This window comes from Columba livia, chromosome 1 (genome assembly GCF_036013475.1).
Source record: "Columba livia isolate bColLiv1 breed racing homer chromosome 1, bColLiv1.pat.W.v2, whole genome shotgun sequence".
Lineage (NCBI taxonomy): Eukaryota > Metazoa > Chordata > Aves > Columbiformes > Columbidae > Columba > Columba livia.
Window position 1 is genome coordinate 184,803,344 of NC_088602.1, and position 288,358 is coordinate 185,091,701.

General features: G+C 38.6%; 2 protein-coding genes and 1 long non-coding RNA gene across 6 annotated transcripts; 1 reads left to right on the plus strand and 2 right to left on the minus strand.

Annotated features, from left to right (window-relative positions):
* Positions 1–12,045: 12,045 nt before the first annotated feature.
* Positions 12,046–87,682, minus strand: TFEC (transcription factor EC). Of its 4 annotated transcripts, none has more exons than XM_065048782.1 (8): positions 84,654–87,682; positions 49,072–49,323; positions 46,716–46,811; positions 29,636–29,750; positions 28,718–28,771; positions 24,507–24,582; positions 17,969–18,116; positions 12,046–17,047 (listed from the first exon to the last, which is right to left on the minus strand). In XM_065048782.1, the coding sequence occupies exons 1-8, from the start codon at positions 84,678–84,680 to the stop codon at positions 16,667–16,669; spliced, it is 1,149 nt and encodes a 382-aa protein (XP_064904854.1). In that variant the 5' UTR covers positions 84,681–87,682; the 3' UTR covers positions 12,046–16,666. The 4 variants fall into 4 exon arrangements, with proteins under 4 accessions (XP_064904854.1, XP_021143937.1, XP_021143938.1 ...); XM_021288262.2 differs by having other exon boundaries at positions 28,718–28,774; XM_021288263.2 differs by lacking the exon at positions 84,654–87,682 and adding an exon at positions 79,502–84,600 and having other exon boundaries at positions 28,718–28,774.
* Positions 87,683–89,281: 1,599 nt separating this feature from the next.
* On the minus strand, positions 89,282–151,238 carry LOC135578215 (uncharacterized). The gene is made up of 2 exons (XR_010469564.1): positions 151,133–151,238; positions 89,282–108,054 (listed from the first exon to the last, which is right to left on the minus strand). It is a non-coding gene; the product is annotated as an uncharacterized LOC135578215 (long non-coding RNA).
* Positions 151,239–175,491: 24,253 nt separating this feature from the next.
* Positions 175,492–204,022, plus strand: TES (testin LIM domain protein). The gene is made up of 7 exons (XM_013367135.3): positions 175,492–175,708; positions 187,789–187,874; positions 195,587–195,839; positions 197,002–197,337; positions 200,720–200,935; positions 201,481–201,639; positions 202,754–204,022. The coding sequence occupies exons 1-7, from the start codon at positions 175,682–175,684 to the stop codon at positions 202,943–202,945; spliced, it is 1,269 nt and encodes a 422-aa protein (XP_013222589.3). The 5' UTR covers positions 175,492–175,681; the 3' UTR covers positions 202,946–204,022.
* Positions 204,023–288,358: the final 84,336 nt, after the last annotated feature.

The following is a 288,358-nucleotide window of genomic DNA, read 5'->3' on the forward strand; positions in this document are numbered from 1 at the left end:
TGCAGACATGGAAAATAAAATAGGCAGAAAGTGTTAAAATCCAGGACACTGTGTCAAAGAGTTGTAAGTATTAAGCTCATTGGGTAGCATTTTTAACAGGAGAGTGAGGTGGAGTTGTGTGGTTCTGCAGCATATAAAAATAACAGATTGTATTCTCCTTAAATTATGGCATTTCCAAAATATTACACTTCAGACTTTTGCTGGCCCCACAGGAAACCTTCCCAGTGCCTTTTCTCTTGTAAAGATTTAATTGATCTCTTTTGAGGCTAGGAGAGGTCTAATATTTTGCAGATCTATTTTTATTTTCAGCTTTTGCCTTAGTCCCCCTTATACACCTTTAATTTCTTCATTTGAATTAATTAAGCTCTCCTCAGATGTATGGAGATGATGAGAGTTCTCAACCCCATTCATCACCCAGGTTTTTCACAGTTCTTTCAGGAATTTTACCAACAGTTCTCAGCAATTCGCTGAGGAAACCTGTTTGTTACTCACATGTAAGTACTTCAGCAAACCCATAAATCAGACAATGGGCACATTGGAATTTGCAGTGAGAGCATTTATCTTTTTCTATAAATTCTGATAGCCTAAAATTTGTTCATATAGCTTTGTTTTCTAGGTGACAATAGGATATAATTGAGGAAAGGAATAAGTACCTAGTAGTTTAAGTAAGCAAGGACATTACTGAACAGGGAGAAAAAGCTTGATTCATTCTTTCTGAATTTACCATTTTTTCCTTTTACTTTTTTTTTTTGCTTCTTGTTTTTCTTTTTGGAAGGCAAAAGACAGATTAATGGTACAGATTATATGCTGTATTATCTCCTACCAGCCTCCTGCTTTTGTGCTCTGATCACATTTAGTCTTACACGATGCATCTTCATTTTTCCTCCTTCATGCCTCAGACGTTTATTGCATGAAAACAAGCCTTATCAATCAGTTCCTTGAATATATTGCTGATGGCACAAGAACTATGGGGTCTACTTTAGTGAATAACTTCATCATCTTTGCCTCTTCATCTCTGATCAGATAGGTGTCTGGGCCACTTTTCCCCTGTAGGTGGACTCCTCTCTAAATATTATTTAGTCTTTTGCTCAGGTGGTGTGCTGCAGAAATGTATTTGGCACTGTGATCTTTGTGCATAAAATATGTACTGATCTTTTAAATATGAAAAGATTCATTGCTAGTCCTGCAAAAAGGTAAAAAAAAAAAAAACCAAACACTATAGAAGTGTACCGTATTGGGAATGAGTAGGAAGAAAATGGTTAACCAAATGTAAGTTACCAATCTTTCCTATAAATACAGACACGTGGTTTCAATTTTCTTATTGAAAGTGAATTATTGGTTTAGGACAGGTTAGCAGAATAAAAACATCTCATATGTAGCCATCCAATACTCCTTCCTTTTCTTTTTAATGTCCTGAATATGTCTGGCAAGTTCAGAGACTGTTTTCTGGGGTCAAGGGATCCCACACTATAGGATCCTCTTGCTGTCATTTTTTTGTCTCTTTTTATTTTTCATTTTCTGATAATACAAACAGGACTTTGTAAGTCTAAAATGTCAGAGAAGTCTTTTGCCTACTTTTTGAGTATACTTTTCTTAAATATCTGTACAGGCAAACAAACTGTTCCTATATTCCTCACAGGAGGAGAATATGTTTAAGAGGATACATTTGTTGGGAATTAGGTTAGCCATGCACATCACCATCATTTTAATTATCAGGAAAAACTCCTAGGAAACATTTTTATCATTTTTATCACTGTTACAAACCACCAGACACAAATATTCCAGCGTAAATGTGAAAGAACATCTCAGTAATCATGGAATTTACATCAGTCTTACTGGGCATCTAAACTTTTCTTTAAACATCTGGGCAACGTTTTGTGGCATTTACAAATGTCTGTTCATCTATATTCCAGGTCTGTATGTGCCTCCTATGCTTACACCATCTCACTTGCAATATTTCTGTAGCAGATCTGTTTCTGAGGCTATTGCTATTCACCTTCACTACAGCCTCTTCAGTGCTTGACTCAAGTGAATGTGTTTTTCCTTCCACTGAAGTCCACCATCAGAGGGCCCCTCTATGAAATCTGAAGGGTGACAACCAACAACTGAGTTGTGGTTGCACCCCACTTTGCAATCTAGGTCGTAACTATACATAGAGTTTCTTTTCATGAACGGACACAAAACTACCAATTTTCTGGAGACCCTCAGTTACTCAGATGATCGGATCCTGTCAAAACCCATCTAGTAACCTCCCTATAGTCTCCTTCCTCCACTTAACCCACTAGTGGCAATCTGACATTTATCTTTAGTGCACGTCTGAGCTGTCCTAGGTACACTCAGACAAGAAAACTGGACACAATAATTCAGAGCAGTGCTCTGAGGGATCTTATAGGATACCTGAACCCTAATGTCACTTGGTCTGAAAGAGAAGACTGATCTGAGGTTTTTCATTGTCAAAGAAGCTAGGCTGCTCCTACCACTAGACTCTTATCTACAGTTGGTATTTTTTCAATAATGTCTCTTGAAGAAACAGTTCTGTGTCTTATTAAATAAAAATAAAATTTAAAATTAAAATTAAAATTAAAATTAAAGTTAAAATTAAAATTAAAATTAAAATTAAAATTAAAATTAATTAAATACCCAAAGTCAATTAGGAAGTGATAGATACCTTATTTAAAGTGCTTATCAGTGACATGGATGGGAAAAGTGCTAAGCATGGAATTAAACACAGCAAAACAAGTATTTCAAAACCAGGTCTCTTTCCCTTGGGTAGCTGTCTATGCCACACTTGCTGAGGAGCACTTGGTAGTTATATCTTTTTCTGAATTTTCATCTAAATGCCAATAATGCCTCATGCCAAGGAAAAATTAATGTCTAGAGAATAACAAAATAAAGTTCATCACTCAGGCACACGCACAAAAGTGGAAGTTCTGTCCTTTTTCTTGCAGGTTCCTCTGGTGCTGGTCAGTTGGTTCCCATTTCCCTTCTCTGGGATGCTTAATTCCCCTTTGACTTTTTACAGCGGGGTTGATTTGGAGGCCCCACGTACCTCATTGCGAGGCCCGGTGCTGTGTACCAAGCCCAGAGGTGCCCCAGGCTGCTGGGGAGGGACAAAGTGACAGCTGCAGGGCACCCCAGGTTGTAGAGAGAAAAGTTTTTCAGTTGCTAGCTGTGATTTGCAATAAATTATGTGGGGAGGCAAGATAAAAGGTCCCAGGGGAAGATGAGAAGGGACATTCAGTGAGAATGAATGAGTGACAGCTGATAAGGACTTCCCAGCCTGGGTCAACATAGTCTGAAAAAGGAAGAGATCTGACAAACTGATTACTGCACAGGGGCACAGTGAGCATCATGGCTTTATTCCTTTACTATTTTGACTTATCACAACAAATGACGTCACTGAGCTGGTGTCTGAGCTCCAGAATAAAAAAATAGACTTCTTTATGAAAAATAACTGAGATAGATCTAAGAGGAAAATAAGATCTTGGCTCACAAACATTGGACCAAAGTGTGAAGAGCTATGTTTTTCAAACAGGTTTCTTTATTAACACCATTCCTTAATATCTACATGAATATCTTTTTGTTAATAAACCGGGGAGTGACTAATTAATAATTTTCGCTAATGCAATCTGAGAGCAGAAACAACATTGTACCTTGGCAAAAAATTATTGCCATGAAAGAAACTCTAGACATGTGTGTTACAATGTGTGTGAATAGACACATGGCTGAAATATATTTGATAATCCATACAAAACTTGGGAACTGCAAATACCTCTGCAGAAACCAGGACTGCGAAATAATTCCCAAATGAACAAAAGCTAGGAACACATTTATGACCAATTAAGCTATGTGACTGCTTCTAATATATATTATCATTTTCCCAGGTAGCTTTAAAAGTATGAAAAGATGAACAAAATGACCATTTCATAATAACATGCTTCCTTAGCATGATGGATAACTTTTATTATTTATTTCATCCAATACTTCATTAACTCAATGAATGCTTCCAAGTTCCAAAAATAACATTTCCCAGGGTTGAAGTCTTTTAGACAAAGGATCTGAGAACAAAAGTGAGAGCAAGTCTATTGAAAGTAGGAGAGAAAATCAAAGAGAGGGGTGGTGAACACAAGCCATAATGCAGGACGTTCTCCCCCAGCAGGTCCTGTCAGTCGCACAAGCTGTTGCCATCACCCTAATGCTTCAGCTGCAGTCCCTGCAGGGATTTCTGAGTGCCAGAGTGCAGATATGCCTTGTGGTGGGCTCATCTCATTTTATTTAGTAATAGAAAGTATTTTTTGCTTTAGCTGGAACACTGCATTTCTAGGGAACACCGTCAACATCTCCTATTTCTTTTGATTTTTATAGACTTCTGGAGATATTGAAGGATTCATAGGTAGCGTATGTGGGTATATTAAAAAATTCACCTTTTTTTCTGCATTATAAAGCATAGTCCAGAGTAGCAGAAAACCAAATTAGTTGTAAATACAAATGATAGTGGATATTTTCAGTGAAACTTAGAAACTTGAAGAGGATATTTTCCCTAATTGTTGAAGAAGTATTTTTTATTTTAATTAAATGTGTTTTCTGCAGCACTTTCTGTACTTAAATACAATCTATAATCTATTTGAACTGTGATAAGTGTAAGTGTAAGTAGAATTTGATCTCATAAACAATTCTGTTTGGTTCATAAACAGTAGTGTTTATGAAGATGATGGTACAGACAATGTTGCATTTAAAGCATGAGCAATTCAAAACCTGCCTTCCAGATCAACCCACAGAAACAAAGTTCTGGTCTGAGGCCCTTAGAAGGAAAATGACCGCTTGTCATATTAGTCATGAGTACTTTTTATTTTCCAGCCGTTAGTGAACATGTTTAAGATACTCATGAGCTGTTTTGGCAGATACTTATTGATGCATTTAAAGTCTTTCATTAGCTATAGTCTTTAGTCATTTTAGTACACTGAGAACTAATCTCCAAGTCTGTCAGTCCCATTTTGCATTACAAATCATTTGTAGTTTTATAACTGTCATTTCCAAGGACATCTGGAAAAGATGGATTTATGAAAGGTTATTGTGCATTCTAAGGAGGCTGGGAATTAGCATGACTTTGTAAAGGTTCTTGTAAATTGAGCAGCAGCCATCACTGGCAATAAGCTGTTTTCTTCTCTAGCCAAGTATCTTTATTTAAATATTAAGGAAGAGTTATGACCTTTGGCCTCAAAGATCACTAAGATACAGCAATAGCACAATCTATTAGCTGTCAATGAAGTATTATGGCCCTGGCACTCTCAAGACACCTATTTGTGGACAGTGTTATAATAACCCTTCCATTAGGCATCCCCAAGGCAAATAACCTTGGCTTTAACAGAGTCAGTTTAAAATTCCTTGGAGTAACATTAAGAGAATATCTGGTTTGTGTCAGTTTAGGATCAACTACGAGCATTAGTCCCATTCTGTAAATTGTAAGTAGCTGTGGATTTATTAGAATTATTTTATACATGCCCACAGGTAAATATTAAATACAAAGGATGTGAAAACTCATATTGCTTTCTACTTCCTGCATGGAATATATATATAGAATAATGGATACCTGACAGGTCTGAGCTTTTTAAAACAGGATCCATTTTGTATTGTATACATTTCATTACTTTTGTTGAAGGAAATTACACAGTGCAACTAGAGTGAAATTGCACCAAAATAAAAAAAAAAAAAAGTGATAAAACGTAGTCTAGATGTAGTCTAGATAACATTCCTATGAGTTGGTATGTTGTCCTATATAAATAGTTAGGTACATCTGCAGTAAGACTAGGGGACTATCTAAAAAGCCAATAATTTTTCACATGCTGTATCTTGTTTGTCTCCATTGTGTTTCCTTCCCTTTAGGTATCACTATATTTAACACTCAAACTTAAGTCCAACATCAAGCATTTTTAAACTTCTGGGATGTTCAGAACAATACTTTTCTTCAGGTCTTCTCTGTTGTTTTGACAAAATAAATCTGACTATTCTCCCCTAATATCAGCTGATCTGCTTTGAAAACTACAAGTCATTCCCTACATTTAGAAAATCAGCTAAGGTTGTTTTTTTCCCACCTTCTGGAAGAAAACAGCTCTAAAGCCACTTTTCATCAAAAGTAACAACCAAGGTCAAACTCTATTTAAATACTTTGAAAAATCAGAGGTACTTGCAAGTATTAAAAATAACCTACTAAAAATCCTATTAACATTTCAAATATTTTGGCTGGTATACTGGTTATAATGTTTCTTCTGAATCCAGCTTTAATGTCAAATACAAATGACTTTTGTTGCTGAAACCCAGCAAACAGCTAAACGCATTTGCTGTTGTGAAATCAGAAGTTTGGCTGGTTCTGCAAGTACATCTTCCATACAGCTTTATTTTCTGTTGATTTTTAGCAGTATAGATTGTTCCTTAGGCAGGAATAAAAGCATTTATTCAATGGCAAACTACACGAGCTGTCCCCCAGTGAGGTTCGGTGCCTCCACACACCTCCCTGTCCCCAGAAAGGCTTTGATGGAGCCAAGGCAGTGATGGATCCCCTCCAGCCACTGCCCCCAGGACTCTGCTCAGGGAAGGTTTACACATTGCAGGGGAAGAAAGGACTTGAATTAAAATAACTCAGTGTTAAATTGGCCAGTCCTCTCTGCTTAGTTTTGAAGAGTCCCCTTTCCACCCCCTCATCACCTGACCTCCTTAGAGAGTTTTATAGGAGGAAGATGAATAAAGGGAAAAAAAAGCTATGGAGGCAATAGTCTACCACACTGTGATCCACCTTCTAATGGATGCATTGGGATTTAATGTCTTGCTTAATGAAGGCAGAAGAAGCAACTTCTACCTGGGTCAAGACTGGAAATATTCAAAACTGCTGGTACAGATTCACACTACAGCCAAGAGTATTTAGGTCTTGTACAAATGCCATCACTACCCTGGGCAACGTGGGCTTCATGACCAATCTTTCCAACCAGGGAGCTCTGCTCTCCCTCAGAAGGTCCTGGCACGGCAGCCAGCCCCCAGCAAGAGAAAGAAACTCCCAAGTCAGACTGGAAGATGCCAAAACTTTGCAGCTGCTATTTTGGCCCTGATGTTCTGAGTTAGAAGCTGTGAGTCTGTAAAGGACAGCACAGTGAAAGATGGCTTCACGTTTCTTGTGACCATGTCAAGCTTATTTCAAACTAGTGCTAGGAAACTCCACACAGTTTCAAAGCAAACAATTAAGTTGAGGATTACAGCAGTTGTTTTCAAGTGTTCCGTTCTCACATATTGCACACAGAAAAGGCAATATTCGCTGTCAATAAAGGGCACTTGACTTCTGGTTCATTCTCCCTTTAGCACTCCTCTTACAGTGATATTGGGTACAAAGCCATTTTCTTTCATAGGACAATACATGGCAGAATCTAGGATGTAATTTAAGGGGCTCTATTGATATCATAAATTACAAGAAGTCTGCTGGAGCAGTTTATGAATGGCAGTAAAAACCTGAAACTGAACTACATCATTAGAATAATGCACCACATACATGTATTATTATTTATAATACAGACCTAGATATCCCTGTATTTTATAGATGAGGAAGAGACTGTAGGACCCTGTGCTAAATAGGAAAAGGAACTCCACAACGTCTTGCTAGCAGATGTGCTGCAATAATGGAATAGAAAAGCAATATTTATGAAGATACTTCATAACGGAAGAAAGAAGCCCAGGTTTCTAAGCCTGGCAAAGTGTGATATCACTGCAATGTTTCTACAAGCTCAGTTCATTGTGCCACTCTTTGAGTAATATCTTAGCTCCACATACCATCATACCGATTTTGAGGAGGACACTGAGGATCTTAATTATTTCGGTACACAGAGTCTGTGTCCATATTTGAGAGTATATACATAAATTTGATTTGGGCAATAGCTATCGACCAGATCACTCACTGTTTGTGCTTTCAAATTATCTGGCTGGTATCATAGCTGAACATAAGCACTTTAACAATACAGTTGCACAAAGAAAGACTAATAAGAAAGTTATAGTCTTACAGAAACAGACTGTGAACAGTCCTGAATCACTTAAGAATTCAGTTCCCCAAAACAAAGCAATGCAGAGCTTGTAGTCATACTCCAGACTTCTGCTTCAGAAATTGACTTTGAAGGGGAAAGACAAAATAGGCACATTTTTGTAAATATATTCATGTGAAATATGCTTCCTTCTCTGCCTTGCCACACTGTCAAAATAGGACATGATAGCTACAGTAATAAGCATATTTTTATTACCTATCAAAAAGTCAATTTTGTAAGCTCAAGCATAAAACCCCTTATTTTGAAGAAAGTCTCCAGTAAAGCCAATGGGCCCTTAATGTAAAGTCTGCTCCCACCAGCAAGGTTATCAAGAGCAAGGCATATGCACCTCCTGGTGATATTGAAAACACCTGGAGCCAAGAGCCATCCAGTCTGGAATTTCAGGGCCTAAGGCATGGTGTCAGACTCAGTTTCACTGCAGCCACATTAGCCTTGCGGTTGCCTTCGAAGGACCCAGGATAATTTTAGCACTATATGAATATAGGAGTAGGGGATCCAGATATCTATTTCTTACTGGATTTCAATACACTGAGCATCAAAAGTGAGTTCCTCTGCAATGGTAAGGCTTAAAGGGCAAGTGGTAATAGTGGTAATAGTGAGAATCAAGATATATTAAGAAACGTTTCTGACCTTTTAAATAATAATTTAATTACTTGCCATCAGTAGTGCATTGCCACCATTTCACAACTACCAACCTGTTAAACCGCTGACAGACCTGCCAGGTTCAGCTCAGGCTGCAGCTGGTCTGTGACAAGCAGGAGGAGCTGAAGCTCCTCACACTTGCATCAGCTTCTGGAGGAGGAAACACAGGAAGGAAGGGAGGGAAGAATATTTGCATTTTATTCTCCAGAATTTGACACACTTTGAAAGGATCAGAGAGAGAATGATGTGAGAGAGCTGTTTGAGGAGAAGTACTGACAACTTTCTCCACTAGAAGCTGCAAATACCCTGAGGAGAGTCAGAAATCAGCTCCTGTCTTTTCCTGCAGCAAGCTCTGCCAGAGCCCAGCCCAGTGCACCCCTGCCTGCTCCTCTGGCTGATGTTTGTCCTTCAGCAGAGATCTTCCCGCAGGTGCACCAGATCACATTTGTGACATTTTGGGATCAAGAATGTACCTTCTTTTGTTTCCACAGTCCTTGACTTCAGTTGTCTCAGGCTTCCCTTACGCTTGCCCAAAGGCAGCTCTAGTAACTGCAAAAGAGCAAGTCAAATCTAGTGTAATTTAGAGTGTAAATTCCCAAGTGGAGGCACTGCCCTTTGAGTGTTTATTGCAGAAGTTGGTTCTCTGATCCATGCTTATGGTTGACTGTGCTTACTTTACTCTGCAGTAAGATTAAATTGCTTTGTATCCGTTTGTTATTATAGAAAGCTGGCTGTTTATTTTAGCTGTCCTGCAGTATAAATTGTTTTCCAGTGGAAATGATAGAAAGATATTTCTGCAATGACTTTGGTTATTCACTTTACTTTCCAAATAGCTCTGTAGCAATAAAGGATTTTTTTCTTAGTGAGGTTCCTTCCCTTAATGATGAGAAATGCACCCATGACACAGACCAACTAATTGATATTATATTGCATTAATTATGAAATTTTAATGTTATCATTGTATGTTTTAGAAATATACATTTCCTTTAACTCAGACTACTCCTGGGAGAGTATGTAAAATACTTAGGTAATTGATTTTTTTCCAAATGCTGTATATTAAACTTAAACAATTTGGAACCATTTGGTCACTGAAGGCAAGTCCATTACAATTAAATGCAATGTACAAATGTGCATTTATGCAAGATTCTTCAAACAAAAAATCACCAAACAAACTCCTGTTAACCACTATTCACAAAACTGATGTTCTCACAGGGTTTGTAGTAGGAAGAGTCCCTGGCTTGTGCTGGGCTTTGGCTACACTCTTGTTCAACCCCTGCTCATGCTCAGTGGGAGGAAGCCTGGGAGGTCTGCAGGGAGGCTTAAGCGCATTCCCAAATCCTTACTGGCTATTGTGGGCAACTAGATTGTGTAACCCCTGTTTTGCACTTATGGATTTTGAACCTGTGAGGTATAAGCTGGGTTGCAAGGTGACTACGCTCTAGATTTGAGGCAGGATGGTGAGGAGATCTGTGCCAGTGCCAAGGAATGAATCAAGGTGGAAAGCGGGGCTGGGGAGAGGTGTCTTTCTCTATGGAGGTGGGAGGATTGGCTCACCACCAGAGGCTTTCTTCATTTGACTCTGCCAGTGGTGGGACTGGTTGCAGAAGAGAGTGATTGCCGTCACTGCTACCTGTTTTGCACAGGTACACGGTCCTGGAACATCCCTGGGATGTCGTTGGGTGGTGATTTATGGCATGTACATGTTAAGTGCTTGAACTCCAGAGACCTAAAAGAGAATAAAAAAAATCTAATCCAAGGAGGAAGTTGTCAAAATCCAAAAGCACTTTGGGCAGGGCATTACTTTTTGAGTGGTTCCTCTTTTGCAAACACAAAACCTGTCTAGCAATGTTTGTGCTTTGATTCTAGAAAAATTATAGGTACAGTATCACGTGAATCAAGGCACTTAACAGAAAACACAGTTTATTGCCTCCTTTCACACAGAATGAAGTTCCCAGCATTAATGTATCTGCTAATCTCAGCAGTCTGTGATGTAGCTTTCTGGATAACCTAGCACCAAAAATAATATTTTTTTATTAATGAAAATTAACATATTAAGTCCTACTTAGAAATCAAAGGGAAAAAGATCTTAAGTCTAGGGTCTAGGTGCTGAGGCAAATGCTGTTAGTTTTTCCAAGGAAGTAAGATTATCAGGATAACTGGCCATCCAAATCTTTTGAGATCTACCCTCCTATACCCTGATGAACTGTTGTAAAATAGCAGAGTAAAAATAACAGTAACAGAATTTTCTGAGGAAACTATAACACATGGTAAGTAGGGATGCCGACATACTTAAGTGCATGAATTAAATTAATTTATTAGCCACAATCTTAGCACTAACTACATATACTTGTTTTGAGGAAAAACGCAGTTTGGAAAGTAACTGAGATGACATATCTCAGTGACATTTGAAAACAAATACTGGTTATTTCTTATGATTTGGGGCATTTCCCCTTCTTATACAAAGTATTGTCTATCAAACTCATAAGCATGTGAATCTCTGACTATGCTATTATTCAATCTGCCTGTTCATAACTCAGCCTCTTATTCCATTATAATGCTTCAATGATTCACATGCAATGTTTCCAATCCACTTTTCCTATCTTGTGAAACTTTTTAACAAAATGTTACCATTTGCAGGCACCAGATGTTTTGACATAAGGAGAAGCAATATGTAAATTTTAATCCATGCTAGGAACAATAGCCTGGAGGCACCTTTTTCTTATTACATGAATCATATACTTAACCACAATGTGGTGGATTATATCAAAATCATCACCACTCTGGATACAGAACACTTGTCTTGTGGTTGCCAATTAATGAAACTGATAGATATATTTAACTTGATGGGTACCAGTGATTTAACCAATAAGCCTTAGCATACTTCACTGCTGCAGCCTCCTTTATAATTAGACTTTTGGTCTGATGATTATCTCAACTTCATATATTTTCCTCTAATCTCCCATTGGTTGTCAGTACAAACAATGCTGACATAAAATCTGTTTGTCTGTCAGTTGCAAATATCACTACTTTTAATCAAGCAGTGTATAACATAGTGCTTTTCTACTCTCTGAAATAACTTTTGATTTTATTTTCTGATGCTGTTTATTTAATTGTTAAGTGTCTGAGTCCGCAACAGGCTGAGCATCTCCTTTCTTCAAAGTGAACTGCGGGCTCTCAGTCCCTCACAAAGGACCTGAGTACATTTTATGATCAAATCCCAAGCAAAGCTTCTTTCCATGGCTAATCACTGAACTTTAAATAATATTTATAACAATATTCTGGCTTAATATTGATAGGGGTGTCTGAATGATTTGATGAAATAAGAGCCTGGAGAACATCTTTATTACAAATAGAATATTTATCTGATGTACACAAACAATGATCACTATTTTACATGAAACAATGAACTATTACAAATTTATAGCTGAAATATATATTACTACTCAACAACTTTTGCGCCATTTCATGCACAGAAAGCACCAAATATCTTCCAAAGAAAGCAGCATTTTTGATATTAGGAATTCAAAATCAAATCCGAATCCTTACTTAATTCATTAAGTAACAGTATCTTTTAGTGCCAAATGCTACCTAATTACCAGCTTTTAAAAATGTTTTACATCTTAAAATACAATATTCTGTTTATCCTAGAGTGTCTGGGGAACATCTAGTACATTAAAAGGTTTTTGTAGAGCTTCTTAGTGATTTAACTGATATCATCGCGCCTGCTAGCAATTTTGCAACATTCTGAAAACACTTTCCATAAATCAAAGCAGGAATAAGCAGGTGGCAGACCACCATATTAAAGACTGTATCAATTATTTTTATTAATGGGAGGCTACTGGATCATGATTTATCACAATGGACTAAATGTTTAGCAATTGTGAAGTGTTTTGTCTGTTAGGTATCTCAAATGTTCTTAGCTGATGTTATTATATTGTCTAATGATGGCATTCTTTGAGGGACCAGATAGAGAAGTTTCACAATGGACATATAAGGAGATGTTTTAATTTCAATCCTTTAATTGTATTTGTATAATAAACATAAAACACCAGCATGTATAAAATGTAATTTTGAAAAGGTTGCATGTACAGTGTGTAATGAAGTACATTCTGTCTGCATACATTGACTTAGAAAACAGGATACTATATGGTTAACAATGAAAAATAGTAATTATTATAAAAATATTCTACAGTCTCATAATAGTAATGTAAATGCCTTTACTTATCTAAGAAACTTAACATAATTTTAAATTACAATAATTTTACATCCTCCATTGATATATACAGCCCTATTAAAGTCAAAAGGTATTATAATAGCAATGTTCTTATTAAGATTAAATGACTGAATTATAATTAGTTATTTTACTATATAAAGCAACCATGTTCCTGTTTGTTAAAACTGTTTGCTCTTGCTGTAGCTTTTCACACTACCCGCACTGTGTGCAATTAAATGATTTAGGTTTCTGTTCTTAGTATAGTATCTATATCCATTTCATGAATTAAACAGGATGTTAATATTTCAACTCCCTTTCCTTTTGTGTAATTATCACTCTGCTGTTTTGTGTATTCTGTAAGAACGCTTCCACCAGCTTTGAACAGCTGCTATTAAAAGCAAGCAAGAACTCATTTAATACATCTTGACAAAAGTAGCTGGTTCCCCTCACCCCCTGCCCTGCTTGAGGTCAAACTCTATAAGTCTTTAAATTCTTTTCTAGGCCCAGAGCCACAGACATATTATGTATCTCTTTCATGAGATTTCATTAAACGGATCTCTGCAGGAAACAGCTAAAAAGTGTATTTTGCTTGCATCATGTATTGGTCCAGTAAAATTCACTTGGATGGCAAAGAAATTGTGCCTGGGGAAGGACGTCAGGATTTATTCCTCTAGTCATGAAATCCCTTTCTTCTGTGCAAGCCAGTGGGATCATGATCTGCTCTCACAGACCTCTCAGCTTCACAGCAGCCTCACCAGACCTGGGGTGGGAGAGGGAGTGCTCGCTGCAGAAAGTGTAGGGGATGGTTACCAGCACACGCATCGCCTAAACACCTTTGGTGCCACCTATTTGTCCCTAGAATGTCCTACATTACTGTTTCTTGCACCCTGTATCACCACTTAGTATCAAGGGAGATGCTGTAATACAGGTTATAGTTATTAGTTAAAATACTAATAATGAGGACTTCCTACTAGGAAAAAAAAAATGGTAGTAAAACATTGCCATAAAATACACTGAGAGATACACTTACAGGTATGGATACATTTAGTGTTTTGGGCAAGTGAGTTGGGGATTTTGTGTGAATGAAGACAGCTTGTATATGTTTAATGATAGCTGCAATACTGTATATTGCAAAAGGAGCATTCACTATCTTCTGTTAGGTTTCTTATGAAGGAAGAGAAAAAAGAAAAAAAAAAACAACTAATGCTTCAGATTGAAGCAACTGTCAGAAGAATGAAAAGCAACTTTTAAAAATTTAATGGATACACTGTGATGTTTTTTTTAGAACAGTGTTTATAAAAGTCATAAAATTCAAGATGTTATTTAAAGTCAGTGTAGTTCAGAAGTATGGCCTAACTCCCATGTAAAAGTTCAATGGGAAAATCATGTAATACATTCATATTTAATTTATTTTTCTCCATTATGAGCAATGCACACTGGTGTATTTAAAACTAATGTAGTAGAAACTTCAGTACAAGGACAAATGGCATTTGATATCAACCAAGTATCCTCTCCTTTCATCAGCTGAAATGGACAATACGCATCCTACACTAGACATGATGTGAGTATAAATGTTACTTTTAATTCATCACATTTTGTATTTAAATGTCGATATTAGTTAGTCTTTGGCAAAACTGTGACAAAGCGGTCCCTCTTGTAATACGTTCAGTTTATAGAAGCACTCTGATTAAAAGGCCGATCACTTCTATTTTTCATTACCTTTGGTTAATACTCATTTGTCTTTCCATTCCAGAAAGACCATTTTTTGTTGTTATTATTTTTAACTACGAAGTGGAAGCATTTCTTAGCCTCTTCTGATGGTCAGGTGTATGCGGGGCTGTCTGGGACCCCACACATACACAACAAGAAGACCAGTTCTGCTTTGTACACCTCACATCTAAGTATTTTGCATAGGCTCAGAGAAATCCTTGAGTTTCCTAAAAGCATAACTATTCTTGTGAAATCAAATACCCCATTATCTTTAATAGCCATCCAGATGTAATTTATAATCGCAATGCTAACTTTCCAATTAGTAAACTATTGTGGCACTGAGTTGGTCATGAATGAGCTGCAGCCCTGAAGGAACACAAACCTCAGAAGAACTGTGAGGAGGACCCAGGTACCAATAACAGAAGAGACAGCAGGAGAAAAACAATTCCTCTGTTCCTGGATAATATGTTCAAATACATTTAAAATGTGCACATAAACAGCAATCTATTTTAATCTCTTCTTACTATCTCAAACCCTGTGACACTTCTGGGGTATGAGGCAGGCTCAGTAACAGCAAAACACTTTTGAAACATATTTTGAATCATTAGAGCACTCTGTAATGTGATCTTTTTGCTCTGGTTGAGGAAGAGTTGTGAAGAACCTGTGCTGGTTTATTTTCCTGTGTATTAATATTACAATTAGAATGATTGCACTTAGTGTCCTCCAGGAACATATATCACTCTCCAGAAATTCACTATGTGTACAAATGGTACGCCTTCTGCCTACCCTCTAACTGTCAACCCTTTACTGAGTCATCAAAACACATTTTCTGAACACCCCCTCCTAGCAAGCTAGTTATGAGAAACAGTGCATCGCATCAGCACTTCTGAATACCCCCTTTGCTTTGAAAACTCTTCCTTTTCAGGTCTTCTGTAGGGAAGCCAAAGCCAAATTTGAAATTAAATTCTCTTTGTTTCAAGTGTATGCAACGAGAATCTTGTCATTTCCCTCTGTTTCCAAATGGATTAAAGTCATGTGTATGGATAAAGCAGAGTCCCTTTGGAAAAACCTTACTGAGCTGCCAAAGGACACTGGAAGTCTTGTCCAGAAGCACACTGTTGTATCCCTGGATTCTGATCTCTTCCACACGAAAAAGGACACAGTTTGTATACTCTTGGAATAAGCAACTGACATAGCACTGTTACCAACAATGTTTGTTTTAAATTGTACCAATTGTAACACAGAGCATCTTTGTTGACCCTTGCACATCCGTACCATCTTTCTGCTAAAATGTCATATCTTTTTCTGTCCAAGTTCATTTTAGTCTCTGTCATTATGTTAGTTTCCATTTTTCTTCTGTATCATTAAAGCATGTATTAAAAGTCTGATAATTTTCTACAAATTTGTAAAAAAAGGAATTCTACAACAAGCTTAATAGATTTTCTCCTTTTAGAGACAAGCCTACGCAGTTTAAATTTCATGCTCACTTCACCTGTGCAAAAGCATTACTGTTTGTTTTTGCAGATTTTAGAACCTGTAAAATATCTATAGTTCCCAGCTTAAATAGTTTCCTATTGCTTTATGTTTTGTAGAATTTTTATTTATATATTTATAAAAAAAAAAGAAATTAAAAGATTACTAAAACAAGTTTATAGCAGAGAATAGTGAATGCAGATTGAAGACATTTCTAATATACTTTTGTAACATGGTTATTCCTTTTGTGGTAACTATTTAGATAGTGCTGCAAAAAGTCATGGAACAATAGTAAAAACAATCCCAGTGAAGAAAGATTTGTGCAAATGTCAGCTGTGGACAGAGGATGTGAATTTGGAGCAAACTGATATGACCTCATGTCCACCTAGTTTTCCTGTGAAACAAGGGTTGATTTAAACCCTCGTCATGTAGTAACTTATCTTCACAGTGGCTCTCCTTATTTGTATTTAAAATAAGCACAAACACTATGCTTACATTCAACTCAGTCTTTTAGCAAGTGGTTTAGAGAAGTATGAGCCCCTTTCTGCTTTTATAAATCATCTCCATCATCTGTGCTAAAGCTGCTTCTCCTGCTGCTCTCTTTTGATGCAGCTGGGGATGTAGAGGACAGGAGTGGGTCTGTTCCAAAGGGTGACACCGTGTCATCCAGTAAAATTTCCTCTAGCCGTTGCTCTTCTTTTAATGCTGCACTGAAGGACAAATCCGTGAAGTGTGAAAGTGGATCAGAAAAGGCTGTAGGTCCATCGCAAACATCAGAATTCGGTCCATGTGCTAGAGGCATTTGCTGAGAGTAGTCTACAGAGTTCTCCTCTGGATAAGACTGTTGCTTGATGACCTGTGCAGCTAAATCGACAGCACCGAGTGAAGACATGATTGGAAGGCCATGTGCACGTGCCTGGATCTCTAACTCCTAATATTTCAAACAAAAACAATTAGATGATGACTTTAAAAGATGAAACAGTGTCTTCAGAACTATTGCAATAAGTATATGGATCATACATTCAAATTAATGTAACCTTTTGTCTGGTTGTGAGACTAGGTTTTAAAATACAAAATTGTTAAGCAATGGAAATTTACCACTTGAGTGTTTTTCTTTTTATTTCCCCTCCTGTCATTAAACAAGTGTCCTATGGGAATATAGATGTAGGACAGCGTCTTTAAAACCATTGCATACTGAACCCAATAAAGGTGACACAAAAACTTTGCAACTTTCTGGTTCATTATGCACTGCTATCCAGAAAAAAGGAAGAAACTTTCCTTGATGATGCTTATGATATACAGATATATGTGTAAATCACCATATACAAGATGATGGACTTTAAATCTGTCTATCTATTTGTCTCATCTTTGTATGTGTCTGTATTTAAATTGTGCATTTCAGCCATGTAGGGCCATGTTCTGCTACATCAGGTCACAAGAAGATATAGCATGGTGCACTATACCCAAGGAAGTGAAATGTGTGAAATGTTTACAAAGAAAAGACAAAAATACTGAAGGGAATTTTGTGTCTAGTATTGATTTTTGGCTGCAGAGATATAATTTTTCCTTCCTTTTTTTGTCTTTTTCTGGCTCTAATACATACATAAGGAAACTATTTGTACAAATACTTTATTAAATTTCCATGTATTCCTTTATGCAAAGTCTAATTAGCAAAGGAATTTCCTAGAAATCTAAAAAGTACCCCCTCCCCAATACACACAGCAATAACTAGGGAAAGCCAATTCATCTTTAATATATGCCATTTGGGGAAAAATTATATAGATTAATAAAATTTGATGAGGGATAAGTACTGAGAAAGCTTTGTAGTTCATAGCGATGCTCTTATACAAACCTGAATTCGAAGTAGAAGTCTTCTGTTAGCATGCTCTAATTTCTTCTGTCTGTGTTCTAATTCTCTAGCTCTCTGTTGTTCTTTTTGTAGCCACTTGATGTACTCCACTGATGCTTTTAAAATAGTTCCTTTGTTCCAGCGCATATCACTGCAGAATGTAGAGATAACCTTTTCACAATTGTGCATGTCAGCAGAATTCATAAGAACTTACAAAATCTTTTACATTAATATGAAATAATGATTTACATGACTATTATTCACTCTTAGATATTATTGCTTCTGAATGGAAATTTTAATAGAATAGTTAAGAAGCCCTTATATAGTAAAATTAATCCCAGAATGAAAATAAGTGTCAAAAGAAAGTAATAAAGTGACTTTTTGTGGGAGAGCTAAATGCAATATCATGATTCTACCATTACAGTTTTTATATTTTTAGTGAAAATTGCTTTTATTATTAACTCTAAGATTAAAATCTATGTGCAGTATTTCTGCATTAATGAACTAGGAAATATACATTACTGAGGACTTAAGCTTAAATTTTTAAAGATCATTTTGAATATACTACTCCTTTTACCTGACTTACTAATGAGGTTGCTTTTATGCTTGTTGAGAAAAAAATAGTCTGTGCTGAATGCTGCTCCTCATTGATGACAGACCAGACAAATCACACTTTGGTAACCATAATGGTTATGGAATGACAAAAATCCCATTCAAAAGTCTTGAAACAATATAAACCAGGTTAAAATCCACATCTACATGCAGAACACATCTCAGAATAAAAACCTTACAAACAATAAGGTTAAAACTGCCCATCATTAAGGAAATAATTGCTTAACTTCCAGCTTGCAAGCAGTCTTAGCAAGAGCAATACACTTGTTCAAATGTATCTGTTCGAGGACTTTCATGCACCCATTTCTCAGCTTTCCATGTATTCCTTTATATAAGGTCTTAGAGCCCCTGAAATAACAACATTTGTTGAAAATGTATAATTTCTAATAAAGTTCAGTGGTTTATGACACAGGATGGGCCCTCTGCATTGAATATGCAGACAGAAAGGTTTATCTAAACTATCCACTTCACTGCAAGATGGCTTAGACAGAACAGAAGATTGATAGAGGTTCTGGTCCTATAAGGCAAGGAAAGAAAGAAGGAAAAAGCTATTTAAACTGCTAAGAATCTGAGGTTGTGAACGACAAGTAACCACCTTAGTGCTGTATTTGTTTAGTACCTGTTCCAAATACATATATGTTGTCATTTACAGAGTCAAAAAGAAATACAAATTATACTCCAGTCAATCATCACTTTCCATTATTCCTTGGTTACTTTAGTCAATGAGATTTCCTCCTACCCACATGCTCACCTATGGTGAGTAAGAGTGTGATCTGGAGTGGATTTATTGCAGAAGTGCCTATGATTCACATTCGGCTTCTCAGGGTAAGTGCTTAAAGGAACCTTGTAGTCTTATGCCCAAGACTAAGAATGCTTAGAGACTTCCACCAAAGTGGTTATCTTTCTACAGAACATTTAGGGCAAAAGCCAGGTAGGTACACGATTTAGGGACCCAGAGCACCTGCCTTTCCTGTTGCACTGTACAAGGGATAAAACCTTATGAGCTGATAGCTTTAAAGATACTCAGAAGAACAGGCAAAATTATTTGTGAAAAAGCATCAAGGTGTTTAACCATATCCTAGAATTTAGATCATTTGCTAGCAATTTGGGCCAACCAGCATTTTGGTCAGAGAGGGCTTGAAATCTCTGTCCTCTCTGAGCAGCACACAAACCATGGGGCTCCAGCACACTGACACCTCCCCTTGTTTCAGTGAATGTGTGCCAGGAATGCACAGATTTCAGGATTAGAAGGTGAGGAGGTCAGAAAGAAAATAATTATTGTCTCATACCCTGCTGTCTGCAAAGCAAAAATATCAGAGGCTGCTTGCTGAAGTGGGCATGTATTCTCATTTAGACATTCCTTGGTAAAAAAAACTAAAGGTGAGAGTGGGAGCCAACAGTAGAATCTGTTTCCCTCATGACAGCTGAATCATCTCTTGGCAGTCTCTCTGCTTTTTCCTTCCTCTTCCTGTACTTCTTGCCCAGGTGGGAGGACAGAATATTTTCCTGCAGGATTCCATGGACTTCCTTCTAGCAGAAGACTTTCTCCTTGCCTGTGGGATACCTATGCTCAATCTGTAAGGGTTAAGGAATTTTTTAGTACACATGATGCTTATTTTCTGGACAAATCTTTGACTGCCATCACCACATCACAATCTTATTTTATTCAGACCTCTTCAGAAAGTTAGGTAAAATACTGGGAGGTCTCTATTAATGCCTGAGTTGCAGTGGAGTTTAAAAGGTAGTGAGGTGCCTGTTTTGGACTGATGGTCTGAACAAAAAAATGTAACACTATGAAATTAGAAATTAATCCATAGCTAGCAAATCGGAAATAATTCAGACATGTAACAGCAGGAGAAAAATATGCATATATCACATATTTGGTAAATATTTCATGGTGATTTCACAAAAAATTTCATGTCAGTTATAAAATGTTATGAATTCAAAATCAAATTCAGACAAAATTATTTTTGGCTATTTTTTCTGATTGGCACAATAAGCTGTATATTCATGTCTGTATTTGTAATCTTTTTCTGATTAAATTCATTCATGTTACATGTGATTGACAACCTTTGTGATATTGCTTACTTTGAGTTCACGTTGCCTTGAAAGTTTGAAGTTTTATATATATTGTAATTATATTTTTTCTCATGGGTAGAAATAAATCTTCACTAGAGGTATAATGTCTGGATTCAAACTGCCAGAGAGATGGATCTGGTCAGCTTCTGCATGAGATATAAGTGATGTGTTTTATTAGTCTCTGAGCCCTAGCTTCTCTTCACTTTACCTAAAGTAGAGCTAAAGTAAAGCTAAATCTCTCCAAAAATCTCAAATTCCCAGACCAAAACATGTAACTCTCACCTAGGAGAGTTTCTCATTTAGGAAAAAATAGCCATGAGACTGATCTTCAGCTCATTTCCATTAAGGTAACTTTGTTGAAGTCAAAGGAGATTCACTAGTTTCCACAAGTTGAACTCCTGTAGGAAGGATAAGAGCATCTGATCATCTAAAATTAAAACTGATTAACAAAAACAGAGTTTGGGAGAGGATAATAGTCACACAGTTTGACATCCACAGAGCAGTTACTAATAACAAATGCATTTGTGAAGTTGAAACTATGTTTGCAGACCAATTCTTTCCTTGTTTCTGAGAAATTATCTTTAAACTATGCTTGTTCAAAGAAATACTTTGAAGGACTTTGTACTTGTTTTGATGACCTGCCCAATTACAAAGTGTATTCTCCTGAGAGGGGCAGCAAGTTTCCATTTCATAATAGCATGAGTGTACACAAGCTTTTCCTTTATAAGAAATGTGGCTGTGCTGGCCATTAGTGGGTCTGTCCACAGGCAACAGACAGAAGGTCAGGCAGAGGCAGATGCAGAGAGGGAGTGAGAGAGATCAACCCACCGCTTCTGCCCAAATCCTCAGTGCTTCTCCTAACATCCATGTTAAATGACTAGATTTTTTGAAGGAACGTCTTCTTTTTTCTTAGTATTCTGGCAATTCTCGTCCACCTACCATAAAACAGTTCTTGCCTTGGCATTTGCAGACTCTATCTCAACATCAAGTCCACCTAAACCTGGATATTGAAAGGCTGAACCCAAAGGAACCATGAATTGAAAGGTATGCATATTTAAAGAAGCAGGTTATGAGCTTTTCAGTGAAATATAATTGGGTATTTTGGGCCCTTTTTTAATTCTATTTTAGAATTATTCTGTATAGCTGTTTTGCATTTCTGAATCATCTACCACTTAGATATCTAAGCATTGAAAATTAAACAAAGGAGTCAAAGTTCTTTGCAACTTATCTCCATTTTCTAATGCTGATGAAGTGAACTTAAAACACCCATTCATTTAAGCAATGTAATCCACCCTTTTCATCATTAAATTAAAAAAAAAAAAAGTGGAAAGAATAGGGGTTTAAGTCAGTCAAAAGAAAGTCCCTGAGGAAGCTCTGCAGGAGCCAAACAAGTTCACTATGTAACTAACAAAACAAAAGTGAAATAAAAACCCCACACACCACTTCTAAGAAATATAAACCATAAAAGGTTTCCAAACAGCATCAAAAACGTCCTTTTCTGTTCCCAAGTCTGAATGTAATCTTCTTGAAGCAAGCCATGTGGGACAGGCATGCTAACCACAATGGCTTAGTTATAGTGGTATTTGCTCTTCAATGCAGAGGTTGATTTTCTTCACTGTCATTAGTTCAAGCATCAGTAATGCTTCTCTTTTTACAGCTAAGTTCCCACTATAAGAAGAATCTTCTAAAATCAATATATGAGGTGAAAATGCTATATGTCATAAAACGTTACAGATAAAGTATTGTAAGAGATGAGATATCTCTTTCTTTCAAAGAGAAAAGGGCAGATTGGGGGCACAGTAAGGTGTTATGAAGGAAAAAGCAAGAACTGAAACAGAGGCTAAGGACACTGAGTTATGATTTGGCAACACAGGACCATACCAAGAAGAAATAATAATTTTGATCTGCTCAAACAACAAAACAATATCATCAAATTGATGTATTTCCACCTACAAATATATATATAAAAAAACAAGGTTTATATTTCTTTGGATTAATTTAACCTGGCACCAAGCTACAGCAAAACTGTCTTATAACCTAATTTTTCAAAAGCCTCTTTTTTAACATCAACTTGAAAGCTTTTAAAAAGGTCTATTTTCAATAGGAGTGCTGGTTACCAGCAATCCTCAGAACGTCAAACATTTAAATTCACCTCATGCTTTTGTAAGCAAAAGCCACTTCAGGGCAGTCACACTGTTGAACTCAGTCGTGGGTTTGCAGACTAAAACAACAAAAGGTGATGTCTTCAGGATCTACACCTGAAACTTTCTCATCAGGCAACAATACCAAAATCTCCGGGTAAAATCCATCGTTCACTTACTGGAGCAAAACTGCAGGTCCAAACCATGCATTTTAAGAAGGCCTCAAGTGATTACCCTGGGTGTTAATGTTTTAAGTAAGTTTATAAACTACACCTGAAACCAGACCAAAACATGTAACTGAAACATCTCTGTAGGCCATCAAAAATTGCAACTGGAATTTGTACATCATGCCCATTTCTAGTTGCAGTATAACTTGCTTCCACTATTGCTTTATAGCTGCAAATCAACAGTGCCATCCACTGTTTTTCTCAGAAATCTTTCAATTATTTGCCCAAATGGTCTTGAATACTGAAAGATGCACCAGCAAAATTAAAACTCTTCTACCAGTCTGTGTCTGCAATGGTTCACATGTGGCCAAAACTTTATTTAGGTACTTAAAGCACTTCTTATTTTAACTTGGCTGTAATACCTAATTCTATATTAATAGCAAGAACATGCTCAATTATCTAACCGTACATGGATGCTGTAGATGGAGTCAAGTTCATGAATTCTCTGAAATGGGTGTGGTATGTTAACTTTCTCTCTGGTGATTTCACTCCAAGTGGCTTGTTATGCCAACCTTGTACTTATGTAAGTCTCACACAACTGTATATTGTTATAGAAATCCTTAATATAATTCAAAACTTTCTTAGTCCAAAGAAAAAAAGAAGAGGCTGAAATATCAATTGATGTTTTCATTTGAAGTATCATGCAAATTTGTATTGACATGCAAATGATAAAGAAAAAATCTGCTATAATCAATTTTATGCAAGTCACAATCATGCTAGTGCATGGTCTTAAGTCTTCCCTGAGTGACATGAGAAATCTGAGGCTAAAGTTCAGCATTAAGTATCACACTGAATTATTATTGCTAATCCTGCAATAGGCTTTCCTACCGAGGTGGCTTTTTTTGTATTGATGACAAATACAAGTTTTAAGGGAATGCAGATATAGTTCAAGCAATATGCATTTTGTGTTACCATAAGCATATGCATTAGTATAAATTGTTGTTATTATAGCAATTATAGCAATTGTTATTTTTATCCTGGAATTTTAGGACTGCTGTTTTGCCTGCACTGAACTTTTGAAAAATGTTCAGTCTACAGACTCTTAAGCTGATTTTTTTTTTTCCTTAGTCGAAGGGCAGTGACAACATGAATTTTGTTTTATCCCACTAGAGGGCCCGTGGCAAGGGCTGAAAGCATCACTCCTCCAGAGACACCACACTATTGCTGCCAGGGACAGAGAGATGGACTTTCTGTTGTTTGGCTTATCTTCTTTTCTTTTTTTTCTTTATTGTTTGTTTTGTTTTTCCCCTGATGTGGCAGTCTCTCATCCTGGAATTACTTTCATTTTATTAACCTTTCACATAAGTTTTCCCAATGGACACCAAAAATCTGTTGAAGGTTTTTTACTTTAACAGCCTGATCTGAGCCAGTGACCCGGCATAGAAGATTTTGTATCCCATCAATCCTATAACCATTACATGCATTTTTTTTTTCCTGTATTTAAACTACAAACATTATTATAGGAAAGACTGTTGAACTCACGGATCATTAGACTTGGGGATGAGTGTGCCAAGCTCCTTGATTCGGTAATTAATATTATACCTTCTTCTTCTCTCAACTGTTAAAAAGACACAATCACTATTTTTATGGTGAAATATTCTTGAAGAAATTCAACATAAAACATTTTAAATAGTTAAAAACCAGACCGTTAAAATGCAGAAAATTTCTTCCTTAAATAAAAGTCCCAACGTGATATCTTACCTGTCTCTGACTTACTCTTAGGAGAAAGTCCGTGATTTGTACCTTTTCTGTGTCTTACCCTACATGTACGTTTCTTCCCCATTTACAACTAGAAATAGTCACATATTGTCTAAACATGAGGTAACACTTCTTCTTTCCTTATGTTTGTGTATCTTTTCTCCGTCTTGCTCCCACACAGTGGCATTTTCAGCTTAGTGGAGTTTTGCTTCAATAGGGATGCAAGACAACTCATCCAGCATTTCACAATTTGGCAGAATTCCCACTACAGTGCAAAATTAACAACTTCACTGTCCCTTATCTACAGATATCAACATTGCAAACCATAGAGAATAAATAACTGCAACCATATCCCTTCACTGAAATGAAGAAAGATTGTGACTCAGAAACACTTCAACTCCTGCACATCTGTTTCCTTTGGTGACTGACAGTACAAGTGTGTTTACAACAACTTTTTTCTCACACAGAAAATGAAGAAAAATACAATTTAAACTGTTCAAATTTATGCTCCTGCTAAGACAAACTATATATGGTATCTTGGATTACTTGTAGTTTAGTTAAAATGGAAAAAAGAGAAGGTAAGCCTCTTAAAATTAGTTTACCTTCTTTGTTCTCTCAGTCTAGTTTATCGGCAATGTACTGGTATCCAGATTTGAGTGTGTGAACCTTCCGTCCACAAAGGGTCTGTTACCTTTCTGCCTCTCATTTCACTAATTTAAAGACAATTATCCTCTACTTCCTTACTAGTTTTTCTTCAGCTACTTTTACATGCAGAAACCTCACATTTTCTAGGGGATAGGCCCAAAGGACATCTCATAGCTTTGGTGGATTTCTTGTAGATAATTGTGACATAGAAAGTAGAATTGGTGAGAATGTAGTCCTGTTGTGGTACTGCTAGATATCAGGGACCAGCAGTGATATTCTATTGGCATGAAGTCACACTTTTGTCCACTCCTCTCCATGTTGTACTTTGACTCAGTCCAAACCTCACTGAATGGACAGGATGCAGGTTTGGTCCATCCCTAGCGTTGCATTGAGCTGTTTCTCTTATCCCTTGCTTCTTGGAAGACCTTACCTTGGGCTCAATATGCTAATGCCACTGTACTCTGTTAGACCAAACCTGATGAGCCTAGAACATGGGGAGGATGGATGCATGCTTCCCTCATCCATGTATGGAGAGGTGCACTTGAAGTTTGATGTCTTAATACTGAATATAAGTACAAAATCCCGGTAGAGCTAAATTAGAAGTTTGCAGCCAAAGGAGGCCTAGTGAGTCTTCCTAGGCTGACTTCAACCTTCTCACAGACATATGAGCATATCACTTTCAGTCTCAGCCCCAACATATAGATCACTTCAATTTCTTTACTTCTTCCAACACATAAAGCTGTTTTCCTGTCTGTGTGAAGCCCTTGGGTTTGTGCAGCAGTCAGGTATTTCCACCCTGGATAGTTCCAGCACAGTAAACTCCTTAGATGTTATTATTTACCCTAATGAAATGCTCTGCCTTGGTGGGATGTATTATCTTGTCTTACTTTCTCTAGAAACAGGAATTTCCCTCAACAGAATAAAGCATCTCAGGTTTTGTAGTCATGATTCACATATTCAGGAGACATTTATAATTCTCCTGAATTAAGTGACCCCTTACATCCCATCAGCATGAATGTGCTGGATCTCACAGGAGAACACAGTATACAAAAGCACATAGCAACTGAAAAATTTAAAAGGTATATTTCAGTTATGTTGGCAAAATAATGGCAAAGTTAGAGAATGTGTATTAACTATGCAGCCCTGGCATAATAGCTGTAGTTTAACTAATATTTACAGTGTGGAAAAGCTCTGCAAGATACTAATCAAAAAGTAGTCTACTAAACATTAACTATAAAACAAGGCAAAGAAAAAAATTGTTACAAGTCAACACATACAGAATTTTTTTTCTTTCTATTTTTGCAGTTTTTCCTGAAAAGAAACTTCCAGTGGTCATACTAGTGAATTAAGTGGAGGGGCAACTTTGAAGCTTGGAAACATGTTTCATTAGGACCTTACTGACTTATGTCTGCTGCAGTTCCAGTACTATCCTGAGTTATCAATAATATTTCAAGCAGCAAATTGTACCAAAGCCAAACCAGAAAATTTTTCAAACTACACAGACAGGATGACCATATAACAAACAAACATGGCACCCTTAGTTCTTTGTTTGGTAAACAAACAAACAAAACCACCACAACAAAATAGATGCAGTAATGGTTTAAATGCTTGTTGTTATATGAAGAAAGGATTCCGTTTCTTAAATTTAAATGCCTTCTTATGCTTTCATTGAGGATGTAACTTTTCAAAAGGAACTTTTTTCTAGTTCTTCCTTGGTATGAGAGTGTATAAGAACATTTCTATAAAACGTGGACCTTAATTCAACTTGAAACATAAATGTTTGTATAATTCTGATAAAGTTCCAAAACCTGACTTTTCAGACCATCTCTAAAAATACTGGTACTCACAGGAAAGTAGATCACACTAATAAAGCCTTTATATGTAGCGCATTAATATGTCCAAGCCATCAGATAGTAGAGCTATCTCCAGAGAGTCTTTGAGCTCTAAAGCATACACTTGGAGCCAAACCAGGAGAGATGTTGCATGTCTGCATGCTACCATCCTGGCACACAGCCTTTAGTTCAGCTGCCAGCGGTGAGGGACAGTTCTCAGATATGTCTTCTGTGTTCAGGAAGGATGATCTCATAGCCAAAATAAACAATGGAGGCAACAGGAACACCTGGCATCCCTAATTGTAAGCTTGTGTCTGTCTCTGCCCATGCAATTCCAGACAACTCTTACCCACCACTTTTCCTAGTTTTGGAGAAGAGGAGACTGAGGGGTGACCTTATCAATGCTTACAAATATAGTGAGGGTGAGTGTCACGAGGATGGAGCCAGGCTCTTCTCGGTGACAACCAACAGTAGGACAAGGGGTAATGGGTTCAAACTGGAACAAAAGAGGTTCCACTTAAATTTGAGAAGAAACTTCTTCTCAGTGAGGGTGTCAGAACACTGGAACGGGCTGCCCAGGGTGGTTGTGGAGTCTCCTTCTCTGGAGACATTCAAAACCTGTCTGGACACATTCCTGTGCAGCCTCATCTAAGTGTTCCTGCTCTGGCAGGGGGATTGGACTAGACGATCTTTTGAGGTCCCTTCCAATCCCTAACATTCTGTGATTCTGTGATTCCCCTGTAAACTCTCCCTGCAGAAGACTATTCCTCTAGAACTGAAATGCCTAACCTCTGTACATGGCTGAACTGTTCTCCATGAAGGAAAGAGAAGAGTATCCCAGCCTACAGAGGTTAGGGGGCGTATGCATCAGAGCAGAGTCAGACCACCATGAATCTTGTCAGGTCCTGTTTTGATCTCCTTCTGTGACAGACAGTTTCCACAACTTTAAGTGCTCAACTAATGTTTAAAAGTTGGCTGATATTCTCTGCAATTTTTTTTCCTTACCACCACCCATAGAGGGATACAGCCTCTCACTTGGGTGTTTTAGTAAATAAGTTGTGAAGACTCTATATTTGCATTGTGGTGTGTTTTATTTTTCTTTTGGTTTTTGTTTGTTTGTTTGTTTCTGTATTGTTTTGGGGGTTTGGTTTGGTTTTGTTTGGTTTTCTGTTGTTTTTTTTCATCACCTGCCTCCTTTCTTCTCTGTTTTGTACTGTAATACTCAGACACAACATGAAGTAAAATGTGCAGGATACATGTACAACTGAAGAATTGTAACAGGAGATGATATGGAAATTCATTACAATATGCAAAGTATTTTGAAATACAAAAGTCAAAGACAGAAATAAATTTCAGGGAAGAAAGCTGTGTGGTTGGCTGTGTTTGCAGACCAAGTTCAATTTTATTACCCTGGTATGACGCTGATCTAGAACAAGAGCAGAGATATGGTAGCTAATGTGTATTTCTGCATTCCCCATACATTCAATTTAATGAGATTAAAGATAAATATATACTTACTGAGATTGTGGTTATCTTTTTTCTGTCTCTCCTTTGCCATTGCTCGTGTATCTGCTTCTGACAGAAAGTAACATTTATTAAAACAGTCCTTAAGTTGCAATTCCAGTACATCTTCAACCTTTTCAAAACACTCTTGTCACAAAAAGCAGCCTTCTAGTCTTTTTTACTTCATTACTCTTTTTATTATTAAACAAGATCAGAAGCAAATCTATATTCTATGAGTACTATATTATTGAGCAAGACTGGCAGGTTGCTTAAGGGTCTTTTTGTTGCACATTTTTTAATTAAGAATATAGAAATGCTATGGAGGGGTGTTTTTCTCCAACTTGCTGTATTTTATAATACATCAGGATAAAACTTACAATACACTAATGCGAATATGGATTTGTATATCCCATAATGCAAGAGTTAATCAGATTTGTAAGATATTGAACAAACTCACTGTTTCATCTGAGTAACACTAATAAACTGTACATGGTTGTTAGCATTCTTTCAATTAATTGAATGTAACTTTTAAAGTTTCTAATCCACTAATATAGATTTACCTTGAATAGCCTTATTGTAAGGTTTTAAAAGAACTGTTTGTTCTATCCTGGAACAAATTTAATGGATGATAATTTATTTGTGCCATTGCTTAGGAGCCAACATGTGGAAGAATCCACAATGTTTCCTAAAATAATTAGGTTTATAAAAAGCATGATGTTCATAAAAATAAGGGGGAAAACATGGCATCTGAATTCCTAAAGAGAAGAACAGAAAGAAAATACTTCTTCTTGGTCTTTGTTCTTTTACTTAAAAAGAACTACAAACGGGAAAAAAAAATGGACATCACTTTCATGGGTAAGATCTATTCAACTATTAAGAGAAACACCATCACTTCTGAAATTCTAAAATACTAAAATCTCAGAGTTATTTTACCTGTGAGTTCCCTTTTTACTGGTAGATTAGCTGGGCAAGAAGCATTTGTGAGACCCATATTAGCTGGTGCCATTCCCTGGTCACTGTTATATATATCCAAAATGCTGCTAGATAGCTTGAGGGGTAGGGAGAGGAAAGAAGAATAAGAAAAATAAAATAAAATAAAATAAGTTAAAGACTTAAAATATTAAAAAAAAAACAAAAAAACAAGATCAAACTTATTTTAATATGAGTCTGATGTTCTTTAGAAGGAGCTGTGTATGTGTGTCTAAAGGGAAAGTTTGCCATTATGTAGGATTAAGTAAAATTGAAAGTGAAGGGGCACTGTTCCACAAGTAGCTTTCTAAGTGTCATTTGTGTAGGTTTCAGATGCAGAATGATGGCAGGATATGTCTCCCAGTGGCTGTTTTTTAGTGACTACTGTACAGTATTTTCCAATAACAGGATTATCACAACTGCACTTCAAACACGAATTCAGCTGAAATTAAAATAACCTTGCTGGTTTTGACTTACTCCCCAGTGATTTTTTAACCACATCACTAAATTCCGAATTGGTACTTCATCCTGAGCCTGATTTAGCAGTAAAAAGATTCAGTGACCCAGTTAGATGCAATAGTTAAAATGAGAGTGGACAGAACATCAAATATGCTTTAAGGAAAGTAACTGTGCCATTGTCATGATAGACCAGATAACCTAATGGTTTTAACAAGCATAACATACATGATCATGTATACTATTATACTTATTACCTTCCAAAATGCAATATAATGTTATTTTAATAAACCCATAGAATGAATTTAAAGATAAGTAAGGCTAAAGTATGTTTCTATGGATTCTAGATAATTACCCAAATATTAATTTTACTTGAATAATTTTAAAAGTCTGTAATAACAGTAAAATATATAGGAATATAGTAAAGAACAGTTTAGGTTTTGCTCAGTTTCTATGACCATACAACCAATTTTTCAGCATTGATCATCATCTTATACATTTCTATATATTCGTGTGAAAACAACTGTATAAAAAGAGTCCGAGTCCAGGTTCACAAGAAAGTTTTGTATTCTTATAGCCTTCTGAGGCAATGAGGGCAACATATTTTTTTCATTTGATCATGCGTATAAAGTTTATGCTTACATTTCTTTTTTTGTTTTGTGGCCAAGATACAAGGACTCAGAAAAGGGGGTGAAAAAAGTGAAAATTGTAGATAAAATTGCTGACTTCAGACATCAAAGCATGAAAGGAAATTAGGAGTTATTTAAGAAAACTGTTTTAGCATAGGCAAGAAAACATGTTGTTACAGATCTGTCGTACATCCAGAGATCCTGAAACACCCTGAGATTTTTACACAGATCATCGAAACACCAACCATCGGTCTGCTTGGAGCCAACTTTTTTTAGGCTCTGATCATTTCTCCTCTTGTAGAGCCTTTGAGCTTCACCACAAGTTATTTTGAGTGGAGATACATTTCCAATTACTTGTTCAGTGTGAAGTTTTTCTATGGCAGTTCTTGTTATATTTTTATTTTAAATCTGAAATTTTAAATAAGTTTTATTTTTAAATAATTATTACTAAATTAACTAGTAATTTTACGAAATTATCCAAGAACTTAGTTTGTATTAAATTCTCCCAGTTGTATAAACTACAATGAAATGAAGCTATCAGGATTCTTTTTGAATACACATAAATAACATGCTGATTTTTAATGTAGAGGTACTTAGGAGAACTGACAATTCTTAAATACCATTAGAAATCACAGCACCAAGTCAGTTTTGAAAATCTGATTACATATTTGATCTCTCAATGAAAATACTTTTTAAAAGAATGTTTGGAATTCAGTTGAGGATTACTCAAGAACAAGCTATGTTTAATATGCAGGATTTGAACACTAAGCGCATTCACACGTTAAGCACTTTGTTTCATTCCAGAGTGGTAGACTGACAAGCAGTACAGAATTCACTGCAGCTTTACCTTTGCATTTTCTTTATTCCTGGGACAGTGTATTACAAGACTGAACTCATATTAGCTCTAGACACCAATGTAATGACTTCCTACATTCTTATAAATGAATTTGGCCTGTTGAAACTATACAAAAACAGAATTATATAAAAAAAGTCAGTCAGTGAGACTCCTGCACCTATTCCAGTGGACACTGGATAAGGCTGCTATAGGATTTAGGCTATCACTTTTGTGAAATGCTAGGAAATAATAACCACTGAATGTAATATAATCTAATAATTAATCTAACAAGAAATGTCACATTTTACATATTTCACATATCCATGTACATGAGTCCTATAAATTGCATTAAACTGGTGGTAATCTTAATTCGTAAGACTACCAATATCATTAATGAAAAAATCAGAATTGTAAACCACAGTTTGACACAAACATAAGATATGTCAATTATTACTTATTTTCAAGCAGTAATTCATCTTTATCTTCAAAATGTAGTTAAATTTCTACAGTCTGTTCACAAAGGTATGAATTCAAACAACAAGGCTCAAATCCAAGAGAAAAGATTATGGATGGCCAACGTATCTGTTAATAACAAAATAATACCAATACACCGTTTCAGCTGAATTTGATGACACAGTTGATAAAGGTACTTCCAACTCACTCAGCTGCCATTGTCTAGAGTGATAAGAGCTCATACAACTTCCTCCATCAGCAGAACCTCTGGGACAGAGTCAATCCATATAGCTAAGGCTGCAAAGCAAGGATTTATCTGTCCATGGTCTATGTCGGGCTGCACTAATGCTTCCATCGAGCAGAGAAAGTCATGAAATATTTTCCCAAATGCCCTATATCATCTTTGTTTCACACAGATGGTCTTCAGCACTTTTCCCCTCACCATTTGGCAACTTTTATCAGTCATTAGGAAAGTAGAATCATAACTCCATGTAGAGACGATGAAAATGAAACCCAAACCCAAGTCATTCATCTACAGATGGCTGCAATCTTATAACCTTCCTAATTGGAATGATTCACATACGTGTTAATCACTAAAAGTGTCAAACCCAGCATTCTGCCATGTCATTAAAGAGAAATTTTGATCTAGTGTTAACTGTCCTAAATTATTCTCCAGAACTTGAATATGAGAGAATAACCCTATTCAACAGCTCTGTCACAGAGATGCTACAAAATTCTCACTCATTCACCTTCTTGAAAGCACTTATTTCTGAGTTGCAGAATCTGTCTTTCCAATTGAAACATTCACAGATGTGACAAATATGATGGTTTTGATAATCCATATGTAGGGTACTCTTGGAAATAGAGAATGGTAGGTTTGATCCTCCTTAAGTCTCTCATCCTCTCAGACAGTGTGCTGAAGGATTGGGGAAAAGAATAAACAGCTTACTCATCTTGTCCCCCCAGAAAGGGTTTGTTTTATTCTCCCTGCCTCCCTTCCAGCCTTAGGTTTGCTGTCTCCCTTCAGCATTTGTCTGGGTGATTCTGCTCACTACAAAAGCAGTTGTGTCAATCACACCATCAACTTTCTCCTTCTTGATCTGCATTTACCAGAAATCTCAAGTATATTATAACGGCCACTATGTGGATAAAGCCACTGGAGGTGTCCTTTTGAAACACTGTCTTCACACTCAGCCAGCACAGCATTTTCACACTTCCAGTAGGTCAAAGCAGGCATAAAGCACCAGTAAATTAACTACCTTTGGTGGTTGCTTCATTCCCACAGAAATGGTGATACATGGAAAAATCTGCTATGAATTAGTGTGCAATGAATAACTCAATGTCAGAATTCAGGATCAGGAGAAGAAATAGGGTGTGATCAATCTGATCTGTCTCAGACACTTAGAGTGAACTGAATCACCTCTGTTTCTTCCTATCAACTCTAAAGAAAGCCCAGAGTGAGTGTTGCCATATGTACCTTCTCATAGAACCTCATGGTGCTCCTAATGTGAAAATTTCCAAATAAACTGTTATTTAAAAAATCTCATAAGAACAACAAAGCAAACCAGACTAGATCTTTCTTGATAAATATTCATATTTCTGATTATAGAGCCGTTTTAAAAATACAAAGTAAAAAATGTATCAAAGTATATTGCTGAAACTCTCTACCTGAATTTTTCCTGCATTGATATCAAGCATGGAAAATCCCAAGGTATTTCCTTGTTAATGTTACTGAACACTGAGAACAATCTTAAAATTGACATTGACCATTTTTGATACAACACGAGGAAAGATACTTTTTTGTCTGCCAAAGAAGGAATCTCATTTAGAAATATAGACATCTAGGAAATAACTGATTTTTAAGTTACACAATTAAAATATATAGCAAAATATATTATAGAAATTGTCTGTCAAAATACATCTAGTTGTTTGCATATGCACTGCAAATCCATACACCATAAGGGACTATATTTCTTACCATGCCATGTGAGTGGGGAAAGTTTTTCAGTGTGAGGCTCCAAATAGTTTCCAGTTTTACATTACAAGATAAATATACAGATTGACATCATCTTACAAAAATTCAATGCTATCTTACTAAAAGTACAAATCATTTGTAATGGCATATTTGTATGATATGCGTACGTTGATGATCTTACAATTATATAGCACTGTCAAACTTGATGAATCCCAAAGCACTTTAAAACTCCAGCTGATTACACTGCATCAAAAATACGTTCTTACTTTCAGTTTAGAGTTGTGGAAACATTTTGGTATGAAAATTCATAAGCCCTAAGAAAATGCATATTTATCCTGCAGGTGTCATGAGCTATATCGGTTCACATCTGTGTTGTTCTAAGAAGTCCTATTAAGTCACATAATTTCTAACCTTTCCTTTTATGATACATATATTTATGTATGTGTGTCTGAGAATTTAGATGCAACTGGCTTGTAAGAGGTGAGCAAGCACAGTAAAAATAGCAGTATATAATTAGCCATTTTTCCTGCTTCTAAAATGCAGCCAGCTTCGGACAAAAGATTAACAACCTCTAACACAGCAAATGGTTAAGTGGGAATAACCAGTGACAATGTGGTACAGGAAGAGAATAATACCATATCTAATTAAAACTGCAAGGAGAATTAAAGAAAGCAGACTGTAATTAACGAAGTTAGCATTTGGCAAGGACAATGGGGTTAACGTTCTTCCTTTTGTATAAAGTGTCATGGGATCTTCAATGCCTGTGTGCAAAGACTGGAACATGAGAATTTCCATTCAGGGGGCTCAGTCCTGAAAGATGCTCAACTTTAAAGCTTAGACCAATTATAAAAGCAAACTTCAGCTGAAGAACCTGAGCGAGTGCCTGGCTTGAGCTCAGCAGCACCTCTCAAGAGCCTGTGACCTTGTGCCCACTGGCAGTGTCCAAGACGAGTCCCGTAAAGGCCTCATCCAGAGGACCTTGTTATACCCAATAGTTGGGTCTGAACTGCTATGCAGGCAGGATTGTGTGGCAAATGTTAAGGGTTCGTTGCCCACATGGATATCTAGCAATGGACAGCTGTGACCACAATTCACAGCCTCTAATACCAAGTCCTGTTTGGGATTTTTGCTTTGCTTTGGTTTGGTTTGTTTTGTTTTTTTGTTTTGTTTTGTTTTGTTTTAAAGGAATACATTACTAAGCCAGGAAAAATATCACTTCATGAAGGGAAATAATGTAGTGTTGCAAATCCCGTAGCATGGCAGCTCTTGGTAAATATCATATTATTTAAAAGGAAGACTTTTAAACCAAATAACATTTCCATATCTTCCATGAATGAAAGAGAAGGACTCTTAATATGATGATGAAATACAGGAATAAGGGTTGTCTGTGCCTGCTCTCCTGCAGCCTAGACAGGTCTATGTCATGATAGTATTCACTTAAATGATCACATACTATTTAAGCATTTTTTCCATTTTGCCTGATCTTTGCGTGATCTGTTTGCATCACAGAAACATTCAAGTCTGTGTTCTTTTGACTTACAAAGATCTTTGTTTAACCTATCTGTGTGATTATTATGAGTGACCATCACTCCCTTAAGCCTTTGCTTTGCTAAGTTGAACAGGTCATGCTTCTTTAGTCAGACTTCCCATGCTATGATTTGTCTTAACAGGTGTCTCTATACCATTCCTGCTTTGAATTAGTTTTTCAGAAGGATGGACACCTTTATTTGTATACCGCATTCTAAAAGTTTTCTACCCAGTGAATTCTGCAGTGGATATTCCTTGTGTCTCTTGAAAATCTCTCTCGAGATGGATCCTAAGATCAAATTTATCTCCTTTTTGCAGTCCCATTATTTTGATGGCTTATAGTCATCTGAACAACTAATGTAACTAGATCTTTCTCTGTCATCTCCAGTTAATGAGCTCTCAGCTTACTGCAGACACTCCTGTTATTAGTATTTAAATGAATGACCTTGCACTCCATACTATTACATTCCTTCCATTTATACTATTCTGTCATCACAGCCATATAATTCTTCCTCTGTGATATCCTCATCCTCCTTTGTATTGGCAATACTTTCTACTTTTGCTACCTCAGTAAATTTCATCAGCATAAATGTATTTTTTGTACCAACGTCAGTAATGAAAATATTAAATAAACTGAGGCTGAGGACTGATTCTTGGAGCACTTCATTAATATCTTCTCTTTTGACAAAACCTTTATCATCTCTTTAACTTGCCCCTTAATCTAAAAAGGATCCTCTTCAGTTACTTTCTATATAATCTCTATTTCATTTTACTAATATGCATTCAGAAAAGGCTACAATCAACAAACCCTAGATATGCAGGACTAGCTAGAAAGACTAATTCCAGTAGCAAACAGCTTTCTGTTTGTCCAAAAGGATGTCTGAAACCATGAAGTGATGAAGGTTATGTGCATTTTTAAAGAATAGACACCTTACATGTTCTAGCTACCTAAAAAGGCTAAAGCCCAGGATAGGATGAGCTTTTCACCAGAGGTATCTGGACTGTCCTGATAGGACAAAACAATTCATCAGCTAGCCTGATTTCCCTTGAGGGACCTGGGAACAGACAGCAGGAGGGACTCTCTTGTCAGTGGAGTCTTATTTCCAGCTACCATTTCTCCCTGGGTCTTATTTCCTCACAGTCCCATTCACAAGCCTGAGTGTATGATCAGAAGGGTCAAGGTGCCCACAGAAAATACAGGGGTCAGGACCAGTCCACCTCTACCAGAGGTCCTCATTCTACCCAGGTCAGAAGAGTCCATAAAAAAGAGGGAAATTTGGAAGCAAGTTGCAGGAATAGTCCTGCTAGCAGAAATTTTGTTTGTTACCCTCTTTTCCAGGATTAGTAACTGCAGACATGCAACTCACCAGGTGTGTCTATACACCTGTATTTCCTGCAGTGGCAGAAGTATGGCATACATGTATGCTGTGTGCTCCTACAGACTTGGAAAACTCAAGTGACAAGAAAGCATAACAGCAGCTGCTGGACATGTCACAACAATAAGCTATGTAGCTACCTAACCTGAAAGGCTGAGTACTGCTTCTGCAAAAGAAAATTTCTTTTGATGCGTGGTAAAAATTAATACTTGCTCAGACTGCATCTAGAATAAAGTGCTCAATGTGAAATATTAGTACAATACTTTATTCTTTCCCTCCCTAAATATATCCCACTCAAATAATGTTCTCATGAACCTAATTGCTAGCATCACTTCAAAGGACAGCTTTGTAAAATGAGGATACTTCTCTTTCTTAGCCCCCAAATTATGATAGCATCAATCCATTTCTATGTGATTCTTGTTTATTCATTTTAATTGAAAAAAACAAAGTAGGGATTTTATGAAGTTTTTACACTATTATACCATATATGTATCCCAAACAAAGAAATCTAAATTTGGAGCTGTATCCACAGTTTGTTCAGTATTTGTGTTACTGGGGTATAAAACATAAAATACACATGCTTAATTCCTTGTCATTTCTTTCTTGTTTATTCATGACAGGTAAACACAACTTTTTTTCCAGTTTTTGAAGCCTTCAAATGAACTTCAGATTTGGCCAAATAGTGAGTTGATCAATGTATGTACAATAATCCAGTCATTTCAAATCCATTTTCTAAATAGTATTATAATATCTATACCACCAGGTGTTTCCAAATTTTGCAAAGAGGAAAACTGGGGTAATTCTTGTATCTTCAATTTGTGTTCCAGTAAATTGTGACGTTTAATCTAATTTAAAGGAATTGCAGGCAGGTGTCAGTCAATACAAGTCCTGTACTCAGAAGACTTGAGTTCAACCTCTGGCTTTCTTTTGCAATTGCTATGTTGCTTCGATAAAGTTGAACAATATCAACTGTGCTATCCTTTTTCTTCGTAAGGATGTGTTTACACTGTCAACTGTCATAAAAGTTGTAGCATACTAGTGTTAGAGTCTAGAACAAGAATATTGCATTCACAGCTAAGTGTTTTAGTTCCTTTTGTAATTACAACACAAAATACTTATATTTGAAAATAGAAGGTCTTTGTAGTAACGAATATCCAAATCACAGAATCACAGATGTTCCAGTTCCTCTTTTTATTATCTAAAGAGAACAGCAGAAAAGCAAATGCTTCCCTATTCAGACTTGTTTTCCTTTAGACAAACTGTATCTCTTTCCATATTTGTCTTTAACATGGTTCATAATTACATGCTCCTCAACCAGGGATTTAATGTTCAGATATATCATATTACATATTATGTATTATGCATGAAAACTGGTTCATTTTTTAACTTCAAATAATGATCATCAAGCTGGTTCATTATTCATCAGAGAAAAATGAACTCTGTTCGTATTCTCAGTTACAGTAAATTCTTGTCCTGATCATACACACAGAAGTCCTTTGTCTGGAGAAATGTCTGATCAAATATGACCAAGCAAAGGAATTTTCTGGAGAATCAGCCTTTTGCAGGAGAGTTCTGTTCTTTCAGTTTTCATGTCGAATTATACATTTTCAGCTGTTCTTGACTTTCCTGGTTACAAAACTAACATAAGAAACACACACCAAAAGTGAAGTGATGTTGTGATACTGTCATCATCCAACTTGCAACTGGAAATCAAACATCACAGGAGTACTGCCCTGCTAACCTCCAGGGTCTGAAACCCAGAGATGACAATTAAATGACAGCTCTGTTAGCTTGTTAACTAGTAAGAGCAACTAATGCACTAATTCCTGGTTCCATCTAATTTCTTCTATTTATCTGGCTACCATATATAAGTTCCTACACCAAACTGTCCAAATTCTCCCTTTAAAAACAATGAACTAATGTCAGTATAAAAACACAAGAAATATTGAGGGTGAAGGACAAATGATAAACATATTTTTTTGCAGGATTAGATTATGAGGCATTTTCTCTTAAATATAGATACTAACATCAGCCTTGGCTGATAGAGAAAGAGAAGCTAAGAAAAGCAATTGTATCTTTCAGGAGTTAATTCCTCAGAATTGCTTTCTATAAATCTTTGTGGTTTCCACAATTTAGCTTTATCTTGCAGTAAGAAGCTTGACTGCCTGCAGAACAGATTAAGCAGCCACTGCAGTTGCCTGTGAGTCCTTAAGTCTTTTATCCAACCTATGTAAATGCCATTGACAGAAAATCACAAAGTTTAGCTCCAGAACCAATCATAACCTATACATTACAGACACCAAGAAGCTTAACATAGCCTTCTCTATTACCTGCTATCTACTAAGGACTTCAAGTCTTGCATTGCTCTATACAGACAACAACATGAGACATGGAGCAGAGGCTTTGGGATGAGACAGAGCCTGCCTGGTGGCCTTAAACAGCAGGAATTTGCTCGCAGATCCTGCTGCACAGGAGCTTAAAATTAGTGAGAAGTGTATATTAGGAGAACTAGAAACTTGTTTTATCTGTCCTTTTCACTTACTTCTGTTCAAATCTGAGATGAAGACCATGCTTGTGAGAGGAATTTACACACAAATAGCTATATATTTTAGAATAATACTTCCCTTTATGTCTATTTACCTTTCCAAAAGAGAAAAACAGAATAAAAAAGGAAATTTTCCTTCATTTCACAGTTATGAAAAGATTTATTCCAGATGCATGAAGCTTGCATCTTCTGGCTCCTTGCAGCCAGAAGGGTCTGCTCTCAAAATAGAGAAGGTTTATCAGACATTGGGCTGTTAGAGTGTTAGAGCTGAGCTATTGGGGCATTTTTCACAGCTTTTGAGTGCTGCAGCTATGTAAAAGTGGACAACAGTTCTTCTCCTGACCCAAAGTATTGTCCGCTCTATGCTGTGAAGACCTTTCCTAGAGTAAAAGATAAATAGCAAACGCTCATACCCAATCCATTTGGAGTATTTAGAGCATGCAAGAGAGCCGTACACTGCGCTTTTCAGCCTCAAACCGCTATATTGTGTAAAATAATGAAAACAAACCTTCATCTGGCACCTGTATGACATTCAAAACAGCAGTGGCAGTGATAGCAGAAGACACTTCCAGCTACAGAAAACAGACCTGAGGAGTTCTCTGTTTGTGCATTTCATTGTTAGTTCTCTGCAACTGAAAGCCACAATTTTCTATCTAGCACCTTTATACTATTGAAGAAAAACAAAGAAAATATTTGCTCACCAGTTTTATTTTTGAGGAGTCTATTATTTCCTCAATAGCTACTGACTGTTCTTTCTCCTTCATTTTTCTCTTTCCTTAAACTTGGAAATGATAAGAGGGAGTGCTAGACAGAAGTTTTTATGCTTAAGTGAACTTTGATTCTTCCTTGGACTTTAAGACTAATCTAGTGTAGAATGTGATTGGCAAAGCATTTTCATTGGTGTTATGCAGCCTTTTCAAGTTACCCAACCTAAGCAAATGAGGTTGTTAATGTTTACTCTGGCCCTTTCTCTAAAATGGTTTTGAACTTTAGCAGATTTTATAAACTTTTAAAGGTTGCCAAGTGACATTAGTATTCACTAAATAAAAAATACTCATGATTATGCAGCAGGGGGCTGCCTAGATCAGCAAAACTATAACATATGCACCTCTAATGGAAACCTGGTTTTACTTCATGATTGAATAATTACAGCAATTATTGAATAAAATACTTCGGAGGATACCCACTTGATATTTTTTTTTTTTCTGTGTGATTTCTGGGAATGGGACAGACAGCAGTTTTTGTAATCCATCCAGATGGTAACCATCAGTATTTGACAAATAATTAATACAAATAGAAATTATTAATGCCATGATGAGAAACTGTGACCTCAAAGACCTTTTAATAGCAGTGAGATTTCACAGACAGACTGCACTGTGCTTTTGTCAATAAATAGTGTCTCCATAAAATCAAATGCAGAGTTAAGAGATGTAATCAGAATTTTATACCAGCTGTAGTTAACAGGAGCACAAAAATTAAAGAAGGAAAACATCTCTCTTGTCCTGACCTAACCTCTGGTCCGTGCCTGTACAACGTTTTTTCAAATGCCAAAGTAGCTGACCAAGTACAAGTGAGCCACAGGGCAACTAAGGATTTTCTCCATAAAAAGTTTCCCTTCAAGAGTGATAGAAGTGGCGCAATCCCATTGGAATTCACTCCAAAGTGGACTGGAAGCAGACTGTAGCTCCCAGTCTTAGTGCAACAGTGTGCTGTGAATCCATGAAATGAAGAAATGTGAGCAAAACAGCGAAGCCTCGCTGCTTAAAGTCCAAGAGGTGACCCGCCACTAGGCAGTGTCTCTGCACAGCCCTCCCTGTCCTCCTGCCATTCCCCATGCCTGGCTGTCCCACCGACTCAGCACTGACATCAACAGCGGGAAAATCCCTTACCCTCCAGCATGCCCAGGAGCTTTTGCTTCCCCTCTTTGCTGGCGATTCCCCCCCTCTTCCAGTCTTTCCTTCCAGTCAGTTACAGAAGCCTTTTCATTGTTTCACTAGAGGCCCCCTCATCTTACAGGCAGCCACTCAAGTTCTTGGAGCGGGAGCAAAGCAGATGTGAAAGCTGAGAAGAATCTATCCACACCTTCCCTTGTTACAGTGTTTGGCAACATGGAGCTCCACAGTGTGCAGAAGAAAACAGTGGTTGCCTTGAATTCAGGGTTGTATGGGGATGGCCCAGAAAATGAACATACCATGACAGGTAGTTCATTCATTCTTTCTTTCTTTCTACATTTATTCAAAACCAGTAGTTCCATACAAGGCAAACTGGTGCTGTTCTGTTCCTACCTACACTACACAACCAGGAGATTGTTAGCAAAGGGACTTGTGGGACCTACTGCCCCTTAGCTGGTGCTTCTAATCATAATAAATAATAAGAGATTATTATCTAATACAATGTTTTAATGTCACATAATTATTCTCTGATTATCTAATGATTAAAACAAGTTTCAATTGAGCTGCAGTACCATTTCATTAAAATGACAAAAACAGCAATAATTTTCTTTTTTTTTTTTTTTAATTCCCGACATATAAACACCACATATGTCAAGTCAGATTCAGAGAAGGATTGAAGGAATTTAGTTGGATTCACAGACACACAAAGTTTCCAGCAACAGATTCATTGCTTACGACAGCTCTAAATCTCTGCAGTGATGTGAACTTCAAAACACCAATGACACCATAACGATTTCAGCACACAGTTAGAGCTGGAGCTATTGGAAGAATTAATGCTTCTTCAAATCTCTAAGTATTTCTTTCCTTTAAAGGAATGAACAATTTCGGAAAATATTTTGCAGATTTTTTTTTTTTAAATAACTTCTTTTAACAGCTATTTGTTCCAGTTTTGTCTAGGACTAGCAAGGGTATTCTATTCCCTGAGAATAATTCTTCAGATCACACTTATGGTACTTTTATCCACACATAATAATAAAATATGTGCTTTCTATTGGTCAGACACCATTGCTTTCAGGAAACATTCCTGCTGGCAAGCTCACTCGGGGGAAAAATTAAACAAAATATCATTAAATACTATTAATAAGTCAACATATAAATGTTTTTTCTTGGCTCTATTTACTACTGGACATGGTCAAAAATCAATGAAAAGGTTTTCCATTTTCCAGGTTTTCAATGAAAAGTTTTCCATTTCTTCCGAGCAATCCAAAAGGAACTGCTCCATTTTGTGTAGCCATTCAATACCTACTACTCCAGCAACATTCAGCCCACCCAATTCAACACATCACCAGTTAGGTCACTACAGGGGATTTTTTGAGGTCCAGCTTTCTGGTAGTGCTCTGCCCCAAGCACTGCTCTGCACCACTCCTTAGCTCTCACCACCAACCACCTAATTGCTACAGGTTCTCTCTCCCCAGGCTTCTTTGAGAATATATCTGAAAACTCTTGTTTTCTTCTGCACCAGAACAAGATACAACTTAGAAGTTGGAAGCATTGATGAAATTAAATTATTTTCCAGCCTGGCCCAGCAAGCATGGTGCAAGAGAAGCCAGTTACCTTACAGAATATTAATATCCTCTCATTTTATTCTCACTCCAAGCCATTCAAACTCCTAATGCTTTTGATGTAAGTTTTAGTGGACTGCATGTCAAGTAGAAGACATTATCCCAGTAGCTGTACAATAATTATCTGGGCTACAACAGTTATTTCTGAATGGAAGTACTGGTAAAATGACAGACATTTTCATAGCAGTCACTGTTGCGCTTGTTTAAATTACTGGCCTTTCTGCTGAGTCCTAGGGCTGTATACATGTATTAACAAAACAAAACAACATTTAATAACAAGTAGAGCTTCACCAGGTCACACACTGTCAAATCCAACCTTGAAAAGTAAAGAAATGCTATCTTTTAACTCTGTTGTTTTCTGGTTCCCTTCACTGTAATTAATGCTCTACACATGTCCCTTGATACAACATGTTTCTTAAACTTCCTTCTTTTAGACATTAAAAGGAATGCAGACCATGGCTTTTTAGAACTTGCTCCGAGCTTTTAAAGATGGTATCATATATGTTTTACATTAACAAACCTCCATATATACATTTCCTGTGTTCTGAACATTTGGAAGATAAAAGTTTTAAATTCACTATGGAATGTTTAATAGACTGTGAGGATTTTGAATATGAATGAAAGTCTGATAAAATTGGAAAAAGTTTAGTTTTCAAATGTCTTTCACCAAATCTGACATTACTTATCTTATATATTCTTTGTTGCATTTTTTTAATGATTCCTATAAGATCAGGAAGAAACCTGTTGTTCCTAGTATAACACTGAGAGAAGATCTGGATTTCTTACAATATAGATAAATATGATGCTGTCCATTAGTGAAGAGTTCAATAAGATTAAATTATTATGACATGAAAAATAACTTTAAATTAGTGTCATCTTCAGGGTTTCTTTATTAAATCCTACCTTCTCCATGATGAACAAACCGCTTTCATCAAGTGATAGTTCATAAGAATAGTTATTATTTTATTTCAGTTATGTTTTCTGGAGACAGATACAACTAAGTTGCATATAGGGAGGACCTAGTATTATATTTTAACTCAACTTCTGAAAAATATCTATGAAAGGCAGGTTTCTACCATTAGGGTGCTGTTAAGAGCAATAGAAACACAGCCAGACAATTCCCTACTTTGAGCAATTAAGTTGCTACCTGAAACCAGAGAGTTTTATAAAATTATGAATTTGAGGCCAAACACAATAAAAGCCAGACAATCCACTCATCAGAAGCTGAAATAATTTTAATGAGAGATAGAGGGTTGTTCTCATTTTCACTTCTCTGATTCTACTAATATATGTCTGTAATTCATTAATTCAGGGTCAGACAATGAGCCTCTAAGCAATTATTCACATGAGTGGTCTCATAGAATTCAATGTCCTCATTTAATGTGCCATTAAAACGGCGCATGGGTGCATCTAACTAAAGCAAACATTAATTTAATGCAACACACAACAGGTAGCGCTGCAAAGTCTCTAATTTCAGCCATTATCTATTGAGTAAAATGAGAAAAGAAAATGGTTTCATGATTTTGGCTTGTTCAAGAAAAGATTTTGCAGAAAAAATGCCAAACCTTATACCATTTCAGAAAAAAACAGGAGACTGAGATTTTTTTAAGAATTTTAGAGACACTACTTTGCATGCTTTGGACAAATTCAAGACAAGATGGGAAAAAACTAAGATGCAATCCTAAAAATAATTAAGCATTACATTGGAGAAGTGTAAGGAGGAAGCAAACACCAAATCTGCCAGGCATATGGGCAATTCAGCCTCAGTTGTGATCTTAGTTTGTGCTGAGGACAGCCACCATAGCCAGGCACCTTGTGGAGTAGTGCATAAGTAGTAATATGAATCTCTTTTTAAGTTTAACACAAGCCCCATTCCTCTTCTCATGGGAATGACATGTTCTGTCATTCCTGATCACATCTCCTAGTCTAACTCTGTTATAACATATACACTTTTGACTCAGATAAACAAAAAGTCGTTAAGTTTACTGTGATGATGAAAAGCTGGATTAGATCCAGAATATATTTTCTATCCGGCTCTCTATCTTTCTCTGTTGCACAGCTTATGACCAAAATTTTGCAGACAGGTTTAGCAGGTTGCCATAAAACAATAAGTCACAAGCTAAAAGCCTGAAACCACCTCCATCTGCCCATTTCTTTCATATCTTTGCTAAAAGAGTAGACAGAAGAGGCAAAGTTGCTGCTTGATTGCTTTCACACTGGCACAGTTCACACACCTTGTTGAAAGTAAGCTTCATTTTGCCATAGTACTGCAGAGAGATTTGGAAATACACACTATTCCCTGGCTCACCTAGCAACCTGGTGATTTCTCCAGCACAAACAAAACCCTAATTACCTTTATGTATGTGGCCCACAGGTATTGCAGGAGTCTCATATCTTTGCGAGTAAAATACCAGCTAGGCCTAAAAGTCATTGCATATTTCTTTGCTTGTCAGGAATAGGGTATTCAATATATGTTAGAAAAATATGTCCTTCATGGCTGCAGATAAAGGCTAATGAGGCTGGAATTAGCATAGATTAACATCATTCAGTTTTAAAAGGTGTTGAGGGAGTGTGAGTCTAAGCCCAAACCCAGAATTCATGCTTCTCATCACCATCCCACGGTACCACACTTGAAAGGATCCTCCCCTGCTTCGTGTTAATTTGAGCCAAAATATTAATTCACACCCCAGGGAGCATTTATTTGTTATGTTCTGTGCTGAGATATGTATAAATCAGGCTGACTGATTATTAGTTCTGTAGCTGGCATGGAAATTTCAGGTGTTCACGGAACTATTAATTGTGATTAGTACTAGACTATGCAGTGAGTAACACAGAGGCATAGAGATCTCCTAACGTATTTTTGTAGTCAGTGATGCTCTGTAGTCAAAGAAAGACGTTCCTCCGTTGGGTTATTAAGAGCAAGCACCTGACTCTATATTCTGAAATGAACTTTGTAGACTGCCAAAGCCTGTGGAAAACCTGCCTTCATGAGGATGAAGTTTGCTTCTATCAGTACCCATTTTGGGGCCCTGAGGACAAAATATGTGGAAAAGGGTTCCCAAGATACGTCAGGGTTGAGAGGACAAAGGACATTCCATCTGTATAGTGTGTTGCATTACAGTTATTTGATAGGTGTTATTTTCACAAATAACAATGGTCTATGAGTTAGTGTGTCCATATATGGAAATGTAAGTAGCCTTCATTAATCCTCTGTCATTTCCTTACAAAAAGACATTACAAAATTATAATGGTTTGTTACAATTATTCCTATAAAGCATTTCACTTCACTTGAAAAGTGGTATTCTTATCTTTGTCCTTGAAATTATTCAACTAAGTGAAATTTACCTTTACAAACATTAAGAAATAGAGCCCACCCTTCCTTCAGCATGAGACCCAGGAGAAGCTACTGCACTGTTGAAACTACTACATGAAGAAGATTTGACTTCTTTAGATGAGGTGAAAGGAAAGGATCTTTAAGCAAAACTTTAAAAGGCCTTCTATGGTCTACAGACTCCTCATATTCAAATGCTATTCAGACCACTTTAAACAGTTGTATCGTGCCACATTGGAACACCTTCCTGTAGTATTTCTTGATAAAAAGACAAGCAGCAGAAGAGAAAGGAGAATAATCCACTGACAGTACTGCTTTAGCCTCTGGAGTGTGATGTGTCCTTGAATCGCTCAATGAAATTCTTTATTATAAACAGCAAGATGAAATTCTACAAAATACTTACAGTTCTTTGCATTAGTAGAGGTGTTTCAGAACAACCTATGCCTTCATCATTAAAACTTGATTCCATATTAATTATGTCTTCAATCACCTCTTCCATCTAATAAAACAATATTTTAAGATCAATCATTATAAATAATAATGCAAACAATGTTATTCTGAAAATGCAGGGGAAATAATCTTATTTATTACATTACTAACTGAATTTCAGAAGTTTATATCTTAAAATTCAAATAATTCAAGCATTTTTAAACAATATTTACATTTTTTTATTTCTTGTGAAAACAGTTCTTGTGGTTTAGCAAGTTACTTCTTTCCTCCCAAACACCAACCCATTCCCCTTTTCTAACCCCTTATTGCAACACCAGGAACAGATGACAGGAGTGCATTGCTAAGTTGTAACTGTGATCTGTCACCTTCTTCAAATGTGTAATATCCACAGTGTGTTGTTACATTTGTGCAGGAAGGCTGAAGGGAACCTGTGGTTCTGCCAAGAGCGTGAGTCACTCAAGATTTGGGGTTACACACTGCTCTCAAGATTCCACAGGCAGAGGTTCACGTTTTGTTTGGCAGTACTCTGGATACTTCTCCAGCCAGCCTTCTGGTTCCAGTTTTGTCCTTGTCTGAATCAAAAACTGCTGAAGCAGGTGGAATAGCTAATTAATTATTTGGCTTGAAACAGTAAATACAGCAGGTATGTAGACATATATAATTTGGACAAGGTATAGCATTGGTTTTCAATAATAATTGTAGTTTGGATGCTTTCACAAAATAATATTAGAAAAGATCTCATGATTAACCTGTCACTTTTAACTACTGTCTGTAGCAGCAGTTGGCTCGTGCTCTAAGACTTTTCAAACAGCTCATGAAAGCTGTCAAAACTGTAGCTGAAGGAAATGCAGGGTATCTTATGCAACGAGAGGAGATACCACACACAGGCCAGGGACCCTTCAATACAGACTTTTAGGCCATGAGGCCCAGCACAGCTCATACGTGGACTCCTTTCTCTCTCCAAAAGCCAGATATGTGCCGTCTGAGGAGTTGTGCCCAGACCTATTTAGGGAAGTGTTTTCTGAGCCAAAAGGATGACAGGAAATGCTAGCAATTAGACAGCACAGTTCAGTGCACCGACCTGTGTACTGGCTCTGTATTATTTATGAATATACCTACACCTGACACTGAACCACAGGGCACATCTGCAACCAGGAAATTACACTGTGCCAGTAACCTCTCTGAGGCTCTGGGATGGGGTTATTTAAATTATTGGAGTGATACCTACAAGGACTTTGGCCTGTGCCAACTGTCACTCTCCCAGTGATCACCAAGCACAGCTCAGGAGAGTGGTTTACAAGCAGCTGTCTTGCTCTCCAGGACAGAGAGTACTACAAGGGTGGGCACCAGTTATTCCTGGCCAGATACCCGAAGTTGTTGAGAACAGTTCCAGCACGCTGCATTGTCAGCACAGGGATGACCGGAGACCTCCACAGAGGCCATCTAAAACAATGTTTGCAGAATAGAGGTTCCAGTAACCCATGAACCTGATAGAAGATGTCTGTTGTCAACACAGAAGGAATAAAGGGGCCCCAGATAAGCTCTCCAGGAAGGGTCATGTTATTTTTTTCAGTTCCTTCGTGCTTAGCTGCATAACATTCAAATGCTCAGATGGGTCACAGTGTGTTTGTAAGATCCCTCTGTTCTGTTAAAGCCCAAGATACGATACAGTATTATCATTTCCCATTTCTGTAGGAACTCCCCTTTTACCCAGTAAGCAGCGTCTCTCTATTGAAGTATTAAAGGCCATAGTGATCTACATCCCACACTGGCTGAGAATCTGACATTGTGTAATAGCTGTACCTCTATTAAAATCGATGGTGGCACTAAAGTTAGCATATCTATGCCAATTTACCCAAGATAACCCATATATAAATATATCAGCTAACTAAAAATGAATGAGCAATTCTTTCAGTTACATTTTAAGGTAATCAGTACTTAACTTTGTTATGCAGCTAGAATAATACTTTCAGACAGAAATAACTTGTCTGAAAAAAGAAAGTTTTGCATTGCAAAGTACATAGTCAAAAATGTACAACCATCTATGGCATTTGGATAAAAAGATGCAACAGTACCTTTTAACTGACAGAAATTTAGAAGGCTGATCATACAATAAGCTATTCAGAGGCATTCAAGACAATCACCCATGTAATCCAAAAGGATTTAGGGAGCGAGTGCTGCAACTGAAGTCCCCATGAAAGTGAAGAAAGTAATTTCTTGCCCACTACCAATACCATGTGGGTCATGCAACATCTTCGTAGAAGTAAACAATGCCCATTTCCCCATTTTGTTCACGAGCCAGACCCTACCGCATTTTCATGTTCTCCTCCAAGGGCCAGCAGCTTGGTAACAGGGCTTTCTGGTGTGCCAATGTCGCTGACAGGAGGCATGTGTCCGTTTCTTAAAATGGAGGTCACTCCTGTGGGCTGGATGGTGTGGGAGTGGGCGAGGGACAGTGTCTGGCTGGACACCTTGGTATCAAGGGTCAAGTACTGCTTCACCTGGTGCCTCTGGATTTGCTGTAGGTGGTATCTAGACTGATTTTCCAAGTGTGTTTGTACCTGGGAGGAGGAATGGAAATAGTTGTTGAAGTTTCAAGTTATCGGTACCAATATTTGCCCATGGGTTCACTTAAATTCAAAACAATAGATTCCAACTTTAATACCACTTGTATAGAATTATTATTAACCTTAAATCTTTTCTTTTCAGTTTTGTGCCCTTATACATTTCTTATTTGTGTATTAATTTCCACTAACACAGCTGAATAAACCTTCTGAATAATTATCAAAGAAAAATAGAATTACAAAAAATAAACATGATCCCGAGAAAAGACCAGAAGCATGCTACACATTTTTCTCATTTAAGAATGATCTGTGTTGAATTCACTGATCATTACAATCAAATCTGCAAGCATACATGTAGTCTAAAATTAATATCACAGTGTATTTACTCTTTTGTACCTCAAGGAGTAAATAAATGTATAAAGAAAAACATAATCCAATCAACTTCAAGTAATATCAATAGCAGCAGACTTTCACTCATACTAAATCCACATTTGGCTCACCTTGTAATAAGTGCAGTCAGTTAAATGAGACATTGCTGTACTTTTTGGGGAAAAAAAAAAAGAGTCCAAGGTATATTCCTGGATGATTGTTCACTACCCTCAGACCGCACAGCCTTCTTTAAGTGCCTCTTGGGGACAGATCACTTTTGGAGTTGGTAGGACTTTATAAACTGAATGGTCATGCCAAAATGGCTAATTGAATAAGACTTTGGGCCATCCCTTGATTACAGAGATTTACAGTTGCTACTTCAAACAGCTCCCATTTCAGATCAAGGTCACATTCCTGCAATTTAACTACCAGAGGAATACAGCATACACAAACCTTACTGTCATTTCAGCCCTGTGGCTTTCTTCTCTTCCTATGGCATGACTGGTCACAAATTTCTTGTAATGAATTTTTCTCAAGTGGCCTCTGTGTAAGCATGATTAGTATTTGTTAAATAATAACAATACTCGCTTCACAGCCATTTTTTTTAAAAAAAAAAAAACAATCATTTAAACTTCCTTTTAATTCCTCTAACATATATAAGCAGATATAAATATCCCATAAAAGGGGTTTGCATTCAAATTAGCTATATTTTTGTACAATATTGCAATACCTACATTATTTTTAATCATGCTATGGTGTCTGGAACTATTTTAATTATGTTTCTTTAATTTTCTAGTCATATGAAAAAGATTAAGTCATGCATTAATTAATATGATTTAAATTATTTTGATATAAGCCTTAAAGTTATTAAATAATATTCTATTAAAATATTGAAATAATATCTTACATATATTATTTAAATTTTCCTGTTTTATGTTAGGAAGGTATACATCCCATCCCATGTTTTAAAAAATACACATGTATTTGGGATTTACTTAAATCACAATATTACTTGTCTTAACTGAGATCTTTGTGTTATTTTTAGAAAGTGTGTAACATACTGTCAATTTACGCTCTGATTTATCATGTATAATGATACATGTAAAGCCATCACAAATCATTCAGATTCTTATGCATATATTCAGTCTTTCAGCTTCAGCAAGACTCAAACTCATCTTGAAAGTTAGACACCCAAGCAGTTTCTTAAATTAGAATCCAAACATGAAATCTACTGCATCTACAGAAGGATTGGCCTTGGGCAAAATGCAACGTGCTGAAGAAAATGAAATACATCCCACTGTATAGTCAGAGCAGAGATTTTCTGTGCACCCTTGTTTCCTGCTGCCATTTCTGAAGCACCCATGGGCACGTGGTGCTTGTGCTGGGCTCTGGGGTCACTGAATGAATCCCCACAAAGTGATCACTACCCAGACCTTCACACCACCTAAACTGATAAAGATCTCTTTCCAGCAGTGCAGAGCACTGCAACCAACAGCTTTGAAAGCACAGTTTCTTCACATGGCGTAAATGGGATTGAGATCAATGCACAGGCCAGAAATGTGTCTACTGCATTTCACCCCAACTACTTTTTTCTCTTAAATGAAACTGGTGATCACTCCATAATGAAAAATTAATTGTTATCTTAAAAATTCTACAGACCTACCTAGGCATAAAATCCAGAATCTCAAATATGTTCAAATCAAATGGGAAACATGAGAAATTTTAAGTGTCTAAAGTCTATACCACATTGTTTTAAAATTTGTTTTTAATAAGGAACTTTAACCAGGAAATGGGTTCTGCCACAAGAAGATTGCTGAAAAGTCAATGGCTTGCTTTTTGCTTTCTCTCGGCTTCAGACTGCCAGTGGCAGACCAAAACCTCTGCGCAGCCCAAGTGCCTAGTGAACCCCCACAGGGCCACCCCACGGGGCAAGGCAAGGACCTGTGAAAGACAATCAGCTAACTCCTGACTAAGCGAAACTTTATCAGGAGTGCTTACTTTGTGTGATATTCATTGAGTGTTTATATCCTGTCAGTACTGTCTGGGACATCTACAAACAGGAAAAGAATTTTAAGCTGCGCTGATGGGATCTGTTGCTATGGTGTTGCAAACCTCTCCTTCCCCTTTATTGTGCCACTTGCTGTCAATACGAAGTAGAAGCATTGAGGTTATAAAGTGATCTAAGCCATGATTTTCAAAAAGTACATAAAGTTGCAATAACTGATCATCTTTATCTATCTAAATAAGTCTTAGAAGTGAATATAATAATAAGAAGTAAAATACCTTTGAAAGTCAAAGCACTATGCAAAGACAAACCAGAACTGGAATCTTAATTTTATAATCATACTGCTAACGTATAATAAATGGGGGGTTGGGGGAGGAAGTCATGCTATGCTGAAGGAGTATTAAGACTGTAACTCAAGCTCTCGGAAATTAGAAAAAACTGTTAAAAATGCTCATGCAACATGCGTGAAATAGAAGCAGAAACTCAAACCCTAATAATTTTATGACACTAGATAGTCCAGTGTCAAATACCAAATAAGATCAGTTTATTTTCCACTGGGATGCTGGATGAGTTCTATTATCTTATATCAGTAGTATTAAGTTTCAGTTTAGGTTTTCTGAAAATTTGAGATGAAATAAAGTCTTTTAAATAACTATCACCATAATTACAAACATTATACATTTTGACCTTCTTTTTAATGGTGTAAAAAGAGTGGCTAAGCCCTGTCACATTGCCCAGAATGGTCATGGAATCTCCACCCTTGCAGGTTTTCAAAACTTGAGTGGACAAGGCCCTGAGCACCTGAGGAAGCAAAATGAATCTGGAAATAGTCAGGGAAATTTGAATCTGTAGTGTAAATAATGAAACATATTGAGCCTGGGGGAAAAAAAAAATGGTATCAGGTTAGATGTTCGGTGAAATAAATGCAAAGAGAAAAATAATTGAAAGATCACTCCCATACATAAGTAATGTCACAAGTAGAACAGCCCAGACGGACAAGCACTTAGTTTCTTAAAGACTTTGTCTTAGATCTACCAGATAAGGTCCTTCTACAAAACAAACAAACAAACAAACAAACACAAATGACAAAACAAAACAAAAAATTCTCAAGTAGAAGCATCCTTATTTTGCCCGATAATCCCAGTATGGTACCCTCCAGCAGTGTTGGGAGATTAATTTTCTAATTCCTCACTTTCTGAGGAGTTTCCATAATCTGTGAGAACATTTTGTCAGAGACTACGTGAAATTTTAAGGTGAGGGTCTCAGAATCTCTCCAGTCTAGCAGTGAGTCCCGCCATACAAAAAATCATTAAAGCTGCTTTAGACCAGGGACCTGCAATGTTGTAGTTGACACAGTCTTTACTGCCACAACAGTCAGAATATAAGGTTAACTTCTTTTTTTTTTTTCCCTCTCTCTGGGTCAATGCATATTTAATCATTTGTTTAAAGTAGAACAGCTTTACAGGAAGACCCTGCAACGGTTTTCAGGGCAGAGCATCCGAGAAGCTGGCAGCTTCGTGCAACTGGGTTCTTGTCTCTGGCACAAATTAAGCAATGTGATTTGATAAAGCATATCTTCTACATCTCAGCAGAACACCTATTAAATGTCTCTCTGTCTCCTGTTTTTTTGTGAAATGGATGACAAATGCATGACTTGCTCATTGGTATGTGAAATTTTCAGGAATCTCTAACAAAAATGGGCACCCAGTGACCACTTGATGATCCAGACCCTGACACAGACAAGCCTCAGACACAGCCCAGGGTGACCCGACCCTTCTGGCCAAGTGCTCCTGAAGTTACTTAGGTTCTTAAGACTATTGGATATGCAAGGTGTAACAAGATGAAAAGTTTGTGCAGGTGGTGATTCTCTTCCCACACATTCTCTTGCAGCTGCTGTGGCCATGTACTTTAAATGATAGTTATTTCTCATTATTCGAGGAGTGGAGGACAGCATAAAGTTCAACACTAAATAAATTATCCGCTTCCTCTGAGGCACTGCTTTTGTCAGTTATCTGGCTTCCCTAATCATCATGAAATTAAAATCTGTTCAGAACCAGAAACATCATGCAGGGAACCAGAAGCATCCAGTCCAAACTCAAATATTGTAATTTCGCCAGAACAAAGCTAGAACAGAAATGAACATTCGGAGATGGAATTTGCAATCCAGAAATGATCCCAGTACGCATGTAACTGACTGTACCTATTTCTATTTAATGCCTCAGAGACAAGCCGTTTCTGAGAACAAGAACGTAACAGCCTTTCAAAATTACAGATGCATATTTAAACTTCTTCAATTGCTCTTTCTAAGTTGAACACACATCATCATTTTGTAAAACTGTGGTAAAGTTGTGTAACATCTTTTCCCACATTCACACTAATTTTACTTTCATTTCTAATACATTGCTCAATAGCATAACTATGCCTTCAGTAGTTTACTTATATAAATATTTTCCTTCCACATTTGCTGATGAGATTTTTTTTTTCATTAGTAAAAGAATACCTAGCATGTCAAAAGTAAGAAAGGTGGGGAGGGGGATCTTTAGAGGACTTACAGCAGGTGTGAACAATCTCAATGACATTCCAGCAAGTAGCTGTGCTACATCTTGTATTGGTATTCTACTAAGGGCAAGCAGGTGACACCTATACTCCCAGGCTGCTTAGTCCAACATCAGTCCTGGGAGAAATAATAGGAAAACTGAAAGGACATTCAATTAATAAATTATTAAAAGATAGGAATATAATTAATGCTAGTCAACACAGTTCTGAGCAAAATAAGCCTTGTCAAACAAATCTACTTCTGTTCTTTGATGAGATTTCGAGTTAGGTTGCCAAAGGTAACGATGTAGGTATAATGCATGTCAACTTTTGTGTGCCTTTTGACTTAGTTTCATTCAATATTCTAATTAAAAATACAGCACTACACAATATCAATAAAGGATGTTTTAACTGGATTAAGAATTGGCTAACGAACATGCATAAGAAAGTAATCAGCAAAGGCTCAGCATCAGAAAGAGGGACTCTTCAGTCTTGCACTACACAACAGTTCCACCAGTGATTTGGGACTAATGAAAAATAAAACCAACCAAGAATAATAAATACTTTTTATAGTGAACACATTGAAAGAAAGTGTGTTCCCAAGCAGTCAAATACACATCTGAATATGCTGGAGGAAGAAATACAGGATGCCACAATTGAGAAAACTGAATGGAGAAAACACTGGAAGCAATGAGTCTGTAAAGAATTTGGGGTCGTAATAAACCAGTAACCCAGCAGGAGTGTCCAGGTGATACTATAGCAAGACAAGGAACATGGCATAAATGAAGTAGCGAATAGGAGCCTGGCTTTATTCTGCTTTTATTTATGGCACAGGAGATATCAATAATGGAATGGTAAAAATGTTTCTACCCTTAAGATTTTTAAAATACTGTTTGAAAATTAAAAAGGTGCAGAAAAGAACTATAGAAGTAACTGACGACAGAGAAAAGTGTGTTTCAATTAAAGTTTAAAGAAACGTGGCTATGTTCTTGTTGTCAAATTGAAATTTGTGGAAGGTGCTGGTGTGACAGGATCTTTGAGCCAGCACAGAAAGCATGGCAAGAGCCACTGGCCACAGGCTGATGTTAGACAAGCTCATATCAGAAATTATGTGAATAAACAGTGAAATACTCAAAAACAAATGATCTAACTGTTGTTTTCTTCAAACTAAGGGTTGATGACTTTCTGGAAGATATGCATTAGCCAAAGCCAAGATATACTTCTATCAAACAAAGCCTAGACTCACAGATGAGTACTAGGGTAATAACTGAATGGAATACAAAAGCTTGTGATTTTAGGGGAATTACAATGAGTGGTCTAATAGCCCTTTCTGTGTTTCAATTTTATGGATTTTTGGATCTGACAAATGGCTATTATAATACCAATCTTTTCTTTTATGAAAAATTCACTCAGAATTCAATAAATATTTACATCTCTGCTACAAAATAAAATGCTTAATTATGGTTATAGTATACTGGACAGAACTCAGTAGACTTAACTACAGTTTGCCATTTATGCTGGATGTCAGTTTGTTCCAGTGTTTTTAATAGCTTTTGAAGTAAAATGTCTCATCTTGATGGGATCACCTCATTTATCTTTGGTCCTGAACACACCTCTCTGAAACTGTTTGAGTTATGGGACTTCATGTTCTTTTCAGTCACTGTACCAGAAAATAAGCATCTAATTATGAACTTTTAAATTATTAAAATGTTCTGTAAGTACCCAAAAAGTCTAATTTCATTTTAAGATAAGAAACACAGTTACAACACAGACTATTTTAGCTCTGTTTCTGAGGATTTTCAATTGGATTTTAGGGGTTAGATAAAAAGCTTTTTTAGTGATGAAATAATCCTTTTTAACTTCTGTTACAAATGAACATCAGTTGTTTGTTTGTCCTGCTCTTTCTATTAAACTTCTTGAGAAAAGCACATTTGTGAAATTATTTCATAATAAAATGAAATTTCAATTTAACTTAGCAATTATACACTTCCATTCTATCTTAAAAACTATCACCAAATAATGTAGCTGTTCACTTTCATGTTTAGTTTATAGAAGTGTGTGTGATTATGTCAATTAATTACTTAAGCTAAACACAGTAATTAATTTTTAAATGTGAATATTTTTCTTATTGGAACTTTGATCTGACTAGATGAGACCTTCTCCATTAATATGCATGAAGAGAGAATACAATGCAAAAGACATTGAGTCTGGCAAGTCACAGCTGTGTTAAGTTGATGCCTTACAGAAGTTTTCAAGTTAAGAACAAATTCTCATGTGACTCTAATGCAGTATTTTTTTTTTCTTATTTAACCTTTGACATCATATTAATCAGGAACTTGTGAATGTTCTTTCAAGGGTGAAGAGACTGAAGAAGAAACATTTTAAAGTTCTTCGGCAAAGGCCATGTCTTCAACAATGACTGCTGCTTCTGTATTTTGGTATCCCAATGTCTAAAAATAGCTGATAGTTATAAATGTGGGGTAGGACTGGAGCATCGGAAATTCTCCATCATGCTGTCAACCATTATGAAAAGCAAAAGGAATGTGAGAGCAAAAGAACTGCAGAATAGACTTTGCAGAAACCAGTGCTGGGTAAGGAAACTCTGCACAGCACAGGCAGCAGAATGACATTTCTCTCAGGGACAGAAAACCAGCAGAGCTCTCAGGGCTGTGGCTATTAGAGGCTCAATCTTACAGCTAGACATTTCTTGTCAAATCCCTGTGCAGATGCAGGGATTTTGATAGAATTTCCCCATTGTGGTATTCTCTAGCACTCACTGAGCATTGGTGGAGCTCAGTCCTTTCAGGTATTCCTCGGTGCTAACCTCCTTAAACAATCAGAAATGAGTTGGGGGAAGCCAACTACCTCCACCAAGCAGGTACAGAGACATTATCAAAGCAAGCACTGCCATTTCCACGGGTATACCTGACACACTCTTGGCTTCTTAATTGAACTCCTGCAGTTAAGATACACAAAGCTCTGATGGCTCCTTATCCTTCACCAGCTTGACTTCTGAAGAAAGGATCCCTAAGGTCTTAAGGCCAGCTTGTCATGTTTTAAAATAACAATGAATCTCAATGGCTTTGTGGTCTTCGCTGGCAGAAAAGCCACAAGTTTTCAACATTGCACTATAAAACAGCCTATAAGGTTAAGCAAAGCAAACTACAGGAAATATTTTTACAAAACTATCCTTTTGATTTAATTTAGAATTTAAGCTGAAAAATCTAAACTGTGGATATAATCAACCACTACAGTCAATAGGCCACACAAGCATAACGATGGACCACAATCAAATTACAAAACACCAGCTAATATCCTTATTTTGCAGTGACCCTTGCCATGCTCTCATTGATCCATGAGATCTGTGAATATAGTAAATCTTTACTGTTCCAGCTCCTCTTTACTCTTGGTGTTATTAAAGGACAGTGAATGTGACTCTTGCATTCAAATAACAGAAAGAAAATTTTTGCACAGCTAGCTATGTTTAAAGAGGTAGGTTCTGATTCCTTCACTTAATTATTATCTTCAGAAGTCATTCAAATTAGGTCAGCTACTAAGTTTCTATTAAATGGAGAAGGGGTTATCACACATATTCAAGGAAAACCAGTTTTGAATATGGAAAGCACAATCATCTGTTTTTTTAGATAAAAATTATGTGCTAACGAACTTCTACCAGTGCAGTTTGTTCGTTCTTTGTAGAACAAAATAGCAGCTTTAAAAGTTCTTCTATATTTGTTAAGTGTAACAAATAGCACAGATCCTTAAAAATTACAGACACAACAGCATGGGAAATCTGAAACTAGAATGATGTGTTTTATTCAGAGATTCAAGATTTTCTGACAAATATCATATATTAAACAAAATATAGGATTCATACAATGCAGATTGATACAGGAATAATTAAAATGCTTGCAGAGATGAAGGTTTGTATTGGAATATCAGCATTTTAACTATTTAACTTCAGAAGAAATCACTCAGAAAATACAAAATATGACTATATTATGAAGATACATACAGTCTATTTTGTTATCCGTAGGTAAAGTCTGAAATATAGGTCTAATACTGGAGAGAACCAGTAGGTGTGTGTACTGTCTTTGTGTGTAGATGAGAAAGTCATATGGCTGAACTTCAAAATGAATAAACCAAAAGAATGAAGATCACTAGTGTGATGGCTACTTTAGTAAATTCCTGAATAGTTTCGAAAGACTCCAATTTGTCCTTTGGTTTCTAGGTGTTTTCATGTGACAACTATAATTTTCTTCCTTGTACCTCACTTTAGAGGTTAAGAGAACTCTGAGAGATATCAGCCTTAAAAAGTATGAAGAGGGAGCATGAAGTAATAAGTTTGCCATTGTTTGCATTATTTGTGATGCAACGATGGTAGTAATATCTGTCCTGTGCAGTTACAGGTGACAGTCCTAGAAGCTAGATCTGAAAAGTGTATTTTCCTGGTATGTAAGGATATGGACATGAAATATAATGTGAGAAAAAGTACTGATTGTAAAATTCTAAGAGGAGATAATAGTACTTTGGAATTTGAGTATGCTGTTATTTTTGAGGGAGATATATGTCTTTTTGTCCTTAGTTCTTCATTTCATTGGGCAAGTAGCATGCATTCAGCATTTAGATTCATTTGGTTCATTTTGTGTTCAAATACATTTTACGGCTGTAAGTAGCAACAAGTCTGACCATGTTCCATGCTTCAGGATACTCTTAGCATGCTGTTCCTGGGGTTAGCAAACATTACATTCAGTACTTGAACATCAGGTACAAATCAGTATATTCTTTCGGCAATGTACTTCCACTTATGTTTTGAGAGTAGTAACATTGGACTTACAGTGCAGCAATTATGTGGTCCTTTAAATATTTTAATCATTTCATAGGATTTATGTTAGCCACTATCCTTACAAATAAGAGTTAAAGAGCCTAGTTATTAGTGAAAAACACCTAATATTACCAGATACTAAAATAAATATAATTTTTAAATTAAAATTTTATTTTGAGGAGTCTCTTCTGAACTGTGGTTTTGCATGTCTGAGTCTGAAAATATATTTTTTAGCCTAACACCAATAAATATCTGCTAAAGAGAAGGGAAGCCAAAAATTGATTTGAAGAACACTTATGGAGTGCAAGGCCCCAAACATTTCTGTTTTGCTGTACTCTGCATTTGTCTGGAAATCTCACCAAAAATAGCATAATTTATACTTTCAGTCCTGAACTGAGCACGCAGTCTTTCCTTTTGACATGTATTTAAACATGTATTTAATCTTAGTTCACAACATGTTCAATTTAGCAGTAATTCCATTAACCAAAAAAAGGAGGAGTGATATTTGGGGAAGCGTAAACTACTCGACAATTTTCAGCCAATATCCACTAAATAAAAACACATTAAGTAATGAAAGATGATTGATTTTAGTGGGATTAATCAAGAGAAAATCTCACTTAGTTTAAATGAGAGTTCTTTGTGAATATGGAATTAAAGATTACGACTGGTAAATCATTATAAAGAGCATTAATTATAAGCTGTAGTAGTACAGAACAAGTCCTTCAAATGCAATGGTCCTAATGTGGAGGAAATGTACAAGTTAAAAATAAGTTACGTTAGAATTACCTAGAAAAATGATAGTCATAGCTATGTATATGTGGGAAAACTTTTCCCCCCACTTTTTTCTTTTACTTGAAAGTAACAATATTTAATAATGAAAACTGTATTTTAAAGAGTCTTCTGCATGTTGCCACAGAACATTCAGCAGGAAAACATTAGTGTTTGTACTGCAACAAAGAGGTGTGCTGTGAATATTAACACTAAGAGTTAGCAAGTGAGTTTATTAGTATTAACACATTTATTTAATTATCAAGAGAGGTAATTAGCATTTATGAGCATAATCAGTAGGCCATGTTATGGAAAGAAGGCAAACAGCAGTCTCTTAGGTCTGCCTTAAGAAGATGACAGATAAAACAGTGATTCCATCACACATGCAAAATAAAACAAGAACCAATTAGCCTGATTTTCACCACACAGTTAGAGTGCAGAAACGTTGGTTTTCCAGCAGAGTTACCTACCAGCAGAGGCTGGATTTCTATCTGTTTTATCACCTTTAAAAAGCAGCATTGCCCCAGAGCCCAGATATCCAAACACAGCAGGGCAAACAAGAAGAGACTGGTACAAATCTGGCCATGAATAATGTATGTCGTTGTTTGTGTATATCCTGTTGCTTTGAGGGAGATAAAGGAAAAGTTGTTCATAGGGCTATTTCCTTAACTCTGGCTGGAATTTCAGTTAAAGAAATGATACAGCACTTTTAAGGAAAGAAACTTCATATCTGTGTTTTAAACATGTTATTAACTGAAGAATAGATGCTAAAAGAAATCAATAGCATAACAATATGGCTATGTTAGCATTTTCCTTCAATTGTTTTGTCAGTTTGTCATCATTGTTGCCATTCAAAAGGCCACAGATCCCAAACAGAAGCAGAACTCTTCCTTTTACAGTCTTTTATTATTATAATCTAGAATAAGATAATTATATTCAAGTTCACAGTTCCAGTTATATTAAGCACTGTTTGAAAGTAGTTTAACAACACAATTTACTGAGATTTACTTGGACTCATCACCTTTTCCTTAGCTGTATGCAGAGCACATATGTAAGACAATTACATTTTGGTAACACCCCTATTATTCTCAGTCAAGTCTAGATTTATCCTTACATTGGTGTCCCTCAGGACCATCCCACTGAATTAATAGATGCTTGCCAGAGTGGGGAAGGCTTTCTTATGGAAAACTGACAGAAAGGACAGCATAGGTAAATCTGGTCTTAGACTGTAGCTGTGCTGGTCTCTGAACTGTTTATTTGCCTTGTTCCTGCTTTGACCCCATCTGTACAAGTGCACAGCTGACTGCTATAACAGGATGGTCTCCATAAAGGGTCGTGCTATTCTGATCTAAAGATTACGAAATCCTATTACTTGAAGTGAAGAATTCTTCATGTCCCTTCCCATGGCTGGATCTCCAGCAGAAGAATTTAGCTTGTCACATTAATCCATGAGTCTCCAGCTCAGCTAAATTTAACCCACATTTTCAATTTCTGAAGCAAGAGTTACATGTCAACTACTAAAGTTTCATTTCCAAAGGTACACGTTACATTATTGTAGCTTTTTCTCTCTTTAGAAAAATTTATAGTGCAGTTGAGTGGAAATTTACATTTGACAAGGAAAGTGAAAAGGTCCTTTTCAATTATATCACCAACCCTTTTCTGCATGGAGGTCTCCATAAACCTTCAATGAGAGACTAAGCATAGCAATATCAGCAAAGAATACCCAAGTCACCTGAGATTAGGAGACAGAATTATCCTCCTATTTGCTGGAAAGCTTTGAGGAAATATTCAGAGTAGTGGGAAGAGCAGGAATTGCTGACTCGAGGTGACCAGGTGCACAGTGAGAACTGTGTTTAACTTGATTATGAAAGAGGAAAACACTGTGACTAAGGAAAATTAGAAAAGTTAGACCAGCTGACTGATAATATATGTAGAAAAAAATAGGCCTGGATAAAAGCTGTCAGAAAACTGAGTGATGGAAAGAACATTAATTTCAGTTTCGACTTAGAAGATATTTTAAGTATCTCTGTATTCCCAGACAGAATACTTGAAAGAAAAAATGAAGACCTTCATCAAGAAAATAGGTAGAATAAAACTGTGAAAGAAAAGAAAGATGGGTCAGTCATAATGAAAACTGAACAACTTTAAAAGAAGAAAAGAAAAATTAAGATAAAGCAATTAAACAAGGTGGGAGGTAGACAAAACAAAAACAACCAAAGAACACTGGAACATAAGAATAATAATAAATTTATACCCTATTCCAGTTTCCTAGTGGATAGTTTACTTAGGTGCCAAGCCTGAAACTGGACTGGCAATAGGCAGAATGAAACAGTTCCTCACTGGGGAGGTCCCATATGATTGGAAATTGGCCAATGTTACCCCAGTCCACAAAAAGGGCTGCAAAGCTGACCCTGGCAACTACAGGCCTGTCAGCCTGACCTCGGTGCCTGGCAGGGTTATGGAGCAGATCATCCTGAATGGAATCACACAGCACCTTCAGGATGGACAAGGGATCAGACCCAGCCAGCATGGGTTTAGGAGGGGCAGGTCCTGTCTGACCAACCTGATCTCCTTTTATGATCAGGTGACTCACCTGGTGGACGAGGGGAAAGCCGTGGATGTGGTCTATCTGGACTTCAGCAAGGCCTTTGACACTGTCTCCCATAATATACTCCTGCAAAAGCTGGTAGCCCATGGCTTGGACAAGTGTACTCTATGCTGGGTTAAGAACTGGCTGGAGGGCCGGGCCCAGACTTTGCTGGTGAATGGGGCTGCATCTAGCTGGCGGCCAGTCACTAGTGGTGTTCCCCAGGGGTCAGTGTTGGGTCCAGTCCTGTTTAACATCTTTATTGACTATTTAGATGAGAGGATTGAGACCATCATCAGCAAATTTGCTGATGACACCAAGTTGGGAGGGAGTGTCGACCTGCTGGAAGGCAGGAGGGCTCTGCAGAAGGATCTGGATAGACTGGAAAAATGGGCTGATTCCAATGGGATGAAGTTCAATAAGGCCAAGTGCCGTGTGCTGCACTTTGGCCGCAACAACCCCCTGCAGCACTACAAGCTGGGCGCAGAGTGGCTGGAGAGCAGTCAGACAGAAAGGGACCTGGGGGTACTAACTGACAGGAAGCTCAACATGAACCATCAGTGTGCCCAGGTGGCCAAGAAGGCCAATGGTATCCTGTCCTGTATCAAAAACAGCGTGGTCAGCAGGACAAGGGAAGTGATCCTTCCCCTGTACTCTGCATTGGTGAGGCCACACCCGGAGTATTGTGTTCAGTTCTGGGCCCCTCAGTTCAGGAGGGACATTGAAGTGCTGGAGCGGGTCCAGAGAAGAGCAACACGACTGGTGAAGGGACTTGAACATAAGACCTATGGGGAGAGGCTGAGGGAGCTGGGGTTGTTTAGTCTGGAGAAGAGGAGGCTTAGAGGTGACCTCATCACTCTCTATTACTACCTGAAGGGAAGTTATAGCCAGGTGGGGATTGGTCTCTTCTCCCAGGCAGTTAGCAATAGGACAAGGGGGCATGGGCTTAAACTCTGCCAGGGGAAATTTAGGCTGGATATTAGAAAGAAATTCTTTACAGAGAGAGTGGTCAGGCATTGGAATGGCCTGCCCAGGGAGGTGGTGGACTCGCCGTCCCTGGAGGTTTTTAAACTGATATTGGACATGGCACTTAGTGCCATGATCTAGTAAACTGACTAGAGTTGGACCAAGGGTTGGACTCGATGATCTCTGAGGTCTTTTCCAACCCAGTCGATTCTGTGATTCTGTGATAAAGGACTGGAGTTCCTAGTGCCTCAGCCAGAAAGCCCCTTGCCAGCATGGGCTGGGGATCATACAAAAGACTACCAGCAAAACAAGAAACACTACTAATCCCCATCAGACTTTTTATCATTTTATGGATCCGAAGTAGACCTGGTTGTTTTGTTGCTAGGGTTTTCTTCAAATTGGCAAAATTTGGACGAGACTGTGAATAGGCAGGCAAATAATTTAAAGCTTTAACTGCTTCATTAAAGCAAATCCCTGTCTATCCCCCCTTATAGACAAGACAGTACCAGCAGTACAGTTACACTGCCAAAGGATGTACACAGAAGCTTATCTGAAATAGATTTTATGTCAAAGTGTGCAAGGTGTGTGTCCACTGTGCAAAAAGTACCATGGATGGGAGGGGAAAGGTGTCTCATGGAAGAGCAGCCCTGAGTGACAGCTAATTTGGTTACTAACTGTACTTCGAATTCTGAGAAGTGAAGGACCAGGACATTTTTCATTTGGTTGTTTGTTGTTTTTTGTCTAAGAATTCAGTAAAAGCCACAGAAAACTCCATAGTAAACATTTATTCTCCTGATCCCAGTACACAATCTCAATTTCAGTGTACCGGGTGTGCAGTAGTCCCATCATTTAGACTTCAATAATAACAAATGTGTGTTACAAGAGAAATGAACATGGCTATCAGTTTCCTAAACCTACCTTTAAAGCCCACCATTTGAGAGGTTTGATATAAGATATTCTGGGATTTCCTTGATGTGACAGATAGAAAAAAGTCTTTGCATAGAGGCAAGACAAGTTAAAATGATTCATGGTACCAGCAACCGTTGCACAGTAAAATTCTAAGTGTTTTTACTGTAGGCTTCTGATCTGGATACTGTCTCTGAAGAAAATGTGTGGAGAGTAAGAAAAAGCGAAAGGCTGGTAAGAGATTGAAAACAGAGAATTACAGCAAGTGGCCTGCACAGCAGTAGGAAATAGAATAGATATCATTCACACTTTGATCAATGACATAAATCCCAGATTCTGCCTTATAGCTATACAGTAAAATCAACCAGTTTTAAAATAGAGTATATAAAGTATTGCAAATTATATTAAAAAAAAAAAAAAAAACAAAAAAAATACTCTTCAGGGTTGTGATCCTGTATTAGTAAGTAATGGAAGTTGAAAAGTTGAAGGCCATGTCTCTATCCTCTCATGTCCAAACTCAATAGCTTTAACAACACAAGGAAGACAGCAGGTGGACACAAAAGTAGTGGTTGACTTGAGGTACAATGAAGAAATAAAAGTATTTAACAAATATCAATTTTCAAGAATCAGTTCATTTTTTCTGATTCTCTACAACTTTCGTAGTTTCACAGTTTTTGATTCTACAAGCAAATAGTTTTTATTTAACCTACTTATTTCCAATTCTCAATTTTCTTGTTAGTTAATTAGGAGCTTACTTTGTCTCTACCTACTTCCACCTCATTGGGGGTGGGGGTAGGAGTGGGGGGATTGTTTGTTTTTGTTTAATCACTGCTTATTGCTACAAGAATGTCTTTATCCTTGCTAATACCTTTCAAGGCCCTGATACTGCAACTACCTACACTTTTTCCATTTTATCCTACCAGAGGCTTTCACTAATTTCAGAGGAATACTCACATGGTAATTGTTTGTAGGACTGAATCTTTAAGCAGTAATTGTCAAGGACATCCTGCATTAGTGAGCTGTGAAACAAATCCTTAAGAAGTGTACCACTCTTTGGTTGCGTGACAAGGAAGTCATATTTTATGCCTATTTTCGTTACTGAGAACTGTGCATAAAAGCCTTTTTAAAGGATTTGAATTTTCAGCATAAAACTATAATGTTTTATGCGATTTCATCTTCTGCTCTTGAAAGCAATAAAAATTTTGGCTAACCAAAGGACATGTACGTCTTGGAAGAAGCAAAATGACTAGCTGGCATTTCTCATCCCAAGTTAACATTCTTTAATCACCAGACCATGTTGTGTCTCCACTACACTGGATTCTTCCTGAATGCAGCAAAACAGTCATGCCATTCATAGGAAAATCACTCTTTCCACAACTCTCGCCAGTAATTTGAATTACAGTGGATTTGCACTCGGGAGTTCCGTGCATTCAGTCCCTGTCCTTGATACATTTTCCCTATACGGCCTTGAGCAAAACATTTAATCTATTTTCCTTTATAAATATGAATAATAACATTTATTTATCAGTATTATTATATTTTTTCATTCCAGAAAATCTTTGCGGCAAGGATTATTTCAATCCCACTGGGACAATTGCACCTCCTCTTCACCGGGACCTTTAGTTGAAACATTTCTTCTACTACAACTGCTACCAATAATAATTCCTTACTTATCCCAGTAAAAATACAGAGCAAGCAATTTTATATTTCAATACAAGACATACAGTTTTGAAGCTAAATATAAAAATTCATTCTCATGTAACTATTTCCTTAGCAGTATAAGATTTATTCTCCCAGATTTTCTATAACGGTCTATTAAGAAATAAATTGTTTAATCACAACAGCCTAAGCTGGGTTTTTTTGCATGTGGGTTTTTTTTTTTCTAACTAGCAGAATATGTTTGCAATGTAAACACCGTTGCAGGTTAATTTTTAATCTATAAGGACTTGATAAGAGCATATAAAAGTCTGGATATACCTTCTCATTTTGTCCTTTTATTGATAGAACTTGATGTTTCTGTCCTTAACTAGAAATGTCTTGCCTGCTCATGTTTATGCAACACAGATGTTTTGGGAGAGAAAAAAAGAAGAGGTACTGTAACATCAGAAGGAAACATCAAAGGACTAGTGGCAACATCTTAAGGCTTTTATCAAAGTAGTAAGGGAATGCATTAAAGCAACAATATATGTAGCTTACAAATGATAGGACTATCAAATTCAACAGTATGTCTGATGAACATAGAGGACATTTGACATGCAGTCTTTGTTTTAAAATAAAGATTTGAACAGTGGTTTTGCTTTCAAAACTATGAGGGAAATATTTAAAAATTAAAAAAAAAAAAAAAAATAAAGCCGGGTCTTTAGGTTGTGTCAATCAATGCAGCTGCAGTAGAGTCGAAGGCAGCCAAGCCCACTAACTCCTGACAACATTATACTTTTTTATTTTGTGTTTTCAACACTAAATAGATATATGCTAGGCCTTTTATTCCTCTGCACTTTTGTACCTATATGAGAGTTGAGAAACAGAGTACTGGGATATGGCCTAATGAATAAGAAGCATAGATAGTTCTAGTAGCTCAGAACAAGTCTGTTATGAAGTGGTGGAACATGTCCAGAAAATATTTTGTTTCCCAAAAGTATTTCAAGAATCTCCAAGTCGGCTTCATTTATTAGGAAAAGTTTATTCAATGTTTTCTTTTTATCCCTAAAACTTGCATTTAAAAAGCTTTTTTTATAAAAGTAGTAGAACCACCACCCTGAAAAAAATTCCAGAACTGAATGAGTTATACACAGCCTCACCTTGAGCCCAGCCCCAACCCCTGTGTGAAGCACAGTTGCCTATTCTGTTTAAATTTATGACTTTGCAGCCTACCATATGAAAAAATATGGATTATGAATCTACCCCAGGAAGACATAGTCTTTCTCCCAGTAGTAGCTGGCTACAGGTCCCAGCTAACCCCAGGCCCAGACAATACAGCTTGTGGTCCCAGTAATTCCACTAACTGCTCCTGGTATGTTGCTACTGCTCATTGCCATTAATATACAAAAAGGCTTCATATGTTGGGGGATGATAACCATTCACCAGTTTTACAACTAAAATAACTGGGAGCTCATATAAAACTAGTTCTGATAGAGCTGAGCTTAAAAGCTAGTTCTGTTATACGTGTGTATGTGTGTATATAGATATGTATTTTAATAGCCTAGTCTCAGACATAGTATCATACTGAGAGTTTAGAAGTGAGCTAGCCCCTCATAGCAGCAAGGCAACACACAGAAAACAATTTCCATAATAAGAGATCTGACCACTTAGTTCATGAGAAGAGTACATGTGAAAAATTGTTCTGGGTCTAGTTCTTGCAAATTATTCCTGCTGGATCATTACTCCATTAGTTATGTTTTCTGGAACCACTGAACCCTGGTCAAGAAGGACAAAGAAGTGATAACAAATGTTCAGCATCACTGTATCCCCTCTGCATTCCTGTTTCACCCCCACTGACATGCTGTGAGTGTGTCGGTCTGTGTAGGGTGATGTAGGGATGCTAAGTAGCTGCTTTCTATCAATTTGGAGCTCTTACAACATGTTCTGTGGATCTGAGGGCTGTAAGTTCACAGGCAGCTGCTAATCCAGGTGGAGACGAAAAGCAATGGATAAAAAATAGCATAGGGACTGGGAAATAAGGAACAGAATCACAAACCTTAGCTGCTGGAGTTTTATTGCAATGCACAGAATTTAGGAAAAATAAAACCAAAACAAAGCCAGGTGATTCCTCTTTACTGTGTCATTTTTATTTGCTTTCGGATATGGGCATTCTGCTTTTTAGTATAGGATGTGACAGAATTAGGCTGGCAGCAATGCTTGTATGGCCAGAGAGCAGAAGACTCTCTCAGGGCAGAAGGCCGGAATTCAGAAAGTAGTTATTATTCTTGAAAACGTAACTCAGAATCTCAGGGGAAAACCAAGATATTTGCTTGTATGCATCAGGTCCCCAGACTGATTAACGCTCACTAGAGCAGAGATTTATGGATCTTTCTTTCTAATAGCTCTTCCATGAGCCAAATCCAAAACTATTTTTGCACATCCTCTCTCATCACAAGCTCTCCACCCACTGACACTAGTTCAAAATGTCAGCAGGCCAAAGACATTCACTATATCTTATTATTATTTATTTATTGCACTATAGCAGCACAGAGAAGTGGTGGTAGAGCACAAGGTAGGAATGAAATGGGGTTCCAGCCCATCATCACCACTTATATCTACCCTCTACCATGTTGGCAGCCCAGCACCTGCAACTAGCTTGACCCATGCAACTGCACAGACAGTAGCCATGTGTCTCCTAAAAGCCTGTGGTATACCAGAAACTCCTCATGCTCCTCATACATTTTGCAAACTCAGAACAAAATTTCAGGGTCTGTCCCATGTCACAGGTTGCTCAAGAGGCACAATCAGCCAATAGTTATAACCACCTGCTTTACAAAATGGCAGATTTCCTGCTTTTTGAACATGACTGGAAATTTTTGAGCTCCCGAGTGCAACTCTGATTTTGAAATAAACTTTAAAGGTCTTGTTTCTGTAATACTGGTAAAAATCCAATATATAAAAACCTCTTTGTTAAAACTGAGGCAGTCAAAAGGGCTGAGAAATTTGACAAACACACATTTCTGTCTATCTATTAGAGAGCATGATCAAGATCTCACAGATTTATGAAAGAAGTAATAATAAATACAGCTCTGAAAGAGAGCAGGAATGAGAGAGGGGGAATGCACATTCAGTGCCTGTTAATTGTCTTGCTATATGGTCCTCCATGCTTGTGGGAAGTCATGTTTTAGAAACATTCATGCAGATATCCAGCAGAGAACACGGTACCCTTTTCAGTAGGCTTACCCATACATCTACAACAGCTAATGAAATAAAGTCAACTTCTTATGAATATTCAGAGTGCTTTTGTTAATAATAAAAAAGAAGGTATTGTAGTAGCCAGCCATTATGTAGACTGGCACCAACTGTTCAACTTTTCTAACAGAAAAAAATAATTGTGTGTGAATTGAATTGCTCATCAAAGTAAGACAGATGTAGGAAGGAGGCAGGCAGACACTGCAAACACTTGCATCCCACCTCAGGCTCCACCTGGAACACCAGTAATTCAATTACCAGGACTTACCTCTACAATCCACACAACCTCATGCAGCACCGCACAATAGGACTAGCTGGCTAAAGACTAGATAATATACACAGACAATTTTTCCAAACTACAGCATGTTTGCAGACCTGTATCTTTCAATGTAGGAATTCTGAAAAAATAGCACTCAGCCAGACTGAGACCAAAAAAAAACTAACGTTGGCAACTTCTGTGTTAGTTTAGATTCCAAACGCTATATAAAGTTTTATATTCCTGCAACAAGTATATCAACAGGGATACAGTTTCTAAATGTATCTAAGAGATGTGGTAGACATACAGAGGCACAGTGACTCCTACTTAAGTGTGGCTCCTGTTCTTCTACAGAAAGTATATAAGCTGCTGTTCATGGAAAAGGCTGTCTCCGGCAGTCTCGCCCTGCAAATGGTGGTTTTAATTTTTAGATGACGGAATTCTCAATTCAGATACATAAAGACGTGTAGATATGATGCAGCTGAGCAGGCAGTGCCTAACCTGAAGACATCTGCTACTCTTCCCCCCTCCACCCTCCCTTTCAAAGGAGAGCTCTGTCCTTGAGCACAGAGCAAAGGTAGACAGACAGACATTTAGAGCATTCAGAAGATCTTTTTTGTTTTTCTAATTGGATCTTACACACTTCGCAGAATTCCTCCTCATGACTGAGTGAACAGAATTAAATTGCAATTATATAGCCATGCAATATTTTATTCACAAAACATCTAATAAACAATTGTCTATAAATTAAAGTGTCTATTATTATTGGTGGGTTTGTCTCTCATTTTTACTTTTTCACAATCTTCTTCCTGTGCAGGACCTCTTTTCGTATCCAGCTTTACCATGACACTGGTAACAAATCCCTCAATGGGAGATGACCAAGCTGTAAAGTTGAAGCAGCTGGCCTTTATTTAATTGTAAAAGAGAAAATCTCCTTCACATCTTTCTGTTCAGTAAAGAATGAGTAGCTGAAATGATAACCTTAAATGGTAATTTATAGACAGTACATATATATAATACATAATACATAATGTACAAATACGTATGTATATATTTCTCTCTGTTTATCATACATGCCTTCCCATAAATGGACAAACATGCAGAGAGCTTTCAAAGCAGAAAAAAAGACTTGCAGCTTATCACAAAACTCTCCATCCACTTGAGTTTCTCATCTTAATATATTAGTTAATCTTATTGGCTTCAACATGCATTTTTTGAATCCCAAAATGAAAAAGTGAGGTCTGTTATGATTACTGTCATTTTTAAATTAGCCTTTCCCTCAAGCTGAGACAAAAGTCTCCCTTTTTTGTGTGCTTCAAATTATGAGTTTGGTTCCCTGCTTACTCTCACTACTTTTCCATCAGTAGGACTCTGCAGACAACAAAAGCTTCCTCAGAGTGGGGCAGGAATAGTCAGCCTTACTAATCAGTCCCTGATCACAACAAAGAAAACTGCAAAACACAGCTTTAATGAGAATAAGACGTATCTAAATAAACCACACCCAGATACCTGAAGGAAGCACATCGAGCCACTAACCCCTCATGCAGTCGAAACTTTAAGGCGGGTCAAGCACTATTTTAATCCTTACCTAGTGAAAACAAGATGGAGAAACTTCAAGGGATACCTCAACAACCTTAATGAACACACTGAAGAGACCACAATGAGTCCCCAGGATGCAAGCACATTGTTAGTCTTCACCATGTACTATACATGATGCTGAACACTGGCTGACAGAGGGAAATAATAATCCAGACATCACTTCATAGAATCACAGAGTCATAGAAAGGTTTAAGTTGAAAGGAACCTTTAAAGACCATCTAGTCCAACTCCCCTGCAATTAGGAGGGACGTCTTCAACTAGAACAGGTTGCTCAAAGCCCTTTCTAACCTGACCTTGAATGTTTCAAGAGATGGAGCATCTACCACCTCTGTGAGCAACCTGTTCCAGCATTTCACCACCCTCATCTTCAAAAAATTCTTCCTTATATCTAATCTGAAAATCCAACTTTTTATTTTAAAATCATTATCCCTTGTCCTATTGCTACAGGTGCTACTAAAAAGTCTGTCCCCATCTTTCTTATAAGCCCCTTTTAAGTACTGAAAGGCCACAATAAGGTCTCCCTGGAGCCTTCTCCATGCTCAACAACCCAAACTCTCTCAACCTTTCCTCATATGACAGGGATTGCACTTCTCTTATCTTTTTTGTGGCACCCCTCTGGACCCTCTCCAACAGGTCCATGTCTTTCCTGTACACAGGACTCCAGGCAGGACCTCACCAGAGTGGAACAGAGCCATCTCCCTCACCTGCTGACCACTCTTCTTTTTATGCAGCCCAGGATACTCTTGGCTTTCTGGGCTGCGGGTGCATATTGCCAGCTCATGTCCAGTTTTTCATCCACTTCTGAAGTTGTGGATCAATGCACTTCACACAGGCCATGAAGCAAAATATTCACTCACGTCCTTTGAGTGTTATGTTTCACTTGTTCATTAGCACTTTCAGTGCAAATGAACTGCTTCTTACAAGTACAGAAAACCACCTTCGTGGAAAGCTATATGTGCCACAAAATACCATAGGCAGTGGCCACTCTCAGGAACACTTTATCTAGTTTCTAAATGTGAACTTAGAGGTGGAAGTCTGGACATAAGACAATCTTTCTCAGGCATTAAAGACCATGTGCAGACAAGGCACATGAAGCTAGTGTTAAATACATGCTTCTGCTGTCTTATCTGTTCATTCACCTGGGGAGTAAGTGTGCATTTAATTTCTTAGTCAAAATTAAATTAATTAGAGTGCTAACTCTTATAGGTTCAAATGACCTGTAACATGAATTTTATGATACTATTCATTAGATTTTGTTTTGGTTTAATCCTGCTAAACCTGAAAATATTCACACTTAAAAAAAAAAAAAAACACACACACAGACACATATATATATATATATACACACACATATAACAATGACATTCAAGTCAGAGAACAAAAGCCATTATAGGAGAACAAAGTCAGAATAAGTCTCTGAATTGCTTTTGTCCTGGATACAGGTATCAGCTTCATGCTCTGTTCTGACACAAATGCTTAAGGAAATAAGAATCAGCAGAAAAGGAGTCAGGTGTTGATCTTTACCACGCAAAGAGAAAGGTGAACTGATGCAGACTGATGAGAATTCCTTTGGATGCTACATTGACCACTCAGCTTTGCTGAGCTCTTGTGCATACTCCAAATGCCACTGCTAATTTTTATGAGGACTTCAATAGTTCAGCAATTTATTACTTCTTACTATGTTATATTATCCAGGTCTGTGTAGGAGTAGTTGAAGTATCACTTACACCAATTGTAATTATATTTTCTAGAGGCATTAGTGTAATTTGAAGAGCAGTGTGTTTGCTATGTCTCATCATCAGAACAAAAGAGCTCTATTCCGTGCTGTGGTTGCATCATTCCTTTTTAAATACTTGACTTCTGGGGAAGCCAGTAAAAAATGATCTGTAAATATACCCTAAGCACCTATGTGGATCTGTGTTTTAATCTTGTCTCATGAATTAAATATATATATACTTCTCTAATCAGAGTTAGGTTTGGTCACTTAAACTTGAGTTCCTATAACTTTTGGACAGGCTGAGTTCAGTTTAGGCAGCTTAAACTAACATAACAATGAGAAAAAGTAGTCCAATTTACCTACTTGTCTCAAATGATATTCATTTTCAGGTATTCAGGAAAGGGAAGGGAAATTATATGATCGTGAGAACAGCCAGACAGACCATCCTAGTAACAGTGGGTTCACTGAAGTGAAAGTTAGTGATGACGAAATAGAAAGTTCTGAATAGGAGCTCTCTGAAGATGTTTTACTTTCCATAAAATTGTTATGAACATTCCTCATTTGCACAGTCTGCACATCTGTAGTGATGAATTTCACAGGCCTATAAAGTTATGTTCAAAAATCTTAAATAGCAATGTTTATATGATACTTTTAGTTTCCTTGACAGTTTTCTTTTCACCTGTTTGATGAAAAGGAACAAAAAAGCAATAACATTCCCAGACTTTCAATAGCTGCTGAATATGTGTGCCTTTGAAGCCATCTTATTTAATCTCATTTAATAAAGTTGTTGACATTTTCCAAATATGAAATTGTGATGGTTTTCACTGTCACACATTCTTGGCACAGTTCCCTAACATAAAAATGTAACATAATTTCTCCACAGTTAAAATTTAAATAAAATCTAATTGCAATGGTATTAATATAGAAAGAACAATGTGGATAAAAATAATTAATTCAATAGAATTAACATTAGAGAAGAACTTTAAAGTCCTGGGGGGCGGGGGGGGAGACAGGAAAACATTTGTATATAAAAATAGTCAACTTTAAACAATATCCAAATAAACAGAAAATAAATTGTTTCAGTTATTTATGTTCTGACATAAATAATTATGGTAATTTCAAGATTGAATTTACAAGAATGAAGTTTTATCATTATGCATGAGGTTATGTTATTACATGTAACAGGAAATCTACAGTTTGGATGTAACCCTGTAGAAAGGCTTTCCATCATTTAAAGATGATTTGAAGAAGTGGGAGGCTTTCCTGCATCTTACTGTGTTCTATTTCATCTTTAATTTAACCCTTTGAGCATTTTGCAAAATGAACAGGAGTCGTGTGCATCAAAGAAAAAGATAAATTTGATTAATTCAGTTTGGTTCAAAAGTAAAAGTATTTCAACTTGCTATCATTTTAGTAACTATAAAGATAAACTAAAATTCCTGTTGGTGTTTATAACTGGTTGGAGAGTTTTTTTCAAGGACCTCACCATAAAGAATGAGAAGCTGCAGACCTGATCAAACATCTACAGGCACTAAGTAACACTCTACCTGCAGGAGCCACAGACACTTCCAGAATTATTTACTTTTCAGGGGAGAGAGTCAGTTTTCAGGCTCTGTTGTTTCTTGGGGATTATTTTAAGAAAGAGTAACTTTCTTTCCATTTGCTCAACAGCTCATGGGTGATCTGAGCAGCAACTGCAATATAATCCACCCTGAGAGGGAGCAGAAGACACCCCAGAGGCATTCGGCACACACGTGGCAGAGTCAGTCCCAGTTGCCTGTGGTTCCCTAAACAGACTAGGAAAAAAGTTCCTCTTACTCTGGTACCAGCCTCATATCTATCACCACCTACTTCAAGATACCCTTCCTTGAGTGCGATATGAAGCACCCAGATGTCAGCAGTGGGAATTATGTTACCCCATAGGTCTTGCAACATTTGGGGAAACAGAATTTGAAAATTTCCCACACTGCAGTGGAAAGTCTTTTTTTAATAATCTTTAAATATATAAGTACCATTGAGCTACAGATACTGTCAATTATATGGTTTTGGAGTTATCTCACATGAGGAAAGTAAATGACCATCCTTATCTTTCTATGCTGGTCACACTGGCTGAGAACATGCCTTCCTATAATATAAGTCGTTTCACTAAATCCCGAAATATACTAGTGGAGTATCTGCATCCTTTTAGTTAAAGTTTATATGGCACCATAATTTATACACTAAAAATTTGAGCTGTCTTTACCAAAGTTCTGAAAGAAAGATAGCCTAATATTAGCAACTAAAACTGAGCAGAGGCCACCCTTAGTTTGAGCTGACAGTGGACTCTAAGAGAAAATAGTCTGAGTCATGCTGTTATTGCTCAAAGTCATTACATTTCACTGTCCTATTTTTAGACATTTTTAAATACATGTTAAACCCAGAGACTGAAGATTAAAGAAAGTTAGGATGAAAAAGAACACTGAAGTTTTTCATTAGAAGACTCATTTTAGAACATGGGGAAAAAGTTTACTTGATTCACAGGTTAAATTTTGTTTAAGTAAACATTTGGAATGCTAATATTTTTAAATTTTATCAGCATCATTATTTTTATTTGGTTCTACAAATCATTCCTAATTCTCGTCATTTGAGTCTGTCATCTCATCCTTGCTTCTGTTGGGTGGTAAATTGCCTGATTTTAAGACTTTTTAATTTGGTTTCTGCTTTCCCTCTTTCTTTTTTTTTTTTTTTTTTTACCAGTGTGGAACACATCTAATGTTGAAGATTGTCGATATAGCTCACTGACACCTTGTGTTTATGTTCACACACATGATGCAGCTAAAGCAATTGCATTTCTGAAAACAAAACAAAACACACAAAGAGAAAAACAAGCAAACAAACAAACAAACAAACAAACAAAACACAACCAAAAAACCCCATCAAAACCTAAAAGAACATTTCAAGCTTCTCAGGCAAATTGATTATATTTAGCCAATGGAAATTAAGAAGAGAAATGGTGCAAAGTGATCTGAAAGGTATTGTATTTCCATGTTTTCAATCCATAACCCATGTGCTATAGATTGTGAATTTCTACTTACAGCACTGTCATCAGCAGCTTATATAATAATTAGAAAAGTTTCCCTGGTTTATTTGGCCATTTTCAAATCAGTACAAGTGAGAGCAGCTGCAGTAAAGTCTATTGCTGAACTGGTTTGCAGTGGAAATGCATTTGGCCCACGGCATCCCTGAAACTGGCTCTGAAACTGGCTGCAAAACAGGCTGTACTCTTTTGGTTTTTGGTTGGGTTTTGGGTTTGTTTTTTTTTTTGAGGATCTGATTATCTTGCAAAACCTTCAGCACTTCCTTTTTCAGATGAGGCTGTAAAGTGTGAGTAGTCTCCTCTCATCCTTCCTTCTCCCCCTCCCCACCCTCAGGCTTTCAGCTATTGCTTAAGACTCTGACTTAACAAGCTTGGAGGAGCATGGCAAATTTAGTAATACACATTAGCTTTAATGGATCCGAGATATATGGTGAAGAACTTTGTTTCAGGACAGTAAGTGTGTATTCCCATGTAATGACTTGAGGAGCTGGGTCACTTTGGCCAATTCCTGCCACTTCTCTGTGCCATCTCTCTGCTGCCCTTTTGCCTAACTTCCCTAGATAAATGATAAATTCTGCAAAGCAAACCCTATCTATTGCCTTGCATTTTTACCTGATGGGACTAATATTGCCTAAGTTTAAACACTTCAAAGTTAGACATCTCTACCTGAGATGATCCTCTTGCTGGAGAGAAATCTCCAGGAGATTATTTGTTTGACCAGCCATAGACAGCTAACTAAGGATTACACAGAGGTCTCCTGAGTTCTCTTTTGTTTATTATGAAGGCAACCTGGCATTAGTAACTCAAACTAAGACATCCAACTTATGGACACAGACACAAGAGCAGATGGAGTCTCTCTAATACAGACTGTGTGGCCATTTAGACAGTATAATACAACTCTACGTGTAAAGTTTTATCTCAGTTTGCATGGATTTTCTTTACTTGAGCAGATTTAATCTTCGTTTCCAAGTCACAATTCATTAAACATGCAAAAAGGGGAAAATTATTTTGTGCTGCAATATCTTGTTTCACCCCCTAAAGCCTCTGCAGTGCATTCAGCCATGCAGGGAGGTGAAGAGGGGGATTCCACACATGCAAAGGTGGGCAGTTGGATTGAGCACAGTCTGAAGGGAAGCTTTGAAACATTGTACGAAACCAAGGAAAGCAACAAGTATTTCCAACATGTGTAGCCTGAGACTTGAGAAGCAGCTTCCCTTTAACCTACACTTATATTTTCTCCTGAAAGAAACATCAAACCAACAGGTTTTGAACAGACCTCTATAGTCTCTGCCAAGATGAAAAGTTAATAGATCCCCATGGGTATGGCTGCTTGATCAGCAAGGTTATTTTGCGCTTGGCTGTGCCTGGTTTTGCAAGCACTCCTTTACTGAACCATGGTATAATTATCGCTTGCAGGAGAGAATTTGTTCAGTTCCCAGCCCTGTGCCGACAACTGCCTGCAGCTCTGTGCTGCTTCCCCTGCTTTCACAACTCAGCAGAATCTGGCCAGTTACAGGCACATCTGACCACAATGTTGCCCAGCTCAGATTACCTACCATCTAGATGGGCAACATACTAGTACAGCCCCAAGAAGCCTCCAAAGATAACATTATGACCGTGAAACAAATCCTGAGCCTCTGCCCACTTGCTCACCACTTACTGCTTAAAGGTGGCTTGCCAGCACTCTGGTGACACAACCTTCCTATGCCTTTCTGCAAAAGAATCCTCACAGAGATATTCCCTTTCTGTTTTGGTACAGGGAAAACAATAGCTAGGGAAAATTTGTAGTCTTGTACACTGACACAACAACTCTATAAAGGTGAAGTGGCTTAGAGTGATGGATTAAAACACAAAACAGGAGGGTAAAGCACACCTCAAGGGCAACCTTGCCTTTTACTGACCTGGCTTAGAAATTTCTAATTTGCACCTTTGTTTTCTTAAATACATTTGCATTTACAGTTGTGTATGCCCTCACACCTGCATTGATCCAACATGACCGGTTACCCTGGAGCAGAGTATGAAAGCGTGTCTCTAGTAAGCGTTATTTCCCAAGATTACTGTCACATTTGTCTTCTCCCACTCAGCAAAGGCATTGGGCATTTTTGAGGTTTGGGAATATGCAGCAGGCCAATATGAAGAGAAAAGAACAGCTTCAAATCTAACCTTGTTATCATTCTTTTTTTGTTTGCTTTTGCTTCCATACAAATACGTGTTGGTTCCAGAATACAAGTTTTGCATTAAATTAAGGAATTGTGTCCTGATTATGTCTAAAATAGGTGGGTTGATTGCTCTTTGTTAGATCTTACTTGTCCACAGTGACAAGTGGCTTAGCTCAGATGTCAAATGACCCAGTTAAGATGAGCTGTCTGGGAACAGCTTCATAATCTGACTTGGGACAAATAAGCATGAATTTTTTAAATTTACCTTGATTTAAAATTAGGCATCTAAATTAGTACTCAGCCCTGTCAGTTGCCACAGTGGTGCCATAATACCTTTGTGCATAGCTCTCCAAAAGTCAATCGCTCCCTTCAGCATTGCAGGGAGCATGTTGACTTTGATGTGAAATTATATATTCAGGATATTCTTGTGAGAACCACAAAAGTGACTCAAGAATGCCAGTCCCCACTGATCTTATTGTAGACCATGCTTTTAAATAACTTTCAAGCTTTGAAAATTCATCTACATTTTGGACATTCGAATTTGAGAGATTTGTCCATGCCTGTGGAGGCAAAAAGTGCAAGTATAATGAAAATTGTTAGATACCACATAGTAATTGTAGGTTTGGTGGACAGAAAGGCATTACTGTTTTTTCCCTTAGATCAGTGGTTTTTATTTTCCTTTCCCTTAGGGACAAATTGTCTATATTTAGAATCAAGTTTGTATTTTGGAGAGTTTAATTGTGAATGAATATAGCTTTCTATACATCCATATAAATGGATTTAACATATGTACATACATGGTTGTTAAAGTCTCCATAGTTCTAAACATTAGTTCAGAATCAAATATAAAATGGACAAAGGGAGGGGGTAAACTGCATAATGGAAAAGTGTGGTGTGATATAAATATTATTTGAATACAGCCTTGCTCTGAAATTTTCAGCAAAACTTCCACTGAACTTAATAGAAGCTTTGTGTAAATAAGCAGTAAAGAAGATGTATTGTTTTATATAGTACAACAAATTTAATTTTATAAAACGGGGGAATGAAATCTTCCTGTCTCTTCAGAAAGCAGTCTATTAAGTTAATGGTCTAACTTAAACCTGGTTAGCTACGGTGTAATGCTATGGCTATAGAAGTACAATAGTTTAATTGTCATGTGGTCCAAATCCCAATGGCATTAAAAATATCTTTTTAAACAACCAGTTCCTGCCTCAAAAATGCCCTGCAACTTCAACAGCAGTTAAAATACAAGCATTAAATTTGATTCTTAATGACTACACAATTAAGCCCTGTTGTGCAGAGGCTGCTCTCGCACACCCCGGCAGAGCAGCGGGTGCTGCCTGCCAGCCTGGGATAGGTGCTCAGTTTCTCCCCAGGGCTGCCACCACCACTGCCAGGCCCTACACCCACTCCTGTTGTCTCTGAACCCTCGCTAGGCCCTGTCAGCTGGTTGTCCCCCCCCCCATCAAGAAGCCGAATGTTCCCTGAGGCAGGTACTTGCCTGTCTCCCTACTCACCCTTGCTCCTTACTCATACCACTTGTGGCAGACATGACCAGCCAGCTTGAGGTCAGTGATGCCGAGGGAAGCAAGCACCCAGGGGTTTCACAGATTCTGCTTCCCTTCCCATGAAGGGTGGGGACGAGGTTGGCCTCTTAAGGAACTACTAGAAATTTGTTTCTATATTTGACTTTCAATGGCCGTTAAAGATCATTGCTTATGGCAATGTTTGCATACCACCTTCCTCTCACTAACAAAACATGTTGTTTGGAAGTGAAGTGGAAATTTTAGCTATTACTTTAACAGCTTTAAATTCTCAGAAATATATGAAAAAACCTGCGCCATAAGCTATAGCATAAAAATATTCCATGTACCGAGACAAAATTAATACAAGATGAGCTGACTCTTTCATCACAGCAGGGAGACTCAAGAAAAAAGAGCCCTGAATATGGATCAAGGTTTTAGGTATTTAAAAGGGCAAGTCAGGTGTATGTGGTGTTGAAGACATGTTTATCTTGGATTGAGATGAGAAAGTTCTGTAATCAGGGTAGGCTCTTGTAATGCAATGATTTCTTTCAAATTATGAGTAACTTGAAATCATGCTACATCCCCTAAGCCTTTTTTTTCTTTTTTTTTTTTTCTTTTTTTTCTTTTTTCTTATTTTCTTTTTTTCTTTCTTTCTTTTTTTTCTTTTTTTCTTTTTTTTTTTTTCCTTAAAGTAGTACCTATATGCTAAAGCCTTGAGGGAGGCAATTTTGTCTCTTTTAAGCCCAGTTTTTATAACTGCTATAACTGCTATGGGCATGTTTGAATCTTCAGATTCAGATGCTTTCAAAGGTGGGAGTTTGCATCCCTGAGTCCAGTTCAGGAAAGGATTCACCTAACCCTTTATGAGAAGCAAGAACTGGGATACACAAGCAATGACAGATGAGCTACAACTAGCACAGCATTTTCCTGTTTCAATTATTCATTACTTGGAAGATGCTAAAACACTTTGAAAGGTCTCACACTCACAATCAAGTATTTGGTGCACAAAACTAAAAGCAAGGGGGTTGAGATTTAAATGGCAACTCAGAGTTTTTAGTAACAATAAGGGTATAAGTTAATAGTGCCTCTCATCTCAACAAGTAAAAAAGGTCCATTATGGCAAAAAGTTATACAGGGACAAAAACATCAGATAGATACAACATTTGGACACTGTCCATCTCAGACACTGAAACAGATCTGCTTTCTCTTAAAGCTGCTGAAGATGCCATTGTTATTCTTATAGCATTACAAACCTTAAAAAAAAAAATAATCATGGGACCTGCAATGGCCTTCACCTGAGCTCTGCTCCAGACAGGGACAGCCAAGCTTCTGACGGTGTGCTTGCAACACTGAGGTGGATTCGGAGGTCCACAAACAAGATAACCTTCACCAAAGTTTTTGCGTTTTTTTTTTTTTCATGAGAAAACCTCTTTGGACCTCCAGCCAGACAAAAATTCTGGCAAGTAGTATAGAAACCATCATGGAATGGATCAGGGTGGCTAAGTGGACAGGAATGGAAGGCCTGGCCTTAGAGGAGATGGACTAGTCACTCTCTGCACCCTTTAGCACCATGCTGGCCGTTTCCCTGAGATCCAGAGGTGAATCCTTTATTCTTTTGTCTAAGGAATGCACTTTGTGAGAAAGTACAAACAGTATTGATAACAGAAGTCAGCTCCCTCCCCAAGCCATAAAAGTTTCCTTTTTTCCGTGTTAGAGAAATAATTAAATTAAAATGTCATTATTGCAGTATTTCCCTGCTACATATACCTTTCACCTAAGAATCTCAAAAGACTTTGTCCTGGTAGTTATTGTCATCCTTAAGAGGCTTGGTAATAAAGTTTGTATATGACACAGTTTAGGAATAAATCTCAAAAACACAGGTTGCACTCTCCGAGTCTGATTACTGACATCCTGTATTTTTCCCTTTCTGGCACCTAAAAATTTTGAAAAAAAAAAATAATCTCTTCCAGACACGTTTAACCCACATTTTACTAATAGTCCCAGTAAGACCCTGTGCAGTGGATAACAGGCCAAATGAAATCATAGCAAAAGAAGATTAAAAAGTTGTGTCAAGAAGAGCCTGGATTTTGTTAAGTTTACAGCCTTTGATATATTCAAGCACATAATGTCAGCCAAATGAAGACCCTGTTTTAGAAAGCATACGGTTTTTAGTCAAAGACACCTAAGGGTATGCTGAAATGCCTTTTTTTCAGATAATAGTGACTTGAATGGAAGCTCAGCACTTCCCTGACTGCAGGCCAGCATGGATCCAGCCCCTGGGTCCCATCCTGTGGGAACAGTAGGCAGAGAGACCTCTTTTCAAAGGAGGTCAGCCTTTGAAACAAGAACTGACCTTCAGCAACCAAGACTCCCCTCTCCTTTGCAGTCTTCATACACTTTCTATTAGAAAGCAATGCAGCTAGGTATATTCTAAATCTTATCTGCTAAACGTCCTTAAAATCCTGAAGTTGTTCTTGTTCTCACTAAAAGACAGGAACTGAGCACTTCTGAGAGACAGGACTGTCTGTCAACTCCTCTTCCTCTGCCTTTCCCATATATGGTTAGTTCTGCTATCAAACCTAATCTGTTTTCCATGTATTTCTATGCAGTTTCGATCATCAAGGGCATAAAGGATGAACTTCCTGTGTGTTTCTAGGAAACTACTGTGGGATAAGAAGGTTCCAAGCAACTGCCCAGGCACATTCAGCTTGCTGCTGTTTCTCTGGAGAGAAGGAGGGGATGTCAGGGCCAGCAGTGCAGCTGCTTGAAGGAGAGGAAGAACAGGGAATAGCCTTCTGCCATTGTCCCTTCCAGGAGAGAGGGAAAAAGCAGGGGGTACCTGCTGGGAAGGATGCCCTCAAGGGGGTCCAGACCCCACATCCCAGCCTGGCATCCAGACTTATATTGTGCTGCTACAGTCCGAACTCATAGCCTAAATAAAGATACATTTTCTTCCCTCATCACATAAAGGGAAGCTGTTTAGATAAGCCGCACATCATAAATGCATTGTGATACCCAAAGCGAGAATAGTGCTTTTCCCTGCAAGAGCAGCTGCTCTTTTATGAAGGTTGATAGGTGAGAAAATGGAAGAGTTTTACATTTCATTTAAAATTGAGCCACTGAGCTTTCTAAATCAATATCGGTGCCCTCAAATCTCAGACCAAAAATACCTGTCAAAGGAAGAGAATGACTGTTCTCATCATTCTAGCCATCAAAGTTATTTTGATCAAGTCTATGTGTATTTTTAATAATGATTTTCCTTCTCCCCCAAAGTCTTGTTATTCACTTGAAGGTAAAATTATACAAAAAGAGGAGCAACTTTCTGAAGAAGTGTGAGAACCTCTGGGACAAGATCAACCAGTATTTTGTCAACTCGAAATCTTGAATTATACATGTGACAGAAGGCACTGCGAGTATGGCTCTTCACAATACAGATAGTTTAAAAATATTCTTTTGACAACACACAATAGTGGCAAGATTATAATAAATCATAGTTTACTGTTTGTCTACCACCTTTAACATTAATTATTGTGAAGATTATATATTTATGGCATCCATGTCCCAATGTGAACAGGTGGAAAAGACTTCCTCATGCTATGAGAAGCCTCCATAAGAACTGGAATTTGAATTTAAAAGAAAAACAATCCTGAAACTGTCACAGAGTGTTTCATACATTGTGTAAGTCATGCTGAGATTCACACAAGAAACCTCTATCAAACTCTGCCTCTACTTATAGCACTTTTCCCAGTGCTAAGCAGTGTCCTATTACAAATATTTAAAAATTTAAAGAAATTATGAGGTGTTACTTAGAATATATCAAAAACAACTATTCAATTTAGAATATGTTCTAATAACGCTTTTTCAAAACCTGAATATTTTTGCCCATGGCAATGACAAAGTTCTGAATAAGGTATATATTCTAATGGATGAATCTATGTGATAGAAGACAACAACAAAGGAGTACTACATGCAGATCAGTGACAACATTATTTCAAACAGTTTGAGTGCATTTGAAAGGAGGGAAGCTACTGATCATCCACCATATTTATAGCTGTATTTATACACTGCTAAATCATACCTTTATTTGAAAATTTCACACAATTGTTTTTCTCAGTTACATGACTAAGCTCAAAATTAAATACTGCAAGTTGTATCAGAAATTTTTAGTCTAACTTTATTACTATTCAAGATTCTACTTTATGATTTTACAGTTACAAAATGCAATACTCTTGAAATGAAACTCTGCATAAATTTTGTTCAAGCTGTTCCAAAAAGATGGGGATATGATGGAGATCAGAATGTGACCTGTAATACTTAGGTAGCCAATAGTTACACAAGCAGCTACATCCTAACAGACTTATCAGAGGTAATGGGACATTTTTAGATTGTTGTCCATAAGAATACGGAGCACACTTCAGTGTTTGAAGCATTTACGACATTTTGCATATTTGCTATGAACCTAAATTCAAAACATCTTCTCTTAACTTAAAAGAAAAATAAGTTTGCGCCCATTTGTGCTCATAAGCATGCTCCTAAAATTTAAACTGCATTTCAGGTCTCTCAAATACTATACCAAAAAGGCAGTTTTTAACCATAAATGCAATAGTATTTAATGCGATGGTAATAAAATAACAAATATCAAACACTAAAACCTGTAAATAGGGAGAAACAATCATGGTAAAATGAAACAGCAGAGCAAAAATACACATTATTCACTCCTTGAAGATGACTGCTCTAATGTTCTGCTGCTTCTTCTATTGTTTATGAAAAGCTACTCTTAATTAATTAAATGCATCCTCAACAGCTAAATCAACACCTTACGACAGCATTTACACTAGAAATAAAACAGAACAGTGGAGATTTCATTTATAACTTTGGTTCAAAAAAAAACATTAAACCCCCAACTAAAATTCTGCAGATCAGGAAGATATTTTCATGGATTAAAAATAATGAACTTTCATGTTACCACAATGCCGCCAAAATGGGGGGGAAGAAAAGCCTCTAAACTGTCTCCATTACTATGCAAATAATGTCATGTACATGTGACACATGATGTCAAGAATTTTACTTCATTTCTTACAGCTGAAGGAACAGAATATAGACACTGCTGATATAATAGGGTTTGAAGTGGAGTTATACATACCTGCCCATACCAACTGTATTCCAGCATTGTAACCTCAGTGAACACCAAGTCTTAGAAAACTCAGAGCAAATTCGTGAATACCAACTGTTTCATGTAAGACAAAGCCTATGACTATGCTGCTACTTTCCCTTTCAAGGGAGTGTGCTACAGTCTACAACTTTTTACTTCACCACCAGCACTGCTACAATCATTGCTTTGTTGAAGTGTTGTGCTCTTGCAGCTAAAACCTGTTGATAATGAACCTGAACCCATTATTTTGAGTCAATGAATTGAAAGAAATAGGGCAAAGAATGAAAGCCACAGGGCCAATTACCAGCATTCTTTGATGTATTACTTGCTAGCACCCACCAAATCACTTTGTGTCTTTGTCTTGATCCCCTCTGTTATTCATTAATTATTCTGGAAGGGTTAGAGTTCAGATAGCTAATTGCACAGACAGTCTTACTTGGTGGGGATTCTCCCTACACTGACACTTTCCCCAACTGTGCCCAGCCACCTTGTATTATGCCAATTAATCCAATTCTTGGCATTTTTGTACAGTCCTCCAGGTTCTTTTAAAGCTTTGCCTAAAATATTTTCACTCAGGCTTGCACAACAGAGGTTGAAGAAGATTTGTGAACTGGACAGATAATGTTTTACAATTGTCTTCTTCATTCTTTATGAAGGTCACTGGCCTTAGCAACCCTGTTTTCTCTCCTACATGCTTGCCTCTTTATTTACAAGCATAGTGTCTAGTACTTTTATTACATGTGTAGAAATGAGAATTATTTTATGACATTTAACTTTTCCTCTCCCTACTCCTCCTCATTCTTTTTGTCAGAAAGGACCTTTGCTGAATTGAGAGGTAGGTGTCTCTTTATATCTTGAGAGACAATTTCTAGTAATAGTCTTGTAGTTAACAAAAGGAAAATATCATATTTCTTTGATATTAGTGCTAGAACGCTTCCATGTTGAAAATTTCATAACAAAAAAAAAAAAAAAGGAATAAATTGTAACCATGATAATACGAAAAAGGGAAGCAAAAACTTTCTGTTCTGTGAGGTCAAAGCCCAGGCTCCTGTTTGCACACTCAGTAACTGTTCATGGGCTTCCAAGTCCAGAAAATGAGCACTTAGGAGTCTCTTCATTTTCACCCAGGATGAGAAAGAAAATGTCTGTTTCCTGGGTTTGGCCACTAATCATTTCGTTTGGAAGAGACACTCAGGATCATCGAGTCCAACCATAACCTAACTCTGTCACTAAACTGTGTCCCTAAGAACCTCATCTAAACGCCTTTTAAACTCCTCCAGGGATGGTGACTCCACCACTTCCCTGGGAAGCCTGTTCCAATGCCTGACAACACTTTCTGTGAAGAATTTTTTCTTAATATCCAATCTAAACCTCCCCTGGCACAACTTGAGGTCATTTCCTCTTGTCCTATCCCTTGCTACTTGGGAGAGGAGACCAACACACTCTATGCTACAACCTCCTTTCAGGTAGCTGCAGAGAGCCATAAGGTCTCCCCACAACCTCTTTTTCTCCAGGCTAAACAGCCCCAACTTCCTCAACCACTCCTCATAAGACTTGTGTTCCAGGCCCCTCACCAGCCTCATCACCCTCCTCTGAACTGTCTCCAGCACCTCAATGTCTTTCTTATGATGAGCTGCCCAAAACTGAACACAGTATTCAGGATGGGCTTCCTGCTCCTACAACCCTAGAAAATTCATAATTTGGGATGAGAGGACACAAATCAGAAGGGGCACGATTAGAACTATGCCTATTCACAATTATGTCTATCCTGCTTTTAAGTACTTGCAGTGCAGGCAATGTCTGCAATTTTAGGTCCTCATAGTTACTGCCATTTGGCTGGGAACAGTGAAATAAATGGCTTTACCTGAAAAGCTGGAAGCTAAAGAAAAGAGGTGAAACTAGGACCTCAGAGAGTACTCAGAGATTCAGTATGCACAGACAAGAGGTCCTTTAAGAAAGTGGCCACTAGTATGCACAGACAAGAGGTCCTTTAAGAAAGTGGCCACTGAAAAAATAGCAGAAAACATGAGCCACAGAGAGCATGCTCTTATTATTTTAAATCATAATATTAGATACCTAAGTAATTATCCAACTATGTAATTATTGTTTTCCAGAGATACCAGTTAGTTTATAACATGGCACTGCAGACATTGAAGTGCTTAGAAATATTTTACCCAGGCAATGTCATCCTGGAATTACACTGAACAGATATTGCAATGAGTTAAACGTGAATACTGAAGACCAAGGTAAGAAAAAAAAAAAAAAAAAAAAGGGGGATTTTATAACAAATCCCTTTAAAAAATTAGCAGTGTTTTAGCACTTCAGGTGATCTCACTGCTAATCTCCATTCACAGATAACAGAAATCCAATATCCTTCAAGCAACCAGGTCAAAAGAACAGTTCAATAATTACAGGAGTCTTATATAAGAATCTGTAAAACACCCAGGAGCATAGGGTAGTTGAGGAAGATTAAAGAAAGAAAGTTTGTTTATAGATTTCATTTTTCTGCCACAAGAATCTAAATAAGCTTAAGGTGGTGCCTCTCTCCCTATACAAAGTCCAAAAAGAAAGTTATTAAACATAGTTCTGTGAAACGAGTTATGTTTTATATATATATTCAGAACCACTCAAGCTCCATCTTCAGGCGAATGGTGTGCAAAATATTTCTGTTAGTCTAAACAAAATTCTATCTCTGACCTCTCTTCTTAGACTGGCCTGTTGACTGACCTAATGAAACACTGACCATCCGTTAATTCATACTTATTAAGTGTCTGATATCAAACTTGGTTTCTAAAGCTACCTTAGCATCAAAACTAAAAACCGAAGAGTTCTGTGAAGTAATCTATTTTTTCACAGTTGTGTCCATGCATAAAATACAGATCTTTCACACTCCATGACTTGACTTTTTTTTCCTCATTAAATAGACTGAATGAAAGGTTTCTGTTTTATTAATATATAATTCAGGTAAACCAGATATCAAGTCATTTTTCTTCAAAGAACAGGAATCTTTCAATATCTGAAAATGAAGATAGTTTTTAGAAATAGGGGAACGTTATCTAACTCTAAAGTAGAAAAGTACCTTGAGTCAATGGTGCAAAGTTGGGCTTGTGATACTCCAAAGTTAAAAATTCAAAAGGTTAAAATATTCCCAAAGAATTATTTCTTAAAAGAGATAGAGACTGATGCGAAATCCAAACTGCCAGAATTGGTTTTGGAAAATCTAGCCTGCGATTTCTGAATCCCTTGATAATGGTGAATATACCATGGAAGAGAGGGAGCCACCATATATTGTGTTATCAGCAGCTGTGCTGAGAAATACCTTCACCTGGTCGAGGAGGCTGGGAGGACCTCTGGGATCCAGCCTCAGATAGCTGTTCACAGAAGACTATCCACAGCTCAGCATTTGGCTGCTTTCTCCCACTAGTTTCTCCTCTCTCACTTGAAAAACACATTACTATTTACCTCGCTGCTAAATTAAGGTAATATCACACAACGCTCAGCTGTGGGGGCACCTGACTGCACAGGTTGATGCCCCACTCTCTTGAACCATATCACAGCATTTAAAACTGGGATGAAATAACCCACTCTGGGGCAAGGTAGTAGAGAATTTGCAGATTTTGTGCATTCAATAAATTCTATACCTCAGTCTTCTAAATTTCTAAATATCACTTTCCTACACAGAAGGATCCAATAAAAAAATTCTTTGCACACAATTCTAGTTTTTAAGGAAGATTTTATTGTTACAGGAATATTTCAGAATCTTCCGTAACCCCCAGCCTCACTCCTTGAAATGAGCCCCAGAGCTGAGAGCAGTTCTTTATTTCAGATAACAGTTCTTTAGTTTGGATATAGCTCCAACTACTTTTTTAACGTAGAAAAGTAAGGTGTTGCAAGCAGTACTTAAACAAACATACAACTTAAGTATCTGCATTGGATGATTACTGTTATTCTCTCCATTTTTTCCTGTATTGCTGGATTTGACATTGAGACTTTAGAAGTCTAAGATATCCTTTCTGTCAAGAAAGTCCTTTTTAGATCTAAGGCCCTTAAGGAAGTGGTTCACTATGTCTGTGTAATTCTTTTCACACTGGGGCACTAATCTGTTATCCGATAACTTCTGACTATGAGCTCTCAGTCACAGCTGAGGCTTCTAAAAGTGCTCTGTTGCTGAGGTCAATAGCAATTCCTTACAACTTCCACAGGAGCAGCCCAGGGCAGAGATCTTTCGGAAGTCTTATCTCACATGTTGTAGCTAAGTTTGGAAGTCTCCTAGACTCCTTTCTCTATAAATAAAGCAGTACAAAATGTAAATTATTTCCTCCCTGAATAATCAGGAAGAATGGAAATTGCCATGGCTTATTACATCTTATAGATTAATATTTAACTCCTAAATAAGAACAGATTAATAAACGGCTTCCAAGAGCCACAATATAAGATGGACTTGCACTAGATATGGAAAAGAGGAGAGGAGAGGGAGAGGGAGAGGGAGAGGGAGAGGGAGAGGGAGAGGGAGAGGGAGAGGGAGAGGGAGAGGGAGAGGGAGAGGGAGAGGGAGAGGGAGAGGGAGAGGGAGAGGGAGAGAAGAGAAGAGAAGAGAAGAGAAGAGAAGAGAAGAGAAGAGAAGAGAAGAGAAGAGAAGAGAAGAGAAGAGAAGAGAAGAGAAGAGAAGAGAAGAGAAGAGAAGAGAAGAGAAGAGAAGAGAAGAGAAGAGAAGAGAAGAGAAGAGAAGAGAAGAGAAGAGAAGAGAAGAGAAACAATGGTTGATTGTCTACAAGAGCAATTGATTTGAACTTGAAGAAAAGCACAAAGCAACAAAATTGCTCAGAAAAGAAGTCCAAGTTATTCTCAGCTAGATTCTTAACTGTATATAAATTATGTTGCCCTGGTGAACTTAAGCATGAGTATCTGAACCTTGTATGAACTGAGCATCATTGGGCTAAAACCTTCTGGTTTTCCAAAGCAGAAACAAATATCTTCTCAGTAATAAAATAAATAAGATACTTTAAGGGTTATATCTAACTTCTTCTTAAATTCATTTATAATGCTGCAGTCCAAAGTTACCTCTCTGGTATATACAACAAGAATATTATATGGTTCTGAAACTCATCACATTAATGCATCTTTCTTCTTTCAGTAACGCGATTCAGAAATTGAGCTTTTTCCCTGGCAATTGCATCTTATTTTTAGATCCTCTCTCTTAGTTAATGACTAGTATATTTAATTTAAACAGTGGCAAAAGCCTACCATTTTGCTTTTAAATTATTGTCATTGATTAGGAACTTTGTCTGGATAATAATAATAACAATAATTTTATTACTATACATTTTGCATGAACTTTTTGCACTGCACAGGACTCTGATGAAGTAAATGAGGCAGCTCAAGCTTTCAGAGGAAAAGGTGTCTATTTTCACATGTGGAACACTGTAAGCATAGCAACTAAATACAAAGCCTGGTTCAAAATTCAACACACCAGTAAAAAGCATTGGTTTGTTACACTACCTTAACAACCTGCAGTACAAAAATAGACACAGACGATGAGCCTCAAAATGAATGTGAGCTGAAGAAATATGATAAATAAAATGTAGCAGTTGTCCCTCATGACATTGTCACATATACATAATATAATTTCAATGTTGCATATTAACAAGCTTGTCCATGAATAACTAAACTGATACAGTGCTGTTTCCCATGGATTTCTGTTTTATTTCCTTTTAAGCTTTCTATGCCAGGACTCCTAGTTAGCCTGTTTTGGATTGTTCCTCATGATCACTGCACTGCACCTTCCAATGGTGGGAAGGGGGCTTGCAGCACATGGGCTCCTGATCCAGAGTCCCACTTGAGCCCAACAGGCTATGCACAGCCCCTTGCTTACAACTCCACAGAGTCATTAGAGTTTTCTTTCTCTGTTGTACAATTTATGGTTTTTTTCCCTACCCACCTGTGGATCTCCATGACACTTCGAGGCACTTCTGTTGAAATTCCCTTGCAGGTTCAAGAACTATTGATGTGGGAGGAAAGAAAGGTTGGTGATGAGCAAACAGATGGCAATGACCATCAAAAAACGCCACATTTCTTTTGAAAGTTGTCCTAAAAATGATCCAATAGTGCTACCTTGGGAAAGTGATGGATGCCACTTTGAAACCAAGCCTCACTGAACACTGCTTCACTATGAGGCCTGTTCGAAAGTTTCTTATTTGTTTAATACAACACAACCTCAAGAAGCACCAGAGACTTCATACCCATGAGAGATAGCAGAAGAAAAGCTGAAGTTTAATAGTACACTTCCTTAGAAAATAGAAAACCAAATATATTTATTTAATCTGATTTTATAGAAATTTTAGAGGTCTCCACCAAACATACAAAACTCTCAACCTATTCCAGAGAAGTTATAAAGTCACTACAGTATCCTTTGAATCCCAGAAAACATACAAGCTACAAGATCACATATCTGCAACAATATGAAAATGAAACAATACAGAAATAATAAAACTCTTTAATCAAATACTATTATTTTGAAAAAACACTGTGTTTTCTCATGATGTGAATAATTCTTGTGGAACAACTCTCTAATGTTAACATTAACTGAAAGGTATGAAGATATAAGGTTGAAAATATAACTTCAGTTGTTTTGATATGTAGCAAATAACAATCAGAAGAGGCAGAAAATGCATTAGGCAAGGGGCATGTATAGGAGAAAAAAAAGAAAAACCAAACAAACAAACATCCAAACACATGATTCAAAGCCACAAATCTGATGCAGAAAACACTGTTATTAAAAATACATGAGAGAAAAAAAAAAAAAAAAAAAGGAAAGAAAACACACACACCTTTAACATCTGCTAGGAATCAATCTACACTAACTATGAAGTTTTTGAAATATTAACATTTGTTCAAATATACTGTCTGTGTCATGTGTGATCTAGTTGCTAACTAACATCTAATAATTGAAATTATAGTGATTTTCTTACTGAAACATAATGCATTAAAGATGTTTATTATATTTGTTGGTCTTGAAGAGCACTGTTCAATACTTCACCTGAGAAAATTCCCTTTTCAGTATGTCAGAAATACTTTCTGAAAGACCTAACATGCATGATGAACTTAAGAGCTGCGAAGAAAAGCAGTGAACCAAATGGCTGCATATGGACAACAATGACAGCAAGGAAACTCCATAAGAAACTAAGAATATGCTTATATCTAGAGGAACTTCATAGAGCTATAAAGAAAATCCGTTTTCATCTTCCAACTGTGAAAGAACAAAGCGTAGAAAAAAAAATTGTAATGTAATTCAGGTTAACCACATGAATGTTGTTGACACACCAGAGAGATTTAGTATTACCATTGAAGAAAATTATATATTCACCTGTTTGCTGCATAATTTGGCACTCCTTAATTAACTGAAGTCATAGAGACCGCATTTCTAAGTCATGTAGACATTTTTGAGAATCTCAACTTAATGTACCTTATCTAGGCTTTGATCTGTGAGTTTAATGTTTAATATGTACTGCAACAATAACCAGTGGTTCCATTCTAGCCACTTGCTTTTTTTTTTTTTTTTTTTAATTTAAATAAAAATCTGAATGTAGTACATACTGTATTTCAACCACCTTAACAGAAGTCATATGTTACTTGTTTGTTTGCCTACCAGGTGCTATGTTTGAGGGAATTTCTGTAATAAAACTGTTGATCCATTGGGAACAGCCAGAGATTAGACTCTTAAGGAGCAGAGATCTGGGGACTCTAATGTATATTTATGGCAGCGTATGACAATGGTTCATCTCTCACAGCTTTTGACTTTTATATACACTTCCACATATTCATACACACATTTAGAATATATTTTAAACAGATACATATATACATGGAGGGAGTGATACATATATTTATATGTTGGGTAATATCTAATAAGGAGAAAAAATGATTGGCAAGAGCCTACCCCTTCTAGTAGATTCTCTTTTAATTTCGTCATTTTTGAGAATAAAGTCCAGTTAAGCTTTATTTCTGCCAAATCTGTGTTCCACAGAGAAGTGTTTTAGTATTGTTTTTTGATTCAGTGGGCATAATGCAGAGAAAGAGGTTTCTATTTGCAGAGGATCATCACATTTTTAGAAGCACTACTGCTGTTATCTCAAGAGTGGCCCATTAACTGTAGCACACCAGTGGGGGAACTGCTTCTGAAATGTCATCAGCACTTCTTGTAGTAGAAAGTGTGCTTAAAATAGCCCTGTGCACCTGACCTGGTATAAAGATTTCAAATAAGAGAACAGAAAAGTTTCACAGATTTGTTTGGGGTTTTTTTTCATTTTCTGTGTGTTCAATTTTATTCACCCAGACACAGGGCTTTAAAGAGCTGGATTCCCCTTAAGTTTTGTTACTTGTGATCCAAAATAATAACTTCCATACCGAGTTTTTTTAATAATGATTTAAATGCAAATCGGCAGAGTGTCTGATCAGACCAAGTCTCCTGAAAGTATCACTGGCTGGAATGCTTTCAAAATATTTCAGAGTTATTTTCTTTTTGAACACAGAATGCTGCTTCTTGTAACTCTAAAAATGCTGCTTCTGTAGACTCAACATAAAGCTCAATAAAGTCATATCGTTTTCAGCGGGTTTTGGAATTGGTCCCAGGTCTTCCAGTTTGCAGGTGCCAATTCTTAGCCAGCCTGCAGGGAAGTTACATTTGTTTTATTGCAGAACTACTGTGGAAAACTTTTCACATTGTGAATACTCCAGATGAATAACACACAGCATTTAACATTAAATATTTTGTGTTATATATTGGAAGACGTCACATTTACAAGTTCATCTTGTCCTACTTCTACCAGTGGTCAGCACCAGAGGAGCAAAAGGCTGTACGATGAACATACTGTCAAGCAGGTCAGAAAGCTGACCATATTACTGTCTTAAAATATGACCATTAGCATCCCACAGTCATTTGTGGAGCAGCATTTGTTGTAATAGGTGCTGATCCTGCTGTGAAAGGATGAAGTACGTGCTACTGACTTGAAGGGAAGAAAAGACTTTGTGCTTCAGTTGGATGTAAGCGAAGTGGACTGAGTCTCTGGAGGAAGATCATCTGGGTTGCAAGAAGAATGGCTCAGTGGTTACCTGCTACACAAAGACTTCAAAGAGTCTGGTGCAATTTCCTACCTGAACATGGGTCCCTGGATAATTTTGAGCATTCATGACAAGTAACATTCATCTCTGAGAGATAGTTTTCTAGTCTAAGCTAAGAAAAAGTCTGTCTTTTGGACAATAGCAAGAGAAAAGACCCCCAGAAAGTGAATCACCTTCACATACCTCTGAGAGATTTTATATAAAGGTGGAATTTTTTTTTTTTTTTTTTTTTTTTATTTCTCTGGAGATGCCTGTCTCTTAACATTCATCACAGAGGGAGACTTGGACAGCTAACTTTGATTAGACACCTATTAATGACATGACTAAAAAGCTGGATCCATTTAAGTATTTGTGGAAGCTAAGCCTTGCACTATGAGGAGCTGAATTTGTGTCTCTGCATCTTAAATTTTCACCTGTAAAATGTGACACCTGCCTCACAGTGAGACAGTGGGAGGTGAAACTTTAAAATTTATATGATGTTGTCAAAATGTCAGTAGGGGCCAGAAAATCACTTAACTTAAACAGATACAAAAGGATGCTGGAGGCAATGAGCCCCAGTCCCCAAAAGGTATGAACTGAATGTTCATATTCTAATGTTGTTGGCATTTCTACTAACTAAAGGAAAAATCTAGAGACACAACTAAGTTTGGAGCTTGGATGAACTGGATGATACTTCAAGCACACCCTATGAAATGTCTTAACTATTAATATTATCGCTTAAGCCACAAAATCCATGTTTTTCAGTAGCATGAAGTGGGTGACACTGTTTATTTGTATTCAGCCACACTGGATTTTTCAAGACAAATATTTCAAGGCATTTTCAGGGCAAAATTGTCACTAAGTCAGTTGGAATTTGTTGTAGCAACATTCAATTTTTTTTTTTTCATTCTCTATGTGTTAGATACCATAGCTTATCTCAAGACCTAGTACAACCTATTTTTAATTATTCACACCCTTCGGCCTCTAACTGTAATCTGCCTCTTTCAATATTAAAACATCAGGATACATTTCAATTATTTATGGTTTAGATATGAAGAAAATGTGGAGTCTGTTCTCCTTTAGAAATATGTCCATGATTTGTAACATCACTAATGGAAGGTATAATCCAAGCTTAAAAGCTTATATTTATTGTGTGGTTCCAATCTAGTTTTAGTTTCATAATATCATATTAAAAAAAAAAATTGTCTATGACTACAGTCATATTAATGCACCTCACAAAGTTACTAGACCTGTATGGACTCCAGTTGGGGGGCCAATTTTGCTAGTTTTTCAATGCAACAAACTCTGCAGTAAATTAACATAAAATATTAATGGCAAAAATGGTGTGTGTGAATAGACCAACCAAGCTTTGATTATATGTACATCAGTCTGAAATCACAGTACACAGAAAAGGTGTTTAGAATCAAACATCTCACTCTGGAACCAGCTTTGCTACCATGGTTAGTTATACACTTGTTGAGACTATCTGCAATGTTTTTATGATGAACAACAATTTCAAGAGAAAAAATAAGCAACAATTATCACATTCTGTCACATCTAATGTAAAGTGAATGGTGGAGATACAATATTTCAAGCTGTGTTCTTTTTGCTCTGCTGTTTTCAGTATTTTTCTCTCTGCCTAATTTTTAATCTCTTTTTTGCTTCCTTCCCATGTTTTCATCACTTTGTTTGTTTACTCTGACTTCCAGCATTATTTTTTTATCATTTTTCTTCCTTTCAGGCAATTTTTTTTCTGGTTCTCATGAGATTTCAGCAAGATACAGTTCTGAGAAATACAGTTGCTACTACTATGCTGCTGGAATGATTCCTGTGTTGTGGTCTCTATCAAGTTTGATCTCAAATAATTGATTATAGCAGTCCTAAGGGTATAATTGTAAATGTGCACTGTGGATATGATTGAAGAAGGAGCCTGTAATTCCCAATGAAAAAAATCAGAATAATAAAGGAAAATATTACTTACATAAAGTCTTCATTAACTTGTTTTCTAAATATTCTTTAATCAGGTGCTAAAAGTTCTTTCCTAAACCACCAAGTCAATGGCCATTTTTATTTTAATTTCTTTGGCCTTTGAACAAATTAACCATTTTTCTCTTTGAATAACTTATTTTAGGCAAACAAATGTACTTGTTTAGGGATCTGAAATCAAAGGGGTGGTCTTTGTCCTGTGTGGTCTTTGTCCTTATTTTCAGTCACAAGCAATTAATCAATGATTGTGTGTGTATCTTATGAGACATTCTGCTTTAAAATCACAGTCATTTAAAAAGTACTCAAATACAAAACGTCATCCAAAACTGACACACTTTCCAGTTATCTGCAGAAGACTAAATAGAAGATTTGAAACAAAATATGTCCTGGGTTAGAATCTTGTATGCTGTGTTAGCCTTGAGCAAAATTTTACAGTGCGGCTACTTAACCTACAGGCAAAATTTCATAATGGAAATACTCAGAGACCTGTAGCTATAACCAGTACTACTGGGCACCAGTATAATATTTCATTTACACTTCTTACAAAGCAATTTTTGTTAATCTTGCTGCATGAATGAAAAATCTCATCCCATAGTCTCCAATTCACTACCCCCATGAACTCATAAAAAGGTCTTTTAACCACTGCTGTGATTTTCAAGTGGAAATAATAAAATGGCAAGAGTTAAACATTAATATTCAGTTCTCGCATTATGCCTTTCTTTGATACCAATTACAACTTGAACTTCACCTAACTCAAAAAGACTGCAGACTTCACTCAATTAGCAGTAATAGGATTAAAACATAGCTTTGGAACTGAAGATTTAAATAGGAAAAAAAACTCGGCAAATGTACACTACATGTACCAAATTAATCTCAAAATAAATATGCAGCCCTGAGTGAAATAAGTGGAATGTGGAATGCTAGAGGTGTGGGGGTTGTGGGGATTTTGGGCTTTCTTGACAACCTCTGCAAGTTGCATTGCCTTGAAAATGATCATGGATGTAGCGTAACACTATATTTTCTTCCTTTAGGTTTATGGACACTAGAAAAAGTTGCTGCCATTCACAAGAGGTATTGTCTTTTGAAGAGCACCAAGGCCATTTATGTCTGTTACACTTTTCTCCATTGCTAACTTTTTATAGTTCTCAGTTTTGTGGATTTTAAGCAGTCTCACTTATTATTGCATTCAAATAACTGTCTCTTGAGAAAGGATAAATGTGCCCATTTATAAGTGAAAACTGTCATGGAGACTAAGCCTATGTTTCTGTACTACAGATTTGACTATCAGACAACTGAATTTGTGGAAGAGAATTCTTGTCTTACTTTATTGATGGTGAATTCTTTGTGGTTTATTTTGTATTTGCATTTGATGGGCAATGAATCACTTCATTTTCACTGAATTTTGAGTATCTGCCTCTACAGTGTATGATACAATGGCCCAAACCAAATATGTTTTGTGGTTTAGGGAGTACATTTTACTTCTGATATAAAATTGAAATGTCCTAAAATTCCCTGTCAAATCAAACCTCAGATATAAAGAGCTGTTTCTATCTTTTCCTCAGAGGCAAATATGAAAGGTTCACATCATGTTTTACTCATCAAAAGCTCATACAGCAGGACATTTGAAGTATAGCTAAAAGATCCAGAACCGGCTGTGAGTTAGGACAGATGCAAAAGACACATGTATTTTTTTTTCCTTCCAACTCGTAGAGAAAACAACCCCAAGATTGCTACAGGTTTTTGTTGACAGCAACCATGTGCCTTATTTCTGGAAAAATGCACTTCAAGAAATACCAGAGAATGACTAAATACCCTTTTTCAAAAAAGTACAAGAAGATGGTACATAGATTTAGAAATGAGCATCAGTGGTTTCATATTTCCAAAAGCTGGCCCTAATATTATGACAGATAAGAATTCCATGAAATAAAAGAAAGAGTAGTACTTTCATGGATAAAGCTGATATACCCAGGAGGGCAAAGACCACTTCGTATTTAAGTTCACTAATAAAAAATTTTCACGGGAGTGGATATAATGGTGATAAGTATGAGAATAGATGGTGTAGTCAGGATCACAACATGCCAGATATCAACAAGGGTTTAGAGCAAACAGAGTTGGCAATAAAAAGAGCAGAAAGACCATGGCGGAGATACAGAGAGATAGCTCGTATGGGCTACTTATTGCAGCACTCCAGAGTACCAAGAAAATGGCCTGTTCAGCTCCAAGCCTTCAAAATAAGCAAGAAGTGTACTATGTCATGAATCAGATTGGCTTCACCTCTGTTGTTTTGCTGGACTGCAGATAATCACAGATGAATTATGGCATCTTGACACTATTGCAGTCTGATTTCAACTACTTGTATAGGCTATCTGGAGTTTTCATTCATTTCAATCTCTTTGCCTCTCACTCCAACAAAATAAGCTAACCTGAAATCAATTGATCTCTAAATTGCAAAGATTCAGTCACTTTTTTGTAGCAGATGTTTTTAATGTTGTGCCTCTGGAAAAGTATTACTTTCCTAAGTTTTGAAGTGCTGGCCTCCACAGGTCCTAGGTCTTTGCTCAGAAAATAATGTACAGAAGCTAATTCAATTATAATACAGCTTTAAATGAACTTAACCTTGTCAGCACTGCGCAGAAAGTAGACAGGCCACTTAATTAGACAAGATCATCTGCCTTACGGTAAAATCATACTGGACTTTTGAGGATGGCTGTAAATAATTTTGAATGAATATGTGAGATGCATTACCACCATTCCAGGGCTGGTAAATGGCAGCTGAAATAGCAAAATTCTCCCTCTACACAGCTGGATGACAGCATACCCCAGAGGTCTCTGGAACACCAAAGCAAAAATTTCGCTATCTTCTTTCTAGAGTTTGATTTAAAATGTCTCCTTCATAACAAAGAGAATCACCTTCTCAGATCTGTCCAGCTACAGAAGTAACCAACACATGAAAAAGACTGTAGAGGTTGATCGGGACAAAATCAGAACTGATAAATCCCACTTTGATGAAGAAAGGAGAAGGAAAGAATAAACACAAAACACAGAGACTTCAGCCATTTAGGAATGGTTGTCATTCTTTATGAAGATTAAGGGACTTGTAGCTCTGCATTCCTATATTAATCTAAAGGCCAGCCATTGTACAAGCTGCCAGAGTACAGGCTTCCAGACACTGCACTTGTGATCAGACCCTTGAGCTAAATGGACTCCCATTTCCATGCCAGATTTTTTCTGGCTCTGCCATGTTAACTTTACATGACACATAAGCAACAGTTGATTGCGAAGATATTTAGAAACCATTTGAGAACAAAGAGACCAATAAAAGGGGGCAGTTGAAGGGTAGTCTCCCCTGCAATGGCTAGTTTACTTGTATGTTGAAAGAATGTAACTATATGAATATTTTTCAAAATAAGAAAGCTCTTGTAGTAAGAGATAAGAGTCAAACTGTTGGACAACTTGCACATCTGATTTGCTTAAGGAGATCTACGTAAACTGCAGAGAAAATGAACTAAGACTCACAGAATAATGCATGAGGACACAAAGTCTTTTATTATTAATATATTAATACAGTTTAAAAGAAAATAAATAATCCTGAGTTTTCTAGGGAGGTAAGGGAATCATAAACACTACAGGGACTTTGCCCCTAGCATCCAGTAATTTATACATTTTTTATAAAAGTCAGAGTTGGTTTGAAGTCACAAGTAGACCAACCACTGTTAAAATTATTAACTTTTTCTTGTTATGCCCGGGTCCAGTCTATGCCATCAGATTCTCGGTTTTATGAGCAGTATAAAATTCAGACATAATTTCCAGTTAAAAAGGAAACCATTTCATCTGGGTCTTCATAACAACCAACAGCTTCTTCCCTTAATTTTTTTTTGTAACTCAGTGACAATTCTGATATCCAAAGTGGCAACTAATTGCCCTGACAATTAAATGGTAGTGCCACAGCACAGCCTTTATACCTTTGTCCTAATAAATGTCAGATGAAGCTCAACTGCTCACTTCAACAGATGCTAATTTAGGCTGAATATTGTCAGCTATACAGAGGGAGAATTTTTGCTCTAAATAAGATTAATCTTACAAATGAAGTGTGGGTTTCCTTCTTGTAAAAAAGGTCATTGGTTATTCATTAAATCTGAATTACAGGTTTAACAAACACTTGCATAAGAATCATTAGTATCATCTGTTATGTAATTACTAATATAGTGTATAATTCTTAATATCTGAACAGGCAGGTCTCTTCAAAATTCAATTACTATAGTCCTTGTCATAGAGAGTAGCACTACTGTTTCAAAGCTCTTTTTTCCCTAGTGACCCTTCAGCTTGACTACTACTTGCTTGGCTGCCATTTGTCAGTTCAGGAATAGCATGACTGTCAAGTATAGACTTATATCAGACTCCTAACTTCCATCATTGTTCTTACCTTTCTACTGAAGTCAACAGGAAGCTGAGAGGCCTGTTATGCTGTTAATCCTGGGCTAGAATTTCAAAAAATGCTGATCTGCTTTGCAAGTCTGTGGAGCTAATTAATTTTCTCTGTGACAAGAAATTGAGTCTCCTTTCATTAACACTGAAAAAGCCTGCACACTCTCCACGTAAGGCCAGCAGCCTTTGCGCTACCGTTCCGTACTTTAAAATTACAAAACCTTTGTGAATCCAGTTGGGACCTGTTAAGATTCCCCATGGAAAAACAACAACAACACACCTGTTTATCCCTCCTTGCAAATGGGTTCTGCCCCTTTTTGCACCACCCATCTTGAAATGTACACTGAACTGCACATGGCTGTAAAAAGAGAGGATTTACAGGACTCTCAAGGTATCATTTTCTTCGTAAAATTTATATGCTTGGGAATGGCAGTGGGCACTGAGCCCAGAAGTCATGGAAGAGCCCATATTTTTGTCAGTAAATGCTTTACCAATCACAAGAACATGACTATTTCCAAAATGTCAATTATGAACTGTCCCAGGACCTTGTAACTGCCAAACCTCATTGAGGGAGAGCAGTAGTTGGCATAGGCTAAAACTGTGACAAGTACCTTCCTAAGAGGTGCGGAGAGGATCACTGCCTGGATATGTCCTGGACACACTTAAATGTGCAAGTGTGGACAGACTTCTCAGAGCCCTGAGCTGAGAATACAGGGGAAGAAATCAAAAGATCCTATGATAAAAGCATGACCACTTCTCTTCTGACACCTCTCTTCCACACTTGGCCTCCTTCATACAAAGAAATACAATACATTTTAGACTGAACCATCCTAATAGTAGACAGCTTCAGGACCTCAGAGAATTGTTACCTGTGATTCTAATTTTGAGTCAAAAATCAAATTTTGATCCAGCATTAATGCTTTCTTCAACTGATGAAGGTGATGGACCTACTGAACTTACTCTCAGTAGCAGCGACATCAGTGTTTCCCATGCTATGGGAATTATCACACAGAAGTAGGTCAACAGCTGTACTCAGATGTGAAGAGGTGTGTGCAAGAATAGACATAGCAAAAATAAAAGGTCTAAAAAAATGACAAAAAGTGATGAGGTATATGGGAAGAAGAATAGAAACTGTGGACTTTACACACCGTAAGGTTAAAAAGAAGAAGTCTGTGAAGTTTAAAAAGGAGAAGAAGAGAGATTCTAAAAGTCTACAAAATAATGAGTGAGCCTGAGGATCCTACACAGATGTCTCTATTTTTTTCCCACTTACCCGTATTTTTTCCTCTCTATTCTGCTCCTCCTCTTTCCAGATCTTCAAAAAAATATTTTGCTCTCCATTCCATTTCCCATTTCCCTCTTATTTCTGAACACCATCACCTCATTTCTACCTTTCTTCTTCTCTATATACTCTTTTTCATGATATAAATATCAATATCAATCTAATTATTTTATTAATATCAATAAATGTAAGTATTACATTAAAATAGTACATTATAGTCCATAAAACTGAAAAGCAGCATATTTCAAATGACTGCTGTGAAACAATCTATCTGAATTAAGTGAACACAACTGTGCTGCTAGAAACTGCTCCAGCAAACAGTTCAGGAAGACTTTAAAAGCATAATAACCTTAATTACTTGTGGTAATTTGACACAAAATTAAATTTTAACCCTCAAGCATCAGCTCATAAGCTAATTTTAAAGTGGAAGCAAGAAGGTTTGAGACTTTCATCCTTTCTCTGAAGCAAAAGACATAGAGGTGGAAATCATTTGACTTTACATGTGTGAGAAAATGAAGATGTCTACATCCAAGCTAATTATCTAGACTTTTTTCAGTCAACAGGAAGAAAAAGGGCACTTTGAGGGTTCAATCCATCTTACTTGAAAGTAAACACCCAAGATAAGGCAGATAAATGGGGTCTTAAAAGGGCACGCTTGCTCCACTGCCCACAAAAAGGTGCTAAAGCATCTCGTTCAGATTTAGACACTTGTTTCAGAGATAGGGAAGATCCCAAAGAAGGATTCTGAAACAGATTATTGAGCTGTATGGGTGGCTGGTCTATTCTGGCTTAAGTATCTTTGTATTCCTGTGTGCTGCTAATACTTCATTTACACAGGAGATGTGTGGCAAAGCCCCAAGATGGTGTCACAGAACCTACAGAGGCAGATGAGATATATACCTGGATCCAAAAAGGATGTTCTTGAACATATAGTGCGTCTTCATGCTTTCAAATTATGTATATTTGTGGGAGTAGTAAGACACTGCCATCCTTTTCTCCCTTTTATACTGTTTCCTAATCTATCAAAATCTATCAAAGTATATACTTAGCCACCAAAAATGAAACAGGCTACGGGAAGTGTTTGCACTGCTGTATGAAACAGGGGGAGTCACTGCAACTAACAGACGACATAAAAAAAGGAACTGGAAAGATGTCAGCGTAGCAGGTACAGGGTAAATGAGACTCCCTACACAGGAAATATAAGGCCAGGCAATCCAGGACTTTTAAGTATAACAGGTATTTGTGACTTTCAGAATAGTGTGAAAAAGCTATGACTTCCTACGTGACAATGTCTGAACCGGACTTATTCTGGTTTTAAATAAAAAAATTTACCTACAGAAAGTTTCTAAAATAGTAACTATTGAAATTAAGCCCCAGCAGCTTTAAAACAACTCTTTCCAAAATAAATGTAGCCATTTATAGACATGTTTTGGAGAAGCTTACCTCCAAGCTTTCTCAGTGTACCAGGTCACTGCAATAGTATTTTTCTCCCTAGCCACTCATCTAGATGATTGTAGTACGGTGGGGATTTTAAAATGGTTAACAGATAGACCCTTTTGCAGAGCTTTTCTCAGTATATGCAGTCAAGAATCACTCTGGCCTCACTGGGAGCTATTGGAAAAGTATTTGTCAAATACCTACCTTGCAGATGCCTGAAATCAGGTGAAAAGACTCTTATCCAGGGACTCCAGTTTCAACTGCCAGCCACTGTCCCCTGCACACCTCTGCTGTGGGTGTTGGAGAGCCTATTCTCAGCATTTTGGTGTCTCTACAGCTATTGATGTGTTTTCTGCAGGTCACCTTTAAAGTTCATTTTACATTAGTTAAACAGATGGTATTCCTCAACTCTTTTATGATAATTCATGTATTTTCACACTTCAATAATTTTCTGGACTCTTTGCCTAGTCCTTACCTTCTTACTAGATCTGGGGAGATCTGACTTGACACAGAATCCAGTAATGGTCAGACCAGCCCCAAATACACAGGTACAGCAGTATTCCTGGTCCTATTAAAGCAATATTTATTTATTTATTTGTTTACATGTTTAGATATACACATTTGATTAATTATTTTGCTGCAATGCTGCTCTGGCAGCTCATTTTAAATTTATCAAGGTCTCTGACTCCCAAGTCTTTGACAAAGTTACAGGTTCCCAGGATAAAGTACTCCATCTTGTTATGGCCTGACAGAGCTTTTCATTTTCTGCATTTTTCGTATTTCTTAATAAAATACACATTTTTCAGTTACACACACAGTTTGACAATTTGAAAAGCTCATGCTCTTTCATACTGGTGGAATTTTTGTACACTCTTTTCTGCTTCTTCAGCAAAGAAGTCACTTAAACGTGTAAACTGTTTTCAGTAGTTCATGATACATTCATGTAGCACTGGACCAAGAACTTACTCTTGTGCTACTCCAAAGGACTATGCTGAAATCAGTAATGATCCCCTACTTCCAAATCCATTTTTACATCTGCAAGTTATTTAGTTAATTAATGCAATTATCGCATGGAAAGTTAATTTGCCATGGATACTAATCAAACACCTTGAATAATTCTGACTATATTATATTAACACTCTTACCTCTATCAACAAACTTGAAATTGCATCAAAACACAAAGTTAGTTTGACAGAATCAGTTTTACACAAGCCACATTCATCTTTCTTTTGTTCTTTGTTGAGCAAGTCCTATATCAGCCATTCTTTTGCTATTTATGATGAACAAACTGTTCACTCTTTTAAAATATTGCCATAACAACAGAGTTCTTCCAGTCATAACACCTTCTCACCAGGGAAGAGTTCTTGTTTTGAATTTTTGTATTTTAATGAGTATTTCTGGTTTTACCAATTGTAATTCTTATAATATACTATTGTTCTTTTTACCTAAAATTTGCCAATGGTCTTTACAAAGGACATACACAATCCTGAACTTGCGAATACACAGTCCAACAATGACAGCCAAACAGCATGCCACGGAGAAGGAGAGGCTGGAAAAGGAATATATATATTAAATAATTTAACCTCCACTCAAACGTATCCATTTAAGGATGAGAGAAGGAACTAGATAACTGGAAACCTGAAATGTTAAATAATACATTTGCTTTGATTGATTCCTTGAATAATAGAAAACTAAAATTTCCAGCACTAACATTTGATGAAAGCCATTCCTAAAGAAAACAAATTTTCCTTCAAAGTGTGTTTCTAGTCATTGTCTAAGCTAAACATTGACTAAGATACTGGAACAGTCCTGAGAAAAGGGCAGCAGGGCATAAGCACAGAGAGTAGGAACCTGTCGTTTGCTCACTGATGGAAGGACGGAACTTCTCACCACATGTTGCTCAGTACCTCATCAGGCACTCATTCAAGAGCAGAAGTCACATTTTTTGAGTCATAAATGGCATCCTACTTTCCTCTGCATTTTCTTTCAAAATTTCCAATCCAGATGTTTGCTAAAGCCAATGTTTCTTCATTTATAGGGCTTACAATTACTACAGGAGAAAATCTAACAGCTCTTTTATGTCTTCTGCTCTTTCTATAGGTTAACCTGCCTTCTTGGGGAGTACAGGTGACTCTCCTTGATCAACATAGAAATTAATCTAGATCCAGGTTTTGCATCACAAAAAGAGGCCTCAGCATGAATATCAGACTTTGAATTCTCTTTCCTAAGCCTTTGCTACTGCTTTTCTAAACCACCAAATTAACCCTTTCTTGCTACCTTTCCAAATCCTTGATCTCAAAAACTGTGTTCTCAATTGTATTTTAGGACAGCGCTTCACTCAAAATGGCTTCCTCATTAGTTCTCATTCTGAGCAATGAAAAACTGCTTTAAGATATTTTTATCATTTGACTGCCATGTAAATGCATTACACCTATCAAAACCAGAACTTCAGTCCATGCAAAGAAAACATGGGATTTTCAGAAAGGCGTAGTGATCTGTCCTTTCATGCTGTTAACCCCAAATTCCCACCTTAGACTTTATAATCCTGCAGAAATTTACAATTCCTCCATTCTTCCTAGTAAATCCCTTTTCACCTTTCAGACAGACAACAAAAGACATATTGGCTTTGCTGTGAAGCCTCCAGTAGAAAATTTACTCAATCATAAGTCTTATTACAGAGCAATGACAATCAGTCCTTAATGGCATGCTGGCAGCCCACAAACGGGTAAAAAGAAATCATGTCTAGAAGTCAACCTGCGTATAGGAATATAACTTAAAACACTGCTATTTAATTATGGGTTGGGCATGATTTCTTGTCTAAAACCTGAAACCTGCCTTTGAAAAATCCCTCTGGTAACCTGATCTTCTTTGAGACCTTTTGGAGATGTTGCTTCTTGTCCGCCCTGACTTCTGCAGAGCAAAATTTTTAGCTTTCTCTTTTTTTTTCTACTTCTAGTATTTCTCTCCAGTAATATTAATATATGACTTTCCACATCTTTTTTGTAATTACGTCTTTATTCTTTTCCTCTCGTTGGGTTTCTCACCATTTTCCCTCAGCCCTTCCAGTTTCCTTCTCTCCCATTTCCTTCACCATTTCTCTGTGCCATCACTCCCCTTGCTTTACTTTTCCTCAGCCCCCTCCTTAATTTTTCTCCACCTTTTCCCACTTCTGGTGATTTCCAACCTGCAAAGAAGTGTTCTCCCTACAGGTTCTTCAGCAACCTTTGATTACACACCAGCCCCTGCAAGTGAGCTCCTCCAGCATCTCCATTTGCCCCAGTTAACCCAGAGACTTCCAAAGAGTTGGAAGGGATTTGCCTTCCAGCAGGAGCCATAAGAGGGTCAGCACTGCCCTGAAAAAATCAAAGCAAAGAGAGTCATTTTGCCAAAGTGGGGAGATTGGCAAGAGGACATGGTGCCAGCCATATGCTTTCTCATTTATGCTCCCCCAATTAAAGCAGCCTGTAGGGAAAGTAGCTTGCCACTGTAGTGCACTGGTATACTGACCCCTCTGAGTGCTTGTTAGCGCTCACCATACTCAGCATTTCCTCTCACTGATTGATAGGATGATACATGTGTGTGTGGCAGAGAGCAGATTCATTACAGCACATTAGCCAGACAGGCAGACAAATGCCCACAGGGGCAGAAAAGCTGTAAGGAATAAATAAAAACTTTATTATTTTTCTCAAACTTCTTTTCCCCAGGCTAGAGTGAGGAGTACTGGAGGAACAGAAGAGTGAAGGGAGCCCAGAAGAGAAAGGGAGTGGCAAGAACTGGAGGGAAAGTTCATTAGCAGCCAAAGAAAGGTTTAAAATATTCATTGTTGGATTCAGAGTTTGGATAGCAGCTGAATCTCTACTTATCTTTTTATTTTCCTTACCAATGCTAAATGAGAAAGAAAGAGTCAGTGCATCAGATACCAAGCTATCAGAACATTCTTGATGTAACACCTCTGTAACGGCTATCTGGCTGCTCCATTCACTGCAATTAATCATTCTTCAGCTTTAAAAATGAACACCAAATTAACATCAGCCTTTATCAACAGCTGCCACCATGTGGTATCTGAAATACCACAGTTACTTCCCTTTTCAACAGATAGAAATATGGTGGCATCATCTGATCTGTTCTATGATGGTTTTATAGCATCCATTCTTGCAAGGCTTGCAAGAGATGGTATGACTGACAAAGGGCTGTTCTGCATCCCTGCCCAGGCCCTGCTGATGCCAAAGACTGGGCAGCCTTTGCGATATTGTACCAAACACTGTGGCCACTGTACCAAACCAGTGCCCCATCGCTTGTCCTTGGAGCTTGGAGACCAGACCTCAGTCCAGGACCACCTCAGGCTGCCAACAGCAGTGCATGAAAAAAACTGTATTCTCAAATGGCTGATGTCAAGAACACATCTGCCAGACATAGACTTACCACAAGGCAGCGTCCTCTCTCCCCATGTCATGGGAAGCTGCCTGTTCTGTCACAGGGTAAGGGAGCAGACATGGAGCTGCTGAGCCCTGTTCCTGCTCCCTGCCAGCTGGACCTCAGCCTGTCTGCTGCCTGGAATTACAGCATGGTGTGGAAAGAAAACTCCAGAGACATTGCACTATCCAAAGGGAAGGTGGAGTGTAAATTGTCACCCCAGATGGTTAGAGAGTTGATCCTAAAATTAATGGTTTAACGCTTATGTTTTGGGGCAGAATGGGAACAAGACCTAGTTAGGTAACACTCTATCACTTGCTTATTTGAGCCCTACATATTTTTTTAGACCATGTTAACTCCAACAGGTTAACCCCACACCTCCCACCTGGATTTCATTTACGTGCACTTCAAAACAAGCTCAATATGTTACAATTAAGAATAGCTTTCTGCAGATAACACAGTGATCAGCAATCTGCTTTGTAAATATCTGGCGGTAATACAGGTACCTCTGAGATTGCTGGAGCTTTGTCTGATGAAAAGTGTGCTCCCACCGGAAAAAATCCATTGAACCCAGGATACTGTGGAACTGGCATATGACACTGTGAATAGTGTGCATGGGCTTCTTCTTGAGAGTGCTTGTCTGTCCACTCTTGATCCTGTAGCTTTCCTCTGAGCTGAAATTGTAGTCCAGTCAGTGCCTGCAGCATTGCTTTATTTCTTCCCTTGCCACTATTAGCAGAGCTGAAAAAATCACTATAAAACACACACAAAATAGAAGCAGCAATTTAATTTCTTGAACAATGTACCTCTACTATTGAAAAAAAAAAATAAGAATCCTTAAATATAAATCCAAATTAATGTTATGGTTATAAGGCACCCATAAGGACACAATCTCTAACATACTGCTGAAAAAAAAAAAAAAGATGAGAAGAAACAGTTGGCATTCAGTTAACAATCATGTTTGGAGGTTTGTGACCGACTTTGTTATTCCAAGGGAAGCCAGGTACCAGTCTCTTGGGATTAGGTACAAACGCAAGAAAAAAGTGGACATGTATGAATCTCAAAGGTGACTGCTGGGTTATTAAAACAGTCTGTTTTCTGTTCACCCACTCTTCCTCTCAGTGTGCAAGTACATTAAAATATGTCAAAAGGAAAGCCATTTTCTGCAGGAAAATAATTCAGCTGAAAGTCAAAATTTCCAGCTGGTGTACTGCCTTGGTGTGTGCAAGTGCGATAACAAAGTGACCCACACATCTCACTGGATGAAAGTTGGTATCCTCATTAAAGTAGAAACAAACACTTGAAAATAGGAACAACTGCCAGTTAAAAAAAAAAAAAAAAAAAAGGAACACAATTGATATGAGAAGCCTTCATTTTTCCACATTCTGTTTCTTACTTTCTCTATAGCAGATAGGATAGATATTTAAGTAACCTCTCGAGAAGTAATGAAGGTAAAACCGATTCTGTATGCAGTAACCATTCCCATTTGCTGGAGGAATTGCATTGCTAACAACCATCCACATTATCATTCTATGTTTAGAAGAAGAAATATTTTCACAGTCCAGTTTCCAAATAGCCACATACAACAGAATGACTGGTTTGTGCAAAGAGTAACCCTTTCAAAATTAATGGCTCTGAGGAAGAAAACTTTTTTTTTAGAATTACCCATGGTAGAAGGGGTTTGTAGGATCAGCCTCCAACCCTTTAAACTAAAAGCACATTTATACTAGTGTATACTGTCTTTGTCCCCAGGAAATACAGTGAGGCTTGAACACCATCACTAGTTCACTGCAGTGTGAGCACAGCATGATACATGAGATCTCCTGTTCCTTGGCCTGGGCCCTGGAGACCAAACACTATCAGATAAACAGAAAACAAAACAGCCAGGCTCTTCTCTGTGACAACCAATGATAGGACAAGGGGTAATGGGTTCAAACTGGAACACAAGAGGTTCCACTTAAATTTGAGAAGAAACTTCTTCTCAGTAAGGGTAACAGAACACTGGAACAGGCTGCCCAGGGCAGTTGTGGAGTCTCCTTCTCTGGAGACATTCAAATCCCGCCTGGACACCTTCCTATGTAGCCTCACCTAAGTGTTCCCTGCTCCGACTTGGGGATTGCACTAGATGATCTTTTGAGGTCCCTTCCAATCCCTAACATTCTGTGATTTTGTGATTCTGTGAAGTGATACACCATGATGTGGACTGCCTTTTGTTTATTGATGACCTGATTTTCTCTGAAAAGTAAGGGGAAAAAAAAAAAAAGAAAGAAGTTTTCCAAAATCTCTAATGACCACAACAAAGTATAGTACAATGAACTGTCTGAACCACAGAATCCCATCATGGGTGAGGTTGGAAAGGACCTCTGGGCATCATCTAATCCAACTGACCTGCTCAAAGCAGGATCAGCCACAGCACATTGCTCAGGACCGTGTTGAGTTTAAAATATCTTCAAGGACAGAGATTCCACAACTTCCCCAGGCAACCTATTCCTGTGTTCGACCATGCTCACAGTAAAATGGGGGAACTAAAATTTCCTCCATTTCAGTTTGTGTCTTTTACCTTGTGGTCTGTCACTGGGCATCACTCGGAAGAACCTGGGTCCACCTTTTTTACTACCCCCATCAGATATTTATACGTATGAAGAAGATCCTCCTGGGCTTTCTCTACACTGAACAATCCTGGCTCTCTCACTCCCTCCACATAACTCACATGCTTCAAATCTTTCAGCATCTTTGTGACCCTTTACTGGACTCGATCCAGTATGTCCATGTCTTTCTCATGCCAGGCAACCCTGAACTGGACCCAGCACTACAGTTGTAGTTTTCCCAGTGCTGAGGAAAAGCAAAAGATCACACCCTCAACCTGCAGGTGATGCAATGCTGTTCCTGATGCACCCAAAGAGAGGCTGTTTTCCTTCTTTGTTGCAAGACTGCGTTGCTGGCTAATGGTCCACCAGGAGCCCCAGGACCTTCTCTGCAAAGCTGCTTCCCAGATGGTCAGCAGTAGGCTGCACTAGTGGGCGAAGTTTTTCCTCCCCAAGTGCAGGACTTGGCATTTTCATTTGTTGAATTTCTTGAGATTCATAGCACCCCATTTTTACAGATTGCCTCTCTGAAGAGCAGCACAGTCATCTGGTATAGCAATCAGTCCTCTTGATTCTCTATTTTCTGCAAACTTGTACTCTGACCCATCATCTAGGCTATTACTGAAGATGTTGAGAAATATTTGACACAGTATTGACCCCTGAGGGAAACACTAGTTACTGGTCTCCACATAGTCTTTGTGATGTTGATCACAGCACTTGAAGCTCAGCAGTTCAATCAATTTTCAATTTACTTCACCATATACGGTGTACTCAATAATTTGTTGATTTGTTTATGATGATACTATGGGACACAGTTTCAAAGGACTTATTAAAGTCAAGCTTAACAACATACACTGCTCTCCCCTTGTCTACTGAGCTCATCATCTCACTATAGAATCCTATCAGTTTGGCCAGGCATGATTTTGCTTTTTCCTTAGTCTACATTTGATCTACCCTTCATGATGCCATTCATGTCACTCTCTAGATTCAACAACAAAGAAACAAAACAACTTCCTTCAGCCCTGAATTGGTCAAGCAGTTGGACTAGATGATCGTTGTAAGTCCCTTCCAACCAAACTATTCTATTCTATTCTATTCTATTCTATTCTATTCTATTCTATTCTATTCTATTCTATTCTATTCTATTCTATTCTATTCTATTCTATTCTACTCTATTCTATTCCAATCCAAACCAATCCAATCCAATAAAATGGAATTTATTAATTTAGCCAATGTTCCAATGTATATCAACAAGACGTTTTAAAATGTGTTTTATGTTTCTGACACACCAAATTTCTTCTCGTTATGTAAATGCCTGTTTAGGGTCTTTTTAAAAATGCATTTTATGAAACTGTTAAACTATAATAGCCATTAAGTAGCTGTTATGAGCTAAGATGTCAATATGTATCCAACAACACAATAAAAAATTTAAAACATTACATAGAACATTTTTGGTAGTGCCAGCAGCAGCAGTGGAGAAGAAAGCCTTGTAGGTTTTTTTCCTTTTGATCAAGGCTTTTTCAATGGCTAATATGCACAAAATAGGGGATTACTGTAACTGAATAAAAACACTCCAACATCCCCTGTTCTTTTTTCTCACAAAATAAACATCAGTTCTAAAACTTACTCCAGTAACATTGACCCTTGCGATTCTTCACAGAGCACAGCTTGAGTGTCCAGAATATATGTTAGGACAAGGATCAGGCTTTGTTCTTTCAGAGCACCTTCAACTGAGATTCTAATGTAAATACATGACAAAAACTGCCACATTACTTCTCACAGCAGCCTCTTCTAACAGATACAAGCAGGAAGGAAAGCTGAGAAACAATTCAGCTAACTCATCTGTGCTGATTCAGAAATAAAGAGCAGCAACTTGCTATATCTCCTAACTGCCAACGCTGCTCTTTAGCCACAAAGAGTAGATGGTTAGTCTTTGTACACGGCCTTTAATACACAGGCCCTGGATTAATTACGTGCGCAGACAGCTCCATACTACAGCTCAGCAAAACCAAAGTCTTCCCATGTTCCCAGAAGATCGCCTTATTCTTCTGTCTGAGCACCAGGCTGCCTTATCCATGGGCCTAGCTGGGCTTGCTTCCCTTGCTGGTCCTCTCTCCTGTTTTGGCCAAAGTACTCAAATATGAAATATGAACACTGACAAGAAGGCTGTAACTGCCCCTTACCAGTCACTGCAGTCTTATCATGCCTGTTTGCTGGTCACACCTGCATGCTAAGAACCTAATCTTGCAGTCCTTTTGCAGACAAAACTCCCCATTGACTGGTATGTCTTTGTATTAAAAAAATTACTGGATATGCAGAGCAGCATTTCTGAACAAAGGACTTAAAACATTCTTCTTTTCATTTTCCCCTTCAAAAATGCCCTAAGGCAGTCATCTATTTCAGTCAATGGATAACTGTAAATGTTCAATCAAAAAAAAGTCTATTTTTGAGCAATAGAAACATAAAAGACATCTAAATCACCACAAATATTGTTTCTGTACACATAGAGGACTAGACTTTTTCACATTTCATTGACTTTTTTGTTAACTCTTTGCTTGCCAATTTCTTGCCTGGAGCAAGTTTGACAGCGAAGGAAAACATGTTTATTAAGGAATGTGTATTTATGGTCCTCTAGTTATATGAGTGGGGGAGGAGAACAGTGACATATACAAATGTTACATATAAAACCCATACAGAAATTTCAAGTATATTTCCATTTATAAAAGTTTTGTATATCTCAGCAATTTTGCAATTAAAAAAGTAAAAAGTTAAACTAATATTTTAAAACTGAAATCCAACTTATGCTTTGAATAACAGCTTACAAATAGCTAAATAAGCTTAATCCTGCTTAATTTCCACAGTCATTTAAAACAGTTTGCCTCTTCCTATGCCGCTTTCTTCATAACTGATCAAGTAGCAGCACAAGAAAAACATGTAATATCTTTTTTATATTTCTTTCTGTTAATAGTTTGAAGCTTTAAAAATTTTCTAGTCAGATCAACAAGTCAAAGAATTCCAAGGCAAATGGAAGAAATTTAAAAGCTGAGTTATTTAAGAGTAAAAAAAACAAACTCATAAGAATTTTGCATAAGGCTTATGTCTAAATGAAAGGTAAAATTATACTGGTTTGGAAATATCCAGTGAGGTTATCCAAAGAACCTTGACTTTGATCTGCAGCAATGCCAAGCAATAAATGTATATTTACTTTTATAGCACTTTAGTCTTTGTGGCTCCAGGAAAGAATAAATTGATTTTTTTAAAATTCAATACAGTTTATGTAACTCAAAGTCTGGCATTTTTTTTCTCTTCAGTTTGAGTAAAACATAAGATACAGAAATTCTGAAAAAAAAAAAAAAGTTCTGCATATTACAAAAGGACATGGGGAAATATGTAGGATGAGTTAAAACACTAACTGATGAAGCTAATGAACAAGTGGGCTTACTGGAAAATTGGAAGGATAATTCACTAAAATAGGATTTCAGCAGTGTGCAAAAAGTATATTGGTGCAATAAAAGACAAGAATGAGAACTGGTCATACAGCAACATTAAGCTATAAAGGGGGACACCCAGGAGATTTGGAATTACATATCCATATGCATCACATTATGACTCAGGCAAAAGCCTTGCTGTAGAACATTAACACCTGAGAATCACACCTAGAATAATCTAATGAGAAGTACATATTGAGCAGCCTATACCAGAAAGATGAATAAAGTGAGGGTAAATTAAATGAAAATAAACAGCAAACATTGATAAGGGATTTAGGACCTGAGTTATGAAGAAAGGTCAAAAGAATTACATGACAAATGTAGAAGTTTTAACACAATGTATATGAAAAAAATATAAACACCAAGAAAGAAACAATATTAAGTAGAGTATCATAACAATTCTTCACAAAGAATACAAAGCAACAGGGGTATATTGTCTCAAAGAAAGTGGTGTAATCCCTATCTTTTGATTCGTTTAAATTGAGACTTGGCAAAACATTAGTGAAGTTATTGTACAGTAGGTCATGATCCTGTATTGGCAGGGGATGGACAAAATGACCTAGTAGGTCTTTTCCCTCTCAGTCTTCTTTGATTCTAAAAAACTCTAAGTCAGATGTTTCCATCATTTGTCTACAAGATCAGCAGAGCTCAGAGCCACCACAGGGAGACCTGTAAGGGTGAAGGTAAATGTACACTTGGCTAATAAAGTGTAAGAAGACCATAACAGTCAAGAAATTCTTTCTCTTTTATCATTATAAATATATATGTATCTTCTTTTCATGGTTCAATGTGAATGACGGCACAGAAAACTAAATTTTAAGACACTGAAAGACAAAATAAGTGTAGAGGTCACTACAGCAGAGGGATCAGGCTGGAGTTGCAGCAAAAGAAAATGTAGAGTCCCCTGCTGTCAACTTTTAAAAAATACAGGTCTCAAAGGCAAGTCAGTAGCAAGATCTCATATACAAACTTTTTTCTTGATTACCATTCACACAGAAACAAGTTTTTGAAGAAAACCTCCTACCAAAATCTTCATTACTGCCCATCTATACTGTTTCCAGTCTTTCTTTAACAACTGACAGTGTTAGAAAGTAGAGAGAACTCTGGCTGTATGAACAATAAACTTTCAATCAATCCAGAACTTGTACAGGGTTTGCTACTGCAGAGAGATCCCTACAAGAAAATGGGGCCTGATGGGATTCACCCAAGGGTGCTTAAAGAGCTGTCTGATGTCATAGCAAAACCACTCACTGAAATTTTTCAGTGCTCCTGGAAATCTGGAGAAGTCCAAGTTGACTGGAAGCTGGTAAACATTGTCCCAATCTCAAAGGACAACAGGGATGACCCTGGCAACTACAGGCCTGTCAGCCTCACTTCTGCACCTGGCAAAATCATGGAGAAGATTATTCTGGGAGTTATTGAAAAACGTCTGAATGACAACACGGTCATTGGTCTTCACAAATTTGGTGAAGCATTTGGAGAGGAAGCCATATGAGGAGAGACTAAAGTCACTTGGTTTGTTCAGCCTAGAGACTGATGGGAGACCTCATTGTGGTCTACAGTTTCCTCACAAGGGAAGGAAGAGGGACAGGCACCAATCTCTTCTCTCTGGAGACCAATGGCAGAACCCAAGGGAACAGCAGGAAGATGTGCTAGGGAAGGTTTAGGTTGGACATTTGGAAAAGGTTCTTCACCCAGAGGGTGGTGGAACACTGGAACAGGCTCCCCAGGGAGGTGTCACAGCCCTAAGCCTGACAATGTTCAAGAAGAGACTGGACAATGCCTTCAGACACATGATGTGAACTGTGGGGTTGTCATATGCAGGGACAGGAGCTGGACTCAATGATCTTTGTGAGTCCTTTCCAACTCAGAACATTCTATGATTCTATGATTTGGGAAATACCTAGAACCAAAGAAAGCTGTTTCGCTTGAAGGTGTTCAGTAAAACCCAATACCCTTATGACAATTAGGTCATGTTATGAAGGCAGCAGGTGGTGAGACAGGATAGCAGCTACTGGTTATAATGGTCTGTAATACCTATGGTCTGTTGTGACAGTAGGGCCTGACCATCACCCTAAATTTCACTGTGGGCTTCCTACCTCCACTCTACACCAGCATTGTGTTCAAATGCATTGGGTGGCGGCCTAACAATATGTGCATGGGACAACTGAATATTATTGCCTACACCACCATGAAGGCTGTGTGTCATGCTGACCTTCTGTAGAAGTGGCCAGCCTCAAGTACAAGTGTAAAAAGACATAGAGAAAGGGCAGCATCAGTAAACTTTCAGCTGATGACCCACAAAAATGGTGCTGGCTGTGCATGTAGCCACCTTATCTTGCCTCTTTATGAAGCTGAGGAGAAAGCTCTAAGATTTGTTGCCAGCTTCATCTAAGGGAAAGATTAGTGTTAGTCCTTTCTTACATTGACTGCACTTGTGGATCTGATGCTCAGGCCAAACAAAGTGGTAGAGTTGTAAAAGGGAGAGACTGTCAGACACATACAATACCTGTAACAATTCAAGGAGATAGAGCTGATGAGTTTTTTGCTGAAAATGACCCTGCCTTACAAATCTCTTACATTTCTTTGAGGGAATCACTGAACATGTGGAAAAACTGAAGGCAGCTTGCACATTTCACTGAGACTTCTGAATGGTTTTTAGGAAGTTCCCTCATGAAAGGTGGCTAAAGAGGACTATGGCACAGAATAAGAGAGCTCATCATCAGGATTAATATCAGGCTGATAAATAGGAAAATAAAAGTAGAGATAAGTTGTCAGTTTTCTCAATGAAAGCTATTAGCAAAATCTAAGAGGTATCACTGGATGCTACAAGTGTTCAGAAATAGTCTCTAGAAACTGTACAGAAGAAAGTAACAAAATTTGCTGGTTATAAAAGGTAGTATAACTGAAAGGTCTCATGACATTGACTGGTCAGTTAAAAATGGTTAATGAAATTTGCTGTCAGCAAAAATTATGTGATGTACTTGGTGGATCACATTTCTACCTTTGTACTCTATTGGCAGAGGCTCTTATGGAACTAGTTGTTACCACTGGGGAAAGGATTTTAAAGCTAAAAACAGCAGTTCTCTAAGATGTAAAATACAATGGTCATAGTAATCAAACCAGCAAGCACAATATTAGAAACAAACCACACAGAAAACAAGGTAATGTCATGGCTTAAATTCACAGTGTATCCATACCCCAAATACTGTATCATTCTCATCTATTTGTGTAGAAACACCGCAGAAGTTGAAAGGTGCTGAAAAGAACAGCAAAGGTGTTAGACATAACTTATGTCTAAACTGTGTTACTTTTTGTCAGAGGATTGCATAGCAAAAATTTTTATAGGTTTGAAAAGTCACTGGGTTAATTAAAGGAAAACCACCAAGGGATATAAATTACAACTACACCATATCTCTGGGTCAGAAGTGAACTGACCCACAGATTGCGTGACCTGAGATTTTTTTCCTGGAGGAGTATGATTTGTTTCTGGAGATGTTCTTTGTCTCTTATCTAGGCTTATGCTCCTACCAGCTGCTGGAGACAGAATATCGAGCCAGAAAGATGCCTGGTGTGATCCACTATGGTCAATTATTCTGTTCTTCTGAGGAAACAGAGAAGAGCATTTCTGGGGAGATGGGATTGTGTCCTGTGCAGTGTACATAATTAATAACTTCACCAACCAACTGTATAAGGCCCCACTGCACCAGAACAGTACTAGCCCTACAAAATATATTACTATATCCTAATAACTACATACAATCCTTCAGGCACCTAGTTGCCATAAATGTCATCCAATTTTAATGTGACCACTAGCACAAGAAAATAATCTGGCTTCTCTTCCAGAATGAAATTTTTTTCAAACCCATAGATTCTTAGCAAGCCATGCAGCTCCCATGTTCTCTGTGCCACAAACAGAGAAGACATAGACATAGCTTTCAAAGACCAGAAAATTTGTTACACAGGAGTCACTGAAGCACAGAGAGGTTAAAAATAAATTTGTTTCTTGACTTGTAGCATTAGTGGTTAGAAACAAACAGTGAACACATCAGAAGACTAATGGGCATTGTAGTTCAAGAGCTCATCTTGAAAATTTCCAAAATCATTTTATTTTGGGGGATATTCAGTAAGGGTGGGTTTATACTGAGGATAAGGGGGTCCATCCTCACTAGAACTTAATAACCTTATTGATATCTTTCTTTGTCCTTCTGTCATAGCTACTCCATGTCACTATTACTGACATGCAATAGCAACATAACCCAAAAGAAATAGCATATAAAGAAGAGTTAACATGAAAAAACGAAGGCAGATTATAAAAAGTTACAGCATGTTACAATACATAGCAGGTTTTCATAGATTATTATTTAAAAAAAAAAAAAAAAAACTAAAATGTGAGATTTAACTGGCTAATCCCAACCTTGCAGAGACAAAAATGTGGCAGCTTGGGTTGAGCATGGAAAGGAGTACATAGTATAACGTCACAAAGCCTTTTGCAAGGTGTCATTTTTTCCATTTTCCAGGGTATAACAATCAGATATTCTCACCTTATTAGCACTATCATAATAAGGAATAGTCTTTACCCATTTGTATTGTAGGATATTGTTCTCTTTGACTTTTGGTGTGTTTTGAATGAGCACATGCACACTCATGTAAACACATGCACAGTTTCTGCCCAAGCTAAAACGCATTGGAGCCACAACTGGTTTACAATATAAACAACATTTATTAGCTAACATAATGTTGTGATGTAATTCCAAGGAGAATGTTTCCATAACAGAAGTCCCACTGCCTTTCAGCAGGGACATGTGCTCCTCAGTCAGCAAGGGGGTTTGAAAATTCCACATCAGTGCCTCTTCCTGCCTTCAGCATCAATGGCAGATTCAGGATTACAGGATAGAAAATCCCAATAATTTATTCAAAGGAATATTTTCTTAGATTGTTTGTTCCAGAGTTTGGTTTCATTTGTTTGTTTAAATCAAAGATCATTTAATCTCTTAGCCTGAAATACATATTAAAGTGTGAACATTCTCTTTTTTAACTTATTTTCTCTATTTTCTTCAGTTATACATCTTCATATATGGTGTTTTTTGCAAAAATTTCATTAATCACTTCTTGATATCTTACAGACCAGCAACAATCCACAGTTCATAACTGAGAAACATTGTCCTACAGCACTCAAAGTGTAAATGAAGACAGCACATGTTCAACTAGTGTATTAGAATACTGATTATTACTATCAATTTTGTTAATGAAAGCGTTAGGGCCTCTGAAGATTATGTATAACCATTTCTTTAAAAATATTATAGTTTTGTAAATGATCAGTCTGCATATTGACATTGAATGTTTAATTTGATTTGAAAAGTATATTTTCAGCTTAGGAAGAATCTGCTTACATGCTGAGATTTAGGTTTCCAGCCCACAGAGCCAAAGTCAAAAGATCTGGTAATTACCAGTGCAATGGAAACTTTTCTGTGTGAGGGCTGCTGGGGGGGAAAGATGATCCCATTCATTGGACAGTTTAGTCTCTTCAGGGGCTCTTCGGGGCTATATTAATGAAGCAAATTTTACCATCAGTCTAGAGTCCAGAGATGAATGATGTAGCTCCTCAATTTAGTTTAGTTTATTATTTTTTTCCATTCACATAACTCAGTTATGTTTGAAAACATAAGAGCATGCACATTAATAATTCAGCCTAAAAAGATATATGCTTAAAGAACTGTGTAACTCTATAAAATAAACTAATGCTCTCCACCACCAACAATAAAGGAATAAACACACAGTCCTTTGATCAATACATTTGATATTGTCAAGACAAGAGTGTCCTGTCCCACCCAAACAGATGGAAGAAGCAACCTCTGTTTCTTGATTTGTGGCACGACCTCATGAAGTCCCTGATACAGTGAAGCAGCAAGGGTAGATGACATTAAATGCCTGGGCCATTATATGGCCTAGAGATGGTGAGGAAGTCTCCATGTAGCCCTCTTCATATTTGTTCCCAGAGCTTACCTCTCAAGATAGTCCACCTTTGCTGAGAGTCTGCATGAATCCTGATCAAAACTAGGTGTATTGCCAGAAACTCTGACTTTGGATCCCTCCAGGGGCTGCTTCACTGCCCAGGCTAACCATGTACAATCTGCCCAGCCCTCCCACAGCCAATGGACACCTCAGCACTGCAAGTAGAGTGACCCACCAACACAGAAGCAGCTCATTAAGATCAAAAGGTGTAATATGTGGTACCCTCTAGAGTTCTCACTTCCACTCAGAAGCAGTCACCCCTATATTGGTGTGGCTGTCTCAGCACCATGGGGACAGGGACTGGCTTCTTCCTTAGCCAAACTGGGTCTCTGGCAGACTCTTAGGTGTCCCTTCAGTACTGGCCTTAGGACCTCCTAGACAATATAGTGCAATGCTCTCCGTGACGTGTTAGAATAAAGAACTTTCAGATGAATGAAGAACAAATTCAAGTTTCATTGGACCCTCTAATGAAAATACACTGTATCCAGTAGAGTACAAACTCAGATTAGATAAGTTTGACAGTCTCTCCTTATCCAAAGCATATTTAAAACAGTGTTACGAATCCATTGAGTTCAATAACTGTACAAAAAACCCCATGCTATTTAATGATTTTTTTTTTTTCAATCATAGTTTGCATTTAAGCTTCCTAACTCTTCAGATAGAAGTTCAAAAGCTAAAAAGCTTTTTTGGATGAGAGAATGTGTGAGATACTGTCCTTTTTACATAACTTGAGGGAGAGAGGCATCAAGGAAAAGAGAAAAGAGCATAATACTAGCAAATACACCTTCATTGTATGTGTGGTCACAATACTTGTTAGGAGCTGCATTTCTGATGAATACACATGATTGTGTTTTTACACCAAGTACTAAACTTAGTAATGCCAAATATTGAGGAGGGAAAGGAAAAAGAAGTAACACATTCAATAAGCAGGGATATGCAGTTGATAAAAGCTGCCAATGACATAAATAGTTACATCATAACGTCCCAAAGAGCCCTTGCATTCTAACACATTAAGAGTGATCTTCATATAGGAAAAAATGACAGCTCATCGTACTCTGAACCACAGGCTAACTTGGCAGTGGCCAACCACAAAAATCAAGAGCCAGGCAGAATCCTGTCATTCTTATATTTTTGCTGAGGAATCTGCAACAAGGTATGCAGCAGACTTGCTACCAGAAGCACAGTTGCTTCATATTAAGTAAGATGAAGAGCGCAAAAATTCCTCCAGCAGACAGCCTTGACTATGCAGCGTGAATACCTGCTGGCCAGTTTTAAGTTCCTGATGTTTCCAAACTTTTCAGTAGCTGACTTTCCTGTCTCTGAGCTCTTCTCCATCTCCCTCTCTCTGTACCAAGGGGAGCCTTGGAAAGGAAGCTGAAGCCTCTCTTTGATGCTGCTTTTGTGACCTCCGGCAGGCAAAGGAGCAGCTACACAAAAATTGTTCTTTAGTTTCTGCAAATATAGGCTGGAACGATGCTCAAAGGGACACAAGAGTTTTGTTGCTGTAGTTTAACAAGCCCCAAGATATGATGTGCGATCTAGAACTGTTTAATGTAATCATCTGGGATTTTTTTTATTATTATTATTATTATGGGGGGGCGGGGGGCGGAAAGAGAGCTTTCTGATCTTCAATAGCCTTCTGGACAAAAGTAAAGCACAATTTCTACCTCATAGTAGCACAACTACTTTTCAAATAGAGAGCTAGAAAAGATTATAACATTGGCCTTATGTATTTTTTTCCATAACCTTGCTCTCAGAAATGATGGCGCTATTTCTACAGAAATTTTCACATGCACATAGAAATTTGCCTGGAGCCATGTCCACAGATGAGAACATTTCAACACAAACAGTTAATAGTTCATAAAGAATCATGTGGTTAAAAATTTTAGACAATCTAAACAATAGGTGCTTCTATCAGGTTTACCAGAGTACACAGATATTATTAAATAACATTAAATGCAACCCAAGTATTTCCTCCTGTATGTTTCAGGATAATTTGTATTCTAACGCATCAGCTTCAGGCATTGAGCATAACATTGTTCTCTAGGGGTGCACTATCCTGACAAATATTTGTGATTATTTGCTTCCTTGCTCGAGATCTCTTTTCCCTCATGATAGGTTCTGGTATGACAAGGCAGGTGGATGGATAGACTCGGTGCTGAGCTATGTTATGGAGTAAATGCCAATATATACTTCCTGCATTCACAGCTCACTTCTCAGGACACTTGATCTCTCATGATTCTACTCTGATCTACAATGTTGTAGAAATGATGTCTGTAGTTTTGCAGCTTCCTTGCTAGAAAGTTACAACATCTGCAAAAACTGTTCAAACTTCAACCTGGATAAGATTATAAATATCATTTTGTGAATGCAGCTTTAGAGGAACAAAAACCTGAGGTTTTTATCCTCCTCTTTTTACACATGCTTCATTTTTGTCTTCTCAACCCTGAAGAGTCATGGCATATGAATAGAAAAGCATGTCCCCAGATAGCTGAAAAGACTTAGGTGTGGTGGACACTATACACAGTTTCTCATTACTCATATTCAAAGCTTAGAGAATGAACAAGGGTTTACATTCAGTGCACACATTCCAATTTTAAAGCTAAGATATGTATCTTCAAGTCCGAGAAAAAGAGAAACAGAAAAATGTCTGAAGCTTTTATTTAATATAAGCAGGACAAGTGTGCTACAGTATATTGGAAAGAAATATAAGCACATGCTACCTAACTTCTCATTCTGGGTGGTGTTGATATGGTATGTGCATGGCACCAGGTAGAACTTCTCTCTCAACTCACCAGTAATCAGTCATGGAGTGATACTCAAAAGTGCTATAGAAAGGAGGATCAAAGCTTCTTTCTACCCATAGTTAAAACCATTTAAATGAGTCCCAGAACCAGGGTTTTAAATGTAGTGATGAGACTTTAATAAATGCCACCACCAAGGAATAGTTACTAAGTTTAAGCTACCAGTTTGAGTATGAAAATGGTAGCATCAGGCTAATAACATCAGTTATGAGGATCTTGTACATTCTTTGTATGTCTCACTATTTGCCTGCCCTCTGGGTCTATCCTCTCTTATTATTCTTCCCAAGTAATATTCTTTCTGTGCTGCACTGATGAGGATAACAGGCCAATACTTTTTACTCAGAGAGTTTCCTTCTTGTTCTTCTTTTGGGATATACTTTATTTTCTCATGACTGCCACAAAATGGAAGTTGGGCCTCCTAAATTACTGGCTCTTACGACAGACTCTAAGGCCATTTACCCTCACATATCAGGGCCCCTTCAAGTACTGTGCTGCCCTTGCCTCGCTGCACTTTGACTGTCTATTAGGCTACTTCTGTTAGATTTCTGAATTACTTTCTCCTTTTTCACCTTTCAGTCTTTGAGCATGAACCTGCAGAGTTGCATGGGAGGAATGTGCAGAGGGTCCCGAGGACAAGCAGAATTACTCGCAAGAGAAGACTAAATTCCATCCAACTGCTCTCTGCTGACAGAAGTAAAGATCAGCGCACCTGTCTTGGCACTCTAGAAACCTTCGACCTAATTAAGTGATTGATTACACGTACACTGTTGTACTATAAATAAATATAAAGGTTTAAATATATGTATGTAAAAATTAACATCAGTAGAAGAAACACCTGTCACCGAGGTCTCAAGTTTTATTCTGCATTCATTACATCTGCTATCTTTTACAGAATGTTATGACTTAGGATCCCCTTTGTTCACCTGTCTCACAGTACACATGACTACATGGTTCTTTATGGAAACACATTTTAGAAATGGTCTCTCTTATTTTTGTACAAAGCACTGACTTTTAAGAAGGTTGTATGTATATCCTCAAACCCAAGGTATGGTTTACGGGTGAATTATGTAACTGTATGATTTATGGGTATGTGAAACAACCTGTGACTCATAGCAGCTTTTTACAAAGCCATATGCAATAGGTTAGGAAGTAAGAAACCCCCATGGAAGTATTTTCTTGCAAAAGTAGAATCCAATCAATTCATCTGGAGTTTGGCTAGTGCACAGGGCTCAGCATTCCTATTCCTGATAAAATTACCGTGTAATCTGTGGTGATTGCAATGAAACTCAATCTTAGGTTCGTGCTTCATCCAAACAATAACTCAGCAATGCATAATGTCTCCAAGCTCCCTATAGTAACACCAGGTCATTCTTACAACCATTTGCTAAATTATTTCCATAGCAGTGCACAGCAGCTAGACTGTCCTTCTGTATGTCTCACATTCATAAAATACCTTTCACAAGTCTTGACAAGATCATAAAGTATGCATGGCAAGGTAACTCAGCAGGCTGTTTTACGGAGTGCTCAATAATATACATAGATGTATACATCTGCTTGCTAAGCACTGCTCAATAGTAATTCACGGGAACGGTCCTTTTTCACTGAATTGAAATTTTAAGGGACAATCCAACAAGATATGGGGTATACTGGATTCAATCCAGCAATATTAAATCACATATGCAACTACTTTGGTACCAACAGACATTTCCTTTAGTACCAGTAGATATTTAGAGTGCCATCTGTATAGAAAGTGCTGTGTTTAAAATACTGCATTCTTCAACGGAAACTTCCCAATAAAACTTTGCTGTATTATGGGGGTTGCCCTTCCATTTTCAAGATCTGCTGTAATACTTTGCCCAAAATGACATGTGTCTATTCCAAATATATTGCAGATGTTAGCTTATTAAAAAACAAAAACAAAAACAAAACCTCACACGGAAAACCAAAACTGGATAAAATGAAGCTGCAAAAATAATTTTGATATAACTATCGATTATTTTTCTGTACAACTGATATTTGATAGAATTTCAAAAGTGTTATATAAAGACTTGAATTTTACAAAATATTTCTAAAGAAGATGCCTGTGTAAGTACATCTTAAGTCACTTGTTAAATGAAAAAATATGAAATATTTTTGAAGACAGTCTGAAATAAAACTACAGTTCATACATTTTCATTAAAAAGATAAAATATAAGCATGAAACCCATAAACTTATTAATGGATAGCAAATTGCTAATAGTAGTACAAATAAATACTCAACGAATAATATTAGTTATACGCATATGCCATAAAGTTTATACAATCTTACAGATGTTTTAGTTTATGTATCATTCTATTTTGAGGATATCTGTTTGCTGTTTAATAAAGAACATCACTTCATATTGATAAAAAAAAAAAAAAAAATAATACTTGTGGATGTTGTTATGGGTTTGGTTTGTTTTCTTTACCGAAAAAGATTTTGACAGAAGACTGGCAGTTTAAACTCTGATTACAGTAAACACACACACTGTTTGTTTGTTTGTTTGACTAGATTACACTAACTGATTTTACGATTCTCTGTAATTGTGGGGTTTTCTCAAAGCTTACAGCTATATTTATCAAGTAGCAGCTTTTAAATTCGTTTAGATCAGTAGAAATCTGTTGCACTCAGCAAAGTTCTGAATTGGATTTAATTGCATTTAATTCAGGAACATTGTGTAGTGCCTTGTTTTATGATGGTTACATAAAAGTTTCCAAGTTTTGGCCACATTTGCTATCAAAGGACCCTACAACATTTTTGCATTAGACGGAGAATCATTGATACTCTAATTATAAAAGCATACTTACTAGTAAAACTGCTCCAGGATTTCTACATCACAGCTTATCCATTGAATCAAAGAATCTTTTCTCCTATCATGTTGATTCGCAAAACTTACACTTGTCATTACTGCCTGTAGATGTAGTTTGGGATAATTGAAAGCAAAACTCAGAATTTTAGAATCTCCTTTTCCTTCCTCTCTCTTTTTTAACATTTACTTTTCAATACTTTGCTTACAGTTCTGTAACAAATACTGCTACCATGCTGGCTAAAAACTCTATGCATAACAGCTAATTGGCTTTCTAAGACATCTTCTTTCAGCAAGCAATGGTAATTGAATAGAATACAGTGGTGTAAATGGAAAGGGGGAGGCGGGGGGGGAATAACGGGCACTAGAATGACAATACAAGAATAGGAGAAATCTCACTTTAACCCAGACTCCCAGGACCTAATCACTGACAGAAGAATTTGGTAAATCAAGGAAAAAGACATCAATCCATTCAAACAGGATTAAAGGTTTAAACTGAAAACCAACAAACTTGTTAACCTTTGTGGGAAAAATTTTCATTGGAATTTTTTTTTAGAGGCCAAACAAACAACTAAAATATTTCCAAATGTCTGTTTAGTACCTCATGTGAAGGAGAAGAAAACTATACCACAGAAAAGAAAGTTAGTGTAAATGTTTACATGAACTTATTAATGGAAGAATGTGGCAGGGTGAAATGACCTGGTAATCATTAATATTTAAAGTAGTAAGATTAATGGCATAAATATAAATATTTATTACTAAATACATTTGTTAATGAGAGCACGCTTTTGTTAACAAACACATGCATGTTTCTTCTTTAGACTTTCAATATTCAGGTTAGAATTACATACTTCAGATGATGGGCAGTTGCCAGTGCTCTTTACACTGGAAAAAAAGCTTAGTGAAACCACTATGACAGATATTTCCTTTCTGATTACAGAAGAGAGGTGCCAAATTCATTTTCTCCTTTTATTTGATGGAAAAGGAAGAGACAAGTGGCATACACTATGGCTCATGTTATCCTTTCTTCTCTTAATACAGTCATTATAAGTTAAAAGAATGTGCAATGAAAGAATTACAACAGCATTTCTATGGCATGAGCAATAGTCCATCTACACCAGCTTTGTATCATTGTTAACGATCCTTTTCCAAACGAAATTTTATTATAACTATCTTTAAAATAAAAAGGGCTGGTTTGTAATACAGCTCTTTCTATTTTAAAGAACAGATAAGTCACTTTTTAGCCAAATTATTAACTACAGGACCTGATTTGTGAACATTATTTGACACGCATTTATATTCTTTCTTACTATTAGAAGCCTTTGAAAAAGAAGCTAAGGAATCATTCTTCTGATACCTGTTTCTTTCACAAAAGCAATTGTTTATCAGGAGTGAGAATCACCATCAGTTGCTAGTTACTGGCATTTTTATAATTATTAGCAATCCTGAAGCCATTCCAGTTGTGAGATTTATGCTAATAATACCCATAACTTAGAAGAATTATTTGATTTACCAGTATCTTTTCTCTGCTAATAGTCTAAGTATCCTTAAGGAAGCTTTTTTCAAATAACTGCACTGTAGTATGCATCTTATTTATTAAATTTACAGTGGACTTCTCCAATCCTAGTCAGCATCTACAGTATGCCACAAATTTAAATAATGACATTCTATGTGGGACTTGTTATTGGGCTGGGGGATATTTGACCTGGAATGCCATTAACTTAACTTATACATTTTAAAATCACGTTTGAAATGCTGCAAAACTAAGATTGTAGTGAATTTAATTTCAAAGTCATTCTGGATGTCCTTTCAAACTGTATGTGGTAATCCTTGATTTTTGCACTGATGCTAAATGTTAATGAACAGAGCCACAGTGTACCATTTCACCTAGAGCAATGAAAACATTAAAATCTCTTTAGAAGACTGAATAAAACTTTATTTTATAAATATAATCCTTGTTGAAGCTCTACCATTTCACTGTACTTTTGAAATAAGGGCACATGGAAAATATGGAAGAGTTCCTTTGAGATAGCTAACTAAAGCTACAAAATGAGCACGGTACAGTATTTCCAAGGAACACAGTTCAAAAGTTGTACGATTACTACTAAGGTTGTTTTATTCTTTACCACATTTGGAACAGGAAGTCTGTGTTGTTCTTGAAGAATTCTGAAAAGCAATGTCACAGTCTGATGACCTCTTCTCCTCATTAAAACGTTCCCAAAGACAGCTCTCTGCATGATGTTTTGTAGCTTCAGCAGCCATGAACTAATTTGTACCTCTTATTTTGATCATGCACTGGTGAAAGAACCAAACAATATTTTTCTTTAAACACAGAGAGGTCTTTCAACAGCTCAGCATGCACTTCTACCCTCTTTTTAATCTTGGAGCACCTATTTATTTGCTCTTTTCACCACTAAATCTTCTTTGCTCCTTTCTGCCCCCCTGCAAAGCTGCTAGTTAAAATCTTCAGTGTTTTTTCTTCATAGGCTTAAACCATTAGAAGGGTATTACCATAAAAAGGGAGACAAGGCCTTAGAGACATGGTGCACCAGAATTTGCATTTCTAATTTTTAATCCAATTAAACTAAAATAATATTTATTTAGCTACAACTTTTCTATAATGGATATAAATTCACTAAAGCTAATGGAAAATTTTCTTCCTGGAGGAAATTAGTTATAGGTCTTCACTGCAAAAACTGATTGGTTCTGCATACTGAGTATTTCCAGATTTTGCTTATAGGTAATTAGCATTCAGCTAGTCGCTGTGTTTGTTTTGCATACCTTCTTTTTTGTATGTGTGCAATTCATTATGCAAGTCGCATTTTTTGCCTTACATAGTGGATTCAGTATATGCAAATTGTTAGAAGGTACTGTAAGGGCATTAGCTTTTAATGTTTAAAGCATATACCTGGAAATAAAGGCTGTATGTGTTGGCATATTTGCATTACAACTAAGTGTGGTCTTTTTCAGACAGCTACTGAATAAACAATTATGAAATTATCACTTGTATTTAATTTTCAATGCATGCATTTTAATCAGTATTTCTTATTTTGTGTACAAAGTATATATTTTGTAAATCCAAACCTATCTGAAACCATGGAGAGCCTGATTCTGCTCCCATTGATTTTGCCCCAAGTAACAAAGTCAGCACTTATTTTACCCTCTCTCAGGCTTGTCTACTAAGGAGAGCAGACAGAGACCTCTTGGTGAGAAAGAACTGAATCTTGCATTTTAAATGGAGAAAAGCTCAGTGGTCTGACTCATGAGCCCAGGAGTGCTGCAAGACGGGAAATTCCTTGACCAGCAGAATGCTGCCCCGTGCTCCCATGACTTCTGTGGGCACAGTCTGGCAGGGACCACCCCACGCCTGAGCAGAGCCCCTGTCCACAGGGACTGCCAGCATGCTGCCACCAGAGCGCTGACTATGGGCATCTGAAAAGAAAACCATCTTTCTTGAGGGAAGTCTGCTGTAAATCTTCATTTTTGCTCTCCCATCCTGGTTATTTCTCTTTCCAGAACTCCGAGGTCCAAACTATCCACATGGGCTCTGGGAATGATGGAAAGGGTCGCAATGACACTGAAGCAGCATTTTCCTGTATCTAAAGCTCCCGGCAATGGCTGTTCACCTGCAGAAGCACATGAGAAGACTGATGCCAAGAAAAAATCTCACTTATTTTTTTAATATTGTATGGGATATTTTCCAGAAGTATGAACCATTCCATTATCTGGAGCAAACGAAGCCACAGACAGTTAACACTTCCTGGTTGCTGCTGTAGACGCCACAAAGCAAGGAAATTCCTGGATCTGGAATGTGATATTCTGATCTGGAAGATTATTTTTTAGATTTTATGTTAATGTCTTTGGCTGCAGAGAATTTCTCAGAAGTGCACAGTAAAAGGAAAAAAAAAAAGTAATCAGCCAGGTTTTGCATTATCCTTGGTGTAAATTTTTCACATCCAAGTAATTATAGGAAAAATTTCTACCTTCCTTTCTAAGAGGAACAGATATGTAAATCCCAGTTATATTTTTCAGTATTCAAAAAAAAGTAGGAAGATTTATATTCACAACATCCCAATTTATTTTAAAATATCTTGTGTACATGTATGGATCAGTGAGTGGTCATATGGCTCTTATTAATATGTTTTGTTCTATATTTCTACACAAAGAACAATGTTTTATTCATTCTTGTTCAGAATGAAGTTAATGTCCTTCTATCATATTCCTCAGGAGACAATTTCATATTATATATAAATAACTATGCTCTGTTAGAGGATATAATTTATGTGTTTGACTTTGGCTGGGCTAATGTTTCTCACAAGAAAGATCATTGGTTTGGATTTTATGGTGGGGCATTTCTGCTGGATTTTTTAAATTAAAGCTGAAATAAATAATATAGCCTACATTAAAGTGAACTCTAGCCAAAATAAAAAGCCATTTTGTGAACACACCTCCAACTGAAAATGTGCTGTATACCATTCACCTCACTGTACTCCAGCAACTTTTGTTCTGGTATTTTTCTGGAGCAATAAGACTTACCCTTGGTGGTAAATGATCAGATTAGGGAACATTTAAAAAACTGGACATAAATAAGTGCATGTGACCTAATAGCATGTCATTGTGAGGCCACTCTTGATTATCTATGATCTTTTCTGGAAGAAAGCAAATGTCACTACTACCTTCAAGAAGGGCAAGAAGGATGATCCAGGGAAAAACAGACCAGTCAGCCTTCTGGGAGCTATTTGCAAAGATGTTAAGCACAGGAAGGTGACTGGGAGTAGTCACCACGGATTCACAAAGAGGAACCATGTCTGACCGACCTGACAACCTTCTACAGTGATATGTCTGCCTTGGTGAAGAAGGGGAGAACAGTGGATGCCTATTTCAACTTCAGCAAGGTTTTCAAAAGTGTCTGCCATATCATACTCATAGATGAAAGGATGAAGTTCAGCCTAGGCAAGTGCACAGCGAGGCAGACTAAAAACTGTCTGAAACGCTGAGTTCAAAATGGCACAAATTTCAGCTGGAGACCAGTCATTAGCAGTGTCCCCCAGGCATCAATACTGGTTCCAATATGGTTTAAGAATTTCATTAATGCCCTAGATGATGGGACAGCCTGAACTTTTAAGAAGACTGAAGAAGATGCAAAACTGGGAGGAGCGATTGATGTACTAGATGATTGTGCTGCTTTTCAGAGGAATCACAGTAATATGAAGAAATGGGCCAACAAGAATTTCTAGAAGTTCAAGTAAAGGTAAATAGCCCTGGGTAGAAAAACCGTATCCACTAGTACAGGTTGGTGGGAAATGAGCTTTGCAGAGGAGGCCCCAGGGCTCCTGGTAGACAATGAGGCAGCAATGAGCCCTTACAACAAAGAAGGTCAATAGTCACTCCTGGACTGCATTAGGAACAGCATCACAATGCCTGCAAGCCAAGGATTTGATCTCCTCAGCACTGAGAAGGCCACAGCTGGAGTGCTGGGTCCAGTCCTGAGCTCCTCAGTGCAAGAGAGACAACAGGCATACTGGAGGGAGTACATCACAAGAACATGAAGATGATAAAGAGCTTGGAGCATATGAGCTATATGAGGAGGCTGAGAGGGCTGGGACTTGTCAGCCTGGAGAATGCTAAATGTCTGATGACAGGAAGTAAAGAAGATAGAGTCACACTCTTCTCAGCGATGCCCAGGAACAAGCCTAAGAGATGGTGGGCACAAACTGAAATTCCAAGAAATTCCAAGTCACCATCCTTGGAGATATTCAAAAGCCAACTGGATGTGGCCATGGGCAACGTGCTGTAGCTGACCCTGTTTTGTGTATGGCACATGGACTAGGTGATCCCCAGCTTTCTTTCAATTTCAGCCATCCAGTGATTCTGCATTTTTTCAGTGCAGGCATATCAAAGACACTAGGAACAACTTTTGGGACAATGACAAACGTTCTGAGTTAGTTTCCACAATCATGGAATAATCCCAGGGGTGCTCAGTAGCTGGCATCACTTGCTGTTTGGAATAAAATTATTTACCAGACAGGAAGAGGCTGCATTTTCCATCATGAAAACATAAAAAACTCTTTCAGTGTTGGAAAGGGTGATGTCAGTGGACCGGTGTGGCTTATTTATAACCCAAGTAACCCAAATAACCACTACTAGGTTAGAGGGGTACATTAATTTTATGAAGATTTCTGTAGCTTTACAAATAAACACACTCACAGCTAAAGAGAGCCTACTGCAGCAGGAATAGGCTGGAATTTTAAAAGGAAAAAAAAAAAAAAGTCAACCCTGCTCTGCTGGAAAATTACTCTGTCTCCCTCCTCTAAAATCTGGTGTTTGTATTACAATCTGTGTTTATTACATGATCTTCTGGCCAGGTAACCTAGACAGCTCAAGATTTAGCGTAGGAGTTCTCACCACAGTTGTATATGCTGTAAATCATTCAAGGTATTTTGCTCAACAAACTGATTTTCCGAGTTTACTAAGCCTCAAACTTGCTGAAACATTTTATTAAGATGAAAAAATCACAGATAAGGATACAACAAAACTAAGGGAGTTTCCAAAGGCTTCTGATTCCCTGGAACTAAGGTAGCTATTGAATGTGGGACAGAAAGAGTCCCAGTTGGACTAAGCAGCTGTCTATGACTGCTCTGTAATGATCATGTTTCCATGCTATTTCCAGCAATAAAGGTGTACACTTTGTTTGTGAAAGACAGGCTCTGAAAAAAAAGAAGCCACACTGTGCATCAAAAATGTAGATCCTTGTTCAACAGGCAGAAGAGGTGAGAGGTGCATTGAGCATCTCAAGGAAGAGGTAAAAAAGGAAAAAAAGTAAAGGCAATATCAAAACAGGGACCAGCTAGAATAATATCAGGACATAGAAGAGTGGGGTTTGATGCCTTTCTGGGTGGTTGTTTGTTTTTTGGGTTTGGTTGTTGGTTTTTTTTTGCAACTAAGAAGCATCCAAAGGGTGCCCCCTCACTCGTAGTACACAGTTATGTGCTGGAAAATAATGTCACGATGAAAAAAGTCCTGTAGGCTTTCAGGAAAAGTTGAGGACAACTTTTTTTTTAAGAAGATGGAAGAAGGTACTGAGAATCTTACAGCTGTTTTACAACTGATTCTGACTAACAGGGAGGATCTGGTTGAGCAGCTGAAGGTAGACGGTAATTTCGGTGAAAGTGATTACAAAACTACAGAGTTCACAAATCTAAAGAAAGGGAGGAATGAGAGCAGCAGAATAAGGACAATGGAGTTCAAAAAAGCAGACTTCATCAAACTGAGGGAACTGGAAGGTAGGGTCTCTTGGGAAGATATTCTAAGGAAAAAAAGGACTGCAAGAGAGTTTGCAGTTACTGAAAGAGACTATATTAAAGATATAATGGCAGACTGTCATGATGCAAAGGAAACATATGGAGCATAGTAAGAGACCAACATGGCTCCACCAAAAGCTCAGGAAAAGAAAAAGGAAAGCAGAAAAATATAAATATAAATACAAAAGTGGGAACAAGGACCTACAGGTATAGACACAAAAGAGACTATAAAGAAATAAGAAGCAGCATAGATCAAAGTGAATATGAGCTTCATCTAACAAGACACATAAAATGCAACAAGAAAAATATTTTAGAAATTGGAAGAGGACACAGAAAAGAATGTCTATTGCTTAACAAGTAAAAAGGGAACAGCAGATAGTAAAAGCTGAAAAGTTAATAACATCTTTGCTTCAGCACTCACAAAGGGTGAGATTTGATCAGATGCTTGATATACACTGCACTTAGCAAGGCTACTGACACTGCTAAATCTCATTCTTACTAGCAAAATACACAAGTACAGAGTATGTATAAACATCATTTAATAGATGTGTATCTACCCAGGAAAAAGAAAGCACTCACAAGGTAGTTATAAAAAATTATCTGTGCAGCTGTCAGAAGATATCAAGCACAAAGCTGCAGGGATCCACTATAGGCTGTGTTCCATATGTTCCTCAACACCTTGGATGACTGACTGGAAGGCATATTTGTGACATTTGCAGAGAAGTTCAAACTAGGGCAGGTTGAAAATGTTCAACAGAAGAGGATTCAAATTTTAAGTAATTTTAATAAACAAAAGGCATGGCTTGAAATCAACATGATGTAATTCAACGAAGGCCAAGTGAAGTTCTGAGGAAGAAAAATTCATATGCATAAATACAAGAAGGGAATAGGTGACTAGTCAGCAATACCGAAAAAAATGGTTCTGTGCTTTCAGTGAATCAGACACTCAAATTCAGTCAAGAATGTCAACTACAAGTCAACTACTGCAAAAGGACATTCCAGGACGTATTTTGAGAAGTACCATCTACAAGACACACGAGTTGTTTAACATAGGGGAAATGTCACCAAGAGTGCAGTGTTCACTTTCGGGTACTGTAACATGAAACAGACATTACGTCTCCTTTGGCAGACAGCCTAGCAGATAATGCAAATGTAAGAGATTTAGAAAATATTATCTGCAAAGTATGTTAAAATAGTTGTTCCATTTTAATCCAAAGGAAAGAAAAAATTAAACATTTAGAGGAAACTTATGAATACTCTTTGAATACATGAAAGGGTTTTACACTAGTATGATACTCACTGTTCTTTATGCCCTCTACAAACCTGATGAAAACTAAAAGGATTAAGGTTTGCTACCAGTAAGAACATTTTAAGGATGAAGATAGTTAAGGATTTGAACAGGCTACTTGGAAAACATCACTGGAGGTTTTTAGGAACGGGTTTGATAAAGAGAATGACAGAGCTGAAAAATCCCCAACACACTATCTAGTTGACACCCCATTATTGTTCTGTACTATCTTGATTCTGTTATAACAATATTTCACCGGACTGCTGTTTCATTTATTCTTCCGAAAACTTTTCAGCATCTCCAAAATCACTTTATGACATGAGAAACGTGAAGAAACTTGCTGTAATGATGGCCAGCTTTTTCAAATCAAGCAGCTGAAATACTAGGAGTGTTTTAAACAGAATAGAGGGCAAAAGATTAATGCTTAGACAAAAATATTGTCTGGTTTCCCACCTTACAAAGAATCAAAAATTACAGGGCTCTCTTTTTCAATAGTTGCAATTAACTTTCATGGCAAGTAGGATTTTCTTATTTTCCTCTGACCCAAGTACAGAACTGGTTATCCTGCTGCCCTACGAGCACTCTCTATCAGCACAGTACTTTTAGGAATCTGTGACTGAAAACTTTCTGGAGGATTAGTCAAAATCTGTATTTACCACACTTGCATTTTTATGTTGTGCTACTCTAAGTGCCATGCAAAGACTTTTTCCATTAATGAGATTAAAAAAATGTTGGTTTTTTTATTACCTAAGTGTCCCATCCCAACAGATGGGATGAGGGATGAGTTAACTCTAGACACGACACGCGCCCTGACTCGACAGATGAGACCAGGTGTGAGTTAACTCTGGGTTACACTAAGTCAAACAAATTTGCACAAGGCACAGATCTCCCACAAAAGTCCGATGTTTTAAAAGGGACCAGGCATGTTCTTGGGATCTGTGTGATCCTCAGTAGGTCCTGCCCGTGCTACATGCGGCTTTATATGACTGTGTGGCGCTCTGACAAACCAGTTCTAACAATCCCTCTGTATATTTTCCAGTCTTTGCAATCAATACCTTACCTTGAAGGTGATCAAACTCACTCTTACCCTTGGAAACATGTTTCTCTTTTGCTCAGATAGAAACACGATGCTATTAATATATCATTGGGCAATATATCATTTGGCAAGTATTTTCATTCTCCTCAATTATTTGTTTCACCAGATGTTGAAGCCAAGTCTAGAAGCCAATAACTCTTAAATAACATTCTTCCATAAGGAAGAATGCACTGTGAAGTTTGTTTAAAGTCTCACCAGTCCCAGGGTGAGAGTTTAAGCCTTTCTGTTTTCACAAAGACCCATTAGTGTTGGGTCCCAGTAACACTATCAGGGGAGTACTATAGACTGAAAAGCTTGTTTAGCCTCTGTCTTCACAATATCTCCAATTTCATGGGCAGTTTCCCCAGTAACTCATATAAGAGTTAGAAATAGAAAATCTGACCTTGGTCATCACCCAGAGACAACCACCTGCTTACAAGACTGATTTCTGTTCCCTTTGATTTAATGGAAGGACAGACTCTCCTTCTATTAAAGAGGTCAACTGATCCAAGAGGGACTCTGCTTACAACAGGGAAACAGTCTCTGGTGCCATTTGGTCTAACAATGGCTGATTTTCATTTTTCTAATCCACTGTGCAGACACCACTAGGTCCAAATTATTTCCTGCTCAAATGTAGTTTCATCAGAACTATAACGTGAACTGTCTCAGTGTGAAATGTCTGAAAAACACCTCAAAAATGTAGTTGGCCTCATTTAGCTACTTAGAGACCCTAATGGGCTTGCTCTCACTGGAGTAAGAGTTGGACTTCAATACTGTGTGATTTAGCTATATGCTGCATAATCACGGCAAATCTTACATTTCTCTTAAGCTTAAAATTTTACTTAAATAACCACCAGATTTTCACTACTGATTCTTCTTCCAAAGAGGCTTTTACTCTCCACTCAGCACTTATAAAACACAAGATGCATAACGGAAGAGTTCTGAGGACAATTCCTGTAAACAGTGGATAAATTAACAAACAGTTCATTACAGACTCATAGATTCTAATACTTGAAAGTTTTAATTGCGTATAGAGTTTCTTAATTTGCTGACTTTACAGTAGAACTCTGTAGTCTCATAGTGCCTGATCACACATTTTTCTCACAAGTCATTGGAAAAGAGTAGTCTGAACTGGTGAGGGTAACCCATTTTGTGACAGAGAGGATTATCACAGCATTTATCTGGAGAGAGCAAGGCCACTGTTCTAGGGAACTAAGGCAGCAAATTTTACCCTTGCTTACGGATACCTCTTCCTCAACCTACCTACTTTCCTATATTGTCCGACTCCTGCTTATTATAACTCCCTGTGGTGAAGTCTAGGGCTCATGTACATTTGACTTTTCCCCTCTGAAAGTAATTGTAGATTTTGCCATTCAGAAGAACTATCTCAAAACCTCTACACTAAAATAAAAAGTTGTGGCACCATTTCCTTTGTCCAAAGATCTCTTGATGCACTGAGAAAAAATATAGCATAGACTGAGCAGAATAGCTTGAACAATATCTCTGAGGAGCTGCTGTTTCCTGGTTCTCTCAACTTTCAGATCCAACATAACCCAATTCTTCCTTAAGGTGGTTGTTACACAAGGTACCATTCTTCTCTGCTTCTTTACAGAGGCACGACTCAGTGTTCCTATCTGAAACCACTGCTACTGTTGGTCCAAAAATGTAACTGTCTTTCACCAGCAAAAATGTAAATCAACACATATGGACGGTATCCTGCTTCCCTATGGGGTCTTGGCATAGCTCCATGTACTTAAACTACAGCATTATGTCCTTGACAGCAGCAGGGGAGTTAGAAATAGACAATTTTTAAAGGATCCTTCCAATCCAAATCATTCTGTGATTATATCACTATACTTGCCCTCCCAGGCTTTCCAGTCTGAAGACTTGCTCAGGATTAGGTGGTTCTCTTTGGTTTTGGCTCCCAAAATCAGCCTCGAGCTGCCCCCATAAGCAGTGATTTTTCATATTACAAGCCTACATGCTCATACCTGTGTGGGTTTGTTTGTGAGTGAATTGGGTATGCAAGTGAAGTGAGATAGATGGGAAGACGGTGACTGTGTGTATTATATGATATTTGGCCTGTCTGTAATCATAATGGCAGGTCAGTAGTTGTTTTGATACTACTTCCAAGTAATTTCTGACCAATCTCAAGGTCTACCAGTCTCACTGGAGCCCATGCAAGTCAATACATCACTTCCTGTAAATCTGAAATTATTCCTGACAAAGACTTAGGATTCTGAGTTTGTGGTGAGGACAGTCAAAGCAACCATTTTGCTCCCCAATCTAACAGTACAGCTCCAAACCCAGGTTGAGTTGTAGGGACATAAACGGAAGGTCAAAGATTAAGTGTAATAACACTACTAATAATAATGGTACAAATCAACTTAATTTACAGCTTTAATTCTGATAAGAAAGGAATATTCAAGCTACTTGTACATACCACTTTTAACATCTTCCACCCAAACATCTCAAAACTAATAAAATAGTTGGCAACTATTATTTGGTAAGTATTATCTTTGTTTTATTGAAGGCAAGGAATTTGAAATAAAGGTAAATAGTTTACTTGCCAAATAAATAAACCTATTAAAAAAAAAAAAAACAAAAAACAAACAACTCCCACTTAAGTAATGAAATTCATTATAATCCATTTTTTTTAAGACAACGATACTTGGCTCTTGTAGAAATAGAAAACAGGAGGGTTTTGACCAGAAACATTTAATTTAAAGTTTAAATAAGTAAATCTTTGCTCAGCCGTGCAAGCCCTGATTTCGATCTTCCTGTAACAGGAGGCAACGTTGTTGTGTATTTTTACTATTTTACTTTTCTTCCACTAGATGTCCCCAGCACGTCACAGTACGTTTTGCTGGGACTGATGCTGCCTTAGTAATCTGAAAGGGTATATACTTCTTTTGAAGTGTATGTTATTAAGATATCATGATTAATGACTTGCATTCCAGAGTTCATTTTATCTGGAAGATTAGCAAGACACAGATCCTCAAGAAGAACACAAGAATTTAATTCTCTGCTTATGATACAGCAGCTTCCCAACTTAGGAAGCAATTAAGAATCACCTACGCTTTCTTCTCTGAAAATATTTAAGCAATCAAAGCCTTAAAACAAAGGAAAAACCTTGTAGTAAAAATCCTTCTATATCAAAAGGGAAGGCTTAGCAGGTTTTTCTTTCCTGTTACTCCATTACTTTCAAGGAATGTGTAACAGTTGCACAGACCCATTCACAGTTGACTAGGCTAACAGCAGGAGTCTTGCTTAATTTGAGTTTTAATGGATCTTTAAAGTAAGATGAGAACAAAATCTTGAATGATCACAAATCTCATTTTAAGCCTTTCCCACCTCTCCAAAATGGCTCCTGCAACAAAGCATGGGGGGCTGGAAACAAAGCTGTCATATTAGGCTCCTAAAGCAGGTAAGCTGAGCTAGAACTAATCTTGCGATACTTTATCTTTTCTGAAAATGCAGTAAGCTCTGTGGAGCTTTCGGGTTTTGCTGTAAGTGCTGCCACAGCAGAGCTGTGCAGCGGAGGGCTCTGTCTCTTGCATTCAGGGACACAATAAGGATTTCTCAAAGGCGCCAGTGGGTCTCCAACTGGAAACACTCTAGCAGCAGTTTTCTGACTCTCAGGGCATCAGGTAAAAAGTTAGTGCTGTGCAGATGAGCAGTTCCTGTCCTAGATAGAAAGAAAAAACAAAAGCCCACAAACACCATGCAAAGCAAGCAGTCTGGCTGATCTTCTACTCTACAGCTCACACACACCCCTGGAACAACAGTAAACACTGACCAGGAGGCCACAACCTCAAGTGGTTTCACAGAACATCAGCAGAGCCACTAGGACTTACTGTGACAATAAAAAGTGTAATTTTGACAATGCTAACAAAGAATAAATGTAAGAAACAGTGAAACAAAGCCAGGTGCTCTTCTTATCATGCATTTGCTACAAATACCTTGGTATTTCAGTTTCCAGCACTTAAGTGAGATGCTATGTTACCAGAAACAGGCTTTTTTTTTTTTTTCTATTTTCTTTTTTTTTTTCCTCTTTTGTGGAAAAGGCTCTGAAGAACTTTACAGAGGAGAAACAGCAATCATAAACGTAAGCTGGCTGAGAAGGCTGCTGAGAGGCTTTTTCTGCTTTTTTATTACAGGAATCTTGGAGGGTTTGTGCAGGGCTTTTCTTGGAAAGACAATTAAGTGTCTAATTTTCAGCTTGCTCCTCTCAAAATAATTTTCTCTGTAGCCCAGATCATCAGTGCTGTCCACAAAATTGCTGAAACAACAACATCACAGGATTCAGGGAAGCAAAAACTGAGAAAAAATAGAGTAAAATTGAATAGAGTGAAATATTTTCCAAAATTTCTATTGATTGCTCTCTATTCATGAACATGTAAGCAACAAAGAGATTCCCTCATTACAGGGAAAATCTTCACCATTCCCATTACAGCAGCTTTCTGGTCCCCTTAAGCATCAGCAGGAGCCAATCATCTGGCCCATGAGTTCTCGACTGCTGTCATTTGCAGAAGCTTTCACCTGGGGTTTGGTAATAAACACTCATAAATCACCTTGAAATTTCGCAGTCTTAGAACTTTTCCACGCCTTTCCACTTATATAACCTTGTTGCTTTGCCGCTGGGTTGCATGCGGGCCGGGCAGAGCTGAGGGCTGGGAGCTGGGATGTTTTTGGTGGCTTGGGGAACACTCAGAGCCACCCTGGCACTAAGGCAGGGTGGCCGTTCTGCAGCAGGGCTGCGTCAGGCCTGGTGAAGCAGGCAGCTGCCTGCCCTTGCCCCCACACCGATGGTGAGCGGGGAGTAACCACTTGCTTCACCACCAGCCCTTTACCCAGGAGACAACCGGGGGCAGCAGCCGGGGAGCCGCCTGCTGGCATGGGAGAGAAGGGAGTGACAAAAAGATGCAAGGACAGCAAAAGCAGAGTTGTTTCTGTTGTGCTCACAAATGAGGCAGTTTCTCCCACCCACAGCAACATGCAGCCCTAGTTGCCTCTTGCTTAGGCAAACAAACAGAATAACATCAATATCACAAATATCTTGAAAATAAGTAGCCATACTGGCTAAACACAGGATGGATGAGATCCCTGGTTCTTTTTGTTTCAGCCAGCTGGAGCAGCGTGTATCCCCTTCTGCATACAAGTAGCTGGCGGCAGCACCCTGTGAGAGGTCTATGTGAAGTAAAACAAGTTTGGTACTTCTTCACTTAGGCCTCAAGCAAATTAAGCCAAACAAATTTCAGTAAGTGGGGAGGGCATTAGGCCAAAAGTCACAAGGGCTTACAGCACAGTTTTACTGCTGCCTTCCTGTGTCACCTTCAAGTCCCTGAAGAGCCGCCTGTCAGAGCATCCCCATCTGCAAAGCAGAGATAATACTCAACCATCCTAACTCTGTGGGAGTCTGTGAGAGCGTATCAGCTTCTAGGAACTGATCTTTTTTACACATTCTGCATGCTCGTTGCGTCCTGTAATGACTAACAAACTCTCACAGAGTAAATTACCACAGAGTTTAACGTTTCCCTCAATAACGTGCAGAGGATTACTTTTACCTCCTCTGTACCCTAAAATTCACAAAAGCATCCCAGTACCTCCAAAAATTGAGAGCTGAGAAGGTCTGTGATTGGCTGAATTTTCTCCAAAACTAGGGCAGAGTATCTGAACTGATACAGTGAAAAATTTCTCTGACATTTTTGACAGAAATAGTGTTCGAAGTGCTCAAAATGTAACTCGCTCACAAGCGATGTTTGACAATGTAAAAGGAGAATATTTCCTCCCTGAAGTTCACGTGGTGGGCTGACTAAAGCTCTCTGGGGGTTCCCCTTCTGCAGACTACAAGCAGGGGAAATATCGCCAGATATATCAGATCATCTGTTTTCTTCTACTCTTTCCTGTCTACAGGCTGCCTAAGGTCCTCTGAGGCTTCTCTAGACTGGAACTCCCCTTTGGTAGCCCACAGGGTTCGTCTGGTGGACAAGGTAAAAACCTCAGCTTTTCTTTTTGTCATATGCCACACTCATAAATTTTCCTTTCCTGTTCCCGACTTCTTTGCTTTACCCTGTCCCTATTAGAAAACCATATGTTTTCTCATTTCTCAAGTATCCTGATGCCATAAAGCAGGGAAAGTTCATTGACTACATAAGCCCACTCATTATCGTCTTCTACAGAGTTGAGCTCTGTCTTATTTATCCTTCTCATCTTTTTCCAGACTACATTCATCTTGCTGAAAGTTCATGTGTGGTCTAAGCTCGCCATCTAGGCTCCTTAATGGAGACATAGAAAATGATTCATTTAACCTCTGTTTTAAAACTTCAGAGGATGAAATTACTCACCTTGGGAGGAGTTTTTCTACCTCTTCCCTTCTCCCTCTATCTGGAGGAAGTCTAGACAACAAGTTTAGACTGAGAGCTTAACATTTCTTTGATGAAAATAAGGCAGGATGACTTTCAGTACCACTTACCAAAAGCTTCCCCCTCAGTAGCTGCTCTGCCCCTGCACTCTCTAGTGTTTCTGTAAATTGTAGAGGCTTCTCAAGGAGCCTCAAAAGGAAGGAGTCATGCCATGATTTATAAGGCTTGTTAAGCAGTTGATCCACTGAGCCAAAAAAGGACTGGAAACACTATACAGCCTTCTCTCCTGGAAAAGGTTAGTGTTGCCTGTCATGTCTCTGCCTCTGCAAAATATGGGATGTTTGGAAAAACGGGATACATAACTTCCAGAACCTCTACCATCTCACCACTTCACCACTCAAATATTACTAATCAGAAACCAAGGAAACATTACATTTATTTGCACTCTCAAAAAGAACATCTAAATTACCACAACTCAACACTCCAAGCACCGTCTGAATATCTAACACTGTAATGAGTTTAAAGTTATGCACTGATTGACATAATTATGTAGCTCCAGGATTCTGTATGGGGAACTACCAACATGAATACTATTTTGTTTGCATATGTGACACCTAGTAGCGTATAGGCCAAAGATGTACTAACCATTTCCTCTAGGAGACTCATAGAATGTTTTGCTGTATCCAGACCTCAGGGAAATATGAGCAGGTGGTCTTTCTTTACAATTTGCTAAACAATTTGTTTTTCTATAGAGGCAATTGAAAATATAATTCATCTTTAGTGGTTTTTAATTTCCCATATTTAAAGAGCATAAACAATTGAGTTTAAAATATTAATATGAAAATGCAAAGAAGACAATAAATATTTTGTTATGTGGCTTTTTTTGTAATAAAAAGACATATTTTGTTTTGTATAAACATTCACATAAAGGGTGTTTTGAAAATTCCCAGCTGTACTCATAAATTGTATATTATATTAAAGCCAAGCCTTCTAGCTACACAATAGTAGTTTGTAGAATCTTTACTACTCTTGTGGTTAAAAACAGTATCAGTTCATTATATGATGAGACATTAAAGTGTATTAGGACACAGAGTTCAGATGGCATCAGGTGATTTTCCCTCTAAACTCCACAGTTTTATCATATCTTTTTATTTTTATAGCTCTTAATGTTCTTGAAAGATAAAATTTAAACAAAACAACAACAACAAAACTTGCTGTGCCTAGGATTTTAATAAAATGTTCAGAAAAGCTGTTATTAGCAAAACTTGATGGATAGTCTGAACCAACAAACTTTCTCCTGTCAAATGTAATACTTCTTCCAGAATAAACTGTGTTCTTACCATAGAAATAATAAACCCAGATTCAGGAAGATTCCTCATCAGTTGTCCAGAATAAAGTTGACAAAGTTATTGTGTTATTTGCACTCTCACTCTTAAGTACGTGTTTAAGTGTTGGGGAAGCCGAAGCATTCTCAATTTGAATTTCTGGATAAAATACTAATTTTAAAATGTTTAGCTTTAAGAAATTAAATTTCTCTTAAATGTTTAATTTTAACAGCTCTGTTAGTTACCTTGCTAGGAGTTCCTTCTCAATGTAATTTTCTAACATAAAAGCTGCCAAACCATTCAGCTGTTCTGCTAGACATCAGGCAGGCCTCAGACCCCGTGTTAAATCATTACAGTCTAGGAGCACACCTTTGAGAGATGTTTGTTTTACACATTTTGGTAGGGTGGGGAGTTGATGGAGATTAAGATATTCCCAAGAATTAATAACAGTGAAAAGGAATTGCCCATAATCCTCTGGAAGTCCCTAAAAGCAGTCCTCAAAGACAAAATAAATGCTTTTTTGGAAGCCAGAACACTGAGAGAAAATCCTTATGATCTTCTAGGATCGTAATTGCACATTATAAGGAATGTAAGACCAAAAAAAAATCCCACAGGAATACTTCTAAAATCTGTGAAGTGCAATAGATAATAATGACAATAAATGCAATAATAGTAATAATAATAACTGAAAACTAGTTTGAGATATGTATAAAATCAAACTTGGGAAGGACGGTGCTGCCATACTGTCTGAGGGAGCAGTAGACCTCCAACACAAGTCCACACATTTTCTATTTGTTGTTGATTAAACCAACAAAGGAGATGGAGCTCCAGATTTTCCAAACTATCAAAGAACAGGAACCGATATTAACAGCAATGCCATGTCTCATGATTACTATCAACAGCAGTACCTCTCAGAGAATTGCTGGAAGAGTGGAATAGTAAAATACACATCATTAAGCCTTTTAATATGCACAGAATTCTGGTCTCTACTGGAAAATCTCTACTGAACTCTGAAGAGTATACAGTAGCCAGCAATACAGTCATAAAATAAAATGTACCAAAAAAAAATTCATCTGCTCTTACAGCAGACCACAGAGATTAAAATGTACTGCTGCAGAAGTACTTCAGGTAGCAACTGTTCAAAAAACATCTGTATCACGGGGACTTTGTCTGACTGAGGTTCTGCTCAAGATTAAGAGACATCCATTTGGACATCTATATGTAGAAATCCTCACTGTGTTTATTATCTAAGCTCCCATTACAGCCAGTGGATATCAAAGCAGAAATCAAAGAGCAATTCAGTTCACCTTGGGGTGGTTGGTCAGTTGAATTGCTCTCCAGGCACCTCTGACTGTATTGAGCAGATCTCCATTGAGTTTAAGGGAGTTCAGACAGCTAGCTCACAGGTGGACACACAAGTTTCTGGATCCCAAAACAAATCCCAGCTCTTTAAAGGACTGTAAAACATTATATTATAGCTCTTCCTGAGCACACTAGAGTTTCATTCTGTTCCAGCCTGTTTCCACTAAGATCCAGCCTGGTCTCTGGCTTGGAAGAGCAACTTAAATGCTGTATGCCAATTAGGTTATGCAATTGCTGTTCTTTATGTATGTGACAGGATATATTCTTTAATTGTGAGATCCTACACTGTTATTTTTCCCCTCAGGACCATGTTTTATTCAGTGCAGAAGCCTGACAGTACAAGTGATAAAAGGGGAATTTCAAGCACATAAGAAGAGGACGCTGCACACCTGTTTTGAGATCTCCTTTCACAATTCTCATATGATTTACAGAATCTTGTTCTGGAGTATTTATCATTTATCTTTGCCATTGTATTCCTCAATTATTACTTCTCTCTGCATCTCTCCACTTCTTAATTTTTTGCAGGCAAGTGATTTTTTTTCCACTCTTTAATCCTTATCCAGATCATCCTGCAAAACACCTTGCATGTAGAAGCTGAGTACCTCGGTCCAGCTAAAATATTATCAAAAACAGACAGGAAGGAACTGATCTGTGAGGCATTCTCAGACTACATCTAATGTGTTTAGAAATCACTGACTTCAATGAAAAATGCAAGCAGTCACATTGAGAGGAGTGAAGAAGACTCTAGACATGATTTATTACATTAAGAAGTTACTACAGTGCTCCAAGAACTGCAAAACCAAGCTTTTGGGGGCCTCCTCAGTCTGCTGAGGCTGAAACCTATTATCCACAATTTCCCAGGAGATTGCTCTAACCACACCACAGTTTTTCATTCCATGTCTTAAAACTAGGCCACAGCTCAGCCAGGAGTTCCTGATACAGAAAGAAAGTAACTGGTAGTTTGACCTCATACCCCACTGACGAACACCGTGAGAGGGAGGCATCAAGGTCCTGGAACCCTGCTCAAGGGTCTGCTTATGCATCATGAATTAAAACATCAATGGAGAAAATGTACAACTGACTTGGGTAGCATTGAAGATGCCACGGTGGCAACTAGGAAAACAAACCAGATCTCTGACGCCTGGCTCCAGCCACTGCACTTCCATCATTTCTAAATGCATTTGTCTCCTACTCTAAAAGAACTTCAGTAGCTTCTGCTGTATTAGAATTATTTCATAGAATTTCTTTAATCCCTTTTTCAAGTAAATGAACACAAAGACCTATAAATAGGTTTTAAATTACTGTCTCTATCACACAGAGTTGTGGAGGGCACGGAATCTCCTGGGAGTTTGATCTGTGTTAATTAAATCTAAAAAAAATCTCCATAAGGTCTAAAGCATGCTTAATGAATTAACATGGAGGCCCCGTTGAGCAAAAGCCTTTTAAACTTCAGTGAAACAAATCAACTCACATTTTATTATCATCCACTTAACAAATTTAATCTGTCGCTTTATATCATGTGAAACCACAATTTTTCATAAATGCTAATTAAAATCATTAAAAATGGAAATCTTCTTCTAAGGGGCTTATGCAAAGTATGAATACTGATGCAAAGAGATAGGCCTGTTTGTCCTTATGAATGAAAGATAGTACTTCTGCTATAAGAAACTGTACTTGACAAATCTTCTGGGAGTAAGCATACATGCCTAAATAAATTTGAGACAGGGAGGGTCTTCAAAAAGCACCACTTAAAGAAAAGTGGTATTGCCATTTCACTGACCAGGTACCAACAGCTTTGAGGAATGTCATCACACTTGAACAGAAAAAGCTGGAGAAAGGAAAACAAACCAAAATGAAAAATAAAGCACCTCCTGATTTGAATCCTTAGAATCCATATATATTGAATTAAATTTTGTGATCATCTATAACTTGACTCTAGAGTTATTAATGTACAGGAATAGTGAAGCTTATAGCAGAACAGTGGAACTGAATCCGGTAGGAGGCTCAGAGCATCCAAGTGAGTAACGTCCCCAGCAAGTGGCAGGAAGGGAAGGAATTCACATGCACTAAATCCTTTCTTTAGCAACTGGTTTTACCTTGCCAAATTTTTTCCAAGCATGCACTGAGGACCACATGCACAAGATTGCTGCCAGATTTTCTACTGTTAGATCCTAAAGAGTGTGGTAGATTAGTAAGAAGAAACATTAGAAGTTCACAGTTTAAAAATCTGCTTAAAGTCCATGTAAGCAGCCTTTAAATCTTGATTCCTTTACACATTTATATGACCTTTTCTACACAGAGCCAATTTACTATTTTTACCTCAAGCTCTTCAGAGTAATTAATTTCCCAACACTTCAGCATGAATCAGAAATAACATGAGAGCCTCCTACACAAAATCACAGAAAAAAAACAAAGGAAAACATCAGGAAAACACGTCATCCATTCCCCAGATCTACTGTGTGATAAACTGTACCCACACCATGGATGTTCATATAGCATGATTTTTAAAAGATACAGTGGTAGAAATTCCTTTACAGAAAACTACACACTTCTTTGTATCAGCATGTGTAGGCCTTAGCATAAACTCATTTTTTACTATTAGCTGTTTACTACTATTTCCTAAATCAGAAATCCCTTACTTTTATTCTGTTTTTATATATAATTCACATTATGTATTAAAGTATATGCACATACATAAATATTACATATATTATGCAGTAGTTACATTTATAAACTTTGTCACATGAAAATTCTCCCAGCTATTTAATTTTATTAGACAAGTATGTCTCACTATCAGAAATGGCATTTTTTTAGAAGCTGCACATTATGGTTTTAACACAGTGACTATTGTCTTTTAATCTCAGCTACCCTAATTATCAGGATTAACAGCAGACCTCCAAATAGTATTATTCATCTATAAGCGACACTTTCTGTCTAACAAGAATTAACACATGCCACAACATAGAATAAATAAGCTAAGTTTATCAAAGAGGGCTGGCACCTGTTACTCGTAAATGTGATGGTATTTTATTGAATTGAGGAAATTCAAGACAGCTCTGAGTCATTCTCACTCACATGATGTTAAAGTGCCTACACAGAAAAAATAATATACACAACTTTTTACCCCAGAGACTTTATGCCTCAAATGTCTTACACTGATGCTTTCTCTCTAGTTTCACTTTTTGTCAACATAATACTCTGAAAATGAAATTTTACCAACATGGGATTATATATTCAGACCTGTTTTGGGAGACATTCATTTGGCTCAGCAATTCCAACAGGGGATTTTTCCTCCATCAGGGGATTCTGTACATACTTTTGAGCCAGGATACAGTCTTTACTCTTTTTCCTAAAACTTTGTTAAAATGGGAAAAACAAATAATGAAGGATCACTACTGTGGTATCTGCAGTTACAAAAATAGCTCCAATGAGTGGGCCAGAACCAGGATGCTGAAAAAGTGACAAAAAGCCACTTTTGTCACCTCTCTCTGATTCTGTGTCATAAACAGGTGAGAAACTTGAGGAGATATTAAAAATCGTAGCAGTAAACCAGATGCATTTAGGAGGGGAGAAAATTGAGTCATTTCTGAAAAGTCGGTAGCCGAGTTCTTTCTTTTTTTTTTCAGTAGGACTGTTCAGAAGAGGGGGAAAGAAGAAAAAAGTGAGCCATTCCCAAACTTAGAAATTTAACTATGAGCATATTAATTTTAAAGAGGCAATGGGATTATTTAGGCAAGAATAAGACAGTGATTTCTAAAATGGCAGAATGATGTGAAAGTGGCAGAATGAAAAAAAAACGCAAGTTAGTGCAAACATAGACATTGTCCTTAATCTCTAGTGATAAAACAAAACTGGCATGAATTATTTCAGTTACTAACAAGGGCTCAGAGAGTGATATCTGATAAGTAAATAATTATTCTATCTGAGGTTAAAGCATCCACAGCACTGAAAAGTCATTATTGATTTCCACATTGGGTAGAAGGCGCATGCAACATGCTCAGGACCCAGCAAAAAAAAGCCTGAGAATTTTGTGAATGATTCAGCAAAATACAAAAAAAAATAAAAAATACAGGAAAACGTGTATTCCAACAGAAAGCAGAATGACATCTGTATTCCTGAAAACTGAGGGTAAAATGAAACCAAAGCAAAATGCTAGCATTAAAATCTACTATGTATAAGACCGAACTGTCTTGTGTATATGTTCATAGTTTATCGTTATACTATTTTATTGTGTAAGTCAGGCAGCAGCTTTGCATTTTATAAATACATTTTTTCCTCTAGCTGTTGTTACTCATTGTGTCTTTTACTTTTCTGTCCTGTCCATTTATAACATTATCACCCAAAAACCTTAGTCTTATTAAGAACCTGACATCTTATTTTTCATGTACTCTCGGATAAGTAGAGAGAACACAGAAACTTTCAGAGTTAGACAGCGGAAGCTAGAGGGAAAAGGATCACAAAAATCCCAAAACTATAATAAGTCATTTGGAGATGACATAGACACAACCTCATGGAATAAGCTACGGATCAAAATGTGGCCGAGATACAAGACAGTAGTCCAGACAACTATAGTAATGAAAAATCACCATTTTGGAATTCAAATACATGAAATTAGAAGAGCTTTTTAACGCTATGGCAAATTTTATTTTTAAATTAGTTATTTAGCATCCAAATCTACCATAACCTCTTCTCCTAATAAGAGGACAGCTTTTTTCAGGTAAATGCCCTCCTTCCTTCTTAGGCCATGAGGACAAATTTCCCGATTGTTGAGGGTAAACAGAGAAAAAGATGATTCATTATATTTTCCACCCAAAGCTGCTTTCAAAGTCATAGGGAGCTAGGCATCCTATATTCTATACACATATGTAGATGTGCATATGTATTCTGTGTCTGAGCACCGATATATTACCTGTATGTGCCTACACAATTCCAGGTACCCAAACAACATCGAAAGTTGGGTAACACTGGACTCAGTGCTTACACAATGTTCACACACACAAAACAAGTGCACGGAGCACAACGTCTGCTCCGACTGCGCCTCCAGAGCCACAGTGCACACAACTGGGAGCATCTCCGCTGGTGGAAGGCCAAGCCCTTGGACACAAGGCAGATATTTCCTTCATGTAAGCTCCATCCTCACTCCTAGACTCCAAGACACATTTCCACAAAAGAAACTAGTGGAGAAGCATAACTACATTTAAGATCAATTGAAAAATGGGAATGCATGGTCTTCTGTTTAGCAATCACATGATGTACAATATGTTGAAAGAATATAGATCCCCCTTTCTTTATATCTAAAAATACATAGTGACATTTGAAAGAAGGAAGTGTAATCCAAATATAGATGTGGGAGATTTCAGCATTGTCATCCTGTGCTGCTAAGAACTATGCTAAAATAACTAAACACCCATTGTTCCATATACATAGACCCATTACCATAAACTGAGCAATTACAGGACATTGTGTATTTTCCAGACATTCATGGTATGATTTTTATGTCTTTGCTGATATTTTATAGTGCTTTACTTCTTGAGTAGCTCCACTTATGTCAGTGGTAGCTCCCATGCAATACAAATAAACATATTCTGATACTGTATATTTTATCATGCTTTTAAAATAAAAGTAAATACAAATATATCCTTCAATTTTTGTGGTTCTATTTTAGAAGATTTCATTCAAGGATAAGTGGAACAAAACAGCACTAATATATATTTTAGCAGAGTAAAATAATAAAATTATTGCTTTAAATCTTAGGTATGTCATGAAAAGATAATAGTCTGTGGCTGAATTGAGAAGCTAAGATTTTTCTATCAGTTATAACCATTAATTGCAAAAATGTGCTAAGTGCTTTGGAAAACATGAGAGAAGTGACTGCTGTTAGGAATGAAAAAACACCTTGGATTGATGAGAGCAATTCTAGCATTTTGTGGTAAATTGCTGGACATGCCTATTTTTATATGACATCCAGGTCTACAGACACTTTGAGGGCATTCGCGCTTGAATAAGCTTCTTGCCTCCATCAAATTTGCAGAACCTGAATGCCAGAATCATCTTTTGTGTGTGTGTGTGTGTGTGTGTGTCTCTTTCTCTTTTTTCTTTTTCTTTTAGTAATGGGCTTGAAATATAGACTGACCAAAGAACAGATAGAAAAATCAGACTTGGTTACCTCCTCAGTGGCAGAGATTTGAAGGAACACACTGTCATTTTACTTTTTTCGCTCTCTCTTTCATCTAGCTTCCTTTTTCTTGGCTTGAGAAACCTCTGACAGTCTGTCGGAGAGGAGATTACTTTCCTGCTACCTTGCACCTAGGCCAGCTATTCCAATTAGAAAATAAAGTTCTGGATCTGTCACCGTGCCATTTTAAAACTTCTGACCAAAAGCAGCAAGGATGATGCAACTTTCTGTCCAGTGTCACTATACCTACTTCTTGCAATTGAGAGGTGAGAGGAAGTCTGTGTGCCAGAGTCTAATTGAGTGTGAAATTATTACGTTACAACAGATTCTATGTCTTTCAAAATCCCACACCAGATTTGCTGCTCTGTCTTTCATCAAAAGTACAACAAAAAGCCAAGAGGAGAGGGGTCAAGGCTGGTAAACTACTTTTTCACGGACATGCATTGAGTTTTATAAGGCTAGAAGTATTCCCTCCAGAAAAACTTGACTGGAGAAGCGTGGCCCCAAGGAAGGCACCAGAGCTTGAACAGGACCAAGCCATCAACCATGACCCAGCTGTGGGACGGCTGTGACGGCAGGACAGGGAGAGCCACAGGTCCCTGCCCTGTCGCTCTGCCCCACGCACCCCCCAGCATGGGGCAGATGTGCAGCTGGAACGCGGACTGACCCAGGCCAGGGCACAGCCAGCACCCACCACCACCGAGTGCTGCACTTGCACATGCTGCTGTGACAGTGATTTTCAGCAGCATACATCAAAAGATGTATGAACCTGTGTCTGAACATCTTAGCACCAGCCTTGCAAAACACTACAAGAGCCGTTAATAACGTCAAGATACCCAGTATATCACATACACAATTTTACACATAATAATTAACTGCACAGCATTTTCATAAAACAAATAAGCACACTGATATTAGTTGTTTCTTCTTCCCTTAACACATTCATTTTCTCATTAAATAAGCACTTTAAACTATGATACAAAACATTTTATGGCAATTAAATGTCTTTTCCTGCTTGTCCAATACAATGACCCCCAAGCTGTTCAGAACATCTTTGGGCATGACTGTAATCCAAACACATAATTAAAAAATAATTTAGTTCTCAAAGCTTGCTGCAGTGAAGTTATGTCTTTTGATTTTTTTTCAAATAACTAATATATTTCTATCACCACTATCTGCTTTCTTGTATCTATTTCCTGAAGAAATATTCTAAAAAATGTTACCTTCAGTAATGCTGCAGGCACATGATTTGCTGTAGTATTTTCTGTATTGGCTTTTCAGACACAGGACATGTTCTCTTTTAGTTCTAAATGAGCAACTGTGTCTCCCCTTAGACAAGGTCATGCTATATAAACCAAAGTCGCTTCCTCTTTTTCGCAGAAAACTCATTTCCCATTTATTAAACAGAAATGTTAGCTGTGACTAATGTAAAATCATAACTATTTTGAATACTGTCAGGACTCTCAGAGAAATCCGAAGATGTTAATTTAAAATTAGGAACAATAGGTATTCCTAAAATGCTGTTCCTCTAACACAATGCTACTAGAGGCCATGAAAAATAGTACAGTATCTTACAGCAAGTATTCTACACTGCATATGATAAAAAATAAAATACATGTTTACACTAAATTATAACAGTACTATCCAATAACAAAAGTTAAACTAGCTAAACTAAAAAGAGCACAACTGATTACTGTTTCCTTATAAAGGTCAACTGCATTTAGAAAAAAATTATTTATGAAAAATTTTAACATTATCTTAAATTATAGGTATGATTTCTCTCTTTATTTACTTTAAGTGTTCCAGCAAATCAATAAGCAATTTGTGTGACATTTTGCAGATTATAATATTTTATAGATTTTTCAGTAAAATTGTGAGTATACTTAAAAAGCATTGTGATGGTTAGATTCAGAAAATAGCATGTGGCATTTCATTATTAATACTCTTGATACAAAACATATTCCCTGCTCTAAAAATAGCTCTGAATCCAATTTTACTTCTATTGCATTTGGTGTTGAAATGTATTTTTGTCTATATGAGTTTTATATGTTTTTCTGACCAATTCAGGAGCTTTCAGGAAATAAACTCTTTATGTCAAATTTGATTTCTTCATTAATGTTGCATTTACTGTACACAAAAATGGCATATCTGAATGGAAAAAGTACTGTTCACTTCAGGGAGGTTTATAAACTATATTTTACATTGAGGCATTCTTTTCCAAAGTTGTCATACATGGGGTTTTGACTTAGCCATGATCAGTTTTTCCATAAGAATTTTTTTTCTAGGCAAAATTTTCAGGATTTTTTTTGCCATTTTTAAAAATTTTAAGATGCACTTCAACATCTTCAAGATGCAGTCAGCTCTGGATATTTCTGAAGGACATGGGCATCTTGGAAACACCAGATGTAGTATGATCAGGGCTAATTCATACCTGTGAAATATGTCACCATGTTAGAAAATTTCTGGATATGTAGGTGTAGGAGCCTACCATCTGCAGGTAATTCATTATTCTTTGGAACCTCTGGCTTTATAACTTCTGAGCTTTCTAGTGCATGCTTGTAAGAAGTAACATATCTGTCCAGCAAATCCTCTGCTCAGGTATTCCTACTCTTTCCCTAAATAAGAATCAACATTTAGGTTTTGACATTCTGAATACCTACCAGCAACTTCCAAATCCAAAGGCCAAGAGTACATAACGACAAAGATTAGCAACTCTCTTCTCACATTTGTTTTTTAAATACTTTACTACAACCAGTTTGCTGCTATTACTGAGTTTTGGCATTAAAATGCAAGTGAGCAATACACACACTGACAGTTTAGAAAGTTTTCATACTGCTGTCCATCAGGCCAAACCACAGCTCCTCCACTGGCTACTGAGGAGCCAGGCTGGTACCCCACAAGTGCAGGGGAACCTGCCAGGTTCCTCCCACCCCTGCTGAGAACACCCTGAAGGCCACATTCACATCTTAACATTAGACATAACAAAATTTGACCAAACATGGGTTATTAAGCCTCAGGATGTCATTTCAGTTGATTTCCACCCACACTACCCTTCTCTGTACTCCCACGTTTTCATTATATTGCTTCATCTGAAATTCCCTGACTCGACACCCTCCTCCCCACCCACGCACACAGATGCTGCAACCCAACATGCCATTTGGTTTGCACACTCTTGTGAAAGAACTTTAAGGGAAAGTATCCCACCTAAAAAAAATCTCCCTTTTCCATAGTTTAACCTCACTACAAGGAAATCCTCATACTCTAAAAGTTCATTGTGGGAAGCTGAATAGTAACAGCAAATGGCAGAAACTGATAAGTCACTATTAATCATGCTTAATTAATTTCTTCTTTGTAATTGATATATCCGTTCTTCAGTCAGCATCAGTGGCAAAATCTCCTAAGCCTTGAGAGATGAACCAAACCTTCTAGACTGTAATATTAGTCTGCATATAGTCTGCTGTTATAGACCATTCTAGAACATCTTTTAAGAGCCAAAGCTTCTGAGCACTTTGTGTCTTTCTCCAGAATTTTTGATTGTCTAGACAGTCATGCTGAAATAGGAAAAAGGAAATATTACTGGCATTTTAGTTATTTTCTATTTTGTTATAGGAAGCTCTTCTATGCTTCCCTACTATACTTACGGGTTACTTCCTTTTTATTCAATATGACTAATTTATAAACTGATAACAACCCAGTTCTTGTTAGAAACTCCCAGGAGGTGCTGTTGTGGCAGATGCTGGAGTTTAACTGCTGAGTCATTGTGTCATTTGATCACACCAAAAACAACTTCTAAATGTACAGATTTATATCAAAATTAAATAAAAATCACTAGATGGTAGTAAAATTCTTTGTTGTGGATCTATATTTGTAGATAACTACTATAAAGCACTTAGGATTAAGAAAAGTTACCGCAGACCTTTACAGTGGAGCAGCACATGCAGCAGGACAGAGGGTCTGACCTGCATACTCATCACTCATGTACCTGTCACCCTGAAACACTCTTTATGCTAGAAAATAGTGTTTCTTACTTCAGAAGAAAGAAAAGTCTAAACACATAGCCTCAACTGACAGTCTGCAATGTAGAAAACAAACAGAAGTGATGTAACATTTTTTGACACTGATTTCATTAGTGATCTATGGAGAGATTCATTTATTTTTAGAAGAAAATCAAATGCATGATAATGACATTAAATAGGAAGACGGAAATAAATAAAAGAAAAACAATATAACTACCAAGACAAGCAGATGACCAAGGAATTGATGGCCTCTGTCCCTCACAAAATACCTGTAAGAAAACTCCACACAGACATTGCAGGCTGGGCACCACCACAGGCTGTGTCCTCGGGAGAGGCACAGGCAGAGGGGAACCCACAGTGGGGGCACTTCCCCAGAACCTACTAGTGATTCCCTAGCTAGGGAATAGAGAGGCAGGAATATAACCTGCGATCACTGGGCACTGCCAGTAGCACCCACCAGCCCACACTGATTATATGCTTGCCTTAGGCAAACTACTTGTCCCACTTTCTCTGTCAAAGATGAAAACCTAATCTCACCAACAAAATTCCAAGTTAGATGTCCAGTATAGGTTCCCTTGTCCAATATATCCCCCATTTGTACCTCTTCTTTAAAAGGATGGCTATGTACCCTTCCCCCTGTACTCTCCATTCATTGCCTGCTATCTGAATGCACAAATTATCCAATTCTAGAAGAAGGAGGAACTAAGATATTAAGGGAAGAATTAGTCACTTTGCACTCAGGCAATTCTATCTTTGGTCATGTATTAGCAAGGAAATGCTTAATGACAAATTATAAACTTTGTCACAAACAAGGAGGTTTTTTTCTGTGTGGTAAATAACTGCATGTCATGTGAGAAGAGGAACAAAAACTATTTATTTAAAGTCAAAAGGAGAGATTGATGGAGTGAGAGCTATGCGGTGACATTACAGCGACACACATGTTGTCCTGTTTTGGCATGCAATTTTATTAATGAGACTTATCATATGACGTACATACTTTTAAATACCCTGGGGAAATGTAAAAAAAAAGGTTCCTGCAATTCATACACCTGAAATATAGCCGCATACAAAACACCTTCCTTTAAACAAGTAGCCAGGTAAAGACATCAGAGAGCATTAGATAGAATAATATATCTTTCTAAGTACCATGAGGTCCATGATCCTTTCACCTCTCTTGGTGTATTTAATATGGGCCTTACTCAATGTGAGCTGGGCAGCTTTGCCCGAGCAACAGCAGCTTCCACTGCTCCCCAACTGTCCTCAACTGGCACAACTGGCTGCGATGAAGAAGATGGTACAAAAATGCTGAGCCTTTTCTGCACTGCAAACAGCAGGATCGATCAAGCTTGGGGTTCTGTCTTCAGCAGGAAGCTCACGCAAAGAGCAAGGTGATAGGCAGGGAAAGATATTTCAGAAGAAATCATTGCTGCAGCGTGCGTTGGTCCAAGCACCATCAGCAGGCATCTCCAGCCCGCAGTCAGCCACTAGAGGGAACACATACATGTCGGAATTATTAACACAGGAAAACCAGAGTTTTGCATTCTCTGGTTTATATTAATTTTAGAATTATTTTATCAAAATTGTCACCTACATAGTGTTTCTGAAATGTGCACTACTGAGCCATTACAAGTCAGAGAAAGTACAACATTAAGGTTTAAGTGAAAGTGAAAGTGAAATTTTTCGAAGGGAAAAGCTGTTCCCAGCAATTCAACTTTTTGCAATTCAGTCTGCCCTATTTTCTTTCAGATTTGCAGAAAAACCCAAAAATATCACTGAGTTGTTTGAGAATGAAACTGAATGAGAACTTTTCAAGAAAAATAGCCTGACAGAAAACACTGACTCACTAAAGAATCCTTTTTTGCAGAAATTAAAATTATATTTAAATTCAATAAATTCCCAATTTCAAATTCCATGGAATTTCCAGGCAGAGCAAAAGTGTGAATTGCAATACCAAAGAAGCAGTTCTGCCCTGTTATCCGGCTTTTCTCCATCACAGGTGAGTGACAGAACCAAGAAGCTCTTGAATAATACTAAGTTGTCTATTTTTCAGAACCTGTTCTAGTTTGCATTAAAAAAAATGAGAGAACTTGCTGAAGCAGGATTTTTTTTCCTTTCTTTGTGATGTGAATGCACTAACTAGAGGCATATTTACTATTCTGGAACCTCTTTCTCCAAGAAATTTGTAGAGACATGGGTTTAGTCTAAGACAACACAGGACTTGTTAAGGTCAGAAACTCCTGTATAACAGAAAATCTTTGCCCCATTCAGAGCCACACTTCCTCATAGCTGTCCCTCCAAAAATATCACATTTGTTTCGTTCTGTTCTCTTTGATGAGCAGCATGCTTACAGATATACAAGAATTCAAATTCTGTTTGTAGTTATCTTTCATCCTTTGTAATTAAAAAGGTCAGAATTATAGGTCTGATCTTGTCTGACTTACGAGTTCACCTGGATCAGTTACTTAGGGAAAACCGTTATTATTTAATATGAGTATTTGCTTTTAAAATAAAAAAAGTTTTACACAATCTTGAGCCCTGGCCAGTGGGAAGAGAATTGCCTATGTACAGCACTCCAGAGTACATGGCAAGATCAGTATATCTTCTGTAGATAAAAAAGAATACTCCTTCAGCTATCAACAGACAAGGCTACCAATGTAAAGCAGTCTAGCATATAGAGACTTAAATGTCTCTCATGCAGACTGTTAACAGGGGTTTAAAAGTAGTAATTTAAGATCTTAAAAGAATTTCCACTAAATAATTAATAGAAAAAAAATAGCAAAAAAGTATACATAAGTTGCAATTAATAAAATATGAAAATGTGTATTTGGGGTGGGGTGTTAATACCTACTGAGAAGACTGACATTTAAAGCACCAAACAAGGCAATTAATTAAGGTTAAAATACGGAATGGCTTTTTACTAAAATGCAATTAAAAATTAAAATTAAAAATACAGACTAAGGGCAGGCTAGGCTCTCATAGGATCATCTATACACTAAGGGAAATAATTTTAAGAATTCTTCATAATAGCGTTGCTTTACTTTTAGGAGAAAAATACTTCACAAACCCATAAGGTGGCAGCAAACTCCTTTTTAGTTGAGAGCTGAAACTTTCTGTCGTCTGGTTTGCACAAAGCTGATGGTTTGGACCACCACCCATCGTTCAGTTAACACACACACACATGCACACACGCGCGCACACACACATAGAGAAAAAAATAAAATAAAATAAAATAAAAATACCCCAGTAGCATATGCATCCCTTTAATTTAAAAAGTATGATTTCTTTCCAGGAACATCAGATGCTTTCATAAACTAAAACAAAATGGCATTTAGATCCTCAGGGAAAGAAAAAAAAAACAAACCACCACCACAACTAGTCTCCCACAATGAAAGGACCGAAGGTGCCCCACTGTGAACTGACTGGTAACTTCTTTTCATTACAAACCAGCTGATCTCAGTGCTCTGGCTATTGAATGGGCAAAACTAACAACATGGCTTATGCAACAGTTCCCTGTGATAAAATCCCCTTCTCTGAGTTTTGATGTTGCCAAGCTGAGTTTTAATGTTGCCATTGTAGTATCTCTGGAAAGCATTTATTTGCTGGCAGCATGGAAAATATGTTACTTTTCACAGTCAAGTTTACAGCTAAGAAATCTCTCCATCTGTGCACTATAGAGGCTCACTGTCAAAAATGCACAAGCTGTATTATATATGAAATAGTCTCATTGCTCCTACAACTCTACAGCTGCAACATAGTATGCGTGGTGCTGATAAGTCTGTAAGAGCCTTATCTACAAGCCTTGTATTTTTTAAATCCCCTTAATGCTGGGACCAAGTTACCCTATGTTTGGGTTTCCCCAGATATATTTAATCTCTTCTGCATCAAAAATGTGTACAGGCAGAGTGAGTGGTTCTGTGCATCTGTGAAGGATTGTGAGGCACAGGGCTGTGGCTGCACTCCTGACTGTGCAGAAATCCCAGACACAGATACTCTGCATATACATTCCTCATCTCAATACACATATAGTTTGCCTGATACATCTGCACAGCATTTGATTCACTGAATCTATGTTGCACCCATAATTTCATCATACTTCTTCATTCTGGACAAATGCTAGCCTATAGCACCCACTGTACACAGGCCACACTAACACAGACACAAGAAATCACAGGTAAGTGTACATAGCAACCATTTTAATGTTGGTCATAATGTACACAAGCCTAACCACATTACTGGAGTCGATATTGAACAATGAGAGCTTGTTTCTGCAGTTTTCAAATAAAGATATTTTTAATGCCTGCTACCCTGACAATATCAGCCTGGAGTTTCGCAAACCGAGCTATGTGAAAAGCTGTTCAGCTTGCAAAACGTAGCAAGAATGAAGACTTGCATTTCTGACTTGTCAAAGCATTCCTCAGCTTCATCATCAAACTAATGAACAAGCAGCTTGAGGAGATCCATTACCATAAGACACAGCAGCCTGTGGAACTACAACTGACCTGAATCACGCTGCCTCACAGTCTGCAGAACTTACAGCTGCAACTTCAACAAGTGTCACCTTTTCCCTGCTTGTGAAGGAGCCCGGAGGTTTGAATTTGCTGTTTCCTGACTTTCTCACAGGTGTTTCCTATTCCTAGGCCTCTCCTAACTTAGTTCTTGTGCCATTCAGTAGACATTGTTTTCCCTGTTTCTGCTACCATAAACAATCACCAAATGTTGCATTTTGTTAGTTGAAACAAAAGAGGTCAGTGTACGCTACGCTCGTATAGAAATATCCAGTTGTCAGGATATTTCTCCGACCTTCAGAAATGACATCCTTTTTGTCTGCATTTCACGGATTACTGTGAGCCATCTGTTTTTACACTTTCCTGATTCCATAAGATCATATATTACTTTGTCATAAGTAATGTACCAATATTAATGACTACACATTATTTTAAATCAAAATAATAAAAGAAGAAAAAGAATGAAACAAGTCCTACATCTGCTCATTAAATTAGTATGATATCAGCTATGAGCTAAACTTGTCAGAAAATTGAGCTATTTTAGCCAAGAAGATTTATCAACGCAGCTTTTACATGGAAGAACTGTGACCTTTAGTTAGCACTATATTCTTTGGACTTTGTTCAAAAGCTAAACTAACTTTGACTCTTGGGGCTAAGCAAAATCAGTAATAAAATGTCTTCTCTATGTAACAAAGAATAATTCTTTGGGCGGCTGGAAGACGTTCCTGCTTTGACAAATACTTATTTTGGGAATGGTTTAATAAAACCATAAAAAAATATAGTGGTCTAATTCTGAAATGTTTTCTATATTGAATACAAAAATATTTATACATGGAACAAAATGATGGCATGGGAAAGACATCTTCATTCAGCACTTATTTAAAGATATATGAATCTAAGACAGGAATAAATTCTCTGATGTCATACATTTACTCAGTTCCTTCAGAGCTAGAAAGGATTACCTTCTTGGGCAATGGAAAACATGGGCCATTCATACTGCTACTTATTAAATCAGTGGTTCACTCATACCTCTCCCTTTTCTCTATGTGAGCTGTAACAGACTGAAGTTTATTTACATAAGCTGAACCTTTAGGAAAATTGAAGTTAATTTTAAGCAAGACACATCTTGTAGTTTTTGTTTGTATGTAATTTCAACTGAAGTGGATGGTATGCTTTTGGAATAGAGAACAGTACTGCCAGAGCTGGATTTCTTACCAAAAAGTTATCAGCTTCACTGTTTCATTCCATTTTGCTTTCTGAGATGCCTGCTGAGTTGTACCAATTAAATTGTTTCCAGAGCCACATGATAAACAAGGCTGCTGTGATCTACCCACACCAACGTGGGCACAGAAATGTGCCCATGGACATAGTTAAGAAGCAAGGGGACTGCTTTGGGGGAGTCAGTGGTGATTTAGATACATCTCAAACTACAACTTGAGGATGCTGTTTTGATAGATTCACCCTGTGTCAAAGGTGTCACAGTTCCCTCTTGTCACTTGTTTCTTCCCATCCCTTGATGCCAAGACTGACACAGTGAACTAATTCAAACAGGTAAAATGGAAGAATTTTACCCTTGCCTATGTTTCCTGCTGGCTTAGGGAGGCAAGAGATTTACTGCAGGATCAGACCAACAGAAGAGAGATGGCAAAACCCTGAAACTAGGAGCCAGAAGGTGTGGGGCAGCCTCCTGCTAACACCAAGTTGGATCAGCCCAAACTAATGTGGAAAACAAAGTGCAAAGGGGCAGCATTTCGCTGGAAACAAGTCTGTGGCTTTTGAAAGGAAGAAGGTTGGAGGTGAGGTGAGCTATAAGTTGTTACCTTATAAAACTTCGACTGATGAGCTGAGAAGCTTTGGAAACCAATGATCAGTTGTAAATGATTGATGCCTATGGTGTCATTTGTTTGGTTTTCTGCTTCACATAGAAGTAGTTGAATTTTGATTTTACTCCATTACTTTGTCAAAATCAAATGCAACTTTAATCCCTTAGTATTATAAAAGGACAAAAGACCGTAGTATTACCATCACTAACTGATTCAAGCATTGTTTAAAACTGGGCATGGGAAAAGGTTTAAGAAGGACAGACTAGAGAAAGAAGGGGCAAAAAAAAGCAAAGTAATCACTGTAAGAACAAAACCAGCTGGCTAAACTCCTTTGCATTATGCCCAGAGCTAGATAGATCAAAATACTACTCCCTCTCAACCAGATTATCTTTGAGTCCTATAAGGAATTTGGTTGAATTACTTGATTGGGTTTCTGCAACACAAAGCAGGTTTCAATGTTACTTTCTTCTGAGTTTCTACAAATAGTCTTGTATAAGAGAAAGTTGTATGCCTAATAAAATCTGAGATAGCCAAACTAAGTAACACATCTTGGAACCTTATTTAATGGTAACTCCCAGTTAAAATGTTAATTCATACAGTTCTGCCACCTTTGCTTCATTGTAATGGGTGTCCAGAGGCACTTCCAAGCTCAGCTGTTCCGTAATTTTGTGGTTCTGTGATTCTGCCACTCTGTGAAAATTAGTTAAACTACTCTGGTCTCAAGGCTACAAATACGTACCACAGCTAGGGGTGATCTGACAAGTAAGAGTGTGATTAAGCAAACATCAAAGACAAATAGAAATTGCTGTCTCAAAAGGATGAATCACATTGCCCTAAGACTGATGCCTAAGTAAGGCAGATGAATCACTCACTAGTGGTACTTCTTTCTTTCCACAGACTATAAAGGGAGCTCAGAGTAACCAGTCCTGACTCATACCTTTAACTCCTACACATCTACAGCTGAATGATGTAAAGCTCTTGCTTAACAATGAGAGAGAACTTACCTATCTTCAGAGGGAATACAAAAAGTTGTAGACTACCCTACAATCTGTGTTTACACCTGATTAATAGTGATGATTGGACAGATTTCTACTGAGCAATGATCTGTGGTAAAAGTAGGTACTGTAATCAGCAGTACTGCTGTTACACCACATACACCATTAGGAGTTCTTCCCAGTAGCTGAGGTTTGTCCTTTTATTTACTTATTCTGGATCAGGGTTTGTTCTGTTTGTTTTTCTTCAAACTGCTGCTTCTTGTAGCTTCTAGTGAAATCCACAGATAACAGCATCTGGGGGAATGAGGATTTTTTTAGGCTGGTTCTTGATTGAAAATCACTTACCTCTTTAGTCATTGGCTTCCTACTGATTAGGGAGCAATCTTCTGTTCATTCACTGTGGGGACACATATTCAGCTGCTAAAGAGGAATGCAGCAAATGGAGCTTGGTAGTTAATAGGGCAGATTGTTTAGAGAAGGCTTAAAAATAGCTACTTCAAGTGGTACGGAACCATGCAGCAATGGTAGTAATGTGCTATGTGGCACAGCCTCTGTCAGTAGCTGGAGAAAGCACCCTGGTGCATAAAAAAGACCTCAATCCCAATGACAGCCTGGAGGGCAGATGGCCACGTTGTGGCCAGGTGACAGTTTTCAGGGAGCCTCTGGGCTGGGGTTAATGGTGGCCTCATCTGTGGGAGGTTGCCAGGCAAAGGGGTTGTGAATGAGGTGACTGACTTGCACACCATCATGGAGGAGGAAGAGGAAACTGCGTGGTCTTCCCAGACCCCTTAGAGTGGCAAGAGCCTGAGCCACACAGTGGAGTGAGCATGACATGAGGCCATGCTTGAATCTGTGGTGGATTGAGTCTTCCACAGTGGAGGACACTGGAAGCTTATGACTTCTGATACCAACAGAGTGGACCCTCCTGTCATCAGATCTGAGCTTCCAGTGTCCTGAGAACCAACAAAGCAGCACAAGCTCCACTGGGGAGACTGGAGCCTGAAATGCACGTTAGCACAAAAATGAAGTGGTGGCTGACAATGTCTGGAAATCTCTTTATGCAGGAGATGGAACATCTGCCATGGGAAGTCTGCTGTTTGCTGTGGACCCGATCCAGGACATGGTAGAGAAACTGCTGGGGATCATGATGCTCTCAAACTATTATTCTCATGGCTCATCCACACAGGCACCAAGGGAGACCTGGAGCAAATCTATGGGCTCTACAGAGTTCAAGAGGCAAAGGTGAAGGACATGGGAATCCAAGTAGAATTTTCCTCAGTCCTACAGTTGAAAGAGAAATGCCTGGTAGGACTGAATATCCTCTGAGTTACCATCTGGCTGCATGGCTGGTGTCACAAGCAGTACTTTGGCTTTTATGACCATGTTGTAAAATCCTTTTTCCCTGATAGGGGATCAAGTCAGAGGGAGATGTAGATCACAGCTAATATTTATTAGAGCATTTTTTAATTAAGATGTTGTTACTAATTGCAGATAACTATTCACACAGTACATGTCCTTCACACAGTTCACTTAAACACGCATACAGTTACCAGATAGGGCAATAGTTAAAAGCTCAACCGCAGCTGCTTACTCAGAAGCAGGGGGTCGTATTTGATGCATCAGTGGCTTGTACCTAGGTGTTGAAAATAGCCCCTACAACTGTCCTTTGTGTCACCAGCTGTATATGCAATCCTGTAGTATTTGTCTACATATAGCAGCCACCACTGCTTCTTGGAGACAGTCTGAGCTACACAACCCCTGGTTGATGTAAGCTAGTGGCCAAGTAGAGATTCAGCAAACTCACCATGTCCTGAGGTTATCAGTCTTGTGGAATCAAAAGAACCACTAGTCTGTGGAGATCCTGGAAGATATTCTTCACATGCTGCTTCTCAGTATATACTTTTCCACTCTTCAGATTGCTGTTTTCTGGTTATTAGTTACCATCTGCACCCATAGATACCTATAGAGCCCATCCACACAAATTCACACAGAAAGGGTTCTTATGAAGACCATGCATCTCCGTTTCAGAAATAAAGACTTCTGGCAAAAGATGAGGTGTCCAACTTGGCAATGCATCTCAGTAAAGCGGTGATAAGAGCTTGCAGTTAAGTGAAGGAACAGAGGCTAGTAATTGTTAGCAGAAATGAGAAACAATGCCCATAAACCGAAAGAGGGAATGTCTTAGCCTCAAATAAGGAAAACATTTTTCACTATCAGTTTAATTAAGTACTGGAGCAGGTTGCCCAGAGACGTTGCATAAACTCTGTCCTTGGAGGTTTTCAAGACCCAAGAGGACAAAGCCCTGAGCAATATAGTCTCAGTGTTGATCCTGCTCTGAGCACCCTTCCAATCTGAATGATTCTATGAAATATTCTTTTTCCCCTCCATCATTTGTATGTAGTGGCAAATTGTGGGTAACCCTGTGAATGAGAGTGAACATAACTGAGAACGGTAAGGATCCCACTCCCACCCATGCAGCGGCTACTCTGGAAATCCCGTCTGGCTTTCTAAATGCAGTTCAATAGGTGGGAACTTTAAAAATACTTACAAAAATTGATATTTCGAGAACACTATCACCTTCCCTTCACTCACCCCTGAAGTATGCCAAGATTACTACCTGTAGTATTCTAAAATCCCAGTGTAGTTTGATAATCTGCTTCTCACCAGATTCACTTTGCTTTCAAAAGAGAAAAGAAAATCATTAATTATTTTTCCCACCAAAAAAATTGATACCAAAATTGTGATGGCAGCCATGGTAGAATTTCATCCTTAGTTATTATTAGAATTTCAAAAGAGAAAGTACATTTGTGCTATACTGTACTAAACAGGGTTTACAATTTAAATCATAATTATCTCTGAAAGCTAATTCAAAATCACTGGCATTTTATAATGATCATCCAAAGATGTGAAATTCTGTAGAGCAACCAGAGCATTTTCAGCCTTCACAACAAGACTACTTTTAATGTAATTATAGCAATTAAGACCCTTCTATTAATAACTTTCTTTTCAGATTAACAAGCCACTTATGTAGTACAATATAAAGAGGCTTCTAATTACAGTGACAACATTGTGATTTTTGAAGACTGTTTAATAATGCTTGATAAGTGACTGCCAACTTGCATTAAGATGTTTTAGGAATCCTGCACAGACCTGATGTTTGATAATCCTGTTTTGAAGACATGATTTGAATTGCAAATTGAATTCAATGGCAAATGCAGCATTCTTCTACCAGAGGGAGTAGAATCTTTATTTGCAGTGCTAAGCAGGGCTTTAAAAGTGTAGCAGCACTTGATAAAACATGTCTGTAGTTTGTCTTTATTTGATGTAGCTGGCCATCTGATGCATAACACATTGATGACAGAAAAACTTCTCTTAAAAATCTGAGTGGATCTTTAGTGAATTATCTCATTTAAAAAAGGCATCCTTTCAACAGGAAAGATAAGCTAGTCCAGAAGAAATAAATAGACATATGTTATTTGACTTAACTAACATCAGGAAATTGTAAAATGTTGGAACTGAGTCTCTATTTGATTGCTCTAGAATGATGAATCTATTTTAGGTATTTATGAAGTTACTCCCTTGCTGCATATGAAGCTCTTGGATTCTTGAATTATTTTTTAAATGTCATATGGGTTTAAGGAAGATTCATTATTCTTATTTTATACACAAATACTGAGATACAGAACATCTGATTTTTCAAAAGAGAAATCAGTAAGATTTTTTAAATGTTAGCTGGTATTTTTTATCTCCAATACACTATTGAGAGTTATGTAACCATAATTATGCTACCAAATTGTGACAAGCTTTTGAGAACACAATTTTTTAGAAGTTTATAATATGGCAAAGCTAGAATCAATTTCACCTATTATTTACAAAACATGAAAAGAGAAAACTCAGACTTTCTGCAAAAAATCAAGTATTCATTGCACAGATTAGAAATATTAGACTTACATTTGGATGCACTTTTGGAGGGAATAATTGGCTTCACCAAAAGGCAGTTTTATTTCATCTGATGACATTTGTGCAGCTGGGCTGACCCTGGCAATGAGACTTTATTTAAAAAAAAAAAAAAAATGCCATTTACATGGAACTCTTACAAAACCAAGAAAGATGGGCATATTTTCTTCCCAAACCTGATCTGATAGTGCATAATAAAGTTTCCAGCGATTATAGAAATTGCCTAGTATATATATATATTCTACATGTGACTACACTTGCAACTGTACCACATTAAATAAATTGAATGGGTAAGTATCCAGAAGCAGGGGTTGTTCCTTCTCAGCGGGGATTCTGCACAAAAAGAGATACATCAGAAAAATAATGTTTCTTGTGAAGAATGTTTCTTGTTTCTTGGGTTGCAAACTGGCTTAAGGAGAGAAGCCAGAGAGTGGTAGTCAATGGTGCGGAGCCTAGTTGGAGGCCAGTATCTAGTGGAGTGCCTCAGGGGTCAGTACTGGGGCCAATATTATTCAATATATTCATTAACGATTTAGACGAGGGAATACAGTGTACTATCAGCAAGTTTGCTGATGACACTAAGCTGGGAGGAGTGGCTGACATGCCAGAAGGCTGTGCTGCCATCCAGCGGGACCTGGACAGGCTGGAGAGTTGGGCGGGGAATAACCTGATGAAATTTAACAAGGGAAAGTGTAGAGTCCTGCATCTGGGCAGGAACAATCCCAGGTTCCAGTATAGGTTGGGAAATTACATATTAGAGAGCAGTGTAGGGGAAAGGGACCTGGGGGTCCTGGTGGACAGCAGGATGACCACGAGCCAGCACTGTGTCCTTGTGGCCAGGAAGGCCAATGGCATCCTGGGATGTATTACAAGGGGGGTGGTTAGTAGATCGAGAGAGGTCCTCCTTCCCCTCTACTCCGCCCTGGTGAGACCACATCTGGAATATTGTGTCCAGTTCTGGGCCCCTCAGTTCAAGAAGGACAGGGAACTGCTGGAGAGGGTCCAGCATAGGGCAACGAAGATGATTAAGGGAGTGGAGCATCTCCCTTATGAAGAAAGGCTGAGGGAGCTGGGTCTCTTTAGTTTGGAGAAGAGGAAACTAAGGGGGGACCTTATTAATGTTGATAAATATATAAAGGGTGAGTGCCATGAGGATGGAGCCAGGCTCTTCTCGGTGGCAAACAATGATAGGACAAGGGGTAATGGGATCGAGCTGGAACACAAGAGGTTCCACTTAAATTTGAGAAAAAACTTCTTCTCAGTGAGGGTGACAGAACACTGGAACAGGCTGCCCAGGGAGGTTGTGGAGTCTCCTTCTCTGGAGACATTCAAAACCCGCCTGGACAAGTTCCTGTGCGACCTCACTTAGGCGTTCCTGCTCCAGCAGGGGGATTGGACTAGATGATCTTATGAGGTCCCTTCCAACCCCACACATACTGTGATACTGTGATACTGTGAAAGCTGTTCTGCTCAGTAAAAAATATTTTAAGTACATACTTGGTGAGACAGAATGTTTCCTTACCTTTCAGGTACAGGATTTGTGTGGGAGATTCAGCATAAAAAGACAAAGTATTAGACAAGGAACTCCCATTCTTCTAAAGTTGAAGGCCCTAACCACAAGACTATCCAAGAGATCAGTACATCCACTTAGTTTTTTTGCTGGATGTAGCCATTAACTTCTATTTAAAACGCCTCCAAAAATGAGCCTCCTGATGTCAGTAAAATTTCCAGTGAAAGAGGCACAAGGATTTTTAACTCTGACAAAAACATTCTCCACAATTCAGACTGTAGGAAACACTTTAATTATCAGGCATTAACAATTAATCAACTTATATCTCTCCTCTAGTTTTCCACCTCCACAAGCAAATAAAACAAAAAAGAAACAAAAACAAACACATCAAAAATATGCTGGGTAGGATTTGAGGCAGGGAAGCTTTCATCTCAAATGGTTTATGTTTGACGAAGTTCTAAGAAACTGAAAAGACACCCAGTACTGGGAAGTGTTGGATAGCCTTGGCTATTGGTACTATATTTTGTTATTCATGGAAAAATAAGTAAAGAAAGAAAAAAAGAAAAAAACATTGAGAGGTAGACATGTACATGGGCACACTGACTGCTGACCTTCTTTTCTTGTGTACCTTTTTGTATATATTTCCCTAGTAACAGATAAATACAAGATGCTATCAGGCTATATTAAAATACTTTTTTGAGAAAGGAAGGCAAAACATGGATGAGAAAAGTAAACTAAGACTTCAGTCACTCCGTATAAGGGAGTAGGAAGAAGATGGAAACCAAATAACAAAGCAGCAAAGAGTAAGAGAATGCACACATAGAAAAAAAAAAACAAGGAAAATATATGAAAAGCTCTAATCTGATGAACCATATTGTTCATACTGTTTCTTTTTATCAATGTCTTGTGAATGTCTTAGTCTTTACCAATAAAGGAGTACAGCTGATGCATATATAAAACAGCTGTCAGACATTCTACTGCAATTTTTCATGCCTAATACACACAGTAAAGAAATACACCAATGAAGAAAGGAAAACACAACATGGGATACCATTTCAACCACATCTGTTTTCTTCAGCATTTATGCACCACATTCAGTTCAACAGCTCTGAGACAGCAACACACCCATTGTTCATTAGAACAGTGATTTCGGTCCTTAGCTTATATACTGTAATTATTTTACTGCCCATTGAACAAGCCAGAATCTAGACAGTACTGTACTTCAAGGTGTGCAAACATGGGGACAATCTTTGGGCCTCATGATTTGTTTCTTGCTCTGTGGTATGCACAACATCTAGTTTCCCAGTGGTACAGTATAGAAGACAAGAATTTCAGAGTGTCTCCTGAACAACAGGCCATCCATGCTTGACTCTGCCTGTCCCATCTTCAAGGTCCAATCCCTAATCCCCTCAGAACACCATTTTGTAGAAAAGCTGCCTTATGGTTGTATTTAATAGTCCTACCACTTCTGCTTCTGCAACTACTTCCCTCTTTATAGCTTCCCTGTCCCAGACATGCCATCCTGCCCCTTTACTTATGCCCTCTCTGGTGTTTGATATTCTTCACAACCAATTCAGCTGACTGAGTTGACAGGAAACCAATCAATCAAAACATGAATAAATTTCTTCTGGTCTGCTGAGCTGAACTGGCTACTCAAGGCATCGGAGAAGTACCAGAAGTGGCCCAAGGAAGGTCATGAGACTGCTCAAAAGGCCACAGGGAGGGAAGGAGGCAAAACCAGAACTGCTGCTTCGGTCAGAAATGCCTGTTAGATATCGTCAGTTGTCTTCTCTAATTGCTCCTCATCTACATAGGTACCTTTGTGGAAATACTTTTGTAAGCTTCCTGAAAGCTTCTGAAAAATTCTTTCATTTTCTGAAAATGCATTTTGCTCTGATTCTTGATCTGTTATTGAGACAATGTCACCTTTTCTTCTAGTGAACACTGCTCCTGCAGATCAGTCCTCTGGAGATATGCTTTTCATCTGTTTCAGAGGTAGAAAACCTCTACAGCAAAGGCCTCCAAATCAAACATCAGAATACAATGGCCAAAGCAAATTGCACATGACAGACTCCAGAGCTACCACAGATATAAATGACACCTTTTCAATTTAAATGAAGATACAAACGTAGGGAAATGCTCTCAATGGGTGACTTATGAATCTCAACTAGCGTTCCCATCTGCTGGATTAGCACGTAAACTTGCGTTTTAATAGAGGCAGCAAGTGCTAGTATCATAGCAAAGTCATATCACATTACCTGACACCACTTAAGTCTGAAGAAGGGTTAGAATCCAGTAGAAGATCTAGAAATGAAAAAAACAAAACAAAACAAAACAAAACAAAACAGAAAGATAAGTAGCAAGCCCAAGCAGGAAATTTACTTACTGTAGTTTAGATACTTGTCCTAATTTTAATTTTTCTTACTGTATACCTCACATAGCACCAGAAACTATAAATCGTTCCCACTGAGGCTTGTCCTTTGACAAGCTCTAAGTTACAGGGTAAGATCTCGAATGGGTACCTCTTTGGTTGAGCAAAGAGTGGGTTTGGTCAGTGACAGAAAAAGCAAGAGCATTTAATCTGTCGAAATGGTAGCTTGGAGATGTATGACCCTAATGACAACCTCAGCCCACTTGAGAGAAAAATTTCTCCTTGCAGAGCCAAGCCAGGAGATTTTTCAATAGCTATAAAAGGAGTCTGGTATGCAGGAAAGCTGATGATCAGTGACTATTTCCTAAGAATTAACAGGCTTGCTTTTCTCAGATGTGGGTGGCAAGTATCGTAAAAGTCTGTGATTATGAATGGACACATGAAGAATTCAATTACCTGTTAATGTTCTTTGGCATTTGTAGCCCTAAAAGCATGATCTCACATACTGTAACTCCTTTCTTTCAATAGTGTTAGACATCATCTCTGCAAACCTATGCTGAAGTTATTAAATATACATTATAGCAAAAGAGTCATTATGTTTCTATCCAGCTGGTACTTATGTTATCCCTTTTTAGACATTATATACAGTCTTTATGTAAATTATTACTAATGGAAAATCTGAGAACCACAGAACATTTGCTGGAGCTCTCTTGCTTGGGAAAGAAGCCAAGCAAGTGCTCATTGCTCATAACATTATATTGCTAGCAGAGCTGTACAGGAAATTATTTCCCATCCCATAGATTTTTGAGAGAACAAAAATTGTCTTACATTGCATTGGAATGAAACCAAGAATGTTCAAAGTGAGAAACCTGACAGAAACACCTTTTGCCCTTTACTGAACTATTAGAACTACTCCCATAGTGAAAGCATTCACCATGGTTACATTATTCTAGTGTGAGCCAGGCAGAGCAGGAGCAGATATTGGTCTTCTGTAACTCATGTAAATATCTTAATCCTAGGTGATATGGAAATATTTTTCCTGTGTTCTCTCAATGTGACCAGAAATTCCACTTCTAGTGTTTGAATTCCTGTAGAAAGTTTTTATTTCATAGAACTGCCTTGATCTCATTTTTTATATATATATGTGTATATATATATATATATATATATACATATATATATAAAACCTCAACTGTTTTGCATGAAATTTTGAAATAATTCTAGTTTCAAAATTTTGCTACTGGACATCGAGAAACTGGTGACCTGGTTCAACTTCCCCGGCTCAAGCAGGGCCACCTACACCACATTACACAGAACCATGTCCAGATGGCTTCTGAGTATATCCAAGGAGGGAGACTCCACAATCTCCCTGGACAACCTATGCCAATGCTTGGTCATCCTTGCAGTAACAAACTGTTTCCTGATGTTCAGACGGAGCCCCCTATGTTTCAGTTTACGCCTATTGCCTCTGGTCCTGTCACTGTGCACCACTGAAAACAGCCTGGCTCTGCCCTCTTGGCACACTCCCTTCAGATTTTTACAAACATTGATGAAATTCCCCTGACAGCCCCAGCTCTTTCAGCTTCTCCTCACCTAAGAGGTGTTCCAGTTCCTTAATCATACATGTTGGCTTTCACTGAGCTCTCACCAGTATACCTGTGTCTCTCTTGGAGCAGGAAGCCCAGAAGTGGGCAGTCCAGATATGGCCTTAACAGTGCTGGGGAGAGTGGAAGGATCACCTCCCTCAACCTGCTGGCAACCCTCCTCCTAATGCAGCTCAGGATACTATTGCTGTCTTGGCTGCAAGAGCACATTGCTGGCTCATGGTCAACTTGATGTCCACCAAGACCCCCGGGTTCTTTTCTGCAAAGCTGTTTTCATGCCGGTCAGCCCCCAGCATGTACTGGTGCCTGGGTTTTTCCTCCCCAGATGCATGACTTTGCAGTTCCCCTTGTTGAACTTCATGAGGTTCTGATCAGCCCATTTCTCCAGCCTGTCAAGATCCCTCTGGTCACATCTACCAGTTTTGTGTCTTGAGCAAGCTTGCTGTGGATACACTCTGCCCCATCATCCACTAATGAAGACACCACTCTCATCTATCAAGCCATTAGTAAAGACTGAGGTGAAGATGGCTGTCGGTACTTTAGCCCTTGGCATGTCCTGCGTCACCAGGGCCCCTGCCTCATGCAGCAGCAGGTCCACACCTTTTGCTGCTTGTGTACTTAAAAATTCTTCCTTGTTGCTTTTGACATCACTTGTCAGGTTCAACTTCAGGTAGGCTTAGGCTTTCATAAACATGTATTTGCATGGTCAGACAGTGCTGCCATATACTTCCCAGGTTACATGTCCCTGCTGCCACCTTCTGTACACACCCTTTTTATGTTTGAGTTTTGCCAGGAGCTCCTTATTCATCCATGAATTAATATTTATAGAAACTTACTGTACAATAAACTTTTCAAAAAACAAGAAGTGTATCTCTGACATTAGTATTTTTCTGTTACTATGTTTATAATTTATGTTTAAATGAAATTTGTAATAGATTCTGAGTAAGTGTTGGGGTTTTTTGGCCTAAGTAAATTTCCTTCAACTAGAGATTTAGTAATGCAGGAACCTTCTTCACATTGCCATGTTTGTAACTACTGATTTTGTGACTGTGACTAAAGAGCAGAGATGGATTAAAAAATCCACTACATAATTTCTGAGTTATATCTGGTAAATGACTTAAAATCCTACAAGTCACACACTAAAATGCTTGGTTTCTATGTGAGAGCACTTAAAGCACATAGAGTTCATGGAGCAGTTCCATAATCCAGAACAGATTCAAAGCTATAAAGTGCTCTGAGCAAGAAAGGAACCACAGGCAGCAAGCAGCTGCTTCTCAACTTATCGGAATCATCCACACTTGATAGAAAACATCGCTGCCTGTTGGGAAACAGAGCCTCCTACTAGCCCAGTTCTTTCAAAGAATAAAGCACAGCCCATTCCTTTCAAAAGATGTTTTTCTTTTATTGTCCTCCCTCTCCTTCTCTTTCTGCCTCTAATATTGTCCACAAGGTGGAAAATACTATCAGGACATTACAGAAAGAATGGGGCAGAGCCCCTTCTCAGGATATTCTTTTCAAAAAGCAATAGCTATTACTGAATTTTGTAAGGATCTTAAATCTGTCCCTATTTCATGGATTGTCTGAAACTTCCTAGCACATTAAGCCTCTCAGAAGAGTCAAAACCAATTAAGTTTAGTTTCTAGATCTTTAATAGACCAAGCATGAGTCAGGTATCACACATTTTATCAATACTAACTTTCAGATGAATCTAAGAAAGCAAAAAGTAAAACAACTAGCGTAAAATGGAGAACTAAGTATATGCTTAGCTGGGAAGCAGATGATCAGTAATGCAGTAAGATTTGCAACTTTTGATTTAGGCACCCAAGTTCCCTTCTGGGTTTTTTATTTGGCCTAGCCTAAGACATTACATGTAACATTCCGTTGTTTTACTCAAATGGATACAAAAAGGTAAATGTTATTCCGTTCTCAAACTGAAATGTTTTTTTTTTTAAAAATTAATTAGTGTATTAAACCACTTTGAGGCAAGACAGAAACCTGTATTTATAATACACTTAAGATTATACTTAACAAAAAAAAATCTTGAAAGCACACAGTATCATTAGTTATAATATACGAAGCACTGAGTAAACACCACAACTGGAAGAATTTAGCTGGAAGCTAGTTTGAAGTATTTGCTTCTAGTTTAAACAAAGAACTGTTCATTAAATAACAACTTTACTATTACAAATTTTCAGCATTGCTCAGTCTTTATAATACTATCCTTTCATTCAAGGATGGACTTATAAATCATCCATATAATCTACATATCCAGTGTTTGGAGATACATAGTTACTCCAAATGCATTCATTGTTATGGCATCTGAGTGCAAAGAAAATCGCAAAACCAAGACGACAATCTGACAGATTGTCCAGCCTCCACTGTCCATATTCCCAGAAGTGTGGATGGTAGAAGTTTAGTTTTTTTCCATCTTTTGTCTGTTGTGTCCATGAAGGTTACTGTGGGAATGTTAATGCTGGAATGCGCCTTGATCTTTCTTCAAAAAATAGTAATATTTAAAACAGGCATTTGATATTTCCTAGACAGTTATGAGAAAGCCCAGCTCTGTGCCCTGGCACATTTCAATGCTGTGCACCTGGCAACTTCAGAATCCTTAAGGGGAAAAGCTATACAGGATTACATTCACAGGATACAAAGTTACTTCTGCCAAACTAATTAAACTCATAGAAAACACAGAAAATAGTCAGAATATTAAAATGCATTCTTTATGGATCCAGGTCTCAGAGGAAGTGTGTTCCAACAGCAGCCTGCTGGTTTGCAAAACATAAGTTTTATATTTCTGTTTGCATTTTCCATTACATATATGAATTTGTAGGCTTCATATACAAATTCCTGGGCAGGAAAGTTATTGAAGTTTACTGTATTTTGGCACTAAATCACACAACTGAAAGATGCTCAAATCACAGCCAGAGCATCTCCAATTCAAGAAGTTCAAGAATAATATAAGCAAAAGAAATTATTATTAACCCAGCAGTGTCATAGCTTATTAGGGAAACAACTACCCATAATGATCAAAACTATGATTAGGCTGTTATTCTCAGGTAGATAAGAATAAGCAAAATGCAGTTAAATAATGCAAGATTTTGCTTTACTTTTTTAGCTTCCTAAAATGAAAATACACTTTTTTTACTATTACATTATATCACTCAGCAGAGCATTCAATGAACAAGAATAATGCCCTGCTTAGTCCTTTGATCTTAGTCTGAGGAAATTATGAGCATGGATGGTATTCAAACTATATTGGTGCCAGGCACACCAACATTTCAGGCACTCTAACTTCCCCTTGTTTTTCACTCTCAAAACCAACAGAAAGAAACCACTAAACCAAACCAGACAGAATGAGAACAAGAAATGAAAAACAAAATTTGAAAACCAAACAAACAAAAATCATGCAACAGCCATTATTATTCACCTCTCTTTGGAACAGACACACACTGAGCTCAGCTGCTTTATCTGATGGTCTACATTGTCTCATTTTTTCTGCTGTTATGGCTTGAGGTCATCCTCTTAGTTTTGTGTTGAACTTCTTGGCCAAGGTCTGTTGCATAGATTGATTCGTAGGAGCAGCTGGCCCATGCCATACACCATGACGCCTGTCTCAGCAGAAAATCAAACAGAATTTTGCTTTTGCCTGTTAACAGACAACAAACAGACCTAGTCTCATTTTTGCTTTGTTGCAAACATCTTTCAACAAGTGATGTCAGACAAAAAAATGAAACACTGAAAGAGAAGTATATTTGGCCTCTGGGGAAGAAGCAAAACGACCTAAAACTTCCTTGAGAAAAGTTGGTATGTGTGGAGAGAAAGGATTAGATTCTGCAGATGAATGACAAAATAATCTACCAAATTATTCATGGCCACAGGGTAGCTATAAAGTCTGTATGAACATCTGTTACTTTTTCTAAAGATCAAAAGAAATATGAAAGAAGAAAATATTTATGGAAGTATTCAATCTTGCAAATGCTTAAATTATTCTGTCATTTTATATTAAATATACATTATGTATAAAATATATTTTACATTATCAGTGGCATCCCAGGGCTGATCAAGTGCATATGATTTTGAAGACTGGGATCACAGTCTATATTTTTTTCACGATATTCGTCTAATGCCAACAGGAGAAAAAAAATTTTGTTCAGTTCAGGGAACAGACAAAACTCATTGTTGTAAAGTGTGTGGTAACACACAATGAGATCAGGTTCCAGAGTTGCAAAACCTCTTGGGTGGATTTACATGGAAGAAAATCCACCCGGGCAAAACTAGCAATTTCTTCCCGACGTAGTGGAGGTGAGAGGGGGCAAAATTGGGCCACGGAACTTGAATCAAAGGGCAGTTCTACACAGTCTTGGGGGACCGGGCTGAGCAGAAGGTGGGCAGTGGGGTTCTGTCCCAACCAGAGCCCTGTCACCACCCCTTGTGCCATGGGCTCCTCCGTCGCCTCAAGGCGAGCTCAGCCCCAGCACGATGAAATTCTAACCGGCTGTAAGAGCTGCCCAGCCGGCACCAGGCACCCTCCTGGGACCCGACCGCTACGGCGGTGCCTGAGGAAACAGCCCCGGCAAGGCGAGGGCTCGCCCGCCCTCACCTCCCGCTCCTGCTCCGGTCAATAAATCATCAGAGTCCGCGTTTCTAGGCGTCTGCGCTCCAAGGTGAAGCGCTGCGTCAGCAAATGCCTTCCCCGTGACTTTACCCTCGCCGGCTCAGGAGCCGCAGCCCCGGGCCGGGCCGGGACGCGGCGGCGGTGGGTGATTGGCTGGCGGGCCGGCGGACGGCCGGGCGGGGATTGGCTGCCGCTCTGCCTTTGTTCGGCTGCAGCCACTGCCGCAGGGCAGTGGAAGTTTGAGCGCGGCGGCGGCGGGTGCGACCTCGCCCGTGCACCGCAGCCCGGACGGAACGGAACGGGACGGGACAGGACAGGACAGGAGCCGCCGCTTCGCACCCCACCCTGCGTCGGAGCCCGGCCCGGTGGCAGCATGGACCTGGAGAGCAGAGTGAAAAAGGTAAGGTGGGGGCTGCCCGCCGGGTTACCTGCCGCGCCAGCCGGCGTTGCCCTCCGCTGGAGTCGCCCCCGAGCGCCGGGGTCGGGCGCGGAGTGGTGCCCCTGTCCCAGCGCCCTGCTCCTCCCGCTCCGTCACCCCATCCGCAAGCGGAGGGCAGGTGAGGGGCAGGGGAGCTGCCTGCGGAGCGACCTCCTGCCGTGGCCTCGCCCGCAGGCGGAACAGCGAACTTGTCCTTTGCGCCGGACGGTAATTAAGACGCTGCAGTTTATTCCTCAGGTAGCCGAGTGGTTACCCCTGTCCTATCATGCAAGTAAAAACATCTGTCCTTCCCTCAAAAAACCTTGAGACCTAATAGCTGTGTTCAGGTGTGTGCTCTGTGAGTGTGAAACCCAAATTACAGCCAAAGTGCTGTTCGTGGGTATGCTGAAGAATAATTTCTGACTTTTGATGTGACTAGTTCATTACAAATGTTTTTTCAGCGTTTGTATGGATTACCCAAGGCAGAAACTTAGGGTTGATCTTTTGTTTGTTTGTTTGTTTTTGTTGTTTTAAAAAGAGATATTAACTAGTTAGTTTGGACTCAGATTGGCAAGAAGCAGTAACAATTAACAGCGATAGGTAATCCTGTTGTATTGGATCTCTTCCAAAACTCACTGTTTAAAACTTGATATCTGAAACTGATGTCATGTGGGACGCACCTCTAAATCTTTGTTTCTAGTGCTTTTGGAAATTAGATGCAGCACTTAAGCGATGACTTCTTTTAGTAAGAACTTTATAGTATCTGTTACAACACTAATAAAGACAGAAGGAACTTTTTATATGAACATGTCTTAAATCTGTACATAACCCTCAGTGATATATCAAAACTAGTCTTTCAAAGTGCATATTGTATGGACACACATGGTTTGTATTCCTGAGTTATGTTTAAGGGCAGTAAGTTGTTCTAAAGTATCCATCTGCCTTTTTGTGTACCTATACTTTTAGTCTAGAAACTGACTGGCATGTGGAAATACTTGTGCCATGTGGAAGACTATCTGTTAAGTCAAGGCTGAATCCCATTGAAGCAAGTTAGCCTTGAGTTACAGCTTTCTCCAAGTGATGTCACCTAGATGAGGGTCTTAGTTTGGAGAAACTGCATATCTCATCCCTCAGCCAACTTCAGGACATCAGGGGATGGATGGATGCAGCGAAGTACTGTCACTGTCTTTAGAAGCTACTTGTGGCAGGAGGTTGTCCCCTTTGCCTGACTGCTTGTATGTGATTAAGATAAGCTTCTCTAGTAGATTTACTCAAACTTTCTAAGCCCGTTTTAAAACTTGATGGCTTCATAGAGGTTGGTCACTGAAAGTTTTTTGAACTCCAGGAGTGAAGAGGCGCGTGTTTCTGAAAGATACAGCATTCCTATTCAGAATTTCTCTATCTAAAGAGAAAATAAATATGTGCTGTGAAATACTGATAAACATCTGCTGATAATGGAGTCTTGGTTTGAGTGAACTTTTAGTGGCATCTACCTTAAATTGCACTGTAGTTATTGGGAAGTTGTTTGTATTGTAATTTTATTTGCCTATTTTTTGACATATTTAACTTTTCTCTTTCATCAACTTCAAAGATTCCTGAAGATTTTTTTTGAACCTGCTCAGACAGGTGTGGAAGCTGGTGCAGCAGAAGAAAACAGCAAAGCTCTGTGGAAATTAATTTTTATGTTCTGTTCAGTTTTACTGTTAATACTGCTAGGAGATGCTTATGATATGAAGAACTTCACTTTTTCTCTGTTTTGATTAAACCTATGTTCAGAAATCTACCGTTCTTCCTCTTCCTCTTGTTGCTTGTTCGCATCTCCCCACCAGCCTCTTTCCCTTTATTACTTAGGTGAAACTCCTTTCCCAAGAGAACAGGATCTGTGACAAGTCAATGCAGGGAGACCTGGGAAGCATCTCTGTGTGCCAGTGTGCTCAGTACTAAATCCTTTTCTTCATTTTTTTACTACCCATATTTACTTAATTAAAACTTCTTTGATTTCATACACTGGAAAGAATGAATAACAGTTCACATCTACTCAGCAATAGCTGCATGTGTTCATTTTCCACACTTAAATTCCTATTCTCATCATGTTTATTTCCTTATCTTTTACTTGTTTCTTTTTGCAAACTCACCTGTTTCTTGAAAGGTGAAAGAACGTTCTGGGAAGGTTCCCGTAAAGTCTATCAAAACCAGTAAACTACTTAGCCTTTAAGAGAAACTTGTCTTCAGATGGATGGAGATGTCCCTGACAGATTTTTTTTTATTATTATTATTATTTTTTTCTTTCTTTTTTTGGTCCATCAGCAGTAATGAGTTACTGAACCACATGCTGTGGTTCTCATACCTGCCATTAGGTGCTGCACCCTGGGCTGAAATAACTTGGGTCCTTTCACAAAATATGCTTGCTACCTTATGTAACTTTTTATTTTATAGTGACTTGTACCTATTCACTGCCTGGCAAAGGAAGGTAAATGTTAGGGGGGCTAATGAGTGGCAGACCTGCCTGTTGGGTAGGAAGTTCCAATAACACTGGGCAGAAGGAAGCAGGAATTACTTCATTGTCCCCAAATAAGTTGCTGTTGCCTCTCTCTTCTGAACGTAAAGTCTCAGTTCAGAAGTTGGCTGTTCTGTAGCCATGTTGAGCAGAGCAGAGGGAGATGAGTGCCCAGTGGAGCAGCGTGTGGTGTGGAGGCTCTGACACCCAGCTGATACAGTAAAAGAAAAATTTCTTCGTCTGACCGCAACTGCTTATCTATAACTGCATAGGGCAATATAATGGGATGCTTTCTGCTTCTAGAAAACTCAAGAGATGAAATTTCCAAGGTGACATTTCTGAGATTTCTCCAAGTGTCAGTAGTCTAGTTGTGATCTTCTCCATTGTCTTTTTGGAAAGCTGCTGTTGGCCTTCAAGAAGCTGGTGCTGTACTGGAGAGAAACATGCACGTATACATGAATGGTACACATATCTGTGTATCTGGGTTTGTAAGAAGAGAAAACACCCTTCTGAAATGCCTCAAGAAAGTCTGTTTTCATTGTTGATGTCAGGTTTGATTTCTTTGTTTGGGTTTTTTTGGGGGTGTTTTGTGTGGTTTTGTTTGTTTTTTCTCCAAATGTAACTGTTCCAGCACAGTTAATCTGACAGGAATTGCTTCCCCTCCATTAGAAGGGCATGAGGGCTCAACCTACCTGTCCTTCAGCAGGAAGAACTACTGCCCCATCTGCAACAACTTCTAACCCATCCTTTCAGCAATGAATAGCTTATGTTTGCTGTCTGTTAAGAGAAAAGCAGTGGTCCTGTGTAACATACCCTTCTTAAGTGTTTGCCTCTTGAGGAATCACAATTACTTCAGCTCAGACTTTTCACTGAACTTCTTCTGTTTGCTTTCTTTTATGTGCTGTAAGACTGATATTGCTGTCTTCACAACTGACCAGAGGAAGCAAATCTACTGTGTAACAAGATGTCTCTTTTGGTCTAAATCCTGGCTTCTGGACAACCTCAGCCTGCAGGAAACACATTTTTCAGAATGAATTTTCGGCACCGAGAATATATGCAGAACATATACTTTATTAAACATATATGTGTAACTTCTTTGTAGTCAGATCACTGTTTCTTGGAGACACGAAGTGACTGACGAACATCTAGGCAGTGAATAATGTGGTAAAATGTAGTTGCAAGACAGTCTTTTTAGCCACTATATGAATACCAAGTCTGATACTTTATTTTCCATTATAGTTTCCCTTTTAAGGGGATGGGGAGTTCAAGGATGACTGTACAGTTTTCTCCTTTGTCTCAGGATGGGTTGGATTTGCTCTTGCATTTGAGGATCATGAAGATAGCTTTGTATGTGAAAAGAGATTTCACAACAGAGCTGGAGCCTTAAAACAGTAGCTCTGGCTTGAAAAGTACTTGTGCAACAAACAGACCGCTATTTATCCTGAATACAATGTACACTGTGTTCTCAAATCTTGCTTTGAGGGTATAGGGAAAATGAAGATTTAATGCTCTTTATTGAAGAGTCTGTTAGAATGAAGTTCTGCTAGTCTGGATTCCTGCCCTGTCTGTCACCTCCCTGAACTTGGTAAAATGAATCAGTAGGTCATGGTCCTGCTGACAGCATGGTCTTGTGCTTCAGTGGAGAAAATAATCTGGCAGCAGATTTGTTCTGTATAAGCTTTCACTGTATAATACTTGCTTTATAAAAAGACTGTTGGGGTCAGAGGAGTTTGAGCGAAGAGATGCAGCTTCTCCAGTGTGGAATCTCTGCGTGGTTCTTTTCCTATGGCGTGAGAATTGGTTGGTTGTGTTATAGTGGAAAACCAAACACAGAGTGCTTTAGACATTCTTAAGTCAACAACTGTAATGAACTTTGATAAATGAGCAGTGAATGAAGTATGCATAGGAGCAAAGTCAACTTTTTCGTGTTTTGCGAAACATGATTTAGTAATATCTGCTGGGCTCCACTTCCTGTTGATGTCACTGTTTTGGTGTTACTGCCATGGAAATCTCGATAACAGAGCTTTTTTGCTGTTCCTTAGGTATAGTAAGATCAAGGAAATGTAAGGTGACTCATGGGCGAGTTTTGTTTGCAAGAAGTATGAAAACAAATGTGGAGATGTGAGAGGAGCTACTTCAGTTTTGTTAACAGGGAAACTGACTAACTACTTCCTGCATACATTGCAATGGGATTTATTTTGCCCTCAAACTTTGGGGAAAAAAAATAAGTGGTGTGGGTTTTTTGTTTTGTTTTGTTTTTTTTTCTTCTGGAACACCTGTCTGAATACACCCCTAGTTACTTTTTGCTTGGTGTGCCTGCATATCAGCTTGGCAGAGACAGCAAGGCTAAATTAAACATTTTTTTCTGTTGTAGAAGTACTCCCCAGGTGTTTGACCATAAAATATCATGCAATGATATAAAGTACCAGGCCAAGAAACTCTTTGGATGCAGGACTGCATGGCTTCTGAGATTAGGTGAAATTTTCTTTAATATGGCTTAATTATAAGCCCAGTATTAAAGTAAGTTAATTTTCCATCTCACTGTTTAAGTTACAGTATTCTGTCATTAAAGGCACAAAGATATGTTTCTGCAAGTGCTCCTGGAAAAAAAGGAAAGTTTTTCTTTTCCTCTAAGTAAAATAATAATAATGGTGAGTCACAATTGTCAATGAAATTTTAGTTGTAGAAGTTACTTTCCTGAAGTAAACGAAATGTGTTTTTAAGCATTCTGAACACGTCTTACAGATTAATGTCTTCTTCCCGGCAAATACAAAGTTTATAGGTGTAATGGGGTAGAAGTAAATATACTGTGCTGTATTTCAAAATTACATTTTACAATCTGTTTTAAAAAATATATGCATGTTTGGTTTACGTAGCTAATATATACATGTATGGGATGTGTATATATGCTTTATGTAGGGTGTATGTGTTTGAAAAAAAAGAAACACCCTACCTAATATATACTTTCCACTAACATTGGTGAGGTTCTTCTAGGTGCTGAAGACCTGCAGGTAGAGTAGAGCTGTGCAGATGAAAACCTGTCCCATGTGTTATCTTGGGTCTTAGGCTTGATCAGGTGAATAGGTTGAGGATCAAGGGAGTGAGGAGGCTTCTATTATGGTAATTTCAGATCACATCAGACATAACTGTACTTTAGTACTGCTGTATGTGCACTTCTGGTATTTTTGTTTTTTAAAGTCTGTCTAATCCTCCCTTTGCACCTTGTTTCCAGTCTGAGGTTGTCTAGCTGAAAAAAAAACAACACGCAAAAAGAAGCCCTTTCTTGCATGACTACAGACCCTAATAAGTGAGTGTGTAGATTTCCATGTTACCTTTTCAAAACCTGGTACTAGAAGATGCAGCTGGGCAAGAGCACTGATGGCAATACAAAATACACATATATTGTGAAAATGCCTCTGCAGTATTGGGTGATGGCTAGTGCTGTATTGGAGGTTTATATACAGTGTCATAGTGCCTGCCAACTGCATTCAAACTTAACTGGTCTCATACTGGACTTTGTGAATAAACACTACTTGTTTTCAGCCCAGCTGGGATGTCTTTAATAGCTGTTAGTCTTTTGACAGTGGGCTGTGTAGAAGTGTCTTAAATATTTATATTCAGAACTGTTTGATATTTAGCTGTAGACATGAAAATAAAATAAATTTTTAGTACTTGTGTACTATTGTAGGCTGCTGCAGCTCCTTGATTTATTCTTTTGCCCATCTTGCCAAGATCATCTTTCAAATATTTTTCTTGGATGCAACCACTTTTTGGCATCCTTCCTTCTGTGCAAATGGACTTCCTTACTCAAGCTTCTACATCTTAATCTGAGTCAACTTTTCCCTAGATCAAAATGCGTATTTAAAAAAAAAAGCTAGGACAGACTTGCCATCAATTTTGATAGACATGCTCAATAATAACAAATACAGAATGGTCTGTGGGATACTGCTCTTCACTACAGATGAAACTTTTTCTCTGTTTTCATACTGTGTCCATAGAAGTCTTTTAAGAGCATTTTCCAGATACTAATGTGTCTTTGTGTTTTGGCTTTTTTTTGTTGTTTCTTTTTTTTCCCCGTTTTGGAATCCTAAGAAATAACATACCTTTTCTGGTTTTTAAAATTTAAATACTGTAACCTATTTAAATTTCCAGTTTGCTGTCTTTCCTTACTAGAGAAGGCTCCTGCTGGTACAGAACATAGTGATACAAGATCAGGTCTCAGCAATAAGGCATGCACAGAAGATTTCTAATGTCTCTTGTTCTCATGGGCAGTTCTTTGTATACTTGGCTTTACCTTCTTCTTTGGAACTTCCTAAAGTACATCAGGATATACTAGAAATCTGTTTTGTTATGCTATACAAGTGTTTTTTTCAAGGTTACATTGGAAGTGGGAAACAGTATCATTTGATGTGCCCCCACAAACATCCAAATGGATCAGTAATTAGGTAATCTACAAATGATAAGATCCCTGGGATTTTATAGTAAATCCAAACCCAGCTTTAGCATGGATCTCTTCACTTCTGCCCTTGGAGCACTCAGGGGCATGAGAGAAAGATCTGCAAAAAGGTCTATGAAAAGGATTTAAGTCTATTCTGGGACTGACTGTTAATTATCACAGCCCACTAATGACAACTTTCTCACTGTATAGCCACAACCTTTCAAATTCTGAAGAGGCCTTGGACAGTGGAAGGACTGATCTTCTGCAGAGGCTGTGTACCAGTGTTGTGTCTTGATGTCTGTGGCAAGGTGGAAGATTAACGCAGATCACCTGTCTGGTGGTACAGGATTGCTTTCAGGGGGCAGGAAGGAAAAGAAGCCAAGACCCAAGTTAGCTCTGATCTTTTGGTGGGACTGAAGAAGTAAAAGTGTTGTGGGAGGAAGACCTTTGTAAAGGAGAAGGAATGTCAAACCAGGTTGCTTTATTTGAGGGCTAGATTAGTACTAGGTATGATGACTATTAAATTTTAACTATTAAAATGAAGACTTCCAGTTGAACTGCCAGGATGTTCTTGGTATCAATTGTGCCCAGCTGCTCCGTGAGAGTGAACAGAAAATACAGAATTGGACTGTAGTCACTGTATAGTCATAATATGAGAGTGGGCAGAAGCTGCAATGTGAGATATTCTGATCAAACATACTGATTTTATTTCTTCTCTGTGGTCCAGCATCATAATAAGATGTTGAATCTGCATCTGGACAAGGCCCTTGACAAATCTGATTTTGTTGTACTTGCTCTTTGTGGGCAATTGGATGACCTCCAGAGAGCCCTTGCAACTTAAAATAGTCTGTGCTCATTAAAAACAAGTATAAGCAAGCTTCAAAAACTACTGCTCTGTCTTATGTCTTAATTTACCTAAGATTTCTTAGGGCTTATCTTTGTTTTCCCTGTAACTGTCAACAATCACCTTGAGTTCTGTGACATTACACTATTAAAAGTCTAATCCTCCATTTATCACAACGCATTTTTTTTTTGCCAGAGCTCTGAGCTGTGGCACAATCTGTTCCATGTAGGAGCAAGCTTGTTAAACTTATCTATATTTATCACATAAGAGAAACTGCAGCCAACCAAATATAATTACATTCGTATCAATGTGGAGACTAAACTGGCCATCTACCTCTATGTGCATAGTCTATTTGCCTCAATGAATTTCTTTCACAGCATCCCATATGGAAGATGTTTTGTCTGGTGCTCTGTGAAGTCTACTGTATTTACAGGAATACAAATTCCCAAATTAGTGTTCTAAGATTGCAACAAAACAGGATTTCAGTGTTTGCCAGAGGATTTTAAATTAATAGGAGGAAGAAATGGCATTTGTTGCACTTTCATTCTCGGTGTTCAATAAACTTAACAATAAACACTTCTGATAATCCAGGTTTAAACTATTTCATAGTAACTACTGTGTTTCCATTCTACATCTGAACAAACTATTAGACAGTTGAACTGGGCCATTTGGATTTTTAGGGTGACAGTAAGCTTCTACCATAATATAAAGACAGCCAACTCTTGACACGGAGTTCCAGTCTGAACTGAAAAGGGGCAGTCTTTTGCTGATTCTCATTTTAACTGTAACCATTTAAAATTCTTTGCCCTTGAAGACTCTTTAATCTTGAAAGCAGCATGCAACAGATGATCTCAATCTTATTGCTATCATCTTCCATACTCAGCCTGTTTAAGTCTATTGGGTATGTTAGTAATACCAGATGGTTTTGGATAGCTTTTTCTGTAAAATGAAAATTAATGGCAGTAGACAGGCAGGAACCTTCTTCTGGCAGAATTTCAGCAGACCTGTCTGTGCTATTTCTCCCATAACTCAGTTTATGGGGAAAATGGATTCCCTTCTTTTCCCAGACACGCATTCCTGCTCCAGGGTGTGCTCAGCCTGTGCTGCATCTCTGGGTGCCCCAGCATAGAGCCATGTCCTTCAGAAGGCTTGGGGAATAAACATAGGCAGGAGCAATGAAGAAGCACACTGAGGCTTTAGGCTCTCTGAATTTTCCAGATTACAGCAGAATCAGCTGCTGAAGAGGAAACGGTCACTTCTGAGACTGATACTTCCTTGCTGCTGAAGCAGGTTCTGTTACAGCACTGTGGAGGGATATTTGACAGGCAGAGACTTGATCTTTAGATAGTGCACAGTGATTTGGGTTTGACTCTATTGTTGTTTAATACAGATTTTTGGCAAGTAACCACATAGTTTCTCCATCAGAACAAAGGCAGAGGTTGTGCATGCATCTGGAGTTGTCTAATTCAATTCTCAATGTGCCCTTTTTTTCATAAGGTGACCAGACATTGCATATGGAAACGTCATCCCCTTCTCTCTCTTTTGCAGCAGTCTGAGAAATGTTTCAAAACAAGTCTGTCTCTGCTAATTCAGTTTATTTATCTTAAGCTGCATAGGCATTTATTGAATGATGTGCACTTTATTACTGGAAAGGGAATGCAGAATCTTGTGTTTCTGAAGAAACCGATGCCAAGACTGCTGGTTGTGAAGATGCAAGTAGTCTGGCTGGTTGTTGTCCATCTAGGCTGGAAAGGGAGAGTGTTTTGGGTGGAGCTTTTAGACAGCACATATTTCCTCTCCTTAATTTGCTTCTGGAGAGGTATTTTTAGCTTGAACCCTTAACATTTAAGAGGCTTGAAAATTATATATTAAAAAAATCACGAAAAGCATTTTAATCTTCTTGCATTTCAGATTCTATTTTGGGTATTCTGGAAATGTTAAGGCTGTTTATCTGTATACTGCTTGATAGCTCTATACACAAATGATCCTAGGTTTCTAACCCTTCAAATTACAATACTAATAAAATTATCATTATTGCTCTTTCTCTCCCTTCCTCCTTTTTCAAAGGAAGGGAGAGTCCAAGCATTTTTTGTAAGTAATGCCAGTTTGTAGCTGAACTTGGCGGCTAGAGAGAACAGGTTAATGTTGGCTTTTGCAGGGGCAGGGGGGAGGGTGCAATGCAAGCACATTTTAATTTTAAAAGCTTCCTAGAGAGTTTGGAAAAACAAACAAACAAAAAAACATCAAAAAAAACCCCAAACAATGAACCCAAACAAAAAACCAATCTGTTCTGAAAAAAAAAAAAAGTTGTGTGTTGCTCTAGCTTCCTCTTTCTCTTTACAGAAGATCCTGGCCAACATTTTGTTCTGTTTGTGTGTGACCTGATAAGAGCGCTTTGTTGTTTTCTGATGTAGGGGGTGTGTGTCTGAGGTACAGTGTGTGTATGGTGGGACTCTGGATTCTACATGAGAAGACTCTTGTAAACACCCATCAATAGAGATCAGATTTTATTAACCTGTTAGCTTTATATATCCAACATAGTCAAAACTGTAGTTGATAAAACAGAATCATAAAGTTATGTTTATTTTAGGTGTCTGCTGCTCTGGCTTTAAGTTGGTGCCTCTAGAATGTGAAATTGAGCCTTTAGGCTGATAAAGATGTCACCATGATCACAGCAGGCTTGTATTTCTTCTTCTGGATAAGAAAGGAAGAAATAATTTCATGTCCCTCTATGTACCCCTGCAGTTGAAAGCAGGGATTAATAGCTGCAGAAGTATCTCCTCTGGCTAGATAGCCCATAATCTTCAGGAAGGTTTTATAATGTCCCCAGGAGCAACGTTCCTTCAAATTATAAAATGACTAAGACTATAGTCTTCCCTGCATCTTATGTGTTTTTTGTTGAGCAAATGGTTTGTGAATGTGTTCCTTCATTTTAGACAGAAACAAGTTGAAAGCTTAGCTGTTTATATCCTTGTATGTACAACAAAAGCAGTATGGCTTCTTGGCGTATATTGGAAACTTCCTAATAACAAAACTGTATCACAAAATCTAATTAACCCTGACATTGCATTATTGTTGTGAGAACTAAAGTTAGTATCAGCACTTGTCAGCTCCAGCTCACTTTCCATTGATGGTAAAAGGCAGACTGGAGGTGAGTTGTCCCCTTTGTGATGACCATCCCTCCTGCTGCATCTGCCCACAGCTCACTGGGAGTGCTCCTCATGCTGCTGGAGCAGTGGTGGGAGTGTGGGATGGGTCCCCTCCATGTGTTGGGCATGAACCTGCACACCAGGCCATGACTACCGTTCCATGGTCCTTCATCTGTCTGATTTAAGAGCAATGTTCCCTAAAGGTTTAAAGAGCTGGAGTAGGGCATTTAAAATTTACTATAGTACATGGATGCATATGTTATAGAGCTTGATGTCTTACTTTTCACCTTGAACTTCCAGTGGCTGTTAATCAGTTAAATGTGCTGATGTATTGATATATTGTGTGAATATTGGCCTTTACTGTGCACGGGTTTTTATGTTCTCCCATATTTCCCCTGCATTATGGTCATCTGCCTTTTTAATCTTTTCACAGTGAAACTATTTGCATATCATTTATGGTCATTGCTTTCACTAACTGTGTTGTTTCTCTTTCTCCTTGGAAAGTAAGCTGGTATTAGTCCAGCTGAAACATAATTGTAAAGGTTATGTTCTGCTCTCAGTCACTATCAGAGTAGTCTCAAACAGACTTGGGAATATTAGACTAATGTCTAAGATGTTTTCTTTATTCCTCTCCGCTGTCCGGGTTAGTGCATATGAATGTGGCATCTGCTTATTTCTTGATCTCTTGCATCTTGCCAAATCATATTCTGCAAATAACTTTGTCCTAACAGCTGGATTAAATGTCCTTTGACTTGGTCTTATGGCCTCACTTGCTGCGGTTTCACAGCCACAGACCTAAGTCAGGGCTGAAAAGAATCTGCTTCCTCCCTTGTGTGAAACTTGCAGAGAGCTGGCCTGGGGAGACAAGTCACCACAAAAATACTTAGTTTTGGCTAAGGCTAACTTTCTGCCTGCTAGCTCAGCCCTACAAACAGGTTTGTGCAAACACTGTCACTTATGTAGGTACAATGGAAAGGTGATTGGACCCTAACATAATGTCCTGATGTCAGTTTAGTTAAATGCTTAATCTTTACCTTTAGTTGTGGATTGCAGATCATAAGGGCAGCAGTAACATCATTCATGCAACATATTTCTTGAAGCTGACTGTAGTTTTCTTCTTGCTTTTTTACATAGATGGGCTTGGGCCATGAGCAAGGATTTGGTGCCCCCTGTTTAAAATGCAAGGATAAGTGTGAAGGATTTGAGCTTCATTTCTGGAGGTAAGTTGCGTCAGGTGTCCCTTAAGCTGTGACTCACCACTACAGATCTAGGCGTGTGCATGCAAATGTATAAGTAACTGATTTTATTCTCTCTTTCAATTAAATTATTCAGATGCATTAAAGAGACTGTGTCTAGATTCAGGGCCAGAGCTCAGCTGCACAACAGAGTGTTTAAGTATGCCATCACTTGTGAATGTACCTTTCATTTGCACTGAAGTAAATGCTGGTACTTCTACCGAAGCATTTGCTTTAGCTTAATGAACAGTTGAAGCAGGTTTGTGAAAACATCTCTGTTCCTACAGTAAGAGAGATGATGGGGAAGAAGTGTGTTTTACCTCAGCAATAAAATGTTTTCTCAACTCCTGACCAAAGGCATACACCTTGATCTCAGATTTTAGGTAACACTATGTTGCAAAGATATTGAAACTTTCTATACACCTACAAATTACTTGGAGGGGAAGGAGGTGCCATAATTCAAGCAAGTTAGATAGTACTTGGCCTTGGGTGATGCACTGTTCCTAAACCAGTAAGAGCTGATGATACTTGCGGTAAATATGCTGTAGTCTGTGCTGTTACTTCTGCAGAAATTTTATATTCCATTAAGACTTTTCTTGTCTTACTGAAACCTTAACAGCTCAGTTCACTGATTATACTGGTTGTGTTTTAAGGTACAGCCTAGTGATTTGGATTTATTAGAAAAAAAAAATACTCTTAAGGGTAGCAGATTGCACAGGACATACATGTGCACTAACACATGCTAGCAATGAAAGTGATGTTTCAACAATGCTATTTAGCTACTGTCATATCTGTATCTGCAGTAGGGTTTTATTTTGTGAGGTTCTTTAAGGTAGTATTTACATCCCAGCCAGAGTATCATCAGGTACAGATAAGGCCTAGGAGACTTTTACATCTTTACCTAAGTATTTGACTGCAGCTGAGACTCAGTTTAGAGAAAAACCAGACAAACAGACCACAGCAAACATTTGCTATAGTTGGTGAAGATATAGCTTCAGTTATATATCTGTAATACATAACTCTAAAAACAACTTATAAATTATGACAAGGAGCATGAAGTGGTAGTACACTAACAACCAAACTTGATCACCTAAAGATAGAAGAAATTATTAGATTATGAAAAGATTTTTTTTTTTTTTTTCGATGTACAGATAGTCACTGAGGGGGCTTGTGCAGAGACACTAGAAAAACAGAACATAGTTAACATGCGTGGGTAATTTTATAAAACAGGATAAAAATTTTTGCAGGACTAAATAGTGTTGTTTATCCATGGTTATATGAGAAATTATGTCACTTCCTACTTGAGAGAAAGATCTTTGCTTAGGGCCAGTGTGATAAATAAGGAAATCACAAGTGGGGGGAGAAAAAAAGACTAAGCCAGTTAACTTTTTCTTAACTCTTCCTTTTTGTCGTCTTTTTCTTAGTTCCTGTTATTAAGAGACCTGGTAATTACTAGCTTGTTCTTCAACAGGGAAGAATTTGCGATAAGAAGATATAAAATGTCTGAAGTTATTTAGTCACATAATTGCATGTTTAGCAGGCTGGAATGTGTCTGCTTTGGTGTGTATATTAGGAGGTTTATGTGTGTCTTTTTCTTTAGACACGTTTCACAGTGTTCCTGCAGTTAGGGCTCATTGTGCCAGGTCCTGAACACTGTCTGTCCTGAAAAGTAAGAGCCTGTAGATGGCAGTGGATTAAATAGCAAGAAAGAAAAAGGCATAACGCCAGTGGCTGTTTAGTAATTGATATAGAAGGTGGCTGGAAGTAGTCTGAGAAGCATCTTCTAGCTGTCACACAAATGTAGCACATACATTTGAAATAGAGGAAAAGTTAGCCATTTGAGGCAATTCAAGCATGGGTCAGAAAAAAGCTGTTTCTGCTGGATGCAGGAAGGGTGTGAATCTGAAGTCTGAAATAATTTTTAACAGTTTTCAAAGGAAAAAAATATATTAATATGCTTTGCATGATACCAAGATTTCAGGATTCTACCTCTTGAACAGAAAGGAATGGATCCTAAATAGCTGTTCACCTAGTCATGTTAGCCTTAAAATCTGAAACTCATAAATAGAGGCAAACTGTAGCAGAAGTAGACTGAATATTGTTTTTATTACATGAATGATCAGTATTTCAAGTTAAATCACCAATTTCACTTTTTCTTCTCTGTAGGTAATAGGTATTGAAATAAGAATTGTAGTTAGAGAAGCTGTTACAAGTTGGGAAGGATCACTATGGTGCGTTGACCACAGCCAGCAGCCAAGCACCCATGGCAGCTGCTTGTTCTCTGTCCCCTTACAGCAGGGTGGAGGAGAAAAAGGGAAGAACAAAAGTGAGAAACCTCACGGGTTGAAATAGTCAGTTGAACAGGTGAAGGAAAAGGTTGGGGGGGGGGGAGGAAATGTTGCAAAAGCATTCATTTCCACATCCCACCAGCAGACTTGTGCTCAGCCAGTCTCCGAGCAATGGCCACATTGGAAGTTGGAAACCCTGCTTCTTCATCCTCTATCCTATCTTATTGCTGAGTATGACGTTGAATGGTATGGAGTATCCCTCTGGCCAATTAAGAGTCAGTTGTGCTTCCTCTCAGTCAGCTGTGCTTCCTGCCACCTTCTTGCCCACCCCAGCTTACTTGCTGAAGTAAGGGCAGAGGCCTAAAAGGAGCCCTGACACTGTGCAAGTACTGCTCAGCAATAGCAAGTGGTATCAGTGCTGGTTTAGCCACGTGTCCAAGACATGCACCATATGAGCACTATGAAGAAAGGTACCTGGGTGCCACTGGACCCAGCATGGTAGGTGAGGCAGTAGTTGTGTTTGCAGCAGGGCCAGGCTGCAGCCCTTGCTGTGCTCTGTGTAAGAGTGACACTGCCCTCTCCTGGGTGGAGCTGAGGAGCTTCAACAGATCATGTAATTCTTGTTCCCTGGTCTGATATAGGAGAAGTTCTGGTACTACCTCAAAGAGCTAGTTGTTATTTCTGTGTGTTTCTGCATGAAGGAGCCTCTCTGCCTTTTGGGGAAGTCAGATTGGAAAATTCAAAGAAATCCAAGTATACCAATCTCGTAGCAGGATTTTATGTAGAGTTCCTACACTGTTCTCTGTAATGGGAGAGTATGGAAAAATGCCTCTTCTGGGGTGGCAAGTGCTCTTTAAGCACTTTGTGCTATAATTCTTGGCACAGTGTGTGGGATGGTTATATAGGTGCAGAGCTGTTAATTTGGGCTAGTACAGAAATAGTGGTAAACAAAGCCCTTTTTAAAATTTGTTCCTAAATTTTGAAGTTCTGAAAGCCTCAGTGTTGTGAGCTGAACACAAAATGAATATGAGAGCTGTGGTCTATAACAGTAGCCGAGAGGTGAACAATTACCTGTGTAGCAGTGGCAGCAGGCAGGGTCTTCTCAGTTTGGGTGTTAGACTTCTTTCAATCTGCAAAACAGCCTCCACAGATTTAGCAGGGCAGGCTGGCTGTAAGAGGCTGCTGTTAAGGTATGTGTTTGCTCTTTGGGAATCTCTCACTAGAGGGAGGTGTGGGAAAGCAAAGTCAGAAGCTGCGAAAAGGAGGAGGGAATGTTCTGTTTTATCTTGTTCATGTATGTACTGGAAAGAAAAAAATTGTCACTGGTGTGGCTTCCCAAGGTAGTGGATAGCTTCTGAAGACAAGAATCTTAAGCTTGGGAGTGACCTTTTTCAGCATGTGGCTTCTCTGCACAGGTACGATCTCTGGAAGGCAGGAAGGGCTTTATTTGCTTTCACATTTTCTGATATTACAGCTGATGGACAAGTACTGAGGCACAGTTAGGATTTGCCAGGTATTTGTTGAGGGCTTTTCTGTGCTTGTGGCTGCCACCTCTTGTCACTAAGAGCCACTGCAAAGACAGTGTAGGAAGAGTCATGATCAGAATTATTTTTCCTTTCCATACACCAAAAGATAAAGTAGGAGGATGGCTGACATTTGGTTTTGGAGAAGGAACTGGAAGTCTCTGATCCTCGCTGCCAGTAGACATCCAGGACACAGGAATTCACCAGCTTGGGAGAAAGGGTGCAATCTGTTTACCTTCCTTCTTCCTCTTTCAAACCACCCAAGACCTGGAAGCAAGGTACAATCTGCTAGATCGTTCTTTTACAGTGATATGCAACTTTTAGTTCCATAAATATTTGAAGCTTCCTCCCCATCTTCCATGTTTTGAATGGGAAAAGCTTCCAGAACTGCTGAGATTTGTCTGGAGGAACATTTCTCTCCTTTGAAGTTCTGAGGGCAGGGCTATGAACACATAAGTTGGAGTCCTTAGTATCTCCTTCAATAGATTCTTGCTGAATGTCCTCAAGTGAAGGGAAAAATCTTTTCAGCAATTCAGATGGAGAGAACAAGAAATTGTCACTGCCTGTCTTCTTCATAGAGCCAAAGGAGATAAAGTCTACAAAAATACACGTGTATATACACTCGGACAAACATGTAACAGCAACTGGTTTTGCTGGTACATGTCAGGTGTTTGCTTTAACAACAACAAAAAGCATCAGTTTTCAGACGGACTTGTGAAGTGGGTCACTTCAGTGATACAGCTGTATTGTAGTGAAAGAAATGACCAGCTGACCTAGTCTAAGTAATTGACCACATCCCTTTTGAAGAAGGGACAGTGACTAATGAACAGGGCTCTGATGTGGCAACTCAGTGGAAGAAGGTATGACTAAATTGTGAACAGTACTCTGCAGGAAGAGTCATGTGTGTAAATGTCAAGTGGATATCTTTTAGGACTGGAAACTATTCAAGAAAAGGGATTATAAATCAGGACAGGAAACTTTTTTTGGCTGTTAGCGGTGTACAGATATCTTCATGTGGCTGAGATCCAGGAGAGCCTTGAGAAGCAGGGGAAATGGCAACAGCCTCAGGGATTTTCCTTTGATTTACTCAGTTATGGTGACATCAGCTGTGACTCAGCAGTCTCTGCATTCTTTATGGATAGTTTTCTGCATTTGGAGACTTAAGTATCCACAAGCCAGGGCCACTACACTTGTAATTTTGTAACATAGCCCCTATAACACCTTCCTACAAATTCCATGTAGGCAAAGAGTCAATCACTTTATCTTGAAAGAGCAAGTAGGTAACATTACACTGAAATGTACACAATCAAATTCTCCATCTAAGTAAGTCTGGGGTGGGGGAGATTACTGAGTATCTCATTCTTTTCAATGCAAATATAAAGCACAGTAGTTCTATGCTGGTTTTCACAGTGGGACCCAGCAAGGACCTGAGGACAAGCTGTGTACTTTCACTTCTTTTCAAGTATCTGTTAATCTATTTTTCAGGAAGACAGAAAATCTCGAGGATCCTGGAATTAGTGAAACAAGTTAAGCCTTCAAGGTGAAACTGAGGAAGATAAAAGCAATTGAGTCAGGGTGTTCTTCTAGCTTGTTGGGGATGATCTGTTTTCTGCAGGCTGTCGATGCTGCTTTGCTGTGGTTGGGCACTGTACAGAGTGGAGAGAGTACGGCAATATGAATTGTTCTTACTGAGTTCTGTTTTGCAAGCAGAGCAGTTCTGGGCAGTGAGACTATACTTGCATTAGTGTGCAGGTTGATTGAGCATGTCTGTCTGTTCACCAATGTTGTTAGATTACATCCTGTAAAGAGGCAAGGGTAAAACTGGGGCATACTGTTGCTTAAGTTGAAAAATGAAGAAAATATCTGCTAAGCTATAATATTATTCAAATAGATTAGCTACTTGAATATAAGTTTTATGTGTGCTGTGAGGCATATAGCTGCATGATGATCATCATGCAATAATTAATTAAACCTGCTAAAAATAAGGTCTGTTTCTGTGACCTAGTGTTGGATCTCAAAGATGACATGATTGAGAGTTGGTAATAAGGTACGATCACAGGCACACCTTAAAAGATGAGCAGAGTGAAGTATAAATTGCTTTATTAATATATTAAATAGCGTCTAAGTATTAGTTAAGTAAAGGACCCATGTAGATTGGTGCTGAAGACCTTACAAAATTTTATGTTACAAGTGTTTGAGATGCATAGTACAGCGTTTAGGCATAATGGGTGATGCTAGTTCATGGTTTGCTAAGTTGGGAGGTTGCAAAGTGCTCAGTGTTTACTAGGTGTCCAAATGAGTACCAGCTTTGAAATTCTGTGCATCTTTCCTGTTGTGGAAATGAGTTGGAAGTCATGCAAGCTGTCAGACAGCCTGCACTTCACTTATTGACTCTTTATGCTTTTATGCGTTGAAAAGTGAAGTCTATTCTGCTTAAGGTTCTTAATTTCATTGTTATTTTTAGAGAGGAGTGGCTCATTTCTATTGCAGAGTTAGCTATTTTTAATTTTGAGTGGGCTTCATAGATTAGGTTTCCATGAATTATGGTTGCTGTATGATCACATGACCAGGCAGCGTTCATCACTCACTGAAATGATTGTACCCCACATGGAAAACTGGTGTATGTGCGTAGTGTGTATCTTTGGGCTGTCTGTGCATCACTTCACATGCCCTGTTCTGTGCAGATCCTCCTTCCTTCCTTCCTTTCCACCACCCAATGGGTCTGCGTGTTCTTGTCATGTACCTGTTAGATGCCGTAAGGTATGTGTCTTGCCTTCTAGGCTTTAGAAGGCAAGATGCAGAACAATATGAGGGGTTTGGGAAACAGAGTTGAGAATCATTTTATAGGTAGTAGTTTCATGCTACTTGCTATGTGAGAAATAAATAATCGGATAAAATATTACTCATTCCTTTTAAAGCTCTAGAGATCCAGAAGGCTTCACTAATTTCCTTATACTGTGGCTGACTGCTTTGAACTGAAGCTCTGGGAGAGCCATTAATAAATAGTAAGCTAGCTTGTCTAATTCAAAGTTCTGTTTATTATATGTGAATTGTTTAATTATGATTAAGGTAATAAATTGCTATCTAATAGCCCTTAATGAAAGGAGCTCAAACATGTTGTATATCAAAGAATACCATTTATATCTAAGTAAGGCCTTCTACCTTGTAAGGATGATATCTGGGAGAATTTTCTGTACGGCATGTGCCAGAGTACCTCTAACTTGGTTCAGAGCTGTTTGAAAGGCTATGTCCATATAAGCCTTTTGCTTTTCTTTCATCTTCTCTTTTAGATGCTGAACTTTGAACAGCGCTTGGTGCAATTACACTGTATATCTGTCTGTACGCATTTTTTTCCTTTCTAGGAAATATTTGTTTCCACTTGAGAGCAACTCTGTGAAGAGCATATGAAGAGAATAGTATAGAATGTGTGTGTAATTTTTGAGTGTGTAAAGAGAACCTGAAAAACTAAAAGCCCAAGTAAAGGGTTGCTGGGGGGATCATGTGGATGCATTTAAGTTAACTTATGGGTGACTACCCATACTAAATCTGGTAGGTGGGTGATAATGGACGTGTATGTGTGTGATCACAACTGAGATGTAACTGAAAGAATGATATAGCATCATATTCAAAATGCATTAGTGTAGTTGACTGATATCTGTCTGACCACAATATCTGTGAACAAATAATGTAAGTAATACAACAGGAGAAATGAAGAATCTCCTCAAGAGGTGTTTGATGTATTGCAGAATAATTTGCATATTCCCTAATCAAAGCGCTGAAAATAAGACTTAGGGTTCCCGGTGGTGTGGTTACCATGTTTGCAGCTGGTGCAAGTTGTAATGTTCAGCTGAAACTGTAACTTTGTTGCTCTTTCCATAAATTTCAGAAAAATATGCCGCAACTGCAAATGTGGCCAGGAAGAACATGATGTCCTCACAAGCAATGAGGAAGATCAGAAAGTGGGGAAACTATTTGAAGACACAAAATACACGACCCTTATTGCAAAGCTGAAGAGTGATGGCATTCCCATGTATAAACGTAATGTAATGATACTGACTAATCCAGTGCCAGCCAGAAAGAACATATCCATCAATACTGTGACTTATGAGTGGGCTCCTCCTGTGCAGAATCAGACACTTGTAAGTCCAGCTCAACTCTTCTTCATGTGCAAGGCAGGAGTTGATGGGAGGTAGAGAAGCAGAGCTTACCCGAAGGATAAATTTGCCTCTTGTGGTCATTCTGTGTATACCTCTTTTTTTTTCCCTCTTCAAAACTGAAAAGATGGTACCTGCTCAATGAGTGTTGCCTGTGTCATCTTGCAGATATGGATGCTTCTCTGTGGAACTTCTTGAGAAATCGGGAGATGAAGTTTTTTTTAAAAGACAGGATTAAGACTTATTTGCTGAGTCCCTAGAGTGCAATTTCACTAACCTGCCTTTTTTAGTAAACTTAAAAAAAAATTGCGTGGAGTGTGTCCTTAAAAACAAAAAATAAAAAAGCCTCTGAACACCCCACAACAATTTATGTCATTGTTTAAAACTAAGGGGAACACTGTCTTGCTTATAGCTTTTACTGTATATGGTTAGAACAAGGTCAGTGTTGACATCTAAAAGAAGAGCTCTCTTCCAGCATGTTTTCAGCTGAAGTAGATGAGATGGTAGATAGCCTTCTGAGGATTTTGCTTTGCTTTTCAAACTTTGATTACTAATTTACTCTACTGCAGTGTTGTCATCCATGCTGGAGTCACATTATCTCTGATCTACCTCTCAAAATCTTTTTTTCAGTGAATTAATCAAGCTTTGTGTGTCTAAATCAATTGGTAATTAATATTCAGTTACCACTTTGATTTTTAGGCTTGTACTTGCTTTATTAGAACTAGAGCTTTCGTATTTATTCAACTAGAATTATTTCTGCAGTGGGCTGTGTGTCCCAGACAAACTATTTCAGCCTCTACTTTTTAAAGCTTTACTGATGACCAGCAGTTTAAGACAGCTTTGAAGAGACAAGGTGCTTTGTAATTGTTAATTATTGTTTACTCTGAGAAGTCACAATTCCGTTCTGTGAGAGGCTTAAAAGGAAGCCTGTCTTTTACCCTGGGAAGAAGCCAATTAATGCATCTGCTGTATTTTATCTCCATCTACTGTGTTTCAGGAGCTTAATGTTTATGGAAAAAAAAACACCTTATTTTTGATAAATTTGACTGTCGCTAACAACAGTAGACATTATTTTAACTGGGTGTTTGCTTAAAAGGACGGGTCTGTAGTTGAAGCAGCATCTGATATCTAATTCCTCCTGGTTCAGGCTAGGCAGTACATGCAGATGCTGCCCAAGGAGAAGCAGCCTGTTGCTGGCTCGGAAGGCGCCCAGTACAGGAAGAAGCAGTTGGCCAAGCAGCTGCCTGCTCACGATCAGGATCCTTCAAAATGCCACGAGCTCTCCCCCAACGAAGTTAAGCAGATGGAACAATTTGTGAAGAAGTACAAAAATGAGGCGCTTGGCGTAGGAGATGTCAAACTCCCTGGTGAGGCGGAAACGAGAGCTGCCAACAAGAATAACGTGAGCAATGGTGACAGAAGCACTTCGGCTGCTGTAGGAGCGATGGAGGACAAGTCCCCAGATCAGAAGGCATCTCAGTATGTAAGTATAATAAAGGAAAGATAAAACAAGAACGTATAGTACCATCTGAGTGCTCTCTTTAGTCATTTTAGCCCAATTAACTTGTTTGTGAATTTGGAATGGTGAAAATTTGGGGAGGGAAAGAAAGAAGGGGAACTGGAAAACATTGTGAATGTCTGCACAAAACCCTGGTTTTTGTCTGTATTTAGTGCATTGCAGCAAAGAACTTCTTAAGTGACCTTTTCATCCTTATTGCAAAAGCATGTTAGCTTGAAGATAGAGTGTAGCAGGGTGGCTTTTGCAGAATAATAATCAAGAAACTTGTGTAGTTTTGTGGAGTAATTGCTACACTTTTTTCCTCTGGAATAGTTTAGTTTAGTTTAATTTTAGAAGCCAATTTTCTTCTCTTTCTTGGAAGAGCACCAGTATTACCTATTAACAAATTGCATTTAAAATTAAACTAAACTAACACATTAACACCTCTCCCTCACATCTCCAACAAGAAAAGCCGTATAACAGCTGTTTAATCTTTCTTTGATCTAATTTTTTTCTTTGGCATCTGATTTCTCAACAAAAAATAAGATTTGTAATAATCTGGCTTTCAGTGATACTTCTAAACCTATAGCCTTAATAAAGTATTTCTGATGTAACTTGCTAACATCTACTATGCATGTCTCTGCTACTAATTATGAATACAAAATAGAGGTAAGATTACTGAAATAACATTAGTTTAGTGAAGGCAGACCTTCCGAGTGGCAAAAGCTACTGTAACTTGATTTCCAGAAATGTTGATATTGTAGGTATGAATCCCCAAAGTTATTAATCTCCAGGCTACTTACAGAAAATGCATATTCTAGTTCTAAATAGAGATAAAAGTTTAACATAGTTGAAGTCTGGTTTTCAGTGGTATTGAGGGACATTGTGTGCTGGTTTTGGTGTTGTTTTGGTGTTTTTGTTTTGTTTTGTTTTTTTAATTGACAAAGGATATTACTTCTGATTTAATTCACATGGAATATAAAATTAACATTTGTATTTTAGCTTTGAACACGCCCATTTACCTCAATCTGTCATATGCTGTGCCATTTGGTTACCTGTAGCTACTTTCTAAAATTAATTATTGAATTATTTTTGCCATTATCTTGTCATAGACATTCTAACATACTGAAGTTATTTTATTGTGGCTTGATTACATTGCTGTCATTTTGTGTAACCCAGCTGCTTCTGCTGGGTTACTGCAGATTCACCACAGCAATTCTTCTCTTACCTCCTCAAGGTAATACAGAATTGCTCACCCTGCAGTGTACCCCACTGGCCAACTGACTTCGACTCTGTTAAGTCAAGGGCAGAAGTTACTCTGTCCTCTTGAGTAATTGTATCAAAAGGCGCTTCATTTTTATACTATACCTGTTTAGTACTTTCAGAGTTTTCTCTGCTTGAGCAGCTGGATATGCCTCCTAGCGTTAAGGCCAGGGATCTCATCACTGTGTGCAGTGATTTAGAAAGAGGCTTAGAAATGTTTAGTAGGGTAAGTGAACATTTGAGTTGCTTGTCTATTGTTGGTACTAAATAATCAGGATTTAGATATACCATTTTGAAGTATTTTTTTTCCGATTTCTGCAATGTGACTGAGTCTCAGCTATATGCTGTAGCACTATGTCAACTTGTTTCTTTTTTCTTTTTAAGAGTTCAAAATAAACCAATACAGAGAACAACTCTTAAATACCTTGCAGAAGAATTATTGTCCTTGTCTATGCTTTTTTCTATCTGTTAGTGCTGAATTTTCTTTTTTTTCTCCAAATTTTCTTCACCAGCTTTCAGACTGAGTCTGAAAGCATGTTTTGCTGTAGCTGTGGCAAATAGAATCTCTTGAAAAAGTTATTACAGGAATGGATTGTAATTCTTCTGAACATGACTTAAAAAAAACCCAACAGCTATACAACTAGGTCTTCACTATTAATATCAATATTCCAGTAATAATTGATTGTGTTTTAAACAATTAAATCTATTTCACCATGATTAAAAGCTGAATAACAGAAAAAGGGATATCCAGCATATTTTCATATTGTAAAGAAGCAAATCTCTTTATGTCCCTTTTAAGCACCTAGACTGGGGGTTTTGCAAATGGTAGGTAAACTGTCTTGTCCTGATCTGGGTCTATAAAACTACTAAACCTTCCAGTTTACTCCTCTTGGAATAGGAGGTCTAAAGTAGAAAGAAAAGTCAAAAAGCTTTATATACATATGTATATTTATATTTCCCTTTTCATTCTTTTCCAAGTTGTGCTTCCTCCCCTTTTGATGTCTGTCTTTGTTTGTCATGAAATATGCTTATCTGAAAAAAGTGTGGGGATCTGATCAGTATGCCTAAAGTTGAGACACTTTAAAAAAAAAAATATATATATATATATATAGATGTGCGTGCGTGTGTGTGTATATATATAAAAACAAACACGATTGAAAACAGAGGCTATTTGTGGCTGGGCCTGTAGTGATGTGAATCATAGAGAAAACCCTCCCAGGATGTTCAGCCCAGTCCACAGACTAACTGGATTGCAGGAAATGCCAAGCTGGTGATTAAACTGTAGATTAAAATTTTTGTTTCAGTAACATAAGCCACTTGTGTTTTTTTTGACTTGATGACAAAACCCTCTCTGTAAGCAGGTAGAAGGCAGAAGACTGACTATGAACATTTTGGAACTACTTGCAGTGTAGTGTATTCATATACTTTGTGGTCCCTTTTCTATAATCACTCTCTCTATCCTAAAGTGGTTAATCACCAGCTATTGGACAACAGCCATGAATGACTGGTATCGCTAGAACACAGCTTTAAACAGAATGAGTCTGCAATGTTAACACTTTTTTTTTTTCTCACTAGTGATGCAGATATGGCTTGATCTTTTCATGACCTATAAGTACAGCCATTTTCTTGTAATACATTCTAGTGATAGTCTAGTCAGCTTGGAAGGCTTCTTATTATTCTTTCCTTGAGTATGCAGGACTAATAGAACATAACATGAATTTAATTGTGTGGTGGTGTTTTTTTTTTTGTTTGTTTGTTTTTTGTTTGTTTGTTTTTTTTTAAAGAACTGGGCTGTAGCTGTAAGAATGTGAATATAGCAAAATACTATAATCCGTTAGTACAATGTCAGTAGAATGTACGTCATTGTAACTTACTTAGATAAATCTGTACTGTGGCATCATGTCACACTACTATCTGATCATGGGACTAAACTTATAAATATGTACTGTGGCATCATGTCACGCTACTATCTGATCATGGGACTAAACTTATGCTTTAATTTCGGTCTGGGAAGGTGGGATTTATTAAATATGTAAGTAATATGTAATTGCTGTAAATGTACCTCTTCAAAGACTTATTTAACTTGGCAATAACCTCTTTCCAGTCCTGCTATCGCTGTAAACTGAACATGAAAGAAGGTGACCCAGCTGTCTATGCAGAACGTGCTGGATATGACAAATTGTGGCACCCAGCTTGTTTTGTCTGTTGCACCTGCAGTGAACTTCTAGTAGATATGATCTATTTTTGGAAGAATGGTAACCTGTACTGTGGAAGACATTATTGTGATAGCGAAAAGCCCCGCTGTGCTGGATGTGACGAGGTAGGAAATATTCTAGTCCTTTGTTTTAGCACACAAGTTTGCTCCCCTGAGAAGTGAATATGATTTTTAGTGAAATATTTCAGTGCAGGGAGATGATGTGCCTTCACCAGCTTTAGCTGATTGTGGTTGCAAGAAACTGAAACTAATATGGGCACTTCACATTCAGGAAGATCCACAGCTTGCTTTGGATTTAGTGGAGCTTTGGGGCAATCTACGGGGACATAAGATATAATATGTGAGTGCAAATTCTTCTATGAAGTCCAGTTATGCAGCTCTTTCCTCATGAAGGACACTAGGGGGAGCGCCTTACTAAATAACACTTTGTGCAGCGTACAGAGAACAGCCTGCCTGGCTTCTTTTGCATCTACTGGCTCTTAATAAAACAGTCTAACAAATGAATGCATCCATTTTTGTTGTTGACATCATTTGAAACAGTGAAATCACCAGGAGTTCCTTGGAAATTACAAAACCTCCTGAGGCTAGCTTTATTTAAATAAGTACTATTCAAATGCATATGTTAATATTGGTTTGTGTCTTCCTTATAGCTAATATTCAGCAATGAATATACTCAAGCGGAAGGTCAAAACTGGCATCTGAAACACTTCTGCTGTTTTGATTGTGATTGCGTTTTGGCTGGGGAAATCTATGTAATGGTGAATGACAAGCCAGTCTGCAAACCCTGCTATGTGAAGAACCACGCTGCGGTAAGGTCCTTCCACACATGTCGGTGCTGTGAAGGAAGGGAACATAAATCTGTGGAGCTTGAAGCTCCTCCTTTCTCCCAGTGTGGGAGTATCTGCAGAGTATAAGTTGAATGCAAGTTTAGGCTCAAGTCAATCTGCTTTTCCCCCTTTGAATAAAACCTTAGAAACAGACAAGTATTTTGTCAGTTCACAAACTTAAAAAAAAGCCACTGGCAGGGTTGAGGCTGTTCTGAAAATACCTTTAGCTTTGCCAGTGGTGAAGCAGGATTATGTAACTGGAGTAGTAAAGTAGGTGAACATGAATAATGCTGCCAAATGTTTAGTTTGTGTCAATCATAGTTCATTGAGACCAGTGGGATTCAACTTCAGCTGGTCTGCTAACAGCCTGTAGTGGCAACTGCCTTCTAGGTACTTGGTTTCTTTGTATTTCTAACCACATGAGTTATAAAGGAGAGTGACTGACGGGATAAAGCTACAAGTTTGGGAAAGGATGGTAGTTGTTTCTAATCTGAGATAATGGCCCATTCATGTCTACCAGTTAACTACCTATTAGTTGGGAGTTCAGTCCAATGTGCATCTATACTCTTAATGGAGGGAAAAACTGATATCTCTAGCTGGCAGTTAATAATCTTCTGAGGTAGGTGTGACAAACTGCCTTTTGGAGAGGCTTCTTTTTTTTCTCTTAAAACAGTAACTTCCTTCAGATCTAACTTTTGATAACCAGATTTTAAGCTTAATTAAATGCAAAACTTTTTAGTAATCTTTAATTATTTGATGTTTCTTTACAGCTGCCAATGCCCAGGAAAATTTATAACATATGGGTTAATATATGAAAACCTGTGTGTTTGGCATAACAAGATTTTATCATTTAAGTGTAGTCCCAGCAGCAATTAACATCTCATGTGTATTTTGTTATTTTGTTTTGTGTCCTCAGCTGTATTTTGTTTGGAAACTCTGCTTATTTTTAATAAAGGAAAATCAAAAGCTGGAGGCTTATTTCCAAGGCTTCTTTTAACATCTGTCTCCTCAAAAAACATTTAAGAATTCCAGCTTTTATTGGACCTGTAGAGAGGATGGGTATGCTTCATTTAAGTGTCATTTTGTTTCTAAACAGATCTGCCAAGGTTGTCATAATGCTATAGATCCGGAAGTTCAGCGTGTGACATACAACAACTTCAACTGGCACGCTACGCAGGAATGCTTCTTGTGCTCCTGTTGCAGCAAGTGCCTAATTGGCCAGAAGTTCATGCCAGTGGAAGGGATGGTGTTCTGCTCAGTGGAATGTAAGAAAAAGATGATGTCTTAAGAAAAGATGTGCACACAACCAGGTGTTGCTGCATTCCAAAGGCTCTTGCATTTCTACTGTAAAATATATAGTGTTGGGGCATTTAAAGTTATTGAAAGTATTAAGTAGTATTTTCCCAAAGATTTGTTTTGAGTGACTAAAACTTGCTACATAATCTTTGTTTCTTAGCCATAATAATGCTTTCTTTTTTGGAATATTATTCCTGAGTCTTATGTCATGTGACTTCATATCCCAGAAATGTAAGAAAAAATGTGGTATGAACTATATACACTTTAAGGGAGCTCTTCACAGTGAAGGATCTTTTTGTTGTATCTTGCTTAATGGAAGAAGTAAAAATGGAAATATTCCAGTTTATCTTGTTTTGTATGATAAAAGTTAACTCTTCCATTTTCAGTTTCACTAATGTATCATTTTTATAGTTTCCCTGCTTTCATCAAGCACTTTAGACAGAATGATCAGCTTTACTGTCACATACAGTTTTGTTCACTAGACCTCAAGGATTCAGGGAGAATGAAGCTTAAAAAAGATGCCTGTAATCATTTGCTTGTTGTTGACACAGGGCTTCTTTGGGTAGTGACTATTCCCACATCTAGTTCATAAAGTTAGTGGGTGTCACTCTTATCCTTTCAGAACTCGGTTCTGTTTTTTCATGAATGTTCTTTTCAAAAATTGTGCCTTCTATCAGAGGGACGCAGCACACAATACCGTACGCATTTCCAAGAATGTAATTCTGCAAAAGGATCATACTTAGGCTTTTGATTTTTGATTTGTAAGTTTTTAACCAAAGTACAAAGAAGTCTTTCCCAGAAGACTTCCAGTATTCGAGTGAAAATAAAATCACAGCTCTGTATTAGCTTTGCTTACTAGATAAACCAGATGTGTGGTTCTCTTTCTTTTCTTGAGAGTTACAAATGTACAGTAAAACTTGTTAGTTATTATTGTGCCAAACAGTGAATGGAGAGTCTTTGGCCTAAAAATAAAAAAATCTATGCAAGTCTAATGTTCAACTTTTTTTTTTTTTTTTATGGTGGCTGTATTGTAACACTTACAAATAAAAATTAATGTTGTTCACTTGAATTGTCTATTGATTCTGTTCTTGTTGAATCCCCTTTAGGGGAGGCAAAAAGAAGGGCAAATGTTTCCATACTTCTCGTTAGCTTTGAGATTATTTTAAAAAAAAAAAAAAAAAAAAAACAAAACAAAACTGAAGGCCTGTATAACTGTAAGTGCTTACTGTCTTGTATTTGTAGAAATAGTAGAAATATACACAACTTGAACTTAACATGAATTTACGTTTTGTTCACGTAAACTCTGCCCTTAATATTTTGAGACATGGCATGGGAAGTTTTGAATTCACACAGGTGAGCTAATGTGCTGAGAAAATGAAGTGTATTGTGGTCCTTTGGGTACTGGAAAAATAAGATACTAGTGTGAGATACCTACTTGGCATGTTGTCTAAATTGAGATGTAAGCTTTAGGTCCATGTTCTGGAAGCCTGTACAGCTTTTCTCAGAGATCATTAAGATGTACCAAAAAGTGTGTGTCTTTCAGCTCATACCAGTGGGGCTGTATTCTTGCCGGTTTTTCAGTAAACAAAGGAAAAGCGGAGTGCCTCAGTAAGAGGAGGTATTTTCATTTTTCCATTTAAGTGCTCCTTAATCTGTAGCAGGATATGCTGTGAAAATGCCATTTGGGGTACAATAAGGTCTTACTTAATGATTATCTATAAGGATGGGTCTGGGTTTTATTTGTCTTGAGTGCATCTGTACTTACCCACTCACTAACATCTCTTCTAGAAGATGCAGCTGATCTTTATAAAGAACACTTTGTGACAAGCTGTTGTGCAACTTTCTCTGCCCCTCCCTTGCCACCCAGTTTAACAGCTTTATTTTTCCTTAATGCAATTGGTTGCACTGATGGCAGTCTTACTTTTCACTTCAAATCTTGTTCTGTGCCGTTTTGTTTATTAAACTTTGTTATTGTGTAATCTTCGTTTAAAACGATGACTTACTCATTCTGTCAAGACAGAATTGCTAGGGAAATTCATGTCGAACCAAACATCTCAATCGTCCATCATCTTCTGGGACTGGCTTTTTCCATGCCTCTTCTGAAGCATGCTGGCTTGCTGTCTTGAGCAGCTTAATCTTCCCTTGTCTGCTTGATCCCTTCTGGCTCTCTTCCCTGTATCCTGATGTATCTAGGTGTTTCTGCTATGGTGTAGCCAAAGTTTAATCTATATCCATGCAGTAACTGTAAAGGATCATGTCATAGGCAGGTCAAGTGTAATGTGCTGATGATACCAGAGGGGAGACAAAGATGTTCCTGTGTGACTACACAATAGATCAGGAGATGATTAGGAGTGCTGAACAGCTCTTGTAATGAGCTAGGAAGAAATTTATGTTCCTGAAGATAATGCTTCTAGTGTTAGTGGAAAGATATGTCAACATGCTGGAGATTTCATTCTGTCACTGCCATAATAAAAATATTGGCAGTAAAGTGTTTGGTTTTGTGGGTGTGGTTGGGGTTTTTTTTATATATTTTGGCTATTTTATCATGGAGATCCCTTTGTATCTGTTTATCTTAGCTAAGAATAGAAGCTGGAAGCTTTTGCATACTGCAGTAGTAGAACTACATACTTTACAGATGAATTTTTGAACTTGAAGTATGAAAGTTGAAGTTCTAGCCTTAAGCTTTATAAGCACCCACTATAACTATGTAGTCCTTTCAGAAATAGTTACTTGGCTGCAAGAAGCAGCCTGAAGAGGCACTAAACCAACTCTTTTTATCATGTCCCTGCCACTATCCTACTTGATTTTAATTCTTCACATGATAAGTACCAAACAAAGATTCATAGCAGAAGACAAGTTTGGCCTTGTCACTACCAGTATGTGTGAGAATGAAAAGCCCAGATTTACCTTCAGGATACAATTCTCCCTGTTTTAACTTTATCTTGTTTATTCTATGATATGTGGTTACTGTAACAATGTAGGTTGTTATGACTCCAAGTTCAAGTTTTTAGAGTAGTGTTTTTGGCAACTAGCTGTGGAGAACAAGTACAACTGTACAGTAGAAAAACAACTTTCAAAATAAATATTAAACGAAAGTAGCTTAAGCCATTGCAGAGGGCACCAGAGAGACTCTTCTGTCCTGTACTGAACTGGGACACCTGGGAACTTGATGTTTCTATTTGGTATGCCAGTAGCACTCAGTGTTTTTAAAGAACCCCTTAAATAGCCAGGTTTCTGTCCATTTATACTTCTAACATCCTGACATTTTGAAATTTACATAGTGCCCAAAAATGACAGACAAGGTGAAATGCCATGGAGATTATAGTTAAGTCCTGTTTCACTTAAGCTGTTTGTAACCTTTGCTGGAGCATTTAGGTATTACTTGCAGGTTGACCACAGAGCCCAGGAGCCTTTGTCAGCACCACGAGCATTGCAGCACAGCATCTTTGGTGCCCCAAGAGCAAAGGAGGCCTGTGATGCTCTGAGCACGTGTAACTCCTGCTGCTCTTCAGGAGACAGAGATATTTTAATCTTTCTTTAACCAGTTTATATAGTAAAGTTTTCTTGTGTGTGTCATTCCAAACATTTGTGTATCAACTGGGGTTTTTACAGTGTGAGAGAAGAAAAAGTGATAATGCCATTTTCACTCTTTCAGTACAAAGAACAAGGTTTTCTTTATTGTGTACGGCTCACTGCTACAAAAAACACATTTTATGTAACCTCTAGGCAAACCATTTCCTTGTTTCTGGGATAAGGCAACGTCAAGGCTGAGTCGGTGCTATATAGGATGGTATTTTGGAGGGCACCTTAGCATACAAATGCAGTTAACTTTGGATTTCATGGGACTGCAACTACCATTATATAGTTAGAATCCCATATTGTCTTTTATTTAAGCAAGCGTTATCCTGAGAATCTGTAAAGTCCAGGGTGGCAAAGGCTTTGTCAAAACCCTGGCATCTATAACTTTAAAAGAACAAAGCTTAATAAATGCATCTTTGAATTAGGAGCAGATATTTATACATGGTAGGAATATCCTGTAACTTTCATTGGGATTAAGATTGCCTCACAAACTTATTATGGTTATAAATATGCTACAAAGAAAAGGAAAATGTACTTTTTGCAGCTTTTTGTGTTTAACCTTTGGAGATGTAATGTTTCTATCTCTTAAAATTACATGTTAATGAGCAAAACCAACACAGTAACTTTCTGTTTTCCTGTAGAATCCTAGGTATTGAGCATTACAGAACATAATTGATGCTGTGCCGCAAAATCGTCTGGGTTTGTTGGACAAAACTGTTGCACAAAACTGTTTACATTCAGGAGGAACTCGATGTGCTTAGAAGCACTAGACCATCCATTCCCAGAGAGCTGTTGAGGTAGGGGTGGAAGGGTGTTAACTCTTGGTTCAACAACCTCTGCCAAGTTTGGCAGGTTTTGGGATGCTAGAGCTGTCAGTGTGCAGCAAAGAGGAGAGTGGCAGTCTGGGAAAGGATCAACAATTCAACAGGGGGTCTCCAGTGGAACAGGGTCACAATGGTTGTCCTGTTAGAACAGGATGAAGGGAGCAGGTGTGAGGATACAGCAGTTCAAGAGCAGGGACTTGCTCCAAAGATTTGAGAACTCCTGTATTCTGTCCTCCCATCCTGGGTGTGCTCTCCCACCACAGCAGAGCCCAGTACCCTGAGGCCTCTCAGTGGAAAGCCATCATAAAAATCACCTCCACAAGAGCAGTTCACTGAGACCGACGTGGTCTTCTTTCTCAGCCCAAGCAAAGCACTATCAGAAGATTCCAGTCTCATTTGCACCAATATGTATAAATGTTTTTGTGCATGGAAAAACATATGACAGACCAACAGAAAACCTTCTGCTAGGCCTTACATACCTCTTCATGTGCCAGGGCTGTAGAGTGACCTTTTTTATCCTAGAACTGATAGGAACCCACTCCAGCTGCTGCTGGAAAGCTTGCTGCCCACCTACCTGCCGTACTCCATTGAGCACAAACATTATTTTCACTGTAGTTTTCTGTGTGATACACAAGGAGGGTATATTCACCTTCTGTTATATTTCTGAATGAGTGAAGCATTTGCTTCCAGAAGTGGGAAGTCTGGATGTGTGGTTGTCCTCAAGCACTTCAGCTCTGAATTCTGCCTTGTACCTTCTGTGAGAATGTCCCAACCATTGAGCTATAGTGTCACCTCCAGGCAGCCACTCTTCATGCCAGCTGTTGGAGGTAGGTCCTGGCTATTAAGACTGTCATAGTCAAACTAAACTACATATGAGGCAACAGACACCTGATTGTGAATGTTAGCCAAAATACGCTATTAAAATTGTATCACTGTGTCATTAGCAGTCAGCAGTGAATAGGATCACACAGAGCAAGATGCAGTGATTTTATCTTGCAAATAGCTGTGTGCTAATGGTATAAAGCTGGAGACTCTCCACACTTACATAGACTGTAAATGATCATCCACTTTCATATATAACACGTATTACTCTACTGCTTCAAAGTGCTGAGACCAAAAAAGCCTAAAGCCCAGAACCTTTTGAGTCTGTCTTTACTCACTCCTTCAGTAAATAAGTAAATTGATTTTATTAAGTATAAGGCTTGAGAATGGTCCTTAGTAAAATGAGGTGCACTGTGAAAGAGGTCCCAGAAGTAGGTGTTAAAAGGCAAACAAATCATCTAAAGATCATCAACAATCCAGGAGAAATGGAGAGAAAAATATTCAAAGTACTGAAAATAACATTTGTTTTTTTTCAGTGTCTTTATTAACAAAACAATAAATAAAGGAGCTTTAGGGAGCAAAAGTCCATAACCATCTGAGCCAGGACTAGGCTCAGGTTGTAGGTTGCCACCCTGTATTCACTGCTTAAATGACAGAAAAAAAGCCTGAGGTTTTTTACCTTTCATGCTGGTGAGTACCTGGGCAGTACCTGCTTCACTGTGACACCACCATTGCAACAATGCTGAGTTTTGTTGTTGCTGTGAGCAATCACAACAAAATGCAGAAGATCAGTTTCCTCCATAACTCTTCCTCCCCAAACAACTGAAAAATTACCCAAGTAAGAGGATGTTTCTGCTGCAGATTAAGCTCAGCATTGTTCAGATTTGTCTTCAAGCCTAGCATTGTTGTAGAAAACTTTTGCACCCAGTTTATGAGAAACTAGTCAAACTTCATTCATTTGTTAAATTTTCATTTGTTAGAAAAATGTAGCATCACAATAAAAAAACCAAGAGTTTTCATTGGTTGCCCTGGATGAGTTATTTACATGAGTCTTGATTTTCATGTTTGCAGTAATTGAAATATTAACAGCAACCACATGATGTTCTTCAGTTACCCAGCAGATGCCGTCCCTGCTACGCTGAGCAAATGTGCTGCATGCACAAGGCAAGAAAGACCCTGTGAAATAAATACTCAGCAGGAAAACAAGAAAAAGTTTTGAACGGAAAGAGAAGAGATGTTCTGAAGATTTTCAGAAAGGAATAAGCTGAGGAAGGGGCTGGAGGTCCAGGAGTCTGTGCAAGAGCAGAAAACAGCATGATCATGAATTCAGACAGAGGGAGGAGGCACGGGGGTGGTATTTTAGGACGAACATCAGCAAAGTAGAAAAACAGGGAAAAAAAGGTGAAATAAGTAAGGGGAGATAATGCTGAATCATGGAGGCACTCTGGAATGATTTTGGCTTATTATGAAAAGGTAGAAAACTTAAGGTGGCGAAGGGCAATTGCTCTAAACAAGGGAAGTCAATGATATTGTTTAATTGCCATGGGTAGAAAACAGAGACCATGAGCTTAGGGAACAGCTTTCAATAATCAAGGTTATGAGATAAAGAGGACATTAAGAGGATAGATGGTAAGGAAAGGTTGTTCTTCAGTAGTAATCTGCACTCCTAATGCTGCATGCCTATGATACATCTAAAATCTAGTCAGTTACACTTGCATGTTAACATACACGCCCTGTTTAAATGAAAAAAGCAAAATGTTTTTTGTGTGATAACAGGTTGATGTTCTGTGCTGAAGTCTGCTGTGTGAGGTTAACTTTATGACACTTCCTAGAAAGCAGATCTAATTCTGAGGAATCAGGAGTGAAACACAAGGATAGTGACAGAAAACGTTTAAGTCCAAGTAGATTCCTATGTTCCCAAACAAGCAAAACACTAGTGCCTATTTAAATTTTCCAAAAGCAGACAGCACCCAGGCCAAATGTGCATGTTAGTTGCCTGGTAATGCACTGGTAACACTTTACTCTAGCAAAATAACGGCCAAACAAATTTATTTTAACTGTGAATTCAAGGTTTGAGGGCTCATAACATTACAGAAAGATTTGAGCTGAAAAGATCTCTGGGGTTCATATGGTCCAATCCCCTGCCCAAAACAGAGCAAACTTTGTGGGTCTATCAAACTGCTCAGGGTCTTGCCCAGCCAAGTTATTGTCACTAACCTGCCTATTCCAACAATGGGTACAATATAGTTCTTTGCATCTCCTGGCCTGCTCCGGCTTTTGCTATTGCACATCACAAGAAGGTTCCCACCAGGTGCTGTTTCTCCCTCCAGCTGAGATCATTATTCTATTGTGTCTTCCCTAATTAAGCCCAAAGCCCCCAGTAAAGAGATGCAGCTAGATTCTGGGACTCAGAAGAAGCTTTCCCAAGTTCTTAAACTAAAGCAGCCTAGCTCCCAGTGGTTTGGTGATTAATTGACAATCTAACTGTATTATATGAAGCTGCAGCAGTTTATCCCTTACAGGCTTCCAAGAATATAATTGGGAAACCATACTTATAAATGTATTCCTGACTTCTATCCTTGTCTGCATTTTACTAGGCAGCAGAGACTCCATACGGGTGAGAAGTCCAGCCTGAGGTTTTTTTCCTATTTAATACATAAACTCTGACTAAAGCATTTCCCATGGTTAGCGAATTCATTAGATCTCACTTGCCCTCTTTCTTTTTCAGAGGCTGAAGTGCAGCAGAGGCTCAGCATTAACAAACAAAACTTGTTTCTCGAGTTTCCCAAAACTTGTAGGAACTTAATAGGTGTTAGATCACTATCCCTTTGCCAAGTCTGGCTGAGGTTATAGGAGAGAGACTCCTCTGTCTCCTGGTCTTGCTGTTTCTGTCTCTCTCTCACACACCCCCCCCTTGGAAAATGCATCCACACATGACTCAGTCTGAAGAGTCTTTCCAAAAGTGCCTTGGCTGGCACTTCGATGTGGTCTGCACCCATTTCTACCTCACACTAGTAAGCTTCAGAACAGGCTGAAAAATCAGTGTCCAGTATTTCCTACTGCTGTGTTTTGGTGGGTTGACTGTTCAGCATGCTGGTTATTTCAGCACTAGCCTTTTCCACATTGAAGATTCTGCACCTGAAAATGATGCATTCTGACAGCTAAGTTTGGGGTATCTACACCTTTATGTGGCCTGCAGGTGCAAAGAAAAGAGTTAATCTGTGTAGGAATTGGACTCTATGGAAGCTGTTGGGGCTCAACCTGTGTCAGTTGGACACAGATCTTAATCAAAGAAAACATGGGAAAAAACAACATAGCTTGAAGTTCCAGCTGAAACAATCTGGGAGGCATTTTTAATGAATAACTTTGAAAGTGTATTCAGGACAGAAATCAGGAATAATCAGTAAGCATAAAATCAGTAAACAGTTCATCAATTCTTAGAAAACATTTTAATGACCTTCCAGAATAAGAAGCCAGAACACTGTGGGCAGAATACAAACAAAATGTCTCTCATTCCAGCGATTCAATGCACATATTTCAATTCAAAACTTCTCTGTATGATATGCATTAAGAAGTTTTTCAGACTGCTTTTGTGGACTTGCATCTATTCCATTGCTTCTTTTTTTTCTTTTTTTTTAGTATGTTGGGGGAATTGTCTCTAAAACTGAATATTCCTCTACAAATTCCTTATTTACAACAAACAAATGGACTCTTGGCCCCTTCTAATTTAGTCATAATGTACTGAGAGTATCAATATAAGCTGTTTGGAATCCTTTTTATGTAATACTTTCTTCCTGTCTAAAGGCATAAGGAGTCAGCATGGTTTAGTAGACATCAGACTATGACTACAAAACAGAAACATCTAATTCCTCTGCTGAATGCAATGGGACATTGCCTAAATTCCTTGGGCATTCTGTGCCTCAGCTACCATCCTACGGAAGATGGGTGTAATGGCAACATCACAGTGAAGTTTGAGGCTTGATTCACTCTAACTGGTGAAGTTTATTGGAACTATAAACTTTATAACTGCAGCCGTTACAATACAAAAGGTCTTAACAGTCTTTTCTGAAATACTTTTTATTTTCTTCATTTTGGCATTCCCATATGAAACTGCCAAACAGAATTGAGGTTTATATTTATGAGGCCTGTAATCATTCCATGAACTTCAAGAAATCTGGCAGTGATCTGGAAAACTTAGGAGGTAATAAAAGTTTACCAGCAGGAATGTAGAGCTGCCTTGTATGGTGGTGGAGACTAGAACCAGTACATATTTTGATAATACAGCCCAGCTCTGGTCTTTGGGGTGGGCTTTCGTTGTATAGCTCTGCCTGCATCTGAAATGCGTGGCAGTGTAAACATTCTTCTAATAACACAGAGGTTCTCTTAAACATTTGTAAATAGTTCAGCAATTTTGAGAAACGGGGTGGAGCCTGGAGATGGCTAAAGAAAGCAGCATTATTCTCATGCTTGTTGAACTCACTGTCCCGAGCCCAGTTCTGCTCTTAATGTAAACGGCTGCCACTTGCCTCAAGGGCAGTTGCACAACATGCATCTGACCAGACTTGGAAGGCACAAGCTGTTCCAGAGCAGGACAGGGCTGTGCTGCATCCAACCTGACCCAAAGTGATACCCTACACTGAGGATTTGTTTCTACTTAGCAAGAAAAGGTGCAGTATCAGCTGTGTTGTGAGTGGTTTGGAGGAAAAACAATTTTTTACTGAAAACTACTTATGTAGAGGGAAAAACAAAATTGTAGGATCAAATTCAGTAACACTTTTGTCAGCTTTGGTTATGTCAGAAAAGCAATTTTGTAGTATAAAGTGGGAAGATCTCAGAGGATAGGAAATTCTGAATTTCAAGAACGCTTACGTTAGTTAATCAGTTCGTTAATTAATTCGTTTCATTAGAATTCCAGTAATGTACTTCTGGAGCAAGATAATAATACCACCCTTACTTCCAGTGAAAGTTACAAAATTAATGGTGTTCATGCAGGACCAGAGCTCCTGAGGTATCGTTTTGGGGCTGGCTTTTCTTCCTTTATGGCTAATCACCTGTAGAAAGCCATTGCCTTTTCTAATTCTGTGGTCATGTTTGTTTGTTTGTTTGTTTTTTTAAATGAGAATGGCAGCACTAATGTTTTGGAATCTTCTGGGGTCAATTAATAACTTTAAAATACTGTGAAGGTGGAAGGTGGTAAAAATTTTACTCCAGGTGATGGCCTGCATTCTCAACATCCCAGTTGCACCAAACTCAATATGGAAGTTTTCTCGGCCCGCACAACCTGGCCATTAGACATGGACTTTGAGGGTCTTGTTGTCTCATGCATCTCAACTCTCATGCTTTGAATCTTGGCTCAAGGTCCGGTTTCTTGTGTTTCAGAAATACCCTGATGCCGTTACTGCAGGTAACTTTCACTACTTAGTTCAGTCAATTGGACTTGTGCATGGAGTTAACTACAACTATTTATTTGCTTTACATAAGCCAACATTTAAAATATTTTTTTAATTAAATAAAATATTTTTTAAAAGCATCCTTTAATACAAAATAATCAAAAATGGTCTCATTAAGATTGTCTGATTCTAAGCATTGTTTGCTATGGCAGCACTATTACTGCTAATCATTCAGAGAATATCTTTAGTGTGGAAATTAATACAGAAAAAGGTTGTATTTGCAAGTTCTTCATCTTTCAAATTGATAGGAACAGGTTCCCACTGACAGAAGTCTGTGGGAACGGAATAGGGCGTGGAATGTAAGAGTCCCATCTTGAAGGAGCCTGCCAGCATTTGTCATACGTGGTGGTAAGCAGGTCTCAATCCCATTAGCAGAGGCAATAGGAAGAGGGAGTTCTGTGGGAAGGGTCCCCTAGAGACTCCTGTAACAGGACAGGAATTAGAAGCCTCTGAGGAATGTCAAAGCCCCACCTCATTAGCTACCACATATCCTTCACTTTACATCCACAGGGATATGGTTGTCATCCATAAATGATGCAACAGTAGATCTGAGTAATCTAACCTAGAAAATTATTTTCACAGGATTCTCCACTTCACATAAAGTGGACAAGAAATATGCAGGTATAACTTTCGTATAAGCACAGCTCTTTTACACCAAGGCAATGCCACCACTTCTGCTATTGCTGACCCCTACAAGAACAACTGTCAGAAGGGAAGAGACAGAAACATGACCTGGCCAGCTGCACACACATATTCTTGTGCCAGTCTGCAGCCAATTCGACTGCCTGACAACTATCAGGTTTGGGAGGGACTTCTTTATTTTGGGCTTAGATCAGAAAATACCATGGAGTAAGAATTTGCTTTACTAAGGACAAAAGGCGAAAAAGCCCATTGTTCAGAATGTCTTTGTGCAGCTGACGGTTTCTCTTGTGTTAAAACACAACTTGCTGCATGATCTTACTATCAGGACTGTGCAGCAGCTGACTTAGAGCATGACATTGAGGCTCAATATACTGTGTGCCTGGAAAAGTAGCATGAGACCATTTGGAGATGTGATGATGCAAAGTCTGGTGAATAATAGTAGAAAACTGCATTGGGAAGAAGCCAAAAGTGGTTTCCTTTGGAAAATGTTGCTTTTGGGTCCCCAAAATGGGCCGTCTCTTAGTCTGCCAGACTACACTGGATGTTGACTTAGAAAGAGCTATTAGAAGACAGCCAAAACAGAGCAAAGCAAAAACTGTTGAACAGTGTGGATGATGAGGAGACTAGTGCTTTACTTCCACCTCTGGTCTTTTTTATTTAGCAGCCTAGACATGACCTGACATTAGATTGACTTTATAGTCCCTCAGCAATGTCAGCACAATCACATGCAGATGATGGGCTGGTGAAGACGAAATCTCTTTTCTGCAAGTGTCTGAGGTCATACTTGGTATCATCTCTTCTGATATGTAGGCGTGGAAGCAGACATCTAAAGATCTGTGCTTCACTCTGATTCAAAGGCTCAGATTTATGTGATGCTGGACTCTGATATCTCTGGCATCATAAGGGATGTGAAAACCCAGACCACTGATTTCCAGCTTTGAGACTGGACTGTAACCCTTCTACTACATCAATAACTTCTTTCTCTCTTGTGCACTGTCTTGTGCACCTCTGCAAGGCCAGAGCTTAATGCAGAGCTTGTTAAGAGCAGTGTATCACAAACAGATCCTCTTTGATATTTCCTTTATTACATTTTTGTTTCTAGTGCCATATCTGAGATGGTGGAAGGGTCCTGCAGACGATTGCAGCTAGTCTCCTTTGCTCCCACTCTTTCCTTCAGAATGGTGGAGGTGGCTGTTTTTTAGACAACTGTTTGATTTCAGAGCTCAGTTCTCAATATCAGAGTGGTCTGTAAAACTGGCAAGTCTAGGCATTATCAGAAATACTGACATCCACATTTTACCTTAATAAGCATGGCAGGATAAGGTCTCTTCTTTAAACTAGTAAACAACGCTTCATATCAACAAATAGACACAAGACCTTTCTCAAAATGAAGCTATTTGCAGTGGAACCTCACAAAAGATGTGAGTCATCTTGGATGAGCAGCACTGCCAAACACCTATTGTGGCAACTGGAATCAGGGAAGTAAATGCAAAGTCTCATTTTAGATAAGCTGTAAATAAGTTAGTATGTAACAGTCTTCAAAATCTGAAATGTTTTCTTTTCTTTGTTTTGACTAGATTTGTAATAAGTCAAACAGTATAATAAAAGTCAGAGCATAGCTGCTTAAGCCAGTCTTCTCCTTGGCCTAAAAAAACAATAATGTAGGCAAGAGAAGTATTTTACTCTTTCAGGTCATTTTGGAAACTATACTGGGTGGTTAAATAAGTCAAAATCTATTTTTCTGGAAATTTTTCACAAATTTAACATGTTTATTTTGTCAGGACGATAATAGGCTGTACTCAACATGTTCAAAGCCAAGGCATAACATTGTTAAGTTGCTTCTATTTTATCTTTATGATATGTACACAAACGGAGTTTAGCCTCCCACACTGAAACTGCAACGTAGTTTATACAAGCCACTTATCTAGATTGCTGTGAAATAATACTGTAAAATATGGTAAATACTGTGTGAAAAACACTTTTGTGCTGCTTAGACACAAGATTCCAGTGAAAGCAGAGTTTGCTTGCCAATTTACAGGGGACTTAAATGGGCTCAAAAAGGTGCTCTGTGTTCTTGCAATATCTTATTTTTCCATGTGTACTTTATACCTTGCCAGGAAACAACTAGGCATTACTGTTGCAATTAAATAGCAAAATGGGTAACACTGGAGATTGCAGGCAGCTAACTCTGATGTTCCCACTGGCCCTCTGAGTGTCTTTTCCCGTGGACTGTAAAGGAAATTTGGATTCCTAAACTTGTATGTCAGTGGATTGTTAACTGGCTGAAGGAAAGAAGCCAGAGAGTCATGGTCAATGGGGCAGAGTCCAGTTGGAGGTCTGTGTCTAGTGGAGTGCCTCAAGGGTGAGTATTGGGGCTGGTATTATTCATTATATTCATCAATGACTTGGACAAGGGAATAGAGTGTACTATCAGCAAGTTTGCTGATGACACCAAGCTGGGAGGAGTGGCTGACATGCCAGAAGGCTGTGCTGCCATCCAGCAAGACCTGGAGATGCTGGGGGGTTGGGCGGGGAAAATTTAATGAAATATAACAAGAGAAAGCGTAGAGTATTGCATCTGGGCAAGAACAATCCCAGGTTCCAGTATAAGTTGGGGAATGAGCTATTAGAGAGCAGCGTAGGGGAAAGGGACCTGGGGGTCCTGATGGACAGCAGGATGACCGTGAGCCAGCACTGTGCCCTTGTGGCCAAGAAGGCCAATGGCATCCTGGGGTGTATTAGAAGGGGGGTGGTTAGTCAGTTGAGAGAGGTTCTTCTTCCCCTCTGCTCTGCCCTGGTGAGACCACACCTGGAATATTGTGTCCAGTTCTGGGCCCCTCAGTTCCAGAAGGACAGGGAACTGCTGGAGAGACTCCAGCGCAGGGCAACAAAGATGATTAAGGGAGTGGAGCACCTCCCTTATGAGGAAAGGCTGAGGGAGCTGGGTCTCTTTAGCTGGGAGAAGAGGAGACTGAGGGGTGACCTCATTAATGTTTATGAATATATAGAGGATGAGTGTCACGAGGATGTAGCCAGGCTCTTCTCGGTGACAACCAATGGTAGGAGGACAAGGGGTAATGGGTTCAAACTGGAACACAAGAGGTTCCACTTCTTCTCAGTGCGGGTAACAGAACACTGGAACAGACTGCCCGGGGGGGTCGTGGAGTCTCCTACTCTGGAGACATTAAAAACCCACCTGGACACATTCCTATGTAATCTCATCTAGGTGTTCCTGCTTCGGCAGGGGGATTGGACTAGATGATCTTTTGAGGTCCCAGTCCCTAACATTCTGTGATTCTGTGATTCCATGAATTGCACATACAGCAGATGCCTAAAGTAAGCTTAAGTGAATTTAATAATTGTATGTGAAATCTATTCCTGCCCTTTTAAGAAGATCCCCAATTAAAATAACTTTCAGATACTCAATATTGAGCCAAATGTGAGATGTGCAAGCTCTTTTTCTGTACCTTCACTTCCCTCTCGTAAAGACAACAAATGAGTTATAAACAAATCCTTTCAAGTCTGGCCTTCACATTTCAAATCTGTAACTGCACATTTGAGCAATGATATCAAGAGGAATTTCCAGTGCTGGACCCCATGGAAGAGCTAAAAACCATTAAGGATACAGTGTTTGAACCTGAAAACTGATGAGCACTCTGGACCTCCTCCAGCAAAACTTAGAAAGATTTCTGGCACTTGTCTTACTTTGAAGTATAAGCTTGCTATTAAACACTTTGCTGTATTGGGTGGAAACAGATAATGGCAGATAAGGTTCATGTCCCCTAATTATAACCATTGCAAAGTAAGGTGTCAAACTGAAGCTAATCATCAAAGCTAAGCCTGATACTAACAAGAGGAGGTAAGCATCTCCAGAGGGTGATTCTCTTTCAGACATTTATCTCTGAATGAACTGAATTGTAGCTGCACATTCCTCTCCTCAGTCTCTCTCGATGGTAGCTATTTAACTTAGACTAGACACCTGACTTTCAGAGAGTCAAAGTAATTCAGGTTAATTATCTATTCATTTCTGCAGAATATGTACTGATTTAACACATAATCCACATCTTTTACAGAATCTGTTTAAAACATTAAACCTTTTCAGATTAAAACATTGAAATAATTCAAATACAGAATCAAGGCCTGAATCTCTCCATTATCACATGTAAGCAGAAGGAGAAAACAAATGCTGTCAGCCCCCTAAACTTTTTTTTTAAGATTACACAAGGAATGAAACCACTTGGCCACCACATTGTCAGAGAGAAACAATTTCTTCCTATCTGTTACTGAATTGCAGATTACTGTCACACCCACAGTGATAAAAGAGAATGTAAATTTGTATCTAGTTCTCTGATGGAAATAATTCCGGAAGGGAGATGTAGCTGCATATTAGGAGTGGAGCTCTTATCTAGACGTGGAGCCTCCACTAACAATGAATTAATATCTTGTTGAGACAGAAGAGCACAGCACTTCAGTTTTTACATATTAAAATGTTTTTGCAACTGCAGCTAAACATTCTCAAAAAGGCAGCCACCCAGCATTGTGGAAAACTCTATCTGACTTTTGCCAAAGACCTTCTTGTGTGGTCCTGAGATCCTCTGAGTGCTAATAAAAATCCTAAAAAAAAGTGATAATATGTGATGTCTTTTTCTCTGGAAGCACACTTGGTACTGGAAGGAAGATACAGAAAGCTTAATCATAAGAAACTGGGGTAAAATGCGGATAGATATAAAATTTAACTTGGTACATGGTTTTAATTTACATGCAGTATCAATAACTTTTATCACAAACTTGAGACAACACATTTTTTAATGAGGTGAAGTAATGGATAAGGCAGTTTAATGATATGCTCCCACAAGCACAAGTTCTCACATCTTAATTGCCTGTCAGTCAGAGCACAGTGACTGGCCCATTGCAAACACACGGTCAAACAGGCAGCTTCACCAGTCTTCATGGGTGACTTTTCATAAAGCTATTTTACTTCACATTTGCAACAGGCTAGGAGTGTGCTTGGAGCAGTCAGTCACTAGCAGTTAATTGCAGGCTGGTGGCATCTTGCAGTCACAAAGGCAAAGGGAATTAGGAATGGCAATCTGAAGAATTACTGGGTCTTTCACCAATTGATCAGTGGGCGGGGAGGAAAGAAAGGTAGGATTTTTCCCATTTACTACATTTCCTTTTCTTTTAGCTGGCAAATAATTATTTCACAATGTAAGCATGCCCTAGAGTTTGAGCCACAGTTTGATTAAATTGAATCCACCAGCCAGTCTGCTGAAGAGATAATTCGCACATGGTTAGTAACTCTTATCTGAGTTAAAAGGCTTCAAGAAATGAATTGATTTACATCCTCCCTTTTTTTTTTTTATCATAGAGTTTCGTCTGCTGAACGAATACTGAAAATAGAAGTACCACTTAACTTTTCTTTCTTGTATTTTCCCTAAACATGATATTAAAAAAAAAATAATAATTTGTAGCAAAATTGATATTTTTTCACAAATTTGGACTGTATTTCTACAAGTGATTGAGATTCATATATATTTCTTCTTAGTACATGATTACAGTGTGGTTTATTTTGCTTCCAAACTATTTACATCAACTCCAGATCTTTCTTTCAACCACACCAAAATGTTTTGTTTTGTTTTTTTTTTTAATAAATCTACTGATTTGCCTTTGTTTTCAAAAGCTGCATTTCTCATCTGACAGTTTAGATAGCTGATTTGAGCTTACATGGAAACTTAACACTTTTTCATTTAAGACCCTTTGCACATTTTAATTCATTCTTGCATACCTATTTAAACTGAATTTTCTCATTAAGAAGAAGTGACAAAAATGAAGTGTACCCATCAAAAAAACATACTGTACTAATTATAAACGGTAATGCACTGTCCTGCACTATGGTTAGCCTGTGTGGACCCAGAGAGGTCACCAGGGTTCCTGGTAAATGCAGGAGTCAGTGTGGTATGTAGGGCTGGGGCATAAATATCTGTTTGCCTTACCTAGGAAGTAGATTTAAAATATTCCTGGGAGGGCTTTCAGGCTCTACCCGGATGAGTGTGTTCCATCCTGAAGATGAATAACACTGATAACATACAGATGTTGTTTATTTGTAGAAACCCATTTCTTCAATTTTAGAGCTATCAAGGGTATACTGAGGAAAAAATGGTTTTCCAGTGTGGCAGAGCCTACCCTTGCTAATGAAGCATTTGACCCCTTCCATGAGCTGCAATCCCAACAACTGACTCACAGACAGCCTAAAGTAGCTAGAACCATGCAGAATTGCTTTATTTGTAGGGCCAAGAGATTCTGGGAAAAGGCGTCTCCAGAAATTACTTGGTAGCTGCAGAAACCGCATGACATCTAAGAGAACTTTCAACAGCTGATGGGTTAGATCTTCAGCTGCTGTCAGGAAGTGTCCCTCATACCACCATAGCCTTGGGACAGTTGTAGTAGGTCACATCAAAAACCCAGTTAGACCAACATCCTGTCTCCAGCAGTTACCACAAGTCAGTGTCCAAGGAAGAGTGTGAGAACAAGGAAAAAGAAGATATTTCAGTGAAATGAATTCTCACCCTTGAGTCATATTCAGATAAAACTAAACTCATTTTCCTGAGATCAATACGTGCCAGTTGTTGGGTTAGGTTTGGTTTTTTTTTTTATTTGGTAATATTTACTGATTTCTTACCCGTGGGCTTTTCCAGTTCTTTGGTAATTCTGTGTAAACTTTCAGCACTCACAGCATCCTGTGACAAGCAGTTCCCAAGCTGAACTGTTTTGTGAAGAACAAAAATTGTGTTCTTTGTTTCACACCTACCTCCCTTAACCTAAAGACAAGAATATGGATGGTTGTGGCGGTTAATTGAGATTTTTCACAGTGACTCTCAATAAGAACATACGAAGCTTTGCAGCTGACTCAGCATTTGCACTGGTGTGTTCTGCTTCATTCACACCTGATGCCAGTTGTCTCCCCGAGGAGCAGCCGGGGTCTGTGCCCAGCTCTCCCACAGGCTGCCTCTGTGCTCTCTTGGGCACTCACCTTATCTGCACAACCAAGGGTTGAAAGTACTGGCAATTTAATCTCCTTATGCTTCATTTCCACGTTCTGAAAAATAGTTAACCTCCTTCACCCTTTGCTTATCTTGTACATGTAGACAGAATGGTTTATCTGGCAGAGGGTCTGCTTTTTTCTTAGTATTGATAGACCCCCAAATCCACAGCAAGCACAAATAAACTTCGAGGTTGAATTTAAAATTGTAACACTTAAGAAATTAACAAGAAAAAAATAATATCTTCTTTCTATTCTTGAACTATTAAGGCTATCCTGCACAGTTATGTGATTAGATTTTTTTATTATTATTAAGCATTAGTTGTGACTCTTGCATAACACAAGTAAATGAGAAATAGGCTTGAAGAACACTAAAAATCTTGAAGGCCGTAATGAAATAATGAATATTACTAACTTCAGTTGCTGTATCTTTACACAGCACCCAGCACAACAGGTAACTAATATCAACCATTATTATTACTCTTACAATTGTTGATAGTCACTGGTCTCTGGAGAATTATTCTTCTGAGGAAAAGAAAGTGGAAGAACAACATGCGCTTTTGTGTCTCACATGTAATTTTCTACTCAGTTTCATTGTATGCTTGACTATTTTATTTGCAAGAGGTTATTCCATAGCCTGCAGTATGAAATTCAGTAACACTTTCTTTGGAAGTGTTTCAGGTGAAGCCACACAACAACAGTGATCACAGTGGTGTGTCTCAGTATTATTTGGATCAGAGTAAAGAATTTTGCAATGTGTTTCAAGTACATTTTTCAAGATAAGCACTTCTTTAAGTCTTCTTTTAAGCAAAAAAAACCACTATCGGTTAGAGCATGAATTGTGGTCTATTCAAAAGTCTTCCACTGACTTTAAGACACATGGATCTGATCTTCTTTCAGGTCAAATTATGCATTTCTGAATTCTCATCAACAGACTTTTTCCATCATTTTATCTTTCCTTTAACAAATAAAAATATAACGTTGAAAGATACCTGAAGAAATCACTAGGCCATCTTCCACTAAAATCGTTGCCCATAGATTTTTTTATCCTGTCCTTATAGATCCCAAAGAAGAATAAACCTGCAGTATCCCTTCATCATTTGATGTAATTCATTGATCACAGACTGCTAAGCTGTGATCCAGCTTTGCTGGAAAGCACCCTTAATTTGGTAATTTAATCTTAGTAAGACTGGCTTGTAAAAGAAACTGCACACAGGAGTTTTCATTGTAGTTCCCCCATCTCTGCTATACTGATAAGGTAGCCACATTTTACTTATACCTAACACGTATTTTTCCCCATCTCAAAGTTGAAGCCCTTTATTGTCCTAGAAAGAGGTTATTTATATAAAGCACGGATTATTCTGCTATATACCATTTCAAGTATGTAGCCTAACGAACTAAAGTTTTCCTAATATTTCTTCCATATATACTCTTCCTCAACCAAGGCTCTTAGTAAAGCTGCACATGTATCATCTTCACAGTACGGCCACCGAGAAATGCAGTGAGGAGGACAAGAAGCCCTCCCCTGAGGGGTGCACTGTTCAGAGCCCACACACCACCACCATGGAGGGCAGTGACCCCCATGGCAGGTGCACCCCCCAAGCAGCCAACCCACCCAACCGGGACACAGGGCCCTGCTGCAGCTTAACACAGGGGACACTCATGAAAATTTCTTGAAATAAACTTAAAAAAAAATCCCTCTTTTTTGCTTTACTATTGGTGATGATTCTTTCCACGTCGTTCAATCTAGCTTAGTTTCACTGAGCACCAACATTTTGCACTGCATTTGAAACCTTTCACTTGCTAAACACAGAAGGGAAAAACATTTAGAAATAACCAGCTTCGAAAACTATGCAACAAATGCAGCTGTAGCAATGAATAATGTTTGTTGGCATTCCCTGAACATATTGCAGATCATTTACAGGTCTCAACAAAATGCCGACAGAGTGCCAGGACCAGAGACTGAATTAGTGTGCTTCATGCTGGTGAAGCCATTTTCTTTAAACAAAATACAAAGTTTAGGAACTGCATGAACTTTCCAAATGGCATTTTCTCTTTATCCAGATAAGAATCAGTAACCAATTAATTATTTCTAGATAATTTTTCTTAGCTTTTTATAATTTCTTTGAGTTCCACTGTCATTGAGCAATCTCTGTATGTGTTTTAGGTCTGTAATGAAGATTGCTGTCCTTGAGCTGCTTGCCACAGTCCTTGCCTGTCATGTGATTTTTTTTTTCTGTAATTTGCATGAGTTATGTCTATAATCAGGCATTATGTGCTCTGTCCAACAGACAGGCAAGCTGCAAAACTCCCTTATTATTTTTGTCCAGCTTAGCAAACTTATTCGAGGAAATTTCAGTGCCTTTCACATTAAATGGTTATCCAGGTATCTGCTGGAAGGGAGTAATTTTTCCTGACTGAATATAAAGAGTATGGATTCTGCTTTATTTATATTAAAAGATTTATTCCTGCTAATGCGAAAGAATTCGTCAGACCAACTGGATTAATAATGACATGCAGCTACAGTCCAAACAGCCAGCCAACCAGAGTATGATCCTTTATCATAGTTTTGCATTGTTCTGCTAACTGCATGATGCCAAAAAATAATAATAATAAAGAGAAATCCTTTGTTCCCTTTCACTAACCTAGAAGGTCACAAAACAGACAGTTCCTTCTTGATTACACACTAAATAAATAAAAGTCTGATTCACAGAGGGGAAACAATAATCTGCCAACTGCCAAACCCTATAAAGGGTAAATCTGCTTTTACTTTGCGAGCCAGATTGATGAGTCACCGAGGCTGTGACTAATACCAGCAAGAATTAAAATGTGTCCAATAACATAACCTCCCCTTGTGCTGCAGGAGGGTTTCTCAACAGCGAACCCTGGTCCAACAGGTGCTGCTGGGGAGCAGGGACCCTGCCAACATCTGCTCTCCAGAACCACCGGCCCTCTCTGTCGCAGCTATTGACATACATTTGCTGTATTACAGGCATAAACTCAGTGGAGGAGTTGAATAATTAGGTTCTCCATTTGGGAAATTAGCCACTATGGAAATAAACACCCACCTCTCCTCCTTCCCCCTGCTCTGGGTGAGCTGCCTTCAGAACATGCTGTAACCAGAGGTTCTTCCTAGACACAGCAACATGCACTTGGATGATGACAAGAGGCCGGTTCAGAGAAAGACAGAGGTTTTGAGATTAAGATTAGGGTTTGAATTTGGGTCTTCTTGGGAAACATACACTCCGAGAGGCTCATGAAAGTCGGATGAAATTAAATGATTCCTTAGTATTTTGAAAATTATGTAAGAAAAATGTGTTACCATAACAACAACAAAAAAAGGGGTTGTTCATTCATTTCATTTGTTTAGATGGGTGAATTTGGTAGTCCATTGCAATCACCAAATTCCTGTTGAAGGTAACTGAGCAAGGAATTCAGCAACTGCACTCATCGTCTAATTGCATATTTTAGTAGCTCATCAAAACTGTCTAAAGCTCCAAGATTTCTGTTTTTAAGTACAGCTTTTACCATCAAGACACATTGCAACCTAATAGAAATTGTCTTCAGAGAGATAAAGAAGACATTTGTCGCTCCTTAATTCAGCAATGCTATGTTTAATTCACAGAATTAGCTCTCCTGCATCCTCAGCCATGCATGCTCAGTGTCCCTGGATAATACTCAGAAATTACATGGAAGAAGAGTCATCTAAAGGGAACTAAAATGAAATGAGGAAAAAAATAACAGTCACCTGCAGATTAAAGCAGTTGTGAATTCACAGATAAGCATCAGTGCAACAAAACCTAGCATGGAGCTGAGCCCCTAAATTTGGGATCTATTTATTAAAAATAAAAATTAGAACATCACCATAGATTACCTTAGTTCTCCAGTCACTTGATTAGAAATTATTTTGGTGATGGTGTCCTAGTCTGAAAAAGAAAGAAAGAAAGAAAATGGTGCTGTCCTCAAATACTTAACCATGAACAGGGAGGAATGTGAATACCCACAGAGCTTTTTAGACCCTATCTGGATCTAAAAAGCTTTGACCTGCTTCAGATAGAAACAGTTGCAATTTCTACTTAAAACTGGTTAGAGACAGTATTTCCGTGTTCCCTATTGCACTGTAATTTGATGCTGTAACATTTGGAGAGTAAGGCTAACAGTGCTGAACTGTAAAATAGTATCCTATTTTTTACTGAATTTTATGTAGTTTTATTTAAAATGCTATAAATTATTCATTTTTCTGATCAAGCAAAATGTTTGATTGGAATATTTACTTTTATTTCTTATTACCATTTTAGAAATTAATATGGCAAGGATAGTGGGTTTGTTCATTAAATATTTTGATTCAGACTTTGAACAAAAAAAAAATATTTGCACAGCTCCATGAGTTTGCTGACTTTGGATTGAGTGACCTTTCTATAGAATCCAGAAACTTCATATTAAAACTACTTTACATTTTTTTAAGATTTTGGTCTGTAGTGGAATGGAAAACCACAGGTTTACAAAGTAGGTCATTCTACTTTTTTATTAGAATTGCAACCTTTCACATTCAATTATTGTTGCAACAATGACAATTGGATATGTAATGAAATATAAAGAAATATGCAGAGAAGCACAGTAAGCTATTTGGCCTATACAGTCACAAAAAGAGAGAGGAAGTTCAGATACCAAAAGCACCTGTCTGCCTAGCGTTGGTTTGTATATAAATACACACTTTTTTTTTTCCTGGTGATTCCGTCAGAACAAATTAGTGTTTGTCCCTTGGGAGAGCAGGGTTATAAACTGTAGTCGTATTGCTGTCTATGAAGCCTCTGAATAATACATGTAATTTGTGACTCTCATGCCAGGAATTCCAATTCAGTGTGTCAGCAGTACTAAATGTTCTAATTTTTTTTTTTTTTTAATAAATGAGTGAAATGCTATTACTAAGTAAGTCATTCAACAGTTATAAAACTCTCAAAAATAAAAACCATATATATATGTACATATATGTATATACAAACCTGTACAACTGGGGAAGGAAAGTCAGTGAACTGGGACCAAGTCTCTATTTGAGACTCCTTTACCTGACCTTGAGCAAGTAGCTGATTTTTCTGCACTTCTATTTTTCAGTTCCAATAAACTCATAAAAATTCTCTACCTTGGAGAAATGTTGTGATGACAAAACCGAGGGTTACAAATACAATGGTGAAGGGAGCCATAGAAATAAGTAGGGAGATAAAAATGATTCACTGGCTGAATTAAAATGATGCTAGTTAAATTCATTTCAAATTTCATCTTCTTGGCTGTATGTATGTATGACCTATGGCTTAAGCAATGGGTTTACTGCTGAGGAACTGACCTGAAGAGAAGTAACTGAAAACTTCTGCTTTTTCACTATCTTGTTCTTGCTTTGTAGATCCCAGCCTCTTGGACTCAATTTTTCCGTGTCTGTTTGGAAATTTTAAAATTCTTTCCACCCCATGTCCCCCTCCCCAAACAGACACGTGTGGTCTTGGGCTGCTCAAGAGGAGCAGGCTGGAGAATGACAAGGTTGGGAGCCTTTGAAGGAGTGAGTCTGTGGTCCAAAGTCAGTCAATGTAGACAGCTCTGAGAGAGACAGAGAAACCCAGGGCCTGGCAGAGGGACACATTTGCACTTAGGAGAAGGGTAAAGACAGCATAAAGCCTGCAAGTTTCTTACTCTTGGTGCTTTTGTATATCACTTGCCTTTGAGCAGTTTGTCAAGTTGTTTTTTTTGGGATGCTTGGCAAATGAAAACAGGACAGAAAGGGAAAAAGACAGCGTGGCATATCAGATTCCTGGCTTAAGCAAATGAAATGGAAACAGGATAATGTTAGCTTTCTGAATATGCTCTGGGTCATGAAATTGTGAAATTGAAGAGGAGAGAGGAGAGAGGAGAGAGGAGAGAGGAGAGAGGAGAGAGGAGAGAGGAGAGAGGAGAGAGGAGAGAGGAGAGAGGAGAGAGGAGAGAGGAGAGAGGAGAGAGGAGAGAGGAGAGAGGAGAGAGGAGAGGAGAGGAGAGGAGAGGAGAGGAGAGGAGAGGAGAGGAGAGGAGAGGAGAGGAGAGGAGAGGAGAGGAGAGGAGAGGAGAGGAGAGGAGAGGAGAGGAGAGGAGAGGAGAGGAGAGGAGAGGAGAGGAGAGGAGAGGAGAGGAGAGGAGCCAATTAAACCCAACTTTGAATAATATGATGACAATGTCAATTACTAATGGAATACAATAATGTTATGGATTACTGTTGTTATCACTATTTATTATTGAGATGGCTCCTGCCAAATGATTTTTCTACTTGATATTGTCTTTCTGCAGAATTGATCCTTAATAAAACGTCGAGCATGTGTCCACCTATAGATTATAGCAGTACAAAAAAGAGAGTGCTTTATCTTTTTTTTTTTTTTTTGACTGTTTGATGGCATTGATCAGATCCTGAGCATATTTCTACTTTTGACTCTGAGAAGCACCTGTCAGAATGAAAACAAGCTCTCAGCAAGTGCAAACCACTGCTGGGGAAAGAAGCCTGGTTATAGGCTTCTGCAGGGCAAGCATTAGCATCAACTGCTGGAGTATGTCTGTTCAAAAACTCTGTCTATATGATAGAAATAGCCAGGATCAAAGGGGCAGATGAGTGATGAGAGTGCGACATGGAAGAAAAGGCCAGACAAGACTTCTTTCAGAGCAGCTGCTCACTGTAAAGAGAGTTAAATCTGGTCCTTCTTGTTCCTTACCGACTTCAGTATAACAGAATTTTTCATGCATTCTTTGCAACCAAACTAGGTTGCCATTGGGAAGTACCTCACTTTCCAAAGGCACTAACCCAGCAAGATCTCTAAATACTTGTATCAACTTTGGAGCAATACAATTTATTGGCCCAAATGCTGCATGTGCAAAGCATTGTATAAACACAAGAAGACCATCTACATGTAATTTATGGCCTGCAAGGTAAAGGAACATCTTTTGGCTACGTCATGTGTTCAGCTTTAATAGCATCATGCCAGTCTTGGGGACTAACGTACAGTTTATAAATTCTGTTACAAGTACTCAGCCTCTGCCCACTATAAACAATGCTCCTATGCCAAAATTAAGGAAATAATCTAGAATTCTTGGTGAACGGGAATAATGTTTTAATATTTTTTTTTAATTTGTGTAAGCTGCTTGCATATGTGTGTGTAACTGTTCCCAAATAACAGAGGATGTAAGCCTGGACAAATTATGAATTTACCAGTTCTTCAGCCTAAAGGACAAGGACTACCATGTTTTAGCTGAAAAAGCCATGGGATTATTTGCTAATTCTAGCCAAAATAAGATTCACACAAGCCTATCTGAAAGTACATGTTTTCTCTGCAGAGGAGAAACACAAATCACTGGTGATGGATCATGTATGAAATGACAGAGCCTTCAGCCTGTTATGAAGAGTATCTTGAGGAATGAGCCTTGTCATAAGTGCTTCACAAAAGTCCTGCCCAGCTGAAAAATGACACTGACAGTCTTTTGCCACTCCTTGAAAAACCTTGTTCTTTATGTGCTTTGTTTCAATAACCTATGAATGGGAGTAAAACCACAGACAGACATAGATATCCAGGCATAAAATCATGTCCCCATCCCTGCATATTGCGTAGGGAAGAGCAGAATGAGGTGCTGAACAAAAGGAGGCAACTTAGACAGTGGAAGTAAATATTCTGCCAGGTAAGGATGCTGCAGTGTGGGAATCCCAGCTATAGTTTTTCTTCCTTCCCTTCACCCTCAAATTACTATTTGATTTTTGGTGGAGGGAGACTTTTTCCCAGTCTCACCATGTGCTTGCCCAGGTTAGTTCTGTTTCAGAGCAACAGACACTCAAACCTTTATGAATAAACATACAAAAGGGAAGAGCAGCAGCTGAGAGTACAACGAAAGCTTTCATTTGAGGACAAGAAATAAAACAGGCCAGCTGAGCTCAACTGCTTTGCCGTTTGTTGTAAAATTCAAGCCCAAGAGTTTTTCCTGCTAGCCCATCTGGCAGCCTCCACTACCCATTCCTATACCTTGACTCAGCTGGAGAGTGTGAGTCAGTGACCCCAGGAACAGGAACACGAGCTGCAATGAGGAGCTGAGCGCTTACCAGCGTGCGCTTGTAGCTGGGACTGACTTGAAACCAGGCAGAAAACAAAAGCTGTTCACCTGACACGGTCTGCTCATTTCACCTAATTTAAACAGCCCTGTGGGAACAGCTTAACCTGTGAGCCAGCAGAACACCTTAACCAGAGTTATCTGGAGAAGCCCTATTTATGTAATAACTGAAAAATACACACAGATACCAGAAAAACAACCAAATTCTTTAATGCATATTATAAGAATGATGGTGGGGATTATGCGGCTGAGGACCACAAGTAGAACTGGAAAAGAAGGAACGGTTCTGCGCTGCCAACCAATGTATGGGTTACGAGCCAGCCTTGGGATTTGCAATGACCTGAACTGCTGGTGGTGGGACTGCATCACAGGCTGTCCCTTTCTCCTCTCTGGCCAGTGATGTGATTATCATAAAAAAAATTTCCTTCCAGCTCCATCTCATCTGTCAGAAAGTGAGCTCAGAGACGGTGACTTGCCTTCCCCGCACTCATCTCTGACCACGGTTATTTGACAAGCTGTATGTTAGTCAGATCAGATCCTCAGGGAGAACCAGTTGCTGCAGTTTCACTGTTGCTACTTGCACCAGCTTGGGATGTAGCACTCATTTTCAAGTTATCAGTAGATCCAGAACTTTCAGTTATCACCTCAGAAGGAGTTTCAACAGAGTTATAAAAGTTCCGTGAGATTATGGAAATTAATCTCAACAGCCAAGGATTAACAGATATTTTTTAGGGTGAGATGCATTGTTTCTTTCCAGGTACCATAGCATACAGGTTGTTTCAAAAAGGGGGATGCAATTTCAAAGCAACAGTGATTTAAAATTTCATGCACCTTTTTGAAACACCCTGTACTATGCCCTCTACTAGATTTCAATATATGTATTCAAATTATAGTGTCGTTCATGGCAGAGAAAACAACTAAAAGGGACAAGTAGTAACAGCAGCAACTTAATTAATAAGTCCCTAATTGCAGGTATCAGGAATATTTTTAAGGGCTGAAACATCCTAGCAGTTAGCGATAGACATCCTATGTACTCTGGAAACTGCTCAGTTTGATTTATTTCTGTTTTTCCTTTCTCTGCTGGTATAGCTTTCCCTGATTAATTCATATCATCTTCCCAGCCTTTCTCAGCCCTACACAGCGATTTATTCTGTCAGCACTAACGTATGTTGTTAAATGCACATAATGCTATATCTCTTCTGTGAAAACCATCACAAGAAGAGACTGTCACATTATTTTTCAATCTTTTTGAGTTGCTTTCATTCAGCAGAAAAACTGAATTACTTTTTCGTATTATTTCTTTGCAATCTTAAAATACATGAAACTACAGGTGTTGATTTTCACTGTGCTCTCTCCTCTTTTTCCATTCCACCAACCCTCCCCATCACATGAGAATGAATTATTTCAGGATCTCATTTTTGCATTCTGCATATTCTTACTCTCTTCCCTGACTAAGCCCAACCACATCGAAGTGACACTGCAAGCCCTGCATCTGTTTCCTGGGGTTAGTTCCCTGGAGCTCATACACAGCAGAGTATTTACAAGCAACATTCAGCCCTGATAGGGTCCCTTCATTTTCTGATGCTTTTGTCCTTCTCAGTCTTGAGTTTCAGTACTTTCTTAGCAAGAAAGGTCTGACCTTTTAGAAAGACATCTCACACATCTCCTATTTGTCTCAATGCCATCATCACCTTCCTCAGTCCATCTTGGACAGGGGTTCATGGCCCTGCTGGCTGATAATTCCCTTTAATAGAAGGAAGCTTCTTTAGTCCTCCCACATCCAGATTCCTCCCATAGTAAGTCACAGGCATCTCTGGAAAGTCTTTCTGCTGCCTGGCCTGGTCCCAGAGGTCAGGCCCCCTCCTTCCTCAGCACATGGCTTACCTTTGGTTTCCATCAGCCCCTCCTGCTCACTGTGACAGGACAAAAGATCTGAGCACCTCCTGAGCACCAAGACTTCCCTGAGCACAGCATGGTGCATTCGTAGCTGAGTATCACCAACACCTGAGCAAAGCATTTGGGTCGCACTCCCAAACAGCACTGCCAGTGTATCTCCTGCCCAAGCCCCACCTGAGCATCCTGGATGGAGATGGGGAGGCCAAAGGGACTGCTCCTGGCTTAACCAGGGCTATAAATCCTGGTCACACCAGAGGAGACACCATGTTTTTACATTTATCTCAAAGAGAATTGGCTTTTTCAGTGAAAAACCTTTTCTAAACCTGTGAAAGGGCACATCCTCAACATTTTCAACTTCCTATTTTTCATTAAATTCCCTCCCCTGTATGACCACACCCCAAATGGAGAGAAATAAGAAGGATATAAGCAAACTTTTTTTTGTTAAACCAAAATGCAATTTCTCCTTTTGCCGAAATGAAAAATAATTTGTGTAACATCAGGGGTTTTAAAGCTTTTCTATAAGAAAAAGTCTTTTTCTTGCATTAGCTAATTCAAGTGATCCTTTAAATAGTCCTCCAGAGACTGCAGTTCCTTTTTATTACAGTTCATATGTCTTTTATGGCTTTGCTTTCATGAAAGATTAATAGCTGCAAAGGTCAAAGGCCATTGTGATCATTTAAACTGACCTGCACACCACAGGCCATCAAATTTTACCCAGTAATTCTTGCACCGAATCCCATAAATTGCAGATGGAAAAGCATATATCTTTTAGCAAGAAAAATTGTCTTGATTTAAAGGCAACAAATGATGAGAAACCTGCCCCAGAAATTTGTTCCACGGTTTATTTATCCTGACCTTCTGTGAATTTTCGCTAGGGCTGTTTAGGATTTTTTCAATTAAATATTTTGAACTGAAGAAATGTGGGTATTATCAAAGGAGTGTAGTCCTTGAGCTTTATCTCACTGTTTTACCTCCAGAAAATTTTTTTAAAAAGTAACAGAATGTAGCACATTCCTCAAAGCATTAGATGTTTTGTTCTGGTTTGCTTTGTGGATATTCCTCTTACTTTGAATATCAGAACAATTGGAGAACTATCTTCCTGATGTTAAACGTACAAAGCGAGGCGGTGGCAATGCCTCTCATGATGCCTCAGCCAGACCAGACACTCTCAGACACACAGAGCTGGGATCCCCACCCTCATCAGCTACGTGAGCCCAAATACTGGCAAAACCCTACGATTTCTATCAGGCCTGTGGTCCTACTTGTAAGTGCCATAAGACCTATTTGTGCCTCCTGGGTCTGGAAATATGGCATTGGCCTCAGGAAACACATTCATTGCTTTCAAATAAACCACCCAAAACAAATTAATCTGGCAGAAAGCTATAGGCTTGCAGAGGCAATCTGTTCACTGGAGAAGTGCTTGATATGCCTCTGTCAACAGGTAGAGATCAAGCCAGAGGGGCCCTGGTGATGAACAGCCTGAGTTATGCAAATTATTTTGACCAAGCAAAACAGCGTAATGTGCAGACATTAAAGTGATGACAGTGGAGTTGTGGTTTTAGTTTCCTTTACATCCTTTCTGAACTGATTATCTTCCCCATGGACTGAAATTTAAGTATGGTAGCATGAACTTATCAGAGTGGCTCTGGCATAGTTTTCTAATAACTAAATTCTTCCCTGTCTATAGCATAAACCATAGTCTTCTAGATAGAGCAGGCTGAAAGTATTCAAAGGAACTCTTTCAAACAGATAATTTGGTTTCTGTGAGTGGACATGTTTCAAAAAAGATGGCTTTTGCACCAAATAATTTCCATAAAAAGGAAAACATTCAGATGAGCCTGATTTTCTCTTTCAAAATAGAATATTTGGTTAATATATTTTGAAGACTTTTTATTTTGTAAATATTTTTTTATACCTAGCAAAAAAAATTCAAAACAATATTCCAATAAGCTTTGATCCAAAATATTCTTTTGCAAAAAATTTTAAGAATTTTTAGGTTTTGCAGCAGTGTCATATTTCCCAGTGTTAGAATCCTCTGAGAATCATAGTTTCTGACCTCATTATGACTACACTTACCTATTGGTAACAGAAATTTGGGCAACAGAAATCCCACCAACTCTATCACATCCATTTTACAGTAGAGGACAATGGAAGTCACTTTTTCAGATTCTTGCTCAGAGACAGGCATGAGATCTCAAGGGCACTCCTCACCTCTCTCCATTGTACAGGGATCCCAATCGTGTCATCTCTGCTCAGTGGGAAGCAAAGGGAGGATGAACCCAGGTCCAAGTGCCCATGATAACTCAGGATACAATAGCAGAATGAGACAGAGAACCTGTGAATCCAGAAACACAGGCACAAAATGAGAAAAATAACTTTTAAAAATATCAACCTAAATACATTTTAATAAATGTGTAGGGTTTTTTTTGCAGCTTTATGCAATATTTATTTTTCTTCTTTCTGTGGTAGTAAAACATCAAGAAACTGAAAACTTTGTGGAGTGCTGTGATAATATGATAAGTGAAAGTACCAAAAGCATTCACAGCTTAAACACACAGAAAGTAGATTACAAATTATGACAGTGTCACTATATGAGTGCTCAGCATTAAGGCAATAAATACACTATGGTTATAGCCACAAACACACTGGACTTGTTTGTCATTTCAGTTACATCAGCCTCTCTCAAATGACTTCAAATGGGCATGTTCCTATACGACAAAGGTGTGAGTAACAAGGAAACTATGTTCATTGTTTTTTAGGCCAGAAGATAGGAAATTATTTTTGCAGATGTCAAGCAGGGGTGCTCAAAACTGAACACTGGAATGAATCCTTTAATGTGTTGAAAATTATTGGGATAGATCTCTCATTCAGCAGTGGATTTTCCTTTCTGTATCTGATACTCCTAACAGCTATTATACCAGGAATGCCATTCTCACAGAGCCTATTGTTAAATTTGAATAGCAGTTACAAATTCAAGCATTTTCAAGAACTTCCTGTTTTTTGGCAGCTCCGTTTTTTTCCTTTTGTAAAATGAGTTCTGTGAATTTTTTTATGCTGCTCATTGTCTCAACTTTTTAATATCCTCTTTTAAAACAATAAATGGTTAGAGATCATGCCCCATTCTAAAAACTTGCCGTTCATGTATGTGTGCTGTGAGACCTTGAATCTGTGATATTCTGTTGATGGAGTAAAAGCCTTCTGAGCTGTGAATAAGTTTATTGAGAAGCCAATGTTGGCACACCCAGAGAAATACCCCATCTGACTCTCAAAGTATCATCTGGAAGGCTAATTTACTCCAGAAACGTCATTTTGAAGTACAGTCCCTCAGCACAGGGTCTTGGAGCTGTTTTTTATCACTTACATTGTGATAAGGCTCCAGCACCTTCTCAGAACATCACATCATACAGACATGCGGTGTTTTGCACAAATACTGCTAGAGTAGCCCTGGCACAGACCTGCAAGGTTCAGCTACACCCGGGACATGTCAGCAAAGCCTGCTGCTGCCACCACCCATTACTTCAGGTTGACTTTGAGGACTTCTCACATCATTTCCTACAAGCTCAGGACCACGCGTTGAAGTGCTTGAAGTTGGGAGGTGAAAGTGCTGTTGAAACATGCAGTTTATCTGTGAAAATCACTGCTCTAGCCAGTAATGCTACAATTACAATTGATTTTCACAAAACAAAACTAACCATTTGACATACATATTTTACCAGATTATCACAATTTTTTGGCTGATAAGTATTCCTTGTTGCTGAATTTTTTTTAAATCAGTTAAGAACCTCTGGATCTGTATTACACTTGTCTTGTGTCAGGTACCATTTTTGTAAGTGGAAGTGAAACAGGTTATAATCAAATCACCATTTTTTCAGCCTTTGTTCTGCACTATTTAAACTTAACTTGTCCATGAGGTTTGTACTTGTACTGTTTGATGGAGTCGATGACCCTTGTGGGTCCCTTTCAACTCAGGACATTCATGGTTCTATGATTCTATGCTCCATCTTATGGTCCTAAACAGCAGGTCTGGCTTAAAGCTCGCTGATGCTTCTCTGTGCTGTGACATGGACACTTTCTATGTAATGTTATGTAACATACTCATTGCAATTGCTGATACAAAGAAATATTTGAAAATATTTGAAAATATTGAAAATAATTTGAAAATTATTTCCTTCATTTTAGTTGACTTTTAACACATTTTCAGATCTGCAGGACTCCTCAACACTGGATTGTTAAACAGCTACACACAGAATAACAAGGGTCTGCGCAACATTCAATTTGACAGCCTTGGTTGAATCACATAAATAGTATGAAATACCTGTCTACTTAAAACCAACAAATTTTGCAAAATTATTATTCACCAGAATAATGACTGAAGCCTTTCCAAATATTGAATAAAGATGTCCCTAAGGAGAAAGGCCATGCTTCTCATTAAGCCTGTCTGCATATGCCCTTATATTTTTCCAGTGACTAATTGCATTTATTTGTGAGGGCCTTCTGTTTTGGTAACTGCACCAAGCACAGCTTGTGTCAGAGCAGCCCCATGTAGCAGCTTGCTATTTGCCTTACGGGCTTCCCTAATGGGGCTGAATACTTTAGAGTGTCCTGGCCATAGCCAGGCTGGCATCCCTCAAACTTCTTTCCTGCCCTGAAAAGGAGGAGGCTGCCAGGGAGCCCGGGGGAGCTGCTGGAGCAGGACCTCAGCCTGCCTGGGAAGGGACTCTGGAGACCTCTCCACTGCCATGCTGCACTTCTGCTCTCAGTGTATCTAACAACTAGGCAGTTTGGTCAACTGGTTTCTGTATCACCAAGAAGGAAGTTAATCTGTTCTGCCCTATTCCTAAGTTTTCAATCCATGATGACACACGTTCTGAATGATACAGCCACTGAATTAAATTATAACCATTCACATCATCTGATGATTTATAGAGCTGAAAGCAGCAGGAAGATGTGGTTCCCATTGATAATTCATACACATGACAAAGAAGGCTCTTCATAACAGGTGAGTTCAATCCAATACAAAATCACTTATTTTCTATTTTTTTTATCCCCATGAAAAAAACACTAGCCTTGAAAAATTGTTGTGTGTTTTTGCCACACATGAGCATAAACATCTCACTGAAAGTCATTCCTAGGTACTAAGAAGCCAAATTTAACAAGAACCAGCAGAAGGACAGAAAAATTCAAACAAAAATATAACTTAACAAAAAAAAAATCAGGATATATAATTATTTAAACAAATAATCACATAAACTGGTGGATTATCACTCCGCTCACATCTGTAATCAGATGCCCTTCTGAAATACGTACTTCAACCACAGGCAAGTTGTTAGATCTGTTACAAAATAACAAGATAAAACACCTTGGTTTGTGTTGCGGAAGGCAGGTAGGGTAATCTGAGGGTCTCCTCTGTTCTAAAAAAACCCCATGTGGCTACATTCTCTTTTAAATCTATTGACTCGGGGGGTTTTTTCACATTTTGAATTTTCAAACAGAAAAGTGTTTATCCTATTCTTTGAGTACCATCATCACTTATAAGCAATATTTCGCAAGAAATAAATAAAACACCCCACTTAACCAAGTAAAACTATTATATAAACTAATGTCTCATCTCATTTGACTTCATGAATAGAGTTGTTTGTTTGCTTCATACTTAGGACTCTTGGGATTAGTAACACAGCAAATATAAGTGATATAAATGCATTTTTCTTATCCACTAACTTTCACACTTTTTCCTTACTGGCTGACTTTTGCTTGTTGTGATAAGAGGGAAATTATCTCTTTCCACTTGATTTCTGCATGTTGCAGCTTCACACAGAAAGGATCCTAACCCCTTGCTGCAGGAGTGCCAGTAAAGAAGTAGTACAGGGTGTTTCGAAAAGATAGACCAAGTTTCTTGCTGAATTGCAATTCAAATTTGGTCCGTCTTTATGAAAAACCCCATATTTTGTTCTCCATCACAGTTGCCAGTGGGAAAGTCCATCCAAACTGACTCTTAACAAACCGGAAATGGATGGATTGACATCAGTGTTTCAGTGCTGGCTTTATATTTTTTCTAAGTGTTTGTTGATATCTGGGGAGTCCTGGCTTCCAGAGCTACAGAGTTTGTCCAGAAAACTCTGAATTCACTTTAAAGAGATTTCCCAGCCCCCAGAGAGCTCTGTCAACTTGACCTAAAGCCTGAATGCCAGGCAGCAAACAAAAAACATTGCTTAGTTTTTAAGCCAATCTGATGCTTTTTGCTGCATAACTCACATTTTTTCTAATGCCCAGCATGGACAACAGTGTGTATTGTGCTTTCTCATGGGCTTCTGTTTTAGGACAGTTGCTGATTTTGCATTGAGTTTTTCTCCTCAGCATCATTTTGACTGCAGGGAGTATGAGTCCTCTTTGAGTGGGGACAACATAATGGTTCTGCTCTCTCTGGGCAAAAGGTAGATTGAAGCAATGATGAACAAAGAGTAAATTCTTGCCCTTATATGTCCAGACTGTTTATGGAGAAGCAAATAGAAAAGCTGAGGCGTGTGGCAGGAGCCAAGCCCATCCTGGCGTGGAGGAGTGCATGCTGGTGCCTGCAGCCAGCTCCTCTGCCACAAGCACGGTGTTCATTACTCCCTCTGCAGAGGTGGTGGCATCCGGGGGCTGAAACAGTCCCTGCCACTCCTGCCAGGACAAGCCTGGCAGCAGCAGGCAGCTGCAGGAACGCTGCCCTGTGCCTGCTGTGTAGCTCCTTGCTGGACACTGGCACAGCAGGAACAGCCTCCCGAATCCTGCTTCCTAAAGGTGATGGCCAGGCAGAGGCAGGGGCATGCTTGCCCAGCGGATAATTGCCTTCACAGACACAATGTGATTTTATAAACAAGGCACATGTCTGTTAGGCTGCTCATGAGAGCGAGACATTTCCTATTCCACCCTTCACTGAGCAGAGAGATTTTTTTTTTTTTTATTTTATATCTGTTACTAATTGGATAGTGATACAGTACGTAAATACCGGCTTGTGAGTCAAGCTGTGCTAGCCCTCCTCAATACGCAACAGGAGGTCTGAGCATCTAAATGTCTATCACTCCTCTACCAGTCAGGACAGCCTCTTAGTCACAGTGACTAATGGTATCTTTGACTGTAGGATTATTTTTTTTTTTCTAATGCATCTGAGCTGTTTATCCTGGGCTAAAACCACTCTGGATCTGATGAGTGCTACAGTCCAGCTAAATGCTGCTAATCCCCCAAGGGGAAGCATTTCCATAAGTGTTTAAGATGATTCCTCTAACATCTAAAACCAGCGACCAAGGTGATTCTAAGGAGCTTTACAATTCCCTCCCCCCGGGATACATCAGGGACAGGCTGCGCAGGATGAATCAATGCAAAACGTCAAGCACTGTTTGTATATGTTTCAGTGTATCCAGGCAAAGTCTTTTAACTTTCCATCCTAGAGCCCGAGCAGTACTTTCCTGAATGTCAGCCAGGAAAATTTTGTAGATTTGGCAGCAGGACTGTGGGAAGCCTGGTTGAAGACCAGCCCAGAGTACTGGAGCAGAGGCTTTATATAAAGACAGAGAATCCAAACACCTTCCTTTGTTTCGCGCTACAAACGAATACAAATGGAGCCCCGAGATTGCAATCAAGCCCTATTGTATAAGCACAGGCCTTTCCATTACTCCATTACAGCTTTTTGGCATGTAGAACTTCATTATTTTTCAGCTGGAAAACTAATTAAAATGAATTCTTTTTTATTTATCGGATGGTTAATGTTTCAGTTCTTGAGTCCTCCACTGGCTTCCAGCCATTTAATTTTGGTCCCTAGGGCAAAGCCTGACAAATTAAGATAAAGCCATTACTTAATGTTCCCCTCCTGAGAGAAAACAAGAAGTATTTCCTGTTCTTATTAATTACACGAAAGCAATTTCCATGGTAAAATTTCGGTATGCTCAGAGCCTCTGCACCCACCATCTCCCTCCGCCTGCACTCCCTGCTGAGCTGCAGAGGCAGGAGAGCTGCCGGGCTTCAGCCGGGCTGTCCAAAACCACAAGCAAATTGCAGGGTAAACAGGGACTTTACTCAAGTGCTTGGCCTTTTGCTGTTCAGGAGTCTCCCTCCTCAGTACCCCTAAGGTATTTTTGTTTCAAGAGGTGTACTGTGTAGTGTTGTACTTTACCTCCAAGGAGAAGCCTGGGGATCCCAGCCATGCCAAACAGGTTAGTCAGAGCTATGGTATGGGCACTGCCCTGTTCAAGTACATTCCAAGCAGCCAAAATCTGCCTTTTTTTTTCTCCAACATGTAGATGACAAAAGTTCATGCACTTGTCAAGCAGTGTGTTGATTCAGCTGATACCATTTCTCCATCCTCCTCAGCTGCAGAGCCTGGTGCAATAGGTAACAAACAACCTTTCCCATAGCAACACAATTTAATGCCCTCACATTAAGAGGAATGGGAGGACTCCAGCAAGCAACCCGGCCCACTGAGCCACAGCTCAGGAAAGCAGCCAGGATGATGCAAAAAGTTTAGAGGGGAAGCAGCAAAACAAATAGAAAGGAAACACAGGGATGTGCCTGCAATTGTGAGGGCACAAAGAGACAGCAGCATTACTGTGTTTCCCTCCCTGTTAGGCATCGCTAACACAAACCTCGAGACCCTTGGCCACCAGAGCTCAGCTCAGCACTGCTTTGCTCTTCAATGCTCTCTTTATAACATTTTTGGAATTAAACAAAGCTGACTCCATTGAAAACCAGAAATTTCCCCAAATATTTTCATAAAGCCAGCTTGTTTAGGGAAAGACTTGGCTAAACAAGGAGGCAGCGTGTGCCGAGTGCTGCTGAACTCTGTTATCTAAGATTTGTTTCCATGTTTGGGTCTAAGAGCAGATATTACAAAATGCCTGTTGGCAGCCGCACACAGGGCCAGGCTGTGCCAGTGCCCTGGGGGAATGAATTTGCTCTATGACCCCCTCCAGGCTTGGGACACCCAGCTTCACCACCTGCAATGATGTAACCCCACTGGTGCAACCCCTCACTAGGAGCGAGGAGCAGCTTGCACAAGTGCCAGCACGCCTCTGCTGTACTGACCTGTGCCAGGGCCAGTGGCTTTGTCCTCTGCAGCACCGGGCTGTGCCCGGCAGCCTCCTCCTCCGCTGTGCCTCTGAGTCAGAGTGAGCTCCTTCTCCTGGCAGGGGCTGGGCCTCGTCCCCCTTTGCTGCCCAGAGAGGGAAGGTAAACACAGCCCCGAGTTGCCTCCAGCCAGGACCACCCCACGGTTTGTCCATGCCACCACCGAGACCATCAGGTCCCCTGATGCTGTGAGCAGGAGAGGAAGCTGGGGTGGCTGTTCCCCAGCAGCCCAGACTTGGGCGACGAGGGAGCAAGAAACCCCTAGCTCCTGCATTACTAGAGCAGGCACAAACAAAAACATCCTCAAAGGCAGATGCTTGGGAAGGAAGCAAAGCACACAGCTCCGCTTCTACTAGGCTGCACCAGCCAGGAGAGCAGCTGAGCAAGGCGTACGGACAACAAAACTGATTCATTAATGACCTTCACACTGTTCAAGTGAATGGCAACATACTCCTCATTTATCTTGACTCACAAAATCACTTTTTCTTTGCTGATTTTCTTCTGAAGAGTGTTGTTCATGAAAAAGTAAACATAGGATCTGAAGATGCCCTTTCTGTTATTCTTTTAAAATTCCAGCATTTTAGGGGGGAATTATTACTTTATATTTCTAGCCTTGTACAGGCATTCATTGCACATCCTCAGTTTTTTTAATCTCAGCAAAAGTCTGTGATGGGTCATCTTGTCCTGCCACCTATCACTGAATTCCATCTGGCAGAACTGTACCAGGCACATGAGTTGTTAAAGCAGTAGGCAAGATTATGAAAACTGCAAAAATGCACCCTGATACTATTCAGGATGATTCAATGGATTAAAATGCAGAAGTGAGAAACAGGGAGAGTCTGGAAAAGATTTCTGCTAAACCACTTCAGATAGGTTGTTAACATTATGGAAAAAGTCATAATGGCAAGTGCTATGTGACAAACATTACCTAAATCAACATGATTCAAGTACTCCCTTTCACTATCCATCCTGAGAACTACATTAAAAACTGCTATCTTTTTGCAATGCTTTTCAGGAAGATGTGAATGGCCAGTTTTGCCAACAGCTTAAGCAGATGCTATTTCTATGCACTTTTAGGCCAATAGAGAATTTGATCCTTTTTTTTTTTTTTTTTGCATGCAAGCTTTAAAAGCCCAGCTGTAGCTGTTGCCCTGGATAAGGTCAAGGGAAAAAATATGTTCTCCCTATATTAAAAAAAAATTTAAAGCATTGGTATTGAGAAATTCTTCTGCTTGCTTAGTATTAAGGAAGGACTTGAATTTAATAGAAGGGTAACATGTAGGATGTACTTTTTGCAGTCCCTAAGAAAAATCACTCATTGACTGTGTCACAAATCCCTGAGAAACACCATTTCCCATGGACAATAGAGTTTTATTGGAACTTGGTCTGTAGTTTCCCCCCTCACTCTTCACCCTCTTAAACTTCTCTACCCAACGGTACCATCAGGGGACCACTCTCAGAGATCTGGATGTGAAAGCTGTGTGTTTCCTGAGATCCCACTGCTTAAACGTTCAGGATGTGAAGGCAAGGTAGAAACTGTGTCCTGACCATGGAGAGCTGATAAATGAAACAGGAGTAATAAAGAAGATTGTTGCACTGCAGTCGGGAGTAGCCAGGAAGAGCATGGGAAAAGAAAGTAAGAAGGAGGGAAATTAGGGTTTTGGACTAGATGACTTTTAAAGGTCCCTTCCAACCCACACTATTCTATGATTCTTTGAGCTGTCAGCAAGATGACTCGTAACCCTGTTGACCAGGGAAATAATTTGGAGCACAGGAAATAGGGGAGACCTGACTTCTGGTCTTCACAGTTTGTCAGACACTGTGTTGCACAGATTTTTACTTCCTCCCCCACTACCAAATATACAGTAAGGCAGTTTCAAGAAGAAAGGTACAAATGCATTCCTGCCTTCTCTCCCCATGCCCTCATCTCACATAACAGATGGATTGGCAGTAAGGATGCCCCCTTGGGAGTACTCTGCACAGATGTACCATTAGGTATTTCTCTATGCATAATTACTAATTACTCAGTCATGAGACAGCCAAGCTGTTTTGCACTTCCACAGAAAACCCTTGGGGAACTTTGGAGTAAAAAAAAAAGTCAGTGCTCAGTGATATTCAGGCATCCAGAGTTTAGGCAGCTGAGCAGGAGAATTTGAAACCTAGTTTCTAACTAACACATCTACAGTCCACGTTAGAGCTTTCTTATAACCTCTCTATACTTCAGAGTACTTCACTTTGCACTGCTAGCTAATACTCCGTTAACTTAGGTATTTATAGATATTTCTGGGAAACCATGTCATTTTAAGATGAGTTGATTTAAAGATATATATTACTAACACTGACATGATTTTCCTTCTATTTACAGTTTTAATAACAGAAGAGGCAAGCCCCTAAAAAGATGTCAGTTCTTCTACCGTCAAAATGCCACCCATAGCCACCGTTAAACATGGTTCCCATAAGTTTTCTACACTGCATGAAGAGCAGTAAAACAAAGGAATGGAAGTTTTGCTGAGTACATCCAAAGTCACTGGGAAACTGGAGAGACAGTGCTTCTGTTTTGTAATCTTGGGAAACTTCGCAGCCCTGAGGGACACAATCTTCAATAGGATCCAGCATTTTATCTTAGGATCTGATGTTTTTATTAATCACCTTGTCTGAAATGCTGCTGGTCATAAGGATTAGGAGAATAAAATAGACTAAGAATATGTCTACGCTGCAGGAAGAAGGTATGATGGAAACACATGCCAGCTTGATCCAGTTTTTAGGGGCAACCATAGCAGGAAAGATGTAGCAGCCTGCAATGCTGGAGAGTTGTTTAAACATGTTGACATCCACACAGCCTAATGGAGGAGTCTGCCTTAGCCAATGAGGACTGGGTTAGGGAGCAATTAAGCAATCTGGACATCCATAAATCCATGGGTCCAGATGGGATGCACACGTGGGTGCTGAGGGAGCTAGCTGAGGTCATTGCTGGACCATTCTCCATCATCTTTGCCAAGTCTTGGGAAACGGGGGAAGTGCCTGAGGACTGGAGGAAAGCAAATGTCACACCAGTCTTCAAAAAGGACAAGAAGGAGGATCCGGGTAACTATAAACTGGTCAGCCTCACCTCCATCCCTGAGAAAGTGATGGAGCAACTTGTCCTTGGTGCCATCTCAAGGCATATCAAGGATAAGAGGGTCATTAGGGGCAGTCAACATGGCTTCGCCAAGGGGAAGTCGTGCTTGACCAACCTCATTGCCTTTTATGAGGACATAACGAGGTGGGCAGATGATGGCAGAGTGGTGGATGTGGTCTATCTTGACTTCAGTAAAGCATTTGACACAGTCTCCCACCACATCCTTACAGCTAAACTGAGGGAGTGTGGTCTGGACGATCGGGTAGTGAGGTGGACTGTGAAGTGGCTGAAGGGAAGAAGCCAGAGAGTCATGGTCAATGGGGCAGAGTCCAGTTGGAGGTCTGTATGTAGTGGAGTGCCTCAAGGGTTGGTGCTGGGGCCGGTATTATTCAATGTATTCATCAATGACTTGCATGATGGAACAGAGTGCACTGTCAGCAAGTTTGCTGATGGCACCAAGCTGAGAGGTGTGGCTGATATGCCAGAAGGCTGTGCTGCCATCCAGCGGGACCTGGACAGGCTGGAGAGTTGAGCGGGGAAAAATTTAATGAAATATAACAAGAGAAAGCTTAGAGTCTTGCATCTGGGCAAGAACAATCCCAGGTTCCAATATAAGTTGGGGAATGACCTATTAGAGAGCAGCATAGGGGAAAGGGACCTGGGGGTCCTGGTGGACAGCAGGATGACCGTGAGCCAGCACTGTGCCATTGTGGCCAAGAAGGCCAATGGCATCCTGGGGTGTATTAGAAGGGGAGTAGTTAGTGGGTCCAGAGAGGTTCTCCTTCCCCTCTACTCTGCCCTGGTGAGACCACAACTGGAATATTGTGTCAAGTTCTGGGCCCCTCAGTTCAAGAAGGACAGGGAGAGGGTCCAGCACAGGGCAACAAAGATGATTAAAGGAGTGGAGCATCTCCCTTATGAGGAAAGGCTGAGGGAGCTGTGTCCCTTTAGTTTGGAGAAGAGGAGACTGAGGGGTGACCTTATTAATGTTTACAAATATATAAAGGGTGAGTGTCACAAGGATGGAGCCAGGCTCTTCTTGGTGACAACCAACGGCAGGACAAGGGGTAACAGGTTCAAACCGGAACACAAGAGGTTCCACTTAAATTTGAGGAGAAACTTCTTCTCAGTGAGGGTAACAGAACACTGGAACAGGCTGCCCAGGGGAGTTGTGGAATCTCCTTCTCTGAAGACATTCAAAACCCGTCTGGACACCTTCCTGTGTAACCTCATCTAGGTGAGGTAGGGGGATTGGACTAGATGATCTTTTGAGGTCCCTTCCAACCCCTAACATTCTGTGATTCTGTGATTCACTGCTGTGGTTAACTACATTTGTTTTTTGTGTGGAAAGCACAGCTGAAAGCTTTTACATCAAGCCTCTATTTCCTTCCTTGTGGGGAATAGTAATTCCTAACATGAACACATGCAGTGTTAAAAGTGGACAACCACACTGTAAATTGCACTACAGGTTAAAAAAAATGAAAATAAAAATAAATTAATAGTCAGGTTCGAAGTGCAGTATTTGTCCACAGAGGTTGACTTACAGGAAAAGACATCTAAGGTCAAGAGGTGTGATTTATTGCTGAGTAGTTTGTGGCCTACAGGAAAACGCACAGATGAAAAGATAAAGACATAAAATATGACACTGTCATGTTCACTTTCTAAACTCATTTTATTCTAGTACTTATTCTCCACAGGTTACAAGTGAGTGGTTTTGTGAGTGGTTTAGTAAATTTAGAAATTATCTGACCACAGAAACTCAAGTTTCAAATAATTTTCTCAAATATGCTGTGTTTCCCTCATGACGTTTCTTTCTTTATATATTAGATGCTTATTTATTTTTACTTTATTATGGGGCACGTAGCAGGATCTGTACTGGTGACCCTGCAGTATAATGGCTTCTCATCACCCACAGAGCAATGGCATGGAGAGAGGAAGGTGAGTTGAACTCCTTGCTGGACCTGACAGTTTGCTTTATGAATGGTACAGGGTGGTTCCACTTCCACAGAGCCCATGTACTTAGATGACTGTCATACTATATGTGTCCCAGGTGCAAAACCATTCAGTGACCACTTTTGAATGGTATACTCAATCCTGATTTCCTAATCTTAAAAATGTGTAGGAGATCTAGAAAACATGGAAAAATGCTACCTATATGATCCCAGTCACAGGGAACAGCTTCCATATCCGGAAGAAGAACAATTAAGTGGACAAGCACGATTCCTCCTGAGAACGCAGAATATTGGTGGAGTTTTTATAAAAGTCCTTGAAGTCACCAATGATGGAGAGGATGAATGGGGAAATGCCTCCCTGAGCTATGAAAATGCTACTGCAGCTACAAGTTTACAGGGGATTAGAAAGCAACTAGATACATCATTGGAAGAAAAGGCCACCAAGGACTGTGGTGCAGAAAGATGCTCCCCACCACTATAGAAACCCCTTCTGTCATGATGAGCTGGAAACAGGGAAAACATGCTGGGCAAGTACTGTCACACACTTGCCTTGCCCTTGCAAGCTTTCCTTGGCACCCACTTCGAGCCAGTGGCAGGATACTGAGCCAGCCAGATCTTTGATCAAGCCCAGCAGAGCGTGTCCTATGTTCTTACCTCCGCTTTCTGGAATGGACTGAGTGAGTCATGCCTTCTGTATAGTACCTGAAGAGCTGACAACAAAAGCATATTGACTTAAGCTACATTTTAGACAACAGTTTTTGGAAGGAAACTGTTCCACAGAGGGGATAACTAGTACTACCTGTTACTTTCTGTTCACCACTGTGCCCTTTGTGCCACTCCTGTAGCTCCTCAGAACAGAGCATCCTTCCATGTTCCAGGTCCCAGCTCCAGGATGGAGATGTTGGTCACTTTGAAGGATCTACCTGCATCAGAGATGGTTCCGCCATCTGATCATTTTGAACACCACTGATGTGTGTACCAGATGGCTCGCTGAAGAACAGGATCAAGAAACTCTGCTTCCTAGTGCCCAGTGTAAAGTACAACAGTGAGACTGACTCATGATCACATAGCTAAACTATCTAATTTTTTTTTTTAAATTATTATTATTTAAACTAAGCAGTTAAATTCCCACTTACTCCAAGTTGAAAAAGAAAAGGTAAGGGAGACAAAAATATTCTTAGTATTATGTCTCATTTAACAATCATCTCAGAAATATTTCTAATGTCAAAAGGAAGTAAGCAAAGTTGGGCTACTATAAATAATTTTCCAAAAGAGCGTGCAATGATGTCTTGGTATGCTGGACAGCTAAGTACACAGAAATAAGTTGCCCCTGTGAGAGAGCATTTACTTACTAATCCTGTAGATTTTAGTTCTTTCTGATAAAGAACTTCCACAGCACACACAGAATATTCAAATAACATGAAAATAAGATAAAAAGAGATGTTTGGGAACTTAATATCTTTAGAAAGAAACCTTTTACAAACATTTGAGAAACCAAATGCTTCAAACTGAGAAACTGCAGAAAATATGACTTAAAGCATTTATCGCCAGAACTATGAAAACACAGGGCCAGTACCCTCTGACTTCACATGAAATTCTCCATATAGAGCCCCCAGTCAGAAAACTGAGATTACAAACTGGATCAAACCAAAACATTAAACAGACCCCAAATCTTCAAGCTATCAGAAGAATTCAGAGGTGATATATCTATGAGATACTGTAGATAGGTCTGGATACACAAATCCAGCAGAAATACTTATCACACAGGAACTCCTGACCAAAAAAATCATTACTTCTTAACAACCCTTCATTACAAAAAACAACATTAATTTTTGGCCTAAATTCAGTTCCAGTTAAAGCCATACAGCCACCTCCCAGGAAATGTTTGTTTTCCCTGCACTTAATAAAATGGAGATACATACATTGATATAGGTCATTCTCCTGAACAGTTTCTTTGGTTGATTTTCAGCCCAGCGTTGAATAAGCTATTTGTGAACAAGCCTTTTTACTCTTTGATTTTGACTCACTAGTAATCAGATGTAGACATGCATAAGACTGCTCCATTTTCAAGCCTTTTTTTTGCCTTCTTAGTCAGTGACTAATGTAATTAGAAAGAACTTCAGAGTGTTTGCTCACTTTCATTTAGGTGGCACTTTCTTTCATTAGAGTGTATGTATGTGGGTGCTTTTAGTAATTAACCCAGGACTAGATTATGATTGTGCATGATATTGATGAGACAGGATGCTCTGGACTCCTGAGATGGGCAGGGAGGTTGAGCAGGATCCATAATGTTATTATAGGTAATACTTCAGCAAGCTTTAAAGATACATGATGTGCAATGTGTCAGTAAAGCAATGTCATTTTAATCACCCTGCCCTGAATTTTTTTTTCCATCTACTGAGAGACTGTCCGCACAACCTCCAAATCTCAGGCAGGGGTGACTGGTGGGTGCTCACATTGCCAGCAGCCTTAGGGCAGACCCTCCACAATGACATCTGCATTTCAGAATCCAGCCTATTCCATTATTTTTTGTGTTTCAATCACTCCAGAGTATCCTTTCTTTATAAAAGGGCATAAGAAGCCTTATATGCTGTATTTTTTAATGTGCAAGACATATTTTTTTCCTGCTCATTGTATCTTCCAAAGCCAGCCCAGCAGGCAAGTGTGAAGACAATACACTTTTCCTTTACTAACCACAAGAAGGACAACATGTTGGCTGTAGGAGCTGGAGCAAGTGTACAAAACAATTCAGAGAGCAGGAGCTGACAAAAGCTGGAAGCATCTGGGCTCTCTCCAGCTTCTAAACCCAAAGCTGTACATGCAGGCACAGGATCTAAATACTTCAGTGGTGAATATCTCCTCCTGCAAAATCCCCATTACATAAATGGAAACTAGTACGTAGACACATGCGGAGGTACATACCGGTAGAGGAATGATAAATACTCATATCTGTATTTGAAAATATTCCTTCTCACATTTTTTCCAGATGCACAGGAACCAGAGCAATCATTTTCCCCAGAATAAACCATTTGACAGCTTGTACTGTACATTACAGTGATGTGCGTGCAGCTGTTATCGTTGAACCCTGGGTGTTTCCTCAAGAAAGATGTTTACTGTATTGTTCATTGCAAGTATCCCTACTTATAAGATTTCTGAAAAAAATCACAGTAAAGTGAGTAGCCTTTTATCTGTGTGTGCTCTACAACACATTGTTGTGCATTTAAGCTAAACAAGGCCAGTTAATAAAATCATGGAGTGCTGATGAGAAGAAAACTAGTTTCTTATAATTTTAATATTATGGATGAAATGAATGAGTCTAGAAAACCTAGGCAATTAAAAGATGTCTTTAACCTTAAATGGAACTCCAGGAAGTAACAAAGAAAAACTGTAGTAAATATATTCCTCAGGTTCATCCTGGTGCTGGTTTTTCAGTGGTTGACTTAAATATCCACATAGGCAAAGAGTGCTATATGATTATTGAATTAAGTAAGAGGACATCCTGCAAGAGCTTGCCACCCACAAATATGACAAATTAGACTGCACTTTTATTTTTTTAACATGTAATAGTAGATCCTCTGTTAAGCTTATAATTAATGAGTTCTATTCATTCACTTGGGTGTTATAACATCGCTCGAAGCTAGTCTCTCTTTGTAAAGTGTAAACCCATGATGTTCTGGCACAAGCCATTTTCTCTCCAAATCAACCGAATATTTGCTTGCAAACATCCACCAAGAAAAACCTCCTCTCCCTTGGAGCTCCCTGACCAGCTGTGGGCAGGCGGGGGGCTGCCCAGGACATGGACTTTCTACGGAAAGATTTCCCTGAATGCTTCCTACAAAACTAAGGCAGCTTTAAAAGAATGACTGGCAGGTCTCTTGAAAGGTGATTCCTACCCAGCAGCTGCTCCAAAGACACCGATGTGGCCTCAGCAAAACTCTGCCAGTGCCCTCACCTCTGCAACAGCCCTGGGGTTGTAACACCACCCCCATCACCATGCAGCAGAGACTGGAGCAGCAAAATGCAATTACAAGTAACTGTATGTACTTAAAAGGTAGCAGAAGTATAAAATATAGGAGAAACCACCTTGAAGATTAATGTTTCCCAGTGATGGGCAAAATGATTACAATGTATGAAGCCCATGAATCATTTTGAAATCTTCAGTCAGATGGACAAAATATCATTATTATTCCATGCATGTTATTACTACATTGCATTTGAAATGGCTTTGTAATTTCCTGTATAATGCTGCCCTAAGGTCTCCTCTATATTACTGCTTTCCAATTATCTTTTTTCTTCTTGAATATATATGTTTTGAATTATTTTTTCATCTAATGTATTTGCCCACAGTTCTCCAGATTGAATCTCATTTTGTCATTTCCTGTCCACATTTCTACACTTAGGAGTTTATTGCTTTGTAAAGCAAAAAAACAAAAACACAAACAAACCAAGAAAAATATAAAACATCAAGTAAGGATGTTTATATCATATTTTTGTTTATTTCTGAAGACACGTAGCCCTTGCTACAAGCACATTCTAAAATTCATTACCATGCATGCGGTCTGTCCAATCAGATTGAAAAGAAAAAAAAAAAAAACAGACTTTAAAATCACATATTGCTGCCTAATCACCCTTTGAATTACAAGACATACTCATGCCAAAAGGAAGTGGGTAAAATCCAGCTGTGCCAGGCTGAGAGACGAAGAATTTCAAGGTCAATGGTGCTCCAGGAAAATTCTCCTGGCACCAGCCATTGAAAAATGAAATCATGCAATCTCAAAGCACCACCATAAAGCTAAAGAAAGATTAACCCCTCCAAAATCTGTCAGGTGAGGGAGAGGACCCTTCAGGAAGAAGGTCAGACCCAGCATCCAGGCGTGGAGCAGACAAGCATCCCAGGCAGCACCAGCAAGGGACCAAGGGACCTTGGCCACCACCTCTTCATGTCATCACAAGCAAAGCTGTCCTTGAGTGACCACAAACCTTGACGTGGGCTGCAGACTGTGGATTCAGAGCACCAGAGATTTCATGCACTGGGTTCCCCTTAGATGAGGGATGCGTAACATTTATTGCACAGAAAAAAAACAGACTCTTTGTTGCTTCCCCATGCAGTGCCTTTACTTCAATGACGTTGTACGCAACCAAACTGAGTAACAAGTCTTGTGGGAACTTCTTCACAGCTTGACACAATTAGCATTACCATCAGTCTGTGCTCCTCATCTTCAGTCATTTTGTAGCCTGAGTTACACTGTTTATCTCAGGAGAAATTAAAATAAATCTTTAAAAAATGTTTTCCCTTTATCTGGTAGTAGCTGAGGGTACAGTCCTAACTTAAACAATTTTTTAAAATATTTTTATTAGTGAATAAGAGAAAACAAACAAACAAAACAATATTAGATTCCCCAGAAATAAGATTTTTTTCTATTTTTTTCTGCAAGGTGTATTTCCAGTTAGTTGTTTTTTTAGAAAAAAATGAAAAAAAACTATCCATTTTAACTTTTGTAGCCCTTTAAAAATCTATATTTAGCTTTTCTGAAATGGATGCCATTTGCAGGCAGATTGTAAATAGTATTTTAAAGGAGAAATTTGATTAAAACTCCTCAGGGGTTCTTGAACTGACTGTCACGCTCTCCTGTGTGTGAGAAATGACAAGAGCTATATAGTGAATTGCTTTCATGCCCACTTCTTCAGTCATTTTAAGTAAACTGAGAGTGGGATGTGCTATTTGCCTTTCTCAGGTTTCTGTTTGCTCTGTTTCCATCAACCCAACAACTGCTGTTTATTCTTTCGTTTTCAAAGCCACAGGTTCCCTAATGAAGTGTAGTAATTCAGCAACATCAGAAAGATGTTCTAAAATCTCCAACTGGCTGTCCTGGGAATCACAGCAGCAGTTTAATAAGCCACATTTTTCTCTTACTAATCTAAAATAAGACTTGGCACATAATATTTGCCAGCTGTTGTACATTTACTGACTTAACTACATTTTTTAATGTCGATGAAGCACCACGAAGGACCCACGCTTAGCCTTATTTGGATTAAACTTTACACCATGTCATATCAGATCTTTTTTCATTTGCATGTTTATTTGCTTTTTTCACTTATTTTTATTGAACACAGATATCAGCAGTGTCCTGTCCTCCTTTAATTAGTACGAAGCATTATGTGCCTGGAAAGATAAGATTTACTCCTCCCACAGTAGGAGATATTTTAGAATATTTGCAAGTTAAAATGCTGACATTAGATTCTTTCTCCACTCCAAAAGAATTGCAAATCTCTTTTGTAATTGTCCTAACTCACAGAGTATGTAGCCTGCCACACACCACAGCTCCAGGATTTCTTGGCTAGGGCTTTGCATGGGAAACTTGCAGCTGCATATCAGTTACGTTTTAGCTGCAAACAATTCAACCACTCAGATTTACACCAGGTTAAATCTTTGCCCCTTTCAGTGACCTTATATAACAATTCTCTGCACATTTTCTCTCCCTGAAGTCCCTCAATGAAGAATGACAGTGGCCATCGATGCCACAGCAGCACTGGCACAAGGAGAAGCTCCCTGGGTGCCTGATCACTCCCAGGCTACAATGTCCTCAGACTGCAGTCATCAGTTGATGCTGACGGTGCTTCTGCCAGGAGGCTTCATCTGCCAGGCCACCATCATGTCACTTGGCCTGATGCTCATCACCAGAATGATCTGCAGGAGGAGCTCGGAGCTATGGCATGGTGCTGGCTGTGACCCTGCCATGTCCCCTAGGGTTGGGTTCTTCTCTGCCAGTAGCATCCCATTGCTGCACAGTGATTTCACACTGTAGAGCAGGAGGAAGAGGCTGATGGCTGATGTTATAGAATTTGTAGGCTCATAAACACAATGGTCACACAGGTCTAACCAAAAGTATCAAAGAATGTCAAAACTGCAGATTTTGAGATTCCAAGTTTAGCATTTTAAATGAGACTCTCTCCATTGGAAATAACATGAGAAGAAAAAGAAGTGTGTTCTTTTAGCTCATTTCAGATCCCAAACCACCATACCTCTTCATAGAGCAGAGGACTCAGGAGAAGTATAGGATTCAGAGAACATCCTCAATGTAGCTGTGTCTGTAAAAATAAAATTTAACCAAAACAGACAAGAAAGCAATTGAAATGGTGCTTGCCAAACTTCACCATGCCATATCCTCCATTTTCACTCTAGGAACATGAAATTTCATAGACAAGGCTGTTTCGTGTGAATGCAAATACGTTGATGAAAGAAGCTGTTCTCTCTGGGTCACTGATGAGTATTAATTCACAGTGGAAGATCTGATAAGATATTGTGCCTTTTTCACGAAGGTCACACCAGTGAAAATAAGTGCAACAACTTGTTAGTGAGACTCAGCCGACTGTCTTTTTGACTTGTGGCTGTTACAGAGAATGAACTCTGTTCATCTTTATTCCATACTTCTATTGCTGCTCTCAGAGCACAGTAGGAAGAAAATCTGTGATCTGCTGTAGCACTGTGGCCTGGGGAAAAAGCCAAGATGATGTGGTCAAAGTCAAGCTCCTTTTTATTTCCTTGAACAAAATCCTAAGCTTACTTGCCATCAGCTTTGTGGTGAGAGTCACAGGTGAAATTTCCCAGTCACTGGCCATCTGAGGGCATCATGATGAAAAAAAACTCCTTTTCACCAGAGATTGCACCCCTCTTCCAGATCTTCTCAAGATATAAATGGTAGCAATTTAGAATAAGGAATTCAAAATTCTGATCTTCCCTCCCAAGATACTTCTTTGCCTGGTACCCTCCACTCCCAGCTAACATAGCGTAAAGGTTCAGGAAATAGACATTTGTTCCGTATTTGAAAATACTTAGTCAAAAACTCTCATTACTGCCTGTAAACTGATCGCAAATTGCCTATCCTTAGCTTGCTCGCTTCCCATTTGCATTATCATTTCTGCTTGCAAGTTTGATGTTCTTGACCTTACAACAAAATTTAGGATAGGGTTTTGAAAGAGGGTAAGAAAATGTGAGAAATGCAGCCCCCAGTTAATCTGTGTTTCAGCTGGACTGGAGAGCCTTATTACAACAAGTGTATTGCATATATTTACTTTCGAGGTTTTGGCATGCACCTGCTATAGGCCACTTAAACTGTGCTGTTCTCTATCTACACTGTCCATGAACAAGAAGGTATACAGCATGCTCAGGTGACATTTTAGCTTATTTGGCTAAAGCGTTTGATGCACCTGCCAACACAGAGAGTGCTGTTGACCATGGAGTCAAGTGTCAGACATACACATTATTGATGTAGCAATAAGGAAAATATTTTCTTCCATGGAAACTGCCATTAACTTTGTAATTTCATTTTAACCTTGTTAGAATGTTTTCATGCTCATTTTGGATTCTTGCATTATAAATCCAAAGCCTTCTATTGTTTATAGGAGATGTGGAAGCCATACTCTATAGCATTATAATTAGTGCCAGAATCACTCAGTATTAGTCATCTGTATGAATACTGATAGATAATAATAACATTTTCAAGCTATTTTATACTGTCTTATTTCTAAGGTGAATGAAGTGATCTAAGTCAGTGAGGGAATCCAGGAATATTTACTGTATTACCTTGTAGACTGCATTACATAGTAACTATATAGAAAACAAAATAGCTGAAAATCTCTATAGATATAGACTGCAATGGCAATAGGAGCCAACAGTCAGGTTTAAAAACCCAAACTCCAATATACCAGTCATTTTGTTTACACAGCCTGGGAACTGGAGCTCAAGGGAAGATTAAAAATGTTTTAGAAGCTCTTGGAATGGAAGATGGACTTCAGAGATGCCCCCTAAACAGAGAGACTGACCCAGACAAGCTGTGTGGAGGGAATTCAGCCCTCTGGATCCAGGAAAGGCAAGTGCAGATGAGGAGATAGGTGGGCTGTCTACTGGTTTTGATATAATCTTTTTCTAAAATGTTTTTGTTCTAAATAGGGCAGAGTTTATGGGAAGAGAGAACATCTTTAATAAGCAAACTGTTGACTAAGTGCTTTTATGTAACACCTAAGATTTATTCTACTAAAAGATATCTCTCTGTTTCTTGCACCCTTGGAACATCATGACCATAGCAACTCTCCAGTAAACACTTTCTTTGAAGAAAAGACAAAACAGTTTTGCAGGGTAATGGTCACACACCTGTGTCATCCTGTACCCCAGAGGACCTGGCAGCCTCTGTGTGCAGGAGACATGTCCAAAGGGACGAGGAGGCCTCTGAGCCACACGTAGTTCTCACGCCATAGGGATCAGGGTGTTCTTTCATTTTAATTAACATCAGCAGCTGTTCAAGTAAAGAAGAGAGCATGGCCTCTGTGATTGAAGAGTAACTATTTTGGGAACTCTTCTCAATTAGAAATGCTACATTTTTTGCTACAGCTAAAGCATATGTTATGGATATATAACTGAAAACAGCACTTAGTAAGTTGTAGTTCATTACAAAAAGCAATAAAAATAAAAGCTATGTCAACCAGAAGCATTGCATACAGGTAAAACAGCAGATTGACTCACAGGCTGGGTCAAACACAAGTGTGTTAGCATTCACACCTGTACCACAATACCCAGTCCCTCTCCCATGACCAGGACCTGCCCGGTGTCCCAGCAGGAGGGAGTTTTTGACAAGTGCCCAGGCATGGCTCTCTGTCACTAAAAAGAGCAATGTTAGCAGCCCTGCTGTAGCAGTAGTTTTACCCTTGGTAACAGGTCCCATGGCATCTGAGAAGGCTGGTGAGCAAGCAGGTGGGAAGTCCACACGGCAACCCACCAGTTGGTTATTATTGCCAAATCTTCTCTCCTTGCATTTTCCTTCAGGGAGTTCAAATGGGAGGCTGCAGAATCTGAAAAATCTCTAAATGACAATTTTCTCAATCAAGGCCTGGAAAAGCTTTGACCTTTAGCATTGCTTATTCTTGGATGTGCTTTCGTCCTCCCTTTGTTAGTGGTCTGTGTGGGTATGTGAGAGGTCCATGGGAAACACATTCGGGGAGGCAAGATTAGAGTCTCTAGGAGGCAGGCTGTGAGAGTGAGGGGTATGACTGATGAAGTCTCATGTGTAAGAATCAAGTGGTTCTTCAAAACTTGCTCTTTCTAACAGCAGCTATAATCTAAATGTGAAAAATGCAGAACAGAAACTTTGTCATGTTGTTGAAGGCTGTCTGAGAGTTGGGATTTTAAAAGTCCACCAGCATCTCTTCCTTAAAATGTTCCAGCCTGTGATCCAAGCCCAAGGGCTCAATCCAGTTCACTTTGGAGAGCTGCACTGTGCAAACACTTCAAACCCAGCCCTTTTCTGAAACTGAGGAAGAGTAATCTCGGACAGATTAGGCAGTCTATAAACTAATCATCGGATAGCTCATCTTTTATCAGCTGATAAAATGTCCCCTGACACAGCTTTGCTTTATCCTTGTCTCTCTTTCCTCTTCACTTACATAGCTATGACAGAATCCCAAGTGCAATCCATGGTTCTTACAGGCAAGACTGTTCTGGGCTGGCTGTCACCTGCCTGGAGGAACAAGTGGGTGGAACAAGTAGGTGGAAGTAGTTTCTTTGATTACTGGGGCAGAGAGGTAGAAGTGAGGAAATAAAAGTTTTATAAAACATTTTTCCAGTTTATAAAGGGGATTGTGAAAACTGGTGCTGAACAGTGAGTGTGGGGCAATGGAGGGATGGCGTGTGTCCAGTTGTGTCAGCACCATGCATGGCGGTGTGGGCACGTCAATGCCACCAGCTCATGTGGAGCTGTTCCAGTCACCAGCGTACGCTGAAAACACAGGGGCGTAGCCCACTTGAGTTCCTGTTTCCTGTGTAAGAGGAAAGAAGTATTGATGTAAAAGGAGGACAAAACAGCAAATTATAGACCATATTTGCCAGATCTGAAGAACTCTCTTACTGTACACATGTGTTTATAATCCACAGTTTGGCTAACTTGATATGCCTTTACTAATAATAGAAATTTTGTATCCTTGAAACAGTATGTGCTTAAGAAAATACATGTTCTCATATGCTACTCCTGTTTGCAAAATAAACAAGCAAATATTAACAATGTATGAATAAAAATAATACACTATTAAATGGCATCTGCTGTATGTTCTGCCTCTCTTTCCGGTATATTTTTTCAGAAAGCAAGTTTAAATATGGACAATCCAAGCTATGCAATAGCATTCCCTCAGCCACTGACTTGTGCTTGATACATGTAGTGTAGTATATGCAAACAGACATGAAACCAACACATGAGGCTGTCCACCATCCGCAGTCTGGCTCTAATTTTTTCCGTGCTTCCTCAGTTCTGAGAAGGAAACTGGAAAATCTCTGATCTGCTCCATCTGTTTGCTTCATACAGTGCCACATGCCAATCCTGGAAGAGCACAGGCTACAGCAAATCAACTGGCTGAAGTGAACTTGAGCGATTTTTATTACAAAAAACAAGATAGTTCTTTTAATTTTTCAGTTATTTTCCAGATACAATAATAATAAAACTGGATAGACTTTCTGTGATTAAAGTAACATTGAAAGAAAATGCAGCACAAAGAGAACTTTCGTTTACTTGCAATTCATTTTGGCAGCTAATGGACTTAAAAGCTCAGACTGTCACGAAGCTCGGACAGCAAAGTAACCTTCCTTTTTTTTCATTCACATGGCAATTCACAGCCCTTAAGGATTGCTTACAATTTGTAGTGGACCCAAAAGAAATCAGAATCGCAGTTGCAACAGCATCTTCCTGTAGTTACTGCTAGCACTAAAGAAGTGCCATATTTCACCCATGCTGATAGAGGGAGTGAAAGCAAAACACAACTGTGCTGTTGGCCCTGAGTTGTCTCTGCAGCATCCTGGAAAACAGCTAAGGCCGGGGGCCTAGGCAGGCTTCTCCAAACCCTCCTGCTCTGCTGATCCTGGCTGCATCTCGCCTGTGCCGGGATAACTCTCACCTAATCAGTCAGCCAGGACAGTGCTTGGGAGAAGTATTTCAACATTATTAGGAGTACAAGCAAGCCAAAGCAATGCAGGAAGCTTTCTGGGATTAAATAGAAAAATATATATTAGATTTCTGCTGATGCTACAGATTTAAGATTTTTTGTTTTATTTGCTTCTCCTGTCCTACTGTGGCAGGTTTGAAGGAGTGAAGCATGCAGCCCTCTGTGCTTGAATGCAGACAGATGTTGCTGTCTCTGATAACACCACTTGTAGTCTTTGATATCTCTATTTTTGTATATAACTAAAAAGAATTAAAATCTAGTAATTCTGAGCTCTTTAGGAGAAAATAAATAATTGTGTTCCCATCTACTGTCATGGGAGCGTTTGCAAGTGTGTGACTGAAGTGAAGAGTGGTGTCCAGGTGCACTGGTCCTACCAAGGAAGCCTCCAACTCCTGTGAATTATACCAGTCATGGTATAAACATGTGCATGTGCATTTAGTAAAAGTAAAAACATTACTGTTGAGTAATTCTGTGCTTTGAAAAGAAGTGTGTGACAAACATCACTAATTTTAAAGGAGGAAGGAATTCCGTCAATATATTTCTTAAAATTACAACAAAGGACCTGTAGACACAGGTGCACATGCAAGTCATGAGGTGCAGTTTATTCTTCCCTTAGTCATTACTGGACTAAATAACACTGATATGCTTGTTCCACAGTCAAAAAAGTCTCATACCTTATCTTGACTTGTTAAATTCATTTAATACTACAAAAGAAATGCAACATTGCTTCTTCCTTACTTGACAGACACTCCAGAAGAGCTAGTAGAGAGCGAGCAGCCATGTATAACAGCCTTTTTACTTTGTTTTGAGAGAAAACTGTAATTTTATAACAACCAATGCTTAAAATGCCAATAAGCCAAAATATTAAGATGTAATGTGTGATCAGCACTCAGTGCCTTAAGGCTCTCTGTAAAGTTTATGCTTTTTATTTCAGTCCACAGTAATGTTAACCACACTGTTCAGGTTTCTCGTCTAACAGAACTCAGCATCACACTATTGAATCTGGATCACTGACTCCCCTAAGTGTATTGTAGCAAATGTTTACTCCTTCTGGAAGCTCATTGTGAAATCTAGCAGCTAACAACCATACTTCAGCTGAGAAATTTCTCTTTTCCCTGCTCCAAATTCTTTGCATGATGCTATTTCTGCTGGTTGCTTTGCATTTTAAGTTCATTGATGGCAAAGAACCTGAAATGCACTTCCCAAGAAGTTGATCAAGAGAAATCCCAAGAATCTGGTGTGGCACAGAGAGGGCAGCAGCAGGAGACGTGTGCAGCAGCTGTACATTTTGCATGGGCTCTGCAGTGACATGGAAGAAACAAGCTGCTGTCGCCACCTTCTCAGTGGAATTTTCTGAAGAAGTCTCCTTTTTGAATATATTTGTGAGTCGCTGCTGCTAAGAAAGCAGAAAGACAGCACTTACAGTTAGCATCTCTTTACCAGAAGAGATATTTCAAAGCTATGGACTGAACAGAGAGTTTCCCATCTGGGAAGTAATATGTTAAGAGCAACTAACAGTTGAAATGGCTTATTTAGTCTACTCTAATAAGGGCAAAATACCCCATTATTTAAAACCATAAAGAGTTTAGGGAGTATTTTACCATTGCTTTTTACTATGAAGTAGGAAGGAAGTAAATTCAGCAGCAGAATCCATGGGTACTATTCTCAAACAAGCACTCTGAAGCAAAAAGCATATGACTCACCTCTTCTGGTAAAAAAAAAAGATTGTCCTTCCCTCCTGGGACACCACACTGATGTTGTTACAGCTGCTTCCATGTGGCATTTGCTGGACCATTGCTCCTCCTTTGTCTTTATGCCTGTTGGAATAGTTCTGCTGCGTTTGTGGTCAGGCTGAGGTGCATGCAGGGAAAAATGCTGGAGCAGCAGAGCAGAGGCATTGCAAACTGTGTCACCCAGCCTGAAGCACCAAGAGGAATCCAGCCAGAGCTCTTGGAAAGGCCATTCATGTATCTGGGCTGGTAGAGAGAGTGTAGGAAGGCTTCTCTCCAGGAGGAGGCTCCTAGCTCTTTTTGTCCTAACACAGATTTTACCTACAGGCTAGTTTTGAATCAAGCTCAGCAGGCTCAACAGAATTCTTCCCAGTCTCTCAAGGAGAGATGCTTAAGCTACTACATTTACTATGGCTTTTCTAAATAGCAGATAGAGAAGAAAAAAAGTGAATTTTGGAGCTGGGTTGGAAGGTTTTGGGTTGAGAATCAGTAAACTCTGCTGACATATACAAGGGAAGAAAGAAATCCACCTTTGTGACACTGCGAATATTAATGAAAATTGAAGATTAGTGGAAATAATTACAACTTTAGCAACTATATAAATGGATTTTTTTAAATCTTCTTTTTGAGGGGACACTAACTGAAGGATTGATTTCTTGAAATGCAAAGGAATCAGTGGAAGTAAGAATAGGAAAAATATTCACTCTTGCAGAAAGAAAAAGGTTATTTGATTATTCATTCAGTATGATTCTATTTGAAGTAGATAGGAATTAGAAGGACGGGAAATACTCTAAAAATACCATTGATCATTTTTTCCATTATTTTTCCACACCTATTCTAATGATTTCACCAAGTGCATATAAAAGCTGCCTGGTAATTTACAAAGTAGCTGAAGAGGCTTTGGAACCGTGAAGCTATGGATATTATTTTCATCCAATTGAAGAATGTACACAAGTGCTGACTGTTTCCAGTGTGAAAATGATCAGAATAAATATTTGATATTACAGTTCTAAAAACTCTTTTCTAGTGTCTTTTTCTCTTGGGTTGGTTATGAAAAAGGAGCTTCCTTGGCTTTTCAGCCATTGAAAACCCAATTTCCTTTTCTGGATGTTTCTTACATTCTGAGAGATAAATCCCTTCCTACGATGGCAAGGAAAAAAACAAAGATTTTGGAGAAGCATACAATGTTAACATTTTTATTCCCATCCTGTTAAAATACCCGGATGAAAGGATGTCTCACAGCTTTAGCTGCAGTTCTTACAAGTTTTACTGAAGTACCAGGAAGGTACACTATGACAAGCTATTAGTGCTCTTGTTCCTGCAGCCAGTGCATGCTCTTTGATACTTTTTTTCTGAAGCCATTAGTGCATATTGTCTTTCTGCTATTAAAAATATAGAGGCTTTCAAGAAGGGCAAGTGATCAGCCATCTCACTTGGATTTGGATCCAATGTTATGTACTTCCCAGATACCCTAGCATACAGCATGAGAAAAAAAAATATGCATTTAGTAGACACGCTGCTTTATGTATAACTGAATTGATTTGATACAGCCTGGAAGATATTAGATCTAATTAAAAATTTCTGTCCTGTGAGACCAATTGCCACTGCAGGAAAATGGATAAGACAATTAGAACACAGCTGAGACTTCTTTGTTCTGATAAAGCATTTCTGCTTGGATGATCTGGGCTGTGACACTGAGTGCTCATGCTCTGAAAATCTGGAGCGTTAGACCCATAAGTGACCAGCTACATCTTTATTCTGTTTGGGTGAGAGCTACATCAGCCACAGAACAAGTGACAAAAGGTCACTTCACATCATCTACTGCAGAGTACCAAACCAAAACAGAAATTATGATCTTTAAAAAAAAATACTTTAGGAATAGACAGTCTGAACATAGTCCAAATATCCAGATCCAGTACCTAGAGGACTTAGCAAACTGTTGTTAGATGAGACCCTAAATCAATCTGTAATTTCACAGAAGAAAACCTAAGAGAAAAAATATATCAAGTCTCAGCAAGCATAAGCATCATACTAACCAAGAAGTTAGTATTAGATCAAAAATGTCAAATGCTGAACTTGTTTGGTTCCTGACACAATTTCACTGACTTCAGCCTAAGCTGATGGGTACCCCAATGACCTAAACTTCATTCCATAGCTTCTTTGAACAACTTGGAAGTATTAAAAGTCATAAATATTTTAGAGGGCCTCTGAAAAATAAACAGAGATGAGACTAACTATACTGCTATGCAAGGAGGAGGAGCGCAAAGGAGGAGGTTTCCAACAAGGACACAAGGCTTTCAAACCACAGCTCCAAGTTTTGCAAGGGCATGTTAATTGTCACCATGAGGCAGGATGCCGTGCCTTCACGTTGCTTGCTGGCCACTTCAGATTAAAGTCAATTTTTGAGTTTTCCTCCTCTTACAGCTGTGATTCAAATAGAAAGTAGATAAGAACTGCTGGATTTATTTAGCCTTCATTCATTAAAATACCAGACAAGAGTTATTAATGTTTATGAAGATATACATTCTGTGAAATGTTGCCAAAACAAACCTGTACGGCACACAAATTCAGGTAAATAACTCCATATTTTATTTTGCTGATAACCAAATTAAGAAGGATGTTTAAATAGTAGGTGTACTAAGATAGAATAAAACTACGGTGGCAGTGATACACAGAAAACTTAGGTTAGATTTACACTTTTTTAATTTGATCCTTTATTTTCTGTTCTCCATCAGCTAGAGTGATACTGCTTCAGATTATGTGATGGTGAAGAGGTTACACACCAAATAAATAATCAAATCAATGACCTATTAATTAAACTGAAAAAATAAATATTAGATATCTTGCTAATTTTTGATAGTGCTGCTAAGTGATGATTACTTACACTAATTTATGAAACTCAGATGGCATGAACTGAATGATTGGAATGGTGTCACAATCCCTCCTGCATAACATACAGAATCCCCTGAAGAGAACCAGAAAACTTCAACTTACACATTTGTACATTAATAGGAGCCACATCTATGTGTTCTCATTAACTAAAAATACATTGAGACTTTTCCTGATTACATATTGTGTTAAAAAAAAAAAGCTGGTAGTTTAACATCACTTTCATCTGGACAGTGGGTGGAAAGACCCAGCTTGGCAGCTGGCTCTCTGTGCCACAGTTGGAAGTTCCTCCAGCATCAATGAGAAAAGCAGATGTTGGAACTCCTTGGCCTTGCAGCATCGATTTCCGTTTATTTCCCTCCTCACCATGCATGGTGTGGATCCTTCACAAGGACCTGAGGCCTTCAGGTGCCCTACAAAGCTCTGTTAGCTGAGATGGGCTCCCAGAGGCAGCTCAGCAGGCTGGACACCCAAAAGCCAGCCACTGCTCAGCATGGCCAGCAAGCCAGCTGCAAACAGATGAGATACAATAACCTGCTGACACAAAAAAAGGGCAGAACAGATGAAAAAAAGACACAGTGAGCTCTGCTTTTGGCCATGCTTATACCCAAAGCAAGCTGCTGTCTCCTTCTGGTGGTTCAGAGGGAAGGGTGCCCAGCACTGCTGTGCCTGGAGAGGAACACCAGGATGGCCAGGCCCTTCTGGTAACAGCAGCAAAAAGGCAGGGGGGGTGGGGGGCGAAGAGAGAGACAATATGCTACCAAGCAGGGGTGAGGAACCCAAGAAAAGGACAGTAGTTTGAGTCTGTAAACAGAATTTTCTGTGAGGAGAGCTCAAAAGTGTAAATAGTTAAAAGGCACTGGGAATTCTCTGTGGCCTTTTCTTTTTTTCCACTTTTAAAGGACTCCAGTGGGGCTTGTAGATAATGTGTAAAAGCTTGGCATCTCAATAGAGCCATAAACTTCACAGTACCACTGTAATGCCCATGTTTTGCTTATCACATTTACTCTGCAGTGTTTGTTCATGCCAGTGATCCTCTGAGGATGCAACACATGAAAGCTTCACTCATCCCTTCATTGTCATTAAGCTTCAAATGGTTGGCTCTGTGTACAATTTAAAATCAATTTCTGTAGTAAAGCACTGTTATTACCTCAAGCAAAGAGAATGAATATTCAGAAAAAAAAAACAGCCTTGAAATACAGACTTAGAATCAGCAGGTTAATTTTCCTTTGCACAGATTTTTTTTCCTCCAGATATTTTAGGGATGTTGATGTTTTCACTAAGCTTTTCATTCAGAGTGACTCATAGCTGTGGCTTCCTATAACAGAAGGGATTCCTATTTGGACTCCCTACAAGGCACCTCCTTTCTATTTACATATAAATCAGATGCAGAAAGAGATTAGCAGCTTCATTCCAGTAAATGCAAGCAATCCAGGTCCTCCAACATTCACCTTTAGCCAATCTGCAAAGAACTATGCTACAAGTGGCACAAAAGACTTAGGGAGGGGAAAGGCAGTTTGTTTTCCTTTGCCAGAAAAAAAAAAGAAATAATAATAAATGAAAAAAATGTTGCTTGTGCAAGTGATTATGACTGGAAAACCCGGTGGAAACCCCAGAAATAAAAGCAAACCTGTACTGACTTGAAACATAGCTGCTAGAGGTACTGGGTGTTCCTTATTTTTCTGCTTTGGATACAAAGAAAAAAAATGAAGTCAATCTTCCAGGCTTCGAGGGGAATGAGCAGCCCTATTAAAGGACCAATTTAAACCTAATAAAAGCCACTGAACTCTGTGCACTGGGGTCATGCTGTTAACAATCTGGACTAAAAGGTAAACAGAACATTTATTCAGCATGGAGCTGATTGGAGTGCAGTGAGAACAGGGAAATAACCTACAGGGACCAATGGAGGAAAATGGATGGGAAATCACATTGAATTTGGAGTAATATGAACTAATACATCCAGACTAAAATAGCAGAGATGTTTGAAAAGCAGCCATGGCGAGATCCCTCAGCCTGGCCAGATCGGATTTGGCTCCAGGGCAGAAAAATGGGTTAATTCTTTACAAGTCGAGGCCCAGCAGGGACAGCTACCGCTCTGAGAGAAGGGCAACCAGGCATCAGTGAGAGCTCTGGGTGCATAAATCTTGTGGAATAATGTAATTCTGCAAATGAGTCCTCCTTAGCACGCTGCTCCCACACCCTGTTAATCTTAGCCTCAAGTCAAATTTATTTTAAGTCAGTAACTGTTATTAAAGTGAGCTTCCACACCAGAAAAATATGCACATCATTGTTTCACCTGTATAGGTATACAATCTCTCTATTTAAAACATATATACAACATATACACACACAGTATTATATAACTACCTGATGAAATATATACACTGAGTATTGTATGACTGTATCATGACCACTTTTTTCTTGCTATTACAACTTCTCAGGGATTAATTGTGATCTCACTTCCACTGACGCTCATCTGGAGCCAGCAGTTACAGCAATGAAAAAAATTGTATAAATTTACATTAGAATGAAGCTATTATAAACAGTTCCCACTGAAATATGTGTTTATATCCGACAGCCTGCAAGTTTTGCTCAGGAAACTAGTGAAAAGAAAAAAGCTCTACCAAAACAATTTCATTTGAAGAGACTCCAAGTTACGCACTCCAGCACTGTAAACAAGGTTCTCTTACAAAATCTTATCTCCCATGAGATCAACATTGAATACAGGTGAATTTGCCATCTAACCTTTACTTTACAGACTTTTTTTGTCAGCATAAACATTTATAAGACACATATAAAGATCATTTGATCTGTTTAGGACCTGCTGTATCTAATCTGAAAGCCTTTTTGTAGGCTCTTAGCCACAAAGACATTTGTCACAGAATTTTCCAAATATCCTGGTGTAACTGAAACTTGACAGAGCCTGTGTCTATATTATTGTGATTTTTTTAGATCATTTTCTTAAAAGGTGGGAGGAAAGATAAAGGGTCAAAAAAGGCAAGCTAGTGCTTATAGTTGTCCATCTAGTATTTGGGAGTGTTTTAGACTTCATGTATGGTTCCTATTGCCACCTCTGTGCTTGCTTTTTGAAATCAGGATACTACTGCTTCCCAGCTTACCAGGTAAGTTGCTCTCACAATGTGCATTTCTTCCAAGTGGCCTGTCCCTTGCAACTGTAGTTGACTGTCCAGCTTGGTTAAGCAGGGATCTTCCTCTTGAAATACAGCAAAAAAAGGAATTACATGGTCAATGTAAACAACGTTAGGCAACATGGGAGGCCTACAGAGATGCTGCTCGCCACTGTAGGGAGGAAATTTGCACTGTCAAAGCTCAGTTAGAATTGGAGCTGGTCAGTACTGTGAAGGACAATAAAAAGTGCTCTTTTAAATATATTAATGGCAAAAGGCAAACTAGAAATATCATTGGCCAATTACTTGATGAGCATAGTCAGCTTATTAACAGGGACATGGATAAAGCTGAGACATTTAATGCTTTCTTCACCTCGGTCTTCAACACTGATGATGGACTTGCGGGCCCCATAATCCTGGGCTAGAAAACCATGGCTGTGAGAACTATAAACTCCCAATCAATTCAGAACTTGTACGGGATTTACTTCTCCAGCTAAATCCCTACAAGTCGATGGAGCCGATGGGATTTATCCAAGGGTACTTAAAGAGCTGGCTGACATCATAGCAAGACTGCTCTCCATGATCTTTCAACGTGCCTGGGAATCTGGAGAGATTCCAGTTGACTGGAAGCTGGCAAACATTGTCCCATTCTACAACGGGAATGACCCTGGCAAATACAGGCTTGTCAGCCTCACTTCTGTTCCTGGCAAATTCATGGAGAAGATTGTTCTGGGAGTTACTGAAAAACAACTGAATGACAACATAGTCATTGGTCCCAGCCAGCATGGGTTCATGAGGGGAAAGTCTTGCTTTACAAACTTAATTTCATTCTATGACAAGGTTACTCACTCACCTAGTTGACCAAGGGAAGCCTGTCGATGAGAACTTTTTGGATTTCATTAAAGCCTTTGATATTGTCTCTCACAGTTTTCTCCAGGACAAGGTGTCCAGCATACAGCTGGATAAACACACAATGCAGTGGGTGAGCAACTGGCTGACGGGCTGGGCTCAAAAGGTTCTAGTAAATGGGGTTATATCAGGCTGGCGACCAGTCACTAGTGGGGTTCCACAGAGATCCATCCTAGGGCCAGCACTCTTCAACGTCTTTATAAATGACGTAGACTCAGGACTTGAGAAATACTTAGTAAGTTTGCTGATGACACAAAATTGGGGAGAGCTGTCAACACTCTGGATGGCAGAGAGGCCCTGCAGAGGGATCTGGACAAACTGGAGAACTGGGCGACCACCAACCACATGAAGTTCAATGATGGCAAGAGCCAGATCTTGCACCTGGGACACAGCAACCCTGTCCATATAGCCTGGGTGACGAGATGCTGGAAAGCAGCTCTGCAGAGAGGAATCTGTGGATTCTGGTCAACAGCAAATTGAGCATGAGCCAACAGTGTTCCCTGGCAGCCAAGAGGGCAACCGTGTCCTGGGTGCATCAAGCACAGCATTGCCAGTCATTGCCAGGGAGGTGATTGTCCTGCTCTACTCAGCACTGGTGCGGCCTTACCTGGAGCGCTGTGTGCAGTTCTGGGTGCCAGGGTATAAAAAGAATATAAAGCTACTGGAGAGTGTCCAGAAGAGGGCTATGAAGTTGGTGAAGGGTTTGGAGAGGAAGCCGTATGAGGAGCAGCTGAAGCCACTTGGTTTGTTCAGCCTGGAGAAGAGGACACTGAGGGGAGACCTCATTGTGGTCTACAGCTTCCTCACAATGGGAGGAAGAGGGGCAGGTGCCAATCTCTTTGGTGAGCAATGACAGAACTCAAAGGAACGGCAAGAAGATGTGCCAGGGGAGTTTTAGATTGGACTTTAGGAAAAGGGTTTTTTTGGTGAGAATGTCAAAAGACATTAAACCACTGGAATAGGCTCCCCAGGGAGGTAGTCGTTGCCCCAAGCTTGTCAGTATTCAAAGAGAGACTGGACAACACCCTCAGACACATGGTGTGAACTGTGGAGTTGTCCTATGCAGGGACAGGAGTTGGACACAATGATCCTTGTGGGTTCCTTCCAATTCAAGACATTTAATGATTCTATGATTCAGTCAATCTGTGTATTTCTTGTTTTCCTAATATGAAAAGGAAGTGGTAACAAATATCCAAGCTAATACCCTTTCTGTAGCCGATCTATACCTATTCAAGAACTGCAGTTGGTTACAGTATAATATTACCATTCATCATCTAAGACATTCAATACAACTTCACCCTTATCACAAGGTTATTTCTTCCAGTGGTCATTTAAGAAAAACGTAACTTTGTACTCCAAAAATATTTATGCTGGCTTCAGCAAAAAAGTGTCTGACTGGAACAGTCCTGAGGTCTTTGCATCTTAAGGATGCTCAAGTTCCTGATTTTTCTCACTGCTGTCCCATGTGAACATAAGGACTTCACAGAGGATCTTCAGACAGTTATATTTACCATTTCTTCTTCCTCTTCATCACAAAGAGATGTGAAGGTGCTCAGGAACTCACAAAAGCAGGATCCTTATTTATAATCTTCTCAGTGCCAGAACAAGTGTCAGCTGGTCTTTGATCCTGTAAATAGAAAGATCTCCCCATGCTCTCATTAATAAGGGCTGGGAACTGCCATTTTTCCTGGCCCTGTGCCTTTCTGAGTCAGAAAAAGCCTCAGGCTCAGTGCCTACCTCTGTGGCCCTTGGAGATACAAGCTCAAAAGATAACAGATAATGCAGACTAACATTGAAAAACAACACCAAATCCTCAGAGTGAAGGTTTTTATTATTTATTAAACATAATTTTAAAGATTTTTCCCCCCTATCCATCCTGAGGTTCCATCCAGGTTTTAAGAGGTACCCTGTTTTTTCAATATTAACAGTTTACTGTGGGTGACGTACACAATGGATGCAGGACCAGATTCTCCTCTCTCTTTGGCTACACGGAGGCAGAGTAAAGACTGTACTTGCAGAGACAAGCCCTAAATGTTAAAGCTTGCAGGCCCCAGAGGAGAAAAGTAGGATGCAATCTTAATTTGGGTGGGACAGCACATTCAAAAGTGATTGTATCAGGAATAGGGAGCACTTATATGCAGAAAAAAATGTCTTACCCATCTCACGAACAAAAGGAGGAAATACCATCAAGCCTTCCTTTGAATGCATTTTGTCAGCATCAGGTGGAATTTTGTACAAGTGCATGAATATACCCACATGCACACATGCATAAACACATACAGGCATTTAAGATTAAACTTGGTCCATGCTCTGGAGTAATTAAAATATCACAACACCTCCTGTTCTGCTCCATTCAGATGAGAAAGGTGGAACAGAAAGGAAGAAGGAAAAGATGAAGAAAAAGATACAGATCCCAGCAAATAAATTGTTTAAAGGGACAGACTTTTGCTACTTTATTCCTTCTTCTTTTCTTAAGCATGAGTTTCTCTTGTCTCACTAACCTGTGAGGAGTGTGAACCCTTCAGCCCTCTCTGTTTTGGAGGATATGTACAAGTATTTTCTTTCTTGTTTGCCTTAGCACTGTCCATTAATTGCAGTCCAGAAGCTTATTAAATTTCTTATCTCTGAAAAAAGTATAATGTTTTTTCATATTCTCACCAAAAATAATAATCTTAACTCATTAGTCATCTCATGTTATTCATAACTTCTGTTAATTTGCTAAATGGGCCAAAAATGGACATATTCCACTGACAGTGGTGATCTATGCAGAAAAGCAGCCACATTGCAGACTTCAATCCAAAATCACAGGTTGTGGTATTGCCCAGAAGAAAAACATTACTCATTTAGAGGTAAGTTAGACTCTGATGCCCACTTCCCAAGTTGATTACATACTCATTCTTCATCACAGAACAAAGCCAAGATTCCCTACTCCTAGCATAGCACAAGCCACATGGGACCCCTCTTGTCTACCTTTTCTTTGGGTTCATGATTTCTTCATCTGGCCTATCAGTAGTCTATCTGCAATAGGAAGGATGGAGTGTGACCCTATCCCAGCCTAGCCCACAAACTGGGAAATGGGAGGGGGCTGGGACTTCCTCAGGATGTGGAGGAAACTGAATCAGATCTTCCACTTCCCAGGCAAGTGCTTTCCCCCCAGGTCATCAGGACAATATGGCCACTGCCTTTCCCTGTTCCCTAGGTTGTTTATTGCTATCCCTTGCCATACCAGGAGTGCCCAGATCACTTCTAGCAAATCAAGCCCTTCCAGAGAGAAGCCCTTAACTGATTCATTTACCCAAAAATGGTGGCCCAATCATGTGTAGCAACACCACTAAAGGTACCCAAGTAAGCTTTTGGCCTTGAGATAAGTGTCTGAGCACTTATACAGACCAGGCAAGATTTACATGGATTGCCCAAGGAATTCTAGTTTCTTAAACTGGGTTTATAGAGAAACCTAGGTGACTGAATTGTGCATCTGGCCATTAATCTCCAGACTTTATCCATATGCTGCGCACAAACATGAGCCTGAGCGCGCACTGAAGTCCAGGCTCAGACACAGCTTTAAGGCAACCCTTGGAGAATGCTAGAGAAGAAGACAGGAAACTGTGAGAAAATGCATCTGTAATGTGAATATCAACACACGATGTTTTGCTTTAATTGACCGCTCACTGATCACATCTAGGGTGAGGCCTCTGCTGTGCTCCAGCCTTGCTGCGAGGGTCAGTGAAGAGGCAGTGTCTCCAACGTTAATACTAGCAGTTGCTTCAGCTTTCACAGATAGCTAAAAGCAGCCATCAAGTCAACTCTCTTGTGAATATTTTCTAGAATTTACGTCATTTGGCACTTTCCCCGAAGTAGATGCTAATACAACTTCTAAGGGCACATTATCATAGCTTCTGTAACAAAGCAATATTTGTATCGGTTTCTAGATAGGATAATATAATTGCACAGACATCAAACCTGAGAGAAAGAAGTCAGAAATAAGTAGTTTTATTTGTTGACACTATTTTTTCACTCTTATCTCCTTGCAGATTGTTGCTTGAGATTAAAAGTCAAGGTTGAGTGGAAGATCAGAATGTCCTGGCTTTTCTTAACCTGGCTCTTCTTAACCTGGCTCTTCTTAAATATTCTGGATCAGTAAGAAGTTTGGGATGGGGCCTAAACACTGTGTATCAAATATCCACCTTTTCTCCTCTGAATTTAATGAAAAATGGAAAATACAAAATTTTCCTGGATAGCAAAGGTTATTTCTTTTTTATTCTAGTTCAACAGAGACACTAAATAGGTAGTGAATAGGGCAAAGTGAATTGGACAATAAGCTGGATGAAAATCTGGTAGCAAGTCTGGCTTCCATTAGCAGTTTCAACTGAATATAAATCTTCTCAGATACTTTTTCAGTATCATTAGAACGTATTTTCTCATGGAAAACGGTTCTTCCAGAAGAATACAGTACATTCCTAATCAAAACAAGGTAGACAGTAATTTTTCAATTTTTCTTTAAACAGGACCTGTAAATCTAATTTATAATAAATTTAGAATTCCACTAAAAATGAAATAATTCTTACATAGAGTTTCTTCTTTGGCTGTTTAGCAAAAATCCTGTTGGGGATTCTTCTTGCTTTTAGTGACTCAGGGCTTGCAGAACATTATATTTCATAACAAGAAGATTATTTAGTGTAGAGGATATTGACTCATGGTGGTTTATCCTCTTCTGCAGGGTAATAAAATATGTCTTACTGTTTTAGACACAGAGACTTTTCCAAGATAGTGTGCTAAAAGCAAAGGATTTTGCCTGTACCACTGGAGTCACTAGTTTTGTCGCAGACTTCACAAAGAGAACTGGAACCAGAATGAGACTGTTTAAACATAATCCTGTGAAGACTGCATATTTAGAAGCCATTTAATTTCCATCAGGTCTTTCCTCCCTTATATCTTTGCTGTGCACAGTGCTGTTTAGGTCAACGACCATTAGAAATCTAGTGAATAGGTGTTAACTATGTACTCTATGCTGAATTTTTAATATCTAAAAAAGAATCCACTGTTCCCAAAGAGCAATAAATGTCTGCATTCTAAGGACATTTTTATACTTGCATTTGGAAAATATTCATCTCTCCATGGCTGTTACTCAGCCAAAAAACAATGCATAAGCACAGTCAACAACTTGGAGTGGAAAGGAGCTATTTATTTCCTTGCTATGGTCCAAGGTTCTTTCAGGATTGTGGAATATAGCTTCCTGTTTTTCAGACAGATCTTAAAGGTGGACCTTTGGGGTAGTAAATTATTCTGAAATTTGTACTAACTTCAGAGTAATGTCATCGATTTCCCTAAATTAGACCAGGTTTATGTCACTGTGCCTCAGTTTCATCTGTATTTTTGAAACAGCACAATGTAGTTCCATGCATGTCTAAGTATGGGCATATCCATATCTTTGATATCCAATACTGGAAACAACTTCAGTTTTATGAAGCCTTTGGAGTGCAACTGCAGTGCAACTACAGGTGACATCTGAGCTGGAACTGGGTGTCCAAATGTATGTCTTTATCTCCATTGCTCCATTTCATTACAAGAAAGCAGTATGTATTGCCAGGCCTGTGTGTCCCCTTTGCCTTATCACAGCACAACTTGTAGTTGGCTATTGGCAAGCTCTTGGAAGCCAACTTATGACAGACGCTATTGATAGCCCATTAATTTACTGATATTCTGTTAGGTGCTTCTACAGAGCAGCTTTCTCAAAATATATCTCAGCAATTTTAGGAGTTCAGGCACCTTGAAGAGCACAAGTCCCTTTGAGCTCTGACTCTTGTCAGAGACAAATCTGAATGTGCTGCCATATTGCTGTGTTTTAAGAACTTGGGTTTTTTTTGAGGTAAGTATATAGTATGAAATAACCCTAAATTATTAAGTGATATTGACACAATAATTGATGTTCTGTTCTCTTCAAATATAACACAGAGTTGTTCTATTATTTTCCATCTTGTTTGTGTGATCATTTATTACCCTGTAACATGGAAGTGCCCTGGTCTGAGGCGGAGAAAAATAAAATTTGGTTTCCATACTAAAGCAGTCCACACTCTTACAGACTACAAACAGACGTTTCTTCAGGATCTGTGCCATCCAGGGCTCAGTATAGCTCCAGCTGGGCACTGATAAGCCTCTCCTTGGTATTTTTCCACACAGCTTTTTTATTTGTGGTATCACATACCTACTGTCAGGCTTGGTTGCTTACAAAGGCAGGATGACATCCTTGCAGACTTGGCACACTGACAGGATTATAACCCATCTTTCTCTGTGCAATTTGTACCCGAATTAGATTCTAGATTCTTATGGAATCAATACTGCCCGGAATTCAGATAACTTCAGCTATAGCTTGTCTGATCGTTAACAATGATGGTTATAGTAAACACAATCTAAGTATAGTTCAGTAGATTAGATCAAACTAACTATGTTTAATAACGATAAGGTTTAAATCTCACTAGACCCAGGGGAATTCCTGTCCTATAAGCTCTCTGGTGAATTTGCTTGATTCCTGTGTTTGGGCCACTCACTCATGTCTTTATCTAGAAAATCATTTATCTTAGACTGCTAATAGGATGTAGTATTTTAAAAAATACGACCCAATGAAAGATGTTCTTGAAAGATGTTGGCTTGTCTCTTTTACTCTTCAAGATGTGTGAATTCATGCATAATTCAAGTTTTACCTTCCCTGGAGGATTTCCTAGCATTTACAGAATCAGTAAATTATCAGATTGCAAAGAACTACAGAGCAAAAACTCATTAAATGACAACGTTCCGAACTATTTTTAACACTGTTTTGCTTCCTTCTGTTCCTACTCAATATGCTATGAACATCTGAGGCCAGTACTATGCTTCCTACAGATTTGCTTACCCTGCTTTGTCAGCTAACCTGTGCAAACTCAGCATCCACAACTCTGAGGACCTGAGGGTGTCCTTCTATTGACAGAATCAGAGTCAAGGTGCAAAATGGGACTCTAAAAAGGATGATCAAACCGTGATGTTCAGCATTTCTCATGTTCACTACTTTTCTTAAGAAAAATACATAAAACTTACACGTATAAATATAGAAATATATCTTGGTGGGGAAAAAGTTGACTGTAGTAATTTCTGTTAGAATAGTGCACAGCACTGAAGAGCTATGTGTATAGAACAAGAAAATCTTGAAAAAATTTGCCATTAAAATGGAGTAATGAGGAAATGACTGATTGAAGAACTACTTCACTTTAACTGCTATCAGACTGGAAACAGTTATACAGTTATCTATATGAATTTGATCTATATTCTTTTACCTTTCAAACACAGATTTTTTTAATCACACAAACTGATGGAGAAATCTGTCTAATCAATGATGCCACACAACATTTTACAGTACCTGTAATGGAAAATATATTTCTGCATATATATATATATATATATATATACACATATATATATTTCTAATGATCATCAGTAACATCCAACATAATTTGATTGGTTTAGTAATACTGTTTTATTATTATTAGCAGTGCTTAATATTCTGTAATTGTAATCTCAAAGTATCATCCTAATGATTTCTCATTGCACTTGCAGTAAAAATGGGTCTCTAATGCTGGACTGATTCTAACAACGTGGAAAACACCTATGCTACTGAGCAAAACTAAAAATCAGAAAAAGTGGTGTAATGGATACAACTAATACAATAATTTATTTGTATAAAGGAATGACTGCTTTATTTTTATTCTTATTTTACCAATCTGCAGTTAAAAAAAAATGGGATACACATCACACGTTCTGAGGAAATTATAGAACTTCCTGTTCTCTCACATCTGGAACATTAGCAAGCTCAGTCTCCAAAAAAATAGAGGCTAAATAATTTACCACGCTGTTTATTTCAAAGACCTCCTTCCAGAATTAAAGGAAATCTATTTGCATGTTTCTAAAGGCATTGTTCCTTCAGTCTGTGATGTTCATCAGTCAGGTTTGCTGCTTTTGTTTTTGTAATCTAAATAAATATAGTTAAATGATTTGGAAATTCATGGTTATCCCAGTGGATTCCTCTGTGTCTATTGTGTAAGGCAGAACTAGGGGAAACAAGGGATGACTAATTTTATGAACATGAGATGAGGGAAGCAAGTGGAAATCTCTACCTTCTGCTGCAATCTGCCACTTCTGAAGACTCTTGTAGAGCCTAACCATCCAACAGCTTCGGAATCTCTCACAGTTAAGTTTGTATTTTCCATTTTCACTGATTTCTACAACTTTGCTTGATTCATTAATTCATTAGATATTGCTAGAAATTGGGTAAAACACCTCTCATTTACTTGTGGTAGGTATGTGCACACAAACACATACCAAACAATAAGTACTGGGTGTAAATCAACACCTAGCTTGCAATAATATATCCACAAAATCATGGCCGAAGTGAGAAACAAGTGTTGAGGTAAAGGAGAAACAACTGCTGAGAAACAGTGGTTGAAGATTGAAAGCCAAGGGAAATGCAATACAATATGCTGACAGAAGGAACTGAAATGCAACTGGACCTCATTTTTTTCCGATAGGCTCTAATTTTTAAAAATTTTCTTGAGATTGGAAAATTTCTGCAAAGCAATTACAGTTTAACTAAAGTAAGCTGTACCAAACTCTGTGTAGTCCTTACTTGTCAAGTCGGACAGTTTTTTGTTTTCACAGTAAAGGAAACATCAGAGAAGGTTTGCACCTTGAGCAGAGCTTTTCAGGAATGAGATTTACCATCTTGTGAAAAATTGTACAAAATGTATTTAAAGCTATAAACACAGAATTTAAAAATTTGCTGTTATTTCCTATGAATCACAATATTTCTGTATTTCCTACCAAAACAGCATTAAAATTTATTTATACTTGCTGAATTTGTCCATTTTAGCAAAATATAGAAAAAAATATAATTTTGTTGGTGCCACCTGGTTTGTGGCCCAAAACCACTACCTGTTCTTCAGTTAAAATCAAGGTGACTCTGGGCAGGATCACACAGTGCACAGTGCAGGACTGAGCCCAAGGCTATACAGACAAAACCATGGAAGACAATGTACAGCTGAAACCAGCTATACAACAGCTGGATTTTATTTGAAGCCTGTCCCTTGCACTGTCTGAAGTCAAAGGAGAGATATTAACTCCTAAGGGAGAGAAAGAGTCTCCTAACGGCATTTTAACCTAACTATGAAACACACATTTAAAAGAGCTAGCCAAATCACCTTCTGAAAAGCTCTCCCTCTGCTAACCACTGAAGAACTAGCTTAGGCTAAATGTCTAAATTATAGAATTTCCACTTTTAAGACAGTTAAATTTGGAAGAGATAAATATTTCATTATTACGCGTTATATTATTGACTCGAGATGGCCACAGTTTCACCCCATCTTTTTGTATACAATGGTTGTTGATATTTAAATGTGTAGCTTCTGCCACCAAGAGAACCTCAGAGTTTCATAAAACCACTGAAGACCAAATTCTTCCAAGGGTCTCCAGAAGATATCTAGAGTTCATTGCCGACCCCACACTACCTCCTAAAAACCATGTCCAGAAGACAGTGCTCATAAATAACCTGAGGAACTCCTTCTCACAGTGTTGTCCAATGCAACATTTGTAGTTCATGATAATTTTTATTCCAAATTAAAAATACGAAAGGTGGTAGCCTTTGGCCCCTTTAAATATCCTAAATAGCTCAATTGAAATCTAGTAAAAGTCATCATCACAGAGTAGACATTGTATTTCAGCTTATAGAGCAGAGGTTTGGAAGACAAAGGGCAAAGTCTGAATTGTCCTTAAAGCCGTGTAGAAGGCCAGTGCAAAGTGACTGAGGAGAAGGGTGGGACATTTCCATTTCCTTGAGTAAGTCCATGATTTAGCCACTGAACTTTGGACACTAAGAAGCTATAAAACTTAAGAGCACAAAAGTGGCAGCAAGAATAGTTAAGATGGGAAGCGATTAAGGCACGAACAATGTCAGGCTGGAAAGTACTGCAACAGGTCATTGGGAAATAATTATTACAGTGCCAGCACTCAACAACCAGATGTATTCTCTGCTGACCACCCGAGCTCTGGGACCAAGGATTTCTTCATTGTAAAGCACATCATTGCTAAAAATGAAATATTTGACTCAATCATTAAACAAAATCTAAGCAAAATTATGTTGCCTACCACCTTATTGGTGGACTTATTTGTCCTATAGGTGGTCATGAACAGCAGGTCATCAGTGCTGGATTGCTCAGCAGCCCATGTTCCTCAAAGGGATTTTCCTAGTGCATGGTGAAGTGTTGTTCAAACAGTGAATACAAAACAAGACAGCATGCCTTAGCAATATGTTTCAAGAGGAAGAAACATACTAAAAATTCACTGGCAAATCAACACAATATTTTTTATAAAACGGGAATCACTCAAGGGGATATTTCTCAAGAATGAAGTTTGTGTAATCTAAAACTTGGAAAGATGTTTTGACTAGACTGAGCAATCTGTTGACCTTTCAGAGACATGCTCTTGGTAAATTCATGTGTACCAAAGGTACTGGAGATGATTTACTAAGAAGCCAGGCAATGTCTGCTCAAGGAATGCCTCATTTTCATGAAGAATGTAAATTTGCTATTTTTACAGGACCCTGAGAAAGTTCCACAGCCATCTCATATTGTACAACCCTAAAGCTCTTTCCTATAAAACTATTAAAAACATTCCATAGACACAAATTAGCATCACAGACACTCAAATAATGACAGCACTCAGTCAGTGAAAATGTTCTAGGTAAAATGTTAAACATATGTGCATAGCGAATGTTGGAGCTGGACTGTTCTCCATGTCACAGTTCTCCAGCAGATCCAAAAGTTGTTTCATGGAGACAGGCACACATTCTACAATAAAATCATTTGTAAAAAGCTTTCTCTTTTCTCCTGTAAATAGAATCTATCTTACATTTTCTCACTAGAAGGTAATTTTTAAGCCACTGTTCACACTCCAGCATTCACCAGTTCAGTATTTCACCTTTATTTTGGAATCTCAACAACAATATTCTCAGATGTGGCTACTTGCATTCACAGAGAATTCATCACCACTTGAAAATGTCTTTCCCATTATTCAGATGTCTCCAAATAAAAACTTTGTGTGGTAAAGCAGATTTTTTAGAATAGATAGCACCACTTAACCACTGCCAATTTTCTTACAGTAAATCCAGATAGTTCCATCATAGAACACTTCATGAAGCCATGTACTTTTCCTTCTGACTTCTCACATATCCTCATTAGATCAAAATAATAGACAAGGAGCCATCCCCGTGTTCACTTCAGTGCAAGAACTGAAATTCAAGTCACCCCTGTTGTTGCAGCCTACGCGGGATAGAAACATTTCCACTCTCTGCACCAGCACTGCCTCCCACATCAAGTCCTGTTGCATCCAGCTCACAAGGGTTATGTCTCACTCATGGTAGCTGTAAGGGCTTCAGAGGTACAGGACCCACATGCCCAGTCCCTGCTCAGATGGGTGCTGGGGCTGCCCTGGCCCCCTGCCGATCCCAATAAGGCTCCCACAGGAAGGCATCCCAGCTAAGGTGGCTGAATGGGGACTGCAGCACACTCCTGACAGAGCGTCACGGAGGCACCCCAAAAGTCAATTTTAGGTGAACAAGTTCCAAAGCAGACTTTATTCTAGCCAGAAAAGTGTAGCCAATAAACCAACTAGAAACAGGGTTTATACAATTATTTAGCACTCTGACAACATAAAATACAGGTTCAGATATCAGTTGAGGAAATTATTGGGGTACGACAATGTAAGAATTATGAGGATCCACAACGTGCATGCATTCACTCACAAGAAACAAAACCAGAGACCTCTCACTCATGGGTACCCAGAAAAAATAAAAATTCACCTGGGTTAGGCGAGGGCTCACATTTGCCTGGGTTAGGCAAGAACTCATTCAGGGATATATCCAGTAAATAACCACTCACCACAGGAGTGGGAAGTCTTCTTAGACAGTGTCCCAGTCTAAGGGGAGGGCTCCAATTAACAGACCCGCTGCTCCGAGAAGACCACTCAGAGAGGGTCTTTGGCGGGCACCCCCTTGTATAGCCTGGTCAAATCTGGCTGTGAGCATTACAAAATGGTCCAGAAGCTCCTCAGCTACTCTGGGCACCTCCTTCGTTGAGGACCCTGTCAAGCGACTGAGGGTCCCACTCCTCCTTGCCCATGAGCTGGTAGAGGTGAAGTCACTCTTCCCCGGGGTAGGGGAGGATGTGACTGTCAGCACCTTGGTACCACCCCAGATGTGTACAAGGGGACAGGCACAGTGGGGCACAAAAGGTGCTAAAGAGCCATTGACTGCCCCATTGAAGGCTCCAGATCTCACGGGGATGTGCAACTGCCATACAGAGCCAAGATACATGACACACAAACAGGCAGTATAGCCCTTCTTCCGTTCTCAGTTACCCAGACGTTAAACAACCCTCAGACTTCTATTGTGTAGGGATTGTATCTTGATGGGTAGAAGAACAAAGAAATGTGTCAAAACATACAGGAATATTTCTCCCCACATATTCACATTTTTCTGAATGTTAATTAAATAAGCTCAGGTGCCTTAGCCTGGTTGTTTAGACTTTAACTTTTCATCAGCTTAATATTCCATAAACCAGACTACACATGCTATTCATTCACGGATTTTTAAAAATGGGTGCATTTTGTTTCAAGATGCAGATGTTAGTATAACACAGTATTAACAGATCTCTCAGGGTGAATAAACAGGAATCTGTGTTTACACATGATAGAGAATTGTGTAGGGAGTTCTCCTCATTAAAATGGTAAATTAAGCCAAACTTAATTATAGCTTGAAAGCCAAAGGGAAGTATGTTACTATCTTATCCTGCAGGACACAAGGCAATTTAAAATAATGGTGGTATGGCAGTGATAATGTAAACAGAAATACAAGATCAAACCAGGCAATAGTATTTGACATACCTCATACCTATCAAGGTCCATTTTTACTTCCAGTGAGGATTTTCTGTCTTGGCTACTTATATCTCTACCATATAATATGGGAAATTAGATTAAATATGTACAATATATTTTTTTTTTGTTCTGAGACAGTTTATACAGGTTCTAGATCAATGTTCTGCAGTGAAACAGAGAGAAAGAACTCACAAAGGCAAATTGATTTTCTTTCTTCTAAGAAGGAATTAGGAGCAATAAGCTTTCTCCGTTTCCTTGCCTGATGACAAAAGACTGTAAACCAAGATATTAAGACAAAAAGAAATCTGTGCACCAGGATGTAAAAGTCATAGTACTGAAAACTCTGCTGATGTTCTGAAAGGCAGCATTTTGGACACGTATCTGGGTTACTAATTTTTTCTTCTTTTTTTTTTTTTTCCAAAGGTGATTCCAAAAGGAGCTGAGCAGTTTGTCTCCCCTGTTGTCTAGCAGCAAGACAAATTCACAGCCTAAACAAAACTCCCTGCTAAATGTTTAAGCTAGAAGTACAGCAACCTGTCCCTGCATGTGGAAATAATACATTATATCACTATACTATATTTGGCATCTAGCTTCTCCTATTCATTTGTTCTCACCCAAAAGAATTCATCTTCTCTGGTTGGGTCGAGCTGATATAGTTCCAGCTAAAATATCTGCAATTTGCAAAGTAGATATCCTTCTAGCCAGAATATATTAATACCTTTGAGACCAGAGAAGTCTGTGGTGCTGTCTATCTTTGCACAATATCATTGTGGTTAGCAAAACCACTCTATAAATAAGCTTTGGGGTTTGTGTTCTCAGCTTTTTCAGCCTCAGGAAGATGGAAATTAAAGCCTGCAAATAACAGGGAAGTGCCCTAACCAGCCAACATGGGGGAAGAAGTAGGAAATTGTGGTTTCTGCTGGCACACAATACAAATTATCTAAATGTTCCCACCTCACTGAAAATTTTTAAAATACCTACTTTTACCAAAAGCATGCCAATTTTTCAGTTAAAATGTTTCAGCCAAACAAAAGCATGGAGAGTTAACACAGACGCAACACCCAAGAAGCCTGTGAATACAGCAGTCCATCAAACCTCACACAAACTAAACTTTATATGTGGATGGTGTCACACAACCACATGAAAAAATTGCAAACATTTTTACATTCCACAAAATGAAACTATAAACCCATCACTAAAAATAAAGGTTCCCTTTAAACGAGTGGAGAGCGACCACAAGAGGTACCCCCAGGCTGTCTTTGTTTTCCTGGCAGTGGCTGAACCTTTCTGTGAAGTCCCTGGAGTTAACTCTGATTAATAACCCTGTTGCAGGTCAGTGCTTGGCCAGCTCCCATCAAACAATATTTATGTCTCTCTTATCTGGTCATAAATTGCTAAACTTCATCTTTTGGCATACCCAAAACAATTACCTGCCTGTCATAAAAGTGTGTGGTTCATTGCTGGAGGCATAAAAGAGCTTCTATTATGTTTTCACATTCATGCTCGTAGATGGAGTCGGTAGACAGAGAGGCCGCCTTTCCTGGATGAATGGGCTGCGTCCTAAATCTTTAATTCTGATCTGGTGAATGGAATTAAAATGCTTAACCAACCACCCAGACAGATATTAGTATAGTCATTATCAAACCTGACCTGCTTCCAGAGCTCTTCAAAAACCACCAGTAACCCTCAGCAGTGAGAACAGTTAGTAGAAATGGAACTGGACTTCGATAGATCACTAATTTCAAAGTTCAGCTGCTAGACAATTAACATAGGTGGGCACACTTAAGCACATTTCAATGCAAAAATTCTTAATGTTATTTTTCCTTTCTCTTACTGTCCAAAATCTGAATTTAGGCACCAGTGTTTCCTTCGTAACACTGGACCTCCCTGTTGCCTTGTGCCCAGCAAGCAAGTAAGCCCCAGTTTCCACTTTAGTTGCTGTACGTGTCCCCAGTTCTCCTCAGTTCAGATTGCAGAGAGGTCCTGTGCAGGAACAGGTCTTCAGAGGTGTCACCAGACGTGCTGGCAGAGCTGACACCTTGCTTTGAAAGTTAGTGTGAATATAAGAAACTTTAACGAATTTTTTAACAGCTTATTTTCACTATCAAACTCTTGGACCACTAAAACAGAGCAACAAATGTTGGTTCAGGTGTGGACCTCAATTACTGCATTATACAACTAATAAACTACAAATTTATCCCTTCAAAAGGAGTCTTTACCATGCAGATTTCTATTTTAGTATCTTTCAAGTCCTCACAGAGAAATCAGACCAAATAAATCCGTCTCGCATAGCCAAGAATAGGGGTAGGTGCTCTCAGTTCTTCAACCTCTCCATCCCTCAGGCTTTCAAAAGATAGAGCCACCCTGATTTCCACCTGCAAAAGGGTGGCCCCAGAATGCAAACAACTTTTTTTTTGTGCTGAATCTCTCTTTGTTTTCCCTGAACTTGAGTTGACATGAAGTATTTGGCCGAGCTGTGTGTGGATTCCAAAGGCCAAGCCCCCTTCTCTCTGCCAGGCATGCTGAGATAAAAACACAGACAAGATTCCTTGTTCCTGTAACTTCTGTACCTGGGAAACATAAAACCTGGGCACTGCTCATCTTCTTTCAGAAACTGCGTGTAAAAGCCATTAGACCCAGAGGACACAAGAGGCAAAATTTCTCTCCATACAGATTGTGTTCTACAAATTCCCACTAGTCAGGCTATTAGCAGAGATTTGTATAATGTCCAAAGGTAAAATACACTGCTGCTTTGATATCAGGCTTTTTCCTTTCCCTGCCTTTCATTTTTACCCCTTTCCTACCACTTCAGCTTGAGTGGTGCTGCTTACCTGCTTTTGCCACTGTGTCTGCTTTCTTGCTGTGTCGTTTAGCAGCCATCAGGACATGGATGCCGGGAGCACAACGCTGCCAGAGCAGACAGAGGATATTGAGTTTATCCGTGTGAAGGATGGCATAGCCAGTACTGTACTCTTCTGATTATTTATTTGCTTGCAGGCATTACAGGAAAAATAACTTTGCAGCATGCTCAAACATTGCACGCAGTGGAGGCATGTGGCACTTCTCTGCAAATGTAAGAATGTTTGGGCAGCATTCCCCACTGCCCAGCTGATTGTACAGAGCACTGAGCAAGAAGCGAAAGATTTTGGCCGTTGAGAATATACTAATTACAAAAATATGCTTCTGTTCATCATGTCAGGCTTCAGCTTTTTTCTGAATTTTCTTCAGGTGTTTGCTCTCCACCCACTCCTTGGTGAGCTCTGGGTAAATGCTCACATTGCCTATTGTTAATTTTTCTTGCTTACATGATGACAGTTGTTTTTTGATCAGTGTCTGAACAAAACCACCTTTGCTGGATGGGTCATGAGATAGGCTGGAATTTATGAGGCATCTTTCTCCAAATTATATTGCCTTCAGCTATGTTCTGTCAGAGACATTCTGTAATACTCTGTAAAGACATGCTCTTTCATGTCACAGAGATCTGGAAATAATGTCTCTGCATGAAACAAAACAGAAAGAAAAGCCATTTTCTCATAGGCCTTTCTTAAAATAGCATATTTTAAAATGTGGATAATCTGCACCCTATGGATGACAGATGAAGGTGAGTCTTTTATTCTTCTGAGACCTACTAGAGGGACAGTTAGACTGGACAGCTCTCGTTTTGTAACTGCATTCTCATTTATGTTTTAATGATCCCTCCTAGGCAGCCCCTCATAGAAGGTCTTCCCAGGCAGACTAATCATTTTCAGTGAAATACATCTTGGTCAATCTGCAGAATCCCTGACCCTAACTGTCGCACGGCAAGAGACCGGCATGGCTGAGTCAAGACCTGCTGGTCAAACTGAAGAGCAAGAAGGAAATGCACACACAATGGAAGCAGGCACAGGTATCCTGGAAAGAGTATAGGGATGCTACCTGATTGTGCAGAGATGGGATCAGAAGGACAATGTGCAGCTGGAGCTGAACTTGACAAGGGATTCAAAGAATAACAAGAAGAGTTTCTACAGGTATGTCAACCAGAAAAAAAAGGTCAAAGAAAGTGTACCCCCGATGAGCAAGACTGGTAAACTGGTAACAATGGACAAGGAGAAGGCAGAGGTACTCAACAACTTATTTGCCTCAGTCCTCACTGCCAAGCTCTCTTCCCACACTTCTCAAGTGGATGAACTGCAACTCATTCCCACTGTGAGGATCAGGTTGTGACCACCTTAGGAACCTGAACATACATAAGTCTGTGGGACCTGATGAGATGCATGCCAGAGTCCTGAGGGAACTGGCTGATGTAGTTTCCAAGCCACGCTCCATGGTATTTGAAAAGTCATGGCAGTCAGGTGAAGTCCCTGGTGATTGGAAAAAGGGAAACATTGCACCCATTTTTTAAAAGGGTAGGAAGGAGAACTCTGGGAGCTACCAACCTGTCAGCCTCACATCTGTGCCTGGGAAGATCATGGAACAGATCCTTCTAGAAGCTATGCTAAGGCACATGGAGGACAGGGGTGTGACTAAAGACAGCCAGCATGGCTTCACCAAGGGCAAGGCCTGGCTGACCAACCTAGTGGCCTTCTACAATGGAATAACTATAGCAGTGGACAAAGGAAGAGCTATGGATGTCATCTATCTGGACTTCCGTAAAGCTTTTCACATGGTCCCCCACAACATCCTTCTCTCTAAATAGGAGAGGTATGGATTTCACGGGTGGGCTGTTCAATGGATAAGGAACTGGCTGGATGGTCACACCCAGAGAGTAGTGGTCAATGGCACAATGTCTGGATGGAGACCAGTAACAAGTGGTGTCCCTCAGGGGTCCATACAGGGACCAGTACTGTTTAATATCTTCATCAACGACAGAGACAGTGGGATCAAATGCACCCTCAGCAAGTTTGTGGACAACACCAAACTGAGTGGTGCAGCTGATAAGTGAAAAATGGGATGTCATCCAGAGGGATGTGGGCAAGCTCGAGAAGTGGACCTATGTGAACCTCATGAAGTCCAACAAGGCCAGGTGCAAGGTCCTGCACCTGGGTTGGGGCAACCCCTAGTATCAATACAGGCTGGGTTATGAAGGGATTGGGAGAAGCCCTGCCAAGAAAGACCTGAGGGTACTGGTGGATGTAAGACTGGACGTGAGCCAGCAATGTGCACTTGCAGGCCAAAAAGCCAACTCTATCTTGGGCTGCATCAAAAGGAGTATGGCCAGCAGGTCAAGGGGGGTGATTCTGCCCCTCTGTTCCACTCTGGTGAGACCCACCCGGAGTTGCTGTGTCCAGCTCTAGAGCCCTCAGAACACGAAATACATAGACATGTTGGAGAGGGACTAGAGGGGATGGAACACCTCTCCTATGAGGACAGGCTGAGAGAGTTGGTGTTGTTCAGCTTGGAGAAGGCTCCAGGGAGACATTATTGTGGCCTTTCAGTAGTTAAAAGGAGCCTAAAAGAAAAATGGGGACAGATTTTTTAGAAGGGTGTGTTACAATAGGATAAGGGGTAATGGTTTTAAACTAGAAGAGGAGAGATTCAGGCTAGATATGAGGAAAAAACTTTTTACAATGAGGGTGGTAAAATACTGGAACAGGTTGCCCAGAGAGGTGGTAGATGCCCCATCCCTGGAGACATTCAAGGCCAGGCTGGATGGGGCTCTGAGCAACCTGGTCTAGTTGAAGATGTCCCTGCTCATTGCAGGGGGGTTGGGCTAGATGAGCTTTGAAGGTCTCTTCCAATGCAAACTATTCTATGATTCTACAGTTTCTCCTGGTAACTGTTCTGGGCAGGCTTGTGGTTCTTCCTGTGTACTCATTGTGGGTAGCAATGAACTCTTCTGTGTCCCTTTGCATCTCAGTTTTCCTCCCAGAATTAACAAAGATCATCACAGGCAAGAACACAGCTGTGAAACCGATCATCTGCTTCCTAACAGTGGGATGATCAGGCAGTGAGCTAGGAAAAGAGTGGTGGGGTTTTTAATCCCTACTCATACCATTGACCTGATACACTGCAAATAAAGGACTGGGCAAACTGTGTCTCTACTGGAGCAAGAGAAGAACCAGTAAACAACCTGATATGTTGCTGTTTCATCAGACTTTGTGGTGATCCCAGAGCTGAGTCCTCAATGTATTTTCATACTGACTGTGAAGATGCTGATTGCATCCATCTTAGCAAACACACCAGGCAGAGTTTGTTTAAAACAACTTTGACATTCTTCATAGCTTTCCCTACCAGGCATGCTGAACAGCATTTTCCTTACTGAAAATCAGATCAAGAAGCAAAGGCCATACCAATGAGGCAAACTAAGCGACTAAAAAGATTAAATACGCTGTTTCTGAGAATTTGGGTACTCGTACAATATCACCAGGATATGGACTATAATATTAATCTGAGAGAAAATGAGATTTTTTGAAAGAAAGTTTTGAATTTTTGTGATACAGCTGGAAGTTGTGCATACAGTATTGTGCAGCACACACTAACAGGTTTTTAAATAGCACACTGGGCATTTATAAAGGCAAGCGGCTTCTGCGATATGTTTCACAGGATTAATAAACATGACCCTGACAAAACTGCATCGTTTCATTTCTACACAATGAAATAGTAATGAGACACACAGATGATGACACTATAGCACAAAAAGCACAGATGTCTTGCCAGAAGTCATGTACAGAGAAAAACAGCCCTGGTCTATCAACTCCTTGTGTTCAGATGACCATATTGGTACTTTCGTGTTCATGTCAGAATGTCCTCAAAAGGTGTGTTCTCCTGTCTTTTACTCCTCTTTTAATAAAAAAAAATCAAGTAAACTAGAAATCTTACAATGAAAAGAGTTAAACAAATCTAAAATACTCAGTTAAGGCACCAAAATATACTTGGAGCTGCTGAAATGGAAAACAGAATGAGTCACAATTCAAGAAGTGCCTCAGGCTTGCCACGCTCTCAGTATAATATGTGAATATTATCTAATAAACTTGATATTCAAAGGCTCTGAGTGCCCAGCATATGTTTTAGCTAGTCACCAAAACAAAGTGTAGATACACATGCACCTTCATTGTCTTTGTACTTTGGGGACAAGAGAGATTATTCCCAGATGCTTCCTTAGAAGGGTCCCAGGGAGGTTGTCAGGGCATTACCTGGCCCAATGTGAGCAGAACTTTTAAGGAACCAGAGCTCAGGTTGAGGAAAAACTGCCCCGAAGGGCAAGATGGGGCTAAGTCTCAGGAGTGGCCTAGAATTCAGACTATTGCCTGGATTGTTTTACCATATATAGCCTGGATACAGTCATCGAGTACTTGGACATCCGAGTCTCTGATTCTGCCCTTATTCCCAAAGGTTTAGCTGCAAAAGCTGGAGCTCCAACTCATTTCAGCTCTAGGAGTAGCAGGTTTCTCACTGTAGGATAAGAGTCTTTACATAGAATTCTTTGTCAAAGAGGAAAAGAAGAAAGTCATGGAAAAGTGATAAATAACATCAATGAAGGAACATGAACACTCATAAAAAATAAAAATCTCAGCGATAAATTGAAGCAGCTTACTGAAAATAAAAGGGGCAGACCTTCAGATGGCATAAACAGAAGCAGTGGAGGCCAGGCATTTATTCTGATTAATCTCAAAGCTATAATGCCTGAGAGAGCCCATATTAAAAAACTAAACACATTATTCACAATATAAACAAAACCTTTTTGAGATGTTTTCATGAACACATCGTGTCAAAAGAAGGGAGGTGAAAATCTATCTGTAGATGGCCTTACTCTCTGTGTGCCTGCCAGCAATTTTACGTGCATAATCGCCACATAACCATCAGAAAGAAGGGAGAAAATGGAAAGTGTCCAGAAAAAGGCAAAAATGATCAGAGAGCTGGAGAGGCTGATACATAGTGAGTGACTAAAATAGAACTGGATTTTTAAGACCTTGGCTCTGTGACAGTTAAAGAACTACAGCTATCTACAGCTTGAAAGACAGAAATACAAAAAGAGAGGGACTTTTATGGCAAAAGAGGAAGGGTAACTAAATGAGAATAGAAAAATGCATGCTGGATTTCCAAAATAGACTTAGGAGTCTCCCAGGCATGGACTGTGTAAAAGATCTGCTATTCTAGGAATACCAATGTTTTCTTCTCACAGACCTGTCTACAGTAAGTCTCTTAAAAATTTCTTATTTCGGTTCTTGCCAGTTCATCTTGACAATTCAATGTTCCTTGCCACATACAACTGACTGGCATTTTATTCAAGGATCATCTAGTTCTGGTCAAAACAGTTTTGGAGAACTAACCAATCCCTAACCCATTCAAAGTCCTCTGCTATGTCTCCACTGCTAACACAAACATTGAAGGAAATTTTAAGATGCAAGTATCATATAATTTCTTTCAGCATTCATTGAATTCACTTGGTGCTGCTGACTCATTTAGACAAGAGTTTACTTATTCTGTCTGGATTTAATAGAAATCTATGTGACAGACAGAGAAACAGCACGGTGCCTTCTGTGATTGGGAGGAAGCAGCCTAGAGGGAAAAACTCCAGAAGCATCCAATGGAAGGTTAATCACAGTTTGCTAGACTTTGAGTATTTGTCATATACATCCTGCCTGGAAAGTAACTTTGCATTCTATCTGCTCCTGTCTCCTTCCTTTGGATAATATGGACAGAGCGAAACACTGTGACCAACATACATTTGTATATACAATGTACATATGTGTGTATATGTATATTATATATACATGGTAATGCACAGACTAGTTACATGGGCATGTAGGAGCAGTCCAAGTCATACCAGAGAAGTCTTACAGAGAGAAGGAATGTAATCCAAGTTCACCTTCAAGACTGGGAACAACTATACTTACTTGACTCAATGTAGTTAGTAAAAGTATCACTTGCTCACATGGACATTTGTCTTCCATTGTTTGCTCATCTCTCTTCTCAGTGGAGTTTTCAAAGTAGGTATTTTTCAATTCTATGCCATTTTAAAAGTATTCTGTAAATTCCACTCCTGGCAAAGTAGCGTTCATTTTCATAAAGGAAGGTTTTTACCTCAAAAATTACTAATTTACCTAAAGAAGTTGAGATTCAACTAAGTTATCAGACTATAAAAAAGATAAATAAAGTTTACATTAAGAAAATAATGCTACAATGTTTGTTAAACACTTCTTGTGCAAGTAGAAGTCAGACCCTTATGATCCCTAAGTGAAGGAACGACCAATGCCTTGGAAAGGAAAAACTCATCACTCTGTACGCAGCTAACCTATATACATTCCTGGCTTTTCCATAACCTATTCTAAAACTATATGATGAATAAGAATGGAAAATATATTTTTCTATA

Coding starts and splice junctions, on each gene's coding strand:
- TFEC (XM_021288262.2), bottom strand. CDS start 84,680: ATGCTGGAATACAGTTGGTATGGGCAG. Junction 29,751..46,715: donor CTCTACTAATGCAAAGAACT/GTAAGTATTTTG, acceptor CTACCCCTCAAG/CTATCTAGCAGCATTTTGGA. Junction 24,583..28,717: donor AAAAGATAACCACAATCTCA/GTAAGTATATAT, acceptor TCTTTTTAACAG/TTGAGAGAAGAAGAAGGTAT.
- TES (XM_013367135.3), top strand. CDS start 175,682: ATGGACCTGGAGAGCAGAGTGAAAAAG. Junction 175,709..187,788: donor TGGAGAGCAGAGTGAAAAAG/GTAAGGTGGGGG, acceptor TTTTTTACATAG/ATGGGCTTGGGCCATGAGCA. Junction 200,936..201,480: donor GCTGTGCTGGATGTGACGAG/GTAGGAAATATT, acceptor TCTTCCTTATAG/CTAATATTCAGCAATGAATA.